General features: G+C 35.8%; 2 protein-coding genes across 5 annotated transcripts; one reads left to right on the top strand and one right to left on the bottom strand.

The window, feature by feature from the left end:
- The first annotated feature begins 66,853 nt into the window (after positions 1-66,853).
- LOC148951908 (uncharacterized) lies at positions 66,854-227,636 on the top strand. Of its 4 annotated transcripts, none has more exons than XM_089089391.1 (11): positions 66,854-67,093; positions 79,942-80,105; positions 82,765-82,833; positions 85,608-85,815; positions 151,099-151,252; positions 153,144-153,319; positions 167,029-167,211; positions 191,797-191,894; positions 217,768-217,891; positions 223,911-224,095; positions 226,266-227,636. In XM_089089391.1, exons 1-11 carry the CDS (start codon positions 66,899-66,901, stop codon positions 226,387-226,389), a joined length of 1,680 nt encoding a protein of 559 aa, XP_088945517.1. In that variant the 5' UTR covers positions 66,854-66,898; the 3' UTR covers positions 226,390-227,636. The 4 variants fall into 4 exon arrangements, with proteins under 4 accessions (XP_088945517.1, XP_088945518.1, XP_088945519.1 ...); XM_089089392.1 differs by lacking the exon at positions 226,266-227,636 and adding an exon at positions 225,445-226,245; XM_089089393.1 differs by lacking the exon at positions 167,029-167,211.
- Positions 227,637-232,411: 4,775 nt separating this feature from the next.
- Positions 232,412-274,351, bottom strand: LOC148951907 (uncharacterized). The gene is made up of 4 exons (XM_089088757.1): positions 274,195-274,351; positions 254,392-254,695; positions 235,347-235,452; positions 232,412-232,714 (listed from the first exon to the last, which is right to left on the bottom strand). Exons 1-4 carry the CDS (start codon positions 274,249-274,251, stop codon positions 232,582-232,584), a joined length of 600 nt encoding a protein of 199 aa, XP_088944883.1. The 5' UTR covers positions 274,252-274,351; the 3' UTR covers positions 232,412-232,581.
- Between the last annotated feature and the right edge of the window lie 14,007 nt (positions 274,352-288,358).

The following is a 288,358-nucleotide window of genomic DNA, read 5'->3' as shown; positions in this document are numbered from 1 at the left end:
GTCACAAAAATGAGCTCTTAGCTTTTCTTGCTCTTTTTATCTTTGAATTATAGTCGATCCTCAAGTAATAAAACATAAAAATTGGATTCTGACCCTCTCGAGAATTGCAAACCGCTTGTCTGCCCTATCATCTACGAGCCTAAAAGTTATTGCTACAACATAAAATATAAAACACATACACATAAAACAACATACATATAAAACGAAACAACTAAAAACAATGGCAGACTTCCCCACCACATTGCAGTTAACTGTGTTGGTCTGTCCTCTTCATTGTTAAGTATCTCGTACCGAAGATTACAGGGTATGATTAATGTGATTATGATGAAGAATAAGATTTGTAGTTAAGATGATGGAGCATTAATATAGCAATAGGATGTTTTTAAATCTGAAAACAGAGATATGAAAAAATGACAGAAAAAAGGACATCCATGCAATGATGCATATCTACATTGACAGTTTTCCTTCTGGTTTTTGTCGAAAAAAATCTTTTGTTTTAAACTGCTAACGAAAAATTAAGCAAGAAAAACGGGTTTTAATTTTTATAAAGCAGTGAATACAATAAAATAATTGAATTAATTGAAACTATAATAGAAATATTTGAAACTATTATAAATTGAATTTTCCTCATCGTAATATTTTATTTGATCAAACAAAAATAGTAGATACGTCTGTAGGACTTTTACAAAGCTTCAGGGAAATTATAGAAATAAAACAGATAATATATGGGGGTATTAGTATCAATAGAGATGAAGGGGAATTTGGGATCAATTCAATTTATAATGGCTTAATTGAAAAGGAGGTAAGATATTTTAATAATTGTTCTAATTGATTTTAATAAAAAGGTCAGAATGGGTTAAATGATGGGAAAAGTAAACGAACTGCAGCTAAGCTTGCAGCCAAACGAATCCGTTCAATTTATAATTCATAAATTGGTTGATGAACTTGTGAAATTTAATTAGAGGTTATGGGCCGGGGGTTAGCTGACCTTTATTGTTTTGGTTTAAGTATAAAAATATTATTCATTTTTTGATAGATTACCATTTATATACTGTGAGGAGGCGAGTTGAATCATTATAGGCATTCGATTTTGTTTATACGCTAGTGCATGGAAGTGTTTATTTAATATGTGAGTTTTGTTTCTTATTGATTTATATATATATTTTTTTCTTTTGTATTTTTTATTTTTCTCTTTATATGTTTAGTATTGTTTTATTTTGATCTAAGTTAAGTTTTTTAAAAAGAACATTTTTTGTTTCATTTTCTCTTTTTTTTCCGTTGAGAAAGGCTCCCGGACGTGGGGCCGAAATATTCGGAGTATGTTTGTTTAATTAAGTGTTTATTTTATTGTATTCACTGCTTTATAAAAATTAAAACCCGTTTTTCTTGCTTAATTTTTCGTAAATGGAAAAGCAGTGTGGTCTAAGATATTATTTAAAAACTGTTACCTGGAAAAAAATGTCTCTTTTGCTAAAAAGTTGTCCCAATAGTGTCGCGTTTCTCGAAGAGTGCCATTTTTTTAATGACCAAAAGTGGCACGAAAGTGTCACTGGTGGCAACTCTGAGCCCACTTTCACCAATTTTGTTCAAGGTGTACATTAATGATATAGTTGATTCCTTCAACGAGAAAAATGCTCCGGAAGTACTGATAAATGCTTTGAAAACATGCATGCTTTTGTTTGCTGATGATATTGCTCTCATAGCACATTCGGCAAGACGTGCAAACATTAGGGCCGTTTCTAGCACTAAGATCCTACATCTAAGATCTTGCATCTTTCTGCAAAGATTATCGGTTTTTAACTCATCTTTGCTCAAAGATCTTACAGCTCACTGATGTTAGCAAAAAATGTGAAGAATACCACTGTTCTGCCATATAGAACATTGATGAGAGAACTTTGATGATATGCTCATCATTGTTCTCAGACCGCTGATCACAGAGCAGAATAATGAAAGACAGTTGCATAAAAACAACAGAAGATATAAGATTTTAGTTCAAAGATTTCACTTTTGAGCGTTTTCTGACAAAAGATGTAAGATCTTAGCACATTGATGAGTTAAAAAACAGGCCTATTATTACACATAATGGAGGAATATTTGAATATGAAAGGATTAGAATTAAATAAGAAGAAAACAGAAATTGTACTTATTAGGAAAGCTGGAAAATTAAGTAAAGATGATGGATTTAGGTTTAAAGATGGTTTTATAGAGATTGAAAAATAGTTCGTGTGTTTAGGGATTAAGTTTTTTTTGGATTGGTAAGTACGGACAGGAGGGTATTTTTAGGAATCTAGATAGGGGTTTTATACCCTTCTCCTCTCTCCTCGCCCTATTGGTGCCAATGGGCTTACATTACTTGTTATAATAGGTTGGTAAGAACTAAGTTTCTGACCTGAAAATAAATGCACCTCATAGACATGGCCATAGGAAGGGGGGGGGGGGGGGTAAACTCCCTTTGGTTGTGTTTTACTAGATTCCAATAAAGAAGAAACCGAAGGTTTTTTCCTATGTGAAATCACATTCTTACTTTTTGGAAATTCTTTCTTCATGTAACGCTTACTATGTTGGTTTGTCCACAAATTCTAGCGCCCTAGCCACTCAGTTAGGACGGCTAGTATAAAAATTATTTTAGCAAAAAGTATTTACGCTGTGACTTGAAAGGGCCACTCATAAGGATAGCCCTCCAGTAGCTCCTAATTTTTTAATTAGTTTAAAATAAATTTAAACGCCCAAATATTTCTGAAAGTATTTTTAAAAATATATTTGAAAGATCTTGTCTAACTGTACTAAACTGAGGATTAAAGAGAAACCTGACATGAAAACCTTTTTTATCCGCATCAGAATGATCTCGTTCTAACCCAGCTCCATTTATTTTTCTTCAATGATAATTTTTGACAAATATACTCTGTCAGGGTTAAGAAAAACATGATTTTTTTCCTTTATTTTTGCTCCAAGACGGAAATGCAATATTATTTAAATGAAAATTCAAAATTGCCTTAGATTTGACGTTATAATCTTTTTTGACCTTATAAACCGCGATACCTTGCTATTTCTACTTAACAACCTTGTCGATTCCTCTTTCCCCTTTCATTAGCGCTATTCAACAAAACTAAAAACAAGACAAAACTCCTGTAAATTTGTCAAATTTGGAAACCTTATCCGCCACTGCTGGTTTTTTTTTCGTTTTTTTCTGGGGCGGGGGGTATTTTCCATGGCGGATATTTTCAGAGATATTTCTGTGTGTGAGGGGGGTATTTTGCATGGAAGTACTTTGCAGGGGGAGGGGTATATTTTAAGAGGGCTATTTTCCAGGGTAGGGGATTTTTCCTGGGATAAATTACATCATTTTTGCCCCTCCTAGTAGTGAAAGTATCGTTTTTATATCTATTAGGCATGCGACCTTACAAAAGGAACATAGCTGAGCATAAAATACCAAGTGTAATAAGTCTATTTTCAAACAGCGTTTTAAGTAGTTTCATAATGCCTAGAGTAAGCACAGCCAGTACGGAGAGTAATTATAATGCCTAGAGGACTAATGAAGAGCCTAGGCCATCAAACGTGACAAGACCAATCTCTCCGGATCGGATCGGACCAATCAGACCACCTAAGCGTCCTAAGGTAAAGGGTGTTAAAAAAGCCTAAAGTAATACTACTACTACTACTACTACTACTACTAACAACTCACAGCAGCACCAAGCCGCCTGAGGCCAACACAGCTACGCAGGATCCTCCTCCACCCCAATCTATTCAAAGCCTCCCTTTTTACACCCGCCCACGAAGTTCCCATGTCCTATAAATCTTTCTTTATGACGTCCTACCACGCCAGACGGGGACGACCTGCTTTCCGTTTAGCCCTAGATGGTTGGCCGAAAAGAACAACCTTCGGCAATCTGTCATCCTTCATCCGCACAACGTGCCCTAACCACCTCAACCTTTCTTTCATTATAGCCCTAAAGAGCGGTATTGAACCACATTTTTCGTATAGCCTATTGTTTGAAATACGGTCAGTCAGCCGGGTACCCAGAACAATCCTTAAGCAATTTCTCCGGAAAACATCTAGCAAATCTTCATCCGCTTTTCGGAGCGTCCATACTTCAGAGCCATATTTGATCACTGTCATCACTGTAGCTTCTAATATTCTAATCTTGGTTTGCAGACTTATCTTCCTGTTCTTCCAGACTTTTTGTAACTGTGAAAAAACACCCCGAGCCTTGGCTATTCTATTTTTAACATCTTCACTGCTCCCACCATCTTTACTAATAATAATACAGTGGGGATGACCCTATAACTCCGATCAGTACATAATTCGGCTATCAAAAGAATGTATTTCCAAACGGGACTCCATATATAGGCATAGACTCCCTAGGGGAAATGGATTTACAGGAATAGGAAACAGGAAGTACATGCCTCCTTCTAAGCCAATCAGAGAATTGGTTACATCTCCTTCTAAGCCAATCAGAGGGCCGGCTACATCTCCTTCTAAGCCAATCAGGGAGTTAGAAATATTAGCGGGAGAGGACTGCAGGGTATATAACGAAAGGCTTTTTGCTATAGTTTTTATTAGTCTGTGAATAGAATTCAAAGGAGTGAGAACAGTTTGACTTTACTCATTTGGATATATTTGTGCTGATGATGAGTGGAATGTTTACCCTATTAGAAGTTGATGGTGGAGTTGGTAGCAATAATACAATAGCACCAAACATTGCGGTGGAAATCAGGAGAGGATCACGGCTTTGTCTGGAATGGGATGAAGTATATGCAAGATATGTGATATCCTTGAGTAAATTTAAAATGGAGGATCAATTATGTTTCGCAGCAAAAGTTGATATAAGACATGTGAATAGACTTCAATGTGCTTTAAGTGCTTTAGTGAAACATATCGAAGACAATAAACAGTATCGCTAATTGTACATGCTTAGTATTGTTGTTGTAATTATCCAATAAAATTGTTTCGAAATCGAAAATGTTCCCTTTCCTTTTGTTGTTAGAATGTTAGGCTAGTGAATCATGGTCAGTCTAGAGTCAGCAGTTAGAGAGAAAGGATTGAAAAATGAATAAATTTGAGAAAGATAGAATTAGATCGAATCTAGTGTTTATGGAAAAACATTTGATTTTGGATGACGATTTTCTTGAGTTATCTCTTCAGCGCAGGATATTCTCTCGGGGAACACTTGACATTATAATGAAAACTGATTCTCCCCCATTGGACCATTGTATGAAGCTTTGTCGAATTGACTCAAATGCATATACTCAACTTATTGATATATTAATTGGAACAAAGCAAAATAATATCGTGGATGTACTTTTGAAAACATTGCCAATAGATTCAATGTAGATGGCTCCCCCACCATTCGAAAGAGGTGACGTCACAGAGTTACTCCTCTCCCATTCCTCTACCCTGAATTTATCCGTCAGCAGGGACGATAGAGTACTATCAGTCCACATTCAAGTTTTCTATCAAAGATAAAAAATAAATCATTCTTCTAATCATTTACTCATTTGAAATATCAATATTTACAACGGTTTTTAAATATACAATGTCTGGTTCAGTTATCTCAACATCACTATCATTATCCTCCACTACCATTATATCTATCAGAGGAGGTGGTATACATTCAATCTCATTATCATTTATTGATATATCGATCAAAGGAGACATCTCCTCAAATAAATCTTCACGTACTCTAAATGATGATAAACCTGGTGCCAATCGTTCGTCATCTTCAATACACGTTCGGCCCGAAGGCCCCCTTCTCACTAGATCCTCTGGCGTATATGACAGACCATCCTTCTCCGTATAATGTACTTCTAGCACATCGTCAGTAGCATCAATTGCTGTACTACTACAGACAAGAAGCTCCTCCTCCTCAACTGTGAGCTCCCACTCGCTCCATACATCCTAAAAAGATTGAGAACAGTTTGATCAAAAACTAGAGTTTACGGTCAAAAACCTTTATTAATTCAGATTTTATGGATAGTTTTACACTTGGGGTTTCAAATGTTTTTAAAAATTTCTAGGCAATAAATATCCTACGCTTCAGCCGTTTTTATTCTTTATAATAGTCCATCATCATTAAAATTATGCTTTCAGATTCAGCATGTCTGGGAACACACTTTCAGGTTCAGCACGTTAGAGAATCCTAAATGACAAGTTAACTGCAAAAAGATAAAGATTTTCTCTGAAATCACACTTTCAGAATCAGCATGTCAGGGAACACATGGGTTAAACTTTGTGGTCCTTATAATATCCAAGTTCCATTTGAACTGTATTTTGAGGTCCCCTAGCCCAACCTCAAAGGGCCATTTGACCTTCTTGTATATACTCAGGGGTTTCTTATAAACTTTTTAAACAGGATTACTTAATATTTTTCAATATATCCATAATTTTCATGTCTAAAATTCATCAATTAATCGGATATGGTTTTTTTTTTACATACGGGGCGAGATTTAATGTCCTTGGTAAAAGTCTGTACAAGATTTAATGTCCCTGGCAAAAGCCTACGTGAGATTTAATGTTCTTGGTAAAAGCCTGTACGTAATTTAATGTCCATTTCTTATAAATGGGGAGGGAAAAATTAAGTGGTATTAATGAAAATGACGGCACATCAACCGAAAACCGTCTACGAGAACTCCGATTAACCATCACCAAAGTGTCATAATGCCATCAGTGTGCCAACACCCCTAGGAAAATTGTTTTTATAAAGGGGGGGGGAGAAATTAAGTGGTACTAATGAGAATGACGCCATATATGATAAACTTGTTAGAGAGAATAAAACCTTTTTTTCCACAAAGGACATTTTTCAACTAAAAGTAAAGAGCTGCTAGACTAAATCAAAGACGAGAAGAAATAATAACGAATAACTGTTCAAACTTAAATTCTCTGTAAAATTATGTCTAATGATATACTTGTTAGAGTGACAAAAACTTTTTTTCCACAAGAGGGCATTTTTTAACTAAAAGTAAAGAGCTGCTACACTATATCAAAGATGAGCAGAAATAATAACGAATAATTGTTCAAACTTAAATTTTCTGTGAACTTATGTCTAATGATATACTTGTTAGAGTGACAAAAACTTTTTTTCCACAAAGGACATTTTTCAACTAAAAGTAAAGAGCTGCTAGACTAAATCAAAGATGAGTAGAAATAATAAAAAATAATTGTTCAAACTTAAATTTTCTGTAAACTTATGTCTAATGATAAACTTGTTAGAGTGAAAAAATTTTTTTTTCCACAAAGGGTATTTTTCAATTAAAAGCAAAGGGCTGCTTCACTAAATAAAAAACAAGCAGCAATAATAACGAATAATTGTTAAAACCTCAATTTTCTGTAGACTTATGTCTAATAATAAACATGTTAGAGTGACAAAAACTTTTTTTCCACAAAGGACATTTTTCAACTAAAAGTAAAGAGCTGCTAGAATAAATCAAAGATGAGCATCAATAATAACGAACAGTTGCTCAAACTTAAATTTTCTGTAAACGTATGTCTAGTGATAAACTTGTTAGAGTGACAAAAATTTCTTTCCACAAAGGACATTTTTCAACTAAAAGTAAAGAGCTGCTAGACTAAGTCAAAGACGAGCAGAAATAATAACGAATATTTGTTCAAACTTAAATTTTCTGTAAACTTATGTCTAATGATATACTTGTTAGAGTGACAAAAACCTTTCCAAGAACTAAGGTTTTCAACAAAAAGTAAAGAGCTGCTACACTAAATCAAAGACAAGCGTAAATAATAGCGAATATTTGTTCAAACTTAAATTTTCTGTAAACTTATGTCTAGTGATAAACTTGTTAGTAACAAAAACAATTTTTCCACAAAGAACATTTTTAAACTAAAAGTAAGGAGCTGCTAGACTAAATCAAAGACGAGCAGAAATAATTACGAATACTGCTGCATACTACATTGCAGCTACTGCTGCAACCATGATAACTAGCTGATCATTTTTAATTTTAACAATTCCTTGCATACATCTTTCAAACATAAGTTACTGCTGCAACCATGATAACTTGCTGATCATTTCTAATTTTAACAATTCCTTGCATACATCTTTCAAACATAATAAACTCAGCCTTGGAGATTTTTGGTCGTAACGATCACCAAATTAAACAAGTGAGAGACAAACAAGGTTAAAATAATTGGTTCCCGAGTGACCTTAGAAGATATAGCCCCCCTTGAAGTTGCAAATGTCTTTAAGAATCGACAGATTGTTAATGTTTAAACTTTTACATACGACAAGAGAAAGAGAAAGAGAGAGTTAAAAGAGAGAGAGAAAGAGAGAGCTATTGCAGCTACCAGGCAGTGTTTCTTCGTGGTCGTCTTCGATGGAACTTCCCTTTTTAATCTTGACAGCGAGGGTACCTTCAAGCAAGTTTCACTTGGCTAATCTGGGCTGCAATGGTAGCTTGCAAAGGGATTTTAAAAGGCCAGATAGGACATTAGCATAGGATTTTAAATGGTCAGATAGGAAACATGGGATTTCTGGAAGTCATATAAGTGGAGCTACTAGTTCCTCAAGCCATCGCACCTGCACAATGCGGTCATCTGACAAGATTCCCATGACAGTCCCTGTATCGAGGTGTAATATGCATGACGCAATCTTATGTAACCTCGTGTCAGGACCAATGAGGAATACCCCCTTGCAACTTAAGAATGGCGCACATCTTACGCATTTTTGGCGTACACCTTACGTAATGAGAATTTGGAAATATATTAATGACGGTACATATCTTACATAATGACATCGAGTATCTCACATAATGACAGTAGATACATCAATATCACATAATCATTTTTGACATTCCATTTTTTTGCCGAAATGTTCAACACATTTTTTTTCTTTTTTCTTCACTTCTTTGTCCTCGCTAGGACTCAAAAGGTATTCAGCCTTCCAATTGAACAATGCCTTAAGTGTGAGGACTAGCCTCCCATCCCCTGTATTCTGTATTGAGAACTACTTTCTAGAAATAACCTATTACGTGTGAGAAAAATTCCCATTTGAATAACATGCTTTGTATATCTTTAATGTTCGGCACGAAGACAGAGAATATTTATTTCTAAATATTGTTGTTCTTAATGTATTTTTATTGATAGAAGACAGAAGGGATTATTAAATTGTGTGAATACCAAGGTATTAGAGACTCTTCCTAAAAAAGATATCTAAAGGATTAAGCTTATTTTAAATAAAATTTCTATTAATTAAGACACACTTAAAAACAATGAAAAAGCAGTTGAAAACATGACAAACGAAAAATAAAACGTCAAAGAACATGACAAATGAAAAAAAACAAAACATGTTTGAATAGAAGAAAAGTATGGGTCCTAGCAGGCAATTACAAGGAGGAAGAGTTGATTTTAGAGCTATATTTTTATGCTCTATTTTATTATTGAAGGCTTTTAGTGAAAATATCTCCTTTCTTTGGGTCCAGACTTCACCCTCTCCCTCTTTACGGCATTGCCACCTGTGTAACAGGAGGTTCAATATCCTTGTAGATTTGCGATATTCTACATTATTTAACTTTTAGCTTTTTGGCCTTTCTTTGGCTAGAGTTGTAGATTTTTACCACAAATTGGTTGAAAACCCCCTGCATTGCAGAGAAACGGTCTTCTTTGGCTAAAATAAATGTCTATTTAAACCCTTTATTAAGTAGAAAGCCCTAATGAATACAGAACGACACCACTGCTGCCATCTACAATTGAGTCAAACGCTGACGGGGCACCATATATGGGCATAGAATACTGACATGACACCACTGCTGCCATCTACAATTTAGTCTAACGCTGACGGGCTATAATTTGTTCAAGCATTATTGATCGAGTCTATTGGATGATGTCAAGGTCAATTGATTTGTTGTTGTTCGTCCAGGTGTATTGTCTCCGGGACAAAGTTTGCACATGCGCACTAAGGGGAAGAGATGTATTGATCTAGGACAAGAAGGGGAGAGAATTTCTGAGAACTTGATTTGCATAATTGAGGGGAATGTATTGATCGACTCGAGGGGAATTTATTTGTTGTTTCTAAACGGAGTTATTGATTCAAGCAAGGGTAATTTATTTTTTGTTTCTAAGAGGAATTATCTATTCAAGAAAGGGGAATTCATTTGATGTTTCTAAGGGGAATTCAACAAGGGGAATTAGAATTGACATCACTTGTTTCAATGGAATTATGTAGGACTCTAAAGAGATAAATTAATATTCTATTTTTAAATAGGGCTTCTTGGATCTTTCAGTCAGAGGGATAAATTGATATTTTATCGAAACCTTAATAGTGTAGCTAGGAACATCTATGAGATGAAGAGATTAACGCGGGGAAGGGTTTCCTAGGAATTTGAAATGTGACAGCTCAGAGATGCCAAAACAAAAGGAACACGCAGAAATTACTTTTAGGGGATTATTTGGCCGAAACAGTTCGAGACATTTTAGAAGATGATTTAGGCGAAACAATTTGATGCATTTTAGAAGATCATTTTAGAAGATGATTTAGAAGAGGATTTGAGGATGAAACTTTGTGGTCATTATAATACGCAAGATCCATTTGAACAGTTTTGTGAGGTCCCCATACCCCAACAACCCCCCTAACCCGACCCCAAAGGGCCGTGGCCCCCTACCCCAACCCCAAAGGCCCCGGCCCCGGCCCCCTACCCCAACCCCGAAAGAACCCCCCAGCCCCCAAAGGCCCTCAACCCCCCAATGCCCCCCGGGCCCCCATAGGTCCCCCGGCACCCCAAAGGGCCCCCGGGCCTCCAAAGGCCCCCTGGGGCCCCAAAGAGCCCCCCAACTTTTTTGCCCCCATTTTTAAAATACTTTTTTATTTGCGCATTTGAGACACAGAAGGGCCCCATCCCCCAACTTTAGGCTCCCCATCCCACCAGTAGTGTTTTGTTGTGGTTTAGCTTGTCACAGTTACATTCTCTTAATTTTTCAAAGTTCATTTTGAATTTCTTTCCTTGAAATGCAAGAGTTGGAATTTTTCAGTAGTGTTTTGTCGTGGTTTACCTTGTCACAGTTACATTCTCTTGATTTTTCAAAGTTCATTTTGAATTTTTTTCGTTGAAATGCAAGAATTGGAATATATCAGTAGTGTTTTGTCGTTGTTTACCTTGTCACAGTTACATTCTCTTGATTTTTCAAAGTTCATTTTGGATTTCTTTCATTGAAATGCATGAGTTGGAATATTTCAGTATTGTTTTGTCGTGGTTTACCTTGCGACAGTTACATTCTCTTAATTTTTCAAATTTCATTTGGATTTCTTTCATTGAAATGAAAGAGTTGGAATATTTCAATAGTGTTTTGTCGTGGTTTACCATTTCACACTTACATTCTCTTGCTTTTTCAAAGTTCATTTCTAATTTCTGTCGTTGAAATGCAAGAGTTGGAATATTTCAGTAGTGTTTTGTCGTGGTTTACCTTGTCACAGTTACTTTCTCTTGATTATTCAAAGTTTATTTTGGATTTCTTTCGTTGAAATGCATGAGTTGCAATATTTCAGTAGTATTTTGTCGTTGTTTACATTGTCACAGTTACATTCTCTTAATTTTTCAAGGTTCATTTGGATTTCTTTAGATGAAATGCAAGAGCTGGAATATTTCAATAGTGTTTTGTCGTGGTTTACCTTGTCACAGTTACAATCTCTTGATTTTTCAAAGTTCATTTTGGATTTCTTTCGTTGAAATGCAAGAGTTGGAATATTTCAGTAGTGTCTTGTCGTGGTTTACCTTGTCACAGTTACATTTTCTTGATTTTTCAAAGTTCATTTTGGATTTCTTTCGTTGAAATGCAAGAGTTAGATTATTTCAGTATTGTTTTGTCGCGGTTTACCTTGTCACAGTTAAGTTTTCTTAATTTTTCAAAGTTCATATGGATTTCTTTCATTGACATGCAAGAGTTGTAATATTTCAGTATTGTTTTGTCGTGGTTTACCTTGTCACAGTTACATTCTCTCAATTTTTCAAAGTTCACTTGGATTTCTTTCATTGAAATGCAAGAGTTGGAATCTTTCAGTAGTGTTTTGTCGTTGTTTACCTTGTCACAGTTACATTCTCTTGATTTTTCAAAGTTCATTTTGAATTTCTTTCGTTGAAATGCAAGAGTTGGAATATTTCAGTAGTGTTTTGTTATGGTTTACCTTGTTACAGTTGCATTCTCTTGATTTTTCAAAGTTCATTTTGGATTTCTTTCATTGAAATGCATGAGTTGGAATATTTCAGTATTGTTTTGTCGTGGTTTACCTTGCGACAGTTACATTCTCTTAATTTTTCAAAGTTCATTTGGATTTCTTTCATTGAAATGAAAGAGTTGGAATATTTCAATAGTGTTTTGTCGTGGTTTACCATTTCACACTTACATTCTCTTGCTTTTTCAAAGTTCATTTTGAATTTCTTTCGTTGAAATGCAAGAGTTGGAATATTTCAGTAGTGTTTTGTCGTTGTTTACCTTGTCACAGTTACATTCTCTTGATTATTCAAAGTTTATTTTGGATTTCTTTCGTTGAAATGCATGAGTTGCAATATTTCAGTAGTGTTTTGTCGTGGTTTACCTTGTCACAGTTACATTCTCTTAATTTTTCAATGTTCATTTGTATTTCTTTAAGTGAAATGCAAGAGCTGGAATATTTCAATAGTGTTTTGTCGTGGTTTACCTTGTCACAGTTACATTCTCTTGATTATTCAAAGTTTATTTTGGATTTCTTTCGTTGAAATGCAAGAGTTGGAATATTTCAGTAGTGTCTTGTCGTGGTTTACCTTGTCACAGTTACATTCTCTTGATTTTTCAAAGTTCATTTTGGATTTCTTTAGTTGAAATGCAATATTTAGAATATTTCAGTATTGTTTTGTCGCGGTTTACCTTGTCACAGCTACGTTCTCTTAATTTTTCAAAGTTCATATGGATTTCTTTCATTGAAATGCATGAGTTGGAATATTTCAGTATTGTTTTGTCGTGGTTTACCTTGTCACAGTTACATTCTCTTAATTTTTCAAAGTTCATTTGGATTTCTTTCACTGAAATGAAAGAGTTGGAATATTTCAGTAGTGTTTTGTCGTTGTTTACCTTGTCACGAGTTACATTCTATTGATTTTTTAAAGTTTATTTTGGATTTATGTCTTTGAAATGCATGAGTTGGAATATTTCAGTATTGTTTTGTCGTGGTTTACCTTGTCACAGTTACATTCTCTTAATTTTTCAAAGTTCATTTGGATTTCTTTCATTGAAATGCAAGAGTTGGAATATTTCAATAGTGTCTTGTCGTGGTTTACCTTGTCAAAGTTACATTCTCTTGATTTTTCAAAGTTCATTTTGGATTTCTTTCGTTGAATTGCAAGAGTTAGAATATTTCAGTAACATTTTCTCGTGGTTTACCTTGTCACAGTTACATTATCTTAATTTTTCAAAGTTTATTTTGGATTTCTTTCGTTGAAATGCATGAGTTGGAATATTTCAGTATTGTTTTGTCGTGGTTTACCTTGTCACGGTTACATTCTCTTAATTTTTAAAAGTTTATTTGGATTTAATTCATTGAAATGCAAGAGTTGGAATATTTCAATAGTGTTTTGTCGTGGTTTACCTTGTCACACTTACATTCTCTTGATTTTTCAAAGTTCATTTTGGATTTCTTTCGTGAAATGCAAGAGTTGGAATATTTCAGTAGTTTTTTGTCGTGGTTTACTTTGTCACAGTTACATTCTCTTTATCTTTCAAAGTTCATTTTGGATTTCTTTCATTGAAATGCAAGATTTGGAACATTTCAGTAGTGTTTTGTCGCGGTTTATCGTGTCACAGTTGCATTCTCTTGATTTTTCAAAGTTCATTTTGGATATCTTTCGTTGAAATGCATGAGTTGGAATATTTCAGTAGTATTTTGTCGTGGTTTAGTTTGTCACAGTTACATTCTCTTAATTTTGCAAAGTTTATTTTTTATTTATTTCTTTTATATGCAAGAGTTAGAATATTTCAGTATTGTTTTGTATTGGTAATGTTTTGTCGTGGTTTATCGTGTCACAGTTGCATTCTCTTTATTTATCAAAGTTCCTTTCGAATTTCTTTCGTTTAAATGAAAGATTTGGAATATTTAAATAGTGTCTTTTAGTGGTTAACCATTTTGGATAATTGTGGATTTCTTTTATTGAAATGCAAGAGTTAGAATATTTCAGTATTGTTTTCTCGTGGTAGTGTTTTGTCGTGGTTTATCGTGTCACAGTTGCATTCTCTTGATTTTTAAAAGTTTATTTTAGATTTCTTTCGTGAAATGCAAGAGTTTCAATATTTCAGTAGTTTTTGTCGGGGTTTACATTGTCACAGTTACATTCTGTGGATTTTTCAAAGTTCATTTTGGATTTCTTTCATTGAAATGCAAGATTTGAAATATTTCAGTAGTGTTTTGTCGTGGTTTACCTTGTCACAGTTACATTCTCTTAATTTTTCAAAGTTCCTTTTGGATTTCTTTCGTTGAAACGCAAGAGTTAGAATATTTCACTATTGTTTTGTCGTGGTGGTGTTTTGTCGTGGTTTACCTTGTCACACTTACATTCTCTTGATTTTTCTAAGTTCATTTTGAATTTCTTTCGTTGAAACGCAAGAGTTGGAATATTTCAGTAGTGTCTTGTCGTGGTTTACCTTGTCACAGTTACATTCTCTTGATTTTTAAAAGTTCATTTTTGATTTCTTTCGTTGAAATGCAAGAGTTAGAATATTTCAGTATTGTTTTGTCGTGGTTTACCTTGTCACAGTTACATTCTCTTAATTTTTCATAGTTCATTTGGATTTCTTTCTTTGAAATGCAAGAGTTGGAATATTTCAGTAGTGTCTTGTCGTGGTTTACCTTGTCACAGTTACATTCTCTTTATTTTTCAAAGTTCATTTTGGATTTCTTTCGTTGAAATGCAAGAGTTAGAATATTTCAGTATTGTTTTGTCGCGGTTTACCTTGTCACAGTTACGTTCTCTTAATTTTTCAAAGTTCATATGGATTTCTTTCATTGAAATGCATGAGTTGGAATATTTCAGTATTGTTTTGTCGTGGTTTACCTTGTCACAGTTACATTCTCTCAATTTTTCAAGGTTCACTTGGATTTCTTTCATTGAAATGCAAGAGTTGGAATATTTCAATAATGTTTTGTCGTGGTTTACCATGTCACACTTACATTCTCTTGATATTTCAAAGTTCATTTTGAATTTCTTTCGTTGAAATGAAAGAGTTGGAATATTTCAGGAGTGTTGTGTCGTCGTTTACCTTATCAGGGTTACTTTCTCTTGATTTTTTAAAGTTTATTTTGGATTTCTTTCGTTGAAATGCAAGAGTTGGAATATTTCAGTAGTGTCTTGTCGTGGTTTACCTTGTCACAGTTACATTCTCTTAATTTTTCAAGGTTTATTTTGATTTCTTTCATTGAAATGCAAGAGTTGGAATATTTCAATAGTGTTTTGTCGTGGTTTATCATGTCACACTTACATTCTCGTGATTTTTCAAAGTTCATTTTAAATATCTTTCGTTGAAACGCAAGAGTTGGAATAGTTCAGTAGTGTCTTGTCCTGGTTTACCTTGTCAAAGTTACATTCTCTTCATTTTTCAAAGTTCATTTTGGATTTCTTTCGTTGAAATGAAAGAGTTGGAATATTTCAGTAACGTCTTGTCGTGGTTTACCTTGTCAATGTTACATTCTCTTTATTTTTCAAAGTTCATTTTGAATTTCTTTCGTTGAAGTGCAAGAGTTAGAATATTTCAGTAGCATTTTGTCGTGGTTTACCTTGTCACAGTTACATTTTCTTAATTTTTCAAAGTTTATTTTGGATTTCTTTCGTTGAAATGCATGAGTTGGAATATTTCAGTATTGTTTTGTCGTGGTTTACCTTGTCACAGTTACATTCTCTTAATTTTTCAAAGTTCATTTGGATTTCTTTCATTGAAATGCAAGAGTTGGAATATTTCAATAGTGTTTTGTCGTGGTTTACCTTGTCACACTTAAATTCTCTTTATTTTTCAAAGTTCATTTTGGATTTCTTTCGTGAAATGCAAGAGTTGGAATATTTCAGTAGTTTTTTGTCGTGGTTTACTTTGTCACAGTTACATTCTCTTTATCTTTCAAAGTTCATTTTGGATTTCTTTCATTGAAATGCAAGATTTGGAACATTTCAGTAGTGTTTTGTCGCGGTTTATCGTGTCATAGTTGCATTCTCTTGATTTTTCAAAGTTCATTTTGGATATCTTTCGTTGAAATGCAAGAGTTGGAATATTTTAGTTGTTTTTTGTCGTGGTTTACTTTGTCACAGTTAAATTCTCTTAATTTTGCAAAGTTTATTTTGTATTTCTTTCTTTTATATGAACGAGTTAGAATATTTCAGTATTGTTTTGTCGTGGTAATGTTTTGTCGTGGTTTATCGTGTCACAGTTGCATTCTCTTGATTTATCAAAGTTCATTTTGGATTTCTTTCGTTGAAATGCATGAGTTGGAATATTTCAGTAGTGTCTTGTCGTGGTTTACCATTTTGGATAATTTTGGATTTCTTTTGTTTAAATGCGAGAGTTATAATATTTCAGTACTGTTTTGTCGTGGTAGTGTTTTGTCGTGGTTTATCGTGTCACAGTTACATTCTTTTGATTTTTCAGAGTTCATTTTGGATTTCTTTCGTGAAATTCAAGAGTTGGAATATTTCAGTAGTTTTCGTCGTGGTTTACTTTGTCACAGTTACATTCTCTGGATTTTTCATAGTTCATTTTGGATTTCTTTCATTTAAATGCAAGATTTTAAATATTTCTATAGTATTTTGTCGTGGTTTATCGTGTCACAGTTGCATTTTCTTGATTTTTCAGAGTTCATTTTGGATTTCTTTCGTTGAAATGTATGAGTTGGAATATTTCAGTAGTGTTTTGTCGTGGTTTACCTTGTCACAGTTACATTCTCTTAATTTTTCAAAGTTCATTTTAGATTTCTTTCGTTGAAATGCAAGAGATAGAATATTTCAGTAGTGCTTTGTCGTGGTTTACCTTGTCACAGTTACATTCTCTTGATTTTTCAAAGTTCATTTTGGAATTTCTTTTGTTGAAATGCAAGGGTTGGAATATTTCAGTAGTGTTTTGTCGTTGTTTACCTTGTCACAGTAACATTCTCTTGATTCTTAAGAGTTCATTTTGGATTTTTTTCTTTGAAATGAATGAGTTGGAATATTTCAGTAGTGTTTTGTCGTGGTTTACCTTGTCACAGTTACATTCTCTTAATTTTTCAAAGTTCATTTGGATTTCTTTCTTTGAAATGAAAGAGTTGGAATATTTCAGTAGTGTGTTGTCGTGGTTTACCTTGTCAAAGTTACATTCTCTTGATTTTTCAAAGTTCATTTTGGATTTCTTTCGTTGAAGTGCAAGAGTTAGAATATTTAAGTAGCATTTTGTTGTGGTTTACCTTGTCACAGTTACATTATCTTAATTTTTCAAAGTTTATTTTGGATTTCTTTCATTGAAATGCATGAGTTGGAATATTTCAGTATTGTTTTGTCGTGGTTTACCTTGTCACAGTTACATTATCTTAATTTTTCAAAGTTCATTTGGATTTCTTTCATTGAAATGCAAGAGTTGGAATATTTCAATAGTGTTTTGTCGTGGTTTACCTTGTCACACTTACATTCTCTTGATTTTTCAAAGTTTATTTTGGATTTCTTTCGTGAAATGCAAGAGTTGGAATATTTCAGTAGTTTTTTGTCGTGGTTTACTTTGTCACAGTTACATTCTCTTGATCTTTCAAAGTTCATTTTGGATTTCTTTCATTGAAAGGAAAGATTTGGAACATTTCAGTAGTGTTTTGTCTCTGTTTATAGTGTCATAGTTACATTCTCTTTTTTTTTAAAAGTTCATTTTGGATTTCTTTCGTTGAAATGCATGAGTTGGATTATTTTAGTTGTATTTTGTCGTGGTTTAGTTTGTAACAGTTAAATTCTCTTAATTTTGAAATTTTCATTTTGGATTTTATTCTTTTATATGAAAGAGTTAGAATATTTCAGTATTGTTTTGTAGTGGTAGTGTTTTGTCGTGGTTTATCGTGTCACAGTTGCATTCTCTTGATTTTTCAAAGTTCATTTTGGATTTCTTTCGTTGAAATGCATGAGTTGGAATATTTCAGTAGTGTTTTGTCGTGGTTTACCATTTTGGATCATTGTGGATTTCTTTCATTGAAATGCAAGAGTTAGAATATTTCAGTACTGTTTTGTCGTGGTAGTGTTTTGTCGTGGTTTATCGTGTCACAGTTGCAGTCTCTTGATTTTTCAAAGTTCATTTTGGATTTCTTTCGTGAAATGCAAGAGTTGGAATATTTCAGTAGTTTTTGTCGTGGTTTACTTTGTCACAGTTAAATTATCTGTATTTTTCATAGTTCATTTTTGATTTCTTTCATTGAAATGCAAGATTTGAAATATTTCAGTAGTGTTTTGTCGTGGTTTATCGTGTCACAGTTACATTCTTTTGATTTTTCAGAGTTCATTTTGGATTTCTTTCGTTGAAATGCAAGATTTGGAATATTTCAGTAGTGTCTTGTCGTAGTTTACCTTGTCAAAGTTACATTCTATTGATTTTTCAAAGTTACTTTTGGTTTTCTTTCGTTGAAATGCAAGAGTTATTATATTTAACTTGTGTATTTTCTTGGTATTGGGTTGTCGTGGTGGATCGTGTCAAAGTTACATTCTCTTAATTTTTCTAATTTCATTTTGGATTTCTTTCGTTGAAATTACAGAGTTGGAATATTTCAGTAGTGTATTGTCGTGGTTTACCTTGTCACAGTTACATTCTCTTAATTTTTCAAAGTTCATTTTGGATTTCTTTCGTTGAAATGCAAGAGTTAGAATATTTCAGTATTGTTTTGTCGTGGTTTACCTTGTCACAGTTACATTCTCTTAATTTTTCATAGTTCATTTGGATTTCTTTCATTGAAATGCAAGAGTTGGAATATTTCAGTAGTGTCTTGTCGTGGTTTACCTTGTCACAGTTACATTCTCTTGATTTTTCAAAGTTCATTTTGGATTTCTTTCGTTGAAATGAAAGAGTTAGAATATTTCAGTATTGTTTTGTCGCGGTTTACCTTGTCACAGTTACGTTCTCTTAATTTTTCAAAGTTCATAAGGATTTCTTTCATTGAAATGCATGAGTTGGAATATTTCAGTATTGTTTTGTCGTGGTTTACCTTGTCACAGTTACATTCTCTTAATTTTTCAAAGTTCATTTGGATTTCTTTCACTGAAATGAAAGAGTTGGAATATTTCAGTAGTGTTTTGTCGTTGTTTACCTTGTCACAGTTACATTCTATTGATTATTTAAAGTTAATTTTGTATTTCTTTCTTTGAAATGCATGAGTTGGAATATTTCAGTAGTGTTTTGTCGTGGTTTACCTTGTCACAGTTACATTCTTTTAATTTTTCAAAGTTTATTTGGATTTCTTTCATTAAAATGCAAGAATTGGAATATTTTAATAGTGTTTTGTCGTGGTTTACCTTGTCACACTTACATTCTCTTGATTTTTCTAAGTTCATTTTGAATTTCTTTCGTTGAAATGCAAGAGTTGGAATATTTCAGTAGTGTCTTGTCGTGGTTTACCTTGTCAAAGTTACATTCTCTTGATTTTTCAAAGTTCATTTTGGATTTCTTTCGTTGAAGTGCAAGAGTTAGAATATTTCAGTAGCGTTTTGTTGTGGTTTACCTTGTCACAGTTAAATTTTCTTAATTTTTCAAAGTTTATTTTGGATTTCTTTCGTTGAAATGCATGAGTTGGAATATTCCAGTATTGTTTTGTCGTGGTTTACCTTGTCACAGTTACATTCTCTTAATTTTTCAAAGTTCATTTGGATTTCTTTCATTGAAATGCAAGAGTTAGAATATTTCAATAGTGTTTTGTCGTGGTTTACCTTGCCACATTTAAATTCTATGAATTTTTCAAAGATCATTTGGATTTATTTCATTGAAATGCAAGAGTTGGAATATTTCAGTAGTGTCTTGTCGTAGTTTACCTTGTCACAGTTACATTTTCTTGATTTTTCAAAGTTCCTTTTGGATTTCTTTAGTTGAAGTGCAAGAGTTAGAATATTTAAGTAGGGTTTTGTTTGGGTTTACCTTGTCACAGTTACATTATCTTAATTTTTCAAAGTTTATTTTGGATTTCTTTCATTTAAATGCATGAGTTGTAATATTCCAGTATTGTTTTGTCGTGGTTTACCTTGTCACGGTTACATTCTCTTAATTTTTAAAAGTTTATTTGGATTTCTTTCATTGAAATGCAAGAGTTGGAATATTTCAATAGTGTTTTGTCGTGGTTTACCTTGTCACACTTACATTCTCTTGATTTTTCAAAGTTCATTTTGGATTTATTTCGTGAAATGCAAGAGTTGGAATATTTCAGTAGTTTTTTGTCGTGGTTTAATTTGTCACAGTTACATTCTCTTTATTTTTCAAAGTTCATTTTGGATTTCTTTCATTGAAATGCAAGATTCGGAATATTTCAGTAGTGTTTTGTCGCGTTTTATCGTGTCATAGTTGCATTCTCTTTATTTTTCAAATTTGATTTTGGATATCTTTCGTTGAAATGCATGAGTTGGATTATTTTAGTAGTATTTTGTCGTGGTTTAGCTTGTCACAGTTACATTCTCTTAATTTTGCAAAGTTCTTTTTGTATTTCTTTCTTTTATATGCAAGAGTTAGAATATTTCAGTATTGTTTTGTCTTGGTAATGTTTTGTCGTGGTTTATCGTGTCACAGTTACATTTTCTTGATTTTTCAAAGTTCATTTTGGATTGCTTTCGTTGAAATGCATGAGTTGGAATATTTCAGTAGTGTTCATTTTGGATATCTTTCGTTGAAGTGCATGAGTTGGATTATTTCAGTAGTATATGGTCGTGGTTTACTTGGTCACAGTTACATTCTCTTAATTTTTCAAAGTTTATTTTGGATTTCTTTCGTTTAAATGCAAGAGTTAGAATATTTCAGTATTGTTTTGTCTTGGTAGTGTTTTGTCGTGGTTTATCGTGTCACAGTTGCATTCTCTTGATTTTTCAAAGTTCATTTCGGATTTCTTTCGTTGAAATGCATGAGTTGTAATATTTCAGTATTGTCTTGTAGTGATTAACCATTTTTGATCATTGTGGATTTCTTTCGTTGAAATGCGAGAGTTAGAATATTTCAGTATTGTTTTGTCGTGGTAGTGTTTTGTCGTGGTTTATCGTGTCACAGGTGCAGTCTCTTGATTTTTCAAAGTTCATTTTGGATTTCTTTATTGAAATGCAAGAGTTGCAATATGTCAGTATTTTTTGTCGTGGTTTACTTTGTCACAGTTAAATTCTGTGTATTTTTCAAAGTTCATTTTGGATTTCTTTAATTGAAATGAAAGATTTGAAATATTTCAATAGTGTTTTGTCGTGGTTTACCTTGTCACAGTTGCATTCTCTTGATTTTTCAGAGTTCATTTTGGATTTATTTTGCTGAAATGCATGAGTTGGAATATTTCAGTAGTGTCTTGTCGTAGTTTACCTTGTCAAAGTTACATTCTCTTGATTTTTCAAAGTTACTTTTGGTTTTCTTTCGTTGAAACGCAAGAGTTATAATATTTAACTATTGTTTTGTCTTGGTGTTGTTTTGTCGTGATTTACCTTGTCACACTTACATTCTCTTGATTTTTCAAAGTTCATTTTGGATTAATTTCGTTGAAATGCAAGAGTTGGAATATTTCAGTAGTGTCTTGTCGTGGTTTACATTGTCACAGTTACATTCTCTTGATTTTTAAAAGTTCATTTTGGATTTCTTTCGTTGAAATGCAAGAGTTAGAATATTTCAGTATTGTTTTGTCGTGGTTTACCTTGTCACAGTTACATTTTCTTAATTTTTCAAAGTTAATTTGGATTTTTTTCTTTGAAATGCAAGAGTTGGAATATTTCAGTAGTGTCTTGTCGTGGTTTACCTTGTCACAGTTACATTTTCTTGATTTTTCAAAGTTCATTTTGGATTTCTTTCGTTGAAATGCAAGAGTTAGATTATTTCAGTATTGTTTTGTCGCGGTTTACCTTGTCACAGTTAAATTATCTTAATTTTTCAAAGTTCATTTGGATTTCTTTCATTGAAATGCATGAGTTGGAATATTTCAGTATTGTTTTGTAGTGGTTTACCTTGTCACAGTTACATTCTCTTAATTTTTCAAAGTTCATTTGGATTTATTTAACTGAAATGCAAGAGTTGGAATATTTCAATAGTGTTTTGTCGTGGTTTACCATGTCGCACTTACATTCTCTTGATATTTCAAAGTTCATTTTGAATTTCTTTCGTTGAAATGCAAGAGTTGGAATATTTCAGTAGTGTTTTGTCGTTGTTTACCTTGTCACAGTTACATTCTCTTGATTATTTAAAGTTTATTTGGTATTTCTATCGTTGAAATGCAAGAGTTGCAATATTTCAGTATTATTTTGTCGTGGTTTACCTTGTCACAGTTACATTCTCTTAATTTTTCAAAGTTCATTTGGATTTCTTTCATTGAAATGCAAGAGTTGGAATATTTCAATAGTGTTTTGTCGTGGTTTACCATGTCACACTTACATTCTATTGATTTTTCTAAGTTCATTTTGAATTTCTTTAGTTGAAATGCAAGAGTTGGAATATTTCAGTAGTGTCTTGTCGTGGTTTACCTTGTCAAAGTTACATTCTCTTTATTTTTCAAAGTTCATTTTGGATTTCTTTCGTTGAAGTGCAAGAGTTAGAATATTTCAGTAGCATTTTGTCGTGGTTTACCTTGTCACAGTTACATTTTCTTAATTTTTCAAAGTTCATTTTGGATTTCTTTCGTTGAAATGCATGAGTTGGAATATTCCAGTATTGTTTTGTCGTGGTTTACCTTGTCACGGTTACATTCTCTTAATTTTTAAAAGTTCATTTGGATTTCTTTCATTGAAATGCAAGAGTTGGAATATTTCAATAGTGTTTTGTCGTGGTTTACCTTGTCACACTTACAGTCTCTTGATTTTTCAAAGTTCATTTTGGATTTTTTTCGTGAAATGCAAGAGTTGGAATATTTCAGTAGTTTTTTGTCGTGGTTTACTTTGTCACAGTTACATTCTCTTTATTTTTCAAAGTTCATTTTGGATATCTTTCGTTTAAATTCAAGAGTTGGAATATTTCAGTAGTATTTTGTCGTGGTTTACCTTGTCAGAGTTACATTCTCTTGATTTTTCAAAGTTCATTTTGGATTTCTTTCGTTGAAATGCATGAGTTGGAATATTTCAGTAGTGTCTTGTCGTGGTTTACCATTTTGGATCATTTTGGATTTCTTTCGTTGAAATGCGAGAGTTAGAATATTTCAGTATTGTTTTCTCGTGGTAGTGTTTTGTCGTGGTTTACCGTGTCACACTTACATTCTTTTGATTTTTCAGAGTTCATTTGGGATTTCTTTCGCTGAAATGCATGAGTTGGAATATTTCAGTAGTGTATTGTCGTGGTTTACCTTGTCACAGTTACATTCTCTTAATTTTTCAAAGTTCCTTTTGGATTTCTTTCGTTGAAATGCAACAGTTAGAATATTTCACTATTGTTTTGTCGTGGTAGTGTTTTGTCGTGGTTTATCGTGTCACAGTTGCATTCTCTTGATTTTTCAAAGTTCATTTTGGATTTATTTCGTTGAAATGCATGAGTTGGAATATTTCAGTAGTGTCTTGTCGTGGTTTACCTTGTCACAGTTACATTCTCTTAATTTTTCAAAGTTCCTTTTGGATTTCTTTCGTTGAAACGTAAGAGTTAGAATATTTCAGTATTGTTTTGTCGTGGTTTACTTTGTCACAGTTACATTCTCTTAATTTTTCATAGTTCATTTTGGATTTTTTTCGTTGAAATGAAAGAGTTGGAATATTTCAGTATTGTCTTGTCGTTGTTTACCTTGTCACAGTTACATTCTCTTGATTTTTCAAAGTTCATTTTGGATTTCTTTCGTTGAAATGCAAGAGTTAGAATATTTCAGTATTGTTTTGTCGCGGTTTACCTTGTCACAGTTACATTCTCTTAATTTTTCAAAGTTCATTTGGATTTCTTTCGTTGAAATGCAAGAGTTGGAATATTTCAGTATTGTTTTGTCGTGGTTTACCTTGTCACAGTTACATTCTCTTAATTTTTCAAAGTTCACTTTGATTTCTTTAATTTAAATGCAAGAGTTGGAATATTTAAGTAGTGTTTTGTAGTGGTTTACCTTGTCAAACTTACATTCTCTTGATTTTTCAAAGTTCATTTTGTATTTCTTTCGTTGAAATGCAAGAGTTGGAATATTTCAGTAGTGTTTTGTCGTGGTTTACCTTGTCACAGTTACATTCTCTTGATTATTTAAAGTTTATTTTGGATTTCTTTCGTTGAAATGCATGAGTTGGAATATTTCAGTATTGTTTTGTCGTGGTTTACCTTGTCACAGTTACATTCTCTTAATTTTTCAAAGTTCATTTGGATTTCTTTCATTGAAATGCAAGAGTTGGAATATTTCAATAGTGTTTTGTCGTGGTTTACCTTGTCACACTTACATTCTATTGATTTTTCTAAGTTCATTTTGAATTTCTTTCGTTGAAATGCAAGAGTTGGAATATTTCAGTAGTGTTTTGTTGTGGTTTACCTTGTCACACTTATATTCTCATGATTTTTCAAAGTTCATTTTGGATTTCTTTCGTGAAATGCAAGAGTTGGAATATTTCAGTAGTTTTTTGTCGTGGTTTACTTTGTCACAGTTACATTCTCTAGATTTTTCAAAGTTCATTTTGGATTTCTTTCATTGAAGTGCAAGAGTTGGAATATTTCAGTAGTGCTTTGTCGTGGTTTACCTTGTCACAGTTACATTCCCTTGATTTTTCAAAGTTCATTTTGGAATTTCTTTCGTTGAAATGCAAGAGTTGGAATATTTCAGTAGTGTTTTGTCGTTGTTTACCTTGTCACAGTTACATTCTCTTGATTCTTAAGAGTTTATTTTGGATTTCTTTAGTTGAAATGAATGAGTTGGAATATTTCAGTAGTGTTTTGTCGTGGTTTACCTTGTCACAGTTACATTCTCTTAAATTTTCAAAGTTCTTTTGGATTTAATTCGTTGAAATGCAAGAGTTGGAATATTTCAGTAGTGTCTTGTCGTGGTTTACCTTGTCAAAGTTACATTCTCTTGATTTTTCAAAGTTCCTTTTGGATTTCTTTCGTTGAAACGCAAGAGTTAGAATATTTCACTATTGTTTTGTCGTTGTTTACCTTGTCACAGTTACATTCTCTTAATTTTTCAAAGTTTATTTTGGATTTCTTTCGTTGAAATGCATGAGATGGAATATTTCAATAGTGTTTTGTCGTGGTTTACCTTGTCACACTTACATTCTCTTGATTTTTCAAAGTTTATTTTGGATTTCTTTCGTGAAATGCAAGAGTTGGAATATTTCAGTAGTTTTTTGTCGTGGTTTACTTTGTCACAGTTACATTCTCTTGATTTTTCAAAGTTCATTTTGGATTTCTTTCATTGAAATGCAAGATTTCGAATATTTCAGTAGTGTTTTGTCGTGGTTTATCGTGTCACAGTTGCATTCTCTTGATTTTTCAAAGTTCATTTTGGATTTCTTTCGTTGAAATGCATGAGTTGGAATATTTCAGTAGTGTTTGGTCGTGGTTTACCTTGTCACAGTTACATTCTCTTAATTTTTCAAAGTTCATTTTGGATTTCTTTCGTTGAAATGCAAGAGTTAGAATATTTCAGTATTGTTTTCTCGTGGTAGTGTTTTGTCGTGGTTTACCATGTCACACTTACATTCTCTTGATTTTTCAAAGTTAATTTTGGATTTCTTTCGTTGAAATGCATGAGTTGGAATATTTCAGTAGTGTCTTGTCGTGGTTTACCATTTTGGATCATTTTGGATTTCTTTCGTTGAAATGCAAGAGTTAGAATATTAGAGTATTGTTTTGTCGTGGTAGTGTTTTGTCGTGGTTTATCGTGTCACAGTTGCATTCTCTTGATTTTTCAAAGTTCATTTTGGATTTCTTTCGTGAAATGCAAGAGTTGGAATATTTCAGTAGTTTTTGTCGTGGTTTACTTTGTCACAGTTACATTCTCTGGATTTTTCAAAGTTCATTTTGGATTTCTTTCATTGAAATGCAAGATTTGAAATATTTCAATAGTGTTTTGTCGTGGTTTATCGTGTCACAGTTGCATTCTCTTGATTTTTCAAAGTTCATTTTGGATTTCTTTCGTTGAAATGTATGAGTTGGAATATTTCAGTAGTGTTTTGTCGTGGTTTACCTTGTCACAGTTACATTCTCTTAATTTTTCAAAGTTCCTTTTGGATTTCTTTCGTTGAAATGCAAGAGTTAGAATATTTCAGTATTGTTTTCTCGTGGTAGTGTTTTGTCGTGGTTTACCATGTCACACTTACATTCTCTTGATTTTTCAAAGTTCATTTGGGATTTCTTTCGTTGAAATGCATGAGTTGGAATATTTCAGTAGTGTCTTGTCGTGGTTTACCTTGTCACAGTTACATTCTCTTGATTTTTCAAAGTTCATTTTGGATTTCTTTCGTTGAAATGCAAGAGTTGGAATATTTCAGTATTGTTTTGTCGTGGTTTACCTTGTCACAGTTACATTCTCTTAATTTTTAAAAGTTCATTTGGATTTCTTTCATTGAAATGCAAGAATTGGAATATTTCAATAGTGTTTTGTCGTGGTTTATCTTGTCACACTTACATTTTCTTGATTTTTCAAAGTTCATTTTGGATTTTTTTCGTGAAATGCAAGAGTTGGAATATTTCAGTAGTTTTTTGTCGTGGTTTACTTTGTCACAGTTACATTCCCTTGATTTTTCAAAGTTCACTTTGGATTTCTTTCATTGAAATGCAAGATTTGGAATATTTCAGTAGTGTTTTGTCGTGGTTTAGCGTGTCACAGTTGCATTCTTTTGATTTTTCAAAGTTCATTTTGGATTTCTTTCGTTAAAATGCATGAGTTGGAATATTTCAGTAGTCTTTTGCCGTGGTTTACCTTGTCACAGTTACATTCTCTTAACTTTACAAAGTTTTTTTTGAATTTCTTTCATTGAAATGCAAGAGTTGGAATATTTCAAAAGTGTGTTGTCGTAGTTTACCTTGTCAAAGTTACATTCTCTTGATTTTTAATAGTTCCTTTTGAATTTCTTTAGTTTAAGCGAACGATTTGGAATTTTTCAGTTGCGTTTTGTCTTTGTTTACCTTGTCACAGTTACATTCTCTTAAATTTTCAAAGTTTATTTTGGATTTCTTTCTTTGAAATGCATGAGATGGAATATTTCAATAGTGTTTTGTCGTGGTTTAACTTGTCACACTTACATTCTCTTGATTTTTCAAAGTTTATTTTGGATTTCTTTCGTGAAATGCAAGAGTTGGAATATTTCAGTAGTTTTTTGTCATGGTTTACTTTGTCACAGTTACATTCTCTGGATTTTTCAAAGTTCATTTTTGATTTATTTCATTGAAATGCAAGAGTTCAAATATTTCAATAGTGTTTTGTCGTGGTTTAGCGTGTCACAGTTGGATTCTCTTGATTTTTCAAAGTTCATTTTGGATTTATTTAGTTGAAATGCATGAGTTGGAATATTTCAGTAGTGTTTGGTCGTGGTTTACCTTGTCACAGTTACATTCTCTTAATTTTTCAAAGTTCATTTTGGATTTATGTCTTTTATATGCAACAGATAGAATATTACAGTATTGTTTTGTCTTTGCAGTGTTTTGTCGTTGTTTACCTTGTCACAGTTGCATTATATTGATTTTTCATAGTTCATTTTTGATTTATTTCGTTGACATGAAATATTTTTAATGTTTAAATAGTTTGTTGTAGTGATTAACAATATTGGATAATTGTGGATTTCTTTTATTTAAATGCAAGAGTTAGACTATTACAGTATTGTTTTCTGTTTGTAGTGTTTTGTCGTGGTTTATCGTGTCACAGTTACATTCGTTTGATTTTTAAGAGTTCATTTTGGATTTCTTTCGTTGAAATGCATGAGTTGTAATATTTAAGTAGTGTTTGGTCGTGGTTTACCTTGTAACAGTTAAATTCTCTTAATTTTTCAAAGTTCCTTTTGGATTTATTTCGTTGAAATGCAACAGTTAGAATATTTCAGTATTGTTTTGTCGTGGTAGTGTTTTGTCGTGGTTTATCGTGTCACAGTTTCATTCTCTTGATTTTTCATAGTTCATTTGGGATTTCTTTCGTTGAAATGCAAGAGTTTGAATATTTCAGTAGTGTCTGGTCGTGGATTACCTTGTCACAGTTACATTCTCTTGATTTTTAAAAGTTCATTTTGGTTTTCTTTCGTTTAAATTCACGAGCTAGAAAATTTCAGTATTGTTTTGTCGTGGTTTACCTTGTCACAGTTAAAGTCTCTTAATTTTTCATAGTTCATTTGGATTTTTTTCATTGAAATGCAAGAGTTGGAATATTTCAATAGTGTTTTGTCGTGGTTTACCTTGTCACACTTACATTCCCTTGATTTTTCAAAGTTCAATTTGGATTTCTTTCATTGAAATGCAAGATTTGGAATATTTCAGTAGAGTTTTGTCGTGGTTTAGCGTGTCAGAGTTGCATTCTTTTGATTTTTCAAAGTTCATTTTGGATTTTTTTCTTTAAAATGCATGAGTTGGAATATTTCAGTAGTCTTTTGCCATGGTTTACCTTGTCACAGTTATATTCTCTGAATTTTTCAAAGTTCATTTTGGATTTCTTTCGTTGAAATGCAAGAGTTGGAATATTTCAGTAGTGTTTTGTCGTTGTTTACCTTGTCACAGTTACATTCTCTTGATTTTTCAAAGTTCATGTTGGATTTCTTTCATTGAAATGCATGAGTTTGAATATTTTAGTAGTGTTTTGTCGTGGTTTACCTTGTCACAGTTACATTCTCTTAATTTTTCAAAGTTCATTTGGTTTCTTTCGTTGAAATGCAAGAGTTGGAATATTTCAGTAGTATCTTGTCGCGGTTTACCTTGTCACAGTTACATTCTCTTGATTTTTCAAAGTTCATTATGGATTTCTTTTGTTGAAATGCAAGAGTTAGAATATTTCAGTAGTTTTTTTTTCGTGGTTTACCTTGACACAGTTACATTCTCTTGATTTTTTAAAGTACATTTTGAATTTCTTGCGTGAAATGCAAGAGTTGGAATATTTCAGTAGTGTTTTGTCGTGGTTTACCTTGTCACAGTTGCATTCTCTTGATTTTTCAAAGATCATTTGGATATCTTTCGTTGAAATGCAAGAGTTGGAGTATTTAAGTAGTGTTTTATCGTAGTTTACCTTGTCACACTTACATGCTCTTGATTTAAAGTTCGTTTTGGGTTTCTTTCATTGAAATGTAAGAGTTGGATAGTTCAGTAGTGTTTTGTCGTGGTTTATCTTGTCACAGTTACATTCTCTTGATTTTTCAAAGTTCATTTTGGATTTCTTTCATTGAAATGCATTTGTTGGAATATTTCAGTAGTGTTTTGTTGTGTAATACCTTGTCACAGTTACATTTTTTTGATTTTTCAAAGTTCATTTTGGATTTCTTTCATTGAAATTCACGAGTTGGAATATTTCAGTAGCGTTTTTTTGTGCTTTACCTTGTCACAGTTACATTTTCTTGATTTTTCAAAGTTCATTTTGGCTTTCTTTCGATGAAGTGGAAGAGGTGGAATATTTCAGTAGTGTTTTGTTGTGGTTTATTATTACGTGGTTTACTTTGTCACAGTTACATTCTCTTGATTTTTCAATGTTCATTTTGGGTTTCTTTCATTGAAATGCAAGAGTTGGATAGTTCAGTAGTGTTTTGTCGTGGTTTACCTTGTCACAGTTACATTCTCTTGATTTTTCAAAGTTCATTTTGGATTTCTTTCATTGAAATACAATTGTTGGATTATTTCATTAGTGTTTTGTTGTGGTATACCTTGTCACAGTTACATTTTTTTGATTTTTCAAAGTTCATTTTGGATTTCTTTCATTGAAATTCACGAGTTGGAATATTTCAGTAGCGTTTTTTTGTGCTTTACCTTGTCACAGTTACATTTTCTTGATTTTTCAAAGTTCGTTTTGGATTTCTTTCGTTGAAATGGAAGAGCTGGAATATTTCAGTAGTGTTTTCTCGTGGTTTACATTGTCAAACTTACATTCACTTGATTTTTCAAAGATAATTTTGGCTTTCTTTCGTTGAAATGCAAGAGTTGAAATATTTCAGTAGTGTTTTGTTGTGGTTTACCTTGTCACTGTTACATTCTCTTGATTTTTAAAAGTTCACAAAACACTACATCAAAACACTACTGAAATATTCCAACTCTTGCACTTCAACGAAAGAAAGCCAAAATGATCTTTGAAAAATCAAAAAAATGTAAGTGTGACAAGGTAAACCACGAGAAAACACTACTGAAATATTCCAACTCTTGCATTTAAATCAAAGAAATCCAAAATGAACTTTGAAAAATCAAGAGAATGTAACTGTGACAAGGTAAACCACGACAAAACACTACTGAAATATTCCAACTCTTGTATTTCAACGAAAGAAATCAAAATGAACTTTGAAAATCAAGAAAATGTAACTGTGACAAGGTAAACCACAATAAAACACTACTGAAATATTCCAACTCTTGCATTTCAATGAACGAAATCCAAATGAACTTTTAAAAATCAAGAGAGTGTAACTTTGACAAGGTAAACCACAACAAAACACTACTGAAATATTCCAACTCTTGCATTTCAATCAAAGAAATCCAAAATGAACTTTGAAAAATCGAGAGAATGTAACTGTGGCAAGGTAAAGCACAACAAAACACTACTGAAATATTCCAACTCTTGCATATCAATGAAAGAAATCCAAAATAAACTTTGAAAAATCAAGAGAATGTAACTGTGACACGTTAAACCAAAACAAAAACCCTACTTAAATAGTCCAGCTCTTGCATTTCTATGAAAAAAATCCAAAATGAACTTTGAAAAATCAAGAAAATGTAACTGTGACAAGGTAAAGCACAACAAAACACTACTGAAATATTCCAACTCTTGTATTTTAATGAAAGAAATTCAAAATGAACTTTGAATCAAGAGCATGTAAGTGTGACAAGGTAAACTCAGACAAAACACTACTGAAATATTCCAACTCTTGGATTCAACGAAAGAAATTCCAAAATCAGCTTTGAAAAATCAAGAGAATGTAACTGTGACAAGTTAAACCACATCAAAACACTACTGAAATATCCCAACTCTTGCATTTCAACGAAAGAAATCCATAATGAACTTAGAAAAATCAAGAGAATGTAACTGTGACAAAGTAAGCCATGACGAAATACTACTGAAATATTCCAACTCTTGCAGTTCAACGAAAAAAATCCAAATGATCTTTGAAAAATCAAGAGAATGTAACTGTGATTAGGTAAACCACATCAAAATACTACTGAAATATTCCAAATCTTGCATATCACCGAAAGAAAGCCAAAATGATCTTTGAAAAATCAAGAGAATGTAACTGTGACAAGGTAAACCACGAGAAAACACTACTGAAATATTCCAACTCTTGCATTTCAAGGAAAGAAATCCAAAATGAACTTTGAAAAATCAAGAGAATGTAACTGTGACAAGGCAAAGCACAACAAAACACTACTGAAATATTCCAACTCTTGCATTTCAATGAAAGAAATCCAAATGAACTTTAAAAAATCAAGAGAATGTAATTGTTACAAGGTAAACCACAACAAAACAGTACTGAAATATTCCAACTCTTCCATTTCAATCAAAGAAATTCAAAATGAACTTTGAAAAATCGAGAGAATGTAACTGTGACAAGGTATACCAAGACAAAAAACCACTGAAATATTTCAACTCTTACATTTCAATGAAAGAAATCCAAAATGAACTTTGAAAAATCAAGAGAATGTAACTGTGACAAGGTAAACCACGACAAAACACTACTGAAATATTCCAACTCTTGCATTTTAACGAAAGAAATCCAAAATGAACTTTAAATCAAGAGCATGTAAGTGTGACACGGTAAACTACGACAAAATACTACTGAAATATTCCAACTCTTGCATTCAATGAAAGAAATTCCAAAATCAGCTTTGAAAAATCAAAAGAATTTAACTGTGACAAGGTAAACCACATCAAAACACTACTGAAATATTCCAACTCTTGCATTTAACGAAAGAAATCCGAAATGAACTTTGAAAAATCAAGAAAATGTAACTGTGACAAAGTAAACCACGACGAAACACTACTGAAATATTCCAACTCTTGCAGTTCAACGAAAAAAATCCAAATGTTCTTTGAAAAATCAAGAGAATGTAACTGTGACAAGGTAAACCACGACAAAACACTACTGAAATATTCCAACTCTTGCATTTCACGAAAGAAATTCAAAATGTACTTTGAAAAATCAAGAGAATGTAACAGTTTCAAGGTAAACCACGACAAAACACTACTGAAATATTCTAACTCTTGCATTTCAACGAAAGAAATTCAAAATGCACTTTGAAAAATCAAGAGAATGTAACTGTGACAAGGTAAACCACGACAAAACACTACTGAAATATTCTAACTCTTGCATTTCACGAAAGAAATTCAAAATGTACTTTGAAAAATCAAGAGAATGTAACTGTGTCAAGGTAAACCACGACAAAACACTATTGAAATATTCTAACTCTTGCATTTCAACTAAATAAATCGAAAATGAACTTTGAAAAATCAAGAGAATGTAACTTTGACAAGGTAAACAATGACAAAACACTATTGAAATATTCCAACTCTTACATTTCATTGAAAGAAATCCAAATGAACTATGAAAAATTAAGAGAATGTAAGTGTGACAAGGTAAACAACGAGAAAACACAATTGAAATATTCAAACTCTTATATTTCAACGAAAGAAATCCAAAATGAACTTTGAAAAATCAAGAGAATGTAAGTGTGACTAGGTAAACAACGACGAAACACTACTGAAATATTCCAACTCTTGCAGTTCAATGAAAGAAATCAAAAATGAACTTTGAAAAATCAAGAGAATCTAACTGTGACAAGGTAAACCACGATAAAACGTTGTGGTTTACCTTGTCACTGTTACATTCTCTTGATTTTTCAAAGTTCACAAAACACTACATCAAAACACTAATGAAATATTCCAACTCTTGCATTTCAACGAAAGAAAGCCAAAATGATCTTTGAAAAATCAAGAAAATGTAACTGTGTCAAGGTAAAGCAGTACAAAACAGATTTCAACGAAAGAAATTCAAAATGAAATTAAAAAATCAAGAGAATGTAACTGTGACACGGTAAACCACGACAAAACACTGCTGAAATATTCCAACTCTTGCAGTTCAATGAAAGAAATCCAAAATGAACTTTGAAAAATCAAGAGAATGTAACTGTGACAAAGTAAACCACGACAAAACACTACTGTACTGAAATATTCCAACTCTTGCATTTGAAGGAAGGAAATACAAAATGAACTTTGAAAAATCATGAGAATGTAACTGTGACAAGGCTAACCACGACAAAACACTACTGAAATATTCCAACTCTTGCATTTGAAGGAAGGAAATACAAAATGAACTTTGAAAAATCATGAGAATGTAAGTTTGACAAAGTAAACCACAACAAAACACTACTCAAATATTCCAACTCTTGCATTTCAACGAAAGAAATTCAAAATGAACTTTGAAAAATCAAGAGAATGTAATTGTGACAAGGTAAACCACGACAAAACACAACTGAAATATTCCAACTCTTGCATTTCAATGAAAGAAATCCAAATGAACTTTGAAAAATTAAGAGAATATAACTGTGACAAGGTAAACCACGACAAAACAATACTGAAATATTCCAACTCATGTATTTCAACGAAAAAAATCCAAAATGAACTTTGAAAAATCAAGAGAATGTAAGTGTGACATGGTAAACCACGTCAAAACACTATTGAAATATTCCAACTCTTGCATTTCAATGAAAGAAATCCAAATGAACTTTGAAAAATTAAGAGAATGTAACTGTGACGAGGTAAACCACGACAAAACACTACTGAAATATTCCAACTCATGCATTTCAATGAAGGAAATCTAAATGAACTTTGAAAAATCAAGAGAATGTAAGTTTGACAATTTAAACAACGACAAAACACTACTGATATATTCCAACTCTTGCAGTTCAACGAAAGAAATTCAAAATGAACTTTGAAAAATCAAGAGAATGTAACTGTGACAAGGTAAACCACGACAAAACACTACTGAAATATTCCAACTCTTGCATTTCAAAGATTTTTCAAAGTTCATTTTGGATTTCTTTTTTTGAAATGCAAGAGCTGGAATATTTCAGTAGTGTTTTCCCGTGATTTACCTTGTCAAACTTACATTCTCTTGATTTTTCAAAGATAATTTTGGCTTTCTATCGTTGAAATGCAAGAGTTGGAATATTTCAGTAGTGTTTTGTTGTGGTTTACCTTGTCACTGTTACATTCTCTTGATTTTTCAAAGTTCACAAAACACTACAACAAAACACTACTTAAATATTCCAACTCTTGCACTTCAACGAAAGAAAGCCAAAATGATCTTTGAAAAATCAAAAGAATGTAAGTGTGACAAGGTAAACCACGAGAAAACACTACTAAAATATTCCAACTCTTGAATTTCAAAGAAAGAAATCCAAAATGAACATTAAAATAACAAGAAAATGTAACTCTGACAAGGTAAACCACAACAAAACACTACTGAAATATTCCAACTCTTGCAGTTCAACGAAAGAAATTCAAAATGAACTTCGAAAAATCAAGAAAATGTAACTCTGACTAGGTAAAGCACGAAAACACACCACTGAAATATTCCAACTCTTGCATTTCAATGAACGAAATCCAAATGAACTTTTAAAAATCAAGAGAGTGTAACTTTGACAAGGTAAACCATTACAAAACACTACTGAAATATTCCAACTCTTGCATTTCAATCAAAGAAATCCAAAATGAACTTTGAAAAATCGAGAGAATGTTTGCATTTCAATGAAAGAAATCCAAATGAACTTTGAAAAATTAAGAGAATGTAACTGTGACAAGGTAAACCACGACAAAACAATACTGAAATATTCCAACTCTTGCATTTTAACGAAAGAAATTCAAAATGAACTTTGAAAAATCAAGAGAATGTAAGTGTAACATGGTAAACCACGACAAAACACTATTGAAATATGATATATTCCAACTCTTGCAGTTCCACGAAAGAAATTCAAAATGAACTTTAAAAAATCAAGAGAATGTAACTATGACAAGGTAAACCACGACAAAACACTACTGAAACATTCCAACTCTTGCATTTCCATGATTTTTCGTTGAATGTTGCATTTCAACGAAAGAAACTCCAAATGAACTTTGAAAAATCAAGAGAATGTAAGTGTGACAAGGTAAACCACGACAAAACACTATTGAAATATTCCAACTCTTGCATTTCAATGAAATAAATCCAAATGATCTTTGAAAAATTAAGAGAATATAACTGTGACAAGGTAAACCACGACAAAACAATACTGAAATATTCCAACTCATGCATTTCAACGAAAGAAATCCAAAATAAACTTTGAAAAATCAAGAGAATGTAAGTGTGACATGGTAAACCACGGCAAAACACTATTGAAATATTCCAACTCTTGCATTTCAATGAAAGAAATCCAAATGAACTTTGAAAAATTAAGAGAATGTAACTGTGACGAGGTAAACCACGACAAAACACTACTGAAATATTCCAACTCATGCATTTCAATGAAGGAAATCTAAATGAACTTTGAAAAATCAAGAGAATGTAAGTTTGACAATTTAAACAACGACAAAACACTACTGATATATTCCAACTCTTGCAGTTCAACGAAAGAAATTCAAAATGAACTTTGAAAAATCAAGAGAATTTAACTGTGACAAGGTAAACCACGACAAAACACTACTGAAATATTCCAACTCTTGCATTTCAAAGATTTTTCAAAGTTCATTTTGGATTTCTTTCGTTGAAATGCCAGAGCTGGAATATTTCAGTAGTGTTTTCCTGTGATTTACCTTGTCAAACTTACATTCTCTTGATTTTTCAAAGATAATTTTGGCTTTCTATCGTTGAAATGCAAGAGTTGGAATATTTCAGTAGTGTTTTGTTGTGGTTTACCTTGACACTGTTACATTCTCTTGATTTTTCAAAGTTCACAAAACACTACATCAAAACACTACTGAAATATTCCAACTCTTGCACTTCAACGAAAGAAAGCCAAAATGATCTTTGAAAAATCAAAAGAATGTAAGTGTGACAAGGTAAACCACGAGAAAACACTACTGAAATATTCCAACTCTTGCATTTCAATGAAAGAAATCCAAAATGAACTTTAAAAAATCAAGAAAATGTAACTGTGAAAAGGTAAACCACGACAAAACACTACTGAAATATTCCAACTCTTGCATTTCAACGAAAGAAATCCAAAATGAACTTTGAAAAATCAAGAAAATGTAACTGTGACAAGGTAAATCACAACAAAACACCACTGAAATATTCCAACTCTTGCAGTTCAATGAACTAAATCCAAATGAACATTTAAAAATCAAGAGAGTGTAACTTTGAAAAGGTAAACCATTACAAAACACTACTGAAATATTCCAACTCTTGCATTTCAATCAAAGAAATCCAAAATGAACTTTGAAAAATCGAGAGAATGTTTGCATTTCAATGAAAGAAATCCAAATGAACTTTGAAAAATTAAGAGAATGTAACTGTGACAAGGTAAACCACGACAAAACAATACTGAAATATTCCAACTCTTGCATTTTAACGAAAGAAATTCAAAATGAACTTTGAAAAATCAAGAGAATGTAAGTGTGACATGGTAAACCACGACAAAACACTATTGAAATATTATATATTCCAACTCTTGCAGTTCCACGAAAGAAATTCAAAATGAACTTTGAAAAATCAAGAGAATGTAACTATGACAAGGTAAACCACGACAAAACACTACTGAAACATTCCAACTCTTGCATTTCAATGATTTTTCGTTGAATGTTGCATTTCAACGAAAGAAACTCCAAATGAACTTTGAAAAATCAAGAGAATGTAAGTGTGACAAGGTAAAGCACGACAAAACACTATTGAAACATTCCAACTCTTGCATTTCAATGAAAGAAATCCAAATGAGTTTTGAAAAATCAAGAGAATGTAAGTGTGACATGGTAAACCACGACAAAACACTATTGAAATGTTCCAACTCTTGCATTTCAATGAAAGAAATCCAAATGAACTTTGAAAAATTAAGAGAATGTAAGTTTGACAAGGTAAACAACGACAAAACACTACTGATATATTCCAACTCTTGCAGTTCAACGAAAGAAATTCAAAATGAACTTTGAAAAATCAAGAGAATGTAACTGTGACAAGGTAAACCACGACAAAACACTACTGAAATATTCCAACTTTGAACTTTGAATAATCAAGAGAATGTAACTCTGACAAGGTAAACGACAACAAAACAATCCTGAAATATTCCAACTATTGCATTTCATCTAAATAAATACAAAATGAACTTAGAAATATCAAGAGAATGTAAGTGTGACATGGTAAACCACGGCAAAACACTATTGAAATAATCCAACTCTTTCATTTCAGTGACATAAATCCAAATGAACCTTTAAAAATTAAGAGAATGTAAATCTGACGAGGTAAACAACGACAAAACAATACTGAAATATTCCAACTCATGCATTTCAATGAAGGAAATCTAAATGAACTTTGAAAAATCAAGAGAATGTAAGTTTGACAAGGTAAACAACGACAAAACACTACTGATATATTCCAACTCTCGCAGTTCAACGAAAGAAATTCAAAATGAACTTTGAAAAATCAAGAGAATGTAACTGTGACAAGGTAAACTACGACAAAACACTACTGAAATATTCCAACTCTTGCATTTCAAGGAGAGAAATTCAAAATAAACTTTGAAAAATTATAAGAATGTAACTGTGACAAGGTAAACCACAACAAAACTCTAATGGTGGGATGGGTAGCCAAAAGCTGGGGGGATGGGGTCCTTCTGTGTCTCAAATGCGCAAATAAAAAAGTATTAAAAAAATGGGGGCAAAAAAGTTGGGGGGCTTTTTGGGGCCCCGGGGGGACCTTGGAGGCCCGGGGGCCCTTTGGGAGCCTTTGGGGCACCCGGGAACCTTTTGGGGCCCGGGGCCCTTTTGGGGCCCAGGGGGTATTGGGGGACCGGGGGCCTTAGGGGGCCAGGGGGTTCCTTTTGGGTTGAGTTAGGGGGGCTGGGGCCCTTTGGGGTTGGGGTAGGGGGTCTGGGGCCCTTTGGGGCTGGGATAGGGGGGTTGTTGGGGTATGGGGACCTCACAACACTGTTCAAAGGGAACTTCCGTATTATAATGACCACGGAGTTTCATCCTCAAATCCTCTTCTAAATCATCTTCTAAAATCATCTTCTAAAATGCATCAAACTGTTTCGCCCAAATCATCTTCTAAAATTTCTCGAACTGTTTTGCCCAAATAATCCCCTAAAAGTAATTTCTGCGTGTTCCTTTTGTTTTGGCATCCCTGAGCTGTCACATTTGAAATTCCTAGGAAACCCTTCCCCGCGTTAATCTCTTCATCTCATAGATGTTCCTAGCTACACTATTAAGGTTTCGATAGAATATCAATTTATCCTTCTGACTTAAAGATCAAAGAAGCCCTATTTAAAAATAGAATATTAATTTATCTCTTTAGAGTCCCGCATAATTCCAAGGAAATAAGTGATGTCATTTCTAATTCCCTTTCGTATCAATCAATAATTCCCCTTAGAAACAACAAATAAATTCTCGTTTCGTGAATTGATGATTTCCCTTAGAAACAAAAAATAAATTACCCTTTCTTGAATTAATAACTCCGTTTAGAAACAAAAAATAAATTCCCCTTGAGTTAATCAATACATTCCCTTCAATTATGTAAATCAAGTTCTCAGAAATTCGCTCCCCTTCTTGTCCTAGATCAATACATCTCTTCCCCTTAGTGCGCAATTGCAAACTTTGTCCCGGAGACAATACACCTGCACGAACAACAACAAATCAATTGACCTTGACATCATCCATTAGACTCGATCAATAATCCTTGAATAAATTATAGCCCGTCAGCGATAAACTAAATTGTAGAGGGCAGCAGTGGTGTCATGTCAGTATTCTATGCCCATATATGGTGCCCCGTCAGCGTTTGACTCAATTGTAGATGGTAGCAGTGGTGTCGTTCTGTATTTTATGCCCAGATATGGTGCCCCGTCAGCGTTTGACTCAATTGTAGATGGCAGCAGTGGTGTCGTTCTGTATTCATTAGGGCCTTTCTACTTTATTATACAGGACTAGCAGTACCTTTTAGAAACGAACGCGCCCTGTTCGGCAACGCTGCCTCTGAAACAGGAGGTTCAATACCGTATAGATTTGCGGTGAAATTTTAGCTTTTCTGCCTTCTTTGGCTAGAATTCTAGTTTCCTATCAAAAATCGGCTGAAAACTCTGCTTTTCAGTAGCAAAGTCTTTTTCGACTAAAATAAATGTCTATGTTAACACTTATTTTATAGAATTAGCAATAACTTGTAGAAACAAAGGTTCTCCCCCCCCCATACGGCAATGCTGCCTCTGAAACAGGTCGTTCAACATTTGTATGGATTTGCGGTAATTCTTAAAATTTTACTTTTAACTTTTCGGCCGTCTTTGGTTAGAATTCTAGTTTTTTGTTTTACCACAAATCGACTGAAAACCCCGCTTTGCAATGGCATAGTCTTTTTTGGCTAAAATTAATGTATTGATTTTTATGAATTTGTTGGAGTTTCTATGTATTGGTCTTGATTTTTTAGAGATTGCCTATGATTTTTTCAGTTTGGTCTAGATTTCTAGAGTTGGGTCTAGATATCTACAGTTTCGTCTCTATATGTAGGGTTGACCCTGGTTTCTACAGTTTGGTCTTAATTTTATAGATTGTCTGGATTTCAAAAGGATGACCCTAACTTCGACACTTTGGTCTTGATTTATATGGTTTCGTCTGGATTTCTAAAGTTTTGTTTTCAAACAGTTCGTGGTAACGAACTGTAAGTAAGGAGTGACCCGGCTCAATGGTAACCGAAACTCTAAAAAACGGGATTTTGATACCAACAGATACATCAAAAGAATCAGATTTTAATGCTATTTTCAAATATATATGTTTTATCGAGTTTAGTCCTACCCATTAAAAGTTACGCGCCTGAGAAAATTTGGCTGATTTTTGAAAAAAGGGGAAAAGACCCCCTAAAAGTTATATAACCTTAATGAAATTCACACCATTATATTCAACGTATCAGAGAACTTTACTGTAGAGGTTTCAAGCTCCTATCTACAAAAATGTGGAACTTTGCATTTTTTGTCAAAACAGAGATCACGGATACGTGTTTATTTGCTTTTATCCCTAGGGGTGATCGGTATCGACAGTGATCCTAGAATATCATAGATGGGCTCATTGGAACGGAAATTAAAAGTTCTAGTGCCCCTTTTAAGTGACCAAAAAAATGGAGGGGAACTAGGTCCCCGCCAACGCAATTTTTTTCACAAAGTCACCCGATCAAAATTTTGAGATAGCCATTTTGTTCAGCATGGTCGAAAATATGATAACTATGTATTTTAGGATGACTTAATTTCCCGAAGTCCCCAGGGGGAGGGCTGAAAGTTATGAACTTTACCCAATGTTAACATATGGTATTGGTTATTGGGAAGTATAAAGACGTTTTCAGGGGGATTTTTTCTGGTAGTGGGGGGTGGGGATGGGTTAGGGGTTATTTGGGAGGATATTTCTATGAGGAAAGTTTTATGGGGGAAGGAACATTGCTATGAAGGGGGCGCCAGATTTCCCAGCATTCTTTAAAAAAAAAAACAGAAATTAAATAAAAAAAAAATAAGTTTTTCAACTGAAAGTAAGGAGCAACATCACAACTTACAACGAACAAAAAATATCACGTATATGATTGGGTTCACCCCCTAGTCAATACCTCTCTCTTTAAGCCAAAGATGTTTTAGTACTTTCATAAGAGCTATTTATTCTAATTAACGGCCTTTGTGATTAAGGGTCATTTTTAAAGAATTGGAACAAAATTTGAAATTTAGCTTAAAGAGCAAGGTATTGACTAGGGGGCGAACTCCCTAATGTACGTATTAAGAATATATGAATATAGAAGTTTGCTACGTAAGTAAATTCGTAAGTTACATATATTTATTGCTAATAAAAATGTTCGTAAATAAAATTAAACAAGTTTCGAGAAAGCCATTTAACCAAATAAAAGTAAAATTAATATGAAAATTTTGCTGTAATTATTCATGTACGGTGAGCCAAAATCAAAACCTGTATCAATTCAAAAACGTTCAAAAATTAATTAACGAAAAAAAGTCTTTTTAACTGAAAGTAAGGAACGACGTTAAAACTTAAAACGAACAGAAATTATTCCGTATATGAAAGAGGCTGTCCCCTCCTCAACGCCTCGCTCTTTACGTTAAAGTTTGACTTTCTCACAACTCTATTTTTTTTAAACAATAAAAAACTTTAGCGTAAAGAGCGAGGCGTTGAGGAGAGGACAGCCCCGTTCATATACGGAATAATTTCTGTATTGGTATTTCTGTATAGTATTGGTTTTGGTTTATTGGAAAGCCATTTAGCACAAGAAAAGTAAAATTAATATGAAAATTTTGTTTTACTTATTCAATGACGGTGAGCCAAAATAAAAGCTGCATTAACTAAAAAATGATCAGAAATTAAATAAAAAAACAAGTTTTTTTAACTGAAAGTAAGGAGCGACATTAACACTTAAAACGAACAGAAATTATTCGGTATATGAAAGGGGCTGTCCCCTCCTCAACGCCTCTCAATCTACGCTAATGTTTGACTCTTCCTTACAACTTTAAAGCAATACTTTAATACTTTAAAACAACTTTTTAAAGCAATAAAAAACTTTAGCGTAAAGAGCGAGGCGTTGATGAGGGGACAGCCCCTTTCATATACGGAATAGTTTCTGTTCGTTTTAAGTTTTAATGTTGCTCCTTACTTTCAGTTAAAAAAAACTTGTTTTTTTTTAATTTAATTATTTTTAGGGATGACCCCTGATTATTTTGAATTCGTCTGGATTTCCTTGCATTTGTTATGATTTCTAATGCTTGGTCTCAATTTTTATGAATTTGTCTGTATGTCAATAGGATGGCATTAATTTTTACAGTTTGATCTTGATTTCTTATGAATATGTTGGGGTTTTTATTAATTTGTCTTGATTTTGTTTTAGAGATCGCCTATGATTCCATCAATTTGGTTTAGATTTCTAGGGATGGGTCAAGACCTCTTCGGTTTAGTCTTGATTTTTATGAATTCTAAAAGATTTCTGTGTATTGGTCAGGATTTCTTAGAGATGGGCCTTAACTTTCAAAGTTTGCTTTTGATTTCTACTGTTTGCCCCTGATTATTTTGGTTAGGTCTGGATTCCTAGGATTGAGTCTGATTCCTAAGGTTTTGTCTCGATTTTTCTGAATTTTTCTGGATTCCAAGAGGATACCATTAATTTCTACAGTTTTGTCTCGATTTGTATGAATTTGTCAGATTTTTTATGCATTGCTCATGATTTTTTTAGAGGATTACCATGATTTCTACAGTATAGTCTTGTTTTTTAGGGTTTGTTCTTGATATCTATTGATCGGTATGGACTTTTTGGTTTGGTCTGGATTTCTAGGGATGCCCCTGATTTTTATGAATTTTACAGGATTTTTAAGCACTGGTTACGATTTCTATGAATTCTTTCTGAATTTATTGCATTGATTATGATTTCTAGTGGATTTTTCTGGATTTCTACTGACCGGTTATAGTTCCTTAATTTTTTTCTCGGTGTCTCTGGTTTGATCTCGATTACTTTGGTTGATCCGGATTTTTTTTTTTTTTTTTGGATTTCCACACTAAACTTCGGATTTCTATTAATTCTTCCATATTTCTATGCATTGGCTATTATTTTTGTAAATTCGTAAGGATTTCTAAATATTGGTCAGAATTTTCAAGATATAGGCCTTAATTCTTAAAGTTTGCTCTTGATTTCTACATTTTGGTCCTGATTTGTATGGTTTGGCTTGGATTATCTAGTATCGAACCTGATTTCTACAGATTGGTGCGTGATTTGTATGAATTTATCGGGATTTCAAGAGGATGTAATTAATTTGTTGACCAGAGGTTGGCCATGATTTCTACAGTTTGGTCTTGATTTATAGGGATTGGTCTTGATATATATGATTTGATCTGGATTTCTACGGTTCGGTCGGGATTTTAGGAATGCACTTGATTTTTATGAATTCATCTGCATTTCTAAGCATTGATTATAATTTCTAGAGGATTTTTATGGACTTTTACGGGCCGATTATATTTTCTACAATTTTGTCTTGATGTTTGTGTTTTAGTCTAGATTCTTTGGGTTGATCCTGAAAACGAACGCTAAAATAAAAGTCAGAATTGGAGGGCTATCAGATACAGAGCTAGGTCTAAAAATTGCCTTTGATGATAAACAAATGGGCCCCAGCCAGAACAGCATCTCTATATTCCAAACCTAGATCTAAAAATGGCCTATGACGATAATAAAATAAAAGTCCAAAATAGGGATAAAATCCTTTTTAATCGACAGTGTATAATAAATTTCACAAAAAATACCAGATATTTCGGTCACATATACAGTGACCGTCATCAGTAGTAAAGCTACTTTACTACTGATGACAGTCACTGTATATGTGACCGAAATATCTGTAATTTTTTGTGAAATTTATTTTACACTGTCTATTAAAAAGAATTTTATCCCTATTTTGAACTTTTATTTTATCGTCATGGAAAGGCAGTGTGGTCTCCAAAATTATCTACCTATGACGATAATTTGCTACAATAACAGCCGAGGGAAGATATAACAGCCATTTTGTTTTTAATATGTTTTCTTTCAATTCGAGCGTATAAATATAAGTTTTATTGGTTCTATTTGTATCAGCTAGGAAAATTCTTTGTTAACTGAACAACATAACTATTATTATTATGAAGAGACAAACTGGAGGTGAACAGTTTTTCGAGGTAAGTTACTTTAACAATTAAATAGATAGTATACAATTTGATCTTACTAATGTTTGGGGCCTAGGCTAGCCTAGATAACAATAAAAATGGTGCTTGATGCAAACTTCAAGCCTATATGCTCTGAGCGTGTTATCAAGCTTTTATATCTATATAAAATATATGCCCCTTATATGCCCCTTGCTTCAGGAGCTTATAACATTTTGAAGGCTATATGATGGGTCTACAGCCTACCAGGCTATCTAAATTTGACAATTTTTTCCCCTTGATTCTGGGTTTTAGCCTTCTCTGGGCTTTTTTATTGACCCTGGTTCTTAGAAACATAATATCTATAATACCTACCGGATTTTATGCTATGTTACTGCTTTTTTTGTAACATTCTGTTTTATAGGCTTTTCCGAAGGAAACACGTTTTACCTTTATACCTTTTCCCCCTCTTAAACCCCCCTCCACTCCCACCTTAAAAAAGTTATTCTGAACAAATGATACCCACAAAATGGGTTTTAAGAACTGACTATCTCGTAATGGTTATTGACTGCTAAAAAAAAATCTCTATTTCAACTTACTTCAGTTTTAGGTTAATATCTGATAGTATATTAATGGTTTCTTTCAACTTTGATAAACTATATATATATATATATATATATATATATATATATATACCTAACCTATATATATATATATATATATATATAACCTAACCTAGGTACCTTTCCCCCTCCCCCCCAAAAAAAGTTATTCTGAACAAATGATACCCACAGAATGGGTTTTAAGATCTGACTATCTCGTAATGGTTAATGACAGCTAAAAAAAAATCTGTATTTCAACTTACTTCAGTTTTAGGTTAATATCCGATAGTATATTAATGGTTTCTTTCAACTTTGATAAACTCGTTATTATACAAAAACAAAACAATTGTATTACACATAATCAGAGAATTTTTAAAGACTCCGCCGATTCTTAATAATAAAGTGTCTTTGCTGGAACTGCTTATGATGCCTAAATATATCACACCCCATAATCTAAGAATAAATAATCTCGTTAGAGAGGGGTTGACTTTTGAAATGAGTCACCCTTTTAAACTTCAGATGTGATAACTTACATTTCATTTTAATTAGAGTAGAAAAAATAATGAATAAACAAAGTGACCGTTTTTCTTCTGTCGATATAGAAGAGAAGGAGGACGTGGGCGTGTTTGATAGGGGACGAATTTTGTTTTTCACTATACTTTGTACGGTTTTTTTCTACATGAAAAACTGAAATTTAATTTCTTTTTAAGAAAATATTTTAAACAATGTCCCCCTCATCAAAAGAGGGCTAGATTTGAGAATGCTAACCACTCAAGACCTTCGGTCCATGTCTATTCCACACCTTCTACGCCCTCTATACAAGGCGAGAATGCCTTCGCCCACAATGTAAGGTCCTTTGTCACCTCTATGCAAAAGAGTGAAGTTACCCAGGCTTCAAGACCTGCGCTCTATGCCATCGAAGTTGATGACCAACAAGCTGCTGCTGCAAATTTTATTTTTAGTTAAAATTTTTTGATATTTTTCGAAAAAGCTTAGTGCTGCATCAAAGCGCTGCTAAATACTGCTACTATTAAGTATGTTGCATGGTGTTCCAAAAAAAATAGATTTATGGGTATTAAGATGAAACTATGGTTATGAAACTACTTAATTTTATTTTAGTATGGACAGCACATTAGTAAAAGCACTGGTATATTTGTTATTTTTCTTTCCACTAGATCATTTGCTAAGAAAACTAAGATAGTATATTGAGTATTGCCAATTTAAGAGTGTTATAATTCAATTTACGTTTGGTCGAGGGGGGGGTTAGGGTTGAGAGTGAACTATTAGTATCCCCATTGAAATCATCTAAGAATCATGATTTTGCTTCTAGGATCTTGATGAAATTGGAGAGCATTTCCATTAAGCGAAGAAGAAGCAAAACTACTTAACAAATTTTCTGACAAAATTGGAAAATGGAATATTTATGTGAATAATGTGAATTTAATTCTAAATACTTTTTTATACAGTGGTGATCTTTATCCGAGTAAAACTGATTAATAAATATTTTTACTCTTATAAAAATATTACCAATTAGACAAACTGAAAATAAGAACTCTATTTTCTTTGTAGGCTTACATGTATGACTTATCGTGGCTACCTCCTCCTCCTCATCCAGTACCAAGTCAAGGATTACATGGCCTCATTGTTGAGACATCTTTAATTGGACCACGGAGAGATTTTCATGATAATCAATTAATTGAATCGCCAGCTGTCGGCAACAAGCTTGAATGTTATAGTAGATTCGTAAAGGAATGTTTTGGTGGCAGTGACAATTTTTATGATTTACCTAACACTATCGAATATAATGACCCCGAATGGACTGATAACCTTTTAAAACAATATTTTTGTGATGGTAATGTTACCAATTCATTTCATATAGCACCTAGTTCAGTTAAACAAGGCATAGAAGCTAGCTCTATCCAATCAGATCAAGGTGTGTCAGAGGGCGATTTTGGTTGGGTAGGTCACATAAGTCCTAGCACTTCTAGAATTTAAGATAATTTTTCCAGAGAGTTAAAAAAGAACCCTCTCCCAATAGATTTAATGTATATAACCAAATTTTGGCCGGTTATAACTGAAGAAGAAGAAAATAAATTTGCTTGGGCTGATTCTCGTAGTTCGAACACACTCGACCCAACTGGGGGATTCCACTCCACGCACCAGCGCTAATGTTGAGGTTGAACAGAGTGGGGAGTTGATGGGGACATGCAAATCTCACCAACACTGCCAGAAATGTATTTAACAAACTCTATCTTTGATAAAATAGATGTTGATGCAGCCATATTTGGTGATTCATTTAATACGCTAATTTCGGGGAGTATTATAACTGATCAAATAAATATTATTCATAGATATATAAACAAGATTCGAGAACTTCTTGAACAACAAATTCGGGCTTGGGGAGGTCGGGACAGCATAAAAACTTCAATAGCGCTAACAATATTTTCTTTAAATAAAAATAAAGGTAAAGTTTATTATCACTTTCTGGAAACTGAAATGTTAGACCTTTGCCCCCATTTGAAAAATTATGAGAATATTTTTATGGAATGGATAAATAGCGTTGTCACTATACTTGATAATTATAATGAGGAGGGTAGTGGGTTTGTGGTTTTATTTATTGAAAATTTAAGTGTGAATACATGTAAATTTCGAAAAAGATTTTATTTTAAGAGGAGGGAGGGGCAGGAGTCTGTAGTCTTAAAATATATTCCAGATGTAGAAGTATGTAAGGGGGTGCAACAAATCTGTTTTGAAACACGCCAACAGTGTGGAATTCAGACTTCTGAAAGATAATACTACTAAAAGAAAATTGGACAATTGGATGACTAATGGGAAGGAGGGGTCAGATTTCCCCAGAGTAGATTTCAGGTGTTTAACAGGTAAATATCCAGTAACACTCAGAGGAATAGATATTTTTGAACGGTCTAGCCAGCAATTAAAGATTGGTATTACGGTGCTACAATATGAAACAGAATTTGCGGAGGGTGCGCGCAGTAATAAAAAGGCTGTAATATTTCCAGTAAGAGCTCCATCGATTGAATCACTGAAGCTTTGGGTTTGGGTTTTGTACCCACCACTTATAGCACTTGATTCAATTAGACATTTTAATCCAATTATGGATATCAATAGGGTTCTGGGAGAGAGAAAAAAGGGGTCTGTATGCTACTATTGTCCAATCTGATTTTCCAGATTTCTTAGCGATAAAAACCTAAAGGATCACATGAAACACTGTAAATGGTATGGATAACAGTATTTGGAGGCTGTCATCGGTGATAGAGCAATTTTACGATTTAGACATTACGAAATGATAAGATTACACTTTTACAAAGTGATAAGATCAGTTTGGATTGTGAGGGTAAACTCACAGATGTGAATGATCCACGAAATTTAAACAGTATTAAAGCACGTCAAGCTATTGTAGTGTCTTATGTCCAAGCTCAAAGGGACTCTAGTAACATTATGCGCCTGTTAGATGTAGTTGAGACATTGGATAAGGGGGAAATTGTATGGTCACAGCATTCACTAAACTAATCATCACGGTGAATAAGGCAATCTCTCGGTTGTGACACACAAGTTATCCTATGATTTTATCGCCAGAGTATCGCTTGGCTATTAAAAATAAGAAAATATGTTGGGTTTGTAAGGGGGAATTTGAAGAGGGTAAAGGGAAAGGGAAAGGGACCAAGGGAAATGCAGGTAAAGGGAAAGTTATTGACCATTTATCGAAAGAAATGATCATTTATAGAAAGAAATATCATCAGGGGGAGTGACTTTCATGGGGTGGCGCATCAATCATGCAATATAGACGTAAGTCAACATTACTTTATGCCGGTTTTTATTCACAATTCAAATTATGATTTGAAATTTATTTTATCTGCATTGGCAAGTATGCACAAACGCAGAGCTGTAGATGGCGCACGCGTAGATGACTCTTTTAAGTAAAATTTTACAGCCAAATCATCTGAGAAGTTGTTGCTTTTAGAATTCAAGTGGAAAACACTAGATAATGGACACCCTTGCTGGAATAAAATCCGTTTCTTAGACTAATATAGTTTCTTTCCCAAATTCCTTAGCCAATTTATTCAAGTACAGAAAAGTGACAATTTTGATAGTTTTTCCTCATTAAACAGCGCCTTCCAGATGACAAGATGTATGATTTATTAACTTGTAAAGGCATATGATTATGATATATGATACATGCATATGATTACTACAACTCTGGCTCGAAGCTAAGTCAGGAGAAACTTCCACCCATTAAAGAATTTTATAATTCACTTACTGACAGTAAATGCACCACCACTGACTATGAATTTGCCGAGAGGGTTTGGGTCAAGGGAGGGTGTAAAAATGATGAGATTACTGCAAAATATACTTGGCAAGTGATGTATTTACACTTTTAGACATTGTCTTCGAGAACACTAATAAAATCTATTTGGAATTTGGATGCAGAATATTATTTTTCAAGTCCACACCTGGTAATAGATTTAATTCTAAAAATAAGTAGAGAAGAAATAGGTCTGATCACGGACGCTGACCAATACGTAATTGCAGAAAGATCTTTGAGGGGGGTGTTTTTCAAGGGAACCACGTCTGGAAAACTGATCCAACTGAACATAACTCTGTCGACGGTTAAAGTAAAATCTAAATTCTAAATACCCCTTGGCAATGTTTCACTACGGTTTACCGTTTGTCAATTACAAATGGCTTGAATATCCTTGTGCCACAAATTTCCCCAACATTCACACTGTCAAGGAGAATAGTCTACAAGGATGTTTTTTTGAAATTTTTGGAAACATACCAATGGAGCTCCATGACTCGGTAAAATATTTCGTTTTCCGGTGCGTATATAGACCTGTGACCCAGGATTCTTTGAGTCTATACAATTGTTCTTTGGTTAATGATATTGGCATGCATTGGACCCCTTCCAAACAAACACTAATTGCCAACCTTGAACCAAAACTAAATATATTTGTTCATTATGTGCTATTGTGATGAATGGTAGCCAATGGTGTCAGGGTTATAAAGATGCACAGAGCCCTGCAATTCGATCAGAAACCCTATTAGAAAATGTTTATTGACATATTTGTCAGTAAACACTCACAGACAAAAAGCAAAATTGAAAAAAATTTATAAGCTTATTTTAAATTCAGGCTTCAGAACAATATGTGAAAGCTTACGAAACAGGACTCGTTGCAAGGTTGTCAGCAGCCCCCAGGAATGTGCTCAAAATATTGCTGAAGCCAGCTTCACAACATTCACTGTTATAAACTCCAATACGGTTCTTCTACGCTGAAAGAAATGAAACGTTGTTTTAAATAGAAATATTGTAAGCGGCAGCTCAATACTAGAAATTACAGAGAAAATCATGTTTTTATTCTTTTACAATAATGTAAGGTGCACTGGCCAAGGGAGGGGAAAGTTCAAGTGTATTATGGAGACACTGATTCACTCCTATTAAGAGTTAAAACTGAGAATTTATTAGAAGATATGGGAAATTGTAAATACACTAACACTTGGATGAGTTTTACAATTTGGGATTAGTCCCTCTATCCTGAGCTGGTGAAACACCAGGCACCAAATCAGTTGATGAGGTTAAAGTCGGAGACGGGGAGTGATTTGTAATCTGATGGGGTATTCCCTGGTCCGAAGGTATACTGTGTGGAAAAACACAATAAGGATATAAGAAAAGTGTCCAAGGGTGTGCGTACACACTATTTAAAAAATAAATTCAACATGAGTGTCTATAGAAACTGTGTGGAAAGTTGTTTAGTGCCAAGAATAGAAGTAATGGTGATTCGTTTGCTAAAATTTAAGACCAATACAGCTAGTGTAGAGAAAAATGCCATGTCGGCCATATCTGACAAGGTCTATGTACGTGAAGATGATGTGAACCAGTGCTTCCATTCCACTAATGTGGGAATTAAGTATATAAGTGCAAAAAAAGAGTAGAATTAAAGTACGCGACAATCCAGAAGAAAGTATGCTATTGTGCTTATTATTTGAAGAGGAACGTTAAAAAAAATTTATTCTTACGCAATATTACCAGTATTTCTGCTTTAAATTTTTTCAATCCCTTAAAGGCTGGTAGAAAATCCCTAAAAATCCGTATATTCAATACCAAAATCCCTCAAAGCTTCCCCTTTTTCTGACTTCTTTCCAAGTTAGAAGTAAAGACCTATTAGGCTGACTTTTAATAACATTTGTTCAAGACGACTTATTTTGAGACTCAAGACGTTTTACGTGCATTAAAATATCTTTTTTTGACGTTTAAAACAATGCTTTGTATTTATCGACTATTTAAGTTCGTTTGGATTTATAGACTCCGGGTACAGATCTCAAATTCTGGACCATATGAATATATTTTATTTATTTGTTTTTTTGCCATTATTGTTTACTTTTACAACACGCTTTTTTTATTTGAATTGCTTCGAAGGATTAGTATGAATAATATCCAACTTGTCACTTTTTCATGCATTATTTTTATTTCTACTTTTTTTTATATTGAGTTGCTAATTTGAAGCAGAGTATAGTAGCAAAAATGAATCACATAAAGCTTGATTTAAGGACAGCGCCTGCATTTGATTTTTTTGAATTATTCGATTTTATCTAGTGTAGACTGCTACCTGTCTCCCAGATTTCCAGAAAAGGTCGAATGTAGACGCACTTTAATTTGTATTCAGAAAAATCTAATGAAAATCATCAAATAATAAGATTTTAGAGAAAACACCAAATGCTAACACTAATACCCCGAGTCAGCATTGTCATCGCCATCCCCATCGTCTTTCCTAATGCTTGACAAAGCGACACATTCGGACGCAGTCGCATCGGATTTCTTGGACTTCTTTTTTTTCTTTAATCTCTTATTGAGCGTAGGGGGCCTTTACGCTTCATCCCATACTTGACAGAAATAGTCGCAGCTAAAGTTACGTTTTTGAGCCCATTCCTCTTTTCATTTTTACTGTTTTCAGAATGCTGAAAAGTCTTTCCATAACAACATTTGAGCAGAGAAGTCCAAAAATAAACCGAATGACATGAAGAACGCTAGTGAACCTTATCACTCCAATTGGCGTCTTGATGGATGCCACCTGGTTCCAAAAATCAGACCTTCAGTACTTCCTCGTTGGTTATATTGTTTCAAATGTCACAGGTCTATCCAAGTTCGACAAAAAAGAGAACGTTTGTCAATCGCTTTTGCCAAAATCCCGCCATTGTAACCGAAATTCCTACTTCCGTAACCTAAATCCACAGGCTCGGCAAGGAAAATAGTGGAAAATCCAACTTTAAAGTGAAAATAAAGTACTAAAGTAGGTCTAAACAAAGTAGAGGAGAAAAGTTCAAAATAAAGTAGTCTACTCTAAAATATTGTAGAAATGGAAGCACTGGTGCGAGCGTATTCCCCCATGGAGACTAGCGTATTTCAGATTGAGTTGAATGCATAGACTATATAAAACAACTTGATCTGGATAAACTAACATAAATTTAAAAAATATTACTTCAACTACTACTAACAGTTTTTGGGTGTTGGGAGGGTGTGAGGAAAATTCCCTTTAATATATTTCATTAATATTTAAGTGTGTGTGTGCGCCTAAGTGTATGCAAGTGAGAGTAAATTGTTTTTTCACCTTCCGGCCAGTTCCACTGCAGCGGCCCCCCGCCCTCTCCGGTCCGGCCATCAGCCACCAAAGTGGCTGCCTTCCCGGGGGGGGGGGGGAGTTGGAGTGATCTACTTTATGATTGTATATTGTAAATAATGTTGATTTTTCTCTCTCTTACCATATAATCTACTGTGTATTATTATATGTATGTATTTAAAATACTTTTTGTTTTTTTGTTGTTGCTGTTGCTAAGTGCTAATAAAAGAAAATTTGGTTCTAAACTGATGTTTTTATTCTTGTCTCTATTGAATATCGTACTAGGACTCCTGACTAGGGGAAATTATAATTTATTTAAAAGACAAAAATTGTTTACAGTTAGTTGTAGTACAATTGTTTCCCTGTATTAACAGTATGTATTAATTTAAAACACCATGCAGATCGTTTCTCTTATTCCGTCAATGTCGGGGAAAACAACCTTTTTAGCTAAAATAAACTAAAATTGTAATAAAATGTTTTTGGAAAAACAAAAAAAAATCTATTTTTTTTGCATTTTTTGTCAAGAGTCATATGGCCAAATAAAAGCTATTGCTGCTGCTACATCTATGCCTATACAAAACATACGTGGACTTGATGTTTTCAATAGTATTGAGCTAAACTCTTGACTGATTATTGATGATTTATCTTAATCCATTGAACATTGGTCTAAAAAAAATGCTAAAATTTTCTACTGTTCACTCACATCATGAACACATTTTCATAACCCTAGTTCTACACAATCTGTTTCATCAGAGCAAGTGTATGAGAACCCTTGCTTTGAACTGTACCTACTATATTATCTACAGAGTTGTTCGTGATTCAAGTTCTCTAATAACTCTCAATAAACAAGTATATCCCGGCGCTCTTAAAATTTCTACTTTCAGCGTACAGTCAGGAAACAAATAAACCCTACGGCTATATTCTGTTGGATCTTAATCAGAATTTACTTGAGGATTTGTGTGTCGTCACAGATATTTTTGACAATGGAATTACAGTATATCTCCCATTGAACAGTAAAAAAGGCTAGTAGTTGCCATCATGACACTGAAGAACCTTGGTAAAAATAGAAACTTATTGTTTGTTCTACGCACTTCAAAACCACCTCTTAGAATAGCCATACTCAAAAATGGTATTGAAAAACAATTTATCAATCTAATATCTGAACTTTGTTTAAGTTTAACTGAGGGTAATGTACAGTTGCCAGAAGGAGTTAGACAAGAGACAAAGCAACATCTATCAACTGTACTTGCCTTGGCTTGCAAAAACAAAGGAACAAATTTTAAAAGAAAACATCATCTTCAGGGGGTGGTATCCTGTTTACACTTTTACTGCCAGTAATTGCAGGACATATAAACATTTTTCCCTAGATGGCTAAATCTTGCAAATTGACCACAATAGAACTCGTCCTTTCACCAATCGAATACTTTGAAGACAATCTAAGCAAATTCCTTAATATACAATATTGCCGATGACAAAAAGCTAGTTTTACTTCAAGATGCACTTCGTCGCATTGACAAACTTAAACCGTATCGTGAGAGACCCGTCAATGTAAGTGCCATTGATCCCAAAAAAACATCTCTTCAAGACTCTTCTGGAACATCGGTAGCAACAACAAAGCTATCAAAGGAAAAGGAATTGAATTCAATAGTGACAACTATTGGAAACCTGCTGCCACACTCACATTGTGAAAAGAGTAAAAGAGTATTAACACATCCCTTGTTAGAAAGTGATGGTCATCAAGTTAAAATTGATAGCACAGGGAAACCAATTATAATTCAAGTAAAAAGTTATAATCTACCTTATTTCATTTCTGATAAGGTTACAAATCCTAAAGGACTTTTATCATTTGACAGTCACCTATACAACTTTTAAATATATTAAACTTCCCGAAAACTCTTATCAGTAATAGGCAAATTCTATAGAAATTAAAGGAATATAGCAGTGCCATTCCTCTAGCAACACCAACAACACCATTTAAAAAAGAAGAAGAAGAAGAAGATTTTACATCAAATTTTGGAAAATACTAGTACACCTAGCGGTAGGTTGCTATAAATCGTTTTCAAGGTTTCTTGGTCATTTTTAGTCCTCCATATTTTGACTCCCGTTATCGTAATAAGGCTATTTTAGATCTAGATCTCTTTTATGAGTAGATTTTCGTCATAGACTATTTTTAAATCTAGGTTTGGAATTTAGAGATGTTGTTCTGGCTGGGGTCCAGTTGTCTATGGTCAGAGGCTATTTTTAGATCTCGCACTGTGTCTGATAGCCCTCCACTACTAATTTCTGTTTAAACCCTTCATTATTTAGGATTAGCAGTACGTTTTAGAAACAAATGCATCCTGTTTGGCATTGCTGTCTCTGAAACAGGAGGTTCACTATCCGAATAGATTTGTGGTAACGCTAAAACATTAAACTTTTTGCTGTTCTGCCATCTTTGGCTAGAAATCTAGGTTCGTACCACAAATAGGCTGAAAACGCTGCTTTGCAGTAGCACAGTCCTTTTTGACTAAAACAAATTTCTATGTTAACCCTTATTTTAGAGGATTAGAAGTACCTTTTAGAAACGAAAGTGCCCCCTCCCCCTCCATTAGGCAATGGTGCCTCTTAAACAGGAGGTTCAATATTTGTATGGATTTGCGGTAATTCTAAAACATTTAACTTTTAGCTTTTCGGTTTTCTTTGGCTAGAATACTAGTTTTTTTTTACCACAAATAGACTGAACCCCCCCCCCCCCCCGTTTGCAGTGGCACAGTTGTTTTCGGCTAAAATTAATATATTGATTTGTAAAGGTTTCTATGTATTGGTCTTGATTTTTTAGAGGTTGCCTATAATTTTTTCAGTTTGGTCTAGATTTCTAGAATTTGGTCTTGATATCTACGGTTTGGTCTTGTTTTGTGGAGTTAATCCTGGTTTCTACAGTTTTGTCTTGATTATATAAATTATCTGGATTTCAAAAGGATAACCGTAGTTTCCTCACGTTGGTTCTTGATTTGAATGGTTTGGTCTGCATTTCTCAAAGTGTGTTCTTCATATTTTGGGATGACCCCTGATTGTTATGAATTCGTCTTGATTTCCTCGCCGTTGTTATGATTTCTAAAGTTTGGTCTTGATTTTTATCAAGACCAAAGCAAGACCTCCTTCATTTTTTTTTGCTTTGTAAGAACGTTAGGGATTATTATTTTTCCTGGATCATCAGTCTTTCTTGGCTTTAGTATTTCTTGACAATAAGGCATAATCACGTTTTGTGAAGGTAAAAGAAGACTAACAAATTTTTTGTTAGAATTTTTAGAATTAACAAGTTTTTCTTAACACTAACAAAGCTTTAATTAATACTAAGAAAAAAAATTTATAATAGTAGCAACTTTTCTGTCAATGGTAACAAGTTCTTTTTAATAATAACAAAATTTTTCTTGGATGTAACAAGTTTTTTGGAATAGCAAAGATTTTTGCGCTAGTAGTAAATTTTCCGTCAAAGGTAACAAATTTAACTTAGAAGTGCTAATTTTCTGTCAATGGTAACAAATGTCTCTTAGAAATACCACGTTTTTCCACAAAATTCTAACATTATCATCCAAATACTTTTTATTGAATACAGAACTTGAGTCGTAACCCAAAATCATTCTTAAAAAGTGAAACTTCTTTCTCATCGTTGGCAAAATTCAGAATTGAACTCGAACTTTTTATTTTCGTTGAAAAAAATTAGAATTAAAGTGGAATTTTTTTCTTCTCTGGAAAAAATTTAGAATTTAAGCATATTTTTTTCTAATCTCCGGAATAAAATCTGGAACCAGACTATGTCTTTTTTCTCTTCTACAGAAAAATCAGGAACAGGAACTTTTTTTTCTCTTCTTTGAGAAAAATTCAGAAATGAAGTGTAACTCTTTCTCATCATCAAGAAAGCTTAGAATTAAAGTGGGACTTTCTCTCTTCTTTGAAAAAAAACAGAATGGAAGCATAACTTCTTCTATTTTCTCCCAAAAATACAGAAGTGAAGTGAAACTTCTTTTTCTATTAGAGAATTTCAGAATTGAACTGAAACTATTTATATTCTCTGGAAATATTCGGAACCGAAATGTAACATTTTTCTCTCCCTTGAGAAAATTCAGAAGGGAACTTGAACTTTTTTCTCTTTGTTGAGAAAATTCTGGACTAAAGTGAAACCTTTTTTCTTTAGGAAAACTCAAAACTGAAGTGAAACTTTTTTCTCTTTTCTGGAAAAAAAATCAGAGTCTAAGTCTATCATTTTTCTTTCTATTTGAAAAAATTCACAATTTAACATAAATATTTTTCACTTGTATGGAAAATTCAGAAAAGAACTCTAACTTCTCCTTACTTCCTTGAGGAAATCTCATATTTAAAGTGGAAGTTTTACTCTTCTATGGAAAAAAAAATCAGAATCGAAGTACAAGTTCTTCTATCTTCCACCGAAAATTCAGAAGTGAAGTGAAACTTCTGTTTCTTCATTCAGAAAATTTAGACTAGCGACATATGTTTAGGGAAATGGGGGGCGTGGGAGGGAGGTTAGTTGTCCTCTAACCACTTTCAACTATTTAAATGGGCATTTCCAATCAAATTAGACCTTTTAGAAATTTATTATATTGGCCCTTTAAAATGTCATTCTCTATTAGCCTTTTCATTTCAGGAAAATACGGGGTGTGGGGGGGGGGAGGGGTTATCCTTCAATAGCTTTTGACCTTAGATAATGTACTAGAACTTCTTATTACTAATCCAATAAGCCCCCTTCGAAGTTTCTACGGCCACTCCTTTTATACAAACTTCATATGCCCCTAGTGCATAACTTGCAACCCTTACCTTGAGGGTTGGGGGGTGTCTTGCTCAACGACATAATTTCGGGACCTTTTAACGACGCTGAGCAAAATGGCTATCTAAAAATTTTGATTGGATGGGTTTGGGGAAACGGTGGGCGTAAGAGGGGGGTCATTTGCTCTCTAATCACTTTTGACTATTAAAAGGGGCTCTTCAACGTCCAATCTAATAAGCCTTTTTAGAAGTTTCTACGAATTCAAATGGCCATCTCCAAATTTGTATAAAATACATTTCGGGAAAATACGAAGTGCGGAATCTTAAAGAGTGCACTAAAAGTTTTGATTACCAATCCAATAAACTCCTCCGAAGTTTATACGATCACCCTTTCTATATAAACCTTAAATACTCCCGGGGCATAACTTACAAACTCTGCCCTGAGGGCTGGGGGGATGTCATCCTCAAAGATATAATTTCCGGATCTTTCAACTATGTTGAACAAAATAGCTATCTAAAAATTTTTATTGAATGTGTTTGTAGAATTGGTGGGGTGGGAGGGGGGTTAGTTGCCCCCAAATCACTTTCAACTATTAAAAAGGGCATCAGCCCTTTTAATTTTAAATCGAATGAGCTCTTTTCGAAGTTTCTATGACAACTCCTTTGATACGGAGTGCCATGGTCTAAACAAAATAATTTATTTTTTAAGTAAATAATTCCATTAAACCAAAAATTAAAAATATTGAATCAAGTAATCTTTACTCAAAACCTTAATGAATAAACATTAGTTATCAAAATATAAAAACATTATATGCCATCATAAAATAACTTACAACCCTATACCCAGGTTGCTGGGGGGCTGTGTCATCCCTAGTGACATTATTATATGTTCTTTGGATCATTTTGAAAAAATTCGCTATCTCATAATTTCAATCAGATGCGTTTGGAGAAAGGGAAGGGGTTGTAGAAGAGGGGGGGCCTAAATGCCATCAATCTCTTTTGACGCCAAAAAAGGCACTAGAACTTCCAATCTTCAACCAAATAAGCCTCTTCTAAATTCAAACAACAATCCCTTCCATATAACCCCTAAATATCCCCTGGGCATACCTTACAACCCTTGCTTCTAATCTCTGGGGTTTGTTTCAACCCCAAAAGCCTTATTATATAATATTTCAATTATTTTTGTAGAATGTTTGATTACCAATCCAATGAGCCGCCTCGACAGTATATATGACCACGCTTTCTATAAAATTCTCTTATATCCCCAGGGCATAACTTACAATCCTTGCCTTGTAGGTCTGGGGGGGGATTTTTTTATCCTCAAAGACATAATTTCAAGACCTTTCAAATACGTTGAACAAAATAGCTATCTAAAAATTTTGATTGGAAGTGCTTGGGGAAATAATGGGGGGGGGGGGCATTTTTCCTCTGATCACTTTCGACTAATAAAAATGGCACTAGTCCTCTCGATTGTAAATCGAATGAGTCCTTTTTCAAGCTTCTACGACAAAAAATTTTATAAAAACCTTACGTGGCCCATGGGCATAACTCACAGCCGTTGTCATGAGGGCTATGAGGGGGGTGTCATCATAAAATACATAACTTCCCAGCCTTTCAACTGCGTTGAACAAAATGGCCATATCAAAATCTTGATCATAAATATTTGGGGAAATGTTGAGCGTAGGGGGGGGGGTGATTCTCCCTCTTAATAATTCTGACTATTAAAAAGGGCAATAGCCCTCTCGATTTCCAATTTCCATTTCCAATCGAATGAGCCCTTTTCGAAGTTTTTACGACAACGTTTTCTGTAAAAACTTTAAATGCCCCAAGGGTATAACTTGAAACATAATTCGTGAGGGCTTAAGGGGGGGGGGGTGTCATAATCAAAGAAATGATTTCCAGACCTTTCAATTACGTTCAACAAAATGGCTATATCAAAATGTTGGTCGGAAGTGTTTTTGGAAATAAAGGGCGTGGGGGTGGCATTCGCCGTCCTATCACTTTTGACTATTAATAAAGGCACAAGCCCTGTCGACTACAAATTTAATGAGCCCTTTTTGAAGTTTCTATGACAATATTTTCTATAAATACCTTATATGCCCCCAGGGCATAACTTACAACCTTTGCCGTGGGGGCTGGGGGGTTGTCATCCTCAAAGACATAATAATCGGACCTTCCAACTAATTTGAGCAAAATGGCTATCTCAAACTATTGATTGGATGTGTTCCGGGAAATAATGAGCTTGAGAGAGGGGATAGTTGCTCCCTAATCACTTTCGACTATTAAAAAGGGCACTACCCTTTTAAATTTCACGTCGAATGATGTGAAATGCTGTCTATGAAAACTGCTATATACCCCAGGGCATAATTTCAAACCTATGCCCTGAGGACTTCAGGGGGGGGGGGTGTCATTCTCAAAGACCTAATTTTCAGAACTTTCAACTAGTTTGAAAAAAATGGCTATCTAAAAATTTTTATTTGAAGTGTTTAAGGAAATGGTGGGTGTGAAAGGGGGTTTTGTTGCCCTTCAATCTTCAATCACATTCGACTATTAAAAAGGGCGCTAGCCCTTTTAATTTTCAATGAAATGAACCATTTTTGAAGTTTCTACGCTTTCTATAAGAACCTTATATGCCCCCAAGGCATAACTTACAACCCTTGCCTCGAAGACTCTAGGGGGGGGGGGGGGTAGGGTTGTTATCCTCAAAGACCTAATTTTTCAACTACGTTGAACAAAATGGCTATCTCAAAATTTTGATTGGATGTATTTTGCGGTCATTCGTCATCATGAGCCCTTTTTGAAGTTTCTACGACAACATTTTCTATAAATACCTTGTATGCCCCCGAGGCATAGCTTACAAACCTTACCCTAAGGGGGGGATTTTCATTCTTAAAGACTTAATTTCCAGAATTTTCAAAAACGTTGAACAAGATGGATATCTTATTATTTTTATTAACTTTGAGTTTCTGGAAATGGTGGGCGTGAGGGGGATGGAGGAGGGTTATTTGCCCTCCAATCACTTTTGACTAGTAAAAAGGGCACTAGCCCTTTCAATTTCCAATCTAACGAGCCCTTTTTTAAGTTTCTACAAAAATGCTTTTTATAAACACCTTATATGCCCCCAGGGCATAATTCACAATCCTTGGCCTGAGGGCTGTGAGGGGGCTGTCATCTTCGAAGACCTAATTTCCAGACCTTTAAACTACGTTGAACAAAATGGCTATCTCAAAATTTTGATTGAATGTATTTGGGGAAAAAGTGGACAAGATTTTGATTTTTCTGCGACATTTTAATTTTTCTACGACAAAGCTTTCTATAAAAACCTTATATGCCCCAAAGCCATAACTTACAACACTTGCCCTGGAGGTTGTGAGGGAGTTGTCATACTCAAACACCTAATTTCCAGAACTTTCAACTACGTTGAACGAAATGGCTATCTCAAAATTTTGATTGGATGTGTTTGGGGAAAAGGTGGGCGTGAGAGGGGAAATATTTACCCTCCAATCACATTCGACTATTAAAAAGCGCACTAGCCTTTTCAATTGAATGAGCCCTTTTTGATGTGTTTGGGGAAATGGTGGGCGTGAGAGGTAGGCTAGTTGCCCTTCAATCACTTTCGACTATTAAAAAAACTTTAATAAAAACTTTTTTTTATATTTGTAGAGATTTGGCCAATTTTGACCACATCTTCCATCGAAAAACAAAATAAATCTGAAAATCGGAGAAACTTTTCTGATAAAGCTCCTTGGGCTCTGACGCGTCTGTTTCTTGGTTACATTGTAATATTATTGTTAATTTACTAATATGTGATGCCTCTGCTATTTGGGTTTATGCACCTCTTTTATATAATCTCTATTTAGTGATTTTATACAATGATGATTCTTATTCAGAGCCAATAATTCATACCCTACTGCATGCACTAGTGTTGTATTTTACTATCTGTATATAACCTATAGTCATGTTATTTTCTATTAAAAAAAAAAAAATTAATCAAAGATTTTACGACGCGTATTCAGTTTGAGTTCATTTTCATATTTCATGAGACAAGAAAAAGATGATCTCGGGTTGTTAGGCCCTTAAAAATAGAATTAGCATATAATAAAAATGTAATTCCTGAGACAAGAAAAAGGTTATCTAGGGGTGTTAGGCCCTTAAAATATACTAAAGTGTAGCTTCTACGACATTTGGAAAAAATTGATATTTTATTGACTGCTTTTTGTCCCAAACTACTGTCCTTTCTCTTTTCCTTGTGTAAGTAATCCTAGGCTCATAGTCTCGTTGGAGCAATTTATGTGATATTAATTCCTAGGCGCACAACATCATTTCATTTCGACCACACCATAAATTAGCTATGTCAAAATTGACCTTGTAAAATTAATTCTATCCAGTGGTAAATTCTATCATGTAGTCTCTAATATACGATTCATCCGTCAGTCTATTTGCGGAACGTTCCACACCCAAAGGCCTTTTTAATCGGTCTTTGTTGTTTTATAAAAATGCTAGGGAAATTGTAAATAAATTTTCTTCTTAAATGCAGGATTGTTTTTGTGTTCATCAAAGGTTAATGTTGTGCCATGTAAGGGTCATAGAAGTTTTTTTGCGTTTTAGAGAAATATCAAAACTGCGATTTGAATGGTCACGTTGGCCGATTGAAAAAGCGGAGGAAAATATTTAAACGAATATTATTGTCAAACAGTTCGTGGTAACGAACTGAAGTAAGGAGCGAACCGGTTCAATAGTAACGGAAACTCTAAAAAACTAATTTTTTATACCAATAGATATATCAAAAGAGTCAGCTTATTATGCTGGTTTCAAATATATATCTTTCACTAATTTTAGTCTTACCCATTAACGACTACGAGCCTGAGAAAATTTGCCTGATTTTCGAAAAAACGGGGACCCTTAAAAGTCATAGAATCTTAATGAAAATCACACCGTCAGATTCAGCCTATCAGAAAACTCTACAGAAGATGTTTCAAGCTCCTATATGCAAAGATGTGGAATTATGCATATTTGACAGAAGAAAGATCACGGATGCATGTTTTTTTTTGCCAGGGGTGATCGTATCGACCGAGTAGTCTTAGAATATTGCAAGATGGCTCATTTGAACGGAAATTAAAAGTTCTAGTGACCTCTTAAAGTGAACCAATAGATTCGAGGGCAACTAGCCCCCTCCCCTCGGCCCTTTTATTCCCAATCGTCTGATCAAAATTGGGAAGTAACTATTTTGTTTATCCTAGTTGAAAGTCCCAATAACAATATCTTCGGATAAAAAATGACCCCTTCCTGACAGCCACAGGGAAATGGTCTTTAAGTTATAAAATTTGCCCACTGTTTACGAATAGTATTTGTTATTGGGAAGCATACATACATTTTAGGGTGGGGGGAAGAATTTTCTGCTGGGTGTTTTTCCACGGGGGAATTTTCCATGGGGAGAGAAGTTTCCAGAGGTTGAACTTACCACAGAAAATTTTACACTGGGGGAATTTGCAAGAATTCCTATACAAATTTTTTTTATAGGCTATGTCTTGCTTTTTCTTTTCCGTCTCACGCATAGAATTACGCGTGGAGTTGTTATGGGTAATTGTCCTGAATAAATTTTCATCGGAATTGAACTGTCTAGAGGATATTTCCATGGGGAGGGTATTTCTCCATGGAGGTGGGGCAAAATTTCCTGGTATTATTTAAAAAACGATCAGAAATTAAATTGAAAAAAACAAGTTTTTTTTCAACTGAAAATAAGGAGCAACATTAAAGCTTAAAATGATCAGACATTATTACGTGTACGAAGGGGGTTGTTTCCTTTCGCTCAACACCTCGCTCTTTGCGCTAAGGTTTGAATTTTGTCCCAATTCTTTAAGAACAATTCCTGAAACACAAAGGTTGTCTAATTAGAACAATAAGAAGCTTTTATAAAAGAACTAAAAAACTTTAGCATAAAGAGCGTGGTGTTGATTAGGAGGCAACCCCCTTCATATACACAATGATTACTGTTCGTTTGAAGTTTTAATGTTGCTCCTTACTTTCAGTAAAAAAAACTTAATTTTTTTTAAATTTAATTGTAGGTAGAATCAGTTCTTGCGTACATGTCTACTCATTGAGCACATCTGGTTTTCAGAAGCAGGGAGGGTGGAAGACGGGTTAAATCTATGTGAGAGTCTTCCTAGCAGAGAAAGCTGGTTTGCCAGGTACACGAGTTCTTATGGAGGGGAAAGACCCTTCAAATTAATCCCAGAAAGGGATACAAAATTGCTCGTTTTCATTTGTCAGGCCTTAAGGATTAAGAAAAAAAAAACGGTATCTTTTCATAAAAGTATAAAACCCAAGATAATAACTCGAAATGAACATGTTACCGTAAACATGAGTAAAGCTACTAAATGAAATACTTAATGCATTAGACCTACCAAAAAAGATTGTTTTGTATACCTATTACCCTTTAAAATGTTTATACCAAAATATTTTCTGATTTGAGCAATAACTCGTAAAAAGCAAATTAATTCTCAAAGGATTGTAAAAATTAGCACGCTTTAGTGTGTGGAGCCATCGTTATATTTAGGTTAACTTCCGTCCATTTTAAGTTTATAACTTTGCTTTTTCTTTCGGGAAAAAACCGTTAGTTATATTTTAATTTTTAAGACCGAACAACTAGATGGAAGAATTTAAAACTGCTTCCTGGACCTTAAATTGTAGTGCTGATCCCCTTCCTAAGATCCCATTTGCCTGGCATATTAGCGCTCCGAGCTGAGGAGATCTCTTGTACAGTTATAACCTTTCTTTCCCTTCTCTACCTCTAAAGATCAGTCATCTTCAAGGAACACTGCTTGAGAAGTTAATTTTATAAGATGGGGAAACTTATGCAAACATTACAAGTAAGATAATTTCCATATAAAACTTAGGAAATGAGGTGACTATTTCGGAGCTCCCCCAAATGCCCCTCCCCCGTCCATACGTTAAGAATACAATGAGGAAAGTGCTCTTTTCATTCTAACCCTGAAAAGAATTCTGCTAGACTAATAAAAGGAAAACGACCGAAACTGTTGGCCTATTTACCATTGTCAGACCTGGAAAATTAGATGTGTGATTCCTCTGTCGTTATAAATGCTGTTCTGTAAGGGCTTCCCAAAAAGCGTAAATGCATTGGTCTTAAAGGACTGCACATTAAGAAAGTGTATTTCCAGTTCATTCCTCACTTTTCAACGTCTTATTAAGGAATGATGTTAGCTTTAGTCAGCTGGAACAGGCAAACTTGTCATGTTTGGTACAGTCTGATCTGCGTTTAAAACGAGATTTGCCATCAGTGTTGCAAGATATGGTGCCTTTCCACAGTTTGAGAATTCTTATGAAGTGATTGTTAAATTCTTCAAATATGTTTTTATTTGTTTGTTTTTAAACGATTTCATAATTACATCTTCAGTGTGCTCGCGTTTGAAAAATGATGTCATCGGTGCCTCTTTTTTGTTGCTGTGCCATCTTATTCGTTTAAGGTGATGCGGAAGTTTAAAATCATTTTACAAGCCTAATACTTCATGTCTTATTGGCTGACTAATACAAAAACAAAAGGGGTCCATTACTAAATTCTACCAGAGGACAAGCCGTCTTCGAGAGTTGCCGAAAATTTGTGGTTTGGCTAGTGAGACCTTCTGTAAAAGACAGTAAAGTTTTTTTTTCGACTAACTTCAGTGCTAGAATGAAATCACACTTTTTGATGATGTAAGATTCATTATAACTAAATATATATATATATACTCTAGCACAAAACACGAAAAGCTAAATGGTTTTTCTCTTATTTCTGGGAAGTAGGTGTCACCTTATAGTTTTTTGCCATTTATTCAGATATCTTTTCCAGGCTCTAGACGTTATGACCAAACCATCTAATTAATTCTAAATAGTTTGGCACAAACAAAAATAAGTTTGAAATTGACAGGATAGGGTGAACCTTTAAATTATCGCATCCCCTTGAATTCAAGCCTGGAAACTTTTGGGACTCAGATGGATATGTCACTAGCATGGATTTATTACCGTGTCTGTAACCATCTCCAGTTGAATGGAAGATTTGCTTAATCGTCGGCCCATCTTGGTCACAACATGGGTTTCCACTCTTGGTGATGTTCTTCTATCAACAAGAGTCGATATCCTGCCCAAGCAATCTCAAGCCTATTACCTCCAACTCATTATATATTCATGCCTACAAACATTATGCTACAACGAGGAGGCAACCCTTAATAGAGAGATAAGCTGCAAAGAGGTTTTTCAGCCAAAAAAGCCCTTAAGAACAGACCAAACCTAGAAGAATTATGTATTAATCAGAATCCAGCGCAAATGCTATTTAATTTACTAGGCTACAATTTCCTCGAGGGGAGCCACTCCCCCAGATCACCCTGGAGTGCTGATAGTAGTCCCAGTTTTGCTTAGGAAAACTAGTAAAAGGTCCACCCTGATGGCACTATGAGGCCACACAAGTAAAGATTTCGCCGTCGAGGATAGGGACAGAGAAAGAAACGGTACTGTTTTACTTAATGGTAAACACCGCTATAGCATCTATCAAGGAAACTAGTCAAACGGGAGAGACATATACCAGTCTATAATGATTTACGAAACTAAACTGGGCGATATGATTGCACATTAGGGGGTGGGGGTAAAGCATAGCATATATTAAATACGTAACCTAACCTAACCTAGGTACCTCCCCCCTCCCCCGTAAACCCCCCAAAAACAACAGTTTAAATATTGTAAATTCAATGAGAAACCACGCTTTGCGATAAATTTAGATAACAACTACCCGCTTTACGGGTCTTCATGCTAAATCGCTATAGAGTCTATACGCAGTGTGTACCATTAAGTAAAACAATACCAAAGAAACTTACGGTGGAGCAGAGAGCGAAGACCCGAAATCATCTCACAGCACCGAAACAGCTCCAGCCTCATCGGGTTTTTTTAATATCACCCCTAGACTACCCAGCTCTAAAATATACCTCCTCTCTCCATGTCTCTTAGACCCTAGGATATAAGCCTATAGAGTCAGCTGATTGGATCTGAAGTATCAATTTTTGAATTTCCTAATCAATCAAAATTGAATACACCTATTGAGACACCTCTATTGCATCCCTATCTTTACCAAAACCCCCACCCCATTAACCCGATATTCCACACGAATTCAAAGTTGCCTTAATTTGCTCTTTCCATAAGTGTCTTCTTCCCTGTAGCAAAGACTCCACCAACGCTTCCATCAATATCTTCTGCTTCTCCACACCTATCCCTCTTTTTCCATACTTCATCCCTTTTTACTAGCCTCCTATTCTTTAAAGATAAAGTTTCAAATCATCTTCAATAACTAAACTATTAAACCTCTCATTTAAACCTAGCATCCTTTTATAATACTTTTATTTTCATGTTTTTAATCTAGCTCCACTACAAAAACCCAAGCTTCACCTCCGTACACGATTACCGACCTAATCTTAGACTGAAACACCCTCTTCTGTAACTTAATATTCCCTAGGCCTAAAAACATGAATCAACTGCTTAGAACCATTCCTATTATCCTATTCCCCCTGTTCTCATCTATTTCTATATGCTTACCCCACTAACCATCCTTCATTAACGTACACCATAAGATGATTATTCTATACCATATTAACTATGACCAAGTACTGAAAATAAAATCGGCCTGCATTACTACATCAAATTTCTATGAAGGACTTTGCAACAGAAGCTACTAATAAAACTTTTACCAGTAGAAATAGCTGCTGGAGTTGCGCAATGAAGACGCATTAATTTCTAAAATTCCCATAATACTTTTATGAGAACAGTGGTACTTGGGATTGTCTCACTAGAAGGACGGTCGGAATTATTTACTTATAATTACGACTCTGCGATTAGGATGAATTCTTGGGTTCAAGTGATAGCTCAAGTCCCAACAAGGGCTGAGCAGGTGCTCTTAGCAGATACGCAAAAAACAGAAGAGAAAAAAGAGGAGGCGAAAAATGAAAGTATAGTCAAAGATAAGGATAGTGTGCACAACGGAAATGTTTCAAGAGACTCGGAAAAGTCGGCTGAGCATGTGTCTTTTGTTCAAGTAAGTATATTTTCTTTCCATACATGGACTTGGACTTATCCAGGAAGGAGGGGTACCAGGTTTGACCCCCTTCTCCCATAGTTTTGTCTGATTTGTGAACACGTAACAATAGATTTTGGATGTATTTTTAAATTTTTTTCTAAATCTCCCCCAAAAAATCCCATCCTGAACAAAATTCCTGAATATGACGTTGTTTCTGTGTCTTACGAGTTTTCAATTCTGGTAGAAAAAATCTGAAATAATAACAGTAATAATAATAGATAAATGAATGCAAATGACGGTGTAACAAATAATAATGAAATCATAGAAGGAATAGCGGAACAGAAAGAACAGAAAGGAAATTATTTAAGACAATAGGAGTCGTTCGGTGATTATTACATATCCTTCAGAATAAGACTGATATTTTAACAAACTTGGATAACTGTTTTGTTCTAAAACTGAATGTTTGGAAACTTCAAGTATCAGTGTAAAAGATAGTGATTTTAATATTGGAGAAAGTTTGATTTTGCTGGTTCAGTATAGAACTGAACTAGTTCTGGTAAAGTAACCTTTAAGATATCCAAAATAAATTTTAATTCATTTGAAAACCTGTCCACACAAACGAAGAATATAAAAAGGATGTAGCACAAATGAAAAAAGAGAAATGCAGAAAAAAGTTGGGGTGGGGCATTGGCTTTTTTTCAAAATTACATCCCCAAAAAAGCCTTGAAGGACATAGCATAAATGAAAAAAAGAAAAATACAAAAAATAGGGTGGGGCATTGACTTCCTTCAAAATCCCCCCCCCCACAATAAAAGCCTTGAAGGACGTTGTATAAATGAAAAACAAAACAAATACAAAAAATTATGGTGGGGGATTGGCTTACTTCAAAATTACTCCCCCCCCCCCCAAAAAAAAGCCTTGAAGGATGTAGCGTAAAAAAAAGACAAATACAAAACAAAATTAGGGCGGGGTACTGGCTTCCTTTAAAATTGCACCCCGAAAAAGCCTTGGAGGACGTAGCAAAATGAAAAAGAGGCAAATAAATAAAAAATAATTAGGGCGGGGCATTGGCTTCCTTCAAAATTGCACCTCAACAAAGTCTTGAAGAACGGAGAATAAATGATAAAAAGAGAAATACAAGAAAAAATTGGACATTGGCATTGGGTGGGGCATTGGCTTGCTTCAAAATTACACTCCAAAAAAGCCTTGAAGGATGTAGCAAAATGAAAAAGAGGCAAATACAAAAAATAGGATGGGGTATTGGCTTTCTTCAAAATTGCACCCCAAAAAAGTCTTGAAGAACGTAGCGTAAATGAAAAAAAAAGAAGACAAATATAAAAAAGAATTGGGATGGGGCATTGACTTCCTTCAAAATTGCACCCCAAAAAAGTCTTGAAGAACTTAGCATAGGTATAAAAATAAGACAAATACAAAAAATAGGATGGGGCATTGGCTTCCTTCAAAATTTCACCACCACCACCCCCCTCCCTCCAAAAAAAGCCAGAAATTTTGTTTCTCTGATTAGCTTGAAACTTTCAAGGATTATTGCCTAAGCTAAACAAACCAAATATTTCTGACAGACTTACACCAGTCAGTCCCCATGTCACGAGGAGCCTAATAACCATAAAAAATTGTTTCGGAGCATCATCCTTAAAATTGGGACCCCAAACGATCAAAAATGTTCTTTTATTATTAGACCAAATCTATACCCTAAGGTCCTTGAACCACGAGGACACCAATGTGCAAGAAATTACCGAAGGAAATATTGGTTTCCCCCAAAAGGGCTAAAATACTTTTTCTCTCGACAGTTTGAAACTTATAACCCCACCTCCCTATAAGCTTATGGGTCAGAGGGACCCTAATGCACAAAATATAGTTTAGATAGGGGGCTCAGACTCCTAGCAATGAGTCATTGTTTTTATTTTGATTACTTTTAAATATCGATCTGAAATGTCTTGGGCTAAGGGGACCAACTTTACAAAACAAAGGAAATAAATTAAGACATTTTGGTTAGCCTCAAAATGGGATCCAAAAAAGGGCCGAAAATTTCTGTTTTTTGAAAAAGGTTGAAACTGAAAACCGCAAGTCCCTGGGTCAAATTGACCCTGACGGGCAAGAAAAAATTTGTTTTGAGGGTCCGCTCCCTCCTCAGAAACTGCGGGCATAAATAATTCCCAAAAGTTTTTTTTTCGAAACAAAGATTTAGAAAGCCACAATTAGATTTTTGTGATAGGCTTTAAAGTTACATGCAGACAGGACCATGTGAAACTCAATAAAAATGATTTTGGCTATATCGATTCGTAAAGCCTGAAAATGGGCCTTAGTTCATTCATCTCTGATAGGATGGAAATCGACAGAGCATGTGTATAGGACCAGGGAGACCACAATGAAGACAAAGTATTTCGAAGTTGGGTTGTATCTATATATGACTCCTGGAAAAAGACCAACAAATGTCGTCTTTTGCAGTTGGCTTTAATTTACAGGGTATGTAGCTAGAGACAAGGGGGTCTTAAAAAAGACCAAAAATATTGAAAACAATCGGTTGCGTTAATTTGTGATGCCCAGTATAGAGCCAATCTTATTTTGTGTCAGATTGGTTTGCAACTTATTGGGCAGAGACTGAGCAACACAGACACAAGAGGAGAAGTAGGAGAGGATTAGAATCTCTGAATAAAGAACCCAAACCACCTGCCTGCCGAAGTAAAATGTTTGCTGAAATGAATAGACTATCTTTTTCTTCGAACAACATTAAAGATTCAGAATAAATAAAAACGACGGGACCACAAGGAGGACAACAAATTTGGGACAAAGTTGGCTTGTTGATTCGTACCGAGAATTTATTTTTGATACTTCGCTGATCTGTTAGGAAAAATTCAGGTAATGTGGACAGGGCAGAGCAGAGCCGTCACTTCGGGGGGCGGGGGGGGAGAGGGGGAATTAACCCCTCCCAAAAAACAATTGGAGAAAAATCTATTATATAGCCCTTGCCTATCCAAATATGGATCCCTCTTGCCCCCCAATAAAAATGCTGGAGCTACTCCCCTGGGGTAGATGGATCGTCTAACAAGAGAAAAAATAAGGAAAAATCAGGATAGGAAGTGTCTCCTTTTTTCTCTTTTTTTCTTTTATTTCACCGCTGTGTGGTGCTAGAAATTATAATACTTAATTAAAAAGGAAAAAATATAACGAGGGGTAGGAACTGGGTTACGACAGCCACAAAGCAGGGTCGTAATCCATGGGTCGGCAATCCGTGGCCCGCGGACCACATGTGGTCCGTGAGGCGTCTTGGTGTGGCCCGCAAGATACTCGCTCCGACGCAATTGACGGACCATATTACACACCATACCAATACATAACAGAGTGAAAAGGGGCGCCGTCTAGAATTCTGCCTTCTAGCATTCTCGAAAAAATCCATAAACACCATTTAGCATAGTTAGTTTGATGTTCAACCACCAAAACCAATTATTTTGGTATGCTACAATTTTTGTTTTTGAATAAACCTACCTCAAATTGGAGAAATACCCCCCCCCAAAAAAAAAAAAATATTTCGCCTTTAGATTTTCTTTTTTTTTAGTTCGGTAAAATTTAGTGTTTGTGGCACCAAATGAAATGAATTTGATGAAATGAATGTGGCACCAAATGTTACTTGTTCATCTTGTGACACAATTTTAAGAAAAAAAACACGCTTGGTTTTGTAGATGTGTCATCTGGTATATAGTGGTACAGGAAAAAATGGTACAAACTGCGACATATCCTACTGTGTACCGGACAACACCCATCTACACAATCGAGGGTAATTTTTTTTTCATCTAAAGATAATTTTCTTCAAAAGGGTTTAAATATCTCCAGGTTGTCAAAGGAGTATAGATACAATGTCGCAGGAACAGAATAAGGTATTAAGTTTCAACTTTCAGGGAAACTAGAAGGGGAATAAGACTAAATCAAAAGGTACAATACGTGTGCAGACTGACCAAATGGTGTATGTGCAAAATCCCAGGGGAAAAAGGGGGGTACATTGCAACATTCAGAGCATATTATTGAGAATGCTGAACTAAATAAAAAGACACTATGTCCATCCAAGTTTTTCCTAAGGGAATTTACAACATCTTATGGACAGATAAAGGTATTAAGTTGAAACTTCAGGACCTGTTGAGGGGAATTGACAACTAAATATGGATGTTAAAATGGCCTATCTGTAATATATCTGGGATGGCTAAGGTTATTAAAACGAATCAATCAGGGGATATTGCAGTGTATATTAAACACAATCAAACTGCACTTTATGTATGCAGTCTGTCAAAAGGGCAATTGAACAAAATCTGAGGAGCAGGTGAAAGTAATAAATTGAACCTTTGAGGGCTACTACAACTACTACTTATGCAATTAGTATTACTGCTATTGTGACTGTAATCTGACTGTAATATGTAATCTTGAAAAAAATGAAAGCTCTTGCGCCTGATCTCATTTTTTTTCAAGTTTTTCATCTGCTTATATTGACGGTCAGGATCGGTCCCAGTGCTGGTGGCATCCGGGGCAAAATAAATTACGGCCCTCTCTCCTGACTCAAAAAAATGAAATAAAGCCTCAACCGTGACGTCTATATTATATATATTATATTATATTATATTATAATACTTAATTAAAAAGGAAAAAATATAACGAGGGGTAGGAACTGGGTTACGACAGCAACAAAGCAGGGTCGTAATCCATGGGTCGGCAATCCGTGGCCCGCGGACCACATGTGGTCCGTGAGGCGTCTTGGTGCGGCCCGCAAGATACTCGCTCCGACGCAATTGACGGACCATATTACACACCATACCAATGCATAACAGAGTGAAAAGGGGCGCCGTCTAGGATTCTGCCTTCTAGCATTCTCGAAAAAATCCATAAACACCATTTAGCATAGTTAGTTTGATGTTCAACCACCAAAACCAATTATTTTGGTATGTTACAATTTTTTTTTTTGAATAAACCTACCTCAAATTGGAGAAATACCCCCCCCCAAAAAAAAAAAAAATATTTCGCCTTTAGATTTTCTTTTTTTTTAGTTCGGTAAAATTTAGTGTTTGTGGCACCAAATGAAATGAATGTGATGAAATGAATGTGGCACCAAATGTTACTTGTTCATCTTGTGACACAATTTTAAGAAAAAAAACACGCTTGATTTTGTAGATGTGTCATCTGGTATATAGTGATACAGGAAAAAATGGTACAAACTGCGACATATCCTACTGTGTACCAGACAACACCCATCTACACAATCGAGGGTAATTTTTTTTTCATCTAAAGATAATTTTCTTCAAAAGGGTTTAAATATCTCCAGGCTGTCAAAGGAGTATAGATACAATGTCGCAGGAACAGAATTAGGTAATAAGTTTCAACTTTCAGGGAAACTAGAAGGGGAATAAAACTAAATCAAAAGGTATAATACATGTGCAGACTGACCAAATGGTGTATGTGCAAAATCCCAGGGGAAAAAGGGGGGTACATTGCAACATTCAGAGCATATTATTGAGAATGCTGAACTAAATAAAAAGACACTATGTCCATCCAAGTTTTTCCTAAGGGAATTTACAACATCTTATGGACAGATAAAGGTATTAAGTTGAAACTTCAGGACCTGTTGAGGGGAATTGACAACTAAATATGGATGTTAAAATGGCCTATCTGTAATATATCTGGGATGGCTAAGGTTATTAAAACGAATCAATCAGGGGATATTGCAGTGTATATTAAACACAATCAAACTGCACTTTATGTATGCAGTCTGTCAAAAGGGCAATTGAACAAAATCTGAGGAGCAGGTGAAAGTAATAAATTGAACCTTTGAGGGCTACTACAACTACTACTTATGCAATTAGTATTACTGCTATTGTGACTGTAATCTGACTGTAATATGTAATCTTGAAAAAAATGAAAGCTCTTGCGCCTGATCTCATTTTTTTTCAAGTTTTTCATCTGCTTATATTGACGGTCAGGATCGGTCCCAGTGCTGGTGGCATCCGGGGCAAAATAAATTACGGCCCTCTCTCCTGACTAAAAAAATGAAATAAAGCCTCAACCGTGACGTCTATATTATATATATTATATTATATTATATTATAATACTTAATTAAAAAGGAAAAAATATAACGAGGGGTAGGAACTGGGATACGACAGCCACAAAGCAGGGTCGTAATCCATGGGTCGGCAATCCGTGGCCCGCGGACCACATGTGGTCCGTGAGGCGTCTTGGTGCGGCCCGCAAGATACTCGCTCCGACGCAATTGACGGACCATATTACACACCATACCAATACATAACAGAGTGAAAAGGGGCGCCGTCTAGGATTCTGCCTTCTAGCATTCTCGAAAAAATCCATAAACACCATTTAGCATAGTTAGTTTGATGTTCAACCATCAAAACCAATTATTTTGGTATGTTACAATTTTTGTTTTTGAATAAACCTACCTCAAATTGGAGAAATACCCCCCCCCCCAAAAAAATATTTCGCCTTTAGATTTTCTTTTTTTTTAGTTCGGTAAAATTTAGTGTTTGTGGCACCAAATGAAATGAATGTGATGAAATGAATGTGGCACCAAATGTTACTTGTTCATCTTGTGACACAATTTTAAGAAAAAAAACACGCTTGGTTTTGTAGATGTGTCATCTGGTATATAGTGGTACAGGAAAAAATGGTACAAACTGCGACATATCCTACTGTGTACCAGACAACACCCATCTACACAATCGAGGGTAATTTTTTTTTCATCTAAAGATAATTTTCTTCAAAAGGGTTTAAATATCTCCAGGCTGTCAAAGGAGTATAGATACAATGTCGCAGGAACAGAATAAGGTAATAAGTTTCAACTTTCAGGGAAACTAGAAGGGGAATAAAACTAAATCAAAAGGTATAATACATGTGCAGACTGACCAAATGGTGTATGTGCAAAATCCCAGGGGAAAAAGGGGGGTACATTGCAACATTCAGAGCATATTATTGAGAATGCTGAACTAAATAAAAAGACACTATGTCCATCCAAGTTTTTCCTAAGGGAATTTACAACATCTTATGGACAGATAAAGGTATTAAGTTGAAACTTCAGGACCTGTTGAGGGGAATTGACAACTAAATATGGATGTTAAAATGGCCTATCTGTAATATATCTGGGATGGCTAAGGTTATTAAAACGAATCAATCAGGGGATATTGCAGTGTATATTAAACACAATCAAACTGCACTTTATGTATGCAGGCTGTCAAAAGGGCAATTGAACAAAATCTGAGGAGCAGGTGAAAGTAATAAATTGAAACTTTGAGGGCTACTACAACTACTACTTATGCAATTAGTATTACTGCTATTGTGACTGTAATCTGACTGTAATATGTAATCTTGAAAAAAATGAAAGCTCTTGCGCCTGATCTCATTTTTTTTCAAGTTTTTCATCTGCTTATATTGACGGTCAGGATCGGTCCCAGTGCTGGTGGCATCCGGGGCAAAATAAATTACGGCCCTCTCTCCTGACTCAAAAAAATGAAATAAAGCCTCAACCGTGACGTCTATATTATATATATTATATTATATTATATTATAATACTTAATTAAAAAGGAAAAAATATAACGAGGGGTAGGAACTGGGTTACGACAGCCACAAAGCAGGGTTGTAATCCATGGGTCGGCAATCCGTGGCCCGCGGACCACATGTGGTCCGTGAAACGTCTTGATGCGGCCCGCAAGATACTCACTCCGACGCAATTGACGGACCATATTACACACCATACCAATACATAACAGAGTGAAAAGGGGCGCCGTCTAGGATTCTGCCTTCTAGCATTCTCGAAAAAATCCATAAACACCATTTAGCATAGTTAGTTTGATGTTCAACCACCAAAACCAATTATTTTGGTATGTTACAATTTTTGTTTTTGAATAAACCTACCTCAAATTGGAGAAATACCCCCCCCCCCCCCAAAAAAAAAATATTTCGCCTTTAGATTTTCTTTTTTTTTAGTTCGGTAAAATTTAGTGTTTGTGGCACCAAATGAAATGAATGTGATGAAATGAACGTGGCACTAAATGTTACTTGTTCATCTTGTGACACAATTTTAAGAAAAAAAACACGCTTGGTTTTGTAGATGTGTCATCTGGTATATAGTGGTACAGGAAAAAATGGTACAAACTGCGACATATCCTACTGTGTACCAGACAACACCCATCTACACAATCGAGGGTAATTTTTTTTTCATCTAAAGATAATTTTCTTCAAAAGGGTTTAAATATCTCCAGGCTGTCAAAGGAGTATAGATACAATGTCGCAGGAACAGAATAAGGTAATAAGTTTCAACTTTCAGGGAAACTAGAAGGGGAATAAAACTAAATCAAAAGGTATAATACATGTGCAGACTGACCAAATGGTGTATGTGCAAAATCCCAGGGGAAAAAGGGGGTACATTGCAACATTCAGAGCATATTATTGAGAATGCTGAACTAAATAAAAAGACACTATGTCCATCCAAGTTTTTCCTAAGGGAATTTACAACATCTTATGGACAGATAAAGGTATTAAGTTGAAACTTCAGGACCTGTTGAGGGGAATTGACAACTAAATATTGATGTTAAAATGGCCTATCTGTAATATATCTGGGATGGCTAAGGTTATTAAAACGAATCAATCAGGGGATATTGCAGTGTATATTAAACACAATCAAACTGCACTTTATGTATGCAGGCTGTCAAAAGGGCAATTGAACAAAATCTGAGGAGCAGGTGAAAGTAATAAATTGAACCTTTGAGGGCTACTACAACTACTACTTATGCAATTAGTATTACTGCTATTGTGACTGTAATCTGACTGTAATTTTACATATGTCATAGATTATATCTGTTCCCGAATATAGATTCCTGCTATTTGCAGGGATTCCTAAAACCCCACTGGCAACAACTTCAGAGTAACCAAAATAGGCCCTCGAGGACGAACTATATCACCGATCGGATTACATAACAACCCTTCAGTGAAAGATTTGATGTTACGTCAATTGCCATTTTCGACAAATACATTCACCATCCTCCCACTAACGCGCTATTATTCTCCTTGCACCTTGATTCCCAAAGCCAATACAGCAAACACAGAAAAAGACGATACGGTCGGATTATCTACGAAAAAAGACCCTTCACACAAAGTACTTACTCAGTGCACTAGGTACTTGAAGGAAAACTTCGTAAGACGCTACAGCTCCATTTGGAATCACCTCCTGAGTCAGAAGGCCCATCTTTTAATTCCTTTAAAAGGAAATTCGACAGACACAACCCTAGGGGAAAGCCTAGGTAAATGGTGGACCAGTGACATACCCGACTCTAGGTTTTTAGCAGCCTAACGCCGTGAATTTTTGTCATTAAAATATCATAACAGTATTTTTATACAAGCCGTTATATTTAACTTCGATGTGATTAATCATTTTAGTTCCTGATTGTTTTGGGTATGAATTATTCGCTTAAGTCTGTTTAAGTTGACTTAATCAACTTGTTTTAGGTGTTACTATGACTCCTTACTTTTCTCTGAAGTTTTTTTTTTGAAACATTATTGAAATTAATTTTGAAGAATTTTTTTAGGACAGTGAATTTTTTTAGCTCACAAGCTATAAAAATATTCTTTAGCAAATTTAAAGGCAAAATAGGATGATCAGCCGAAGAACTTAGTTTTAGCATGAGATTAAAAGTCTCCCTTCCCGAGATTTGATCCATATTTTCACTCTTCGCAAAATTCTATGTTTTGTCCTAAAATGTATCTTTTCTTCTTTTGTTTCTTTTCCTCTTTTTCATCTTTTTCATCTTTAGTGCTTGAGCCAGTAGTCCCATGGATACTGTGTGGACCTATGCATATTACTTCTCCTTATTACTGGCATGAGCAGCTCAAAATTTTGTAAAAAGATTCTTTTTTCTGCAGAGCATGCAGTTACAGTTATTCAGCTTTCAGGGCAAAAAGTACAAATTTTAAAGATCAAATAAATCAAGATAGCTAACAACCTCTCTTAGGTTTCAAATTAGACCGTGGGTTCTGTCAAGTCCTTTCCATTTTGTTTGGCTTTTGGCCTCTTTTTTTGGTTACAGTTCACCACCAAGGAATCCTTGGTTTCCAACAGAGTTGGCAAGAGTGTCTTACTTTAAATGCCTTTAATTTTTATAGACAATCTATTTCCTATGCAAATAGAGAGTGACCTGAAAACTTAAAATTAGCACATACTAAACTACATAAGAAATCTCTGGTTACAACGGAGAGCAGTGACCAGCAATGAAGAAAAAAAAATCAAAAAATTTTTTATACATTTTTACAGAAATTACGATCAATAATTAAGTCAAGCTTGAAACCAACTATTTCTGCGACGAATTGCCATGTTATTATCATACTTAAAATTCGGTAATTGATAAGGTATTGGTAATAGCATTACCATAATTACTATAAATGAAAGGGAGCTGCAACCTTTGTCAAACCATTCTTACAACTAGAGTGTCATCGGTGCTTTACTGAAAGCTATATAAATTGCTTTAACCATTACCAACTGATGTCGGAATGTTTTATTTGGCTATTGATTTTATATGATTTTGGATGAAATCAGCTTGAAAGGAAGTAAATTAAAAAGAAATATGGCTTTCTATTGAAATCAAAGTTGAAACATAAAGTTCAAAAGAGTAGAAACCAAATAGTTCGTCGTAGCGAACTGTAAGTAAGGAGCGACCCAGTTCAAAAGTAACCGAAACTGTAAAAACCGGAATTGTGATACCAATAGATACATCAAAAAATTTGCTTTTAAATCTGATTTCGAATATTAGTCTTACACATGGAAGGTTACGAGCCTGAGAAAAATTTTTCTGATTTTCGAAAAAAAGAGAAAACAGCCCCTAAAAGTCCATTGATCTCGATGAAAATCCTACCATCAGATTCAGCGTACCAGAGAACCCTACTGTAAAAGTTTCAAGCTCCTATCTGCAAAAATGTGGAATTTTGTATTTTTTGCCAGAAGAAATATCACCAATGCGTGTTTATTCTTTTTTTTCCAGGGGTGATCGTATTGACCCATTAGTCCCAAAGTATCGGAAGAGGGCTCATTCAAATGGAAGTTAAGAGTTCTAGTGCTCTTTTTAAGTGACCAAAAATATTTGAGGGCAACTAAGCTCTTTCCCCTGCCCTTTTTTCCCAAAATCATCCGATTAAAATTTTGAGAAAGCCATTTTGTTCATCATAGTTGAAAGGCTAACTGTACGTTTGCGTATAACATGACCCCCCAAAGCCCCAGGGGAAAAGTCTTTAAGTACAAAATTTGCCCATTGTTTTTCCCATTTTCGGTGGGGGGGACAAATTTTCTGCTGAGGGTTTTTCCACGGGGAATTTCTCAATGGAGAGGGAAGTTTCCAAGGAGTGAGCTTGTCAGTGGAAATTATACACTGGGGGAATTTGTCAGAGTTATTATACAAAGTTCTTTTTATATGCCTTGCTTTCTCTTTTCCGTCTCAATTTTACGTGCAGACTGGCAATTTTGCGGGGTAAATTATCACCGGGATTAAATTGTCTAGAAAATATTTCCGTGGGTGGGGTTTCTCCGTGGAGGTGGGGCCATATTTTCTGTATTATTTAAAAAACGATAAGAAATTAAATGAAAAAAAAATTCAACTTAATTAAAGAGCAACATTAAAACTTAAAACAAACAGAAATTATTAGGTATATAAAGGGGGTTGCCGCCTCCTCAACACCTCGCTCTTTACGCTAAAGTTTGAATTTTGTCCCAATTCTTTAATAATGACTCCTGCAACACAAGGGTCGTTTAATTAGAACAATAAAAAGCTTTTTTAAAAGTACTAAAAGACTTTAGCATAAGAGCGAGGTATTGAGGAAGGGGTAGATCCCTTCGTATATGTAATAATTTCTGTTCCTTTTAAGTTTTAATGTTGCTCATTACTTTCAGCTGAAAAAACTTATTTTTTTCATTTAACTGCTTGAAACATTACCAACTGATGTCTCTGAATGTTTTATCTGACTATTGATTTGATATGCTTTTGGATGAAATTATCTTGAAAGGAAGTAAATTAAAAAGAAATATGGCTTTCCATGGAAAGCAAAGTGGAAATTTAAAGTTCAGAAGAGTAGAAACTAGCTTGTAAGATGTCAAACCAAAAATGAGGAAAAGCTACTATGATTGAAGAAATGAAACCTAAAAGGAACTGGAATTATAACAAACAACTGAATCAAACCTTAAATAAGCAAAAATCACTACAAATAAAGGGGTGCTACTCCTCATCAAACCTTTGAAAAGGCAATAGTTTCGTATAAACTGTGCTGAAAGCATAGTTATTTACATATTATTCTGTATTATTATGTAATATCATTTACATATTATTATTTGGAAAAGGCAATAGTGTCGTATAAACTGTGTTGAAAATACAGTTATTTATGTATTATATACGTATTATTTACAATAAATTGTCTGTAAAATGAACGTTCTAAACATAATTTCCTTTATGAAGTCTGCTGTTGTTACAATACCAGCTTTAAAATTCAAGGTCAATATTTCATCCAAACATAGGTATAAGATCAAATTTTTCAGGTAACTCAACTTTAATATGGTTACATACCACATAATTAAATTTGCTGGAACTACCATACCTAAAAAATCACTTTAATCATGTAAAATGGATTGTTAAAATAGATAAAATTCTCAGTTTGATGGTTAAAATTGCATCTAAAATTGCACAAAAAAACATTTTTTTTACTAACATGAGTAACATATTCAAAAAAACATATTTTTTTTTATTATGCCTGCAGCTATAATGTCATTTTAATACCGAAGGTCAAAACTTCATCTAAAAATAAGTAGTTTATTTTTTTTTTCTACAGGTAATAGAACTTTTCTTGCTTGACTATGGACTTGAGCATAAATGGAAAGAAAAAGACGGTGAGTACCTGACTGTGGAATTTTTCTGCCCAGCTTCGCTCATGGATGAAGTTGTCGATACCTTCAGTCATGCGGGCATTGGGACTAAGTATAACTCTTCTTATAGGTAATTTTTACAGTTAATTTTGTGCGAATAGAACACACTTTTAGTTAATTTTACACATAATTTTTCGTTTATTGGTGAAACAAAAAACCAACGCTGCCAGAAGCCTAACCAAGGGGATCCCTCATTCTTCAAGATTACCAAGATTCGTAGCCTCTATGGTTTCTCCTTGGCTTCAATGTTTCAACATAAGACAACAGTTTTGCAATCATTACCTAACTGAGATTTAGCTTTTATAAATCTGTTGAATTAAATTGTTAAAATTTGCTTTGCAATTTTTAAATTGAAAAACACGTTGAAAATCGTTGAAAAAAAGTTGTCGATATGCCAATAAATCCCGTGGAGAAATATTAAGATTATTTCATAATCAAGTTTAGATTATTTGCTAAGACAAATTCTAAGAAACATTGTAATTCTGGCTCAGTGAATGAAGATATCGGAAACTATGGAACCCAATTATATAAGTACCTTTTCCTTTTGCTGCAGGTTACAGATGAGGACTTGTTGCAAGGTCACATGCCTCGCATGGAACATCCACCTCGTATATACCAAACTCTGTCAAAGTAGAAAGTGGTACTGGCCAGCATTACATCAAAATGGTCAAGTAGAGCCGGTCGTGAATTTATTGTTATAGGGAGCCGAGACGTAACTGCAAAAATTTGATAGATTTGGACTTTTAAGTTCCATTCCAGTAACTTAAACCCTCCTCTTAAAAAAAAACTTTGTAGATTTCCGTATTTTATCAAAGTTTTCTACATTTATCATATAACTCCCTTCTGTCGAATTTTTAAGAAATCAGAGACCCTCCCCACTTTTCAAAACAAGTTCCTGTTTAAGTACCTGGATCCTCTGCTATAAAGGAACTGCGTAGTAAGAGTTCTACAATTAAAACGTCACAGATAAATAAATTATGTATGCAACTCGAAGGGAACTCAGTGCGTTTCACTTGTCACATTCTTTGACATACACATGCTATTTATTTTTTGAAACGGAATTATAGGATGGCATACATTTTAATCAAATCCTTAGAAGCCCAAACGCTTGAATAGGAGCCCTAAGGCCCCCCTTCCTCACAAGTTTGATTAAAGAATTTAAGCCTTGGCCCACTCTCATTAAGGTAGCAAAAACTCCCATCCTTTCCTGGTGGTAGAGGCACTCTTCGTTGAAAGATTCTGTCACTCGAGGAATCTGGAGGACATTTGATTTTCGGCTGTTTGGAGCCAGGGAGGGGGCGACATCTTCAAGAAACTCTGTGCTCACTAAATACGTTTTCTTAATAAACCCTGAAGATTATATTATCAGAAGTTTTTCTGAGGTCTATTCACTTTTTTTGCTCTATTGGGTTTGATTCCCCTCCCGCCACCAAAGACAAAAAACGTAAAATATTTGAAAAGCAGCATGAGCAGAAACCGCTTTTACTAATATCATAGGGAACCAAAGGGCCCACAGATTCTCGAAAGGAGTTAACTAAGAAAAAAATATTTCAAGAGGGGAGATGTTGGGGAAAAAGTTTCCCAGATAAGTAATAATTTATTCTAATATCGCCTAATTTTGCACTATTTATAGATTTCTGGTCTTCCATTGGGGAATATTTCCTTGTGTTTCTATTAAATTGCGCCCCTCTGTCTCCTTAACACAGTCAAGAGTAAGAAACTGGCTCCCTTGCTTTCCGTACATATGATATAGTGTTTTTTTTGTTTTGTTTTTATCAAGACAGTCACGGAATTAAACCCTGAATGAGCTTCGAGGGAATCTAGAGGGTTCACACACTGTCATTTTTCACGTACACATAATATGCCATTTTGAAATAGAATAATCGCAGGATTCAAATGCTTGATGAAATCCCTGGAACCTCTTACCGTGTAGGTAGGACACCTGGCGCCCACTAAACTTTCATTAGAAGTATTTTCTCTATTATATTCCTTATCTCTAGTATTTTCCCGACTCTTCCCCCAAAAGACCTCGTCCCCACATTTTATAAGGGCTAATTTGTTCCTGGAGGCTATATCACTCAAAGAATTTTTGTGAGCTAGTGGTTATTTTTCGTGGAGGAATCTTATTAGCCAAGAAATTAGGAATTTTTACCCCTCGGTTCAGTCAACCACAGAGATTTTATTTTCCGGAAGAATTTTTAAATACTGACGATTTTTTGGGGACTCTTTTGGGCGGGTTTTCCACCCTAATTATAAACAAATACTTTTGTAGAACTTTCTTTTTACATGCTGCACGTCATCGTTCTGACTATTGTCATATGAAGCCAAGGGCATGCACTGATTTTCCTTACCGACAAGAACCTTAAAATTGTTTCTAGGGAGTGGGGGAGGAAGTTTAAAAGTTGTGTCTTTGCTAGAAAAGCGTAAATGTTTCAGAATATAAAAATAGCCTTTTTGAATATTTTTATCTTCCAGGGACGTTCGAGGGGAGGGATCTTTTTTTCCTTCCATTCACAAAATGGGTCTCCCTGTACTGATCCTTATCCATCAGCCTGTTTAAACCTGTTTTAAGTATTTTGATATTTTAATTTTTTTTCAGGAAAGGGCTCAGGTTCTCTTTTAGGATTATTTTAATCTTGAACTTTGCAAAATCAGGTACTAGTATCTTATAATAATATCCATATCATCAATGTAGCCTACTTCATCCTGATGTTGATCTCCTTTTTCAGAATAACTTCATGCTTGTGCTATAAATCTACTCAGATGAACGTATCATTAAACGTTCTCGATAAGAAAAGGTTAGTTTTTTTTTCTTACCATTAGTTTACCATTCAAGAGGGTTTAACAACTGATTGACTGCGGTAGTAAATTGGGCAATGAGGGGGCTAGTTAGTTTATTGAAAGAAAATAGTCGGTAAATTATTTAAAATACAGAATAAAAATTTTTAAAAATAGCTAAGAGGTGGGTAGCGTGGGCACCAATTAAAGGAAGAGGAGGGGCCGGAAAGGGTAATCATCCGATATATTTTGTACCTTATCTATTAAATTCTGAAAAACACCCATTTTTCGTTATTTTTATTGAAAAAAAATGGAAAGGGCAACAAAATTCCCCACCCCCCTTCAGGTTTTGAAAGAAACTTTGGACCGCGAACCCTTCTTTCGAAGATGATTTTTGGTAGCTAGTTGGCAGTCATTACTTGAATGTAACCAAGCCAGCGGAGCTGTCGGCTTTTGATCCGGTGTAGGAGCATGGATTAAGTTTACGAATGTCTTCCTTGGATCCCAGGTCAACTGAGGTAACCTTGCTTTGCAGCGGAAATAAAATAACTTTGAGTACTTACAAGATCTCAATGAGAACCGAAACAAAAAAGTGTGCATGTCTTATATATTTTAGGATAATAATATAATGAAATCAGATTTTGAAAGACTAACTTCCTAGTTTTTTACTTTTTTATCGAAGCCTACTAAATTTTAGCAAAGAAGTGCTACGAAAAGAAAGGGCCATAGGAACCTCCTCTGTATTATAAAATTAAGAAAATTTTGAACTAATTTGTGGGGTTGTTATCCCGCATAAACTTCCCATGGCATACTAGAACAAAATTTTTCCAGTAACTTTTCATTGACCATGCTAAAAAAAAAACTGCCAAGGTGTATGGGTGACTTTTGGTCATCTGATAATTGGATTCGACATGTTAAATTTTTCTGGAACAAATTCCTTGAGTGACTTCTATCTTGCAATTTACCTTTGGCGAATTTGCAACATTTGCAGAAATGACACAAAAAAGGAAGATATGAAGTCTCCTGTATTATATTAGCTTTCTCAATATAAATCCCCTTTATTAACTTTTCATTCACAAATAGTGATTTAACATGCTTGCAACATTTTTGTAACGTAGAACATCATAGTTTTGAGCCTAAAATTTAGAACACAAAATAACATCAATGATTTGCAGAACTTCAACCTATTTCTTCAACGATTCAAGCTAACTTTTGTATTTATAATTACGTTTTTAGGAAGTAATACCGAAAATACAAGTTTTTGTAGTAAACTTTCGGATTTTTTGGGGTTTTTTCCCCTGAAATATCCTAATTCGATGTCTCTTATATTTTAGTCGACTAAGACTATAAAAAACAAGTAAGAAGTGATGTACATATTCTGTATTCTATTGTGTTACGGTGTAACTTCAGTGCTTTTGTGATCTTTTTGCCTCTTTTCCCACGTTTTTTCCGTATTTTTCATTTTTCCAATATTTTCCATGTTTTTTCTTTTTTTCCCGAACTAATTGTGAACTGTTAAATGTTTTCCTCTCCTTTGAGAGTGAATTTTAAAAAATCTCGGAGATTTTTCATTTTTTGATCCGTGATTCTTCATTTTGAATGAAGGTTACAGCTTCTGATTGGGTTTTGTACAATTTTCAAGTGTTGGTCGACTTGGTAAAGACGGCAAAAAGTAATTTTATTAATAGGTTAATTTTAAGCTAACGACCATGGTTAGGAATTTAAAAGGTCTAACCCCAGTGAAAAGCGCATAAGCTCGGTAAAACTCGTAGCCAAATCATAGTTATTTTATTATGTTGGGGAGGTTCGAGGCATTTGAGGAAGGGGCAGAATTACGATATGGATTATTTTTATATATTTACGTATTTCTTAATTTGCCCCAGTATTTTTATGTTTTGGGAAGGGAAGAGTCAAACCGGGCTTACTAAATTTAATGTTAGTTAATTCGTCGATGGAATCGGGGTAGATCTAATGCTAGCAAATACCTGATAAACGAAACTTTGTGTTTTTATCTGCGAATGCAGTAAAATTCAATTAATTAAGTGAAATGGAATGTTGCACAATATAAATTAAAATTGATTTGACATACCCTAGGCCTTATTATACACAAGGTTGCTAGTATATCCATTATAGCAGCTACACAGAAATAATGAGTAACCGAGGGGTTATAGATTCTCTTTTCTTTGCAAAATTAGGCCCAATATTTCATTGATGTACCCAATCCTTTGACTGTCTCAGCTCAGATCCTCAAACCTTGGGTTTAGAGCAAATTTACCATCTTGTCAGAATTAAATTAATAGAATATTGAGAAAATGAATCGCTAATAAAACTTGTAAACCACTCGTTCGGAAAATTCCGTAGGCAAGAAAAAAAGCCACTAATGTTAGTGGTAAATCAGTCGAAGACATCTTGCATCGTATTCCGGGTTATTCAAGCTACCGCATCTTGAATGGTTTATGAATGATAAAACTTAATGCAATTTTCTAATCAACTTGAGACTAAAACTTTAAATGCAAGGTATAGGTAATACGGTTTTTCATCCTTGTTTTGAGTTAAATAGACATTGTTTTTTTTTTTTATTACTTGTTCATTTCTGTCTAGCAAAAAGGGTTCATTTTCTTTAATCGAGGAAATAAAATATTTCTAAAATTTTCCGACAAATCCACACATAAGCAATTTCGGTGGCTGCTGTTTATCAAATTTCGAAGTATTCCTTTTGTGTATTTATAGTTTTTGCTTTTGTTTAAATTTGCTTGCTTTATTCTCGTAATTTAACGATTAGCATTTTATCTAGCAAAGAAGACTGTGAAGATTCGGATTTTCTGAAAACCATGAAATCCCGTTTTGCTGTACAGCAAGTTGTTGAGAATTCTCGTGTCGCTGGGATTATCAATTTTGACTATTCAGTCTTTCTTCTCTGCGCAGGTCTTTTGGCTGCTACTGGTCTCGTTGAAAATAGCTCGATTATTTTAGTAGCCAGCATGCTTGTATCTCCATTAATGGTACGTTCATGATCATCAAATTTTTATTTAAAATGAAGTGTACTACCGAAATTGACTGTGGTAAAACTAAGTATGACCATCTAAAATGGCAATCCAACTTAAGCTGTCTTTATATGCGTGCCTCGTTAAACTTGTATGGCTAGACACATGCCTCTCCAAACATTACTTCAGGCATTTCCTGCTCACAGGCAATATTTGGTGCTTGTCAGAAGAGAGAGCTAAAACCACAACTTTGGCACTAACTTCTATTTGAAATTCGCCTAAAACCTGCAAATGGACAAGCGAGAAGTCTGCTCCATGACCGCTTCATTAGGAAATTAAAAAAAAAAAACAAGTTTTTTAAACTGAAAGTAAGGAGCGACATTAAAACTTAAAACGAACAGAAATTATTCCATATATGAAAGGGGCTGTCCCCTCCTCAATGCCTCGCTCTTTACGCTAAAGTTTTTTATTGTTTTAAAAAATAAAGTTGTGAGACAGAGTCAAACTTTAGCGTAAAGAGCGAGGCGTTGAGGAGGGGACAGCCTCTTTCATATACGGAATAATTTCTGTTCGTTTTAAGTTTTAATGTCGCTCTTTACTTTCAGTTTAAAAAACTTGTTTCGTTTATTTAATTTCTGATCGTTTTTTAGTTAATGCAGCTCTTATTTTGGCTCACCGTCAGTTAATAAGTAAACAAAATTTGCATAAAAATTTTACTTTTCTTTTGCTAAATGGCTGTCTCTAAATTTGGTTCTGACGTAATTTACAAATTAACTTACGTAACGAACTTCTATATTCGTATATTTTTCTTCTGGCAAAAAATACAAAGTTCCAGATTTTTGCAGATATGAGCTTGAAACCAATGCAATAAGGTTTTCTGATACGCTGAATCTGACGGTATGATTTTCATTAAAATTCTTTCACTTGTAGGGGATGTTTCCCCCCTCTATAGAAAATCAGGTAAGTTTTCTCAGACTCGTAGCCTTTGATGAGTAATACTAAACTTAATAAAATTTATATATTTAGAATCAGCATTATAAGCCCATTCTTTTGATACATTTATTGACATCAAAATTCTGTTTTTAAAAGTTTCGATTACTATTGAGCCGTATCGCTTGTTTTTTTTTATTGTTTTTTTTATTACGTATATGATGAGAGGGTTCTCCCCTTAGTCAATACCACGCTCTTTACGTTAAAAGTTAAACCATTTTTTAATTAACAAACCCCTGAATCACAAAGGCCGTTTAATTAGAATAGATAGCTCTTTCGAAAGCACTAAAAAAAACTGTAGCGTAAAGAGCGAGGTATTGACTTGGGGGAGAACCCCCTCATATACGTAATAATTTCTGTTCGTTTTAAGTTCTAATGATGCTTCTTACTTTCAGTTGAAAAAACTTGTTTTTTTTATTTAATTTCTGATCATTTTTTAAATAATGCTTGGAAATCCGGCGCCCCCTTCCTAGAAATGTCCCTTACCCCAAAGAAACATCCTCCACGGAAAGATTCTCCCGAGTAACCCCCTCTACCAGCCCCCCCCCAACCAGAAAAAAATTCTTCCTGAAAATGTTTATATACTTCCCAATAACCAAAACAATATGTAAGCAATGGGCAAAGTTCATAACTTGCAGCCCTTCCCCTGGGAACTGTGGGGGATTAAGTCATCCTAAAAAACATATTTGTTAGATTTTCGACTATGCTAAACAAAATGGCTATCTCAAAATTTTCATTGGGTGACTTTGAGAAAAAATGAGCGTGGGAGGGGGCCTAGTTGCCCTCCATTTTTTTGGTCACATAAAAAGGGCACTAGAACTTTTAATTTCCGTTCCAATGAGCCCTCCTACGATAATATAGGACCACTGGGTCAATACGATTACCCCTGGGAAAAAAATAAATAAACACGCACCCGTGATCTTTCTTCTGGCAAAAAAATGCAAAATTCCACATTTTTGTAGATAGGAGCTTGAAAACTTTACCGTAGGGTTTTCTGATACGCTGAATATGATGGTGTGATTCTCATTAAGGTTCTATAACTTTTAGGGGGTCTTTCTCCCTTTTTTCGAAAAATCAGCCTAATTTTCTCAGGCGCTCAACTTTTGATGGGTAAGATTAAACTTGATAAGACTTATGTTTTTGAAATCAGAATTAAACTCTGATTCTTTTGATGTATCTATTGGTATCAAAATTCCGTTTTTTAGAGTTTCGGTTACCATTGAGCCGGGTCGCTCCTTACTTACAGTTCGTTACCACGAACTGTTTGATTAATTAAAAAAACAAAGTTTTTCCGAGGGAAGTAAAGAGCGAAGTTGAAACTAAAAACAAACAAAAATTATTACTTCACAGCCTATCTAACATATATCAATAAAACTAATGCAAATAAATCATCTGATGATGTTTTCGTATGTTTGTAGGACTACTGAAAACTAGCACTTTACTGAAAACACAAAACAATATAGGAGTTTTGGTACGGTAAAAGTAAAAGTTTTAAGGACACTTTTAACAGTATAAAAGTAAAGCATATATAGATTGTTGTTTTATTTATTTTTTTTCGTTTAATTTGGCATCAATTCTGAACAATGAGCTCAGTTCAATGATTGACTGTCGTTTTGAATCTGAAAAGGACTCTTAATGATTATTTTGTAGACAAGTTCTAAGTGAAGGAATCTTATTAGTATTAGGACTACAAGTAGTATGCTAAATATGGATTCTAGAAGACTATGTTCCTTCCGGTGTTATTTGGGGAGATTACGTTCCTTGGCACCTTTCCAGAGCATGTACTTATGGATTCTAGCAGATTATGTTCCTTCCTGTGCTATTTGCTTGGCTTATGTTCCTTCCCATGCTATTCTAAGGGTTTACGTTTCTTCCCGTGCTATTTGCTTGGCTTATGTTCCTTCCCATGCTATTTGCTTGGCTTAAGTTTCTTCCCGTGCTATTTGCTTGGCTTATGTTCCTTCCTGTGCTATTTGCTTGCCTTACGTTCCTTGGCACCTTTCCAGAGCATGTACTTATGGATTTGCTTGGTTTATGTTCCTTCCTACGCTATTTGCTGGGACCTCTACACCTTTTCAAAGAGAATGAGTACCCCCTCACACCTATACTTCCTTGGTACCATTTCAAGCAAAGTGATCAAACACGTTTTGAAACTATAGTTGAGATTGTATAGTGCATGATTTTAAACACTAGTTTAGAAATTTAGGACTTTTTTCTCGTGAGAAAGATGGTGTTCAAGGATGATTTACTCCTCTCTCTTTCTCTATCCCACTCAATTTGTGGTTGTTGCTAGCTTAGTTTTATTGTGGCAGTGAGAGTATCAACACATGAAAAATGTTCCATTCATGACCGCTATGCATGCACTCACTGGGCAGCTAGGCATCATGTGATAATTGTACAATGATTAATGAATATGATGAAAAGTGTAGATTATGCAACCCGTGTAAATTGCATTGAGGATATGCTGTACAAATTAAAGGTTGTGATTCCTGTCTTGAAGAGGTGTGTGACTCTCATCCTAGAGGGCACCTATGCTCCAAGTGCCACTCTAATAAATGTAATCAGTGGGAGAATACATATCCTGGTATGATTGGAAAGAATCTTAACCGTGATTTTAGATTACGGCTAAAAGATTGGTATCGTCGTGGTTTTAGATTGTTCTGGAAAGAGGAGCCGGGTCTTCGATTCAACTATTGAAACAACAAAAGGATTTGGTTTCTACGTCATCGTTGTGAAGACAATGGCTACTGTGATTATAAGCCCACTGATTTTTTTGGCGGTGACGGAATGTGATTCACCACTTGAGGACACTGTTTGTGACATTGCTTCAAATAAGCAAACTAAAACATGTGAATTCTATAGAATGAATGAGAATAGTATCATTGACTATACATAAAGATATGACAAGACTAAAGTTACACTACGGTAGAAAATTCAACTCTGATATTGCAGTACATCAGGATCAGCATGACGTGAATTCAGATAATATATTTGCATTAGTTGTTATCGACCAATACCTAGTAGAAGATGAAATTTAAAGAGTAGAAAAGTAGTTTTGATCATGTATATACGTTATTTTTATTAATAAATAATTTCACATACATTTTTAGAACATTTCATTCGTAGGGCATTAAAATCAATATTAAACACGCTTGTAGGTATATTTTCCAATACAAAGACGCTCAGTCGAGATAAGTCAACGGAGATGTCGAGAAACTGCTTGTAGGTATAGCCACGACATCTGAACATGAAAAAGAGTAGTGCATGAAAGCCACATGTCTTAGTCGTTAAATCCTGTACTCTTCGTTGATTTTGAATAATAGTTTTCCCACTGCTTTCAATAAAGTTGCTGATGAATGGAGTGTAGAATTTATACGATAGAAGTTTAATGTTGTTGCCATTGGCTCTTAGCTTTTCCACTGCCAATGCAACAGAGCTCATAACCTGTTGTTTTCGAACGTGTAGAATTGCCGATGTGATAATAACATTTGCATCGGGTGCTGCAGGAAGTGTTTTTCTCAAAATGAAATTCGATGGGGCCAGTTGCAATTTTATGTCAATCTTGACATTGAGGGGTAACCATTGGGATATATTGAATATCTCATGATTTAATTTTCCAACCAGATGATACTCCTGGCTCACTGCAGTAGTCACCTCACCGTCAGTATCAACACCTGATCATATTAATAGCCCAGGGACTGTCTTCTCAACTCCTTGTATACCTTTGGTGTTATCATCACAAATTGTATGTAGCTTGCATAGTTGGATAAATTATTGCTAGTACTCTCCAATGTTTCATTAATAAATACAATAATTTGTTTGAACAGGTTTTGTAGAATACAGTTTTCGGATGAGAGTCCATCGCCAACATTTGGAGTTGTATTAACTGACTTTTCCTTCACTGAAACATTTAAATCAATAAATGTTGAAGACAAATCAATGAAATAGTCTTCATTGGAAAATATTTGAAAGTGTATATTTTCCCCAACAACCCGAGAGGGTTGTTGGGGATGAAATTGTTCATAATAACCTACTTGACTCTGACATCAACATTTTCAGCATTGAACAAATTCAATGAGGAACTGATTGATGGATGTGTTTCCTTATGGGGGATATAAGTAGTCTTAAGAGAAGAAATCCTTCTTTTATCCAACATCCTTTTTCTTTTTCATCCCCTGCTTATTATTCTTCGCTGTTTTGTTGATCAAAGTCCTTGTGGATATCCTTTACTCCCCATTTTGGTAAAGACTGATGAGTTAATGAAGCGCAAGCATAATTTTTAATCCCTTCCCAGTTTGCCGGGATTTTAATTGCTCGGCAACGGTTCTTGCGAAAAATCTAGTATTTTCCTTAAAACTCTCCTTGAAATTCTTGCCCGACCCCTAGTTCTGTAGTATCGAGGCAGCGAAATTTGATGCAGCAGGTACAAGATATCATCTGGCAAGAGGTATTGCAGAACGAAATAGCCTAGCAAACCAGCCACCAACTCCATAGCCAGAGATTGTAGCACGCCTCATATAGTAGTCCAATCCATTGCCTATTTGACGTGGACTCAGAGCACCAACATAGCAATCGATATCAGGACAGACAAATGGAATTCTTCTATTGTTCATTTTAGGTGCTGCTGTCACCGACAATGGGTCGAAAATGACATGTAATCACTGCTAAACCTTTTGTTATTGCTAGAGGATCAGCCAATTGAATTCTTAGTCTTATCTGACAGAGTTCTAAATATGAAGTATTTACAGGAACATACTGAATATGCTCTATATTATAGTGATGAACAAGTTCATGGGTTGTTTTTCGTTCAAGAACACGTAGGAGGGGGAAATTCGAATTACCAACCCTTAACGTTTCCACAAAATATGCATAGAGAAATATGCAAGAGTCCGAGGTGAAACCAGGTGGATAATCAGCGAAAATAACTTGATCCATCCGATAAACAGTGCCAGTATTTTTCCTATTGATCGTAGTCTGTTTAAAGCCAATAATGTCTCTCAGATTATCATTGAACTGAATCATTTCAGTGTAAACAGGTGAGGTATTGTAAATCCTATCGTGTTCTAATGAATAATTTAAATAGAATGTACCTTTCCTTTGATATGAGATGTTTCTATTGATTGCACGACACAAATCCGTCATAGTACCATATTCTTTATATCTCAATGTAACATCTGGATATTTGCTAGATTTAAGTGCTTCAACACATTCATAGTTGACAAATCGTGACCAATCGAATGGTATAACTTTTATATTATACACACGATCCCTTCTCAGGATGTCATAGGTATTTTTGAGAATACAGTCGACAAGAGCCACTTCATACTTTTCATCATCGAATTTGATGGCGGGGGAGAGTTTCGTCCAAAATCACTGGTTTTATTTAAGTTGTTGTAGAGAGGATCGGAAACGTTGGACATAAAAGTTACATAGAAATCATTGGGCATTGTCAATATCTTCAACACTGATCCAAGAATCAAAATCAGAGTTGTATCCTAGCCACCGAACAAGTAACTGTTTCCTACCCTTGTGAGCACGAGTCTTTAATATCTTTTCAATTTGATAGATTTCACTATTATTTTTAACTTTTTGTAGTTCATAGTAATAAAAACTGCCGAGAATCTCTTCATCTTTGGTATCAAGCAAACGATAAGTTATGGGTTTAGTGTCTAGGATTTTTGCCACTTTAAAAAGTTCTGTGGACGAAAAGTAGTTCCTCTTTCCAGAAACCTTATTTTTTCTATTAATTTGAAAAGTATCACCAACATTGATTTTTTTCTTCTTGACAATCGTTTCATTGGAATATTATTTCAGAAAGGTGGCAATTGTAACATGATCAGAATTATGAACTTCCATAGGGGTTAAGTTGGACAATGATTGATGAGGTCGCTGATTATAAATCAACATGATTTTACTTGAATCATGAATAAAATCAGGTGCATTTTTCAATGTACAATATCTTGAAACTAAAAGTCGAATAGTTCTTATCAATCATTCGGCCAATGCAGCCTTTATAGGGCTATGGCCATGATAGAGCACTGTATTATATTTCGCTAGTACTTTTGCAACATGGGGGTTAACAAATTCACTACCGCGATCCGTCTAAATTTCTTATACGAATCATGCTCGAGAATACTTTCAATGGCCTGAGCAACTTCAACACCTCTCTTTGACCGCAATGGACTGGCATATGCATATTGACTAAAAACACTGATTGCAAGTAGAATGTACTTGTACGGTGTATTGTAACGTCTTTGAATCTCATCTAGAGTTAAGAGATCTACTTGCATTATATGCAATGGGGAAAATGCTTTTGTTTTTCGATTATGATTAGCATGAAGCCTACGATTTCTATGCAGTGTAACTTGATTCATTTTGTAGATAGTCTTGTACACTTTTAGTGTGAACACCAGTGACTTTGGAAAGAGTGGTGGGGGAACTTAAACTTCCCACTTCACCAATATTTTCATAAGCTTGTTTCAGAACTTCGACCTTTTAAGTTTAAACATGTAGTCCAACGTCCGCTATCCTTTAGTGTGCTGGTGCTTGGTGGTGGTGGTGATCGTGTTGTTTAATTGATACGTCTTTGCTTTTGTCTAGCTATCAGTGGTTGGTTGCTACTCCTCCTCACCATTGTCAAGTTTCCACTAGGTGTGCTAGTATTTTCCAAAATTGATTTAAAATCTTCTTCTTCTTCTTCATGTTCATGTTTTAATGGTGTTGGTGCCTGTTCATTTAATTTTTTTTAGGATTTGCCTATTTCTAATAAGGCTTTTGGGGAAGTTTAATGTATTTAGAAAGTTGTATAGATGAGCGTCAAATGATAATAGTCCTTTACGATTTGTAACCATATCATAGATTAAATCAAGTAGATTATAGCTCTTGCCTTGAATTATAATCTCTTTCCCATTGCTATCAACTTGAATATGATCTAGACCAGTTTCCATGAGATATGTTAGGAGTCGTTTACTTTGTTTACGATATGAGTGGGGCCTTAGATTTACAATTTTCGATACAAATGAATCCAATTCCTCCTTCTTTAATTGTGTTACAGCAGCAGTAGCAAAATCCTGAGGAGATGATCCTTTTTTGTGATCAATACCACTGGCCTTCGCACGATAGGGTTTATGTTTGTCCACTCGGTGAAGTGCATCTTGAAGTAAAAGCAGTTTTTATCATCCTCAATATTCTCGTTGTCAATGAATTTACTCAGATTGTTCTCAAAGTGTTCCACGGGTGAGAGAGTGAGTTGTATTGGAGTAAATTTATAGGGTTTTGCCATTCTCTCTAGAGAAAACTGTTCACAAGTCCTGCAATTATTGGCAGTAAAAGTGTGAAAAAGCTACCGCCCGCCTGAAGAAGTCGTTTCCTTTTAAAATTCTTTTCCTTTGTTTTTAGAGGCTAATGTACGTAAAATGGAACGATGTTGCTTTGCCTATTGCTTAACTACTTCTGACAGTTGAACATTGCCCTTGGTCAAATTTAAACAAAGTTCAGATATTAGAATAATGAAATCATTGTCAATATCATGTTTGAGTATGGCTTTCCTAAGTGGGGGTTTTGAAGTGCTTAGAACTGAAAATAAATGTCTATTTTCATGTAGTTTCTTCAGTGTCATGATAGCAACTAATAGGTCTTTTTACTGTTCACGGGGAGATATACTGTAATTTCATTGTCAAAAATATCTGTGACTACACGCAAATCCTCAGGTGTATTTTGATTAAGATCTAATAGGATACAACCGTAGGGTTTATTAGTTGCCTGATTGTACGCTGAGAGCAGAAATTTAGGGGTACCAGGATAGATTTGTTTATTGAGAGTTATTAAGGAGCTAGAATCACGAACAACTCTGTAGATGATATAGTAGGTGCAGTTCAATGCAAGTGTTCGCATTCCTTTGCTCTAATGAAAGATATTGTGAAGAACCAGAGTAAAGGAAATCTGTTCATGATTACAGCGAACGGTGAACAATTGCAGCATTTACTGGGACCATTGTTCAATAGATTCAGCCAGATCGTCAATAATCAGCCAAGAGTTTGGTTCAAAAATACTGAAAACATCAAGTCCCTGTATGATTTGTATCTGCACTAAATCCCGCTGTGCCAATTGCTTTTATTTTATCATATGATTCCTGCCAAATACTGTAACAATAGTAGATTTTTTTCGGCTTTTCCACAAACATTTTATCACAATTTTTAATTATTTTAGTTAAGAGTGTTGTTTTGCCTGACATTGATGGCTCGCACAGAAACGATCTGAATAGTCTTTTAAATTGATACATGCTCCCTTCAACAGTTCACCTAGACAGCTAACTGTAGACTATAGTTGTCTAATGACTAAATAATTTCCCTATTACTAGTCCGTTCAAGAATAATAATGAGAAGAACAAAATCAATAAAGAATCATATTTCTTGTATTATAAACACCACTTTACAGAAAACGAAGAAAAATACACTTTTTAAATTTATTTATAATAAAAAAAATGCACTATAAAAAGCACTTTAATAAATATATTTTATTTATAAATACAACATTTAATGAAAAAAATACACTTGGAATAATACCACTTTTTTTTTGAATTCAACATGTATATTTACAAAAGCACAAAAAAATCTGCTCTAAGTAAAAAAAGAGAGATAACTTTGGTAGTAGCCGCACGCCCCCCGCTGGCGGCCGGGCGGGCGCCCACGGGCCTCGAGGTCCCCCCAGGCCGCGAGACCCCCCCTCCCTGGTTTCTGGGAAAATTATTGGAATTTACTCAAACCGAGACTTTCCCTATGGATAACACATTCAGCTCGGTCGGAAGTAAAATAGTGTCCCAGGGGGAGGGTAGTCACACCGTCTTGACAAACATAGACCTTGTCGGAAATGGTACTCATGGCAATGTTTTCTATATTTACAGTAAAGTTTCTGTAGTTGAGTGAACGAATTGCCAGCAATTTTGCTTGTGCAATTGTATTTTCAACAATACAATTCCTATAGATGTCCAAGTCCAAATGCTTATCCATATAGCGCGTGGGTACTACTCTGCAACGTTCTTTGATTTGAATATCGTGTTCCAGTATAAAGTACACATTCGAACTTACAAACATACCACGGGAAATCATGTCCCTCCTTGGTTCTGATTTACAAAATAAAATTTAATTTTGCACTCAAAGTTTAAAAATCTCCGTGTAAATCCCACACCAAGTAGTGTCGTCCATCCACGAGCTGATGATTTTACCGTGCGCCAAATCATCAATTAGGTTTGGGGTTTTTACTTTTAGCAGTAGAGAATCTGTGTCCCCGTAGCAGACCTCTACTTGCCCCTTCTCCGGCCACTTTACCCTATCCACAATGTAGTAGAATTCCAACATGAGCTTTTTGGAGATCTCCAAGATCGCACTGCCTGCAGCAATGTTTTTATTCAGGACAATGCTTCTTTTTTTCTATTCAATAGTACCATATCCGGGCCAGTGATTGTGAATGAAGTGTAATTTGGATCGGCAATAATTCGAGCACATTGTTTGGGATCGGTCACGACGTCACAACGATTCCTATTACGAACACTCTCGCACATTTCACCAAAAGCCGAATTCAAAATGAGCTTATAAATTTCTTTTTCAGCTTTCGTCTGCGCTTCAGAACGTTTCTTGACAAAAGTGTCAACAAACGTTTTCAGATAGGGTTTTTGACTAAACTGGAGGGCTCTATGAACCTTTGTGACGTTGAAACCGTTGTTGCACATCCATTTTAAAGCCAAATGATCAGCAATAAGTTTTTGTTTTAAAGGTGACCAATGCAATCCGTCCACCTCTACTAAACGCATATTGCGGGGGCTCTAAGAGTCCCTAGTCACAGGTCTATTGATGCATGGAAAAACAAAATCCTTTACTAAATCGTGAAGCTCAACTGGTATCTCCCCATCAGTTTCAAAAAACCATCCAACCGGCCCATTCTCCTCAACACTGTCAATGTTGGGGAAATGGGGAGCTTGAGGGTCATTGAGCCATTTATAATCATCGCAGGGTAGCGCATAATGGGACATGGCCGAGGGGTAGAGAGAATTCATATCAAAGAAAACTGCATCTGATGCAAACTGCATCTGCATCTCACCAGTTAGATCAGTTTCTAAGATACGATCCCCGTGAAAGACGTATCCACCCCTCATTGACCTCTCGATGAACAGGTGCTGATCGATGTTGGTGATCAACCCGATTTTTTCCCCGCTAATTTTTAGGATGAGGTCCATTACCACATGAGGAGATGAGAAATAATATCCTAAATCAAGATTAAATTTCCCATAGATTTTGTCCGTATTTTTACACATAATGTCTAACAAATTTAACACATCACTCGACAAATACAGCTTGCAGTAGTCAAACCCATTTTTACATCCGTCCTCTGCCCACACTTTTTTAGCAAAACTGTATTCATCAGGGGTGCACCTATGATCGTGTAGACTATCGTAAAACGATTCAATCGATGGAATAGTTTCCTCGGTGAATCTTGACATGGAACAGTAATAATGATAAGGATAGATGCCCTTGACCGTCAATAAATCATATAAATCATTTGGAAATTGTTGCTTGAGAAGGGGGAAAGCGTTGCAGCCGTCATCGTTTTTCTGCACTTGAATTAATTCGCTCAATGATTTAGGAAAAAAACTGTAGGAATCTAAAAAGCAAATTTTATTCATGTACTCAACGTCTTCTTCAATATATCTTCACATAAATTCTAAAACAAGCAACTTTTCCGACGATTTAGGAATGATTTTGTAGGAAAAGCTGTCTATCACCCATGCATCATCCACTGTTCCATTTCTTTGAAGATGTGACATAGCTGGTAGCACATACTTCAGATCGTAGTTAGAATTATATATAAAAAAACGGAAGAAAGAGTTGCTGTTTAATTTTTAAATTACATGAATTGTGTGCCCCCCCCCTCGAAAGTTACTTTTCCCCGTTGAATTGGGGTCAATAAGATGATTGTGATCTTGGACTGCGTCTTTTGGGGCAAGAGCATCCCTAGAAACCCAACAAATTGTCCCCTTTTCTAGTGCCAGTTGCTCCTTATCTGATAATGACATTCGGTAGTTGGTGTGACGCAATCGTGAAATTGCACCGTTCGCAGTTTTTATAAAAAACACCAATAACTTCTCCATGCTACCGTCCTCATCCATAGTCAAAAAAACTCTTCCAGTTGCATTTTATTATTGGAATCGCGACAGGCATGCGCATAGGAACACGCAAATAGTTTGTGTTCCTTGACTATATTTGGCCTTGATGGGTCTGATACATCCACCAGTTTTGATTCATAATCCAAACATACTTTATCAACCTGTAGCAGGGAATTTTGGAAGTTTTTAAATTGTAAAGTATCTTTGCCTTCTGCCGGCAGTTCTATTCTTTGATTGCCATAAATTTTGCAATATCTCATGTGATCTGTCAATGTTCTTTCAATTTTAAATGGGGAAAGGCACATTAGGCAATAGTGACGTTCCCCATATTTTTTGCCTTGGGATAAGAGTCGACTTAAAGCCGCAAGGGGGAAAAAATGACCATAGGAGTTTACATCTTAGTGCGGCTCATAGACAATCCAAACCCAATTCTTAACATTATCTACCAACGGTGTCCTAACTGAATATAAAACTCCTTTTTTATTCGGTTTCTTTCCCCAATTTACAAATTCCGTGTCATACTGGAGAACAACCCCCCCAAACCCAAGATTTTCGTTTGCTTTTCCAAATATGGTTATTTCTTTTAAGGACACCAGATACTTCCCCTCTAAACAATCTAAATTTACTTTAGGGAAATCGTCTCCACCGTTACCTGCAAGTCTGTCGAGATTTTTTATTGTTGAATCTTTTATAATGTCTTATGGGCTGCTGCTAAAAATGCATATTTAAAGCATTGCAGCCCCGTGTCAAAATCGAAACTCTGAACCCCTTTGGTAGCGGACAAATCTGGGTGGCATTTTATTCGTCGACTACCTCTCCCCGCCCCTCTTAAAATAAAGTTTTTTTTTAATCTACTGAGATTCAGATCCAATTGTTCAATGTATAAAATTGTGGACCCACTTCCCCTCTCGTTAAATGTGTCCAAAGTTGATATTAATTAACTAACCCAATTGAAAAAGTTACCCTCAAATTCATTTAGACCAGGGTAAAAGCTTGATTGCCAGTTGAAAAATGAAAATAAAAAATGTCCCCAGATGTCCGCTTTTGTAAATAAACTTTTTGATTTACCAGTGCCTTAATTCCCCCTGACCCCCCCAATTCTGAATCTGAATCTCAATAAGTGCTCAAATTCAGTTGATGTAGGTATGAAGAACATTTACAGGGTCTGTTAAAATGATACTCACGTCAGCCAGGTTTTCCTCGGGGGGCTTAAAATATACCCTATGTCTTTGCAAGTGACCTAAAGCAGACTCTAACAAATAAAATTCACGTAGTTCTGGGGACGTGACACTATTTTCATGTCCTGCACCTATTTGCACAGGACTCAATTCACTAATTATAAAGTCATTATCAAAAGTGTCCCCGGAAACATTAGGTCCAACAATTTCCAAAAGACTGTTCATTTCTTCAGTTGTAAATTGAAAATCCAGGGGGATACTAAATGACGTACCTTCACTAACATCATCCGGCGAGAGGGGAAACTTACCCATGATATTTCGCAGTCCTGGGCCAGGGAAGGCAGTTGTTTTCATAGCTTCCCCTTGAAACTAAAATGAATGGAATGAGTTTTTTTCTTTGAGGAAAGTTTTATCACAATTATAGTACACTATTTATTTTTTTGTTAGTCGAATTTATCAAACAATTTTTTTTTCTTAATTGTATTCGTATTTACCAAACAAATGCATAATAAATTACAAATTTTTGCTTATAGCATTATTTATAAAACAAGTGCATAACAAATTACAAATTTTTGCTTATAGCATTATTTATAAAACAGGTGCATAATAAATTACAAATTTTGTTAATAGCACACACGCACACGCGCACACACACACGCACACACGCACACACACAAATACACACACACACACACACACACACGCACACACACACAAACGCCCACCCCCCCCCACACACACACACACACCTACACCCACACCCTATAACAGAAAGACCCAGTAAGACACACACACACTCACACACAAACACACAACAAAATAGTGAAAATCATTACGTCGTTATTGAATTTGCAATATTCATTATAATATCTAAATGAATTATCGAGTAGACAGAAAAATAAGCAGCGTATGCACCGCTCACACACACACACACACAGACACCAACAAACATAAAACAAAATAGTGAAAATCATTACGTCGTTATTGAATTTGCAATATTCATTATAATATCTCAATGAATTATAGAGTAAACAGAAAAATAAGCAGCGCATGCACCGCTCACACACACACACAAATACACAAAAACACAACAAAATAGTGAAAATCATTACTTCTTTATTGAATTTGTAATATTAATTATACTATCTCAATGAATTATCGAGTAGACAGAAAAAATAAGCAGCGCATGCACCGCTCACACACACAAACACAAACACACACACACACATACACAAACACACACACGCACACACACACAAACACACAAAGTCACACACAAACAAACAACAAAACAGTGAAAATCATTACGTCGTTATTGAATTTGCAATATTCATTATACTATCTCAATGAATTATCGAGTACTCAGAAAAATAAGCAGCGCATGCACCGCTTACACACACACACACAGTCAAACACAAACACACAACAAAATAGTGATAATCATAACGTCGTTATTAAATTTGCAATATTCATTATACTATCACAATTAATTATCGAGTAGACAGAAAAATAAACAGAGCATGCATCGCTCACACACACACAAATAAACAATAAAATAGTGAAAATCATGATATCTCCTAAAAATAGCCTATTTTCAATGTGTAGTCTGTTTTTTTCAAGATTTTCTATAGCAAATAATAAAATTGAAACCATTAAGTCTCGCATCTCTTATCGAAGCCTTTATTATGCAAATTAGAACCTGGAATTATGTCTAGCGGTACAATTCTCAGTCCTTCAAATTGACTTGGGGAAAAGAAACATTAGCGAGAAATAATATTTGAAAACTCCCATTTAGATTTGCAGCTTGCATTTTGAGGGCTGTAGTGGCCACATCACTCTCGCCCTGCATTGGTCGTGAAGGGCCCGGCAATGCTTGATAGGGGGTGACCTCACAATCTTGTGTAGCAGTAACGTTATGAGCAATCATCCACTCTCTTTTTAGCTTTCTACCCGGCTGCATAGAGGCTGGCAAGGGTGGGCCTTGGGCAGGCAGTGCCGGTCTGTGATGGATGTGGATGGCTCCCGATAGGCCAGCTATCTCCAGTTGTTGCATTGGAGTATCGCCATTAGCTTTAGCTCTCTCTTTGAGGGGGAGAGTAATTGTAGGAATCCTCCTCCTTAAAAAGAAGAAAAAATTTAGTATGGAAAAATAATTCCCCTTTTTACAGAAGAAAAAATTAGGCTGCAAAAAAAATCCCTCCTCCCCCCCCCCCTTACTTTTCATGCGACGATATAGTTTGTTTTTCACCTTACAACGAAGGTGTTAGAATTGATACATTGCTCCCCTCCCTCGCCTTATATTTTTATAAAAGCCTCTTAATCATCAAATACAATTGGAAATAGAATATCTTGTCTAATTTGGCCCAAATGCAATCTCTCTTTGTCAAGGAAACCCTAGCACCTATCCATAAACATGTGGTATTTATAATTTCAGATAATGCGCATGCCAAATGTTGTTTTGAGATCGCTCCTCTTGTAAAAAGGTTAAACACAGGTGGTTTTATTTAGATCGGAAAAAGACATTACATCTTAAATGCACGATGGGAAAGGGACATTTTGAACGAAATAACTATTTCTAAAGAATTAAACTTGTAAACAGAGGGGGAGGAGGAGGGATGTTATTTACATAATGGAAAAAAGAGCGTACTTTACGTTTTCTAGCGACTATAACCATCATATTGTACAGTTTGTATTGTTGGGGGGGGGGCTATGCCCCTTAATTTGAATTTACTAGTGGGGTGGTAAAATGATTTTATTTGGAAATAAATTAAGAAATTTAGTAAACTTTACTCACATTGTAAATTGATGTATCCATAGCTTCAAAGTTATTAATATTTAATGTATTATCTATGATATGTTAAATCATTATGAAAATTTAATTGTAAGGTATGAGAATTTTATACAAAATATCAAGGACGAATAAAAAATCACTCCTTTTATTTGTAACCAATCACCAGTCGAGTTATTGTATATTGAGCAACCTCCGCTGTCTCTGATTGGCCCCTGAAATGGATGTTGCCTCAAAAACCAGTCTGGTTGAAAAACTTGGAGTTGAAACAAACTTGTGTGGGGAATCCCCGCTCGTACTGCTCGCTTTTTTATGCAATGTGCATGTCAAACTGTAGTGCCTCAGGCATAGGTTTCAAACCTTATACACTATCACGATGAACGAAGTTGCTAGACATGTTTTTTTTTCTTTTTTATCACTTTGTTTGGAAAGGTACCAAGGGAACATAATGCAAGCAAATAGCATGTAGTTTCAAAACGTGTTTAATCATTTTATAGGTTTTGCATGCTTTTTGAAATGTGCACGTGAAACTGCATATTCTTGTAGGCGTGAATGTATTCGTGAATGTAGTCGTCAAACCTTTAAGGGAACATAAGGCAAGCAAATAGCATGTAGTTTCAAAACGCGTTTAATTACGTGTAGAGGTCCCATAGAATAACATAGGAAGGAACATAATGCTATAGAATAGCATGGGAGAGAACGTACACTCCTAGAAAAGCATAGGAAAGAACATAGCGCTATAGAATAGCATTGGTGGGAACTTAAACTCCTAGAATAGCATAGGAAGGAACATAAACTCCTAGAATAGCATAGGAAGGAACATAGCGCTATAGAATAGCATAGGAGGGAACATAGCATCCCCAAATAGCATGGGAAGGAACGTAGTCCTATAGAATAATATAGGAAGGGACATAAGCTCTTGGAATAGCATAGGAAGGAACATAAACCCTTAAAATAGCATAGGAAGGAACATAAGCTAAGCAAATAGCACGGGAAGGAACATAGTTTGCTAGAATCCATAAGTACATGCTCTGGAAAGGTGCCAAGGAACGTAATCTCCCCAAATAGCACAGGAAGGAACATAGTCTGCTAGAATCCATATTTAGCATACTACTACTACAAACTCGCTTTAGAATTTGTATCACAACTTAAAATTCTTAGTTTTATAGAGAAAAGTAACTTGATTTCCAGAGTTCATATTACGGTTTATATGTTCTTCATTTCGAGTAATACTAGGTGAGACCAAGATGTTACCTGACAAATCAATCCATTATTTTATATGCTGTGCAATGACCTTAAACTTATTATTTTTATGCCTAAGTTTTTAAGATAATTTTAATTGTATATTGAAAATTACCGATATCACAGCTCCTGTAGGACTATTAAAAGCATTATAGACCAGTTTGTCGTTGTAAGGCTACGTGTTTACTTTTGACTCCTAAATCAATATTCTTGTTTTTATACTTGGCTTTTCTGTTTTCAGTAAAGTGCTAGCTTTCTGTAATCCTACAAACATAGGGAAACATCACCAGATGACTAATTTGCATTAGCTCTGTTGATGTATGTTAGATAGGCTGTGAAGTAATAATTTTGTCTGTTTTAAGTTTCAAGTTCGCTCTTTACTTCCCTCGGAAAATTTAGTTTTTTTAATTAATCTATGCTCGTTTCTGTTTAAAATTTAATTTAGAAACAATACTGCTATGACCTTTTCTGTTCATACAGAATAATTTGTGTTTGTTTTAAGTTTTAATGTTGGTCCTTAGTTTCAGTTAAAAAATTTTTTTTATATAATTTCTAATCACCTCTAATCCAGGGGAGAAAAGACACCTCAACCCTTATTAAGGAGCTGAACTAAGAAGCCTAAGTACAAGAATTGAAGGAAAAATAAGGTTAGATTGGAAAAAAATCAAAACATAGCGTCGTGTATTTTTTTAAAAAAATAAAAAAAAAAGAAGTAGATCATTAAATCTTTGTTTGAAAAAAAATTAATATAGTCACACTTAATAAAGTAGCTTGAGACAAATGGCTTTGACACAAAAGGTTAAATGAGCGGACAGGTTTTTATATCGACTTACTTGTCGAAAATTTTGCTAGCTCAACAGAAATGTGCCTTTAGGCTTAGGGATTTATTTGACCTGTCCGTACATAAAAAGCAACTCGTTACTCAGAAATGAAAGGAAATTTTAAAAAAAAATCATTTCTTGTGCAGGTACGATAAATGGTATTATAAACTAAGTTTGTTTTCATTTCAAAAATTTTGGGAAGAATTACCTAAATTCTCCTACAGAACTGTTTTGTTTGTCTTTTCTTCCTCTTTGGATGCACACTCTTACGTATGGAGAGAATATTACGGAGGAGTTGTCAAGAATATAATTTGAATAAGTAAGTATAACAATAAGTAATCCTTCTTTTAATATACAAATTTGAGTGGTTCCAGAACCACTTCGTGCCTACACTTCTCCAACCACTTACTGGCAAGGGGTTGGGACCAGGGGGTAATTTACTATGGGATAGAGGGGGCAAATTCCCCTCCCAGACCTCAATTTTTCTCCAAACCGAAGTTCTCCCCCTCAACGCTAAAATTTAGGTTCTCCAAAAATTTTGTCAAAACTAAGACAAGCCTGCATAATTCAAGCATCCACTGAAACAGGTCAGTTTTTTTAGTACATATTTGCCTTTTTTATTACTATATGGCTAGTTTTTCAGTTTTCTCTGTCATTTTAACTTTATTTGGGAAAATTCGCTCTATCTTTGACCTCCTCCCCCCACAGGATTTTGACAAAATTACACCATTCGTTTGGGTGTGGATTTAGATATCTACTCCGAATGTCGTTGCAAACCATGAACTGGATAACCTTTACTCCCTTTTGAATCAAAATGCTTGACCTTTTGACCTTCCTGGGACAAGCTTTAGAAAATGAGTGCATCAGGTTTACAAAAGACAGTAGAATTGTCTGAAATTGATCGTATACAAGTGAGAAAACAATAATTGAAAAAAAATACCAAGCAGGAATCGAACGCAAGACACTCTATTTCTAAATCGAACGCTATATCAACAGAACTAAGCCTCTTAGATTATGATTTGATATATTAATTATTCACCTTAATTGCGTAGCTTATTAAGGGGGCTTGGAGGAGCAACATACGAGAGTTGTTCTTGCAAACCTCCAGTTACGGGTTTTCGACCATAATTATTACAATGAAAATTCGGGTACTTGGGCATTATGTGGGCCTTTTTAAAAAGTCAAGTTTGGTTAATGCTAGTAGAGTGCTAACTTATACTTTGCCAAGGTTATGTTCCTTCCTATGCTATTTGCCTAGGTTATGTTCCTTGGCACCTTTCCAGAGCATGTACTTATGGATTTGCTTGGTTTATGTTCCTTCCTTTGCTATTCTAAGGGTTTATGTTCCTTCCTATGCTATTCTAAGAATTTATGTTCCTCCCCATGATTTACTCCGCTCTCTCTCTCTCTATCCCACTCAATTTTTTTTTGTTGATAGCTCAGTTTCATTGTGACAGTGAGAGTGTCAACACATGAAAAACTTTTCCATACATGTCCACTATGCATCTATACACTGGGCAGCTGGCCATCATGGGAGAATTGCACAATGATTGATGAGTATGATGAAAAATGTAGATTATGCAGCCCGTATAAATTGCATAGAAGATATTACGTACAAATTAAAGGTTGTAATTCCTGTCTTGAAGAGGTGTGTGACTCTCATCCTAGAGGGTACTTATGCTTGAATTCCCACTAGGATAAAGGTATTCAGTGGGAGAAAACATATCCCGGTATGATTGGAAAGAATCATAAGCGTGATTTTAGTTTATTGCTAAGAGATTGGTATCGTTGTGGTTTTAGATTGTTCTGGGAGGAGGAACCGGGTAAGTAATTCAGTTAATGAAGTAACAAAAGAATTGGGTTTCTACTTAATTGTTGTAAAGACAATGGCTACTATAATCATAAGCCAACGGATTTTCATTTGGATGTGATAGAATGTCACTTAAGACTTGAGAACATTATTTATAACATTATTTCAAATAAAGCAAATTGAAACACGTGAATTGTACAGAATGAATGAGAATAGTATCATTGACTATACAAAGAGATATGACAAGAGTGAAGTTCCACTCCATTGTAGAAAATGTGACCCTGACATTGCAGCACATTAGGACCAGTATACCATGAATTCGGATGATCTACAAACATTAGTTGTTGACGATAAATACCTACTCGTTGCAGACGTAAAAATTTAAAAAGTAGAAAAGTATTTTTTTATCATGTGTATACATAATTTTTTAATAATAAACAATTTTACATAGATATTTAGAACATTTTATTTGTAGGGCACTAAAATCAATATTTAACACACTTGAAAGTATATTTTCCACTAGAAAGTCGTTCAATCGAGGTAAGTCAACGTAAATGTCGAGAAACTGTTTTTAGGTATAGCCACGACATTTGAATATGAAAAAGAGTAGTGCATGAAAGCCACATGTCTTTGTCGTTAAATCCTGTACTCTTCGTTGATTTTGAATAATAGTTTTCCAACTGCTTTCAATAAAGTTGCTGATATATGGAGTGTAGAATTTATACGATAGGCCAAGAGGATCAAAAATTTAATATTCTTCGCTGTTTGAAAGATGCATAGCCAATGGTCTGTCTTCAAAGTCAATGGACTGCTATTAACAATGATTAGGGTATTGTAACACTTGGAATTGTTTCAACGAAGTCCAATGGTATGCAATAGGACTTGTACTGAGACATGTATGGATCCATATTAAATACGTTGATTATTTGGTTTGTTTTCATGGTGCTAGGTCTAGTAGAACACTGCCGTCGGGTGTGATTTCCCAATAGGTTTCAAATTGACTCAATGATATTAGTGTGATACTCTCAGTCACAGCATCGGCAAATTTGCACTCTAAACGTACATTCCCTGTTCGTGCTATGCTCATATCCTGGGTCCCCAACAAGTCCAAAACAATTACGCCATGATTTTTTGAAAACATTGGATCGGTTATTCCATTTTCAAATAGTTGTGAGTCATGATTTAGGGATTGCATAGTCAACTCGTAGAGAGTTCTATAGGGTTCTTTGTCAAATGATAGAGTGTACAGTGGAATACCATTCACTTTGCACACAAGGCTAGATAGACCAAAAAAACTAAAATCATGGGGGGATTCAGTCCAGGATCCAAGAGCACTGCCACTCTTCACAAAGGCCAAAGCCGATTTTGATGGGATTTCCCCATTGATAAATGATGAATCGGTATAGCTACGAGAGCCGGTGGCAATGTTACGTCGATTAGTGATCGTATGGGGGACAAGAAGTTTAATGTTGTTGCCATTGGCTCATAGCTTTTCCACTGCCAATGCAACAGAGCTCATAACCTGTTATTTTCGGACGTGGAGAAATACCGATGTGATAATGACATTTGCATCGGGTATTGCAGCAAGTGTTTTTCTCAAAATGAAATTCAATGGGGCTAGTTGCAACTTTATGTTAATCTTGACATTGGGGGGTAACCATTGGGATATATTGAATATCTCATGATTTAATTTTCCAACCAGATGATACTCCTGGGTCACTGCAGTAGGCAACTCACCGTCAGTATCAACATCTGATCAATATTCACAGCCCAATGATTGTCCTCTCAACTCCTTGTATGCCTTTGGTGTCATTATCATAAATTGTATGTAGCATGCATAGTTGGATAAACTATTTCTGGTGCTCAACAGTGGTCTATTTATAGAAAATTTAATTTGTTTAAAGAGGTTGTGTAGAAAACATTTTTCATAGGAAAGAGCATAGTTAATAGCTTGAATTGTATTATCTGACGTTTCCTTCACCAAAACAGTTAAATTAATAAGTGCTGATTAAGAATGAATGAAATAGTCTTCATAGGAAAATATTTGAAAGTGTATATTTTCCGAAAGGGGTTGTTGGGGGTGAAATTATTCATAGTAGCCATACTTGACACTGACATCAAAATTTTCAGCATTGAATAGATTCAATGAGGAACTGATTGATGGATGTGATTTCTTGTGGGGGAGATAAGTCATCTTAAGAGAAGAAATCTTTCTTTGATCTAACAGTCTTTTTCTTTTTCTTCTTCTTATTGGTCTTCGTTGTTTTATTTCTCAAAGTCCTTGTTGATGTTCTTCGCTTCCCGCCTGAGTAGAGACTGATGATTGAATGAGGCGCACGCTTCCTTTTCAAGCCCTTCCCATTTTGCTGAGATTTTAATTGCTCACCAACGGCTCTTGCTGAAGATCTAACATTTTCCTTAACACTCTCCTTGAAATTCTTACCCGACCCCCAGTACTGTAGCGTCGAGGCAGCAAAATTTGATGCAGCAGGTACAAGATATTTTCTGGCAAGGGGTAGTGCAGAACGAAATAGCCTAGCAAACCAGCTACTGAGACCGTAGCCAGACATTGTAGTACGCCCCTTGTAATAGTCCAATCCATTGCCTATTTGACGTGGACTCAGAGCACCAACACAGCAATCGATATCAGGACAGACAAATGGAATTCTTCTATTGTTCATTTTAGGTGCTGCTGTCGTCGACAATGGGTCGAAAATGACATGTAATCACTGCTAAAGCTTTTGTTATTGCTAGATGATCACCCAATTCACTTCTTAGTGTTAACTGACGGGGTTCCAAATACGAAGTGTTTACAGGAACATACTGAAGATGCTTTATATTATAGTGATGAACAAGTTCATGAGTTGTTTTTCGTTCAAGAACACGTAGGAGGGGGACATTTGAATTACCAACTCTCGATGTTTCCACAAAGGATGCATAAAAAAATATTCAAGAGTCCGAGGCGATACCAGGTGGATAATCAGCAAAAAAACATGATCCATCCCGTAAACGGTGCCAGCGTTTTTCCCATTGATCATATTCTGTTTAAGGCCAGGAACGTCTCTCTTATTATCATTGAGAATAACTATTTCACTGTCAACAGGTGAGATAATGTAAATCCTATCGTGTTCCATTATAATTAAAATGGATAATTTAATTATAATGGATAATTAATACTCTTTCATTTGTAAATGGGGAAAGGCACTTGGGGCAATAGTGACGTTCCCCTTTCTTCACACCTTGAGATAAGAGTCGAATTATTGCCGTAACGGGGAAAAAATGACCATAGGATTTACATCTTTGGGGGGCTCATAGATAACCCAAACCCAATTTTTAACATTATCTACCAACGGTGTCCTAACTAAATATAAAACCCCTTTTTTATTTGGTTTGTTTCCCCCATTTACAATATCTGAGTCATACTGGAGAACAGCCACCCCCAACCCGATATTTTCATTTGCTTTTTCAAATATGGTTATTTCTTTTGAATCTATGTTTTATGGGCTGCTTCTAAAAATGAATATTTAAAACATTGCATTCCTGTTTCAAAATTGAAACCCTGAACCCCTTCGGTAGTCGACAAATCTGGATGGCATTTTATTCGTCGACTACCCGCTCCCCTTAAAATAAAGTTTTTTTTTAATCTACTGAGATTCAGATCCATTTATTCAATGTATATAATTGTGGACCCACTTCCCCTCTCGCTAAACGTGTCCAAAGTCGATATTAATTAACTAACCCAATTGAAAAAGTTACCCTCAAATTCATTTAGACCAGGGTAAAAGCTTGATTGCCAGTTGAAAAATGAAAATAAAAATGTCCCCAGATGTCCCCTTTTGTAAATAAACTTTTTGATTTACCGATGCTTTAATCCCCCCTTGACCCCCCCAATTCTGATTCTGAATATCAAATAATTGCTTTAATTTGGTCGATATAAGTTTGAAGAACATTTACAGGGTCTGCGAAAATAATACTCCCGTGAACCAGGTTTTTCTAGAGAGGATTAGAATCAATCCTATGTGTCTTCATGTGACCTAAACCAGACTCTAATAAATAAAACTCACGTAGTTCCGGGGACGCGACACTATTTTCATGTCCTGCACCTATTTGCACAGGACTCAATTCACTAGTAGCAAAGTCATCGTCAAAAATGTCCCCGGAAACATTAGATCCAACAATTTGCATAAGGCTATCCATTTCTTCCGTTGTAAATTGAAAATCCAGGGGGATAAAAAATGACGTACCTTCACTAACATCATCCGGCGAGAGGAGACAATTACCCATGATATTTTAAAGTCCTGGGCCAGGGAAGGCAATTGTTTTTGTAGCTTCCCCCTCAAACTAAAATGAATGGATTGAGTTTTTTTTTCTTTGAGGAAAGTTTTTTCACAATTCTAGCACACTATTTATTTTTTTCTTAGTTGGATTTGTATTCATATTATTTATCAAACAAGATGTTGTTGTTTTTCTTAATTGGATTCGTATTTATCAAACAAATGCATAATAAATTACAAATTTTTGCTTATAGCATTATCTATAAAACAAATGCATAATAAAGTACAAATTTTTGCTTATAGCATTATTTATAAAACAAGTGCATAATAAATTACAAATTTTGTTAATAGCACACACGCACATGTTCACACAGACACACACACGCACACGCTCACACGCACAGGCGCACACACGCAAACGCACACACATTCACACACAGACACGCACACACACACACACACAAACATGCGCACACACGCGCACACACACATACGCACACGCACACGCGTTAACACACACACACACATACACACTCACACACACACGTACACGCTCACACACACACACACATGCGCACACACGCACACACATCGCAACGTTTTACTAATAGCAATAAAATACGGTAAAAAAATAAACTCAATAATTGTCTTAATAGCTCATTAAAAAAACTGACTCTTTTTTCCTACAAATCTAGCCATCCATAAAAAATAGCGATCAGACTAGATGCAGATTCCTTTTCCTACAAATCTATCCGTTTAATGTTGTTTTTTTTCTTAATTGGATTCGTATTTATCAAACAAATCCATAATAAATTACAAATTTTTGCTTATAGCATTATTTACAAAACAAGTACATAATAAATTACAAATTTTGTTAATAGCACACACTCACACACACACACACACGTACACTCTCACACGCACACACACACGCACACACTCACACACGTACACACACATGCTCACACACTCACACACACACGCACATACTTTCACACACACACGCACACACACTTGCGCACACACGCGCACACACACATACGCAGACGCACACACTATCACACACACACACACACACGTACACGCTCAAACACACGCATGCGCACACACGCGCACACGTGCACACACACACACACGTACACACACAAACACACACACACATGTACACGCTCAAACACACATGCAAACAGACGCGCACACACATCGCAACGTTTGACAAATAGAAAAACAATAAGGTAAAAAAAATTAGTTCAATAATTTTCCTTACGGCTCATTAAAAAAAACTAGCTCTTTATTTCTACTAATCTAGCCATCTATAAACAATAGCAATCAGAAAAAAAGTAGATTTCTTTTCCTACAAATATACTTGTTTAATGTTTTTTTTCTTAATTGGATTTGTATTTATCAAACAAATGCATAATAAATTACAAATTTTTGCTTATAGCATTATTTATAAAACAAGTGCATAATAAATTACAAATTTTGTTAATAGCACACACGCACACTCACACACACAAAAACACATCGCAACGTTTTACTAATAGAATTAAAATACAGTAAAAAAATCAACTCAATAATTGTCTTAATACTTCATTAAAAAAACTGACTCTTTTTCCTAAAAATCTAGCCATCCATAAGAAATAAGGATCAGACTAGAAGCAGATTCCTTTTCTTACAAATCTACCCGTTTTTTAAAAATCTACTATTTGTAATAGCAATAACGTAAAGTGCATTAGGTAAAAATGCTTAAATTTACAAATTCAGACTGAACTTGTGTGCAGGATGGTCCTGGCAATGCATGATGGGGGATAAATGGGGCAGTGATGTCCATCTCTTGCATAAATGCAGCTGCGATGTCACTGGCTTGGGGGGTGGGTGCAGCGGGGTTCACCATCCTGTGAGCAGCCGCCCACTCTCTTTTCAGCTTTCTAACCGGCTGCATAGGGGCTGGCACGGGTCGGTCTTGGGCAGGCAGCGCCGGTCTGGAAGGGATGTGGGTGGCTCTCGATGGGCCAGCTATCTCCACTTGTTGCATTGGAGTAACGCCATTAGCCTTTGTTCTCTTTTCAGGGGGAGAGTAATTGTAGGAATCCTCCTCCTTAAAAAGAAGACAAAATTTAGTATGGAAAAACGATTCCCCTTTTTACAGAAGAAAAAATTAGTACCCCCCGCTGCATCAAATCCAATACAATGATTTAAAATATAGATCTAATAAATAGTCAGCCATAAATATGCTATAATTAACAGCTAACCAAACACTAAACTTCAGTGTTGCGTGTCGGAATGACCACATTAGTTTTCTTGTCAAAGGGTATACGTGTCTGCACAAAGAGTCCCCCCTCTCTCCCCTTACTTTTCATGCGAAGAAATAGTTTGTTTTTCACCTCTCAACGAAGGTGTTAGAATTGATACATTGCCCCCTTCACATAATGTCCTAAAAATATTTGTTAGACCTTAATTTTGGAAATAACTCATTTCACTCGTTTCAAGTCCTAAAAATATCTCATTTGATTTTGCAAATAATTCGCCCCTTCTTCCAAGCGTTTAGAATTACACAAAGCCCGTAGTCTTAATCATTTCCATTTCTAAATACCAACCTTTTGTTTTCATAATTTAGATAAGACGCGTATGAAGTCTGATTCTAAAATCGTCCCTTTTTCTAACAGGATTAAACACAGATGGTTTTAGATCGGAAAAAGACAGCACACTCTATTTTTGATAATGGGAAAAGGAAATTTTGATTACAAGAACTATTTGTAATGAATGAATTAAACTCGTAAACAGAGGGGGTGAGGGAAGATGGGGTTTACATAATGGAAAAAAGAGCGTATTTTACGTTTTCTAGTGACTATAATCATCATATTGTAGAGTTTGTATTGTTGGTGGAGGGCTATACCCCTGAAATTTGAATTTACTGGAGGGATGACTATGTAAAAAGATTTTATTTGGAAATAAATTAAGAAAATTTAGTAAACTGAACTCACATTATAGATCGATGTATCCATAGCTTCCAAGTCAATAATATCAAATGTGTTTTCCATGATGTATTAAAACACAATGAAAATTTAATCGTAATGCATGAGCATTATATACAAAATCTCAAAGACCAATGAAAATCACTCCTTTTTATTTGAATCCAATCACCGATCAAGTTATCGTATATGGAGTAACCTCCACTCTCTCTCTGATTGGTCCTACAAAATGGGTGTTGCCTCAAAAATCAGTCTGGTTGAAAACGTGGAGTTGAAGCAAACTTGTGTAACAAGCTAGACTTCAGGAACCAGTGGGGAATCCCCGGTCGTACTGCTCGCAAACCGTTAGAATAGCATAGGAAGGAACAAAAACCCTTAGAATAGCATAGGAAGAAACATAAACCCTTAGAATAGCATAGGAAGGAACATAAACCCTTAGAAGAGCATAGAAAGGAACGTAAACCCTTAGAATAGCATTGGAAGGAACATAAACCCTTAGAATAGCATAGGAAGGAACATAAACCCTTAGAATAGCATAGGAAGGAACATAAACCCTTAGAATAGCATAGGAAGGAACATAAACTCCTATAATAGCATAGGAAGGAACATAAACTCCTAGATTAGCATAGGAAGGAACATAAACCGAGCAAATCCATAAGTACATGCTTTGGAAAGGTGCCAAGGAACATAACCTAGACAAATAGCATAGGAAGGAACATAACCTTGGCAAAGTATAAGTTAGCACTCTACTAATACTAATGAAATAAAATAAAATAGGATGAATATATAATAGTTTACAAACGAATTTGGGCTGTATATTTGCACATTAGGGGTGGGGATAAAGCATACATATATTAAATACGTAGCCTAGCATAACCTAGGTACCCCCCCCCCCTAAACCCCCAAAAAACTACAGTTTAAATATCGTAAACGCATTGAAAACCACGCTATACATTCCATTACTCTATAGCGGTCTCTTGAATTAACTCGTCAAAAATGGGTTTTCGTGACTGGTTTCCTTGTAAAGGCCCATATAGTGCCCAAGTACAAAAATTTGTTTTATACTTCCAAGCTTGTCTACTTAAGAAGTGACAGGAAAAGTTAACCCGTCACTACAAAAAAGCAAGAAGACGGAGTACAGCATAATACACAAAAAAAGAAAAGACAAAAAAACATTATAGAACAAATACTTAAAATCACTATATAAAAGCGACACTACTGCCGTAGTTGGGACGACCACTCATGCGACAGCCTTGCATTAAAATTATCAATCTGTTTTATAACGGCCTGACATAGTTCTGTAGCTTTATAATGAAGGCTAATATACGAGTTACGCGTCCACAAAGGTAGTCTCAACAGATACTTTGCATAACGAAAGTAGTAGGACCAAATTTGCTTAATGTCTGATTTCTGAAGCATTCTATCACACATATTGTTTTTAGTACTATATAACACTTACGGATGGTAGAATTGATGAGCATCACGTTTGATATGAGCAATGGCTTTCAAATGAGCCATTACTGAAGGACCACTAGCCCCAGCTTTTCCACTTGAGACATGGCACCAAAAGTGCCATTTTAGTGCCATTTGGAACTTGCTGATGGTTGATTTTATAGGAAGAGCGTAGATATGAGCAATATATTTATATGAGCCATTAAACATCTGTCTAGACCTTGCGATACCAATAAGCCTACTAAAAATATGCCCATACCGATACGCATGATATCAAAATTTCCGATACCGGTATAGTGTGCAGCCCTTTTCCCAGGGACTAAGGAGGGTCATACAATCACCAAAGATATTTTACCTTTGAAACTATATTAAACAAAATGGCTATCTTAAAATTGTGATTGGATGACTTTGGGGGGAGGAAACCTTTAGGGAGGGCAGCTAGTTGCCCTCCAATTATTTTGTTCACTTAAAAAGGGCACTAGTAAATCTAATTTCCGTTCGAATGAGCTATTACATATCTCTCTAAAATGTTCTGGTCACACCCAGGCCTGGCTAGAAAAAAAATAAATAAAACGGGAGACAGATCAGTGCTACCCATGCAAAAAACTCATTTTCCTTGTTGTTCAAGGAAGGGGGTTTTAATTTCCCATAGATAGGTTTTCGACCGTGCTGATTCCAATGGTAGACTTTTCATTTTGATCTAACGTAGACTTTTAATTTTTTTTCATTTTTTTTTTTCGAAATCACCATTAATTTCTTTTCGCAATAAACTTTTACTTTTAAGACGAGCTGAAATAATAGTTACGATTCCTGAATTAGTGTCAGATGCATTTTTTTTCACTAGGTAGTTTCTTCTATACGCATTGTTTAACTTTTGGTTACTATGGGCTGTGGTTCATTCTTTACGAGGTTGCTACCGCTGCAACCATTATCAATTAAATTAAATTTATTCGAATAAAAACATAACAAAAACATTAATAACAATAAAGATCCTAGAATATAACTTGTTAAGGACCAATATAAAAAAAAAATTAAAGTAACACTGAAAGAGAAAAAAAAATAGAAGAATAAAACATGGCTAATTAGAGCAAATTTGTTAAAAATAGAAATATTAAATTATACCATTAAGTTTTGTTACATTTTTATACAACTTGCAGAAACTTGTGGCTAGTTCAACACTGGAGGGAATTTTGTTCCATTGAATAATAGATTTGTAAATGGGAGATTGCTGGGCAGCACTAGAAACGCATTTAGGAATTTTAAAGGCTCTATTGGATGAACGGAGACAATGGGCTTCCGAATTATTAATATTATAATAGGTTAGGAGTTGAGGTGGAAGATTATTGTGGAAAGCAGAGTAAGCAAGCGATAAATTTAGTTTTTGTATGATTTGATCAAGTGGAGCTATGCCAAAATCTGAATACAAATCACGAGTTGGATATAGACGGGGAAGCCGAAAAACTGCTTTAATGGCGCGGTTTTGGGCAAATTTGAGTTTTTTAATGAAGGACCGTTTTGTATTTCCCCAAACTGATCCGCAATCACACTTATCACACTTAAGAATGGTAGAATTGATAAAATCATGTAGATATGAGCAATAGATTTCAAATGAGCCATTAAACATAAGTCTTAAATGTTCTAGTAGCCTAATAGTCCCAGCTTTTCCACTTGAGACATGGCACAAAAAGTTCCGTTTTTAGTGCCATTTGGAACTTGCTGATGGTGGAATTTATATGAAGGACCTAGATATGAGCAAAATCTTCTATATGAGCTATAAGAAAATCTGTCTACAATGTTCTGGTAACCTACTAGTGCCACGCCTTAAGGAACGGCACAAAAAGTGCCACATTAGTGCCAAACGGCACTTAAAGATGATGGATCTTTTAAAAAACACGTTGATATAAGAAATAGTTTTTGAATGAGTCATTAAGCATCTCTCTATGGTGTTCTGGTGGCCCGCTAGGCCTGCTGAAAAAAAAAAAAAAAAAAAAAAAAAAAAGAGACAGATCAGTGCTACTGATGCAAAAAAGCGATTTTCATTGTTGTTCAAGGTGGGGGCTGTAATTTTCCTTTACAAGATTTTCGACTATGCTGATTCCAATGGTACACTTTTCATTTTGATCGGACGCCATTTTCGAGGGGTTTCAGAATACTTTCTGAACCACCATAAATTTCTTTTCGCAATAAACTTTTACTTCTAAGATGAACCGAAATAATAGGTACCATTCGTGAGTCAGTGTCAGATGGTATTTCTTTTTTCCCTAGGCAGTTTTTCCAAAAAGCGTTTTTTAACTTTTGGTTACTATCGACTGTTGTTCGCTCTGTACTATATTGCAACTACCGCTTCAACCATGATATATGCTATATAAATCCCCCGGTAGGCCTTTATATATTGTCGTGCGTAAATAAATTCACATTTTTTTATGGTGGGCCCCATTCCTTCATACGAAGCATTCCCTGAGGGGCAAATATCTGACGATGAAGGAAGAACCAGGCCATCCACTGATATATTTTTTTTAAATTCAAGCTCACTAATAATTTATATTACAATTTTGAATCCTGGCAAATAATTTTTTAGTCTTATCTAGCTTTCTAATCTTGTTTTTAAAATAAAATTTGACTGACTTCACATCTAACTACAGTTAAACGCTTTCTATAAAAATTTCAGACATCGTATAAATCCGTAGCGCTGGCTCAAAAGATCGCCCTTATTACCTCAGAGACATTATATCATTGTGATAGAGTAGTGGTTCCCAACCCTTGTGAACCCCTATGAACCCTTGTGAACCACTAGGGTTACGTATCCCCAGGGGTACGTAGAAGCTTGTGTGTAATAAAAAAAAAAGGTTAAAATTCCTTTTTTTCGTCTTACTTTCTCTTTGCCGACTCAATTTTACGCATTAAGATGTTAAAGGTATTTGTCCGGGGTAAGTTTTCACCAAGATTGAATTGTCTAGAGGATCTTTCCGTGGGGAGGGGGTTTTTCTTTGCAGGTTGAGCCAGAAGTCCAGGCATTGCGTTAAAAAGAATCAGAAATTAACTTAAAAAAAATTCTTCAACTCAAAGTAAGGAGCAACATTAAAACCTAAAAAGAACAGAAACTATTACGTATATGAGAGAGGCTGACCCCTCTTTAACAGCTTGTTCTTTACGCTAATGTTTGAATTGTGTCCTAATTCTTTAAGAACGACTCCTGAAACATAAGTGTCTTTTATTTAGAACAATAAGAAGCTTTTTTTTACAAGTACTAAAAAACTGTAGCGTAAAGAGCAAGGTATTGAAGAGTGGGCAAACCCCTTCATACGTAATAATTTCTGTTCGTTTTACGTTTTAATTTTCTCCTTACTTTCAGTGGAAAGAAACTGTTTTTTATTTAATTCTAAAAAGCTCAGCTCGAATAGCTAAGCTCAAGGATGTCATTGGGCACATGAGAAGTATCAAGTTTTCTGTTCATAAATGTAAGTATGGAGTTTGCTGTTCATAAATGTTGATTTTAGATTGTAAAAAAAAAAAACAATACAAAATGTCCTGTTACTTTGAAATTATTTCAAAGAATGTATCCCAGTTAGGTTTAGTACTATTTTCATTATTCTTTTGATTTTTGTCGGGGGTACTCCACGATGAAAATATTTTCTAAGGGGTACGGAATTTAGGAATTCTTTTTGAGGAGATTTGAAAAAGGTTGGGAACCAATATGATAGGATATCATTTTTAACCTTTTTAATGTTCTGATACCTAAAATAAGTAAAAAAATGAAATTAGTCATCCTAGCAACCTCCGTATAATGAAAAATAATTTTAGTCTAATTGTCTGTTTTACTACTAGAGCTTAACATCCAATTTAGAACCGAATATGTTATGCACATACAAATCTTACACCAATTTTATATAGAAGTATTTATGACTGAAAAGAAAGTTTCGCCACAATTCTTCAAAAATTATCTTTTTATTAATGTCTATGCAAAATAGATGTTCTAGGGCTATAAGAGTTTGATGATATAATTGCAACAAGATTACAAGATCCATTGGGCTCTTCTGAACTTAGTATATACATTTCGGTACTATTCTATTAAACGGACTCTTTTATACAGTGCTAGTTTGGTTAATGCTAATGAAATAAAATAAAATAGGATGAATAGATATTGGTTTAGAGACAAATTTGGGCTATAGACACATTAGAGACATTAGGGGGGGAGGTGGCGGGCAAAGCATAGCATATATTAAATACGTAACCTAACCTAACCTAGGTACCTTCCCCCCACAAAAAAACAACATAGTTAATATCTTATACGCAATTAAAACCACGCTATACATTGTATTTCTCTACAGCGGTGTCTTGAATCATCCCGTAAAAACGGGTTTTTCGTCGCGTCTGCAGTTTGACATTCCATATAGACTAGACAAAAGAGTCCGTTTAATAGAAGAGTGCCCACATTTCATTATGCAAATAGCTCCTGACATGCGGCTATAAACTTAACAAATATACAAAAATGAATGCTTAAAAGAAACAGATTTTGAAAAATTATAAGGTTTCGATGTTTGCTTTTAACTTTCAAGACTACCATAGTTTTTTAATTAGGTATACTAATTAGTACGTAAATGGTTATTTAGGCATAAGTGTTGAATTTTTTGTGATCGACTGAAACCCCTCATTGCGCTTTCTTCCAGTGTGAGGACCGTGCTAAAAAAAACCGCTGATTTAAAAGACCCTTTATACTCATCACCCAGGCTTAGCTACTTTCTATAGTAAACCAGCCAATGAGCTCAGTGTCTGTGATTTACTTGATTTTTCATCATTTTCTTCAATTTTGATCTTTATATTGTACCTTCCATAGAATTCAAAACTTTGTGTCAATAATCAATAACTCCACAAAAGAGCCAGGATGACATATCCTCGTAAATTTTTTTTTAATCTCATTATGATATACCATTCTAAAATCTCTTCTACATCTATTGCCAGCAAAAAGTTGTCATCTCTTTAACTAAAACATTTCTAGTTTCCACGGTCAAATTTGAAAAGATATTTATAATGGCCACTCCTTCAAATAAACGTGACATACATTGTGACGTTTATAATGACGTATAAGCATGACGCATATATTTTTTTTTTTTGCTCTCCAGTAAGAATACCTACGAATGTTGCCAAATGACTGTGCTTTGGATTCAGTGAAATTTAGCGAGTAATGAAAAAGATGGATGGTAATATAAGAGTATATCTCTGCTCTAATTTGACACTAATCTGAAAAAAATTTGAGAAAACAAATTTGTAGGAGAAACATGAAACATAAGAAAGAAAAAAATTATAGTACATACGCAAAAATCCATTAGCAGAATGTCCTGACAACTGAACAAGTGCCAAATTGAATAAAATCCGCTGCAGTGTCCCAAAACTGTCCAAGGAACTGCACAATCGAAGCAACAAAAAGAACATTTATTCTCAGTATAGCTTAAAAGATTTAAGTTATAGTTGAAGTCAGATAATACAGATAACTCGTAATAGTGGAAACTTGGCAAATTTTTTCATGGAATTTCAAGTGAGAAACGTCTCATTTTTTCTTATGAATTAAATAAAAAAAAACACGTTTTTTCAATGGAGAGTAAGGAGCAACACTAAAACTTAAAAGGAACAGAAATTATTACGTATATGAGGGGGGCCGCCCCCTCCTCAACACTTCGCTCTTCACGCTAAAGTTTTTCAGCACTTTTAAAAAGTTACTTATTGCTTTTAAGTTTTAACGTTGTTCCTTAGTTTCTGTCGAATAAACGTGTTTTTTTTATTTAATTTCTGATCGTTCTTAAATAATGCCAGAAAATATGGCTCCACCTATACGGAAAAATTCCACTTCCCACGGAAATATACTCTGGACAATTCAATCCTGATGAAAAATTACCCCGTACAATTACCCTTAAAACCTCCACGCGTAAAACTGAGTCAGTAGAGAGAAAGCAAGACATATAAAGGAATTTTGTATAAGACTTCTTGCAAATTCCTCCAGTATAAAATTTCCCCTGAAAATCCCATCTCCTGGAAACTTCGCTCTCCATGCAAAATTCTCCCCGTTCAACCCCTTTCCCCAGCCGAAAATTCGTCCCCCCTAACCACCCATAAAATTTATGCATACTTAACAATAACAAATACCATGCGTAAACAATGGACAAACTCTATCACTAAAAGACCTTTCCCCAGGAAATGTTGGGGGTAATGTTATATCCAAAGACATAGTTATTGAGTCTTTCAACTATGCTGAACAAAATAGCTATCTCAGAATTTTGAGCTGGCAATTTTGGGAAAGAAAGTCGTATGGGAGGGGCCTAGTTGCCCTCCAGCTTTTTGGACACTTAAAAAGGGCACTAGAACTTTTAATTTCCATTAGAATGAGCCCTCCTCAGATGTTTTAGGCCCACTGGGTCGAAACAATCACCCTTGGGAAAAGATAAAACAAAATAATAATAAACACGTGTGATGATGTGAACCCTGATGATGTGATGATGTAATATAAATGACCGTTAGTAAGAAAATATAAGCTCTAATTTGTTACCGAGTCATCCCTTTCCAGTTTTCCAAAAATATTTTTTCTATATGATTTGGTTGGAGTAAAAAAGAAAATCAAATTCTTCACAGTAACGAATGCTACTTCTCAATGACAAATACTATACGTAAACAATAGGCAAATCCTATAACTTAAGGAACTTTCCAAAGGGGCTGTGGGTGGGGGGATATTTTACCTCCAAAGAATAGTTATTGAGCCTTTCTACTATGCTGAACAAAACAGCAAGCTCAGAATTTTAATCGAACGATTTTGGGAAACAAAGTGGCGTGGGAGGGGCCTAGTTGCCCTCCAGTTTTTTGGGTCACTTAAAAAGGGCCCTAGAACTTTTAATTTACGTTAGAAAGAGCCATCTCCCAATATTCTAGGCCCACTGGTTTGATACGATCACCCCTGAAAAAAAAACACGCATCCGTGATCTTTCTTCTGGCAAAAAGTACAAAATTCCACATGTTTGCAGGTAGAAGCTTCAAACCTATAAAGCTGGGTTCTCTAATACGCTGAATCTGATGGTGTGATTTTCATTAGGATTCTATTACGGTTTAGGTATTTTTCCCCCTGATTTTTGAAAATCAGGCAAGTTTTCTCAGGCTCGTAACCTTTGGTGGGTAAGATCAAAGCTAAAGAAACTTATAAGTTTAAAATCAGCATAAAATCCAGTTCTTTTGATATATCTATTGGTATCAAAATTCTTTTTTTAGAGTTTTGGTTACTATTGAGTCGGTTCGCTCCTTACTTACAGTTCTTTTCCACGAACTGTTTGATTGAATGAATATTCAGGTGATTACGGATTTAACACTGTTATCACCCTTCCAAAAAAATACATTATTCCATCTAGCGAGTTATGTATCTTAGCTTTTTTCCAAACTCGGTAACTGTTGTTTCTTAGAAACTGAGATTGGACACTTATTACAACACTAATTGTGACAAATACAGTCATTACCAGGGGTGTCGTTTAAGGGGGAGGGGCAAGGGGGACAGTTACCCCCAAGAATTTGGAGAAACATTATTATGTAACTTTAAAACTGCCGCTTGTTTTAGGCTACAACTTAGTTCTTTACTTTGAGCAAATTGTTTTGTTTTTTGATTAATCCATCATCGTTTTTAATATATTTCAAATAAAAACAAGTTTATTAACTGAAAGTAAGGAGTGACATTAAAATTTAAAACGAACAAAAATCATTCTGTATATGAAAGAGGCTCTCCCCTCCTCTACGCAACCGTTTTTACGCTAAAGTTTGACTCTTTGTCACAACTCTACTTTTTAAAACAATAAAAACTTTAGCGTAAAGAGTGAGGCGTTGAGGAGGGGACAGCTTCTTTCATATAAGGAATAATTTATGTTCGTTTTAAGTTTTAATGTCGCTCCTTACTTTATGTTAAAAAAAACTTGTTTTATTTATTTAATTTCTGAAAGTTTTTCAACTAATGCAGGTTCGAATTTGGCTTACCGTAAATGAAAATTTAAACAAAATTTGTATATTAATTTTGGCAGATTTATTCCGTAGCCTGTATGATGGGTTGCCCACTGCTCAATACCTTGCTCTTTAAGCTAAAGCTATTAGCACTTTTAAAAAAGCTTCTTACTCTAACTAAACGGGCCCTGTGTTTCAGGTTTCGTAAACAGTTAAAATTTAGCGTAAAGAGTAAGGTATTGAGGAGGGGGCAACCCTTCATATATGGAATGATTTCTGTTCGAATTTTAAATAATGCTGACAAATCTGGCTCACCCTCTATGAAATATACCCCTCCACCTCACGGAAAACTCCTCTGTGGAAATCTCATCGAGCTTAGAGTGCAACCCCCCCCCTTCAAATGCCCTCCAGACAGTTCCATCCTCGCTGAGAAGCCCCCCTCCCTATAAAATTTCTTGCGGAAGATTCAGCCTGAATAATTTTCCTTGGCATTCTTTCATTTGAATAAGATTTATCTCTAATCGGTTTCTCAATCACTGCAGAAATGCCCCCTTCCGTGGAAATTATTTCCCAGAAATCAACGCTCGGAAAAAAAACCTTGGATAATTGCCCCGAACATCTCCACATGAAAAAATTAGCAAGGAGAATTGAAAACAACTAAAAATGATTTCGTATAGTAATTCTGTCAAATCCCCCAGTACAATATTTCCCCTGGAATTTTTACCCCTCTGAAATTTCCCTCCCTAAGGAAGATTCTCTTTATAGAAATCCGTCCCAAGCACAACCCCTCCACCCCCTCCCGCCCCCCCCCTCCAAAAAAAGTCTGTATACTTCCCAATAACAGATACTATACATAAACAATCGGTGAGTTTCATAAATTGCATGCCTCTCCCCACGGACTGCGGGGGTTCATTTTACATCAAAGACATAATTATTTGATCTTTCAACTATACGGAAAAAGTGACTATCTCAAAATTACGAACAGATAATTTTGGGGGAAAATGGGCGTGGTAGGGGGCTCAGTTGCCCTACAATCTTTTTGGTCACTTAAAAAGGGTACTAAACGTTTAATTTCCGTTCAAACGACCTCTCTTCTGTTCTTCTAGGACCATTATGTCGATAGAATCATTCCTGGGAAAAAAAAGAAGAAAAAAAACAAATTAACACGCGTGCACGGTCTGTCTTCTGGCAAAAATAGCAAAATTCCAGATTTTTGTAGATAGGAGCTGGAAACTTCTACAGAGGGTTCGCTGGTACGCTGAACCTGATGGCGTGATTTTCATTAAGTTTCCTTAAATTTTAGAGGGTGTTACCTCCCTATTTTAAAAGTCAGGCAAATTTTCTCAGGCTCGTAGCTTTTGATGGGTAAAACTAAATTTGATGAATTATATATTTATACATTTGGACAAATCATATACTTTATTTATTTAAATATTAATACATCATATACTTTAGCATAATAAGCTGATTCTTTTGGTGTCTATCGTTATTAAAATTTTGTTTCTTAGAGTTTCGGTTAATCTTGAGCTAGGTGACTCCTTACTTATAGATCGTTATCACGAACTGTTTGAAAAGCGCAAAAAAACAGGGAGGCAATAAAATTTCTAATATGTTCAACATTAATATTTATACAAAATACGACCTTCGAAACCTTATCAGCAAGTAAGAATCTATCAGTTCAAGATAATTTTCTTGTTTTAAAATTTTCAAAAATGCATGCTCTTCGTCTGCAAATAGGACAAAATAAAACAAAAAATCCTTGAAAACAAGAAATCCTTGAAAAATCGGAAATTTTGTCATTGAAAAATATGAAAAAGAAATCATCGAAAATAATATAAGACTTATTGCTTTTTTTTATGATGTCTGTACTGTAGCTAGATAGGTCAAATCGATTGTAGTTTTGTCCTAGAAGTTAGTAGGGGCGGGGTTGTCAGCTCCAGGAATAAATTAATTGTTTTAATTTTTACCTCCTATATTTAAATCAGAACTGCAATACAGCTCCAAATTCTCTTATTTGAAATTGAAACACCTAATAAGAGCTCATAATTTCCTATTCCTTGCGTTTTGGATTCACATACTTACCCACGAATATAGAACTGCCTCTATGTACAATACCATGCTGACAGTAGCAATGCCACTATGCTTTTAAATGACCCAACAGCAGATTAACATGGGATTTAAATGGTCAGATTGGAAAATTAACATGGTATTTTCAATGGTCAGACAGGAAAATTAATATGGGATTTTAAATGGTCAGACAGAAAAATTAACATGGACTTTGAAATGGTCCAATAGCAGATTAACAAGGGATTTTAAATGGTCATACAGTAAAATTAACACGGGATTTTAAGCCGGGCCATAACAGATTCAAATGGTATTTCCGTGACAGCCTGTTTCCATGACAACCATCTGACGTCACGGCATCCCTGGCAAGATTCCTACGGGAGGCCTGTTTCCAGCTGAAAATACTCCCACCCCTGGTAGGGGTGGCAACAAGCTCAGGCACGATTCCCCGGTGTTTCAGTATTTTCAATCGGAGTGAGGTCGGGATAATACACAAGTAGTAATAAATGATGTTACTAGCACCTGGGCAATGCGGTCAAAGGATGATACAATTTTATGTAACCTTGCAACAGAACCCAAGGGGAATCCTCTATTGGAACCGATCAAGGGACACACGTGGGTGCTGCGTAATGACGGCACTCATCTTATGGAATGACAGTGTACACATAACTGTTACATAATACTTCTTTGACATTTGATTTTTTACCCAAAACGTTCAATGCTTTTTTGTTTCTTTTAACTTAATGGTGGTACACACTTTATGTAAGGTCACGTAATGACAGTGCAACAATCACTGTCACATAATACTTTTTTGACAATTTAATTTTAGCCAAAATGTACAACGTGTTTTCTTCCTTATTCTTTTTTTTACTTTAGATCTTTTTCCTCGCTGCTACTTAAAAAGTCAGTTCCCTTCCAATGGGACTGCGCCTCGTACATCAGGATTAAACTGCTTTCCTCTGTATTTTGTATCGAGAACTATATTCTAAAATTGACCTATAGCACGACACCTGAGATTTCTGCATATTTCGCAAAGGCTAGAATTTTATTTTTACAGCCAAAATTTGGCGCGCAGTCAGAAAACATCTATTTCCAGAGATCGAAAGAAAAGACATTGGAAAGAGGGTATCTATCCACAGAGCTATCTCAGAATATACTGTAAAAAAAACAGTGATGAAACCTGAATGAAAAAATGTCTATAATGCGAGAAGTGACACAGATTATTGTGATGAATATGATCTAAGAGAAGAGAAAAAGTTCCCCTTTAAGAGAGAACATAAGGGATTATTCTATGAAATGCATTTTCAACTATCGTATATCATTTTACGATAAATCTAATATCATTACATATCATTGTAGATATGTTTGATAAGATTTGTACCATAATCTTAATCGATACACTTAGGATCAGGATACAAGTAGGGATTTCTCTACATGAATAACTTGAGATCAAATATACCACCCGTTGCAGTGTCCCCCTAGCGTCCATAACTCGCAGTGAGATCCCGATCGGTCCGAAGGGTTCTCCAACCTGTGGGTGGACCGCTGCAAGGGAGTTTGGTCAGTGTCTGCTCGGTCTGGGGAAGGGATCCAGACTTCGAGTAGGTGACAAAGGAGGTCAAAAATTGTCTTGCTCGCGATATTTAATAAGTAGAAATAATATGGAATTAACAGGGGAAGTCAGATAAGTGGGGCTTCTAGCCCTCGCACCTGTGCAGTGCAGTCCCTGCTTCTAGGTATTACGGCACAATTGTGTTCAGTATTTTTATATGAGTAGTCGGAGTGTGGCTGGTATAATACACAAGTGGCAGTAATAGGGGTTACTAGCCCATCTGTTCTAATATAGGGAACAAAGCTATCAACACACCATCGCCTTTAAACGGTCAGATAGGAAAATAGCATGGGATTGCTGTGACACAGACAGGAAATCAACATGTAATTTTAAACGCAGAGATAGGAAAATTAACATGGGATTTTAAACGCAAAAGTAGGAAAATTAAAACGGGATTCCTGTGAGACTCCCAGGTGTTCCAATATTTCCCCTAGCAGCAGCCATTTTGTCTTGATTCCTAAACATTTTTGGCACATTGTTTTTCTGAAAGACACCCAGGATTTCCGTGACCAGGTCTAATATGGATGACACCATCGTATGTGACAAGCTTGACTCCAGGAGCCCATGGGGAACCCCCGATCGTAACCGAGCACGGCACACACGTGGTTGCTGCGTAATAACGACGCTCATCTTACGCAATGACAGCTAATGGGAGAGTTTGGAAGATAAGTGGGTTATCTTGCGAGAAGAATAGGTACCCAAACCGTTAAAAAGTATACTTATGGGCCAGAGCGGAATGACACTGGGACAAAGTTTTCACACATATCTGAGGGCAATTTCGACTAAGAATCAGCTAGCACTCGAGCATTATTTAAGCAATTATTTACCATATTTTAGGAGTTGGACTCAGCATATTGGAAGCGCCAGGAATTAGAGTTGAATTGACAATAAATTACAAATCTAGTTAAAAGAAACTTTAAAACAGGACTCTGAAGTTGGAGTTTTACGCCCCCCTTGGAAATCATTTCCAGAGACAAGGGTTGATATTAGATGCAAATTTCTAGGCACTATTGAGGTATTTCCAAGAGAAATTAACGAAATACAGCGCGGGAGTACTATGCATATGATTTAATTCCATATTTTATCGATTTGTTCTTTCTTGATATTATATTCTCCCAGCTTAAAGTCAATGATACGTTTTAGAATTGAACGCACATTATACGGCGTTGTTGTCTCTGAAACAGGAGGTTCAATATGGCTTTAGATCTTTGAATAGATCAACTATCTCAGAATCTTTACGCAGTAGCTTTTTGAACTTTTTTTTGGCTAAAAATAAATATATATGTTAACGCTCATTTTATAGAACTACCTGCACCTTTAGAAACGAGCGTTCCTCATACGGCATTGCCGTATCTGAAACTCGAGGCACAAAATGGATATAAATTTTCGAATACATTAATTATCTCAGAATTTTCACGCAATTGTTTTTTAAGCTTTTTTAGCTACAATTGTTGTTTCGTACCACAAATCGCCTGAAAACCAAGCTTTACTGAGGGACAGACTCTTTGGCTAAAAATAAATGTAAAAAAAAAAATAAAGGTGACGGCATTGTCACCTCTGAAACAGGAGGTTCAATATATAGCTATAGATTTTCGAATAGATTAACTATCTCAGAATTTTCATGCAATATGTTTTTGAGCTTTTTTGGCTAGAATTGTTGTTTCGTGTCACAAAGCGCCTGAAAACATCGTATTACTGAGGAACAGACTATTTGGCTATAAATAAATGTATATGTTAACTCTCATTTTATAGGACTACCTGCACCATTAGAAACGAATGTGCAAGCGTACGGTATTACTGACTCTGAAACTCGAGGCAATATTTTCTAGGGTTTTGTAGATTCGTCTGGATTCTTTTTCATGATCTTGATTTTCTTTTGTAAACTTTGAGGATTTCCACACAACACTTACGATTTCTATTAATTCTTCAACATTTCTATGTATTGGCTATGATTTTTATGAATTCATAAGAATTTTTTGGTATTAGTTAGAATTTTTAGAGATTGGCCCTAATTTTTAAGGTTTGCTATTGATTTCGACAGTTTTCTCTTGATTTTTATAAATTTATCAGGGTTCCTTTGTTTTCGTAATGAGTTTTAGAGGTTGACCATTAATTCTACACTTTTCTCTTGATTTCTACGTTGGTCTTGATTTCTAGGGTTGCCCCTGATTTCTACAGTTTGGTATTGATTGTTTTGAATTTGTCAGTGTTTCTATGTTTTGATAATGATTTTTTAGAGGTTGACCATGATTTCTACACTTAGATCATGATTTCGATGGTATGGTCTTGATTTCTGTGGTTTGGTCCAGAGTTCTAGGGTTGACTCTGTTTTGTAGACAAGAACCTTATGATTTTTCTTGGAATACACTTCCTTTCTTGGCTTTAATATTTTATGGCAATAAGGCATAAATGGAGGTAAAAGAAGACTAAAACTTATATTCTATACATGAGTCGCCTTCGTCTCTTCTAGCTTTGTAAGAATGTCAGGGATTATGTTTTCATTTTCCAGAAACTCCAGCCTTTCTTGGGTTTAATATTTCTTGACATTAAGGCATAATCGTGTTTTGAGGAGGTAAAGGAAGACTTAAACTTATATTCTTTAAACGAGCTGTTTTTTGCTTGAAATAGTAAGTTTTTCTTAAAACTAACAAGATTTCTCTTCAAAGTGATAGCTTTTTCCCTAATACTAACAAACTTTTACTCAATACTATCAAATTCTCTTGGAAGTAACAGGTTTTTTTTTAGAGCAACAATTTTTTTATAACAACAGCAATATTTCCGTCAAAAATAAGATATTTCTCTTAGATGTAACAATTTGGTCGTCTATGATAACAAGTTTTCTGTTAGAAGTAGCAACTTTATCTTAACACTAACAACTTTTATCTTCCAAGTAACAACTTCTCCTTAATACTAAAATAATTTTACTTAATATTAACAAACTTCTCCTGCAGGTTACAGTTTTTTTTCAATAGAAACAAATTTTCTAATAGCAGCGCGTTAACTGTCAAAAATAAGATGTATCTCCTAAAAATACACTTTTTTGTCTATACTAACAAGTTTTTTCCTAGAAGTAGGAAGTTTTTCTTAACACTAACAAATCTTCTCTTCGAGGTAACAACTTTTCCCGTAATACTCACAAACGTTTACTTAATACTATCAAAATTCTCTTGGAAGTAACAGCATTTATCTTAATAGTAAAAAAAATTTCTAATAGCAGCAAGTTTTCCGTCAGGGATATCAAATTTTCTCTTAGAAGTAATAATTTTTTGTTTATAATAACAAGTTTTTTTGTTAGAAATAGCAAGTTTTTCTTAACACTAATAAATTTTCTTTTCCAAGTAACAACTTTTTCCTAAATACCAACAAACGTTTACTTAATACTGTCAAATTTCTCCTGGTTTTTTTAATAGTAACAAATTTTTTCAAATAGCAGCAAGTTTTCCGTCAAAGATAGCAAATTTCTCTTAAAAGTTCAATTTTTATGTCTATGATAATTTTCTCTTGGAAGTAACGACTTTTCCTTAATACTAACAAACTTTTACTTAATACTATCAAATTTCTCTTGGAAGTAACAAGTTTTATTTAATAGTAAGAAATTGTTTCTAGTAGCAGCAAGTTTTCCGTCGAAGATAACAAATATTTCTCTTAGAAGTAACAATTTTTTATGACAACAAGTTTCCTGTTAGAAGTAGTAAATATTTCTTAACACTAACAAACTTTCTCTTCAAAGTAACTACTTTTTTTTAATACTTAAAAACTTTTACTTAATATTTTCGAATTTCTCTTGGAAGTAACAGGTTTTTCTTAATAGTAACAATTTTTTTCCAAGAAAAGCAAGTTTACCGGCAAAGATAAGACATTTCTCTTAGAAGTAACAACTTTTCGTTTATGATGACAAGTTTTCTGTTAGATGTAGCAAATTTTTCTTAACACTAACCAATTTTCTTTTCGAAGTAACAGTTTTTTTTGTTTATGATAACAAGTATTCTCTTACAAATAGCAAATTTTTTATTAACACTAACAAATTTTCTCTTCGAAGTACCTTCTCTTCGAATTAATACTAACAAATATTTACTTAATACTATCAAATTTCTCTTGGAAGTAACAGTTTTTTTCTTAATAGTATCAAATCTTTTCTAATAGCAGCAAGTTTTAAGGCATAGATAAAAAATCTCTTAGAAGTAATATTTTTTTGGTTATGATAACAAGTTTTTTGTCAGAAGTAGCAACTTTTTGTTAAAACTAACAAATTTTCTCCTCCAATTAACAATTTTTTTGTTTATGATAACAATTTTTCTGTTAGAAGTAGCAAGTTTTTTCTTAACACTGACAAATTTTCTCTTCGAAGTAACAACTTTTTCATTAATACTAACAAACATTCGTTTAATACTATCAAATTTCACTTGGAAGTAACAGGTTTTGTTCTTAATATTAACAAATTTTTCTAATACTAGAAATTTTTTCGTCAAAGACAAAAAATTTCTCTTAGAAGTAACAATTATTTGTTTATGATAACCAGTTTCCTGTTACAGCTTTTTCTTAATAGTAACAATTTTTTTCTAATAAAAGCAAGCTTACCGTCAAAGATAAGATATTTCTTTTAGAAGTAACAATTTTTGATTTATGATTAAAAGTTTTCTCTTGGAAGTAACAATTTTTTCTTAACATTGACAAATTTTCTCTTCGAAGTAACAACTTTTTCCTTAATGTTAACAAACTTTAACTTAATTCTACCAAATTTCTCTTGGAAGTAACAGCTTTTTCTTAATAAAAAAAATTGTCACTATTAAGAAAAACCTGATACTTCAAAGAAAGTTTGATAATATTAAGTAAAAGTTTGTTAGTATTAAGGAAAAAATGTTACTTCGAAGAGAAAATCTGTTAGTGTTAAGAAAATCTCGCTACATCTAGCAGAAAAATGTTCTTTTAAAGAAGTTAAGTTTTAGTCTTCCTTTACCACCACAAAGTGCGATTATGCCTTATTGTCAAAAAATGTTAAACCCAGGAAAGGCTGGTGTTCCAGGAAAAAAAGAACATAATCCCTGACGCTCTTAGAAGGCAAGAAGAGACGAAGACGACTCATGTATAGAATATAAGTTTTAGTCTTCTTTTACCTCTGATTATGCCTTACAGCCATGAAATAATAAAGCCAGGAAAGGCAGTGTGTTCCAAGAAAAATCATAAGGTTCTCATCAAAAAGACAGAGTCAACCCTAGAATTCCGGACCAAACCATAGAAATCAAGACGATAACATCGAAATCAAGACCAAAGTGTAGAAACAATGGTCAACCTCTAAACAATTATTACCAAAAAAAGAAAGCCTGGCAAATTCATGAAAATCAATTGCAGAGTGTAGAGTGTAGAGTGCAGAGTGTAGAAATCAAGGCCACCGTAGAAATCAAGAGCAAATTATAGAATTCATGGACAACCTCTAAAAATCATTACCAAAACAAAGAAACCCTAACAAATTCATAGAAATCAAGAGCAAACTGTAGAAAAAATTAGCAAACTTTAAAAATTAAGGCCAATCTCTAAAAAATCCTACCTAATACATAGAAATCCTTACGAATTCATAGAAATCTTAGCCAATACATAAAAATCTGGAAGAATTAATAGAAATCATATGTGTTGTCTGGAAATCCTCACATATTTACGAAAACATCAAGATCATGCCAAAGAATCCAGACCAATCCGGAGACATCATGACAAAACCGTAGAAAACATTGCCTTGAGTCTCAGAGGTAGTAATACCGTACGCTTGCGCATTCGTAGTCCTATAAAATGAGAGTTAACATATAAATTTATCTTTAGCCAAAAAGTCTGTCCCTCAGTAAAGCGATGTTTTCTTGCGATTTGTGGAACGAAACACCAATTCTAGCCTAAAAAGCTCAAAAAGCTATTGTATGAAAATTCTTAGATTGTTAATCTATTCGAAAATCTATAGCTATATTGAATCTCCTGTTTCAGAGGTTGCAATGCCGTATGAGGTACGTTCGTTTCTAAAGGTCCAGGTAGTCCTATAAAATGGGCGTTAACATTTATATTTAATTTAGCCCAAAAAAGTTCAAAAAGCTACTGCGTGAAAAATCTGAGATGGTTGATCTATTAGAGAATTATAGCCATGTAGAACCCCTTTTTCAGAGACGATAATGCCGTATGAGGCGCTTTCGTTTCTAAAATATGTCATTGACTTGAAGCTGGGAGAATGCAATATCAAGAAACAAAAAATAGATAAAATAAGGAATTAAATCATATGCATTGTAGTCCCGCTCTGTATTTCGTTAATAGCTCTCGGAAATACCTCAATAGTGCCTAAACATGTACATCCAATATCAACCCTGTCCTGGCCGTAAAACTCCAACTTCAGAGCCCTGTTTTAAAGGTTCTTTTAACTAGATTTGTAATTTATGGCCATTTTCAACTCTAATTCCTGGCGCTGAGTGCATATGCTGAGTGCAACTCCTAAAATATGGTAAACAATTGTTTAAGAATCTTCGAGTGCTACCATATTCTTAGTCAAAATTGTCCTCAGATGCGTGTAAAAACAGTGTCTCAGTCCTATTCCGCTCTTGCCCATAATTATACTTTTTAACGGTTTGGATACCCATGTGTGTACCTGCCCTCTGTAAATGATTGATAATGGGGGGGGGGGGTAGCCATATAACACCAACTTCAGAGTCCTGTTTTAAAGGTTCTTTTAACTAGATTTGTAATTTATAGCCATTTTCAACCCCAATTCCTGGCACTTCCAATATGCTGAGTGCAACTCCTAAAATATCGTAAACAATTGTTTAAAAATCCTCGAGTGCTAGCATATCCTTAGTCAATATTGCCCTCCGAAGCGTGTCAAAACAGTATCACATTGCCATTCTGCTCTGGCCAATAAGCATACTTTTTAATGGTTTGGGTACCCACGTGTGTACCGTACTCGGTTACAATCGGGGATTCCCCATGGGCTCCTGGAGTCTAGCTTGTCACATGCGAACGTGTCATCCATATTAGACCTAGTCAAGGAAATCCAGGAGGTCTTCCCAGAAAAATAATATGCCAAAAATGTTTAGGAATCGAGACAAAAATGGCTGTTGCTAGGGGAAATATTGGAACACATGAGAGAGTCACAGGACTCTCTGTTTAATTTCCTATCTGTACGTTTAAAATCCCATGTTAATTTTCCCATCTGTGAGTTTAAAATCCCATGTTAGTTTCATGTCTGTGTCACAGGAATCCCATGCTATTTTCCTATCTGACCGGCTAAAGGCGATGGTGTGTCGCTAGCTTTGTTCTCTATATTAGAACAGATGTCCAGTAACCACTATTATTGCCACGTGTATATTATTCCTGATTTCTAAATCATATGCATTGTAGTCCCGCTCTGTATTTCGTTAATAGCTCTCGGAAATACCTCAATAGTGCCTAAACATGTACATCCAATATCAACCCTGTCCTGGCCGTAAAACTCCAACTTCAGAGCCCTGTTTTAAAGGTTCTTTTAACTAGATTTGTAATTTATGGCCATTTTCAACTCTAATTCCTGGCGCTGAGTGCATATGCTGAGTGCAACTCCTAAAATATGGTAAACAATTGTTTAAGAATCCTCGAGTGCTAGCATATCCTTAGTCAAAATTGCCCTCAGATGCGTGTCAAAACAGTGTCGCAGTGACATTCCGCTCTTGCCCATAAGTATACTTTTTAACGGTTTGGGTACCCATGTGTGTACCTGCCCTCTGTAAATGATTGATAATGGGGGGGGGGGGTAGCCGTATAACACCAACTTCAGAGTCCTGTTTTAAAGGTTCTTTTAACTAGATTTGTAATTTATAGCCATTTTCAACCCCAATTCCTGGCACTTCCAATATGCTGAGTGCAACTCCTAAAATATCGTAAACAATTGTTTAAAAATCCTCGAGTGCTAGCATATCCTTAGTCAATATTGCCCTCCGAAGCGTGTCAAAACAGTATCACATTGCCATTCTGCTCTGGCCAATAAGCATACTTTTTAATGGTTTGGGTACCCACGTGTGTACCGTACTCGGTTACAATCGGGGATTCCCCATGGGCTCCTGGAGTCTAGCTTGTCACATGCGAACGTGTCATCCATATTAGACCTAGTCAAGGAAATCCAGGAGGTCTTCCCAGAAAAATAATATGCCAAAAATGTTTAGGAATCGAGACAAAAATGGCTGTTGCTAGGGGAAATATTGGAACACATGAGAGAGTCACAGGACTCTCTGTTTAATTTCCTATCTGTACGTTTAAAATCCCATATTAATTTTCCTATATTTGCGTTTAATATCCCATGTTAATTTCCTGTCTTTGTCACAGGAATCCCATGCTATTTTCCTATCTAACCGTTTAAAGGCGATGGTGTGTCGCTAGCTTTGTTCCCTATATTAGAACAGATGTCCAGTAACCACTATTATTGCCACGTGTATATTATTCCTGATTTCTAAATCATATGCATTGTAGTCCCGCTCTGTATTTCGTTAATAGCTCTCGGAAATACCTCAATAGTGCCTAAACATGTACATCCAATATCAACCCTGTCCTGGCCGTTTAACTCCAACTTCAGAGCCCTGTTTTAAAGGTTCTTTTAACTAGATTTGTAATTTATGGCCATTTTCAACTCTAATTCCTGGCGCTGAGTGCATATGCTGAGTGCAACTCCTAAAATATGGTAAATAATTTTTTAAGAATACTCGAGTGCTAGCATATCCATAGTCAGAATTGCCCTCAGAAGCGTGTGAAAACAGTGTCACAGTGTCATTCCGCTCTTGCTCATAAGTATACTTTTTAACGGTTTGGGTACCCATGTGTGTACCTGCCCTCTGTAAATGATTGATAATGGGGGGGGGGTAGCCGTATAACTCCAACTTCAGAGTCCTGTTTTAAAGGTTCTTTTAACTAGATTTGTAATTTATAGCCATTTTCAACCCCAATTCCTGGCACTTCCAATATGCTGAGTGCAACTCCTAAAATATCGTAAACAATTGTTTAAAAATCCTCGAGTGCTAGCATATCCTTAGTCAATATTGCCCTCCGAAGCGTGTCAAAACAGTATCACATTGCCATTCTGCTCTGGCCAATAAGCATACTTTTTAATGGTTTGGGTACCCACGTGTGTACCGTACTCGGTTACAATCGGGGATTCTCCATGGGCTCCTGGAGTCTAGCTTGTCACATGCGAACGTGTCATCCATATTAGACCTAGTCAAGGAAATCCAGGAGGTCTTCCCAGAAAAATAATATGCCAAAAATGTTTAGGAATCGAGACAAAAATGGCTGTTGCTAGGGGAAATATTGGAACACATGAGAGAGTCACAGGAATCCCATGTTTAATTTCCTATCTGTACGTTTAAAATCACATGTTAATTTTCCCATCTGTGAGTTTAAAATCCCATGTTAGTTTCATGTCTGTGTCACAGGAATCCCATGCTATTTTCCTATCTGACCGGCTAAAGGCGATGGTGTGTCGCTAGCTTTGTTCTCTATATTAGAACAGATGTCCAGTAACCACTATTATTGCCACTTGTATATTATTCCGACCACTATCAGTTTATTCATATAAAAATATTGACACAGAATTGCGCCATAGCACCTGGAAACAGGGACTGCATTGCACAGGTGCGAGGGTCTAGTAGCTCCACGTATCTGACTTCCCCTGTTAATCGCTTATTGTTGCTACTTGTTAAATATCCCGAGCAAGACCATTTTCAACCTCCTTTGTCGCCTACTGAATGTCCGGATCCTCTCCCCGGAACGAGTAGACACTGACCGAGCTCCCCTACAGCGCTCCACCCACAGGTTCGAGAACCCTTCGGACCGTTCAGGATCTCACTGCCAGTTATGGACAACAGGGGGACACCGCATGGGGTGGCCTGTTCGATCCCAAAATATTCATGTAGAGAAATCCCTACTTGTATCCTTACCCTAGGCTTATCGAGTAAGACTAAACTGATATTTAAAAACAAATTTATTGTAAGATTATGGTACAAAATTTATTAAGCACATCAATAATAATATTTATCGTAAAATGGTATACGAGAGTTCGTCCAGAACAATTTTTGATGTTAAAAAGCATTCCATAGAATAATCCCGTATGTTCTCTCTTGAAGGGGCACTTTTTCTCCTCTGTTAGGTCATGTTCATCACAATATTCAGTGTCACGTCTTTCATTAGAGACATTTTTCATTGAGGTTTCATCACTGTCTCTTATAGTATATTTTGAGATATCTCTGTCGAGATACCCCTCTTTTCTATGTCTCTTCTTTTGATCTCTGGAAATTGATGTTTTCCAACTCCGTGCTAAATTTTGACTGTAAACCTGACATTCTAGCCTGTACGAAAAATGGGGAAATCCCATTTGTCGCGCAATAGGTTAAATTTAGAATATAGTTCACGATACAAAATACAGAGAATAACAATTTAGTCCTGATGCTCGAGGCACTGTCCTATTGGAAGGGAATTGACCTTTCAAGTCCCAGCGAGGGCAAAGAACTAAAGTAAAAAAAGGGAAAAAGGAAGAAAAACGTGTCGTACATTTCGGCAAAAAATAAATGTCAAAGAAGTAATGTGACAGTGATGGTTGCGCTGTCATTACGTGACCTTAAATAAAGTGCAGGCCGCCACTAAGTTAATAGAAAGAAAAAAGCGTTGAACGTTCCGGGGAAAAAATAAAATGTCAAAACAGAATTATTTGACAGTGATATGAGCAATGTCATTGCGTTAGATGAGTGCCGTCATTACGCAGAATCCACGTTTGTCCCATGATCGGTTACAATCGGGGATTCCCCACATGTTCTGTGGCTAGGTTACATAAAATTGTGTCATCCATATTACATTTGACCGTATTGCCCAGGTGCTAGTAACATAATTTGTTATTACTTGTGTATTTATTATCCAACCACACTCCGATTAAAAATACTGAAACACCGGGGAATCGTGCCTGGGCTTGTTGCCGGAAGCCTGCCAGGGGTGAGGATCTTGCCAGCTGGAAACAGGGCTCGCGTAGGAATCTTGCCAGGGATGCCGTGACGTCAGAGGGCTGCAATGGAAACAGGGTGCCATAGAAATCCCATGTTAATCTACTATGGGCCGGTTTAAAATTCCACGTTAATTTTCCTATCTGACCATTTAACATCTCATGTTAGTTCTCTATCTGACAGTTTAATCCCATGTTAATCTGCTTCTTGGCCATTTAAATCGCCTATTCATTTTCCAATCTGACCATTTAAAATTCCATGCTGATTTTCCTATCTGATCATTTAAAATCCCATGATAATCTGCTATTGGGTCATTTAAAAGCAGTGTGCCATTACTTCTGTTGACTTCGCTGTATTTCTGTTTGTCTAAATATTTGTTTTAAGTAGCTCCTAAACAAGAATTGACATAAATGTACTGAAGATTATTACTGTTGTTAGTCGGATTTCACGTAACAACAGCGCTACTTGTGTGGCATTTATCTCTGCATCAGCACGCTGTACGAAATGTCTGCTGCTAGTAGGATAAAGTGAATCCAAAAAAAAATATGTATTTTTTTCTCACAGTTTAGAAATTTTATGTTCACATATAGGCGGCACCAACCCATGCTCTCTGTCTATTGTTATCAGTTTTAACATGCAGCACTAGGAGACCAAGCTTCGCTTGGTAAAGGGAATTTTAGATATAACACAAATATTTCAACGCCTCGCTCTTTACGCTAAAGTTTGACTTTTTCAAAACTTTATTTTTTGTAAACAATAAAAACGTTACGTAAAGAGCGAGGCATTGAGGAGGGGACAGCCCCTTTCATATACGGAATAATTTCTGTTCGTTTTAAGTTTTAACGTCGTTCCTTACTTTCAGTTAAAAAAAAAACTTGTTTTTCTTATTTAATCAAACAATGCTTAACGTTTAAGTTAATAATTCATAAATTTTTTTCGGCTACTTTAAACTAAAAACCCTTTCGCTATTTCAAATGTAAGGAAAATTTCCAGGGTGGATTCTCCATGGAGGACAATTTCTGCAGGGGTAGGGTAAATTTTGCCCAGTGAATTTTTCATTGGACAACCCCCTTTTTGTTATTTTTATAAAAAAAAATAAAAAAAAATTTACTTTTTGGGTACCATGTGGCACTTCATGATTGCCTTATTAAGTCAAATCTATAAAGAGCAATTGAATATAAAAATTAGTTCACTAAATCAGCCCATAATTAGATCTCTATGATGTTCGTGTGTCCGGCCCAGCCTTTCTATTTCAAAAGTGTCTCCCATATTGCGCTTTTAGTGTACAATATGGTACTCTATGACAGCCTTATCGAGTCTAATTAAATAAAAAAAAGCACACACACAAAATATAAGAATTATCTTTTATGAGTCCTTAAGCAGCTCTCCATAATGTTCCAGTGCCTCAATAGTGACGAAGAAAGATAAGAAGACATATCTTTGCTGCCCATGTAAAAGAAAGTCATTTTTTTCTTGTTGTTCAATGAGGGGTGTTGTATTTTTTCTGTATAAGGTATCAACAGAAGAAATATAAAGGATGTTCTTTTTTATTTGCCAGGATGTCATTTTCAAATTACATGCAACTGAATTACCCAATGCACGGGGCTCTTGTAATAGTATGTAGTTCAACTGCGAGATGTAGTCTCCTATGATGGGCACGGGAGCTGAAGGAAGTGAAGGAGGATATACACTTTAATATTAGCGATAAATCTGACAAAAAGCCGAGCTTATTAGAGTCACCCTCAGCCACCTGATAGCTTGCTTACAGTACACTGCTGTCGTCTGCAGCAACTCAATGCTGACAGCCTTAGTATAAGCGGAGCCCATTGCTTAATTTATTTTTCTTTAAAGCGCGTTCGTTGTTTGTTTGTGTATTCCGTATTTTTTTTTTAATTTAAACGAGTAACGTCTTTGCTAAATATTAACTTTTCTTCGTTATCACTTGGAGAAAAATGTCCAATCGAAGACTTAGAAAGGAATTGGCTATCTTTACTCTTTAACTACTTGGTACATCCTCCCCTTCCCCCCATCAGGTAGAAGAGTGCATGCAAATTTGACCCCAGGATCGGGACAGCTGGGCTGCAATAGAATAAGCGCGTTTGTAGGCTCAGCGATGTAAGATGGCCAAGCTTTCGGTTCCTAGACTAGTTCTGTAAAAACCAGTTTTGTCCAGCTTTCAACTTTGGTGTCTTTTATAACGTTATTAAACAAATAATTTGTATCAGTTTTATAGGTTATAATAGGCTAATAAAACCAATAGCTCCTTACCTTCATTCTTTGGTTACCTTCATTCTTACCTTCATTCGAAGGTAAGGGCAGAGCTCCTTACCTTCATTCTTTCGCTTCTTAACAAACTTTAACAAAACAACCAAAAGTGGAACAGGAACAAGAAGGTATTGAAAAGAGATTTGATTCCCATCTACGTCTTCTTTCAGTAGCACAATAACCGAAAGTCTAAACAATCTTAACAGTGAAAGCAGCTCAACTTTAACCAAATTATTTAATAAACGCGATGCAATTAATGGTCCAGCCTCAGCTTTGAGTCATATTTATGATGACCCCTTTCAGCAAAGAGACTTGATTTACCTTAAGACTAACGGGAGAAAATTCGGAATAATATCATCAAAATTTTCAGACATCTTTAAAACAGGGGTGGATCCAGGATTTTTAAGGGGGGGGGAAATAGGCTGATCCGATAAAAAAATTTAGGAAGGGTGCAAAATAGGTTGATCCGATAAACTTGCGTTAGGAGCAAGTTTAATTAACGCAAACTTGAGTCAATTAAGTAAATTACACTACTTTAGACTACGCTAGGGGGCGCCCACCCCCTCGCCTCCTGGATCCGCCACTGCATTAAAAAACATTTAGGCTTGCGGCTTTTACAGGTTTTACAACACCCCTTTCCCCATAGATGATTTTAGAGAAGAGGCTTAAGGGGATTCGCCCCGGGCGCAGAAATTTAAGGGACGCGAATTTGAAATAAATAATCTGGCATTTATAATCATTTCGTACTTTTTAAATTTTATCTTTATTAAAATAAAGTGGAGGTCATAGTTGGAAGTAAATTACTTACTTACTGTAATACTTCTATAATAATACTTAACACTTATTGTAAGTATAAGCAAATTGAAGAGGCTGGAACCGCCACTGTTTTCCCCTGAAGGATAATCCATGTCCGTTGACTCTTCGGATGTGGTGCCTATCTTACCCCCCCCCCCCCCCGCCCACAAAAATGCTGAAGCTATATCCTTGCCATCATTGCACTGATTTTGCCTTATAATAACACTTAAAATATTCCAAGAACCTCAATAACTATGGTCAATTCGGCGACCACCAAGCCAAAAGTAAGATTTGTACCTTACTGTCAGAGGCAACGCTATAGCGTTGCCTTTAGTAAAGGCCATACGGCTCCAATGTTTTATTATTATTTTTTTTTCCCAGAGGCACTTCATATGGAACGGGTCGTCGTAGAAACTTCAAAGGGGGCTCATTCGATTGAAAATTGAGAGTTCTAGTCCCTTTTTAATAGTCAAAAGTGATTGGAGTGCAACTAGCCCCCCCCCCCCCATACACCCACCATTCCCCCAAACCCATCCAATCAAAATTTTGAGATAGCCATTTTGTTCAGTGTAGTTGATTTTCAGATAGAAAATATGTTTTTGAGGAGGACATTCCCCCACAGCCCTTAGGGCAAGGGTTTTAAGTTATGCGCAGGTGGCATATAAGGTTTTTATAGAAGGTGTTGTCGTAGAAATTTCAAAAAAGGCTCATTCAATTGAAAAATCAAAGGGCTAGTGCCATTTTTTAATAGTCGAAAGTGATTGGAGGGCAACTAGCCCCCCCCCCCCCACACCCATCATTCCCCCAAACACATGCAATCAAAATTTTGAGATAGCCATTTTGTTCAGTGTAGTCGATTTTCAGATAGACAATATGTTTTTGAGGAGGACACTCCCCCACAGCCCTTAGGGCAAGGGTTTTAAGTTATGCGCAGGTGGCATATAAGGTTTTTATAGAAGGCGTTATCGTAGAAAGTTCAAAAAAGGCTCATTCGATTGAAAATTCAAAGGGCTAGTGCCATTTTTAATAGTCGAAAGTGATTGGAGGGCAACTAGCCCCCCCCACGCACATCATTCCCCCAAACACATCCAATCAAAATTTTAAGATGACCATTTTGTTCAGCGTAGATGATTTCCACATAGCAAATATGTTTTTGAGGAGGACAATCCCCCACAACCCTCAGGGCAAGGGTTTTAAATTATGCCCTAGGAGCATATAAGGTTTTTATAAACGCGTTGTCGTAGAAATTTCAAAAAAGACTCATTCGCTTGGAAATTCAAAGGGCTAGTGCCCTTTTCAATAGTCAAAAGTGATTGGAGGGCAACTAAGCCCCCCATATGCCTAACATTCCCCCAAACACATCCAATCAAAATTTTATTCAGCGTAGTTGATTTCCAGATAGAAAATATGTTTTTGAGGAGGACACTCCCCCACAACCCTCAAAGCAAGGTTTTTAAGTTATACCCTGGGGGCATATAAGGTTTTTATAGAAGGTGTTGTTATAGAAACTTCAAAAAATACTCATTTTATTGAAAATTCAAAGGCCTAGTGCCCTTTTTAATAGTCAAAAGTGATTTGAGGGAAACTAAACCCCCTCTCACGCCCACCTTTTCCCCAAACACATCTAATCAAAATTTTGAGACAGCCATTTTATTAAACGTAGTTTTAAGTTCTCGGAAATTAGGTATTTGAGGATGACAACTCCCCCACAGCCCTCAGGGCAAGGGTTGTAAGCAATGCCCTGGGGGCATATAAGGTTTTGTATAGACAACGTTGTCGTAGAAACTTCAGAAAGGACTCATTCGATTGTAAATTTAAATGGCTAGTTCCCTTTTTAATAGTCGAAAGTGATTTTAAGGCAACTGACACCCCTTCCACAACAATCATTTCCCCAAACACATCAATCAAAATTGGATGTAGCCATTTTTATTAACGTAGTTGAAATTTCTGGAAATCATATGTTTGAGCAGGACATTCCCCCCCCCCCCCCCAGTCTTCAGGGGCAAGGGTTATAAGTTATGCCCTGGGGGCATATATGGTTCTTATGCAAGAAATGCTCGTATAAACGTCAAAGAAATTTGATGGGAAATTTAAGGTTCTAGTTCACTTTTTAAGCGTCAAAAGATATTGGAGGGTAACCAGCTTCCCCCCCCCCAACCCCCCCCCCCCAAATACATCCAAAAAAAATTTTAAGATAGCTATTTTGTTCAAAATAGTTCAAAGATCATATAAAAAAAAATTCCAGTGTCAACACAACCCACCAGGGCCCGGGGGAAGGCGTTGTAAGTTATGCCCTGGGGGCATATATGGGTCTTATGGAAGGGATGCTCGTATTAACTTTATAGAGGGCTCATTTGATTGAAAATTGAAGGTTCTAGTTCACTTTTTAAGAGTCAAGAGAGTTAAACTAGTCCCTCTCCCATGCTCTTTTTTCCCCAACCCCGTCCGCTACAAATTTTGAGATAACCAGTGTTTTGGAAATTGTTCAAAAATAGAAAAAAAAACGCCCCCCCCCCAGAGGCCGGGGGATAGGCGTTTTAAGTGTCATCCTGGGGGCGTATATGGTTTTTATGAAAGGTTCGCTCGTATAAACTTCAAAGGGGGCTCATTTGATTGGAAATTGAAAGTTCTAGTTAAATTTTTTAGAGTCAATAGATATCCGAGGGCAACTAGCCCCCCCGCCACACACACACCTTTTTTCCCCAAGCCCATCCAATAAAATTTTTATAATAATCATTTCATTAAAAATAGTTCAAAGGTCAGATAAGAAAAATTCCTGCGTCGATGGAACCCGCCAGGACCCGGAGGCAGGCGTTATGAGTTATGCTCTAGAGGCATATATAGTTCTTATGGAAGGGATGCTCGTATAAACTTTGGAAAGGGATCATTTGATTTGAAATCGAAAGTTCTTGTTCACTTTTTAAGATTTAAAAGACATCAGAGGGAAAGTAGCCCCCCACCCTCTTCCACGCCCTAAATGCATCAGATAAAAATTTTGAGATAGACATTTTGTTAAAAATAGTTCAAAATTTTGATAACAAAAAACTCCTTTGTCGACACAGCCCCCCAGGGCTCGGGGGTAGGCGGTGTAAGTTATGCCCTGGGAGCATAAATGGTTGTTATAGAAGGGATGCTCGTATAAAATTCCTAGAGGGCTCAGTTGATTGTAAATTGATAGTTGTAATTCACTTTTAAAGAGTCAAAAAATATTGAAGGACAGCTAGCCTCCCCCCACACTCCATTTATGTTTTCCCTGCGGCACTTCATATAGAACTGGTTGTCGTATAAACTTCAAAAGGGGCTCATTCGATTGGAAATAGAGAGTTATAGTGCCCTTTTTAAGAGTCAAAAGTAATCAGAGGACAACTACCCCCCCCCCCCCCCAAAGCCCTGTTATGAGTTGTGCTCTAGGGGCATATATAGTTCTTATGGAAGGGATACTCGTATAAACTTAGGAGAGGGCTCATTTGATTTGAATGTGAAAGTTCTTGTTCACTTTTTAAGAGTCAGAAGAGATCAGAGGGCAACTAGCCCCCCCCTCCTCCAAGCCCTAAATGCATCAGATAAAAATCTTGAGATATACATTTTATTAAAAATATTTCAAAGTCCTGATAACAAAAAAACTCCGGTGTCGACAAAGCCCCCCAGGGCCCAGGGGTAGACGTTGTAAGTTATGCCCTGGGGGCATATATTGTTGTTCTGGAAGGGATGTTTGTATAAACTTCCTAGAGGGCTCGTTTGATTGGAAATTGATAGTTGTAATTCACTTTTTAAGAGTAAAAAAAGATTGGGGGACAGGTAGCCTCCCCTAACACTCCATTTATTTTTTTTCCCAGAGGCATTTCATATAGAAGAAGTCGTCGTAATAAACTTCAAAGGGGGCTCATTCGATTGAAAATAGAGAGTTATAGTGCCCTTTTTAAGAGTCAAAAGTAATCAGAGGGCAACTTCCCCCCCCCCAAAGCCCTTTTCCCCCAAATACATCTGATAAAAAATTTGAGATAGCCATTTTGTTAAAAATAGTTCAAAGATCATACAACAAAAACTCCTTTACGTATGGTCATTTCGTTAAAAATAGTTGAAAGATCAGATAAGAAAAACTCCTGTGTGGACACCCCCCCCAGGGCCGGGGAAGTTGGTGTAAGTATTGCTCTGTGGGCATATATGGTTCTTATGGAAGGTATGCTCGTATAAACTTCAGAGAGGGTTCATTTAAATGGAAATTAAAAGTTGTAGTTCATTTTGTCAGAGTGAAAAAAGAAAATCAGAAGACAACTAGCCCCTCCCGCCCTCCACACCTTTGGGTGTATCGGATGGATAAGCCCATCCGATAAAAATATCAGGTGACCATTTGGTTAAAAATATTTCAACCATCAGAAATCAAAACTCAAGGTTCGACACAACCCCCAAGGCCCCGGGATAGGCGTTGTAAGTTATACTCTGGGGATATGTATGGTTCTTATAGAAGTGATACTCGTATAAACTTCAGAGAGGGCTCATTTGATTGAAAATAGAAACTTTTAGTTCACTTTTAAACATTTAAAAGAGACCGAAGCTTAATCTAGTCCCCCCAAGCCCTTTTTCCCAAAACCCATCCGATAAAAATTTTGAGATAGCAGTTTTGTTAAAAATAGTTCAAACATCAGATAATAAAAACTCCGAGGTTAACACAAACCCAAATTTCACTTTGATATTTTTAATTTGATATCAGTTTTGATACTTCGATGAATATTTGATTTTTTTTTTTTTTTTTTTTTAGTTTGTTTTTGAAATAAGGAATTTTTAAGAAATTGAAATTTTTTGTAATAAAAAACGAACAAAAATTAAATTAAAAAAAAAATTTCTAAAAATAATTTTTTAAAAGAAAATTATTGGTCATTTTAAACTTAAGCTCAGAAAATACAAATATCTGTTGAAATTAAAAATCAATACAACCAGAAATTACTATTAAAGAATAAATGAAACCCGAAACGAACAGAAATTAAATAAACAATCATAGCAAAAATATACAACAAGTAATAATATAAATGAACAAATAGATCTTAAAGCGAGTAATCCTTAGATTGAATATGAGTATCAAGCTTAAAACGAAAAAAAATATTTTCCATTGAAGCATAAATGAAATTTAAAGCGAACAGAAATTAAATAAACAATCAATGCAAACAAACATACAATAGATATAAATGTAAATTAATAAATGAATCTTAAAACAAGTGAAACTTAAATTGAATATGCCAACCAAGCTTGAAACGAACAAAAATCACCACAAACTAGAGTTTGGGTGTGACCTCCTTCTCTCACAGTAAAAGTCTAAAACCTACTGCGGCATTGGCGCTTTACTGAAAACTATATGCGTCTTGAACAGTCTTGGAAAGTATAAACAACATCAAATTGAATTTTGATGTATAATGATATTAATTGTTGAAAGATCCACCAGTTCAAGAATTTATTTCACTATAATTGTATTTTTATTTTCAATACTGTAAGAACTGGAAAAGAAAATATTTGTAATATAATCCGTTTTCAGTTAAGCGCCAATGACCCAGTAGGCTTTTGGTTTTTATTTACAGTTGGGAAAGGAGGAGTATCCAAACACTTGTTTGTAGGGAAACTATATTCGTCTTTAGAAACTTTAAAAAGAGCTAATAAATTAAACTGAATATGTGATGCATAATGATATTAATTGCTGAAAGTTCATCAGTTCAAAATGTTACTATAATTGTAATGTTTATTTTCAATATTAAGTACTTTGACTTACTTTTGAATTATGGCTCCTTCTGGTGGTCCAGCGTAGAGAGAGATGAGACTCATTGCCTCCATTCCGAAAGGTCCTGCGCAAGCGTGATTGCTCCTTGGAGATCAGTACCGATCACGGAGATGTACTGGGTAAGGCTGTCCCTCCATCTGAACCGGGGTCTTCCACGCGGGAGCTTCCAACCACGTTGAGAAGGATCAAAATTGAGAAGTATGCTGGCGAGTGCTTCTCCTGGCATGCAAATTAAGTGACCAAACCACCGTAGAGTTCTTATGGAGAGCTGACGAGAGTTGGGGGTCTGATCCGTTAGTGTCAGCAATCGGGTGTTTGAGACAAAGTCGTACCACTTGATCTCTTCGATTCGTCTTAGGAAGTTTGTATGGGCCACATCTATGGCATCACGAACAGAAGCAGCTGCCTGCCAAGTTTCAGCACCGTAGAGAAGGACTTACGTTACGGTTGTGTTGTAGATCCGCATTTTTGTTTTTCGGCTAATGTTTGGCTTTGACCACAAGGAACGGCATAATCGAGCCATAATAGACGCAGCTTTCGCGATGCGCGACTGGACTTCCATTTCAATTGAGCCGTTATCCGAGACGACATATCCAAGGTAAGTAAAAGACTTGACAATTTCGATAGTGTGCCCTAAAACGTTGAAGGATGGTGAGTTGACGAAATTTCTTAACGGGTCGATGATCATTATTTTTGTTTTCTGCCAGCTAATATATAGTCCCACTTTCAGGGCTTCTTCCGACAGTCTATTGAGAGCTGCCTCGAGTTCAACTGCAGAAGTTCATATCAGGGCAATATCATCTGCAAAGTCGCAATCGGCTTGAACTCTATCGCCATATTTCAGTCCGAATTGGAGCCGATTCGTGGTTTGATCCATGACATAATCAATCACCGCGTTGAAAAGTTCAGGAGCAACATAACATCCTTGCCTTACACCAGTATCTATCTCGAATAGTGGGCTTCGGCTGCCATCAACCTGGACAGAGCTTTTTGTACCAGTGTAGAGCGCCTTGAACAGGTGGCATTTTTTATCAGGGAGTCCAGTTCGTTTTAGTATCAACCAAAGGGACTCACGGTCAATCGATTCCAAAGATGCTTTAAAGTCAACAAATGCAATATATGCTATGCGCTGGAACTCGCGGGCTTTCTCGATGACCTGTCAAATAGTGTATATCTGCTCGGTTGTGGATATGTTGGGCATGAAACCTGTTTGCTGAATACGGCGGCACTTACGAATGAACTGGATACTCTTATCAAACAATGTCACGGTGAATAGTTTGCCAGGCACTGACAGGAGGGTGATTCCTCTGTAATTCGAGCAATCGATACGGCTACCTTTCCGCTTCCATTGAGGAAGGATTATCCCTTCCTTCTATTCTTCAGGTATCAATTCGGTTGACCAGACGAGGGAGAACAGCATGTGCAGCCAAAGTAGCATTGCCAGTCCTCCAAACTCTAGCAGCTCGACGGTGATCCCGCAGGTTCCTGGTGCCTTGTTGTTCTTCATTTTCCGCAGGGCATTTTGTACCTATTCTACCGAGGGAGGATCAGGCTCTGGTAGATTTTTACATGTTGTTTGCTGAGTGGATGTAGTTAGGTTGGGGTCAACAACGATTCTTTCGGTGTTTAATAGCTTTGCGAAGTGCTCCCTCCATCGATCCAGTTGCGCATTTTCATCTTCGAGTATTTCGCCATAGGCGGTTTTAACTGCGCCTATCTTTGGTGGTTTCCCATCGCTAAGGTCTCTGACAAGCTTGAAAAGCGACATGACGTCACCTTTTCGTGCCGCATCTTCTAGCTCTTCAGCTTTTTTATCAACAAATTGTTGTTCGTCACGGTGAATAATATTGTTTCTAATCCCGTTTCGCCGTCTGTGGGAGGCATATCTCCGGCCAACCGTACTTTCCGGTGCTGTTCAATGATTTGCAGTGCGTCTTGCGATAGCCAGGGCTTCTTTGAATACATCATACAACCGACGGTATTAGTGGCAACCTCTAGTACACCCTTTTTGTAAGTCTGCTAGGACGTGTCCGGGTCAACAAGTGTATCCAGGCATTCAAACCTGTTCTGAATTTCAACTGAGTACTTTGGGTGGAATGCCTCAATTTTTAGTTTCTGGATGTCTAATTTTGGCTGTCGTCGTTATGAAGGCTGGGCTTTAAGGCGCAGGCGGAAGTTCGCAGCAACTCATCGAAGGTCTGCATTCCCTACCTCAGCGCCACGGTATGTTTTACAATTCGTAAGTGATGAGTGCCATCTTTGGTTGACTATGATATAGTCAATCATCTGCCTTGTTCGCCCATCGTTGCTATACCTTGTTGGCTTATAGATGTCTTTCCTGTGAAACAGGGTGTTGGCAATGACCAATTCGTGCATAGCGCACAGCTGGAGGAGTGGGGTCCCATTTTCATTCAAAGAGTCAGGGATAACCGGTCCAACTACAGATTTGAAAGCTCCACTGGGATTGGATAAAGTTGCATTGAAATCACCCACCACAGCCCAAACATCGTGAGGGAAAATCCGGGGTGGAGCAGATGTCAGAGCTGATTAGAAATTATCTTTTTCAACCTCTGGGGAGACATTCGTTGGTGCGTAGCACACAATAACCGACATATTCCCATGCTTGTGGTTGAAGCGAGCAGTGAGTAGTCTATCCGATATTCGGTTGTAGGATATGATGCATTTCTTTGCCTTCTTATTTAGGAGCAGGCCTACACCACTGCTTCTACTGGAGGTTTGCCCTGACCAAATTATCCTGTGACCTGTACTGGCGATTTAACTTCATCGCCTGTTCCCGTCAAATGTTTTTCTGTCATTCCAAGTATGTCAATCCCACATCTTAACATCTCCAAACCTAGAAGGTCTTTGGATCCCGGCTTATTCATGGTTAAAACATTCCAGGTGGCTATTCTCAACCCACCTTGGTCAGTAAGGTTCAAAGGATGTCCAGGGGCGTGCCGAGGTCGTAATAAATTAAAACCAATAAGATCCGAGGCTTGAGTTTCACTTCTTTTCATTGCAATTTTTTTCAGGATGAGGGTCGCAAGCCCAACCGTCCCTAGGCCTGGGTTATGATTAAGAAACACTGAGAAGTGCTCCACCCACACCCATGAGGTTGGGGCGGCCCTATTCGGAGCGATTTATTACGGGTTTAAGCCCCATATCCAGTGGCACGTGGTCAGCAAACAAAGTTTGCATCCTTCCGGAGGTGTTCCATTCACCGCATATTAAGTACAAAAGAAAATATTTCTGATATAACTGGTTTTCAGTAAAGTGCCAGTGACGCAGTAGGTTTTAAACTTTTACAATGAGAGAAGGAGGTCATACCCAAACTCTTGTTTGTAGTGATTTTTATTCCTTTCGAGCTTGATTTGCGTATTAAATTTAAGTTTCGTTCGTTTCCAGATTTATTTATGCATGTATATTAATATCTATTGTTTGTTGGCTCATATTGATTGTTTTTTTAAGTTTTGTTCGTTTTAGGTTTCGTCTATGCTAAAGTAGGAAAATAATTTTTTCGTTTTAAGCTTGATTTTCATATTCAATCTAAGCATTACTCGCTTTAAGATCTACTTAATCATTTATATTATTACTTGTTGTATGTTTTTACTATGATTGTTTATTTAATTTCTGTTCGTTTTGGGTTTCATTTATTCTTTAATAGTAATTTCTGGTCCTTTTGAGTTTCCCACGACCCTTTTTGATGGGTTTGGGAGCTTATTTTTTTTTTTATTGATAAAATAGAGAAGATGGAATGCACTATGATTCTCATGTGCTGTTAATAAAAAGTTTTATATTTCTTATGCTTATTCTCGTTGTTAAGTCAATTTAAAACTGGAGAATAATGATATTAAAATTGAACTTTGGAATTAGCTAGATCACATCCTAATCAAAATCAAATGGTTTAGTTCAGGATGCATAAGAGGTTATGTGTTCCAGTCTAAAACCCTTTACGTTAAATAACAGCAGAGGTACAATTTAATTGATTTCAATCGTATAATTCTATTTCAACTTTTATTTCAGGGATAACCTAAGCAAAGAGACCACAGACATTAAAAAAAAAATGAGAAAGTAATCTTTGAAACTCTAACTACATGCAATATGCAAATTTGCATTAAAAAAATCTATATTTTGGGTGAAGTTTTCAGCCAAAAATTTTTTCAACCCTTCACTCCCCCATCCTTGAAAAATCTCAGGAATTCAGTCTTGATTTGAAAAAAAAATTAAAATTGGTAATTTTGGGTCGAGGGTCCAGGTGCGTCTTCATGTCTGTAACCAGACTGCTTCAAGCCGTAGCTGTAAGAAATGGTCCAGAACAATGACACCTGTAAAAATCTATTTGCAACGTATCGGTTTTATGGTAACCTTAAGCACATAAAACCTATTTCGGGGTTATCTAATACCCCGGCAAACATGAAACGGAGCGCAGGTCCCCCCTCCCTCTGAGGCATCGTTGAATGAGTTGCTCCGTAGTCCTGACTAGTGGGCTATAGCCAAAAGAAAGAGAGATTAATGTCCCTTAATTTAGGGTTTAAAAGTATGCTTTAATTCCAATATTTTGTTGTGACCTATATTTGTAAGCCAAGAACATTATTTCTGAAGCATATTTCAGAAAGCTCGATTTTTTTACGTATTTCAGAAGGCTTGCGTTTTCAATTACCAGTTTTATCAGTTTTTGTCAAATTTAGGGTCGGTTAAAAAAACACAAGACCTGATTGGTTCTTTTTTATGAAATTTTAAGCCAGTAAAAAGAATGGAAATTTTCTGAACCTCAATTTTTATAATAATAAATTATCTGGTTCTCTGTGTATACGGCTTACGAGAAACTTCACGGGTCCTGGTACCGGAAGTGAAATATTGTAGTAACTTAACAGCTATGATAAATTTTTAAGATTTTCTGGCTGCTGTATATAATTAGAAGAAGGTGTTTAAACGAACCCCAGCCATCGATTATCAGACTTCAATTCTTTATATTACAACTGGTCTCAACTTGTCAACAGCAAGCTTGATGGAATTCAGCCTTTTCCAATATTTTTTTTATAATTTAGGCTGCCTTGCAACACTTTAGCTGTTGCTAGTTTAGCTCTTACAGCTGTTGGTTGCAATATGTCACTGTTACTGGCAAATAGAAATTTTTCTTCTTGAGTATGGTAATAATTTTTATATTTTAAGGGTCCAATACTTGCCGGAACTTTTGGTTTATCAATTCGGGATAGTAGATTGTACAAACTGGGTTTCAAGAACGAAATTATCAGCTTGCTGTCATGTCTTGGAATTGGATTCTCTTATGGTTTGATTTACTCAAACATTTACAGTTGGCATAACGGTATATAGTTTTTTGTTATGTTTTTGTGCTTTCCTTCTGTCTTTTGCCTATTTATGTTATTCAAAGACGGGTGAGCCCTTATTTTCCTTCATTTTTTCCATTTTAGAACAATAGTCGAAAGCTGATTCTTAAGTTTGTAAATTCGCACACTGTTTTTGAATATTTCAAATTATTTGTCATTTCTAATGATTATTTTTACAATTTTTAGGTTAATTTTCTATATATTTAAAATCCTTGTCAATTTTTCTGAATCCCCTCCCCCAAAAAACAGCAAACAGGGAGTAAGTCCAAATAACAGTAAAATTGCCAAAACTGTTGGTTGTCAAGAATTCCTACAAAAGTAGAAAGAGGGGGACTTTCAACTCAGCTTGGAAGAAGAAAAATATGCAAAAATTACCAATTTGCATGATAGCCTGTTAAAAAAATACTACTCTTCGCTAACAAGTTTGTTTTCAATCCTGAGCTTCCCCTTACTCCATCTGGAAGAACATTCGCAGGTTCTTCCTTAAAAAAAAAAAGTATATGGGTGTCAATGGAGTGCACGATTTTTTCCATGGTATGCATACTGTTCCACATGTTCGAGGCAATTTTTGCATTGAACGCACGAATCAGCAGCTTCAGAAATGCCCGACTGACCTTCCAGATTCCATTAAAGAGGCTCCCAAAACCTTTGATTTATTTTGACCTAGCCTCTTTTTGCCTCTGATGACAATTCTGTTCAGTTTGAACAGTGGCGCCAATTCATGAAAACTTAGAGGGGACAAGTGTATTTTTCAAAATTAGGGGGCAAATTTCCTTATTTTTTTAATTTCTTAAATTCTTAATGAACAACCTCCCCCTCCCCCAAAGGAAAAGATATTTTTCAAAATCTTGGTGGGATGTGAAAAATCTAGGGGACACATGCCCTCCCCTGCTTCCCAAGAGGTATTTCTTAAGATTTATGAATTAAGCTTTGCTCACTTTGGCTTTTGAAAGGCTTAGTTTTCAAACAAAGAAGAAAAGACAATAACAGAAATTAAAAAAGAAATACAAGTTTAGAGAAAATGGTGAGAGTAATAAAAAATTTGCTGAGAAGCAAAATAAAAAAATTAACGTGATCCCGGAAAATGATAAAGATGACACGCACGAGCGCTTTTATGCTTACTTAACATTCGAAAAAATTTGAAATTTCAGATTACTTATGTTTTTGGGGGTGTGAATGATTATTCATGCTTAAAGGAAGGAATCCCTATTGCTTATAGCTAGAGAAACCTAAATAGGTGTAAAAAAACAACAACAATTTAATTGCTAAAACTATTTTCAACAAAGAGAGATACTCGTAAACAAAATTAGTTTTAAATAGACAGTTTTTTGACAAATTTGATCAGGACAAAATAAAATATTTTTACCCAAGTTCCTCCCAAAGTGATTAAACTAATAAACTAGAAGATATCGAGATATCTCACTTTTTATTAGCTGCTATACGCATGCTTCATTTATAAGAAGTGAACCGATCACACGCCACGATAAGCCTCAGGAACTGAATTGAAACCTCTTCAGAAGAAATTACAACAACCATATGATGAACGGCAACCCGCCCTTCTTTCCCCTCTCCCAGATACCTGAAAACAGGCTTACAAATAACAAATAAAATATTCGATTGATTCACTACTTGGTCACTGGCCCAGAATGGTACGGCTGCTGAGATGCTGCAAGAGACATGCTGCTTCCATGTGCACATCAAGGCATGGAAAGACCTAAGCCAGTAAGGGTCACACGAGAAATGAAAAACTTGGAAATGAGAGGCTCGTAACAAAATTATGCGAAAACAGAACAAATTGCTTTTTTGAAAACAAATATTTTAATTTAAGCTCTCATACTTTTAATCTCAAGCCTTACTTTGTCTTTACAGGTGTTTTTATTACCGAAGAAATGAAGTCTAGAGGTCAGCTAAGATCACTCGGGATAGGCTTACTAGTGGCTATTCCCTCTGGAGTTGGAGTTGCTTTGTCAGTTCTAGGGAATAATGTTGGATCTTTGGTTGGTGTTGCAATATCAGCAGCTTTATTGCCTCCAGTAGTAAATGCAGTAAGGATAAAGTCAGTTTTTCTCGGTTTTAAAAGAAGAGCCTTCGCAAGGGGGCCCAATCCTCCCTAGATCCTGTTTTTTACTTTCGACCCAAGTTACCACCTCAAACAATTTTTTAACTTTTGATATTTTATTACGGGATATAATTTATACTTATATAATTTGTTTGTGTTCGTTTTCCGTCTTATTGTTCTTCTTTTCTTTGTAATTGGAAAATACACATTTTAAATGTTTCCAATTTACATTTATTAATAATTCATTTATACATTTACACAAAGTTACTCCAAATACATTTTTAATATTTTCACTTTTTTAGCTTTAAGAAATAAAAAATAATCAAACAGTTCGTGGTAACGAACTGTAAGTAAGGAGCGACCGGGCTAAATAGTAGCCGAAACTCTATATATACAAGTTTTATCAAGTTTAGTCCTACACATCAAAAGTTACGTACCTGCGAAAATTTTCTTTTTTTCGAAAAAAGGGTGAGACACCCCCTAAAAACTATAAAATCTTAATGAAAATCACTCCATCAGATTCAGTGTATCAGAGAACCCTACTGAAGAGGTTTCAAGCTCCTATCTGCAAAAGTGTGGAATTTTGTATTTTTTTTTTTTGCCAGAAGAAAGATCAACGATGCGTGTTTATTTGTTTTTTTGTTTTTTTGTTGTTTTTCCCCCAGGGGTGATTGTATCGACCCAGTGGTCCTAGAATATCGTGAGAGGGATCATTCGAACGGAAATTAAAAGTTCTGGTGCCCTATTTAAGTGACCAAAAAAATGGAGGGCAACTAGGCCCCCTCCCATGCTCATTTTTTCCCAAAGTCGCCCGATCAAAATTTTGGGATAGCCTTTTTATTCAGCATGTTCGAAAATATAATAACTATGTCTTTTAGGATGACTTAATCCCCCAAAGTCCCCGGGGGAGGGCTGAAAGTTATGCACTTTACCCAATGTTTACATATAGTATTACAAACGGTTATTGGGAAGTATACATATGTTTTCTCTGTTTTTTCAGGGGGATTTTTTCTGGTAGTGGGGGGGGGTCGGAGGTTATGTGGGATGATCTTTCCATGGAGGAAGTTTTCATGGGGAAAGGAACATTGCTATGAAGGGCGCGCCGGATTTCCCAGGATTATTTAAAAAAAAAAACGATCATAAATTAAATAAAAACAAAATTTTTCAACTGAAAGTAAGGAGCAACATCAAAACTTAAAACGAACAGAAATTATTACATATTTGATTGGGTTCGCCCCCTAGTCAATACCTCGCTCTTTAAGCCAAAGATATTTTAGTACTTTCATAAGAGCTATTTATTCTAGTTAACGGCCTTTGGGATTAAGGGGTCATTCTTAAAAAATTCGAACAAAATTTTAACTTTAGCATAAAGAGCGAGGTATTGACTAGGGGGCAAACCCCCTAATATAGGTATTAAAAATATATGAATATAGAAGTTCGTTACGTAAGTTAATTTGCAAGTTATGTATATTTATTACTAATAAAAACGTTCGTAAATAAAATTAAACAACTTCCGAGAAAGCCATTTAACCGAATAAAAGTAACACTAATATGCTAATTTAGTTTTAATTATTCATGTATGGTGAGCCAAAATCAAAACCTTTATTAATTAAAAAACGTTCAAAAATTCAATAAAATATAAGTTTTTTTAACTACAAGCAAGGAGCGACATTAAAACTTAAAACGAACAGAAATTATTCTGTATATGAAAAGGGCTGTCCCCTCCTCAATGTCTCACTCTTTACGCTTAAGTTTGACCCTTTCTAACAACTAAATTTTTTTAACAACAATAAACTTTAGTGTAAAGAGCGAGGCGTTAAGGAGGGGACAGCCCCTTTCATATATGGAATAATTTCTGTTCGCTTTAAGTTTTAATGTCGCTCCTTACTTTCAGTTAAACAAAAATTTATTTTTTATTTATTTAATTAGATCTTAAGGAATAAATACAAGTATTTGTATATTAAACTGTCAACCACCATTCATTTGATTTTTATTTGCAGTAAGTCCACATTATTTTCTGGTCTCGAGAAGCCATGGGGGTTATCAGCCCTATTCATTTTAATTTTTGGTCGTTTTGAGTTTGACTCGGTTATTTATTGTAATTTCTGTTCGTTTTGGGTTTCATTTATTTATAGATGGTGATTGGTGGTAGTTTTATTCTTTGAAGATCAGTTGACTTTATTTTTGCTCGTTTCTGGTTTAATGGAGCTCTTTACTTTACTTTGAAAAACTTATTTTGTGGAAAAAATTTTTTTTAATTAATTTCTGTTCGTTTTTATTGACGTAGTCTTTATCTTTTTTATATAAAAATAATATTTTATATGATTTCAGTTTTTTTTTCTATAGGAATCCATACGTTGGCTTGCTATTTCTTTGTCGAAAAAATTTGTTCAACGATTTTTAACAACATGCGCTCTTTTGAAAATCTTGACACGAATTGCATTGTTTAATTTAGTTTTGTACCTCTTTAATTTAACCTGAAAAATAAACTTAATACCGTTCCCAAAAAATACTATCCATGCTCTTTGACGACCTGGACACACTTAAACTCTTTTGATTTAGCTAAATTGTAAGAGCAGAAGTAGTAACAGTAGTAGCCCTGAATGTTTCGACTCAATACCCTTGGTCGTTCTTGGGATATTGCTGAAATTTCTTATTGGAAACCAGAACACACACAGTGCCTCTTGTTTTAGTTTTAGTTTAGTTTTAGTTTAGTTTAGCTAAGATTTAGTTTACAGCATAATAGCCAAATTGCATAATTGTTGGAGTTGAAATACCCAATATAGCTAGAAACGTATTTACTGGAACGTTCAACTATGCTGAACAAAATGGCTATCTCAAAATTTTGATCGGATGTCTTTAGAAAATTAATGAGCTTGGGATGCGCAAAGTCTTTTCGTTTATTTGTAACTCCCCCTAAGTGATCCCTAAAAGTTTCACCCTTATGGCACTTTCCTATAGGCAGCACTATAAAATTGCCTCTGACTTAAACAGGTCAGTAGAACTTCAAGCTTCCCTTCTAACAACATCCAAAATTATCCAGGGGTAATATGGGAAATTTCCGGAGGGAATCTTCCGCGGGGGGGGGGGGTCAACGTTTCTTAAAATTTAATTTGAATATTCTGAACCTTGGTAATACTCGCTAAAGAAGCAGTTGTTATAATGGTAGTAGCAGTAATAGTGGTAGCAATAGTAGTAGTAGTATATCAGTCTGGTGGAAATGGATTAATATTACATAAATATAATCGTATAAACTTGGAGAGCTTTAGTTAATATATTTATTACTCAATGTTACAATGATAAAAGAGAAGTTACTGAAAATATACATTGCTTTTAATAAAGCACGAGGGAAACTCGCGCTAGAATTAGGTACAAGGGGGACGAATCCCAGTCGATATATCTAGTTAGATATTTCAGATATGCCCTTTTGGCCAGGGAATGCCCCTCTCAAGATGTTCTGGAAGTTTCAGCTTGATACGGTAAGCCGTTCCAAAGATATTGCTGGTACACCCCTTTTGACAATCTGTATGCACATAATTAGTTTAGATGTAGTTCAACTTTCCCCTTAACATTTCCTCCAATTTTAACTTCAATATTCTCAGCCTTGGAAGTACTCGTTTCAAAAGCAGTAGTTGTTTTGGCAGTAGTGGTAGCAGTAGTAGTAATTGTTGTAGTACCTCCGAACACTTTTTCACTTTTGACTCTTAAAAAGGCACTAACATCCTCGTTCCAATCAAATCCTAACAAATTAAGAGTGTTGAGATGATAATACTCTTAGACTTACGCATAATTGCAACTGAAGTAGTAGTTAGGGTAATTTAGTAGCAGTAGCAGTAGTAGTAGTAGTAGCAGTAGTAGTAGCAGTAGTAGCATTAGTGGATTAGTAGTATTAAAAGTAGTAGTGGTAGTAATGTTAGTAGTAGCATGCACTTATTACCTTATGGTCAGTAGATCTTCCATTTAAGCATTCTTTGAGAGTCCCAACTTACTACCCAAACCCCTTCTTGAGATACACCCTGTTGACAATCTGCATGCACAAGTGTGTTTTGATTAAGTTCAAATCTCCTCCCCCTTCGCCGAATTCTGTCAAATTGTCACCTTCATACGCGTAGCCTTTATAGTACTAGTATCATAGAAGTAGAAGTAATAGTGCTGTATTAGTAGTGGTAGTAACACAATTAGCAGCAGTACTAATAGCAGTAGTAGCAGTTACATCTTGCCTTTCGGTCAGTTGAACATCCCCCTCATGATACACTAGAAGTTTCCTCTTGACACGGCAAGCCGTTCCAAAAAATATTGCGGATACGCACGTATCAGCAATCTGTATGCATATAGTATATTTTCATTTAGTTCAAGTTTCACCTCAGTGTTTCTTAACATGTTCATTTCATTATTCTGAGCCTTGGTAGTACTCGCTACAGAAGCACTACTTTTAGTGGCAGTAGTGGTGTTAGTACTAGTAGTTGTAGCAGTAATTGTAGTTGTAGTAGTAGTAGCGCGCAAATACTTCCTTTTTGGTCATTGGATCATCTCCCTTGTCATTTCCTGAAAGTCCCAAATTAATATTCTCGTCATTTCTGTGTCACGCTCATTTCATTTCTATGTTACGCTCATGATAACACCCGTATGCATGTAAGGTCTATTAATTTAGTTCAACACTCCCCTCAACGCTCTCTGAAAGGCTCACCTGAATACCCTTTGTCTTTTTAGAAAGTAAGGATCAAACATAAAGACATTCCTCATTAGCTTATGCTATATGGAAACGATTGACGAATTGCCTAACTCACAGCTCTTACCCTGAGGACTGTGGGGAGGTTGACATCGCTAAAGACATAACTAATAGACGTTTCAACATTGCTGAACAAAACAGCTCTCTTAAAATGTCGATTGGATGTGTTTTGAGAAATGATGGCCGTAAGGGAGGGGTCATCTTCTCCTCTTATGACTTTTGACTCTTAAAACGGGCACAAGAACTTCCAATTTTCATTCAAATGAGCCCCATCTGAAGTTTATACGACCACCTGTTCCATTAAAACCTTGGATGCCCCTGGAAAGAACTTACATCCCTTGCCCTTGGGCTCTGGGGGCTGTTTTCACCAAGGATGTATTTTTATATGTACTTGGGACTATTTTGATCAGAATGGCTATCTCACAATTTCGATGAGATGTTTTTGATGAAAAGCATCGTCGGAGGGGAGGCTAGTTGCCCACCTATCATTTTTGCCTCTTAAAAGAGTACAAGAAATTTCAATTTCCAATCAAATGAGCCTCCTCCAAAGTTTATACGACCACCGCTTCTATAAAAATCTTATATGCCCCCGGTGTACAACTTGTAACTCTTTTCTCCAGACTCAGGGGGGGGGGTGTCAGTCCCAAAGGTCTGTTATATGTTATTTGGACTTTTTAACAAAAGGGCTATCTCAAAATTTCTATCGGATGCATTTGGGAAACAGAGGACGTTGGGAGGGGGGCTAGTTCTCCACTGATCACTTTGACTCTTAAAAAGGGCACCAAGGAACCTCTTACTTTATAACAAATGAGCCCCCTCTGAAGTCTATACGATCGTCCCTTCCATAGGAACCTTATATGCCCCGGGGTATAATATACAACCGTTGTCCTGAGGGTTGTGGGGGTACCCCCAAAGACATACTTATTGGACACTTCAACTATAACGAACAAAATGGCTCTCTCAAAATTTTGTTTGGATTTTTTGGGGGAAATGACGAGGGTAGGGGCTGGTTGTCCTCCAGTCACTTTCGACTCTTAAAATGACCACTAGAACGTTCAATTTCCGATCGAATGAGCCCCCGTCGAAGCTTCTAGAACAACTCCTTCTATACGAAGTGCCTTGATCAGAAGAACCAAAAATAAATAATACATTGCACCCACACAGTGGCTGATCCAGGATTTTCTTAGGGGGGGGGGCAAAATAGGTTGATCCGATAAACTTGCACTAGGAGCAAGTTTAATTAACACAAACTTGCGTTAATTAAGTAGATTACACTACTTTAGACTATGTTAGAAGGGGGCGCGCTCCCTCGCCCCTCCCCCGGATCCGCCACTGTACCCACATCGCTCTTTACTTAAGCAGCGCTGTTGCGCTGCCTATGAATTAAAAACCCCTTTTCTTTAAACTTAATTCGTATCTAAAGTGGCACTGTAACTAAAATTCGCTATTCGAATGACTTCCGATAATTTTATGACATCAAGTTCGATACGATCACTCCTGGAAAAACTGAAAAATAAACATGTATCCGTGACCACCCTTCTCAGGAAAATAAGAAATGTGGCATTTGGTAGACCACTGCTAGAAACTGCTATTCTAGGGTTCTCCGATATTTTAGATTCCATGGTGTATTTTTCTGCAAAATTTTCCTTTGAGGGTGTTTTCCCGTGATGTTATATACCCTATCAAAAAGTTCGTGGTAACGAATTGTAAGTAAGGAGCGATACGGCTCAATAGTACCCGGAACTCTAAGAAGCAGAATCTTTATAACAATAGACGCATCCAAAAAATCGAATTTTGGCGTTTATTCAAATATATGGAATTCATCAAATATAATGGGACCCATCAAAAGTTAAGAGCCTGAGAAAATTTACCCAATTTTTGAAAAAGGGGGAAATACCCAAAACATCAAGTGATCTTAGTGAAAATCACTCCATCAGATTCAGCATACCAGAGAGCCCTACTGTAGAGGTTTCAAGCTGCTATGTACCAAAATGTGGAATCTGGAATTTTTTGCCAGAAGAAAGATCCAGGGGCGATCATATTGAGCCAGTGATCGTAAAAGGTCGGGGTCACTGGGCTTACTTGGTCGAAAATCAAAATTTCTAATGCTCTTTTTAAGTGATCATAAATATTGGAGGGCCGCTAGCCCCCTCTCACGCTCATTTTTCCCCAAAGTCACCCGATAAAACGTTTGAGATAACCTTTTTGTTCAGCATAGTCGACAATATAACAAATATGTCTTTGAGGAGGACTTAACCCCCACATCCCCCGGGGGAAGGGCTGCAAGCTATGAACTTTGCCTATTGTTTACGTATAGTATTGGTTATAGGGAAGTATACCGACGTTTTCGGGGGGGATTTGTCTGGTGAGGGGGTCGGGGGAGTTTGGGTACGTTGAAGGATTTTTCTATGGAGGAATTTTTCATGAAGGAAGGGAATTTTCCATGGAGGGGAGCTGGATTTTCCAGCATTATTTATAAAACGATCAGAAATTAAATTTTAAAAACAAGTTTTTTAAATGAAAATAAGTTTTTTAACATTAAAACATCAAATGAACAGAAATTATTACGTATATAAACCCACGTCAATACTTCGCTCTTTACGCTAAGTTTTTTGGTACTTTAAAAGAGATATTTATTCTAATTAAACGGTCTTTGTGATTAAGAGTCATTCTTATAGAATCGGGACAAATTTTGAACTTTAGCATTTTATATTTCTCAGAATCATCTATGCTCAAATATGTCTCATAGTTTCCAAAACGCTAACTTGGGAGGGTATCTCGAGACCAGCATTTAAAATTTTCTTAAAATATTTTTGGATGGAAATTTGAAGATGGTGTAAATTGCCCTTGGCAATTACTAATTTGCACAAATATAGGCTGCTTGCAAAAATGCTCAAGGAAAAATACTTCTTTATCAGCAAGTTTTCTTATTCTATTTTTCATATCTAAGATGGAAATATTTTTTATGTTTTCTATTGTTTCTATGTTTATTTGTTCTGTATTTTCTATATCCAAACCATTATATGTTCTCCTACACGTGACACCTCTGAGTTTTTAGTATTACATTTTGGTATAGCTGCTCTTTCTTGTAATCTCAAAGTGTGTTTCATTCTCTCTCGAAGTGTGTTTCATTTTCTCTCAAAGTGTGTTTCATTCTCTCTAAAAGTGTGTTTCATTATCTCTCAAAGTGTGTTTCATTCTCTCTCGAAGTGTGTTTCATTCTCTCTCAAAGTGTGTTTCATTCTCTCTCGAAAGTGTGTTTCATTCTCTCTCAAAGTGTGTTTCATTCTCTCTCAAAGTGTGTTTCATTCTCTCTCGAAGTGTGTTTCATTATCTCTCAAAGTGTTTTTCATTCTCTCTCGAAAGTGTGTTTCATTCTCTCTCAAAGTGTGTTTCATTCTCTCTAGAAGAGTGTTTCATTATCTCTCGAAGTGTGTTTAATTATCTCTCAAAGTGTGTTTCATTTTCTCTCAAATTGTGTTTCATTCTGTCTCTAAAGTGTGTTTCATTCTCTCTCAAAGTGTGTTTCATTCTCTCCCGAAGTGTGTTTCGTTCTCCATCGCTTTCAATTTTAAATCAAATTGCTTCAATAGCTACAACTTTATTACCCACTAGAGCCGCGTGTTCAGGCTCAGCGAGTTCGAAAAGGGGTTGGTCTCGTCTAGTTTGAAGTTTCTAGCTTTTCGTCTAGTTTTGTCTAGTTTCAGCAGGGTTGAAGCTTAATCCCTGAGTTTGATACACTAGATGCACTGCTGCTCAACGCTTAATGCAATAGACGAGAACAACCCGTGTTCGAACCCGTTGATCCGTGAACAACCCGTCTTAAATTTTGCGTCTAGTGCAGCAGTGCATCAAACACGGGGTTGAAGCTTCGAATCCAATGAAACTAGAAAAAAAAATAGGAACTTGAAACTAAACGAGAATAACCCTTGTTTGAACCTGCTGATCCGTGAACAACCCGTCTTTAAACACGGGTTGTTCGCGTCTAGCGCATCAAGCGTTGTGCAGCAGTGCATCTAGTGCATCAAACACGGGGTCGAAGCTTCGAACCCGCTGAAACTAGAAAAAACTAGACGAAAAACTAGAAACTTGAAACTAGACTAGAACAACCCGTGTGCGAACCTGCTGAGCCTGAAAACGCGGCTTAGGTAATAACGATGGTGGTATCGATGCCCCTTGAGCAACGTTCACATGCGTGTATAGCTAGAATTCCATGCCTAGACACGCGTGTACCCAGAAATTAATGTCTAGACTACTACCGTTCACAATCAAACTGTTTGTGGTAACGAACTGTAAGTAAAGGGCCGTTCACAATCAAACTGTTCGTGGTAACGAATTGTAAGTAAGGGGCGACCCGGATCAATAGTAACCGAAACTCTGCATAAAGGAATTTGGATACCAATAGATACATCAAAAGAATCAGATAATATATAAGTTTCATTAAGTTTAGTTTCACCCATCAAAAGTTACGCGCCTGATAAAATTTGCCTTATTTTCAAAAAAGGGGGAAACGCTGTAAAAGTCATAGAATCTTAAGGAAAATCCCACCATCAGATTTAGCGTGTCAGAGTATCCTACTGTAGAGGTGTCAAGCTCCTATCTGAAAAAATGTGGAATTTCGTATTTTTTGCCAGAAGAAAGATCACCGATGCGTGTTTATTTGCTTGTTTGTTTTTTGTTTTTTTTCCTAGGGGTGATCGTATGGACCCAGAAGTCCTAGAATATCACGGGAGGGCTCATTCGAACGGAAATTAAAATTCTAGTGACCTTTTTAAGTGACAAAAAAATTAATGGCAACTAGGCCTCCTCCCCCGCTCATTTCTTTCCCAAAGTCACCCGATCAAAATTTTGAGACAGCCATTTTGTTCAGCCTGGTCAGAAAATATAACAACTATGTCTTTGAGGATGACTTAATCCCCCACAGTCCCCGGGGGAAGGACGGCGAGTTATGAACTTTGCCCAATGTTTACACATAATAATGGTTATTGGGAAGTACGCAGATGTTTTAAGGGGGATTTTTTCTGGTAGTGGGGAGGGGGTGGATCAGGGGTTACGTGATAGGAGCTTTCCATGTAGGATGTTTTCATGGGGTAAGGGACATTGCTATGAAGGGGGCGGCGGATTTCCCAGCATTATTTGAAAAAACAATCAGAAATTAAATAAAAAAAACAAGTTTTCAACTGAAAACTTTTCAACATCAAAACTTAAATGAACAGAAACTATTACATATTTGATTGGATTCGCCCCCTAGTCAACACCTCGCTCTTTACGCTAATTTTTTTAGTACTTTCATAAGAACCATTTATTCTAATTAACGGGCTTAGTTATTAAGGGGTCATTCTTAAAGAATTGGAAAAAAAATTCGAACTTTAGCGTAAAGAGTGAGGTATTGACTAGGGGGGCAAACCCCCCTAAAATACGTAATAGAAATATAAGAATATAGAAATTCGTTACGTAAGTTTCTTACGGCTGTACCCTCCTCAACGCCTTGCTCTTTATGCTAAAGCTTGATTCTGTCTCACAACTTTATTCTTTTAAACAATAAAAAACTTTAGTGTAAAGAGCGAGGTGTTGAGGAGGGGACAGCCTCTTTTATATACGGAATAATTTCTGTTCGTTTTAAGTATTAATGTCGTTCCTTACTTTCAGTTAAATTTTTTTTTTATTTAATCTAGTTCTAGACTGCACAACTCAAGATCTAGAATTTCAGACTTCAGCCAATCAGCAAGTCTTAACTTCCGCTACTTGATAATATGTGTTTATATTTTAAACTAAGAACTGATTTTTTAAATAGCCTTGGATTAGCTACAAGCTCTGTTTGGAGTAAGAAAAAAACATCGGGATTTGTAGCCCGATTTCTTGAATGGAATTGTGGTTCTGAAGTAGAATCACGACCTGAGACCGAAAGTAGAATCAAATAGGTTGTTCACTGAACCAGAAAAAAAATCTTAATCATTAAAGAATGATCTACATCTTTTTAGAAAATAATTAGGGAAAGTGAATTACAAACCGAACTGGTTTTCAGTGGTCAGTATCGTAAATCACACTTAAAACACTCTTCGTATACTATTTAGGGTCAACCCATAGTGTCTAATCTTCGCAGTCTATTAAATAGAATCAATCTTATAAAAAATACAAAATAGAGAATCAGATTCCGACTAGTTTCACAACTTTTTCATTTGGAATGGATTAACGACTAGGGTTCTAGGTTCTCTTCATCATTGTTGCTGTCGATTTTTGGGGAGTTTGAAAACATTGTTCCCTTGCAGGTTCTGCATGCTGAAGTACAAACTAACCCGTTTTTAAAGCAGCTAAACCACGCTGAACTACACTGTACACGACAGGAGCACTTCACGATCTTTAGGAGCATACGCAGGGCTGGTGGGAGGTCAATTGTTAATGGATACAAGAAGTCATCTTTATTCTTCCATCCCCATTCCTCGGCTTTCAGTTCCGGATCAGGCTCCCCGGTCCATACCTGAACTTGATAAAAAAAAAACTCTATAGCTATGAAACGTGGCTGCATCAGAAGTTGGTGGCAGATGTTCTGGGTGAACAAAAGAGTTTGCCGTTGTCACTTTCTTTTCAAAAACTTCTCTGCGGAATTTGTTGAAGTTCCCTCCTTTCGACGAACCGTATATGATCAGCAGGGCGTCTTCACCAGCGGTCTTGATTTCCTCCTTCGAAGCGGAATTCTGCATGAACACTGCAGCTGATGTTCGGAAATCATGGTCTTCTATCAGCCTCTTGAGTGCAAGACCGTTTCCCACACCGTGGATTCGCGAAGTAGAGTCACAGCCTAACAGGGCGTGAGCAAAAAGGATCAGATGACAAGTATCTTGTCCCAGCTTCTCTTTCAGGGTGTGTATGTCCCATATTCGGGGAGCTTTATTCGACTTTGGCTCAGATGCGAAGAATAGTTTCTTGCTTGACAAGTCACAGTGGTAGCATAAGAGAACCAATAGATCGGTGTCGTCCCCAACTACAGCAGTGTCGTGATACCGTGAAGAGGCAACAGCAGCTTCCACAATCGTCACCTGATGCCTGGGAGACAGAGACACCCTTTGCACGGAGATGATCAGCCAAAGCGCAGATAAACCTGGCTTTGTTTTTCTTGCAAGATAAGAACTCTTCTTTCTTCACCTTGAGCTGCATATCTGCTTTGAAGAAGATCTCACGGCCAACTGTACGACTCCTCTGCGAGTGAGCCATATCTTTTATGGAAGCCCCACCATCGTAGCCGTCGAAAACGATAGTGGCAGAAGGGTACTTTCCAGTCACGTAAGTTGCATAGTGGTCTAGAATCTCCAGGTATCTTTCATTTTTTGTCCATGGAATCCTGTGCAGCGGAGCTCCTCCGTCTAGGATATATCGAGTGCCTTCGAGGCGGGGAAATGAATTCAACTCAAGGTTGCACGCCTGGGCTATGGCCTTCGCAAGTTCTGGTTTGTTCGCAGTCCGGAGCATGCAGGAGTTGTCAAAAAGTGATGCTGGGTAGGAACACAGTTCGTGATGAAAGTACTCAGTTTCCGTAAGATTGATCCTTTTCGCGATCATGATAAACCTCTGAAAAAGAAGAGTCGGGTCTAGTCGTTTGCAGTCTCCGCTTGGACTTTGCTTGGTGGTCATCTGGATTTCCAGTTTTTTTAGTTGAAACACAAATTCAGAGACCAGCTGTCCAGACATGGCGTCAATGACTTTTAGGCCAACATCTTTGGCAAAATCAACGTTGGCAGACGGATAGGCAGTTAGACCATTTGCTATGCTTCTTAACTGAACATCTTCCTCAAATGGTGAACCCCTTTCCAGAAACTCGATAATCGTCTGCGTATCTTTGCAGTCTCTCAGTTGCATCGGCTCTGACATCTCCTTGTGCTGATCGCTTGTAACGTACAGAATTTGGGAGATACGTTCCATCAGAAGGCTTACTGTAGAGCAGACTGGTCGTGACAAAACCCATAAGGACCTCTGAGCCTCTGTCATTCTGCTGCCGTTGGTAAGGCCACCAGAGGTTTTAAGAGAGCGCATAAGCTCCTGTTCAATGACAAGATCTGTGGAGAGTCCAGCCCAGAATCTATCAGATCGTCTTACTACATGCATGCCACTCTGGAAAGCCTGGTAGACCGTAGGATGGGTATCTTGGAGCTTGTCTATTCGCTGGAGGTAAAGATGGCATGATTTCGTATAGTGGTTGTGTCCCGCAGCCGCCAGGTAAGGTAACTTGTCTGAGGTAGACTTCAAATGGAGCTCCCATGACCCAGTTCGTTCTTCTTTTACAAAGTTTCGTAGAATCGCAACCATTTCCAAATACTGGAACCAAAGCTTTGATGTTCGACACTGGAGCAGTTCTTTTCTCTTGCTGCTGATGAATTCTTGTATTTTTTCTAAGGAAGGATTGCCTTCTGCAACCTCAGCAACTACTTCCTTATTCTTCAATTTCTCGTATAGGTTTCTGAGTTCCACAATTTCTTCGGATTGTAGTCTTGGCTCATCAACACTAGCTTGGTTGTCGGCAAAAACCTCAGAAAGCAGAATGGCGTGTAGCGCAGCGTCAATAAGTAAATGTCCACGTACTACTCTAGCGATCGCTTTTCCGCTGAGAAGGTGGGGAACAGTATTGGGCGCATACACGTGTTCAAGAATCTCTCTGAGTCCATACCAATCCATGATGTAACCCATTGCTCCAAGAAAACTCATCATGGTATGGAATCCGCCAATTTTCAGGATGACTTGAAAGTGCACGTCCTGGTGAAGCCGCTTCGACCATTTTCATGGCTTTCCACCACAAGGGTTGGTCAAAGGTTACGACGGGAGTAAATTGGGAGGACTTCGTCTAATTAATTTCTCAGTCAAATCTTGGGAGGGAAGATCTAGACGCACAAAACAAGTAGCCAGATACCCGTTTGAACGCCGCCTTACCAGTAGCAACCAAATATCACCGAAATAAAGCCAAAATATTTTTTTAGGGGATGCTTTTTTCACTTAGTCTGGTTAAAACAATCACAGGTGATCTGGACCTTCCAGCTAGCTACGAGCCCCTCTACTCATCATCACTTAACATTGAAGCGGCTTTTTTAGGCAGCTTGAGTATGAGCCTTACCCTTCTCAATATTTTCTGCATTATTGTTATGGGACTTCTGGTCTTAAAGGTAAGAATGCCTTAGTGCCTCGAGAGATTTATGACATTAAAAAACACTTGAACCTATGGTTTTATATTAAGCTTAAATATGATCAAAAATACAATTAAATATAATTCAATTAAAATTACAAATAAAATATAATCAATTAAATTTTATTAAGTTAGATAAAATTAAGCTCGAACGAATTCAAATGTGATAAAATAAACAATGCAACAATAAATTTCTCCAATTGTCTCTTTGTTTACAAATTTCAATATTCAAATAATTAATTGAAATTTCCTCTATTAAGAAAAGAAAAAGAAGAAAAAACTTAAGTTTTTAATTAATTAAAGTTTAGTTTTAAAAGAAAAACTTCGATTTTGTTTTGTTTTTCTCCAAGTTCTCCAATTTCAGCCTATTGCTACGAAGTTCTAGGGGTCCAACTTCCGCGGTTTTTACAGAAAGTGTGAACCTATAAGTGTGAAATAAGTAGGAGAGACCCAATTAATACGGAACGTACATAATTTATTCATGGTTCTGTTTGTTGACGCTGTACGAAGTATACAACATTTCCAGATAAGAAAGGTACTATTTAGTACTTTAAAAGTACCTTTTTAAAGGTCAATCAGGGAACCTGGAAATACTGCGGGGAAAATGCACATGCGCACTGAGCACTAACGGGACAATGTTATTGATCCACGAAGGGACAAAATCAGGCTAGATTTCTTGGAAATTGATTGCATAATCGACGGGGAATTCTAATCTATCATTAGAGGATTAAGAAACAATATGGCTTCTCTACTTTAGTGTCAGAGATAAATTAATATTCTGTTTTTAAATATGGCTTCTCTGGTCTTTAGTGTCAGAGATAAATTAATATTCTTTCAAAACCTTAATAGTGTAACTAGGAACACCTTAGATTTTTTCAGAAATTCAAACGAGATTCAAGACAGTTTGAATATGTTTAACGCGGGAAATGGTTTCCTGGGAATTTTAGATGTGACAGCGCAGGGACGCCAAAACAAAGGAACATTCAGGAATTACGTTTAGGGGCTTATTTGGGTGAAACAAATTAATCAACATTTTAGGGATTATTTGGGCGAAACAGTCTGAGACATTTTAGAGGATGATTTGGGGTGAAACTCTGTGGTCGTTATAATATACAATATACAAGTTGAGGAGGGGACAGCCCCTTTCATATACAGAATAATTTCTGTTCGTTTTAAGTTTTAATGGTGCTCTTTACTTTCAATTAATTTAATTTCATGCAACAGTTCGATCAGGTTTGACATTCTTCTTGCTGGCGCAACAAATTGACATAGCAAAAACTGATAAATACAATAAGAGGTACAAAAACGGTGGAGCTACTTGGCCTCCCATTCTATACATAGATTCAGACATACAAACCGAGAAAGACAGGCACTGGGATATGCAAACACCTGCCCAGACACACAAGCAAAAAGAGTGAGAGACACATACAAATACGTAGGCTCAGACAAACAAACCGAGAAAGACGTGCACTGGAAATAGCAAACACCCGCCCAGACACACAAGCAAAAAGAGTGAGAGACACATACATTTACATAGATTCACACATACAAACCGAGAAAGGTAGACACTTCAGACATACAAACCAACAAAGACAGGCACTGGGATATGCAAACACCTGCCCAGACACACTGACAAAGAGAGTGAGAAACACATACAAATACGTAGGCTCAGACACACAAACGCAGAAAGACATGCACTTGAATAAGCATACATCCACCAAGGCAGACAAGCGAAAAGAGTGAGAGACATATACAAATAAATAGATTCAGATATACAAACCAAGAACGACAGACACTTCGGACCTACAAACCAACAAAGACAAACACTAGGACTTGAAAACGCCAAACCAGACATACAGACAAAGAGAGTTTGAAACATATATAAATACATCAATTCAGATACACAAACAAAGACAGACATGCACTGGAATAAGCAAACACCAATCCAGACACACAAGCAAAAAGAGTGAGAGACATATACAAATACATAGATTCACACATACAAATCGAGAACGACAGACACTTAAGACATATAAACCAACGAAGACAAACACTGGGACTTGCAAACACCAACCCAGACAAACAGACAAAGAGAGTGTGAAACACATACATATACATAAGTTCAGACACAGAAACCGTGAAAGACATATACTGTAACAAGCAAACATCTGCCCTGAAATACAAGCAAAAAGAGTGAGTGACACATACAAATAAGTAGATTGAGACACACAAACCGAGAACGACAGACACTTCAGACATACAAACCAACGAAGACAAACACTGGGACTTGCAAAAAACAACCCAGACAAACAAACAAAAAGTGTGAAACACATAAAAATACATAGATTCAGACATACAAACCCAGAAAGACAGGCAGTGGGACAAGCAAACACCCACCCAAACACACAAGCGAAAAGAGTGAGAGACACATACAAACACACAGATTCAGACATACACACCAACAAAGACAAACATTGGTACTTGCAAACACCATCCCAGAAAAACAGACAAAGAGAGTGTGAAACACATACAAATACATAAATTCAGACACACAAACCAAGAAAGACATATACTGGAACAAGCAAACACCAACCCAGACACACAAGCAAAAAGAGTGAGAGACACATAAAAATACATAGATTCATACATACAAACCGAGAAAGATAGACACTTCAGACATACAAAGCAACAAAGACAAACACTGAGACTTGCAAACACCAACCCAGACAAAGAGAGTGTGAAACACATACAAATACATAGATTCAGACATACAAACCAAGAGAGAGAGGCAGTGGGACAGGCAAACAACCACCCCAACACACAAGCAAAAAGAGTGGGAGACACATAAATACATAGATTCAGACATGCAAACCGAGAAAGACAGGCACTGGGATGGGCGAACACCAACCCAGACAAACAGACAAAGTGAGTGTGAAACACATTCAAATACATAGATTCAGACACAAAAATCGAGAGAAACATGCACTGGAATAAGCAAACACCTGTCCAGACACACAAGCAAAAAGAGTGAGAGATACATAGAAATACATAGATTCAGACATACAAACTAAGAAAGACAGACACTTCAGACATACAAACAAAAAAATACAAACAATGGGACTTGCAAGAACCATCCCAGACAAACAGACAAAGAGAGTGTGAAGTGTGAAACACACACAAATACATAAATTCAGACACACAAACAGGGAAAAACATATACTGGAACCTCCAAACACCCACCCAGACACACAATCAAAAAGAGTGAGACATACATACAAGTACATATATTCAGACATACAAACCGACAAAGAGAGACACTTCAGACATACAAAGCAACAAAGAGAAACACTGAGACTTGCAATCACCAACCCAGACAAAGAGAGTGTGAAACACATACAAATACATAGATTCAGACATACAAACCAAGAAAGAGAGGCAGTGGGACAAGCAAACAACCACCCAAACACACAAGCAAAAAGAGTGGGAGACACATAAATACATAGATTCAGACATACAAACCGAGAAAGACAGGCACTGGGATGGGCGAACACCAACCCAGACAAACAGACAAAGTGAGTGTGAAACATATTCAAATACATAGATTCAGACACACAAATCGAGAAAGACATGCACTGGAATTTGCAAACACCCGCCCACGCACACAAGCAAAAAGAGTGAGAGACACATACAGATGCATAGATTAACACATACAAACAGAAAACGACAGACACTTCAGACCTACAGATCAACAAAGACAAACAGTGGGACAAGCAAACACCCACCCAGACAAACAAGCAAAAAGAGTGAGAGATACATGCAAATACACAGATTCAGACATACAAACAGAGAAAAAAAGCCACTGGGATAAGCAAACACCTGCCCGCACACACTGGCAAAGAAAGTGAGAAACACATACAAATACGTAGATTCAGACACACAAACCGAGAAAGACATGCACTGGAATAAGCAAACACCTGCCCAAACACACAAGCAAAAAGATTGAGAGACACATACAAATGCGCAGATAAACACATACAAACCGAGAAAGACAGAGACTTCAGACATACAAACCAACAAAGACAAACACTGGGACTTGCAAACACCAACTCAGACAAACAGACAAAGAGAGTGTCACACACATACCAATATGTTAGATCAGACCCATTAATCATGGGATACATGTACATGGATTTTAAAGCGCCTGCAATAGCACGAGTGCAAAACGGATGAAGGACATAATCATACAAATATATTCACACCCGCAATATGGGAGAGCAAGATGTCTAGGACATGAAACCCTTCAAGGACCGAAAATACGACACCCAAACGAAAACTCAAACAGACAAAGAGAGTGAGAAACATACAAATACGTAGATTCAGACACAAACCGAGAAAGACATGCAGTAGAATAAGCAAACACCCGCCCAGACACACCAGCAAAAAGAGTGAGAGACACATACCAATACATAGATTCAGGCATATAAACCGATAGGTAAAGACGCATCCGACATACAAAGCATCAAGGACAATCACCGGAAAACGCAAGCCGCATCATTGAATAACAGACAAAGAAAGTGTGACATACATATAAATGCATAGATTCAGATATACGAACCGACACAAACAGACAGTTCAGGAATAAAAATCCTCAAAGACAAACACTGGGACATGCAAACATCAACCCAGACAAACAGACAAAGAGACTGTCAAACACATACAAATACATAGATTCAGACATACAAGCCGAAAAAGAAAGTCAGTGTGACAAGTAAACACCTCCCCAAACACACAAGCAAAAGGAGTGAGAGACACATATAAATACATAGACTCAGACATACAAACCGAGAATGACAGGCACGGGGAAAAGCAAACACCAACCCAGACAAACAGACAAAGAGAGTGAGAAACACTTAAGAATACGTAGATTCAGACACAAACCGAGAAAACGTGCACTGTAATAAGCAAACATCTGCCCAGACACACAAGCAAAAAGAGGGAGAGATACATACAAACACATTGATTCAGACATACAAACCGAGAGAGACAGGCGGTGGGACAAGCAAACACCTGCCAAGACACAAAAGCATAAAGAGTGAGAGACACATACAAATACATAGATTCAGACATACAAGCCGATAAAGACAGGCACTGGGATAAGCAAACATATGCCCAAACACACACAGACAAAGAGAGTGAGAAACACACACAAATACATAGATTCAAACATACAAATCGTTTAAGAAATGCACTGGAATAAGCAAACACCCACCCAAACCCACAGTCAAAGAGAGTGAGAGACAAATACGAACACATTAATTCAAACATACAAACCGAGAAAGATAAGCACTTCAGCTATACAAACTATCAAATACAAACACTGGGACTTACTAACACCAACCCTGACAAACCGAGAAAGAAATTCACTGGGATAAACAAACACCCGTCCATACACACAGTCAAAGAGAGTGAGAGACACATGCAAATACATGAGTGAGAGACACATACAAATACATAGGTTCACACATACAAACCGAGAAAGACAGACACTTCAGACATATAAACCAACAATAACAAACACTGGGACTTGCAAACACCAACCCAGACAAACAGACAAAGAGAGTGTGAGACACATAAAAATGCATAGATTCAGATATACAAACCGAGAAAGACAGGGACTTCAGATATACAAATCAACAAATACAAACACTGGGACATGCAAACATCAACCGAGAAAAATAGACAAAGGGACTGTGAAGCAAATGCAAATACATAGATTCAGACATACAAGCCGAGAAAGACAGGCAGTGGGACAAGTAAACACCCCCCCAAACACGCAAGCAAAAGGAGTGAGAGACACATATAAATACATAGACTCAAACACAAAAACCGAGAATAACAGGCACGGGGAAAAGCAAATACCAACCCAGACAAACAGACAAAGAGAGTGAAAGACACATACAAATACTTAGATTCAGACACAAACCGAGAAAAACATGCACTGTAATAAGCAAACATCTGCTCAGACACACAAGCAAAAAGAGTGAGAGACACATACAAATACATAGATTCACACATACAAACCGAGAAAGACAGGCAGTGGGACAAGCAAAACCCGCCAAAACACACAAGCAAAAAGAGTGAGACACACATACAAATACATAGATTCAGACATACAAACCGAGAAAGACAGGCACTGGGATAAACATACACCTGCACAGACACACACAGGCAAAGAGAGTGAGAAACACATACAAATACATAGATTCAAACATACAAACCGTTTAAGAAATGCACTGGAATAAGCAAACACCCACCCAAACCCACAGTCAAAGAGAGTGAGAGACAAATACAAACACTTTAATTCAAACATACAAACCGAGAAAGACAAGCACTTCAGCTATACAAACTATCAAAGACAAACACTGGGACTTACTAACACCAACCCTGACAAACCGAGAAAGAAATTCACTGGGATAAACAAACACCCGTCCATACACACAGTCAAAGAGAGTGAGAGACACATGCAAATACATGAGTGAGAGACACATACAAATACATAGGTTCACACATACAAACCGAGAAAGACAGACACTTCAGACATATAAACCAACAATAACAAACACTGGGACTTGCGAAAACCAACCCAGATAAACAAAAAAAGAGAGTTTGAAACACATACAAATACATAGATTCAGACCAAAGTATAAACACATACAACAATTACTGACAAAACCTATCCTCTCCACACAAAAAAGTGACCCTTTGTCCGCGTCTCCGGAGACGATGCGAACCTGGTGCCTAAATTTTTCAAGTTGCGTAGAGCGTTATACTTGTTCCATAGTTTGATAGTCACCTACAGAACCGGTTCCGTAGGTGAATATGCTTCGATCAGATGTGTTCTGAATTAAAGAGACGGATCCTGATATAAAGCTTGTGATTAGAATTAGGACAATGAAAAAATGAGGGTGCTTTATTGCGGAGCATATTTAAATTGATGCCTTCTATTTTGAAATAGTTTCACCCTACCCTCTTAGATTTTATGTGATGTTTACCGACACCCATTTATCACGCCTATATTTACGATTTGAGAGTGCTACGCATAAATACACTTATATCGAATGGAAAATTGCTTTGATTATTACAATTGTTTTCATCTTCCCCTAATCTATCCCTTTTTCTCAATGTTATTGACGTCAAAACTTGAAAATAAGATAATTTATTTCGAAAGTATTTATTTTTCCTGTCATTGCATGGCAACTGGATTAAAGAAATTAGCCGTGTAAATTGTATTGATAGTATTTGATAGAATCTACTTTTATTTAATTTTGTTCAGAACCGTACGAAATTTACTTCTTGTTTGTCCCCTAAGCTCCTTGATTGGAGGCCGGGATTTGCTGATATAGGCCCACTTTATTCTTCGGAAGGAAAGCAAAAAAAGCACACACATATGGGATGCTTTGTTTCATCAGCAGCTTTTACATGTATTTTTATTGTTGTATGCTGCAAAATTAATGATAGTATGGAGCACTGAGTGTATGGAGCACTCGTCAACTAATTCAGACTTTTTTTTGCGTTTCGCACAAATTTAGCTCGCTTTTTCAGAGCTTATTTGAAACCAGATTAGTCTTATATACGAGTAATACGAAACAGACGAATAAAAGTGTGCTTTATTATATAATGGAAAGAAAAATGAAAACGATGTAGTTTGTTGTAAAACAATTTCGTTTGAAAATCAGTATGCTATTCTCTAGAGTTCTTTCACTTCTCCTTCTAGGCGTTAACGGTTTTTCTCGTGTAAAATAATCGCTTCTTGTGGATCAAAGAAAAAGCTAAAAAGAAAAAAAAAAACGAAGAGGAATTACTATTGATTGATAAAAACAAACATATGAGTTTCTTGTGAAAAATACTACCCCAAAACGTTGGAGTGAGTTTCAAGAACAGTTAGGATAATGATAATCTTGATCAGAAGTGGGTTTGCAGATGTGGTTTAATGGTACATGACCGCTGTATTAATAGTTCTTCCAATTTTTTCTTTTTTTTAATTGCAACAGAATAAAAGAAACAAGAAAATAAATAATCCCAACTTATTAATTCGCTGAATAATTTTCCATTCCAAAATCATAATTGGCAATCATTCCATAAAATATTTTTCATTTCTGTAAAATAGTTTTAAGAGAATCGAGAATCGCTAGAAGTACCATTGCTTTAGAAAAATTCATTTTAGAATAATCCAAAAACGTTTTTAGAAAATTCAAACAATATAAGAACAAATAAATATGGTTAACCACGGAATAAAAAATATTTAAAAGTAAATGCTTTTAACTTAGCTGCTTTTATTTTTGCCGCATAGAGCACTTCTTTCCATCTTCTGGTTTTCAAATTTAGTGATGTAAAAGATACCCATTCGAAAAAAGTACTGTAAAAAACACTCGCGAGGAAATAGGTCACACGAAATTGGGATTAACAGTTGGGACGCTCTTTGCCATGCTCGCCGTACGATTCCCTCGTTCCAGCAGTGCGTCATTTCAGTCTGGATGATGTACTCTAGTTTTTTGCAATACTCAATCAAGGAGATTGCAGAAACAAAAAGGTTTGAGAAGTCTGAATTGGCTTCTTCATAAGCTTTCATCCGCATGAAATCAAACACTGAATCAAAAAGAGAAATACCTGATTCAAATAACCCAGTTCTACACTTATCACACGAATGCTTTTCCAGAATCTTTTTTGCAGAATATCCCACTGCGTATGCAAAATTTGATTCCTCTGTTAAGGTGAAAAACTCAACATTCTCATCAAAATCAAACTCGTGAGGCTCATGAATGTCGCTGCTATTACGTCCGGCTTGCACAATTCTTTTTGCATGAGGGTTAACTGATGAAAAAACTTCGGATAAAAGAGATTGATGGAAAGAAAGTGCTTCACAATTCCCCGTCGAATTTGAAGAAACCGAAAAGCTTCTAAACGCTGCTTGCTTGTAAAGGGCAGGAGAATTGCAACGCAGTAGGTTTATCGTTTAAACCCCCAGAGCGTCGTAGTAAGCCGTAGAAATGCTCTAGACTATCCTGGTTAAGTCTCTTCGTACAAACATATTTAAACCCATGCTTCATCAAATCTTCTGATAGACCGAGGATGGCAGAAATAGTCAGCTGCCATCCCTCTGCAATATTGTTTTCCCAACATCTTTCCCCACACTATTAACAAATTTTAAATCACCTAAAAATGAACTGGCCGACCTCAAAAATTGGAATGATGCGTTTTCCCTACAAATTGGGCGTCTATACATTTTTTTTCTAAAAATCCAAGAGAATTAACGCAGTCGAACAGCTTATCAAAGAAATTTACAACCTTTGCCCTTCCTGCGGCCTTCGGATGTAACAAACCTTTACTCACGTAAAAATTGAAACAATAAAGAAACAATAAATGGAAACAATAAAGAAAAAAATATATTGTCGAAGACGAAACTTGGATTTCGAAAGGCTTAAAACGTGCTAGTCTTTTCTGCATAACCTTTTTTTGTGCTTTGAAACTTGAAAATATTGGAGTTTACCATTAAAAGGTGCACCTTCCGATAAATTGACCATAAGTTTGGGGGTAAGTAGCCAAAGTATTTGAAATTGAGCTATAATACAGCTGTGACTTTCCGGTCATTTATCGTCTTTATAATTAGTGTAAATTGTAAAATCTTTCCCTTAATCTTTTTTGTTTGCTCACTATTTCTCACTGAGTAGGCTACAGCCTTGATTTAACCCAATAAAACATATATAACTGCGGCCCATTTTCAGATTTCTCATTAGCCTATAACCTATAGCCTAGACTAGGTCAGTATTTGCTAGTTTTCGGCTCACTCCGGGTTCGGGTCTTCGCCCTGGGGCCCTATCCCGAATCCCTCCGTCTCCTCGAAAAGTTTGTTTTATAGAATCTAGGGGATGAAAGGAATCCCGCCATTCTGGAACTTTCTAAATTTATATTTTGATAGCCTACAACATTGAATTCTAAGTAGATCATGGTATGTTCATTTCTTAGCTATCTCATTATGGTACTAGAATAGAACTTTTTCTGAAGTTTGAAAAAAAAAACATTTCATAGCCTACCTGTTATTTGGCACAGCAAGTAATTTGACTCCTTTTTCTTTTGCATTTTTTCGATTAATATCGCACCCTTCAAAAAAGTATCTAAAGCCCATTCTGGTTGCTCGCCGTCAGCCCTTAATAAAAATCAGTTTTTTAAGCACAATACTTTTTCTTTATGTACATATCGCACGATTTATTCTTTAATTTCAACCTGCTAATATTCGACAATCACCCGGTCACTCGACGTATGAATCACGCTCTAGCATAATTTATTGGCTTGGAGCGATTAAGTAGTACAGCATTTTGCGTCTAGAGGCGCGGAGGTACGCGGGGTCACTTTTGGAGAGTTTTGTCAGTACTTTGTATGTGTTTATACTTTCATTCAGACATACAAACCAAGAAAGACAGGCACTGGGATAAGCAAACACCTGCCCAGACACACAAAGAAAATAGAGTGAGAAACAAATATGTAGATTCAGACACACAAACCGTGAAAGACATGCACTGGAATAAGCAAAACCCGCCCAGACACACAAGAAAATAGAGTGAGAGACACACACAAATACATAGATTCACACATACAAACCGAGAAAGACAGACACTTCAGACATACAAACCAACAAAGACAAACATCGGGTGTTGCAAACACCAACCCAGACAAACAGACAAAGAGAGTTTGAAACACATACATATACATAGAGTCAGACACACAAACCGAGAAAGACATGCACTGGAATAAGCAAACACCCGCCCAGACACACAGTCCAAGTGAGTGAGAGACAAATACAAACAAATAGATTCAGACATACAAACCGAGAAAGACAGGTACTTCAGATATACAAACCATCAAAGACAAACACTGGGACTTGCAAACACCAACCCTGACAAACAGACAAATAGAGTGAGAGACATATACAAATATATAGATTCAGACACACAAACCGATAAAGACAGGCAGTGGGACAAGCAAACACCCGCCCAAACACACAAGCAAAAAGAGTGAGAGACACATACAAATATATAGATTTAGACATACAAACCGAGAAAGGCAGGAACTGGATAAGCAAACACCTGCCCAGACACACACTGACAAAGAGAGTGAGAAACACATATAAATATATAGTTTTAAACATACAAACCGTGAAGGAAATGCACTGGAATAAGCAAACACCCGCCCAGCCACAAAGTCAATGAGAGTGAGAGACAAATACAAATAAACAGATTCAGATATACAAACAGAGAAAGACAGGCACTTTAGACATACAAACAAACAAGGACAGATAGTGGGATAAGCAAACACCTGCCCAAACACACAAGCAAAAAGAGAGTGAGAGTCACATACAAACACATAGATTCAAAAATACAAACCGAGAAAGACAAGCACTTCAGATATACAAACGATCAAAAAAAACATATGGACTTGTAAACACCAACCCTGACAAACAGACAAAAAGAGTGAGAGAAACATACAAATACATAGATTCAGACATAAAAACCGATAAAGACAGGCAGTGGGACAAGAAAAGACACGCCCAAACACACAAGCAAAAAGAGTGAGAGACACATACAAATACAAAGATTTAGACATACAAACCGAGAAAGACAGACACTGGGATAAGTAAACACCCACCCAGACACACACAGGCAAAAAGAGTGAGAAACACATACAAATACATAGATTCAGACATACAAACCGAGAAAGACAGGCAGTGGGACAAGCAAACACCCGTTCAAACACACAACTACACATGCAAATATATAGATTCAGACATACAAACCGAGTAAAACAGGCACTGGGATAAGCAAACACCTGCCCGGACACACAGTTTGGTTATCCCAGTGCCTGTCTTTCTCAGTTTGTATGTCTGAATCTATGTATTTGTATGTGTCTCTCACTCTTTTTGCTTGTGTGTTTGGGCGGGTTTTCGCTTGTCCCACATCCTGTCTTTCTCGGTTTGTATGTGTGAATCTATGTATTTTTATGTGTCTCTCACTCTTTTTGCTTGTGAGTCTGGGAGGGTGTTTGCTTATTCCAGTGCATGTCTTTCTGGGTTTTGTGTCTCTCACTCTTTTTGCTTGTATGTCTGGGCAGGTATTTGCTTATTCCAATGCATGTCTTTCCTGAATCTATGTATTTGCATTTGTTTGACATTCTCTTTGTCTGTTTGTCTCGGTTGGTGTTTGCAAGTCCCAGTGTTTGTCTTTGATGGTTTTTATATCTGAAGTGTCTGTCTTTCTCTGTTTGTATGTCTGAATCTATGTATTTGTATGTGTCTCATAGTCTCTTGGTCTGGGTCGGTGTTTTCAAGTCACAGTGTTTGTCTCTGTTGGTTTGTATGTCTGAAGTGTCTGTTTTTCTTGGTTTGTATATCTGAATCTATATATTTGCATTTGTGTCTCACTCTTTTTGTTTTGGTGTCTGGGCGGATTTTTGCTTATTCTAGTGCATTTATTTCTCGGTTTTTATGTTTGAATCTATGTATTTGTATGTGTTTCATACTCTCTTTGTCTGTTTGTCTGAGTTGGTTTTTGCAAGCCCCAGTGATTGTCTTTTTTGGTTTGTATGTCTGAAGTCTCTGTCTTTCTCGGTTTGTATGTGTGAATCTATGTATTTGTATGTGTCTCTCACTTTTTTTGCTTGTGTGTCTGGGCATGTGTTTGCTTATTCCAGTGCATCTCTTTCTCGGTTTGTGTGTCTGAATTTACGTATTTGTATGTGTTTCTCACTCTCTTTGCCAGTTTGTGTGGGCAGGTGTTTGCTTATCTCAGTGCCTGCCTTTCTCGGTTTGTATGTCTTAATCTATGTATTTTGCATGTGTCTCTCACTCTTTTTGCTTGTCAGTCTGGGTGGGTATTTGCTTGTCCCACTGTTCGTCTTTGTCTGTTTCAGTTTGTCTGTTTGTCTGGGCTGGTGTTTGCAAGTCCCAGTGTTTGTCGTTGTTGGTTTGTATGTCTGAAGTGTCTGTCTTTCTCGGTTCGTTTGTGTGAATCTATGTATTTGTATGTGTCTCTTACTCTTTTTGCTTGTGTGTCTGGGCGGGTGTTTGCTTATTCCAGTGCATTTTTTTCTCGGTTTGTGTTCCTGAACCTACGTATTTGTATGTGTTTCTCACTCTCTTTGTCAGTGTGTTTGGGCAGGTGTTTGTATATCCCAGTGCCTGTCTTTTTTGGTTTGTATGTCTGAAGTGTCTGTCTTTTTCTGTTTGTAAGTGTGAATCTATGTATTTGTATGTGTCTCTCACTCTTTTTGCTTGTGTTTCTGGGCGGGTGTTTGCTTATTCTAGTGCATGTCTTTCTCTGTTTGTATGTCTGAATCTTTGTATTTGTCTGTCATTCTCACTCTCTTTGTCTGTGTGTGTCTGGGCAGGTGTTTGCCCATCCCAGTGCCTCTCTTTCTTGGTTTGCATGTCTGAATCTATGTATTTGTATTTATCTTTCATTATTTTTTTTTATGTTTTTGGGTGGGTTTTGCTTGTCCCTTTGCCTCTCTTTCTCGGTTTGTATGTCTGAATCTATCTTTCTCGGCTTGTTGTGTCTGAATTTATGTATTTGTATGTGTTTCACACTCTTTTTGTCTGTTTGTCTGGGTTGGTGTTTGCAAGTCCCAGTGTTTGTCTTTGTTGGTTTGTATGTCTGAATCTAAATATTTGTATGTGTCTCTCACTCCTTTTTCTTGTGTGTTTGGGTGAGTGTTTGCTTGTCCCACTGCCTGTCTTTCTCGGTTTTTATGTCTGAATCTATGTATTTGTATGTGTTTCACACTCTCTTTGTCTTTTGTCTGGACTGGTGTTTGCAAGTCCCAGTGTTTGTCCTTGATGGTTTGTATATCTGAAGAGTCTGTCTTTCTCGGTTCGTTTGTGTGAATCTATGTATTTGTATGTGTCTCTTACTCTTTTTGCTTGTGTGTCTGGGCGGGTGTTTGCTTATTCCAGTGCATTTTTTTCTCGGTTTGTGTTCCTGAACCTACGTATTTGTATGTGTTTCTCACTCTCTTTGTCAGTGTGTTTGGGCAGGTGTTTGCATATCCCAGTGCCTGTCTTTGTTGGTTTGTATATCTGAAGTGTCTGTCTTTCTCGGTTTGTATGTGTGAATCTATGTATTTGTATAAGTCTCTCACTCTTTTTGCTTGTGTGTCTAGGCGGGTGTTTGCTTATTCCAGCGCAGGTCTTTCTCGGTTTGTATGTCTGAATCTATGTATTTTTATGTGTCTCTGACTCTCTTTGTCTGTGTGTGTCTGAGCAGGTGTTTGCCTATCCCAGCGCTTGTCTTTCTCAGTTTGAATGTCTGAATATCTGTACGGAATGGGAGGCCAATTATTCCAGGCATTTTGGTACCTCCTAATGTATTTACCAGTTTTTGCTATGTCAATTTGTTGCACCAGCAAGAATAATATCAACCTGATCGGTCTGTTGTATGAAATTAAATTAATTGAAAGTAAATAGCACCATTAAAATTTAGAATGAACAGAAATTATTCCGTATATAAAAGGGGTTGTACCCTCCTCACCGCCTCGCTCTTTACGCTAAAAAAGTTGGGGAGGAGGGGGCCCTTGTATGTCTCAAGCGTGCAAAAAAGATATTAAAAAAAATGGGGGGGGGGGGTTAAAAGTTGTGTGGAGGGGGGACCCTTGGGGGTTGGGGTAGGGGACATTACAACACTGTTCAAATGGAACTTGTATATTATAACGACCACAGAGTTTCACCCCAAATCATCCTCTAAAATGTCTTATTGGATGTGTGGGAGTACGGGCACCACTTATTGGATGTTTAAGGTGCGGGGGTTACCATTTTTAAAGGCAAAAATGGCGCAAAGAGTTGCTATGCCACTTGATGGAGGGGGAGATCCCTCGTCGGCCCAAAATAGTGGGATTTTCTTGGTTACTCCAACGGTCCCGTATATACTAGCGTGATCGGATGGTCTAGGGCCACCTTTAAAAGCCAAGTCTTACTAATAAGATTTCTAACTATCTCTTTAGACTCGACCTAAGCTGAAAAGGTAAAAGAGAACATAGTATAAGAAAAAGTCTTACTGTATTCACCTCACGCTGTATAAAAACTCAAAACGGAACTAAAGGTAAAAATCTTACAATTAACCAATACTCTTTAAGACGCACGCTTGCGCGTGCACCTTTGACCAAAGGCGATGAATGGCCGAATCAAATCAGACTCCCAACATCCTTTGAAGCTTTTCAAACTCTAAATTTGAGCTGTATGAGTCATCGCTCAACTGGCTTTTTCAACCACTCGCTTAATAATGAATTCTTCAGACATCCTAATAAAAACTTTCCTGGGAGTTTAGATGTTCAATATAAATGAGGTTAAATTTATAAAAAGGCATTTTTCTGAAACAAAAGGGGCCAAAGGTCCCAACACCTCCATCCTAAGAAAAATTACCGGCATCACGCCATGGGTCAGAGCACAAAACAGAAACATAAAATAAATAACACCAACTTCAAAATCACCAAACTTGCTTATCTTCTCTTCTTTTCTTCTACCAATGCCTGTATTTCCACCGCTTGGCTCAGGATTCGTCGTCATCCCCACGTCTCTACCGTAGGACCACCATGGTCTAGATCGTATAGCATCCACATTTGGTTTTCAAAGTTGAAGTCCCCAAGATTCGTAGAAATTCATTGTGCACAGCACAATCAAAAATAAAAATTTTCTTGCTCTCATGAATTTACATTTGAGAGGAGCAGAGAATCAGTTCCTGGCACTTTCGATGATGCCAGCCAACGTGAAAAATTGGCTGCACTAGCCTTTTAATTTCCATCTGTGGAAATAACCCGACCTCTCAATAAAAAAAGTAAATTGCCCCTTGGTATAATTTCAAATAGTCTAAGGCCGAAAAGACACAGGCCTGTGAAAACGATAGTAGTTCAGGACAATAAAGTAAGAATCTGAGCGAACCTTGAATCGCTTTTTTCTGGGTCTTGTCCCCTAAAATAATTGAATGAATAATGCTCGGCAATGAGGGAGGAAAATAATATTGAAGACTGGAAAGACAAGGCTTCAGTAAAGGGATCACAACTTGTCCGCCAGTTGTGCATTGAGGAAAAGGGATATCTTTCACGTCTTCCCGCAGGGTATCATCCCCAAGGGATTCCTCCCCCTCAAAAAGAAAAAAAAACCTCTTTTGAGTTGATCAGACCAATATCAAATTCCTTCCCAAATTTCTTCGATCCAACCCAAAATTCAGTGCCTTTCAATCTTTCCGTAACCCGTTGTTGACAAGTCAATTCTATGTCAATATTATCTGTAGTTTCTCTTAATTTGTCATGGGTCTTCTCCTCCCTCCTAAGTTTTTCCGTTTTATTGTAATTTTGCAATTTTCCCTGTGGATCTTGGACCTCTTTGTCCCCTCTATTAATTATTTTAGCTAGGCACAGCCCAGATAATTTTTTATTTTTCTCCACAGCATACTAAATCTCCAAAGTTTGTCTTTTTTCTACACTTCTCTTCTCATCTCTACTTTTCTCAGTTTTCTCATTCGCGCAAAATAATAAATTATCGTTAAATCTGATTTGGACTCCAGTGTCCACCATCTTTGACTGCATTTCTTCATTGTATCTCCGTTTAATATCTTTTCTCTCTCTTTTAGTCTTCTTTATTCTTACCGCAGAAACAAATATTTCGTCATCAAACGGGAATTGCACTCCGACATTTGGTTTTTCCTATTCTACTAAAATCTCTCGAACTTTCCGAGGAAAAGCGCGTACATTAGATTTCGTCTCTTTTTTTCTGGTGCAATCAGCGTTTCATTTTGGCCTGTACTTGTTAGCGTCCATCCAGAGGAAACACCTCCGAAAAATCGAACGCTCCCGATGGTCCGACAGGGTACGAAATTCGAAAATCCTCAGGTCCTTCAAACTCCCACCCCTGTCCGAGCAGCTTGAGTCTCGCTCGCCGCGTTGGTATGGTCATTTGCTCCGTCTGCCTACCCAAACACCCGCCCGGCTCATCTTCGATTTCGACCCAGCTGCAAACAGCTGGAGGCGTCCTAGGGGAAGACCGCGCACCAGATGGGCGGACGTCATCCGTGATCGGCTCGCCTCCAGAAACATCAACCCGGCTGAAGCGACAACCTTCGCCCTGAACCGACCACTCTACGCTGGTTCCCTCTACGCTGGCGACGCTGCCGAGCAAGAGCTTTAAGCTAAGCTAAGCTTAAGCTTGTTAGCGTCTCATATTCATTAAAAGTTTTCTCAAGTTTTCCATTTTCTGGAAATCTTCCCGAAAAATCATTCTCGCGCGTCTTATTTTCAATATTTTCTGGTCTTTTTACTTCCGCATCACATTTTGTGGGTTATCAATATTTTGAACACGCGTATCAAGTATATAATTTTTCCGGCAGGGTGGCACAGCCTCCCAATTTGTTTTATGGGCCGGTCCACCTCCCTGCCTTGTCAATGAAGTAGCATATTCTTCCGTCGTAGTGTAATTTTGTAATTTTTCCTCTGTTAAAGAAGTCGCTTCTAAAGGTAGGAGATTTCCGATATCCCCAAAGTCTCCTCCTACTAAAACATCCACTGCTAGTGTAGGTACTAAGCCTACTTTTATCGTTCTTCTCTGGATTCTACCGTCGTGCTTTGCAATTTCTATTATAACCCAAGCAGACGGGCATTGGTGCGTGTGTCCATAATAAAATACAGTTGTAATATTATTTCTATGGTCTATTTCTGTCTTTTTTAATTAGGTCCATTTGCACAAAAGTTTGCTCACTCCCTGAGTCAATTACCATTTCGGTCAATTTTCCGTTTAATTTTCCTTCTATTTTATGTGATTTCACAAACTCGTCAATATTTCCTTGATTATGTACTATAGCCCAATTCGATCTTTTATTATTTTCTCGTAAAAGTGTTTAATGTTTGGTAATTTTCGTTTTCTCGCAATTGATTCTTAGACAAATTATTATAGCTATCTGACGGCCTATAAGTAACTGGTGATAAAACGTCACTTTACGAATTTCCCCAACGAGTTTTCATTGGTCTGTCAATTGTTTTTGCAACATCCTAGTAAAATTCTTTTTCGGCCTCCCTACGGGCCCGTTTTTCTTTCTCTTCTTCTCTTTTATCTTTCTCTCTTTGTTTTCTATCTTCCTCATTTTCTCCCTCTCTGGCTTTTCTTTCAACCTCATTAATCCCTTTTCTGGCTATACTATCACACTCTTGCTTTCGTTCTCTGTCCGCCCTCTGTGTCTCTCTTTCTTGTCTATCTTTCTCTCTTTCTTGTCTATCTTTCTCTCTTTCTCGTCGATCTTTTTCAATTTTGTCCTTACGGGCCTGATGAAGTATTTCATTGGCGTGCCTATCTTTTTCAATTTGATCTATCTCATCCTGTAATTTTTTCCCATATTCTAGGTGCTTTCTTTCGTCCACCTCTCTGGCTATCCTCTCTTTCTCCATGATATTCAATATACGTTGTCTCATATCTTCCTCCCTTTCTTTTCTGTCTCTCTCTCTCTCTTTTTATTCTATGGGCTTCACTCGCCCTTTTCGGTCTTGAGTTAATCTTATCTCTGTCCGACATTCTTTCAAAATTCCATGTGTCATTATTTCTTCATAATTCATTTTGTGAATTCATTTGTTCCATATCTGTACTATCTCTATTTCGCAATTTCCCTTCATTTGGTACAGCATCTGAGGGATGAGTTCGTCTTGTTTTTTCACATATTATTTCTTCCTTGTTTATTTCGTACCCCCTCATTTTACTGCGTATACTTCTTTCCGAGTTTAATATCTCTTATTTAATTAGTCAATCTTAGCAAGTTCAACAATTTTTCAAATAACCGGAATATCTTGACTTCATTAGTGATGAACGACTTCTTTCACAACAAGCAGTTGTACGCGAGTGAAATATATCTCCGAAAAATTAATTAACAGGGGTTGGACGAGAAAATAATCTGAAAAATCGCGCGAATATTCCACTAGTGAATTAGCTGGACTAAACTCAAACAGGGGAACTACCCTGTAAAACAAATCACACATCCCTCCTGGATACTCGTATTCCAAATATAATCTCCTCCTGGGCAGATTACTCAATATGGCTGGTGCCTTCCACCTTCCTTTTTCAATTTGGGCACAAACTGACGAATTTTCCTGATTTGCCGTCTTCAATACTCTTATAACCTTCGTCATTAAAGATTATATCTAAGTCTGTCAATTCACTCAAATAATAACCCAACTCTCATCGTTTTCTTAGCTGTCCTTAAACTCTGTAATACTTTTAAATACGGAGATTTCCCCATTGTAAACTCAACTCATTAATTTCACGTTATTTTTTTTTATTTTTGTCTAACAAGGCACACAGCCCATTATATACCTTCTTATTAATTAATTCCGTATTTTTTCTCTCTATATATATAATCATATAAGCCACTCTCTAGGCCAAATTAACCCGTCTCTTCGAAAACGCAGAATTCTTTTACTACCAGTGTTGTTGATAGCTCTTTTTCTTGCTGCCACCACTTATTGGATATGTGAGAGTACGGGCACCACTTATTGCATGTTTAAGGTGCGGGGGTTACCATTTTTAAAGGCAAAAATGGCGCAAAGAATTGCTATGCCACTTGCTGGAGGGGGAGATCGCTCGTCGGCCCAAAATAGTGGGATTTCCGCGGTTACTCCAACGGTTCCGTATATACTAGTGTGATCAGATGGCCTAGGGCCACCTTTAAAAGCCAAGTTTTACTAATAATATTTCTAACTATCTCTTTAGACTCGACCTAAGCTTAAAAGGTAAAAGAGAACATAGTATAAGAAAAAGTCTTACTGTATTCACCTCACGCTTTATAAAAACTCAAAACGGAACTAAAGGTAAAAAGCTTACAATTCACCAATACTCTTTAAGACGCGCGCTTTTGCGCGCACCTCTGACCAAAGGCGATGAATGGCCGAATCAAATCAGACTCCCAGCATCCTTTGAAGCTTTTCAAACTCTAAATTTAAGCTCTATGAGTCATCGCTCAACTGGCTTTTTCAACGAATCGCTAATTAGTGGATTCTTTAGACATCGTAATAAAAACTTTTCCTGGGAGTTTAGATATTCAACATAAATGAAGTTAAATTTATAAAAAGGCATTTTTCTGAAACAAAAGGGGCCAAAGGTCCCAACATGTCTCAAACTGTTTCGCCCAAATAATCCCTGAAATGTTGATTAATTTGTTCCGCCCAAATAATCCCCTAAAGGTAATCCTGAATGTTCCTTTGTTTTGGCGTCCCTGCGCTGTCACATTTCAAATTTCCAGGAAACCATTTCCCGCGTGAAACATATTCAAACTGTCTTGTATCTCGTTTGAATTTCTGAAAAAAATCTATGGTGCTCCTAGTTACACTATTAAGGTTTCGAAATAATATTAATTTATCTCTGGACACTAAAGACCAGAGAAGCCATATTTAAAAATAGAATATCAATTTATCTCTGACACTAGTAGAGAAGTCATATTGTTTCTTAATCCCCTCATGATACCTTAGAATTCCCCGTCGATTATGCAACCAATTTCCCAGAAATCTAGTCTAATCTTGTCCTCTTCGTGGATCAATAACATTGTCCCGTTAGTATTCAGTGCACATGTGCATTTTCCCCGCAGTATTTCCATGTTCCCTGATTGACCTTGAAAAAGGTACTTTTAAAGTACCAAATAGTACCAAGGGTCCCTCCTACTGAAATATAAGCATTTTTTCAAGATCAATAATGAAACTAGGACAGCATCGTACAAACTGAGTGCTGTTTTGTAGCAGAGGTGGGCAATTTTTTAGCTTTGTATACTGAAAAAAGGTATATCTTTCATGGTTAGTTGCGAAATTAGAGGGCTTACAAATCGTTGTCATCAAGACATGTGCTTCTAAAAATTGCCTGATGTAAACCAACTTGGTAGGAAGTAAAAGTAAGTTCCTGGGTTTACCCTTCATAGTATTGTACCGGTTCGATCTCTATGAGGGAGGGGATCCCTAAATTCTTTTCATCACGACACGTTCCGGAAACCGGAATTTGTAGTTGAAAATTTAGGAAAACGAATAATACAATATGCATGCGTATAGAAATTAAGAAAAGGAAATAAGATTGATACTCAACACGGGCGTAATTTGCTATGGCGCAGGGGGCAGTTGCCCTTTTCAGACCTCGGTTCCTCCCCCAGATCTAAGTTTGCCCCCTCTCCTCAGCTGAAATTTTGTTACAAAAATTTTGTCAAAACTAAGATAAGCCTGCATAGTTCAAGCATCAACAGAAACGGATCAGTTTTTTTAGTACATATTTACCGTTATATTGCTATAAAGTATCTTTATAGTACTATATAGTACCTTTATGGTACCAAAGGGTCATTTTTCAGTTTTTACTGCCATTTTCAGTTGATTTGGGAAAAATGGCTCCAACTTTGACAACTCCCCTGCTATCTTTGGATTTATGCTGTTCTACTTATAAATTGTTTACCATTCCTGTTGTTTATGAAAAAAAGGTTTTTATGAAAAACAGGTTTTCGCTGCCTTGTGAGGTATTGCTCACTCCATAACAAAGATTTAAACTTTATTTTGGGTTCGAAGGGGCAAAAAAAGTACCTAGGTTAAGTTAGGTTACGTATTTAATATATGCTATGTTTCATCAAGATTTTTGAAATAACTAAATTTCAGCTGGGGGAAAAACTTAGATCTGGGGGGGGGGGAGAAACTGAGGTCTGAGAGGAGAAGTTGCCCTCCTGCCCCATAGCAAAAAAAAAATCAAGTATTTTGTAGTAGGCATCGAGACATGGCTAATTGTAGAAAAATCCAAGACAGATAGTCCGAGTAATTGAGTAGCAAATCTTGGATAAGCCCTTTTTAGGATTGTATAAAAATGATGACATTTCATTTGTTGATAGATAAGTCTATCTATCATCCATCCATTGGTCATTAGTTCATCCATCCATTAAATCATATCATACATCCTAGGGAAGAACTAAGGTTAGTGCTCACAATGCTGTGCTCACAGAACTAATGTGCTCACAGAGCTAGTGCATAACTAATGCTATGCTCACATCAATCTTTCCAGGCAAATTCTTTCTCTCTCTCTCTCTCTCTCTCTCTCTCTCTCTCTCTCTCTCTCTCTCTCTCTCTCTCTCTCTCTCTCTCTCTCTCTCTCTCTCTCTCTCTCTCTCTCTCTCTCTCTCTCTCTCTCTCTCTCTCTCTCTCTCTCTCTCTCTCTCTCTCTCTCTCTCTCTCTCTCTCTCTCTCTCTCTCTCTCTCTCTCTCTCTCTCTCTCTCTCTCTCTCTCTCTCTCTCTCTCTCTCTCTCTCTCTCTCTCTCTCTCTCTCTCTCTCTCTCTCTCTCTCTCTCTCTCTCTCTCTCTCTCTCTCTCTCTCTCTCTCTCTCTCTCTCTCTCTCTCTCTCTCTCTCTCTCTCTCTCTCTCTCTCTCTCTCTCTCTCTCTCTCTCTCTCTCTCTCTCTCTCTCTCTCTCTCTCTCTCTCTCTCTCTCTCTCTCTCTCTCTCTCTCTCTCTCTCTCTCTCTCTCTCTCTCTCTCTCTCTCTCTCTCTCTCTCTCTCTCTCTCTCTCTCTCTCTCTCTCTCTCTCTCTCTCTCTCTCTCTCTCTCTCTCTCTCTCTCTCTCTCTCTCTCTCTCTCTCTCTCTCTCTCTCTCTCTCTCTCTCTCTCTCTCTCTCTCTCTCTCTCTCTCTCTCTCTCTCTCTCTCTCTCTCTCTCTCTCTCTCTCTCTCTCTCTCTCTCTCTCTCTCTCTCTCTCTCTCTCTCTCTCTCTCTCTCTCTCTCTCTCTCTCTCTCTCTCTCTCTCTCTCTCTCTCTCTCTCTCTCTCTCTCTCTCTCTCTCTCTCTCTCTCTCTCTCTCTCTCTCTCTCTCTCTCTCTCTCTCTCTCTCTCTCTCTCTCTCTCTCTCTCTCTCTCTCTCTCTCTCTCTCTCTCTCTCTCTCTCTCTCTCTCTCTCTCTCTCTCTCTCTCTCTCTCTCTCTCTCTCTCTCTCTCTCTCTCTCTCTCTCTCTCTCTCTCTCTCTCTCTCTCTCTCTCTCTCTCTCTCTCTCTCTCTCTCTCTCTCTCTCTCTCTCTCTCTCTCTCTCTCTCTCTCTCTCTCTCTCTCTCTCTCTCTCTCTCTCTCTCTCTCTCTCTCTCTCTCTCTCTCTCTCTCTCTCTCTCTCTCTCTCTCTCTCTCTCTCTCTCTCTCTCTCTCTCTCTCTCTCTCTCTCTCTCTCTCTCTCTCTCTCTCTCTCTCTCTCTCTCTCTCTCTCTCTCTCTCTCTCTCTCTCTCTCTCTCTCTCTCTCTCTCTCTCTCTCTCTCTCTCTCTCTCTCTCTCTCTCTCTCTCTCTCTCTCTCTCTCTCTCTCTCTCTCTCTCTCTCTCTCTCTCTCTCTCTCTCTCTCTCTCTCTCTCTCTCTCTCTCTCTCTCTCTCTCTCTCTCTCTCTCTCTCTCTCTCTCTCTCTCTCTCTCTCTCTCTCTCTCTCTCTCTCTCTCTCTCTCTCTCTCTCTCTCTCTCTCTCTCTCTCTCTCTCTCTCTCTCTCTCTCTCTCTCTCTCTCTCTCTCTCTCTCTCTCTCTCTCTCTCTCTCTCTCTCTCTCTCTCTCTCTCTCTCTCTCTCTCTCTCTCTCTCTCTCTCTCTCTCTCTCTCTCTCTCTCTCTCTCTCTCTCTCTCTCTCTCTCTCTCTCTCTCTCTCTCTCTCTCTCTCTCTCTCTCTCTCTCTCTCTCTCTCTCTCTCTCTCTCTCTCTCTCTCTCTCTCTCTCTCTCTCTCTCTCTCTCTCTCTCTCTCTCTCTCTCTCTCTCTCTCTCTCTCTCTCTCTCTCTCTCTCTCTCTCTCTCTCTCTCTCTCTCTCTCTCTCTCTCTCTCTCTCTCTCTCTCTCTCTCTCTCTCTCTCTCTCTCTCTCTCTCTCTCTCTCTCTCTCTCTCTCTCTCTCTCTCTCTCTCTCTCTCTCTCTCTCTCTCTCTCTCTCTCTCTCTCTCTCTCTCTCTCTCTCTCTCTCTCTCTCTCTCTCTCTCTCTCTCTCTCTCTCTCTCTCTCTCTCTCTCTCTCTCTCTCTCTCTCTCTCTCTCTCTCTCTCTCTCTCTCTCTCTCTCTCTCTCTCTCTCTCTCTCTCTCTCTCTCTCTCTCTCTCTCTCTCTCTCTCTCTCTCTCTCTCTCTCTCTCTCTCTCTCTCTCTCTCTCTCTCTCTCTCTCTCTCTCTCTCTCTCTCTCTCTCTCTCTCTCTCTCTCTCTCTCTCTCTCTCTTTTCTCTCTCTTCGTGTAAATGTTCAAAATTTCTGATTTATTGTTTTATTTTTGTATGACTGTTATTTTGTAATTTATTTGTATGATTTGCAATTTTGTGACTTTCTAGATTTTTTGTTTTCAACTTATTGTGGTTTTGGTTCCCCAAGTTATGTTGAAATATGAGCGGAGGAAGGAAAACTTTGGCTCTGGACAATGTTCGAATTGAATGTTAATATTTAACATTAATTTTTAACATTGCGTTACGTTAATTTTTAACGTTACCCTCGTGCATATCTTTTTATACTTTTTAAAAGTTTTATAATTTTTCAAGGTAAAACAAGTAGTTCCAAAAGCAAGCACGACTCTATTGACAAAATTTTGGACTGAAGATTTAGCTTCCGTCAGAGATTACAATTCACGTGGTAAAAGGTAACCTTTCTTACAAAAATGCTGTATTTTTTTGTTTTAATTTTCTGCTAAACTTTTAGTATTGACCAGTCAATGTATATTTTACTATTTTATATACTCTGGCCATTTGACAGTCCGGTCCTTTTCCTTTTTTATGTTGTTTTCTATTCACTTGGCACTTAATTTTATTATTATCCTTTATTGTAAGGGTTGTTTTCTTATGAAACGAATTCTGATCTCTAAGATCTTCTTATAGTCTTACAGAAATAAAATTCTTCGTTAATCACCCATCCAAAATGGATAATCACAGCCACTAAAAAAGGAATCCAGTGTAAATACCTGGAGGATCTTTCCATGGAGGAATTTTTTAAAGGGGAAGAGAATTTTTCCACGAAGGAGGGTGGGGATTTCCCGGCACTATTTAAAACTGATCAAAAATTAAATTAAAAAAAATAAATTTTTCAACTGAAAGTAAAGAGTAACATTAAAACTTAAAACGAACAAAAATTATTTCGTATATGAGCGGGTTTGTTCCCTCGTCAATACCTCGCTCTATACGCTAAAGTATCTTAGTACTTTCAAAAGAGTTATTTATTCTAATTAAACGGCCTTTGTGATTCAGTGGTCATTTTTAATGGATTGGAATAAAATTCGAACTTTAGCGTAAAGAGCCAGGTCTTGAGGAGGGGTCGACCCATCTCATGTACGTAATAATTTCTGCTCGTTTTAAGTTTTGATGTTGCTCCTTACTTTCAGTTGAAAAAAAACTTTTTGTTTTCTATTTAATTCACTCATAAGATTACTCGAAGAAATCACGTATTTTCTCTTCTTCTCTGGTCTCCATATTAGTAGAAGAAACTTAACCATATTAATTTTCCCAACCAGTAGCGATTCCAGACCTGCAGCAGTAATTTTCCCATTACTAAGACACGTATACTGAATCCAGTACACTGAATATTTGATATATAATTTTATTAATTCTTGGACACTTTGCAATTCAAAATTTTATTTCACTGCAATTTTATTTTTATGTTTGATCTGTTAAATATAAAAGAGAATATTTGTAATATATTTCGGTTTCAGTAAGGAGCAAATGACGCAACAACATTTAGACTTTTGTGGTTACGGAAGGGGGAAAAGGGCAGTAGCCAATTCAGCAGCTGTACAATTCCAATGAATTTACTGAAAAAAATGTGCATTGTCAGTTTAATATATATATGCTGATATTTATTCCTTGAAATCTTAATTAATTTTTGATTTCTTAAAGTCATCGGAGTGAAAATATTGAAAAGAATTTTTTCAGTAAAATGCAAATTATATTCTTGCTTTTAGAAAGAATAGGGTTTAGAACCCTACACAGATTAATTTCTTCTCGTTTTGAGTTTGAGTTATTTTAATTTATGTTTGTTTTGGATTTCATTTATTTATTAATACTGATTTGTGGTAGCTGTATGCTTGGTAGATTATTTGATTCCATTTTTGTTAATTTTTGGTTTAATGGAGCTCTTTAGTTTTTTTTTTAAAACTTATTTTGTGCAAAAAGTTTTTTTGATCAATTTCTGTTCGTTTTATATTGACATAGTTTTTTTCAAGGAGAAAGACTGAGCCTCTTCTAAAGTTAAACAACCATCCCTTCCATGAAAACCTTAAATACCCCCTGGGCATAGCTTACAACCCTTGCCCCTAATCTTTGGGGTATGTTTCAACAACAAAAGCCTTGTTATATGATATTTAGATTATTTTGAATAAAATGACTATCTCAAAATTTCTATTAGACTTATTTCGGGACAATATGACGTGTGTTTAAGGGGGAGAGGGTAGCTGCCCTCTGATCACTTTGACTCTTAAAAAGGGTACTAGAGCGTCTGATTCACAATCCAATGAGCCCCCTTTCAAGTTTATAAGACCACGCTTTCTATAGAAACCCTATATGTCCCACGGGAAAAACTTACAAGTCTTGCCCTGGGGGCTGGGGGATTTGTTATCCTCAAAGACATAGTTTCCAGACCATTCTGATAGGCTTAAAAAAGTGAATATATCAAAATTTTGATTGGAAGTGTTTGAGGAAATGATATGCGTAGAGAGACACATTTGCCCTCTGATCACTTTCCACTAAAAAAAAGGCACTAGTCCTCTCAATTTCCAATCGAATGAGCCCTTTTTGAAGCTTCTATGACAAAATTTCTATCAAAATGTTAAATGCCCCAAGGCCATAACTTACTACCCTTGTCCTGAGAGCTATGGGGGGAGGGTTGTCATCCTCAAAGACGTAATTTACAGACCTTTCAACTACGTTGAACAAAATGGTCATATCAAAATGTTGGTCGGAAATGTTTGGGGAAATGAGGGGCTTGGGGGGGGTGATTCTCCCTCTGGTTACTTTCGACTATTAAAAAGGGCAATAGCCCTCTCAATTTCAAGTCGAAAGAGTCCTATTTTCAGTTTTTACGACAAAACTTTCTATATGACATTATGTGCCCCCAGGGCATAACTTACAACCTTAGCCCTGAGGGCTGTGGGGTGTTATCATGCTCAAAAACGTAATTTCCAGACCCTTCAACTATGTACAACTAAAATTGCTATATCAAAATGTTGATCGGGAGTGTTTAGGGAAATGATAAGTATGGGGGGGCCATTCACCCTCCGATCACTTTTGACTATTAATAAGGGCGATAGCCTTCTCAATTCCCAATAATAAAAACCTTATATGCCCCCAGGGCATAACTTACAACCCCTGCCCTGAAGTCTTGAGGGGAGGGTTGTCATCCTCAAAGACCTAATTTCCAGAACTTGAAACTACGTTAAACAAAATCATTATCTCAAAAATTTTGATTCAATGTGTTTTTGGAAATGGTGGGTTTGAGAGCCCTTTCAATTTCCAATCGAATGAGCTCTTTTTGAAGTTTCTACAACAACGCTTTCTATAGAAACCATATATGCCCCCAGGGCATACCTTAAAACCCTTGCCCTGAGGGTTGAGGGGGGGAGAGAGTTGTCAACCTCAAAGAACTAATTTCCAGAATTTTCAAGTGCGCTGAGAAAAATGAATATCTCACTATTGTGATTGAATGTGTTTGGGAAAATGGTGGGCGTGAGAGGGGGGTTAGTTGTTCTTCAATCACTTTTGAGTATTAAAAAGGGCTTTAACCCTTTCAATTTCCAATCAAATGAGCCCTTTTTGAAGTTCCTACGACAAATCTTTTTATAAAAACCTTGCATGTCCGCAGGGCATAACTTACAATCGGTGCCCTGAGGGCTTTGGGGGGGTCATCCTCAAAGACCTAACTTTCAGAAATTTCAACTAAGTTGCAAAAAATGACTACCTCAAAATTTTATTCTATGTGTTTGGGGAAATGGTGGGCATTAGAGGGGGGTTATTTGTCCTCCAATTACTTTCGACTACTAAAAAGGGCACTAGCCATTTCAATTTCGAATCGAATGAGCCCTTTGTAAAGTTTCTACGACAACACTTTCTATAAAAACATTATATGACCCCCAAGGCATAACTTACAAGCCTTGCCCTGAGGGCTCTGGGGAGGGTGTCATCCTTAAAGACCCAATTTCCAAAACTTTTAACTAGGTTGAAAAAAATGGCTATCTAAAATTTTGATTGGATGTGTTTGGGGAAAAGGTGGGCGTGAGAGGGGGGGTTAGTTGCCCTCCAGTCACTTTCTACTATTAAAAAGAGCACTAGCCCTTTGAATTCTCAATCGAATGAGCCTTTTTTGAAGTTTCTACAACAAAGCTTTCAATAAAAACCTTATATGACCCCAGGGCATAAATTATAACCCTTGCCCTGAAGACTGTGGGGGGAGTGTCCTGCTCAAAGATATAATTTTCAGAACTTTCAACTACATTGAACAAAATGGCTATGTCAAAATTTTGATTGGATGTGTTTTTGGTGAAATGGTGGGCCTGAAAAGGGTGTTAGTTGCCTTCCAATCAATTTCGAATATCAAAAAGAGCACTAGCCCTTTGAATTCTCAATCGAATGAACCCTTTTTGAAAGTTCTACGACAACGCTTTCTATGAAAACTTTATATGCCCCCAGGGCGTAACTTATAACACTTGCCCTGAGGGCTATGGGGGGTTGTCATTCTCAAAGACCTGATTTTCAGAACTTTCAACTACGTTGAACGAAATGGGTATCTCAAAATTTTGATTTGATGTGTTTAGGGAAAAGGTGGGCGTGAGAGGGAGGTTAGTTGTCCTCCAATCACTTTCGACTCTTAAAAAGGGTACTAGCCCTTTGAATTTACAATCGAATTAGCCCTTTTTGAAGTTTGTACGACAACACTTTCGATAAAAATCTCATATGCCCCCAGGGCATAAATTACAACCCTTGCCCTGAGGGTTGTGGGGAAGTGTCCTCCTCAAGAACATATTTTCTATTTGGAAATCAACTATGCTGAACAAAACGGCTATCTTTAAATTTTAATTGGATGTGTTTGGGGAAATGATTGGTGTGGAAGTGGTGTTAGCTGCCTTCCAATCACTTTCTACTATTAAAAAGGGCACAGGCCACTCCAATTTCCAATCGAATGAGCGCTTTTCGAAGTTTCTACGACAACTCCTTCGATGCGAAGTTCCTTGGGCTAAAAGAAATAAAATAAATAATACATTGTGCCAACATCGTTCTTTACTTAGGCAGCGCTATTGAGCTGCCTTTGATTTTTTATTTTAAATTCTGTTCGTTTTGGATTTCATTTAATAGTAATTCTTTAATAGGAATTTTTGGCTGTTTTAAATTTGAATTGTCATTGGAATTTATTTCTGCCAGTCTGACGTTAGTAGTAATGTATCTATATATTTCAACCCTACAAGAAAACCTACGCCTGAGGCAATGGAGTTTGAAGTGCACATTGTAAAAGACTGGTTTAGACACAGGTTTCTAAGCCAAAACTTTTGACTGTCACATTACGTATTCAAAAGTGGTTTCTGATTTTTTTGGACAAATGCCTTTACTCGAGACTAGTTTCATAGGAATGTACGATGGTGCTAATTAAAAAAATCGGATGTTACACTTAGAATTGTTTGATTCACATATGCTGTTAAAAGCTAAGTATATTTGCAAAAAAGGGATAAGGGATTCGCGAATTGGACTGTACGAACGATCTTATTTGAATAATAGGGAAAAAATAGAGCTAGTTAACATTTGCGAATTGGATCATATGAAGGGGGAGAAAAAAGGGTTAAATTGATTAGCAGTTAAAGTAACAACGAACGATATTAATTGAATAATAGGGAAAAAACAGAGATAGCTTAGGTTGGAGTTGCACGAGGGTTGAGTTGCATGAGGGTTCAGTTAAAGAGGGTTCAGTTGCACGAGGGTTCAGATGCACGGGGGTTCAGTTACTTGGGGGTCAGTTACACGGGGATTAAGTTACAATGGAAACCACACAAAAACAATGGGGCACACACAAAAGCCAAATTAGGCCAATGGCCTATGAGAAATCGTAAAATACCCAAGACAATGAACAAGTCCCAGTAGGGCAAGTATTTAGTTAATATAAAGCTAGGAAGGGGAATTATGTTTTGAGGGTGTGTAAAAATGCTACTTATTTAATACCCCGGTAAACATCTGACTTGAAATGCTTCATGAGAAATAGACTATTGCTTCTTTCTGAACTTTCTGGGGAGGGTTGGGGGAAGTATTTAGTGAATATAATGAATTTAGAATTGTTTAAGCTCCATTTTGACTACTTTATATGAAGTGATCGAGGTAGGGGCAAGTATTCACTTAAAATAATGCTAAGAAGGGGGAAATTGAGTTTTGAGAGGGGGGGTGTAAAAATGGTACTTATTTAATACCGCGGTAAACATCTGACTTAAAATGCTTCAGCATAAACAGGGTATTACGTCTTTCTGAACTTTCGAGGGGTGGAGGCAATTATTTAGTTAAAATAGTGCTAGGAGGGGGATATTAAATTTTGAGGGTGGGGTGAAAAAGCTACTTATTTAATACCCCGTTAAATATCTGAATGGAATTACTTAATAATTAATATCCTTACGCTGGCTACCTAAATGTCTGAGGAGGGGGTGGGGCGAGTAATTTCGTTAATATGATAAATTTAGAACTGTCAAAGATCGAGTTTGTCAGCTTTGCATGTAGTTCGGGAGGTGGGGGCAATTATTCAGCTAAAATAATGCTAGGAAAGGGTAATTAAGTATTGAGGGAGTGTAAAAATGCTACTTATTTAATGCCCCAGTAAACATCTGACTTAAAATGCTTGGGGAGATGGGGTGATGACAGAGTGGATGTCCTAGACTAGTTATAGTGATGTACTCTGGCACGAATTGCTTTCGAAAACCCGGATGAATTACTTGAAAATAAAGTTTTAACAAGAAGTGGAAAGTGTTTTTGGGGAGATGGGGCGATGACAGAAGCGTGTCTTAGAGTAGTTATAGTGCTGTACTGTGGCACAAATTGCTTGTGAAAAACCCAAATGAATGACTTGAAATAAAATTTTTAACGAGAAATGTCTGTAAATTGTTTTTGGGGGCATGGGGGGATGACAGAGTTGAAGTCTTAGACTAGTGATAGTGCTGTACTGTGGCACGAATTGCTTGCGAAAAACCCAAATGAATGACTGAAAATCAAAAATTTAACAAGAAATGTGTGAAAAGTGTTTTTGGGCAGATGGGGCGATGACACAAGCGTGTCTTAGAGTAGTTATAGTGCTGTACTGTGGCACGAATTGCTTGTGAAAAACCCAAATGAATGACTTGAAATAAAATTTTTAACAAGAAATGTCCAAAAATTGTTTTTGGGGAGATGAGGGGGGGTGACAGAGTGGATGTCTTAGACTAGTGATAGTGCTGTACTGTGGCATGAATTACTTGCGGAAAACCCAAATGAATGACTTGAAATAAAAATTTTAACGAGAAATGTCTGAAAAGTGTTTTTGGGGAGATGGGGCGATGACAAAAGCGTGTCTTAGAGTAGTTATAGTTCTGTACTGTGACACGAATTGCTTGTGAAAAACCTGAATGAATGACTTGAAATAAAAATTTTAATGAGAAATGCCTGAAAATTGTTTTTGGGGAGATGGGGCGATGACAGAGTAGTTGTCTTAGACTAGTTATAGTGCTGTACTGTGGCACGAATTGCTTGCAAAAAACCCAAATGAATGACTTGAAATAAAAATTTTAACAAGAAATATCTGAAAAGTGTTTTTGGGGAGATGGGGCGATGACAGAAGCGTGTCTTAGAGTAGTTATAGTTCTGTACTGTGGCACGAATTGCTTGTGAAAAACCCAAATGAATGACTTGAAATAAAAAATTTAACGAGAAATCTCTGAAAAGTGTTCTGGGGAGTATGGAATGTGTTGAATGTTAATAAAAAAATTAACGAGAAATCTCTTAAAAGTGTTTTTGGGGAGATGGGGCGATAACAGAAGCGTGTCTTAGAGTAGTTATAGTGGTGTGCTCTGGCAAGAATTGCTTGTGAAAAACCCAAATGAAGGATTTGAAATAAAATTTTTAACGAGAAATGTCTGAAAATTGTTTTTGGGGAGATGGGGCGATGACAGAGTGGATGTCTTAGACTAGTTATAGTGCTGTACTGTGGCAAGTACAGTGCTGTACAAGTACAAGTGGTAGCACTATTGGAAATGTATGAATGCATTGTCATGACCGTAAGGAATTAAATTTCTTTGGAGTACCGAAAAAATTCAATTCTTATGTTGGTGGTTATTGTAGATTGAGATCTCCAGAGACGATTGCACTCAAAGAGAATGCCAACATAAAAATAATCGTTGATGATAGAGGACAACTCCTTGCTACTGTTGCAGGTAACATATTACCTACTGATACATCCAATCGTCAGCTTTCGGGTATTAGCATTCAACGGAAGGTCAATAAAAGAAAGGCCCACTCTTCTACTAATATCGTAAACCATATCTTGTCTACGTGCCGAAACTGTTACCTGTGTAAAAATAATGTGATAATAGACAGTGAATTTGCCATAAAAATAAAAAGGGCATTGGCAGAAAATACCACTATGGAATCCAAAGATGAATCGATGAAAAAAAAGCACCAGCAAACGTTACTGCAATTGATCAAACAGTCAATGAACCAAATAATACCAAAGACAAAAAGCACATTGAGCCTGTTGATGACACACCAGTAAAAATTGTGTATGACTCAAAATGGAATAATGATTATTCTACTGATTACGAACTAAGAGAAGACAATAGCTACAATATCAAGAGAGAACATGGTGAACTATTTTATGGAACAGATTCAAAAGGTCCAAAGTTGATCATTGATATTAATAATGTATCATATTATATTTTTGTATTAATATTCTACATAGCATTGTTTTTTTAAAAATATATTATGCATTACATTGGTATGTGTTCATTATTTTTAGAGTATGGTAGGATATCACACGTTTAGAATGTCTATTACAACATTGGAGATGTAAGAAACGGAATTTACACACATCTATTGCCAGACACATCGGATAACATTGACAAAATCTAAGTATAAGAGTGAATAAATTCTTTATCAACATCCGTTGTTGGATATGTCATTATGTCATTATGAAAAAATTGTAAGTAAGTAAGTAAGTAAGTAACAAAATCTTTCTTGAATTCACCTCTTGGAGACGCAATACAGAAATTTAATTCAGGAAATTATGAAAAAAATTGAACAAATTCTTTATTAACATTCATTATCGATTGAAGTCGCTTCCTAGACAGACAAAACAGCAATTTCACAAAATCTAAGCAAAAGAGTGATTAAATTCTATATGAACATCTATTTCTTAGATACATAGGAAAAAGTTATCAAAATCTAAGTACCAGAAAGAATAATTTTCTTTTCAAAGTTTTTATTGGATACATCAGAAAACAGTCATAAAATTCAAGTTCTATTCATTTTTACTTCATGCGTCGTTACGTTGAATTTAGATTAGATCGGTTATAGATGGCACTACACCCGCTCAGACACACAGTCATAGTGAGAGAGATATTCAAAAAGTTGAGTTAATTACGTGCACGCACGTAACCTAGTCTAAATTAACCTTAAAAAATGAAATAAAGCTATGGAAAAAGTTGAAAAAGTTGAAATACATAGGAAAAAATTGACAAAATCTAAGTACCAGAAAGAATAAATTCATTTTTAAAGTTTTTATTGGACATATCAGAAAACAGTCGTTAAATTCAAGTTTAATTCAATTTTACTTACTGCCTCCTGATGTTGAAGTCAAATTAGACTGATCATAGATGCTAGCGCAGCCACTGACACACAGAGTCATAATGAGAGAGATATGCAAGAAGTTGAATTAGTTTAAGTTCACTTAGAGTGGCCAGACATGCATTGGAATAAGCAGACACCCGCCCAGACACACAGGCAAAAAGAGTGAGAGAGATAAAAACACATACAAGCACGTAGATTTAGACACAAAAACTAAGAAATACATGGAGTGTACACCGCGACGGCGCATACATAGTTAGAGAGACATGCAAAGTCGACATAGCTTTATTTCATTCTTTTTCAAGGTTAATTTAGACTAGGTTACGTGCGCGCACGTAATTAACTCAACTTTTTGAATATCTCTCTCACTATGACTGTGTGTCTGAGCGGGGATAGTGCCATCTATAACCGTTATCCCATGTGTCTGACAATAGATGTATGCAAATTCCTTTTCTTACATCTGCGATGTTTTAATAGACATTCTAAACGTCTGATATGCTAGCTTACTCTAAAAATAATGAAAACATAACAATGTAATACATAATATATTTTTAATGAATCAATGCTATGTAGAATATTAATACAAAAATATATTATGATACATTATTAATATCAATGATCAACTTTGGACATTTTTAATCTGTTCCATAAAATAGTTCACCATGTTCTCTCTTGATATTTTAGCTGTTGTCTTCTCTTATTTCGTAATCAGTAGAATAATCATTATTCCATTTTGAGTCATACACAATTTTTACTGGTGTGTCATCAACAGGCTCAATGTGCTTTTCGTCTTTGGTATTATTTGGTTCATTGACTGTTTGATCAATGGCAGAATCGTTTGCTGGTGCTTTGTTTTTCATCGATTCATCTTTATATTCCATAGTGATATTTTATGCCAATGCCCTTTTTGTTTTTCTGGCAATTTCACTGTCTATTATCACATTATTTTTACACAGGTAACAGTTTCGGCACGTCGACAAGATATGGTTTACGATATTAGTAGAAGAGTAGGCCTTTCTTTTTTTGACCTTCCGTTGAATGCTAATACCTGAAATCTGACGATTGGATGAATCAGTAGGTAATTTGTTACCTGCAACAGTAGCAAGGAGTTGTCCTCTATCATCAGCGATTATTTTTATGTTGGCATTCTCTTTGAGTTAAATCATCTCTGGAGATCTCAATCTCGCATATCCACCAACATAAGAGTTGAATTTTTTCGATACTCCAAAGAAATTTAATTCCTTACTGTCATGACAATGCATGCATACATTTCTAATAGTGCTACCACTTGTACTTGTTTCATAGTTTAAATACTTCTCCTTGTCGGCATTCAATGCTAAAATAATATTGTCATGCGAACACACTTTATTAAAATGTCCCATCTTCACTATTTTTAAAGATATGACTTATGTGTTTATCGTTACACTGCGTTAAAAATACTGATTTAATACATACAATAGACTAGGTAGCATCGATAACTGGCAATAGAGTACCGATGGGAAAGCTACCTTGTTTCTCTGAGCAAGCGTAGAGTGCAATTGTTAGAGCCGTAAGCATATTTTTTTTCATTTTAAGATACGTACAAAAGAAATAAACAAATAAAACAAAATAAATAAAGTTGAATAATTTCGAAGTTTAAAAAAAATAGTTTGTTCTTAAGAAAAAAATTTGAATTAGAATTAGGTGAATTAGGTCATCAGTCCTCATCATTATGAGTATCCAAAACTGGACTTAAGTTTCACATTTGAACTAGAGATTTCACTTCACAATGTTACACTATTACCCTCCCCCCCTCCGGTTACATACTCCTGTCATCGCCCCGTCTCCCCAAAAACACTTTTCAGACAATTCTCGCTAAAAATTTTATTTCAAGTCATTCATTTGGGTTTTTCGCAAGCAATTCCTGCCACAGCACAGCACTATAACTACTCTAAGATACGCTTCTGTCATCGCCCCATCTCTCCTAAAACACTTTTCAGACATTTCTCGTTAATTTTTTTTTAAGTCATTCATTTAGGTTTTCGCAAGCAATTCGTGCCACAATAACTACTCTAAGACACGCTAGTGTCATCGCCCCATCCCCCAAAAAACACTTTTCAGACATTTCTCGTTAAAGTTTTTATTTCAAGTCATTCATTTGGGTTTTTCGCAAGTTATTCGTGCCACAGTACAGCACTATAATTAGTCTACGACATCCACTCTGTCATCGCCCTTCTCCCCAAAACCAATTTTCAGACATTTCTCGTTAACAATTGTATTTCAAGTCATTTATTTGGGTTTTTCACAAGCGATTCGTGCCACAGCACAGCACTATAACTACTCTAAGACACGCTTCTGTCATCGTCCCATCTCCCCAAAAACACTTTTCAGAGATTTCTCGTTAAATTTTTTTTTCAAGTAATTCATTTGGATTTTTTACAAGCAATTCGTGCCACAGAACAGCACTATAACTACTCTAAGAAACGCTTGTGTCATCGCCCCATCTCCCCAAAAACACTTTTCAGACATTTCTCGTAAAAATTTTTATTTCAAGTCATTCATTTGGGTTTTTCGCAAGCAATTCGTGCCACAGTACAGTAAGATAACTAGTCTAAGACGTGCACTCTGTCATCGCCCCATCTCCCCAAAAACAATTTTCAGACATTTCTCATTAAAAATTTTATTTCAAGTCATTCATATGGGTTTTTCACAAGCAATTCGTGTCACAGTACAGAACTATAACTACTCTAAGACACGCTTCTGTCATCGCCCTATCTCCCCAAAAACACTTTTCAGACATTTCTAGTTAAAAATTTTATTTCAAGTCATTCATTCGGTTTTTTTGCAAGTAATTTGTGCCACAGTACAGCAGCATAACTGGTTTAGGACATCCACTCTGTCATCCTCCCATCTCCCAATAAATAATTTTCAGACTTTTTTCGTTAAAAATTTTATTTCAAGTCATTCATTTGGGTTTTTTACACGCAATTTTAGTCACAGTACAGAACTATAACTACTCTTAAGACACGCTTCTGTCACTGCTCCATCTCCCCAAAAACACTTTTCAGAAATTTCTTGTTAAAAATATAATCTAAATTTTATCATAAGGGTTTTTAACAGCAATTCGTGTCACAGTACGTCACTATAAGTAGCCTAAGACATCCACTCTGTCATCGCCCCAGCTACCCAAAAAAACTTTTCAGACATTTCTCGTTAAAAATTTTAATTCAAGTCATTCATTTGGGTTTTTCGCAAGCAATTATGCCACAGCACGGCATTATAACTACTCTAAGACACGCTTCGGTCATCGCCCCATCTCCCCAAAAACACTTTTCAGACATTTCTCGTTAAATTTTTTTTCAAGCCATTCATTTTGGTTTTCGAAAGCAATCCATGCCAGTGTACAGCACTATAACTAGTCTAAGACATCCACTCTGTCATCGCCCCATCTCCCCAAAAACGCTTTTCAGACATGCAACTCCAACCTAAGCTAGCTCTATTTTTTCCCCTATTATTCAATTAATATCGTTCGCTGTTACCTTAACTGCTAATAAATTTAACCCTTTTTTCTCCCCCTTCATATGATCCAATTCACAAATGTTATCTAGCTCTATTTTTCCCTATTATTCAAATAAGATCGTTCGTACAGTCCAGTTCACGAATCCCTTATCCCTTTTTTGCAAATATAGTTAGCTTTAACAGCATATGTCAATCAAACAATTCTAAGTGTAACGTCCGATTTTTTAAATTAGCACCATCGTATATTCCTATGAAACTCTTCTCGAGTTAAGGCATTTGTCCAAAAAAATCAAAAACCACTTTTGAATACGTAATGTGACAGTCAAAACTTTCGGCTTAGAAACCTGTGTCTAAACCAGTCTTTTACAATGTGCATTTCAAACTGCACTGCCTCAGGCGTAGGTTTTCTTGTAGGGATGAAATATATAGATACATTACTACTTATGTTAATATGGCTCTTAATCTTTAAAAACTTGTTTCCCCCAAAAAATTGAATAAGATACAATTCTTACAGTGGGGACTGTTGGGGTATGGCGTCCACGGGGGCAAAGCAATTAGACCTTGTGACTATTTTGAATATTTTTCTTTAATTTTTCTATCAGTGTAAAGGGGAGCATCTAAAAGAGCAAGAGGAGGGGTCTGTTTGCTCTATGTTTCTTTTCAAGTTCCCTCTCAACATGATTTGGAGTTCCAACTTAATACCCTTAACCATTCATTAAACATTGTTATTGTATCCTTTTGACAGCCCTCCTGCATATAGTGTTTTGATTTTATTTGAAATCCTCCTCAAATTTTTTTTAGAGGTTTTACCAAAATACCCTTAGCCTTTTTGGAGACTCGAGATAAAGTTGTCCCGTTATATATAAACAAAGGGCAACTTACGTAGCATATAACACCTTCCCTGGGCATGTGGGGGGGGTCGCCCCAGGAGGCATAGTTATTTGAATTCCCGACTATTTTGAACAAAATTTTGATAAAATGTCTTTATTACGGCTAAGAAGACAATTACAGCTAAGAAGAGCAAGAGAGGGGAGTTGGTTGCCCTCCAACTATTTTTCAACTTCTCTACAAACATGCTCTAAAAGTTTAAAATTAATACCTTCGACCTTTCTTGAGATATTTCAAATAAGCCTTTTAAAAAACTACATGCATATAGTATCTTTTTATTTAGCTAAGCATGCCCCTCAACATTCCCTGAAGTTTTGTCTTAATACACATAACCCTTCCGAGCACAATCAGAATCAAACATTTTCCCTTTTCCTAACGACAAGTCCTGCAACAAAATAGTGTTTAATGGTATAATTTGCAATCCTTGCCCTGGGGCTTTGGGGGTGGAATTATGCCTGGAGGCATAGTTGCAAGACCTTTTACCTATTTCAAACAAAATTACTTTTTCAAAACTTTTATCACTGTTGAGCAGAGAGGGTATATAAAAAGAGCAAAGGGGGCTTAAGATAAGATATTTATTTTTTAAAATGACTATCACAAGCCCCGAAGGGCCGAATTCGCATTTCGGGGTCACATAATAAAAAAAACATAGAAATAGCACAACAACTAAAAAACTGGCTAAACAATGCCAAAAACAACAATATCAGAAAGGCAAAGCCATTCATTAGTCTAAAAAACAAAAAGGGTCAAATGTAAGAAAGTTAAAAAGGCACAAACTAAAACAAAACCAAAAAAAATTAAGATAAAAATAGTGTTAAAAAGGTTTAAAAGAGAGTATATAAAAAGGGCAGGGAACGGAAGAACCAAATGGACACAAGCATGGGTATCACCAGTACAAAAAAAAAAAAAAAAAACAAAATAGTAGGTTATTTGACAAAGACTGAAGGGGAAAAAGGTTTTTTACTGCCTGGGGGTTAAACAGAAGATGTGGGACAAGATATGAACGGGCTCAAAAACAGAATAGGGAAGCCGGTGTCGGGATGGGGAGTATCTAATGCGGGAAATATTTTTTATGTAAGGATTTATTATTGCATTTTTTGCAAAACGGAGGCACAACCTTCCTCTCCTGTACTCAAGAGTTACCAGATTGGCCTTTTTTAGAAGGAGTGAATATGGTACCAAAGTTTCTTTAAAAATTATTCTTAGGGCTCTTTTTTGAATAGATTCAATTTTATCTGATTCATCACGGGAGATGCCAGGATGCTAAACTGGACAAGCATATTCAAGATGCAGGCGGACAAAGGAAGTATAAATCCTTAAATACTGGGATGGGGGGACGATAAATTTATTCAAGATCTTAAGGAGAGACATGGACGTATTAGCTCTACGGACAATATCTTTCATGTGGATATCCCACTTTAAATTAGAGGAAATTGTAACCCCAAGTAATTTAAAGGAAGACACAGAAATATCTGGGGGGGATGGGGTCAAGGAAGGCGGGAGTAGATTTCAAGAATTTTATCGTCATTATGTTTCATTTAGTGGAATTTATTTTCATATTTAGCCTCAATGCTTCATCTAAAATGTAGGTTAGAATTTCAAGGGGGTTACCTTTAACATTTCTGTTACATATTTTAAGAATCGACAAGTCATTCCTGTATTTCCGTCTTTGGAGGAATTCCTTACCAATATTGTTAGTCGAGACTAGAAATAAAAGTTGCCCCAATAAGGCACCTTGAGGGCTTTCATAATATATAGGTAGGAAGTTATCGAAAAAATTGGTGTATTTAACGACTTAAGATCTATTTGAAAGAAACAATACAACAATATTTACTAGCAGAGGATCAAGTTCACAGTTAATCAGTTGTGAACGAATTAGGATGATGTTGTCAACCAGGTCAAAACTTTTTTGGAAATCAACTAAGACACGGTTCAGCCAGACATTTGGTTTATCAAGGTTACTTACGATGGTATGCATTAAGTGCACAAGGTAATGGGTGGTGGAAGTTTTCTTTAAGTTACCAAACTGCCGGGTGTCAATACGCGGACAAATTTTATCCTTAAGCCAGTCACAGAGGAAACCTTCATAAAGTTTGGAAAAACAGAAGTGAGTGTAATGGGGCGAATGTTGGCGAAAGTCAGACTGGTGCATTGTTTAGGGACAGGTGTTATAAAACCTTGTTTCCAGGAACTTGGGAATTTACCAAATTTTGTGATGTGGTTGAAAATATTTGATAAAGGCTCGGCAATTTTGTCCGAAAAGGCTTTAATTAAGTCAACTGGGATGTCCAAGGGACAAATACTTGATTTTCTAAGCTTAAGATTTTTATTTATAACATCAGAAGGAGAAATAAAGGGGAAGGAAGTATTGGGAGGAATAGTTGGACTTGAGCCAGTGAAAGGGGGGAGACTTTGCACGATGGAAGCAAGGTAAAAGTTCAAATCGTTGGCAGTCTTATTAGGGGGTTCAGGGAGATGAAAATCAATTTCGGAAGGACATTTTCCGCATATTTCTTTAATTTTTCTGTACCATTGCTTGGGCTTGTTAGAATATAGATCTTTGACTTTATTGTTATAATAATTAGAAGCTGCTTTGCTTAATTTTTTCTTTAGGAACTTCCTTAGACTATTAGCCTCAGTAATACGACCTGCTTTGAAAAAATTGATTTTTTTTTCTTATAAGTTTTTTAAAAGACTCAGCAACATAAGGCTTATCTGTAGAACACGTTTTAAATTTTTTCTCAGGGAAGTGAAATTCATAATTACTCCTCAATAAATTTTGGAGGGACAAAGCCATGTAGTCAACGTCATTTGTTTGATACACAGTGGACCAATTTTCAGTAGTAATTCAGGAGCCAAAATTGAAAAGTCCTGAGTCAGTGAGAGGTCTATAAGCGGTTTCAGTTATAGAAAACGACTGTTTAACTTTAGCCAGCGGAGATAGGAAAAGGCTAAAGTGGTAACTACCCCCTAGAGGGGGCAGAGTGGAGACGGGTTTGTAAAACTTCGAAAGATTAGTGCAAATTAAATCAAGAGTAGTATTGCCTTTTGTAGTAGGGACATTAACGACCTGTTTTAAATTAAAAGCGTTACATGTAGAATCAAGTCTTATATCGTTTGGGTCACCCATCAGGAAAATTCCTGCATTTGGGTATTTTGATAGTACTAAGTCAGCACTTGCATGTAATTTTTCGATAAAATTTATTTTGTCTGCAGATCTCTGATTAGGGGAGTAATAAAAACAACACAGGACAATTTAATTAAAAGGACACGGCAAGACTTTAGGTCGAACACACACCCACATAACTTCATCAAAGGGAGTAACACACAGAATTGGGCTTCACTTGGGTATAAATAATCAAACAGTTCGTGGTAATGAACTGTAAGTAAGGAGCGACCCTGCTCAATGGTAACCGAAACTCTAAAAAACGGAATTTTGATACCAATAGATACATCAAAAGAATCAAATTTTAATTATGATTTCAAATATATAAATTTCATTAAGTTTAATCTTACCCATCAAAAGTTACGCGCCTGAGAAAATTTGGCTGATTTTTGAGAAAAGGGAGAAAGACCCCTAAAAGTTATAGAAACTCAATGAAAATCACGCCATCATATTCAGTGTATCAGAGAATCCTACTGTAGAGGTTTCAAGCTCCTATCTACAAAAATGTGGAATTTTGCATTTTTTGCCAGAAGAAAGATCACGGGTGCGTGTTAATTTTATTTATTATTTTCTTTTTTCCAGGGGTAATCGTATTGACCCAATGGTCCTAGAATATTTTAGGAGGGCTCATTGGACCGGAAATTAAAAGTTCTAGTGCCCTTTTTAAGTGACCAAAAAAATGGAGGGCAACTAGGCCCCCTCCCACGCTCACTTTTTTCCCAAGGTTACCCAATTAAAATTTTGAGACAGCCATTTTGTTCAGCATAGTCGAAAATCATATGACTCTGTCTTTTAGGATGACTAATCCCCCACAGGCCCCGGGGGAAGGGCTGCAAGTTATGAACTTTGCCCATTGCTTACATATTGTATTGGTTATTGGGACGTATACAGACATTTTCAGGAAGAATTTTTTTCTGGTAGGGGGGGCTGAAAGAGGGGGTTACTCGGGAGAATCTTTCCGTGGAGGATGTTTCTTTGGGGTAAGGGCCATTTCCATGAAGGGGGAGCCGGATTTCCAAGCATTATTTAAAATATGATCAGAAATTAAATTTTAAAAAACAAGTTTTTTCAACTGAAAGTAAGAAGCAACATTAGAACTTAAAATGAACAGAAATTATTATGTATATGAGGGGGGTCTCCCCCAAGTCAATACCTCGCTCTTTACGCTATAGTTTTTTTTAGTGCTTTCAAAAGAGCTATCTATTCTAATTAACGGCCTTTGTGATTAAGGGTCATTTTTAAAGAATTGGAACAAAATTTGAACTTTAGCTTAAAGAGCTAGGTATTGACTAGGAGGCAAACCCCCTAATATACGTATTAAAAATATATTAATATAGAAGTTCGTTATGTAAGTTAATTCGTAAGTTACATATATTTATTGCTTATAAAAACGTTAGTAACTAAAATTAAAGAACTTTCAAGAAAGCCATTTGACCAAATAAAATTAAAATTAATATTCAAATTTTTTTTTAATAATTAATGCACGGTGAGCCAAAATCAAAACCTGCATTAATTCAAAAATGTTCACAAATTAAATAAAAAAACAAGTTTTTTAAACTGAAAGTAAGGAGCGACATTAAAACTTAAAACGAACAGAAATTATTCCGTATATGGAAGGGGCTTTCCCCTCCTCAACGCCTCGCTCTTTACGCCAAAGTTTGACTCTGTCTCAAAACTTTATTTTTTAAAACAATAAAAAACTTTAGCGTAAAGAGCGAGGCGTTGAGGAGGGGAAAGCCCCTTCCATATACGGAATAATTTCTGTTCGTTTTAAGTTTTAATGTCGCTCCTTACTTTCAGTTTAAAAAACTTGTTTTTTTTATTTAATTACGGACAAAGAACAGAATTCCGCTACCTTTCTTACCCAGAGGGTGGTTTTCTGGTCTGAGTTTAATAAATTGAGAAAAATTGTTAATCTTTAAAATGTGCAAATTTGAGTTTGAACTTAAGTAATAGCGATTACATCTAATCTATATATTTTAGAAAGGGTGTCTAATTCATTAAGTTTTTCAAAGTTAAGGCTTTCAGTGTTGCTCAACAAAAGTTTGGGGAATCGAAAGCGACTTGTGAAGGTACCGTTTTTACACTTTACTTTTTTTATATCACAGAGGAGGTCAGGGGTTCTAGTGAAATTCTTGAGGGGGTCTAAACTTGGATAGTGAGAACAAGGGACAGGGGAATCGAATCCATCTTTTTCAACTACAATTGCATTTAATTGAGCAGGTACTAGCGGAGACTCTAAACAGCGGTAACTATTTGAAGTTTTAAAAACTCTGCATGGAGGTGTTACAAGAGGATCGTTCTGCCTGCTTACTCTTAAACCAGAGTCATACTGGTAGGGTAGCCAGGGGGAATAAAGTGCAAGGGAAGGGAGAAAGGTTTCCTGGCGATCTGGGAATAAGTCAAGTTGGGAGTGTTCTTTAAATGGGGGGGGGGCAAGATCATTCTGAGGGAGGGAAGTACGGTGGGGGGGTCTGAGAGGGGCAGGGTGTGGTTTGTGTCGGCAAATAACGGGTGGAGTCCAGAACCGGCCGGTAACTTCTTGGACGCACGGAGAAGAAAGGAGTCGAAAGGAAGTGGATTGTTGGGAGGAATATGATTGAGGGGGGTTTGGGGATGGTCCGAATTGGGTGAAGCGATTGTGGGAGTTGGACTTACTGGGCACGCGTAAGTACTTGGGGCGGAGGATTGTTTTGAGGGATGGATTCCTGTGGTATACTGCTCTGTATCGGGTATGCAGGGGGATAAGACTGAAAGTCGAATGGAACACGAACAAGGGGAGGGGGTCGTGAATACTATCGGCGTCGCTCTAAAAAACGTTGGGTTTTAAACCTGCGCTCCAATCCAGAAGATGCATGGGCAAAAGTACACGACTTGTCAATACAAGATAAAACAGAACACAGATCAACATGGTCAAAAATACACTTATCAGACTCACAAACTCCCGAAATAAAATGACGACAAATATGTAGAAACTTGCATTGTTTGCGAAACGCGAAACCACTATCAAAATGCTGCAGATCATTTTCCTTCGCTATTTTATATTTATTTCACTTTTATCCATCACTTTCAATTTTCAAAAATAAAAATGTCATCGTCTGGTAATGACTTCTCCATAACCTTGTTAATCCTTTTGTTTAGTTCATTATCACCTGATAATGAACTTGTCCTCCAGTCAATTTTCAATGTTCCTCTCAACCTATCCTATAAGTTTCAGCTTAATACCCTTAGCAGTTACTTAGATATTGCTGATACCATTTTGACTATCAACATGAACAGAGTATGTTTTGATTGTGTTCAATATTCCTCTCAAACGCTGTAAAGGGTCATGTCATTCATATAGGCATAATTATTTGACCTTTAGACTATTTTGAACAAGAATGTTATTTGAAAATTTTGATCAGGTGTTTTGGAGAAAGGGTAGCTAAAGATGGAATGGGAGGGGAGCAGGCGGCCCTCCAACCACTTCAAAACATCGCTCTCATCATGTCCTGAAAGTCTCAAATCTATACCCTTAGCCGTTCTTAAGATATTTCAGATTCGATTTTTGATAATCTGGATGTACATAGTGCCTTTTGATTTAGTTTAGGATACCCCTCAACATTCCCTGAAAATTTCTCTTTAATACCCTTGGTCTTTTCTGATACTTAAATAAAAAAAATCAAGTTTTTTTAACTGAAAGTAAGGAACGACGTTAAAACTTAAAACGAACAGAAATTTTTCCGTATATGAAAGGGGCTGTCCCTCCTCAACGCCTCGCGCGTTACGCTAAAGTTTTTCATTGTTTAAAAAAAATAGAGTTGTGAGTAAGGCAAACTTTAGCGTAAAGAGCGAGGCGTTGAGGAGGGGACAGACCCTTTCATATATGGAATAATTTCTGTTCGTTTTAAGTTTTTAACATCGTTCCTTACTTTCAGTTAAAAAAAAACTTTTTTTTTTTTTTAATTTTTTAACATTTTTGATTTAATGAAGTTTTTTATTTTGATTCACCGCACATGAGTAATCAAAAGACAATGAATATTAATTGTACTTTTATTTGGTCAAATGACTTTCTTGAAACCTGTTTAATTTGATTTACAAACGTTTTTATTAGTAATAAATATACGTAACTTACGAATTAACTTACGTAACGAAGCTCTATATTCTTATATTTTTAATACGTATATTAGAGGGTTCGCCCCCTAGTCAATACTTTGCTCTTTAAGCTAAAGTTCGAATTTTGTTCCAATTCTTTAAAAATGACCCCTTAATCACAAATGCCGTTAATTAGAATAAATAGCTCTTATGAAAGTACTAAATAATCTTTGGCTTAAAGAGCGAGGTATTGACTAAGGGATGAACCCAATCATAAACGTAATGTTTTCTGTCGTTTTAAGTTTTGATGTTGCTCCTTACTTTCAGTTAAAAAACTGGTTTTTTTATATATAATGTCTGATCTTTATTTAAATAATGCTGGGAAATCCGGCGTCCCTTTCATAGCAATGTTTCTTCTCCCATGAAAACTTCCTTCATGATAAGATCCTCCCACATAACCCCCGACCCACTCCCCCCCCACTACCAGAAAAAATCCCCTCTGAAAACGTCTGTATACATCCCAATAACCAATACTATACGTTAAGATTGGGTAAAGTTCATAACTTTCAGCCCTCCCCTCGGGGACTTCGGGGAATTAAGTCATCCTAAAAGACATAGTTATCACATTTTCGACCATGCTGAACAAAATGGATATCTCAAAATTTTGATCGGGTGTCTTTGGGAAAAAAATTAGCGTGCAAAGGGGCCTAGCTACTCTCCATTTTTTGGTCATCTAAAAATGGCACTAGAACTTTTGGTCTCAATTTCATTGTGTCCTCTCACAACATTCTAGGACCAGTGGGCCGTTATGGTTACCCCTGGGAAAAAAAAAATAAAAAAACAAAAAAATAAACACGCATCCGTGATCTTTCTTCTGGCAAAAAATGCAAAATTCCACATGTTTGTAGATAGGAGCTTGAAACCTCCGCAGTAGGGTTCTCTGATACGTTGAATATGATGGTGTTATTTTCATTAAGGTTCTATAGCTTTTAGGGGGGTCTTTCCCCCTTTTTTCGAAAATCAGCCAAATTTTCTCAGGCGCTTAAGTTTTGATAGGTAGAACTGAACTTGATGAAACTTATATATTTGAAATCAGCATTTAAAATCTGATTCTTTTGATGTATCTATTGGTATCAAAATTCCGTTTTCTACAGTTTCGGTTACCATTGAGCCGGGTCGCTCCTTATTTACAGTTCGTTACCACGAACTGTTTGACACCGAGAATCCAAAACTTCTCTTTCCCAATGATACGTCCTGCATGTAAACAATTTATAAATTGCATCATTTACAATTGTTGTCCCTGGGTCTTCGGGGGATACATCATCCCTGAAGGCATAGCTGTTCCACCTTTTGACTAGTTTGAACAAAACTGACTATTTTTGTTGCGAAGGGGCACATTGAAAGGGGAAGGTGGGGGGCTGGCTGTCCTCCAGCCTCTCTTCAACATCCCCTCAACATACCTTGAACGCGTCCTTTAGTCATTCCTTATGCCCTTATACCCTAGTCGTTTCTTATCAACCTTATACCCTTAGTCGTTCCTTAGATATTGCTGATATTCCTTTTGACAACCAAGAAGAACAAAGTGTGTTTTGACCGTGTTTGGCATGCCTCTCAACATTTCCTTATAGTTTCGTTGTAAAATGCTTCAAGCTTTTTCGGAAATCCTGGATGGGCAACTTGCATAACTTACAGCCCTTGCACCAAGGGCTGGGGGCGTTAACCCTAGAGGCACGGTTATTTGACCTTTGGACTACTTTGGAAAAAATAGCTACCTCAAAAATTGGATCGGATACACTTGGGGAAAAGGGGTGTCTGAGGGGAGGGGATTTTATTTGCCCTCCAATCACTTTTGATTCTTAAAAGGGAGCTAGAACTTTTGATTTCCAATCGAATAAGCGTCCTCCAAAGTTTATACGACCACCTTTTCCATAAAAACCTTATATGTTAACAATGGGCAACATGCATTACCAATAGCCCTAGTCCCAAGGGCTTTGAGGGATTTTGTCTACCTTGGGGACATATTTTTTTGCCTTTGGGCTATTTTGAACTATTGGCTATCTCAAAAGTCGGATCGCATACATTTCGGCGGGAAAGGATGAAGGGAGGGGGTAGTTGCCCTCTGATCACTTTTGACTCTTAAAAAGAGTGCTAGAACTTTCTATTTACAATAGAATATGCCCCCTCCAATCCCCCCAGGGACAGGAGGGAGGGTTGTCAACCCCAGAGGCATAGTTATATTGTCCATGGATTATTTTGAACAAAATGGCTATTTCAAAATTTTTATCAGATCCATTTGGAGAAATGAGTGCGGGGTAGGGGTCCTGGTTGACCTACAATTAGCATATGACTCTTAAAAACCATATATTCCCAAAACATATGGGTGCAATATATACGGCCATATATTCCCAAAACACATCTAATCAAAATTTTGAGATAGCTATTTTGTTTAGCGTAGTTGAAAGGCCTGGAAGTTATGTCTTTGGGGATGACACTCCCTCCCCCCAGAGCCTTCAGCGCAATGATTATAAGTTATCCTCCAAGGGCACATAAGGTTTATATGGAAAGGGCGGTCGTGTGAGCTTTAAAAAAGGCTCATTTGATTGGAAATGTATAATTCTAGTTCCCTTTAAAAGTCAAATATGGTGAAAGTAGGGTTCAATGACATTGTCTTTTCCCAAAACACATTTAATTGAAATTGTGAGATAAACATTTTGTTACAAATAGTCCAAAAATCATATAACAATGTCTATAGGATGGACAAAATCTCCCAGAGCCCATGGGCAAGGGTCGTAAGTTATGCCCAGGGCATATAAGGTTTTTATGAAACGGGTAGTTGCATAAACTTTGGTTCGGATGGAGCTCATTTGATTGGAAGTCGGAAGTTTTAGTACCCTTTTTAAGAGTTAAAAGTTAATGGAGGGATGTCAGCCCCCCCTACCTCCCCCCAAGCCTATCCATCCCCAAAACTAATCTAATCGAAATTTTAAGAGAGCTGTTTTATTCAGCATTGCTGAAAGGTCCAGTATTGGGGATGTCAGCCTCCCCAGAGTCCTAAAGACAAGAGCTATAAGTTAGGAAATTCGTTCATTGTTTACACATAGTATATGTTATTGAGAAAGGTATGCATGTTTGAACTTTACTTTCCAAGAAGACAAAGGGTATTCATGTAAGCCTTTCAGAGAATTCTGAGTGTTGAAATAATCGAAACATGTTATGTGTATACGCATTGTCAAAAGCGTACAACACAGGAATAACTGAGTATATTGATTTACAAAATTCAGGAAATGAAAAGGGAGATGATCAAAAAGGCAATATTTGCATGCTATCAATACTACTACAACTACAACCACTACTACTACCACATTTTTCCATTTACAGTATTAAGACGAAATTTGTACTAAATCAAAAGTTGTTATGTGCATGCGCATTGTCAGAATAGCGTATTTCAAGAATTGATTTGGGTGTTAAGTTGAAACTTTCAGAGAATATTTAAAGAGGAATATCATCTCACCAAAAGGCAATATGTGCACAGTACTGCTAGTACTACTGTTACTGCTACATTTACTACTACTCCTACTACTTCAATTGCACCTACTTGTAGGGCTAAGAGCATTGAGATGAAAATTTCAAGAAGTATGTGAGCATACAGGTTTTCAAAAGGACATATCAGCAATGTCATAGCAATGGCTAGTTGTATTAAGTTGAAACTTCCAGGACTTGATGAGAGGGATGTTCAACTGACTAAAAAGCAATATTTTAATACTACTGATACTAGTAGTACTACCGCTACTCAATACTATTACTAGTAATATCAATACTACAAATTTGACTATTACTAATGACATGAAGGTGAAATTTTCAAACAATTTTGAGCGGGGAAGATGAACTGAATCACAACACCCCCTCTGTATGCAAGTTGTCAAAAGAGTGTAACATCAATATCATAGGAACAGTTTGGTGCGTGAAGTTGAAACTAACAGGGCTTGTTGTAAGGGATGTTGAACTAACCAAAGGAAAATATTTGCTTACTACTGCTACTTCCTCTACTCATACTACTGCTACTGTTACTACTATTACTACTTCTATTGATACTGCTGTCACTAAAGCTTAGCCTACTACAATCAATTGTACAGCTACTACTACTACTATTGCTACTAAAACTAAGGATATTAAGGCGAAAAATTTGGGATATATAGAAACCGTATGGAACTAAATCGAAACACAATATGCCTACACAGGCCGTCAAGCGAGCGCATTAAAAATGCTTCGGGAATGATTGACGGTACTGAAAACAAGACACGTTTGAAGTGTTTTCACTTTTCTTACTTTCATAAATAAAAAATTGTCAAAACTTTAAGGAATAAATATCAATATATGTCAATTAAACTGTCAATCCACGGTCATTTGTTTTTTATTGTTTTTTTTTCAGTAAAGCGCAAATTGTGTTCTAGTCTTGAGAAAGTATGGGGATTATCAGCCCTACTCATGTTAATTTTTGCTTGTTTTGAGTTTGACTCGTCTATTTATTGTAACCTCTGTTCGTGTTTGAGTTTCAGTTGTTTATTGATATTGATTTGTGGTAGTTTTACGCTTGGAAGATTATTTGACTTTATTTTTGCTCATTCTTGGCTTAATGGAGCTCTTTAATTTTCTTAGAAAAACTTGTTTTGTGGGAAAATGTTTTTTAAATTAATATCTCTAAATAGATGGTAGCACTTAGAGACAATATCTATGAGAACAATACATTGTCTGATTTTTTACTTAATGGTTCAGAGATTGTGTTTCAAACCTTGGGATTTTGTTTGAGAGATTTAAGGTCTAACTACTCACATGACAAAATGTCATGTGTGACATGACACAGAGACATGACAAAATGTCGGAGAGACCGTCAGATTTGAGGACATTTGAAAATAGAATTTTTCAAGAAAATCATATCTTTACGCGTCGCTCCAAAGGGATGATTTAGCAAAAAAAAAATATACAAATCTAATTTAAATCGAACAAAGTTTTGAAGGTTAGTGCAATTTATATGTTACAAATTGAAAGATTATTTAATTTTTGCCTAGGTTGGACGATATTGAGCACGACTCTTACAAAACTTTTGGTTTGACAAAATTATTCGAAGAAATAAACGAGGACCCCTTTTGCAAGACGATATCTGCAGCTGCCTATAGGAATCCCCACGGGAAGGTCAGTCAACATCACTATATTAATTCTAAAGAGGCTGGTTAGTAGTCAAAATTTAATTCTCACGGTTACCAAAAAGCATCTTGTAATCCACACTGTTTAGTTTACACTTTTCATTCACGGTTGTCAAAAGTCGTGCTTTTTCATTACCTATTTTGGTACAATCAAATAATTTTTTTTTTTTTTTAATAATGTCTGTTCGCTTTAAGCCTTAATGCGACTCCTCGCGATCATTTAAGAAAACTTGTCTTATTTTATTTAGTAAAATGAAACATCCGATGTTAAAAAAAACTAAAACAAAAAGAGATGATCCAGTTGTGGATTCTCTAGATTTATTGGACAAGTCACCAGGATTTTTGTTGAAGTCACAACGACATTTGTTGCTAACTCATTTTGGTTTTAAAAAGCCTCGTGGATCTTGTGACAGCCATGTCCCTTTTCCACCTGCAGCCAAACATTTGCTTCTTCAAGGCGTCCTCAAAGACGCTGGTCCATAGTGGGGAGCCCCAGCATGTATTCAAGATGTTTTTCAAGATTTTTTTTCTTCGAAACATTGTTCAAGACATTTGTTTCTTCAAGATGTTTTCTTATGATTTTTTCTTCAAAATGTTTTTCAAGATTCTTTCTTCACGACGTTTTTCAAGACATTTTCCTTCAAGACGTTTGTCAAGACTTTTTTTTCAAGACGTTTTTCAAGACTTTTTTCTTCAAGATTTTTTTCTTTAGAACGCTTTTCTTCAAGACATTTTTTAAAATGTTTTATTTTTCAGGACGTTTTTCCAGATTTTCTTCCAGGCCTTTTTCTTCAAGACATATTTCTTCAAGGCATTTTTCTTCAAGACATTTTTCAAGACATTTTTCAAGTTTTCCTTCAAGACTTTTTCCTTTAAGACATTTTTTTCAAGACACTTTCCCAGACATATTTTTCCAAGATGTTTTTCAAGATTTTTTTTTTCCAAGACACTGGCCTATAGTGGGGAACTCTAGGCCAGCACACACAGCCATTTTATTCAACACAATTGAAAGGTCCTGAAATTATGTCTTTGAGGATGAAAATCCCCCACAGCCCTCAGGGTAAGGTTTGTAAGTTATGCCCTGGGGGGCATATAAGGCTTATACATAAAAAATGATCGTAGAAACTTCGGATGGGGCTTATTGGATTAGTAATCAGAAGTTCTAGTACCATTTTTAAAATTCAGAGGGTTCGGAGGGTGGATACCACACCCAAACCTCGGATTTTTCCGAAATGCATCTGATGGAAATTTTGAGATGGCCATTTGTTATCGTAAAAACTTCGGAAAAGGTTCATTCCATTGGACATTGAAGGGACTAATGGCCCTTTAAATAATAGTCAAAAGTGATTGGAGGGCAACTAACCTCTTCCCATGCCCACCATATCCCCAAACACATCAAATATTTGGATAGCCAATTTGTTCAGTGTAGTTAAAAGGTCGAGAAATTATGTCTTTGAGGATGAGCCCCCCCCCCACAGCCCTCAGGGGAAGGGTTGTAATTTATGCCCTGGGGACATATAAGACTTTTATAGAGAGGCTGGTCGTATAAACTTTGAAGGGGGCTCTTTGGATGGGTAACAAGGAGTTCTAGAACGCTTTTTAAGATTCAAAGTGATAGGAGGGCGGACACCCCTCCCAAACCTCGTATTTTCCGGAAATGCATCTGATAGAAATTTTGAGATGGTCATTTGTTGTCGTAAAAATGTCGAAAAGGGCTCATTCGACTTGAAATTGAAGGAGTCTTTTTTAATAGTCAAAAGTGATTGGGGCAACAATCCTCCCTCCGACGCCCATCAATTCTCAAAACAAATTTAATTCAAATTTTGAGATAGCCATTTTTTTCAGCGTAGTTAAAAGGTCTGGAAATTTGGTCTTTGAAAATGACAACCCCACCCACCCCCCACTAGAGCCCACAGCGCAATGGTTGTAAGTTATACCCCGAGGGCATATAAGGTTCTTATGGAAAGGTGGTCGTATAAAGATGGTCGTACAAAGTAATATCTGAAGAGCAACTTATATTATTAATTTAGACCATTAAGGGTAAGTTGTGGGGATTTTGAACTAGCGAGAAGGCACTACATGTATACTTTTAATACTACCACAGCAGTTACTGTAACTAATGACGCTAAGGGTATTGAGGTGATACTTTTAGGGAATGTTTAGGAGTTTCAATTATACGAAAAAACTGTACGCATGCAGGTTCTCAATAAGGCATATAAGCTGTATCATAGACAGAATCACTCTATAATATCTAGAAATACCATTGGAACTTTCAAAGAAAATAATTCGATTAAAAATTAAAAACTCTGGTGCCCTTTTCAACAGTAAAAAGAGATTGGAGGGCAAGCAGCTCTTCCTGTCAAACCCTTTCATTTTCCAAACGCATCCAGTCAAAATTTTGAAACAGCCATTTTGTTCAGCATATTTTTGTTCAGAATTTCGAAGCTTTCTTACTAAGCAAAGACCAATGGAAAAAAGGGTGACGAGTTTTAAAGTACTAAGAGACCTCATTTGGGCAAGGTATTTAAAAATCTTCGTATTGAAAGGGTTGTCGTAGAAACTTCGAAAAGGACTCATTTGATTGGAAACTGAAACAAAACTATTTATCCCCTTCTCCCCCTCCTCTAACACAAAATACCCCTGCCTTTTCTTATCATTACCTAACAAGTACATCTTAATCCCTGGAGCCGTTTCACCTGGATACACAGTGTCTTTTAATTAACCTTTGCACCCTCACTCAAGTCAAAATTTGAGGGCTGCTGTGCTTGTTGAATTAAATTGCCGAAGGACTAAATCAAACTGTGGGCCGTTGGAAAGAAAAATTACAAGTCGAGACTTAAAAGATGATTTTTTTGGAATGTAAAATACAATGTAATTCGGCTCGGTGCTGCTCCTCGGCTTTACTGCATCAGTGAAGTCGAAAAACTCCTTTTAACAACTCCTGTTAAAACTGTTAAAAATACAATGTAATTCGGCTCGGTGCTGCTCCTCGGCTTTACTGCATCAGTAAAGTCGAAAAACTCCTTTTAACAACTCCTGTTAAAACTGTTAAAAATACAATGTAATTCGGCTGGGTGCTGCTCCTCGGCTTTACTGCATCAGTAAAGTCGAAAAACTCCTTTTAACAACTCCTGTTAAAACTGTTAAAAATACAATGTAATTCGGCTGGGTGCTGCTCCTCGGCTTTACTGCATCAGTAAAGTCGAAAAACTCCTTTTAACAACTCCTGTTAAAACTGTTAAAACGGTAAAACTGTTAAAACTCCTTTTAACAGTCGAAAAACTCCTCGGAGTTTGGATACCTGTGTTTGGAGTACGCAGTTTTTGAAATAGGCCTCCACTCCAAAAATTCTATTCCCGAAGTAATATTTTTTTCGGAACCTTTTTAGGAATACTGTCTTTTATTTATATACAATGATATAGAGCAAAGCGCTCTTTTGAAGGCCTCTCTAATGATATAGTCAACAATGTAATGCAAATAACAGTGTTTAAACACTGTTTATAATAACACTCCCAACACAATGTCTCCCAATAATGCAAAAAACAGTGTTTAAGTACACTTAATCAGCCACGTCCTTATTGGACGTGATCGTCGCTTACTAGGGTGCTAACTACCACTGCAACCAGAATTATTTTTCATAAGTCTCCTATGGTACAATGGTAAGCATACTAGTGGCCAGGATAGTTGGCATTCATCAAGACTGGCCATAACAATGAAGTTTCTAGTGGAATTTAAATAAAAAAAAGTTTTAAATTCAATTAAATTTTGCTTCTGTAAATAAAATTACTTCTGGTTCGAAAGAACTCTTTGTGTAATTATTTCCTAACAAGGCACTTTCAGTTAAAGCAACATTATAAAAAGTATTATCTGCCAAAAATTTTATGTGGTGATGATTTGTTATGCGAATTCTCTATATAGGGGTGACGAATTACTTTTTAATATTGCAAAAAAGCAAATGAACGACCTTGTAAAATAGTAATCTTCATTTAATAAGAAAATTTTAAGCTAAACAACTTGAAATGAGGGTGCCGCTCTCCATCAAATAATTGACTCGCTTGACATAGGTCTCCTGCAGGGCTCTACTAAAGTTGAAACACGATGACCAAGTTAACACTACTCTTGGACTCGGCGTCAAAATTTGGCATAAAAACATGTCCTGTAATACCATTTATCAAAAAAAAATTTAGGCCTACAAATAAGTAATTAGCCTATAACAAACGAAGTTAAGATTGGGCTGCAAAGTAAAGTTCATATTCGGATTTGGCGTTAAATTGGTGTTTTTTCACAGTTGAAAAAATTTGGAAGAATAGGGAGATAAACCTTCAAACCAAGAATGGAATATTGGAAGCTACAGCGAAGATAGTGGTCAAATATGGTTCTGAAGCATAGGCGCTCCAAAAGGCGGATGGACATTTGCTAGGTGTTTTCCAGAGAAATTGCCTACGGATTGTTCTGGGTACCCAGCTGACAGATCGTATTTCAAACAGTAGGCTGCACGAAAAGTGTGGTTCTATCCCACTTTCTAGGGCTATAATGAGAGGAAGGTTGAGATGGTTTGGGCACGTTCTGCGGATTAAGGATGATAGATTACCGAAGATTGTCCTTTTTGGCCAATCGTCAAGGGCTAAGCGGAAAGCAGGTCGTCCACGGTTGGGGTGGGGGGATGTCATAAAGGAGGATTTAAGGGAAATAGAACTGTTGGGGTTTCGCCCCCTGTTTCTTTTCTTTTTCAGATAAATGACCTATTTTTGTTTCCGTAATTACATTTGCTTAGATTTGCTTATAGTATAATTGTCAATGATAAGTAAAAGTCTCGTTGCTAAGCTATAGTTGTTTTGCGATAGGTAAGCTTCCAAAGTAAATTATATTTTTGTCTTTTTGATTTGGGCCATTGAAAGATAATATTATTCAAAAGAAGCCCAATATTTGAACTTTAATTTAGTGGATTGGCCAGAGTCGATCTAAGGTCCACCCCTACAGAAAGTGCTTTTGTACAGAAGTGGTGTTTTTATTTTTAGTCTACATTGAGAACCCATTTAGGGAGCCTGTTTTTCAGAGTCAATATATGTGTGTTTAGTAAAGAAACCTTTGAAAGAATACATGTGAGTAATTTTCTACAACCGTTTAGATTATTTTTCCAGGAACCCAGGCAGGGTAGGAAAAGAGTTTGCGAAAAATACCGTCATTAACATATCGACAGGGGGTTCCGTTTACCCTCCAAAGAGATAGCTGGAGGTATTAGGGATGACTCAGGTGGGTGCACCCTTTGCCTAGAGTTTGACCGTTCAATCACGTTACCAAACCCTGGAGCAGGGTGTACCGTGATAGGGTATACCATACCCTATATATTTACATTGTAATAGTGGTGGGTGCGAGGTATTTCACTCCAATAGGAACTTCTGGGAAGATGTAAAGAGGTAGGATTTGGATAGATTGGGATGGAGGAGGAGCGTGCGCAGCTGTGTTGGCCTCAGGGATCTTGGTGCTGCGGTAAGTTCTTAGTAGTAGTACTAGTATTTCTAAATCAATGGTCATTCATAGTTAACTCTACACATTTTTTATTTTCTTTTGTAGGTGTTTACGATATTTCTATTGTGTTTAGAAAATTTTTCTTTAGCAAAACAACGATTTATGTTCAGATGTATATGTTAAGCATGAAAATTGAACATTTATTTTACTATTCTTAACCACTAAAACCTCATTATTTAAAAAAAACTGTAATATAATATCTTAAAGATGGTAAAAACAATACGAAGAATTAAAGAAAACGAAGAAAAGCCAAACTTGAAAGAAAAAATTGGTACAAAAAATTGGTATCAACGTCAATCAAGTGAGGGCTAGAGGCTAATGCCTGAATTATACTATTTATACTTGGAAATACAATAAATAAAAACTAAGCACAGAAAAAAAAATATAAATTGTGACTAATGATCTTTCTAAAGATAGACTTTTCTAACCAATGATCTATTCTTTTGTTGTGATTTCTAACCATACCAACTATATTTTAGCTCTCACCTACTATCGATTTTAATCGATACACAGCAAACTCTTTCTTTCGGAATGTTCCTGGATCTCATCAATTAAATGCTATGATTCACATTAAAGACAATTATCATAGACAGGATGTGTTCGAAACTGAAAATGAAGTCATGATTCAGCGACCACTTGCTCCTCCACCAGCTGGTGCTACCAGGTAATAGTTAATAATAAATTAGTGCACTACGTCATAAAGTCACTATAAATAATTTCTTTTAGTCCACACTGCTCTTCCATTTACGAAAAACTAAGAGAGAAAACTTTTTTGTGTTTGTTTTTTCTTTCCCTTGGTGTCTTGTTTTGTCGTTTTTTCTTTAGATGATTTAACTAGAAAAAAACCTTTTTTCAAGTTTTTTTCGTTGATAAAGGCTCCGGATGTTAAGTTGAAATATTTGGAATCATTTTTCTTAATTAATGTGCTGTTTATTTTTTATTCTTTGCCATTGCTTTGTTTAAATTAAACCCATTTTTCTCGCCTAATTTTTTGTATAAAGTTACTATATAACATTAAGAAAGTGAATTAAGAGCTGAAAATTAAGTCATGATTCAGTGACTGTCTACTTCTCCACCAGCTGGTGCTACCACGTATAGAGTGTGCTACATCATAAAGTCACCGTCAAATATTAAGAAAGTAAATTTTGGGCAGAAAATGAAGTCATGATTCAGCAACCACTTGGTCCCCCACATGCTGGTGCTGCCAAGTATAGTTAATATAAGAATAGATCAGTGTGCTATATCATAAAGTCACTAAATCTATAGTTAATATAATTATATATATACTAGCAGGTACAGTTAATATAGTAATAAATTGTCGTACTACATCATAAAGTCACCATCTGCTCTTGTTAAGGGATCTACAGCTGTATATTTTTAACTCGAAAACGACGCGATAATTTTTCTGACAATTAGCAAAGTAACATTTTTTGGCTTAAAAAGACAATCTAGACAGGTTACGACTTTGGGGAAATTCGTTTTTTTTTCAATGATGAACGAAAATGAAAAATAATTAAATATTCGGTTATAAGACATGGGGCAACAAGCTTCACAACGAATGGCGAATGAAAGCAACGGAAATTGAAAAAGTTCAATTCCGAAGCAACTGTATTGAAACACTTGATTTGTAAATAAAGAAAAGTCATCTCTAGAAATCTTTAAAAAGTAATTGGTTAAAGAACTACGTGGGTAGATCTCAAACCAGATCGACGTTTGCAACATTTGTAAAATTGCAAATCAATCAAATTATAACCAAGTGAAGGAACGCGTTATTCTAGCGCCACTTAACCAAGCAGTAAATAAAATTAATATTGAACTTGTCGATCGCCTCCTGTGAAAATGCAAATTCTATGGTAAACAAATCGTGGGATCTTGTGACGGTTGAACAGGAAGAAGGGATTGAATCAACGTCAAAATGTCTTAATTCGACTGAAATAGCTGATTTTCCACCTTTTGACTCAAAACTAGATAATTACACGATAATTATACTAATAAATAATTTTGATGTTTCAGAGTGTATGTGCAATGGAACACGCATTGCTCTTACTGAATTATGTAACAACATAATTAAAGTAAAAGTAATTCCTGAGGAAAACTGGAAGAATATTTCACACAGATCCACGGTTAGAAGACAAGCGATAGCAACAACCAAACATATTCGAACCTTCCCCATGAAGGGACCGATCAACGAGTGAAGCTCCGTCTCTTAGTTTTAAAGCAATTTCACAGCGGAAAATCAAGTCATGATTCAGAGACCACTTTATCCTTCACCAGTATATGCTACCTGCTATAGTTGCCATACCAATAAATGGGGGTACATTAAAATATAGTCACTGTGTAATATTCAAAACAAAAGGAAAAGCTTTTGTCAAAAATGGAGGAACGTAGCTACAAAATAGGGTTCAACTTAAAACAATCAAGTACCTTATAAAGCTTAGCTCTTTCTGTTTTGCAGCTTTAAACTAAAGACTGTAATCGTTTTTGTTTTCTTAAGCATCCTAGTTGTTTGTGTGATTTTCTGTTTTTTTATTTATTTGTTTTAAAAAAAAAAAAAAAAAAAAATCGTTAAACCATAACGCCAAGACAATTCAGCATACAAAACTGCGCCAGAAAATCCTTTAGATGATTGTATTTTATTTGTTTATTTATTATTTGATTCGCTTCTATTTCAAAGTTACTTTTTATTATGATTTTTTTTAATCCCTGGTCTTTTGAAACCTGAAACGAAGTCATAATAAAAAATATGATATAACCTAACTGGAGTGAAGAATATATTGAGTAATTGTTATTGGTGGAACATGTGATTTGGTCAAAGTTTACATTTTTTTCTTTAGGAAGTTTCTTAGAAGAAAAAATGTCGTCGAGGATAAACAAAATAAATCTTCTTCGGATCCACAAAAGCCAAAGAACAGCCAAAGATTTGAGATTACAAAAATTCTAACTGAAGGAGGAAACTGAAATCCGTGAAGTTCTCACCATGCACTGATAAACGCTGGTACTTCGACGCTTCGACTAAATTTTATACTTAGCTGTATAACTGTCTGCAGCCTTGCTCAATTTGAGCTTTGTGAGGTCAGACTCTGAGTGATGAAAATGCCGTAACTGTCAATATTTATCGATCTATTTGTTTCTAAAGTTATTAGTTGATCGAGGACAATGTATAAGATAATTTTTAGGGTATGTGCATCTTATGAAGAGCTTTATCGGCTCCATGGTAAATTAAGTTGAAATTATCAGAGTTACTAAAATTTGAAGTCAAAGATATCATAATTTTTGTGCTGATTTCAAATATAAACAGGACTTTGACTGGTGTTGTCTATACACGAGGAAAAGTTACCTATGAAAGCCCTTTGGATTTCACACAAATTCATTAATTTTATAGAACACTGATTACATTTTTATCAGAGCGTTGTTTAGGGGAGGTAAGGGGAGGAAGTTGGCCCCTCCCCCCCCCCAATATTTTGGAAAAAACTAATAATTTATTAAATAGATTTAAAACTGTTGGTCTATTAAGTGTTAACTTTGATCTTTACTTAGAGCAGATAATTTTTTTTATTATTACATGCTCGTTTTTAATATAAGGAAAACGTGAAAAACAGGGGTTCATTACACTTCATAATATGTTTTTACAAATATACATAATATGTTTTACATAATATGTTTTACATAATATGTTTTACATAATATGTTTTTACAAATATACAACCTTTGAAACCTATTCATCAAATAAAAAGGTTGAGCCTAGTTAATGGAAAAACTGCAACATTTTTTATAGTTTCCTGTTTTGATACATTTGCGCAGGTCAAATTTGTTTCCCCGATGTTTAAGGTGCTTTTACTTCCTTAAATCTATCAGTTCAAGATTAGATTTCTTGTTTAAAAGCATTCCACGCCTTCTATATCTGCAAATAGGATAGAAATAGAGTCATTGAAGAATAAGAAGGTAGATATACACTGAATATAATTTCCTGAATGAAAAAGAAATCATTACAAAAGAAAATAAGACTTATTTCTTATTGCAGCAATCCTCGGGCTATTTGCTAAATATGTCGAAATGGTTGTAGTTGGGTCATGGAACCTGGTAGAGGTCAATCTGCTCCAGGAATCATTTAATTATTTTAATTTTTATTTCCAGTATGTAATTGAAACTCCAATGTAACTGCAATTTCTTGGATTTGTAACAGAAATTAATTAAAAAAAAACTTTTTCCACAAAATAAGTTTTTCAAAGAAAAGTAAAGAACTCCATTAAACAAAAAAGGAGCAAAAATCAAATAAAATAATCCAACAAGCGTGAAACTACCACAAATCAGCATTGATAAATAAATGAAACCCAAAACGAACAGAAATTATAATAATAAACTGAGTCAAACTCAAAATTAGCAGAAATTAACATAAGTTGGGCGCAAAACCCCTATGCCTTCCCAAGGCCAGAACAAAATTTGCACTTTACTGAAAAAATAAAAATGTTTTTACTTTTATAACTTCAATAAATCAAATAATATTAACATTTTTATTACTAAATATCAGTATATGTATATTAAACTGACAATGCCCTTTCATTTGTATTTTTTCAGTAAAGTGCAAATTTTGTTCTAGCCTTGGGAAGGCATAGGGGTTTTGCGCCCAACTTATGTTAATTTCTGCTCGTTTTGAGTTTGACTCATTTTATTATTGTAATTTCTGTTCGTTTCGGGTTTCATTTATTTATCAATGCTGATTTGTGGTAGTTTCACGCTTGGTAGATTATTTGAATTTAGTTTTGCTCATTTTTTGTTTAATGGAGTTCTTTACTTTTCTTTGAAAAGCTTATTTTGTAGAAAAAGTTTTTTTAATTAATTTCTGTTCGTTTTATGTTGACATAGTCTTTTCAGGGGAAAAGAAAATAACACTTTAAATCTGTTCGTTTTTTAAAACTTTATAGTTTGGCCTGCTATTTGTATGCCGGAGAAAAATTTTCAACAGTTTTTAACAGCATGCACCCTTTTAAAAATCTGGACACAAATAGTACTGTTTAATTTAGTTTCATACCTCCTCTAGTCGACCTGTAATGGAAAACTTGATACCATTCGTAAAAAAATCTGTTAACTTTCTTTGATAGCTTGGATACACTTACGCTATTTGGATTTGGTTAAATTTTAAGAGCAGAAGTAGTCCCGAACGTTTGAACATAATACCCTCAGTCGTTCTTGGGATACTGCTGAGATGCCTTATTGGGAATTAGCATTAACACAGTGCATTTTAATTTCATCTTAAGTCAACATTTAGTTTTTAAACATATAAAAATTGGATTTGAGGAAGACTAAAATCTATTCTATAAATCATATACAACAACTTTCTATACAAATCTTATATGCCCCCAGGGCATAACATGCAACCCCTGCACTGAGGGCTCTGAGGGGTTTATCATCCTAAAATACCTAATTTCCAGAACTTTCAACTACGTTGAACAAAATGGATATCTCAAAATTTTGATTGGATGAATTTGGGAAAATGCTGGGCGGGAGAGGGGCGTTAGTCGGTCTCCAGTCACTTTCAATTATAGAAAAGCACTAGCCCTTTCAATTTTCAATTGAAGGAGCCATTCTGAAGTCTCGACGACAACGCTTTAAGTAAAAACTTTATATGCCCTCAGGGCATAACTTACAACCCCTGCCCTGAGGGCGGTGGGGGGAGGGGTTATCATCTTTAAAAACCTAATTTCCACAACTTTTAACTACGTTAAATAAAATGGCAATCTAAAAATTTTGATTGGATGTGTTTTGGGAAAAGATGGGCGAGAGAGGGGGGTTAATTGCCCTCAAATCAGTTTTGACTATTAAAAAGGGTACTAGCCCTTTGAATTTCAAATCAAATGAGCCCTTTTTCAAGTTTCTAAGACAAAGATTTCAATAAAAACTTTATATGCTCCCAGGGCATAACTTATAATCCTTGCCCTGGGGTTGGTTGTAGATGAGTGTCCTCCTTAAAAATATATTTTCTATCTAAAAATCAACTACCCTGAAGAAAATGGCTATCTCCAAATTTTTATTGGATGTGTTTGGGGAAATGATAGGCGTGGGGAAGGGGGCTCTTTGCCCTCCAATCACTTTCGACTATTAAAAAGGGTACTAGCGCTTTGAATTTCCAATCGAATGAGCCTTTATTGAAGTTTCTACGACAACGCCTTCTATAAAAACCTTATATGCCCCCAGGGCATAACCTAAAACCATTGCCCCGAGGGTTGTGGGGGATTGTCCTCCTCAAAAAGATATTTTCTATCTGGAAATCAACTACGCTGAACAAAATGGCTATAACAAAATTTTGATTGGATATGTTTAGGGGAATAATGGGCGTGGGGGAGGGGCTAGTTGCCCTCCATATCACTTTCGACTATTAAGATATGCACTAGCCCTTTGAATTTCCAATCGAACGAGCCTTTTTTGAAGTTTCTACGACAACGCCTTCTATAAAAACCTTATATGCCCCCAGGGCATAACTTAAAACCCTTGCCATGAGGGTTGTGGGGGAATGTCCTCCATAAAAAGATATTTTCTATCTGGAAATCAACTACGCTGAACAAAATGGCTATCTCAAAATTTTGATTGGATGTATTTGGGGGAATGATGGGCATGGGGAGGGGCTAGTTGCCCTCCAATCACTTTTGACTATTAAAAAGGGCACTAGCCCTTTGAATTTCCAATCGAATGAGCCTTTTTTGAAGTTTCTACGACAACGCCTTCTGTAAAAACCTTACAACCTTTGCCCTGAGGGCTGTGTGGGATGTCCTCCGCAAAAACATAATTTCTATCTGGAAATCAACTACACTGAACAAAATGGCTTTCTCAAAATTTTGATTGGTTGTGTTTCGGAAAATGGTAGGCGTGGAAGGGGTGTTAGTTGCCCTCCAATCACTTTTGACTATTAAAAAGGGCACACGTCACTCCGATTTTCAATTGAATCAGCCCTTTTCGAAGTTTCAACGACTAGTTCTTTGATACGAAGTGCCCTGGTCTAAAGGAAAAAAAAATAATACATTGTGCCCATATCGTTCTTATATGCCCTCAGGGTATAACTTACAACATGTCCGAAAGGTTGTGGGGGAGTGTCCTCCGCAAAAACATATTTTCTATCTAGAAATTAACTACGCTGAACAAAATGGCTATATCAAAATTTTGATTGGATGCGTTTCGGGAAGTAGTTAGCGCAAAAAAGGTTTTAGGTGCCTGCTATCTACTTTTGAATACCAGTTAGGACACAAGCCACTTCAGTTCCCGGCTGAAGGGGCCCACACCACAGCTTTTACAAGGACCCCTTTGAGGTATATTGCTCATGCCTAAAGGAAAAAAATAATAAACGATGCTTCATGCCAAAATTGTTCTTATATGCCCCAGGGCATAACTTAAAACCCTTGCCCTGAGGGTTGTGGGGGAGTGACCTCCTCAAAAACATATTTTCTATCTGGAAATTAACTACGCTGAACAAAATGGCTATCTCAAAATCTAGTTTGGATATTTTTCGGGAAATAGTGGGCGTGGAAGGGGTTTTAGTTGCCTTCCAATCACTTTCGACTATTAAAAAGGGCACAAGCCACTCCAATTTCCAGGTGAATGAGCCCTTTTCGAAGTTTTTACGACTAGTTCTTCGATACGAAGTGCCCTGGTCTAAAGGAAAAAAATTATAAATAATTTGTTATGCCAACATCTTTCTTATATGCCCCCAGGGAATAACTTAAAACCCTTCTCTGAGGGTTGTGGGGGAGTGTCCTCCTCAAAAACATATTTTCTATCTGGAAATCAACTACGCTGAACAAAATGGCTATCTCAAAATTTTGATTGGATGTGTTTGGGGGAATGATGGGCGGGGGGGGGGCTAGTTTCCCTCCAATCACTTTCGACTATTAAAAGGGCACTAGCCACTCCAATTTCCAATCGAATGAGCCCTTTTCGAAGTTTCTACGACAACTCCTTCGATACGAAGTGCCCTGGTCTAAGACCAAGAAATAAACATTACATTGTGCCCACGCCGTTCTTTACTTAGGCAGCGCTATTGCGCTGCCTATGATAGGCCCACGATGGACCGAGTGAAACGCTGTCAAAAAGTCAACAAATATTAACAGCGTCTGTATTTGTCATTCATTTACTTCTTCAGACAACAATCGGAGTGCAAACAGTAGTTCCCAGCACGACCGTTTAGGACTGACGCCATACAGCTTATCCCTAAGCCCCCTTAACTCACTGCTTTGTTCTATTCAAAATAACCTATTAAAGCATCTTGCTACCAGTGGAATTAAAGGAGCTAAAGCATGTTTAAAAAGACTTTCTTTTCTAATTAAACAATTCCTGTGTTTCAGAAGCCGTTCTTAAAAAAATGAGATAAACAGTAAAACTTTAGCATAAAGAGCAAGATATTGAGGAGAAGATAATTCTTCATATGCGGAATAATTTCTGTTCGTTTTGAGTTTTAATGCTCCTTACTTTCAGTTAAAAAAAAATTGTTTTTTTATTTAATTTTTAATGGTTTTCAAATAATTTCGGTAATCTGTTTACACTCCCTGAAATATACCCCCCCCCCTCACAGAAAACTCCTCCGTGGGAATTTCATCCAACGTAAAGTGTATACCCTGTCAAATTCCCTCCACAAAATTCCTTCGTCACTTAACCTCCTCCCTCCCCATAAAATTTCTTCCGGACGATTCAGCCTAAGAAATTCTCCCACTTTAATTTCTAATCGGTTTCTCAATCACTCTGGAAATACCCCCTTCCGAGAATTTTTTTTCCTGGATATCAAAACACGCCGAAAATAGCCCCCAGATAATTCCCCCGGAACATCTAAACATGCAAAATTGAGTTGGCAAAGAGAATGCTAGATAATTAAAAAGAATTTCGTATAGGAATTCTGTCAAATCCCCCAGTGTAAAATTTCCCCTGGAAAATTCACCCCCCGGAGATTTCCTGGTGCTGTAGTGAGTTGCAAGCAGTAATATTAGAATTACTGGGTAACAACAGTTGATTTTATGATTTTATTAAAAATTAATATAAAATCTAACATAAAATAGAAGATAATACACAAAATCTTTAACAATTTGGCCGCTTATAGCATGGCGTTTTGTGATACATGGGAAAAACTATCCTAGACTAGAGTATTTCCTAAACTCTTGACGCATTCTCGAGCTAGTAGTCTCTACTTCCATGAATTTCGTTGATGTTGTAAAGGGCTGGAGCAAATTCACAAGGTAAAGACTCCTCCTCAGATGCACAAGTTAGTGAGTCTTGGTTGAAGATGTTATTCCCTTCACATAGAAACCTGAAATAAGGAGATATTATTTGAAGGTTCCTCGTTTACTATCGTGTAATATGAACAACATTTGTTTGTACACACTTCTGTATACGATTTTTTTGTTGTAACGCTCAAGGGCGTATCTAGAATATTTGTTTGGGGGGATTTTGGGGGGGGGTAACAAAGCGCATCCAAACTTGTTTATATGCGTTTTGTTACTTTTTTACGAGCCGGGATTTTGTTTTTGGAGGGGGGATCAAGCAGCGTGCTAACCCCCTCCCCCTGGATACGGCCTTGATAGTACTAGTTTCATATTTGTGAAGATAGACAAATGAACAACGAAAACCAACACCGATTTCTTCATATAAGCAAATTTGATGACTGAAAATAATACTATTAATTCGGTATTCACGAAGGGATTTGCTTGGCAAAAGTGAGTATAAATAAGAAAAAGCAGAAGATAGGCAAATAATGAGAAATGAATCAGAGATTACTGTAAATATCCAAAATGTTTGTCCTCAGACATACCAAGGCATTTGAATATGCCTATTATCACATGTTAGTTAAGTACGATTCGATAATCACCTTGGCTACGAAAAAACGTATTGGTTACCGAAATGTGTACCGAACCCTTTCAGTTCTACTAAGAGAAGCCAGTGTCAAAGGGCAAGTCGTGCAATTATGCGCGCTTTATGTCATAAAAACCTTTGATAGCGTTGTACATTTACATACCTTTTATTCGTTACGAGACCTCTGGATTAACGCTTCAGTATTTTAATTCTTATAGAAATTGGAAGTCAAAAAGTATTATTCTCCGGATTACGTCCAACGGAAAGTTTGGCAATGAGGGTTGCTATCTTTTTATATTTTGAGCGTTAGGGCGGCTGAACATCTTCCTCAATTTAAAAGTAGATTAAATGAGTATTTTGGAGGGAATTAGTGGTTTATTGTTTTTATTTTTTGTTTAACTTTTTGGGGGGCAGGGGGAAGTGGGTGGATGGGCTCGGGGGCGGAGTGGGTGGAAGGGCTTGGGGATGGGTGGTTGGATGGGCTGGGGAAGGCTGGGAGTTGTATTTGATGGTGGTTATTGCTCTGGAAGGGTATTAGTTTATTTTTTCTTATTATTTGTTTTTGGAAAGTATTTAATGATTCAGGTGATATAGAAAGAGTTATGTATTTAATTGTTACGCGTTAGCAAAAATTAATTTTTTTTCCCCTAGCGTAGTGTTTTCTAATTATATTGGCTAGATTTTTGGTTTATTTTATAAAATAAACCTAAACTTTTCCCAGTGCGCTTTTTATATAGCGTCCTTTAGATTATATATATATATATATATATATATATATATATATATATATATATATATATATATATATATATATATATATATATATATATATATATATATATATATATATATATATATATATATATATATATATATATATATATATATATATATATATATTATATATATTGGTATTACTATAGCCCTTGTTTGCTATTTCTGACAGAGCAAGTTTCTTCTTTATTTACGCTCTTGTTTAAACAGGAAAGTAATCAAAATAATCGCTCAGTTTGGGACTATTTACATTATGCCAGTTAACTAATGTTATCAACTTCAACCTGCCAGTGATGTCTGCCTACGGCCGGGCCAACGTCTTTGCCTTATCCGGCTGCTTAAATTCTTCGTAATTATTGTTTAGTCATAATGGTATCGTTAATCTATTTATAGTGTATTTTCAATTTATTTTATTTATATATTTTTATATTTCCTTCAAGTTTAGAAAGTAACAAAAAGTGCATTTCTCTTATCATCTTTATTTTCATTTTGTTATATAAACCTCTAGTTGACTGTCACATTCAAAATTAATTGTACATTTTTTTATTTTATTTTTTTGCAAAACAAAAGAAAATAGAGCGTGTTGGGTAATCCCAAATTTTTGTTTGTTAATAGTGTTAGAGGGAACGTGTGCAAAGAATAAAGCTTAGATGAAGTTTGTGTTCTGTGATGAGACAAATCATAATCATTTCTTAGTATAAAAGTTTGAACATTACCCCAAGGGTATAGTAAAACTTTCATTTCAAACTATACCTTCGTTTTGAAGATATTCACCTCTAGCCGCCGAAGCTGTTAACAGAGTTGTAAAGCATAAAGAAAATCATCTGGGGAGGAGAATCCCTCCCCCTTTCCATCTCTAAGAATAAAGTTATCGATAACAAATTTTAGGTCAAGCATCGGGGATGACTGAAAACACCCATAATTATATACCCAAGAAAAAAAAGTAAGGCCCCAACCTTTAATTTAGCAGTCAAATATCTATAATATGAACTAATTATAAATGACGACGAGACTTAACACCAAAAATAGTTTCACTATATTTACTTATTATATTACTTTATTAATATATTACTATATTAATATTACTATACTAAATTATATTAAATTACTGTAAATTTATAGTTTTATTATTATATGCTTTTCTACTATGGATGGCACATATGCATGGAGGAAGGACTAGTAGTCCAACCACCACGAAATCCTGTGTTTTTGTAAATTTGCCTTTTTGGGTTTTAGTTTTTAAGGTGAATTTATTCCCCCCCCCCCCATTTCTCAAAAAGATACAAGTGATATAAAATCGTAACTTATGGGCTTACGTATATCTGTCAACAACTTTTCTTCCGCTTTCGTCGATGGTTGGATTGCAAACATGGTATGTTCTACAGTCAGTTTCGACATCAGCGTAATATCCTGCTCGACGGCCTGAAAATAAATTTATCTTATGAACAAAGAGAAAAAGAGGCTCCTACAGATCTGCGGCAAAAATTGTGATATAATTTTATCAATTTATGTCTCTGAAGGTTTTTTTCACCGATCACATTGTTCCTTAAGGGAATGTCAGAAAGAGAGGTCAAATAGTCCCGCCTTTTTTAAACCTAATTGGATCTTCTGTGTGGAACTATAAGCCAGTAAAAGGACGAAGAAGCTAAATTCAACTTGATTAGTTTCTCTGTGAAAAATTGGAAGCCAGTCATTTTTTATTTACAAGATTTATAAAAGTAACCCCTCTGTTTCTCTGTTGTCCAGGCCGTATAATCTATGTCCAAACTCAAGAATGGTAATCTTTGTATCAAGCCGTGTAAAAAAAAAAGTTAACTCGCGAATATCAATGGAAACCAAAGCTGACTGTTAAAGCTCTCTAACAAAAAAAAATCACGAACACAAGCTGCAAATGCAAATTACTTAAAATTCTATTTTTTTTTTTTTTTTTTTTTTTTTGTTATAATAAAATTATATAAGCAGAGTAGCATTAGTAATTGCTTATTAGTAATAACCCTAGTCTTTAAAGGGAGCTACCCAGGGGCGGATCCAGGATTTCTTAGGGGGGAGCAAATTAGGTTGATCCTTAAAAAAAAATTTTAGGGGGGTGCGAAATAGGTTGAACCGATAAACTTGCGTTAGGAGCAAGTTTAATTAACGCAAATTTGAGTTAATTAAGTAAATTACACTACTTTAGACTACGTTAGGGGGGCGCCCCCCTCTGGATCCGCCACTGGAGCCGCCAACTCCAAAACCTCCTACTCTCAACGCTTAAGTTTAAACAAGGAATTAAAGAAAACAATACAAATTTTCCAAACGAGTGTTCATTGTCACCATCCTTAGAGGTAAGGCAGCATTGTTATTGGTGAGAAATATGAAAGTGTTGTGGTAGGTATTACAATAATATTTTAGGCACAGTCTATGTTATTCGAGATATAGGGTTTACAGAAAGATAAGAAATGGGGAAATTCTCAGTTAAATTGTTTTAGGAAACAATAAATGAAAAGCACTAGTGATTACAAAAATGCAATATAGTGAGCATGCAGTTGAGTAAAATCCGTTCTATAGCTTAAAGAGTAGATGGTTAAGTAGAGTAGAGAATAAAGAGTAAATGGTAGCGTAAAGAGGTGTAAAGAATAGACTCTTTTAGGGGAAGTTATTTATTGGAAAAAACCTTCACGCTTTATTCTCCAGAAAGGGATTCGATACCTGTGGCGCAGGTTTTTTCTCACCGTTGAAATTACCTTAGAAGAGCAGGAAGACAAATTTACGAATTAAGGACAGAAAACCAGACGCCACAGTCATGACAGTGGCCATGCATGGCTCTGAAGTGTTGGTTCTTCGAAAGACTGAAGGATGACCAAAACAATTCGCTAAGGATAGCTTTTAAGTAATCGATTGACTGACCGTACATCAAACAGTAAGCAAAAGTGTAAAAAAAAATGACTTTTTCCCGACTTTCTAGGGCTATAACGAAAGAAAAGTTAAGACCACTAGGTCACGTCTTATAGACTTAGAATGACAGATTGCCAAAGATTGTGCTTTTGGTTATTCATAGGGGGTTAAAAAAAACAGATCTTCCCCGAACGGCGTCGGAATAGTTTGAAGGAAATTTGAAGCAAATTTGAAAGGATAAAAATTGAGCTTTAAAATATAATGAGATAGAAAAGGAGCGTACACTGCTGTGTTAGGTTCAGGTGGTTTGCTGATGCAGTAAGCTGTTAGTAGTAGCTTAGTAGCAGTAGTCTTTTTTCAATGCAATCACTCCTGAAAAAAAGAGTGCCCATAAGAACTTTTTCTGGCGTCGTCTTAAAATGCAAACAGTGTTCCAATATGTCAAGAGGTGAGAGGTCTTGAGACAAATCTTTTTTCTTGGAGATGAACATTTAAATGAGATGATTCTGAGCTGAGATGAACATTGGAGATGATTATTTGAACTTTACGCCCAAAGTAATTCCATAATAACAGGCAGCTGCTACCTCTTAGCATCCATTTTGAAAGCTTAGTTCAAATATATTCCTTCAAGCGAAGGAACCTTTGAAGGAAAATTAAACCCCTATTCCTCTCCGTATTTATCCTACACCTTTTGAGGCTTCAGACTTCTCTTGTCCTCTACATGTTAAATAAAAAAAAACAAGTTTTCTCCAATGAAAGTAAAGAGCAACATCATAACTTAAACGAAATAGAAATTGTTCTGCATATAACGGGCTGCAAGATCCTCGACCCCCTGCTCTTTACGCTAAACTTTTATACTGCTTTGAAATACTTCTTATTTGAATTCAACAGACGTTGTATTTGAGGAGTTGTTCTTTAAGAATTGGACAAAAGCCAGAATTTAGCTTAAAGAGCAAGGGATTGAGGAGGGGGTAGACCCCTGATGTACGGAGTAATTTCTTTGGAGGGAGGCATGTCATCCCTGGAGGCATATTTATTGGACCTTTCAACCATTTGCTATAAATTGGCTATCGCAAAGTTTTGATTGGATGTGTTTGTGGGGAGAGCAGCTGAAAGGAGTTTATGCGGTGTCTCTCCAATCACTTTTGACTCACTTAGACAGAACTTTCAATTACTACTCGAATGAGCCCCTTCCAAATTTTTTACGATCATTGGTTTGATACAATCAGCCCAAAAATAAAAAAGTTGAATAGTGCATATATAGAGCCAACTTCCTTCTTTATTTAGGCAGGGCTTGCGCTGCCTATGATTAAAACGCTCAGCAAGTTACTTGCTGAGCCATCTGAACCATCTGCTGAACTATCTGTTTTGAAATGTAACAGATTCAATTCAATTCAATTCAATTCAATTCAATTTATTCGAATAAAAACATAACACAAACATTAATAACAATAAAGATCCTAGAAGATAACTTGTTAAGGACCAAGAGAAAAAAAAATTTAAGAGACACTTAAATAGAAAAAAAAAAAAACAAGAATAAAACATGGCTAATTAGAGCAAATTTGTTAAAAATGGAAATATTAAATTATACCATCAAGTTTTGTTACATTTTTATACAACTTGCAGAAACTTGTGGCTAGTTCAACACTGGAGGGAATTTTGTTCTATTGAATAATAGATTTGTAAATGGGAGATTGCTGGGCAGCACTAGAAACGCATTTAGGAATTTTAAAGGCTCTATTGGATGAACGGAGACAATGGGCTTCCGAATTATTAATATTATAATAGGTTAGGAGTTGAGGTGGAAGATTACTGTGGAAAGCAGAGTAAGCAAGCGATAAATTTAGTTTTTGTATGATTTGATCAAGTGGAGCTATGCCAAAATCTGAATACAAATCACGAGTTGGATATAGACGGGGAAGCCGAAAAACTGCTTTAATGGCGCGGTTTTGGGCAAATTTGAGTTTTTTAATGAAGGACCGTTTAGTATTTCCCCAAACTGATCCGCAATAAGAAAGGTAAGGAAAAATAAAGGAATAATAGAGGGTAACTAGGATGTCAGGAGGAAGAAAATAATTCACACGGTTAATCATAGCTACTTGTCTCAAAATTATTGCTGTTATGTAAGAAATATGATTAGAGAATGACAAGCATGAGTCAATAAATACACCAAGAAACTTGGCAACCTCCACTTGTGGGATGGTGTCGGAGGAGTACCTGAGACCAAGAGCAGGTTGAATAACGTCTTTGTTGTAGGGGGTTCTGAATAACACTATTTGACTTTTTTTGCTATTAATGGTCATGTTATTCGTAAGGCACCACGCCTGGACTCTGTTCAGAAGGACTTGGGCAGAGGTTACTGCCAATGGTAGATTGGTGCCAGTGATGAAGAAGTTGCTGTCATCAGCAAATAATACAGGATATAATAATACAGGAATACAGGAATAATAATACAGGAATGTACTTAAGCTCATTTGATATGGTTCAACTTTAGCAGTAGCAATAGTAATAGTAGTAGTAGTAATACTAGCAACAGTAGTTGTATTCGTAGTAGTCAAGAAATGTTCTGCTCAATATCCTAAACCGTTGCTGAGATATTGCTGATATGCCCTTCTGACAACCTGCATGCATATAGTGTATTTGGTTTAGTTTGACATCCCTCTCAGCATTCCCCAAAGGTTTCATTTAAATAACCTAAGCCATTTTTAAGGCCCAGGTTCAAACACGCCCCTCTTGCCAAATTACAAAACCTATATGTAAACAATGGGCAACATGCATAACTTGCATAATTTTAGGTTGTTCAGTTTAAAAGAAGAATAATACACAAAGATAAATTACAGAATAAAATTAAACAAACATTTGGAGAAAAATATTAAATGGATACTAATATCTCAAATATGAGAGGATTAGCTGTTGGATTTGTAAAATTAATGGAACATGAATTTGGGCATTAACTTATATCACTTCATTTTATATAAATGAAGAAAATTTATATGCAAAAGCTTCTACATCTACGCAAGACCCTAAGGATGTAGTAAAAAGGTAGTGAAGATCGTGAACGTAATAATAGCACAATTATCATAATAATGTACGAGGCGCTTCAAACTTTCTTGGAGGAAACTGAATACAAATTTGTTGATTAGCTATTGTATTTCATATCAGATGGTTTGCCTAATGCAAAGTTCTTAAGTGATTTGCAGTGTATTTTAATCATAGGCGGCGGAAGCACTGTCTAAATAAACAGCGAAGTGGGCTCTATATATAACGTATTTGTTTGTGTTTTTCCCCAGGGGTAATAGCATAGAACTAAAGTCCATAGAGACTTCGGAGGGGCCTCGTTCAAAATGAAATTAAAATTTCTGGTGTCATTTTTAAGAGTGAAAAGTAATTGGAGGAGAACCAGCACCCTCCCTACGCCACATTTAGCTGCCCTCCCCCAAAGACATCCAATCAAAACTTTGAGATAGCCATTTTGTTCCAAATAGCTCAAAGGTTCAATAACTATGCCTCTAGGGATAAACTTCCCCTCAGAAATTATTCTATATATCAGGGGGCTTCCCCCTCCTCAAATCCTTGCCTTTAAAGCTAAATTTTGGTATTTTTCCAATTTTTTAAGAGCGACTGCTGAAACACAAAGGCTGGTGAATTTAAATAAGAAGTATTAAAAAGCAGAATAAACTTTAATGTAAAGAAAAGAGAAGGTTGAAGATGGCGTAGCCCCTCTATAAGCGGAATAATTCATATTTGCTCAGTGTTGCATATAGTGTTGCTTAGTTTTAGTGTTAAAACTAAACTAAGTTCTAGTTTTTTTGTATACTAAAAATAAATTAAGATTAAGCCCCAAAAGATGAATTTTTAACCAAATTTTTAACTTTAATGTAAGAAATCCTTAAGGTAAATGCGGGGTAGTATTCCTCAAATATGGAATAGGGTATTATGTTGAAACATTCCGGGGACGTTTATGGGGATATAAAACTAAGTCAAAAGGTGCTATGTTTATGCAGGTGTCAAAGGACGTATCAGAAATATCTCAGGAACAGGTAGAGGTTTTAATTTGAATCTCTGAAAGCTACTACTGCTAGTATTACTGCTGTTATAGTAGTAATGACTCCAATACTCTGGGACGAGTTCATATAAAGCAATCAGAACACGATATCAACAGACCAAAATGATATACAATACACAGCTTACAGCCTGAAGGACTAGACCATGTCAATAGATACTGATTATACTTAAGAATTATGCAAATGAGATACATTTTTGATATCTGTCTTTATAGAGGTCAATGACCCAAATTATGATGTTCGTTCAGTATAGCATAACATTCAAATGGTCTGAAGGGTCTTAACTTAGGATATGAATATAATGATAAAACCAAATGATAATTTTAAGAATTTTTTTTATTTGAATTGAATGACACAGGTAAAGGGTTGAAATCTTAATCGCTTATCAACTAAAGGTAATTCGGAGGGAATGGTGACTCTCACGCCACATTATACAAATGTCAGAATATGATTATATTTTATACATCATTCACAAGTCGGTTGATTTGATTGCCTAACTTAACTCCTTGGCTATGTTCGCTATAATCCACAAGTAGCAAGTGAGGAATGTGGCTAATAAAAAATATTGTTTAGCATTGGATTATGCATGAAGTTGAAACTAATAAAGTCGTAGGTGCCGAGAAAAGAATTTTAATATAGACATCCAGAAAAATCATTAGAAATCCAGTACAATCCTTAGAAATTAAGTGGTGAGGTGGTTATGGATTTTAACCACAAAGGACCCCAACCATCAAGGACCCTAACCATCAAGAACCACAAACACTAAGGATCCCAACAAAAAAGGAGCCCAACCTCCAAAGGCCCCTATACCCCATCTCCACCAATGGGGGTTCAAGTAGTTTTACTTCCCCCTCTATAATGATAACAGGAAGAATAAATTATTTCTTCATTTGGATTGAATGGAATAGGTAAAGGGTTGAATTATTGATCGCTTATAAATTAAAGGTAAGTCTGAGGGAATGGTGACTCTCACGCCACATTATACAAATATCAGAATATGATTAGAATATATTCATCATTCACAAGTCGATTGATTTGATTGGTCTAGCTTCACTTCTTGGCTGCGGTCACTACAATACACAAGTAGCAAGTGAGGAGTGCGAATAATATAAAATATTGTTTGGTATTGAAGTATACATAAAATTGAAACTAATAAAGTCGTAGGCGCCGAGAAAAGAATTTTGCTATAGAAATTAAGAACAATTCTTAGAAATCCGGTACAAATCGTAGAAATCAAGTAGTGAGGTGTTTATGGATTTGGACCACCAAGAACCCCTACCATCAAGAACCCAAACCACCAAGGATCCCAACAACCAAGGACCTCAACCTCCAAGGGTCCTTATACCCTATCCACCCCAAATTTTTCGCCCCTCCCCCTATTTTTTTAACTTTTATCTTTGTTTTTTATATTTTTTTAACATAGGAATTTTTAAACTTTTTTTACATGTCTTAAAATGACATGAAATTTTTTTTAAACAAAAAGAAATTCTATTTAATAATTTCAAAATACAAAAATGAGAATTATATGCATATGTTAGTCCTGATTTTTACTATTAGAAAACTAATGTTTGTATTAACACTTTTCTTTTTTTTACTTAGAATGTTTTTTGGACTTAGAAAATTTTTTTACTTCTTTTTTTTATTTTCTTTTTATTTTATTTTTACTATTAGAAAATAATTTTCATTGTAACACTTTTTCTTTTATTAATACATTTATTTCTTAACATCAAAAGGATTTTACAACATTTCACAGAACCAAGAAACTATTCAAATGTTTCAGAATCTATGCCTTTGCAGTTTCCATGTAACTAAAATCTTCCATTATCAATTAATACAGATATCTTTTAGCATCAAAAGGATTTTCACAGAATCAAGAAACTATTAAAATATTTCAGAATCTATGCTTTTGCAGTTTGCATGTAAATAAAACCTTCTATTATCAACTTATACACGTATTATTTAGCATCAAAAGGATTTTACAATATTTAACAGAATCAAGACACTATTCAGATGTTTCGCAATCTATGCTTTTGCAGTTTCCATGTAACTAAAATGTTCCATTGTGAATTAATATAGGTATTTTGTAGCATCAAAAGAGCATTTAACATGCAACATTTAACAGAATCAAGAAACTGTTCAAATGTTTCAGAATCTATGCATTTTCAGTTTGTATGTACTAAAATCTTCCATTATCAATAATAACAGAAATTTTTAGTATGAAAAGGATTTTACAACATTTCACAGAATCAAGAAACTATTTAATGGTTTCAAAATCTATGCTTTTGCAGTTTGCATGTAACTAAAATCTTTCTTTATCAATTGATACAGGTACTGTTTAGCATCAAAAGCATTTTAGAAACATTTCACAGAATCAAGAAACTTTTCAAATTTTGGTTACATACACATTGTAAAACCATAGATTCTGAAACATTTGAATAGTTTCTTGATTCTGTTAAACGTTGTAAAATCATTTTGACGCTAAAAAATACCTGTATTAATTGACAATGGAAAATTTTAGCTACCTGTAAACTGCAAAAGCAAAGATTCTGAAACATTTAAATAGTTTCTTGATGCTCTTAAATGTTGTAAAATCATTTTGACACTAAAAAATACCTGTATTAATTGACAATGGAAGATTTTAGTTACATGCAAACTGCAAAAGCAAAGATTCTGAAACGTTTGAAAAGTTTCTTAATTCTTTGAAATGTTGTAAAATCCTTTTGACGCTAAAGAATATTTGTTTTTGTTGATAATGGAAGATTTTAGTTACATGCACACTGCAAAAGCATAGATTCTGAAACATTTAAATAGCTTCTTGATTCCGTGAAATATTGTAAAATCCTTTTGATGCTAAAAATTTCTGCATTAATTGATTATGGAACATTTTATTTACATGCATACTGCAAAAGCATAGATTCTGAATGGTTTCTTAATTCTGTGAAATGTTGTGAAATTCCTTTTGATGCTAAGAAATGCCTTTATTAATTGATAATCGAATGTTTTAGTTACATACAAACTGCAAAAGCATAGATTCTGAAACATTTGAATAGTTTCTTGATTCTGTGAAATGTTGTAAAATCCTTTGGTTGCCAGAAGTATCTGTATTAATTGATAATGGAAGATTTTAGTTAGATACAAACTGCAAAATCATAGATTCTGAAACAATAGAACAGTTTTTTGACTCTGTTAAATGTAGCAAAATCCTTTGGTAATAAAAAAAATGCCTATATTAATTGATAATGGAAGATTTTAGTTACATGTAAACTGCAAAAGCATAGATTCTATACCATTTGAATAGTATCTTGATCCTGTGAAATGTTGTAAAATCTTTTTGATGTTAAACAAAAATATCTGTATTAATTAATAATGGTTTTAGTTACATGATAAGATTTTAGTTACATGCAAACTGCAAAAGTATAGATCCTGAAACAATTGAAAAGTTTCGTGAATCTGTGAAATGTTGTAAAATCCCTTTGATGCTAAGAAATACATCAAATAAAAGAAAAGTGTTAATATGAATATTATTTTTCTAATAGGAAAAATAAAATAAAAACAAAAAAAAAAGTTGAAAAATGTTTTGTCCCAAAAAAATATAAGTAAAAAAAGAAAAGTGTTACTACAAACATTATTTTTCTAATAATAAAACCCGGCTAACATATCTATATCATTCTCATTTTGTATTTCTAAAATATTAAATGTGAATTTTTTTGGTTTGAAGTATATTTCATGTCATTTTAAGACATGTAAAAAAAATTTAAAAATTTCTATGTTAAAAAAAACAAAAGTAAAAAAAAATCAAAAAATGGGAGGAGGAGCCAAAATTTGGGGTAGGGGATGGGGTATTTTGGCCCTTGGAGGTTGGGGTTTCTTGTTGTTTTGATCCCTGGTGGTTGAGGTCCTTGATGGTTAGGGTTCTAAATGGTTGGGGTCCTTGATGGTTGGGGTCCTTGGTGGTTCAAATCCATAACCACCTCACTACTCGATTTTAAGGATTGTACTGGATTTCTAAGGATTGTTCTGGATGTCTATATTAAAATCTTTTCTCGGCGCCAACGACTTTATTAGTTTCAAATGTATGCATACTCCTATACCAGACTATATTTTAAATTATCCGCACTCCTCACTTGCTACTTGTGTATTTTAGCGACTATAGCCAAGAAGTGAAGCTAGGTCAATCGAATCAGTCGACTTGGAATGATGTGTATATTCTAATGATATTCTGACATATATATGATGTGGCGTGGGAGTCACCATTCCCCCAGACTTACCTTTAGTTGGTAAGCGATTAAAATTTCAACCCTTTACCTGTTTCATTCAATCCAAATAAAAAAATAATTTATTCTTATTATTATCATTTGCTTTTACCATGATATTCATATCCTTGGTTAAGACCCTTCAGACCATTTGAATGCTATGCTATACTGGGCGAACACCATAATTTGGATCATTGACCTACATAAACACAGATTCATTTGCATAATTCTTAAGTATAATCAGTATCTACTGACATGGTCTTGTCCCTCAGGCTCTAAGCTCTGTATTGTATATCATTTTGGTCAGTTTATATCGTGTTCTGATTTCTTTTGTACGATCTCGTCCTGGATCTCGTCCCTGAGTATTGGGTCATTACTACTTGCTACTGCTACTAAAATGATATGTTTACAATATTGTTGGAACATAACAGGTTTTTAAATTGAAAGTTTCAGGGAAAATTGAAGGGGAAGCAACACTAAATCTCAAGGTAGGCTATTATGTGTTTCCAGTCGGTGGGACTGTTTTACTGCATGAAAAGACGCTATAATTATCCAGGTTGTCAGAAGGGTGTATCTGCAATATCTCTGGAATGGCAAAGGGCATTAAGGTTAAAAATTTTGGGGAATGTTGCGGTAGATGCTGAAATAAATCAAAACACGCTAGATGCTTGCAGGCTGTTAAAAGGGTATATTAGCAATAAGTTGAAGCTTTCAGGGCTTATACTATAACTAGGAACCAAGTCGGTCCATACTTACAGTTCTCTATTACCAACTGTTTGACTGATTTGGGTGTTTTGATCACATTCAGTTCAATTTATAGATTCCAAAAGCTATCTTTAAAAATTAAATTTATTTTAAGCAAAAACAAGCAACTGCCAAAAATTTGAACGACTAGACTTGTCTCAATTGGCATTAGAAGTTTCACATCAGAGGAGCTGATGAGCCTTTAATATTGGATGGGACGTTTATTGCAGTCCATTGTATATGTTTTCTTATCGTAGGTAGAATTCAGCTTTGGATTATAGCTTTGAGTTTCTGTTTGAAATTGACCTGATATTCAGGGGCGTCGTTTGGGGGTGGCAAGGGGGGCAGTCGACACCCCCCCCCCCAATAATGCGGAGAAAAAATATTATACATCTCATGCCCTTTGACAATTCAGATATGGACCCCTCTTGCCCCCTCCCCCCCAATAAAAATACTGGAGATTCGCCCCTGCTGATATTGATTGAATTCTGAATAAAATACGTCTTGTTGTTCACTAAAAACAATTGCTAAATGGGAATATCACTGACCCAGATATAGCCTGAGTATTTACACTTTTGTTGATTTTGACCTACAGCCAAAACAGGTGGCCGATCTCTGACACACACAGCTAGAACGTTTATTAGTTGTAAAGGCCTATTAATATAAGAACTGGGGGTTTTAATACCAATATGTTCATTTTTTCCAGCTCGACTCACTTTTGTACTTTTGTCCTTCAAAATAAATTGCCAAAGCATGAAGAAATTAAACTAAGAAAAGCTTATTAAACAAAATCTATTATTAAATGCAAATTCTTGATGGCCTTGAGTCAGAAACAGGAAGCAACATTTAATAAGCATACATTAAACATTCAATTAAAGCCTTATTGCCCAAGTCACAGCATAAACACACCTGTCATTAAAAAAAAAGTGAGCGTCTATGAGTCATTTGTGTTCTCAAGTTGTTTCAGCGTCACATTTTTGCTACGTTCTCGGACCACAGCGCATGAAGTACAAAATAAATAGAGAAGAAAATTATCAGGAAAAAGACTAAAACTAGCAAAGATGATTTTCAACCAATAAATAGCCCTACTACGACAACAAAAAACAGCGAAATATCGGAAATACTTCCGCTAAGGACTCCCGGTACTATATATATATATATATATATAATCTCGGTACTATATAAATATATATATATATATATATATATATATATATATATATATATATATATATATATATATATATATATATATATATATATATATATATATATATATATATATATATATATATATATATATATATATATATATATATATAAAGAAAAACATCCCTTTGAAGCTCCCCAACTGAAACAAAGAGCACTTTAAATACCGTTTACCTTTTTTGATCACTTTTTTGATTCCGGAGTTTACTTCTATAGAACAGTTTTTTTATTTCTTTTTTAGAGCTTTTACGTCGTCATAGCAAATGTCTTTGCCGTATTTTATTTATTTTGCCGTATATGGCGATTTTTCATTTTGTTCTCTATCTAAAAATTATTCTGTTTGGTTTTGCCTTTTATATATTTTTTTATTCTTAATTTTTTCGTAGAGTTCAGAGACCAAACAATTTAAATATTGAGAAATTCATTTGAAAAGCCTGTATTAACACTAGTTCCAAGCTTGTTTAAGGGATTACTAGTTTCTAAGACTCAATGACTCAATGAAACTGAGTATTATGACTATAGTGCGGCGGGAAGAGAACACATAAAAATGTAGGAGATAAGGAAATTTTCGTTAGAAACAAAAGTATTTCCAAAATCTAGGTTGGGTATGTCTTTTTTCGATTTTTTTTAATGAAAATAATTCCAAAAGTAAGCATTAATACCATAAGAAGGAACTGTCCCTCTAACCCCCTTCCTCCTATAATTGGCACATCTGTCGTAGTGAGGCTGAAGCATCAAATGGACAAAAAATGCCAACAGAAACCTGAATTTTTTGCACTTAGAAGGAAACCATAAATAAAACAATGCATACTTGAAAAAATCATAAACTTCATGTAAACGATACCAGCGTTGTGTTCAAGGCGGTATCCAGAAGGAGGACTAGAAAATTTGACCCCCCCCCCCATGAAATTTTTTGTTTAACCCGTAAGAGTGTAACAAAATGCACATAAGCAAATCTTCAATGTGCCTTTCAAAAGCTTTTTTTTCCCATCCCCCTCTGAACAAAAAACCTGGATACGTCCTTGGTTGTGTTTATCAAGCACGGTATAGATCATACTTCTAAAAAAAAACTGTTATGGAAAACGGCTTTTGAAAAAATAAACAAAATTCCCCATAAAAAAAATGTTGTAAACATAAACTAATACTTGTAGCTTAGAGTTTCATGCTATTTTAATTTTCATCATTACTGATTGTGACGTTAAAATGATTGAGATATGATTGGGATTTTCTTTAGATTTCACTGTATTAATAGTATTTCAACATCACTCCAGTCCTGACATCATCTGGACTCTTTTTTTTAAAAGAAAATTCCCGTTATATAATAAAAAAAAACTATTCAGTACGAGTAAGAACATTTCAAATAAAACGTGGAACTGAAACCATAGGGTTGATTATTGTACATTAATTACAGGACATCCCTCTTTTCCGCTCAGGTATATCTAAAGGACCCCCTAGAAGTTTGATCATTAGCAACAATTGTTGTTATTTTAAATGACACTTTCAATTTGCTCTTCGGACTTCTAATGGTAAAAAACAAAATTTTATATTATATTTAATCATGTACTTTTCAAATCAATATCATATTTGTATTATTTTTTTTTATAGCTGGTTTGCTTCCTGTTTTTTTTTCATGGTAGGAAAATAGGTTATAGAAAAAAAAGACAGAAGTAATAATGAGTGTTTTCCAGTTGCTTTGATTCAAAAGTGAGTAATTGGGAAGTTTGGAGGCAGGTTCAAAGAAATTTGGGCTTGTGGAACTTAAAAATTATCAAAATATCGTCAAAAACATTGTGGTTTTAACTTTTCATATTATTAAGCCTGACATTACCAATCCAAATTAATTTGCGTAAGAGTTTTTTGGGTTTTACTTTCTTTCTGGAAGATATTTTATAATGTCAATGATTTTAACAAGCAAATCTAAAAAATTAAATAGTTGATAAATAATCAAAATTCAAGCTTCATTTTTGGCTTATATTTAGGACCTGAAATGAAAAAAGCTTTCTGAGATATAGAAACTCGGTGTAGAGCAGGTTAGAGGATGTACTTATTTTATCTGTAGAATTTTTTCTTCAAATTGCTTTTCTAAGACACACGAGTTCGACTCGTTAGTTTCAATCCTTCCTCTTTAAATAAAAAAAAAAGATGGTTATTAAAAATGTTCTCAGATGATATGGTTATTAAAAACTATTTCAGAAATATGATCTACCTATAATTTAGTCTTTTTTTATGTACAATATAAGAGATAATCAAAGTCAATGTGAGATACAAAGCTCTAATAGATAATTCAAAGTTAATTACCAACCTAAAGGAGAAAATTGAAGGTTACTAAGCACATCATTTTAAAATGAAAGGTACTAATAGAAAAATATCACTATTTGGGAGTACCACTTTTGAGCATTCACAGACCGAACACTCTCTATTTTATTAACTGTTATATAATCAGGTCTATTAATTTTTCGTTGTTTCTTCTGCAAATGAATCTAATTTGCAAGTAGCTTTTGCCAAAAACTAGACAACTGACCCATCAAATAAATTCTAACTAAGAAACATCACATAACTTACCATCTCTACACTTCTGCCGCTTAATATTTTATTCATTTTTCTTGAAGCTTTTGGTGAATTTGAGATTGGATAATTGCTGATTGGATATTTGCTTTGCGTGAACTGGGATGTCAAAAAACGGTGGTGAAGCTTAGTAGGTTTCACGGATCACCAGGCCAGATTTCCATGGAGTTGACAGCCACTGCAGCCGTGGGCCTGCCAAGGCAGTATCCTGGGGGGGGGTTGCCCGGTTTGAACCCCCCCCCCCCGAAATGTTTGTTTGACTCGTAAAAACGTGACAAAAACGGATATAAACAAATTTTGTATGCGTTTTTTGAGGTTTTTATGTACCCCCCTAGAAATTAGTAACCCCCCCCCCCCCCCCCGAACAAAAATCCTTGATGCGCTTTTGGGGCCTGCCCACGTAAAGATAAATCTTTTTCCTGCCTTTTCTTCGAGGTCGTGATGCCCTTGTTTCAGGATGATGACCTTGCCCTGGTAAGATTTACGGGACATCCTTTATGGCCAGTCATAATTCTCCATTCTGTTGCAGATAAATCTGGTCGATTCAAGTACCAAGTATTTTGCTACGGATCGCATGAAGTGAAAATGGTTTTGGTTTTTAAAACAACCAAACTTGGTTTTTTAAGCAAAATTTAAAAAAAATTTAATGAAACAAAACCGAAGCTATGGACAAAGTTGGAAAGAGAGTTAAAGGTGCTTCTGAGGAACTTGCTCTAAGCCCGCTTGTTTATAAGAATTCGGCTGCAAGTTCAGATACTTCGGTGCTTACTGAGCGAACTCTGAAAGATGTAGCAGTAACAAAAGAAAATATGAAAAAGGTTATTTCGCAGAAAGTTAACGGGGCACTTAAAAGTCACCCCTCGACCGCGCCATCCGCTGCTGAAATTGAAAAGATAATTGGCGTAGTTCACGATGCGATAATATTGGAATATACTCCAAGATTTGACAGGATTGAAAAAGACCTGAAAATCTGTCAGAATCAACTAGAATTACTTGAAAATCGAGTGCTAGAGTTGAAGCCAAGCTTGATGATGCTGACTAAGAGTCGAGACAGGCCACGCTACTGTTCAATGGTGTCAAGCAATGGTGTTGAAGTAAAAGATGCAACAATGAATATTATACGCAATAAGATGGCGTTTTTAGGTCTTGCTGATAACTATGTTGTATTTGGGCATAGGTTTTAGCTGAACTCTGATGATAGCCGCTCTGATAAAATTGCTCCAGTTTTAGTGAAGTTCAAAGACCGCCGAACCGCTGAGAAAGTTTTTGCTTGCAAAGAAAAACTTGTGAACATGAATATTTTTGTGGCTGAGAACCTAACAAAGAAAAAAAAAGAATTGTTGAATGCTGTAAGGGAAAATAAGGCAATAAATTCGTGTGGTCAAACCAAGGTCGGATTTATGTCCGTCTGGAAAATGCAACTTCTGCTCGTAGACCTTCGTCTCTGAATGACATAATCGATCGTGATTGAGTGTCTTGTTTTTGTTTTGTGTATCTTAGTTTTGAGTCTTTTTATATGTTTATTTATTCTTATTATTATTATTATTCAATTATCCTATTTCCTTTGTATGGGTTTTATCCCTTATGCAGAAAATAAGATCGTGGCTTTTATTTTACTTTTTTATTATGGTTAGCCTACTCCCAATACCTCGGTTAGAGCTGCTTGAAAAAAATTCGCAGTCAGTTGCTGATGTTTTATTACATCAGATAGTTCTCCATTTTCAAGATCGAGTTGATGACTGCCCAAAGCCACTCTGTCCTAGCCTCTACGTTTGTTTTGAAGAGTTTGGTCAAATTGAAAAATAGATGAATAGTTTGTGTGCTGCTCAATGGAATTACCACATAACGTCGGCTTTTGCAGATATAGTTCAGTATTTAAGTAATATTGATACTGTGATTGATGTTTTTGGTATTTATGAATCATTCTTGAGTATGAAAGTCTTCTCTCTTCCTACTCTTTTCCAGGTTACTAACTGACATGAAAAACACGGCAGTCAATGGGGCGCCGGGGACTTGCATTTTTGGTGAGAGAGGGATTGAATTTTAAGGAAAGGGAAGACCTTTACTTATGGAATAAAGGTAAGATACAAATTTGTCTATTGAGATTGGAATAGAAAAAGGTAAAAAGTTAATTGTTTGCCTGGTATATAGACCCCTTAGTGCTCATCCGGAGGAATTTTTTTAGGAGTTTGATCAATTTTTAAGTAGTGTCCAATCTAGTCGATCGGAGTGCGTTATTTTGGGTGATTTTAACTTTGATTTATTGAGTTTGAGTGGTTTTAATTTAGAATTTTTAAATCTTGCATTATATTATGATTTGTACCCAGTAAATCTGATTCCTTCCCGTATCACTGCTCAGTCGACAACACTAATTACTAACATATTTGTTTCTTCGAATCTACTGAGACAAGCATTCTCTGATGTTCTCCTTCAACCTGCATCTGACCACCTCCCGATTGTTTGTATGATAAATAGTATTAAAACTTTGGCTAAAAACCTAAGTGAGAGATTTTATAGAGATATAAGAGATGATAACTTGAGAAAGCTGAAAGAGCAAGTTACTACTGTAGCATGGGATGAAGTTAGCAAAGGGCAAAATGCAACCACAGCGTTCGACAAGCTTATGAATATTCTCTTATCGGTAAATGAGGCGTCTTGTCCTCTGAAGAAAACGAGGAAAAAGAAAAATGAGCCAAGAAAGCCATGGGTGACCACAGAATTGCTTGAAATAATGGAAATTCGAATTCAGTTTTTGAAGAACATTTACAGAGAACGGAAAATGTGAGTTTTTTGAAGAATTTAAGCGAGTGAGAAACAAAGTTAACCATACGCGTCGCAGTGATAAAAAAACATATTATGCTTCTGCTTTTGATGGTAAAACTGTTGATAAAAAAAAAGACCTGGCGACTAATAAACGAGGTTTTAAAAGGGAAGACTAATGATAACGATGGAGTAAAGAGTCTGTTGGTAAATGGAAGTGAAATCACTAATAAACGGGAAATGGCAGATGAATTTCGAAAATATTTCACGAACATTGGCAAAAGTATTAAGGAAAAAGTCCTAAAAATTCCAGATGTCTGGAAGACATCTGGAAAAGTCCTTTATTGATGATCGAGGTGAAGAGCGCAGTTTTTGTTCGGGAAGTACACAGCCAAGGAGATCGAGAGCACAGTTAGAGGACTGAAGTCCAACTCGGCCGGAATTGATGGGCTTAATCTTAGGGTTGTAAATGCTATCCTAGTTTATATATTACCTTGTCTACTTCATTTGATAAGTCTGTCATTCCAGACCGGTGAATTCCCTAGTGAACCTAAACAGGCAAAGGATAATACCATTGTATAAAGAAGGCAACAAACAAAAACTATCGAATTGGCGACAGATCTCGTTATTGCCTATTTGTTCTAAAATCTATGAAAAGATAATTCAAAGAAGACTTTATGAGTATTTGGATAAACTAGGAGTATTTTGTGACAGCCATTTCGGATTCCTGAGTAAACATTCTACTAGCCATGCTGTTCACCATCTTCTGGATGTAGTCAATGGAGCTCTAGAAAAAGGTCTTGTTCCTTTAACAGATCTTTGTCGACTTCAAAAAAGCCTTCGACACTGTGGATTTTGAGTTGTCGCTGTGTCACCTGCCTAGTCTGGGGATAAAAGATGTTTGCTTGGATTGGTTTAGATAATTTTTGTATTTAAGATTAACTAAGGTAAAGTTAGGTGACATCGTTAGTGGAGTCTATCCTGTAAAATGTGGAGTTCCCCAGGGTTCAGTCCTGGGTCCGTTACTTTTTCTCGCATAAGTCGATACTATGATGTTATACATGCCTGAAGCAACTATTACAGCATTTGCAGATGATACTGCATTGACGATTTTTTCACGGTCGCTGGAAAAACTAGTGGATAAAGCAAACCGAACGCTGGAAAACCTTTTGGTGTTTACCTCCTTGAGTTACCTTACTGTTAATACTTGTAAGATAAATTATATGATTTTTAGTAGGATAGGAAAGATTGTAAATAGTGCTTCTATAGTATTTGAAAATTTTTCGCTTTAAAAGGTTTTTGAAAATAAATATTTGGGATTTTAGGTTGATAATAATTTTAGTTGGAAGAAACGCATAAGTATGATTTCTTCTAAACTTGCACGAGGCCTTGGAGTGACGCAGCATTTTAAACACGTGTTACCTTTAACTGTTTTAAGAAATGTAGCCTATATCATACAGGTGTTCATCCTTGTTTATGGTCGCTGTATTTATGCATCTAATTGTTCTTCAGATGTTAAAATATTACAGATTCTTTAGAATAAGGCGGTTCGATTACTAGGTGAGTTTATTCAGTATGAGCACATACGTGAATGTTTTATGAGTTTTAGAATTTTAAATGTTTATCAGATCAGGGACCATCAGGCGGGAGTGTTTACTTACCAAGTGCTTAATAGATTATCTCCTGAATATTTTAGAGATTTTTTAAGCTTAATTCAGATTATCATCAGCATAGGACAAGAGGTCGTGTAAGCTTAGTCTTAGAAGTAAGGAGTACCAGTCGAATGTATCCCACAATTAAAAAAAAGTTACTTGTCTCAAAAATCTCTCCGTAAATTATGGTGTTTTTCGATCAGAAAGCCTATTTTTAAGAAAAAATTGTACTTAGCATACCTGCACATCGAAAGGTTGTAGGAAAACGCTTTGAAACCGGAATATCTTCCTCTTCTTCTTTCCTGATCTTCTTTGCCTTCTTCCTTTTCCCAGTAATAGGCTGTCTTGTTACAACTGTTGTCGGTATAGGGGTAGTTGTCGTTGTAGGTCTGCGAGTAGTTGTTGTAGTTGTGGTAGTTGTTTGTGTTGTTGTTGTTGGTCTTTGGGTTGTAACTGTCGTGGTGGAACTGACGGCCTCTTCCTCCACTTCCTCAGAATCCTCATACTCATAATAATAGTCATCTTCTTCTTCTTGAGGCTTTGCCTGAAGCAAAAGACAGTACTTAAAATTTTATTTTACGTAACTAGTAATAAGTTTAAACTCGTTTTAAGACACTCTAGTAAACTTAAATAAGAATCTAGCAAGTGGCTTACTTAAATCTACGGCAAATTGTGGAAACATTTTCATATAGACTCTGCATTACTAAAATAATTCTCAATTAAAATGAGCGACATTGACGGGTAGAGTGAGCAAAACCGGGTGACGTTTTCACCACTGCTTCTGAGTGAAAATAGTTGTTATGATGGTTCCGTAGTTTTTTTTTTTTTTGTATTTTCATTCAAAGTATTTAAACACATGAATAGATAGAAACAGAGAACTACTTATTGAAAAGTAATAGCATACCTATTTCACTCACCATGAGAGGCAATAAAGCTTGCAAGGACAGACAGGGCTATTCATTGGCAATCAATCCTACGAGACCCCTTAAGCATTAAACAAAAAAACAAATAGAAACAAACTGGAGAACAGTACTTTGCATTTATTGACAACCTAGAACGAGTGGTTCATTAAAATTACTCCTGAAGGGATTTCTTTTCCATGAATCGAAATCAGATGGACTAGGAGCATTTTCGTATAATTTGTCCGTATGTTCCCTCGTATATTCCTAACATTAGGACTGTAATAGCAATTTACAAAAAAAGGGCACGAGTAAAACTTAAGGTTTTGCGACCCCTGAGTAAATGCAGTCAAGAAATTGACGCTATTTCCCATTGTGTTGTGAGTGCTGTCAGCGCTTTTAGTTGAAGTAGATGAATATATTTTGCAAAAGTCATTGAAGGGAGATAGCTGAAAATTTAAGCAGAGCCATTGGGGCAACGCAAGGAATAATAAATGTAGGCATTGAAAAAATTATAATACAATGACTATTTTTTCTCATATTAAATAGGGATGCTCAAGTTTGGCAAATAATTCTGTAACATATTTTAATAGAGTGCAACAACTTCAGAGCAATCGGGTGAAAGAATTCTAAAAACCATTGCAATCCTGAAAACTGAGTTTTAATTGCGTGTTTAATAGAATCATAATTATATCCTAAAATAATTGATATTATGGTTGCTGAAAAGCTATTGAGAGACTTATAAATTAGTTTTGTTTTGTGTAGGCTAGCCGTAGAATTTTCTCCCAAGAGAAAATCTTGGCTTGTTTGGGTCAATTTTGTGTTTTCAGTAAAACTCTAGCTTTCAGAATTCTATTGATAATGGAAAATATCACGAGTCAGTTTATTTGAACTAGCTTTGCAAATACATCATGCTTAATCAGCAAAAATGTTTATCAGCAAATACATCAGCAATAATGTTTTTTTTTCTCGTTTTAAGTTTCAACTTAGCTCTTTACTTCTGTAAGAAAAACTTTTTTTATATTAATCCCAATAAACGAACACTGAAGGCCTATCATAGCTGACGTAATACATGTAAAATACACTAAGAAGCTTATACACAGTGTTTTTTGCCATGTTTTAATTAATTAATTAAAAAAAAAACTTTCCGAAAAATAAGTTTTTCAAAGAAAAGTAAAGGCCATTTTAAACTTAAGCTCAGGAGATAGAAATACCTGTTAAAATTGAAACTCAAAACGACCAGAAATTACTATTAAAGAATAAATGAAACCCAAAACCAACAGAAATTGAATAAACAATCAGAGCAAAAAACATACAACAAGTAATAATATAAATGAATAAATAGATCTTAAAGCGAGTAATGCTTCAAGTGAATATGAAAATCAAGCTTAAAACGAAAACAAATATTTTGCTATTAAAGTATAAATGAAACTTAAAACGAATAGAAATTAAATAAACAATCAATGCGAACAAACATACAATATATATTGATGTAAATGAATAAATAAATCTTAAAACTAGTGAAACTTAAATTGAATATGCAAATCAAGTTTGAATCGAATAAAAATAACTACAAACAAGAGTTTGGGTATCGTCTCACTGCAGAAGCCTAAAACCTACTGCGTCATTGGCGCTTTACTGAAAACAATTCTTTGAAATATTTTCACTTTTGTAACTTTGAGAAATCAGAAATTAATTAAGATTTTAGGGAATAAATATCAGCATATGTATATTAAATTGACAATGCACACTTTTTTTTTAGTAAACTCATTTGAATATTTTTTCAGTAAAGTACAAATTATATTCTGGCTTTTAGAAAGCATAGGGGTTTTGAACCCTACTCACATTAATTTATGCTCGTTTTGAGTTTGACTCTAATATTTATTTTAATTTTTGTTCGTTTTGGGTTTCATTTATTTATTGATACTGATTTGAGGTAGTTGTATGCTTGGTAGATTATATGATAGTCCGGACGCCAGGTGTTGAAAATGTGAACCATACCACGTGATGTGAACGTGATGTGAAAATGTGAACCATACGCCTACTCTCCACCCGCTAAATTGACCATGCGGATTAAAAAATACCAATGGCACTTGCTTACGAGTGGTGGAATACTCTGAAACTTGACATTTTATTATATTTTGGTGTTTCATGCAAGAAAATGTATCTTCCACATAGATTAAGGTGCGGTTTTCCGCTCAAATAGAAATGCCTAGAAGCCACAAAATTTTTTTATAACAAACCAAGACGATTAGTTACAAAAAATGGCAGAGTTAAAAAAAAAAATGGCAAAACTATATGAGTCTTGAACAGTCTTGGAAAGTATAAACAAAATCAAATTGAATATTAGATATATAATGATATTAAATGTTGAACGATCCATCAGTTCAAGATTTTTTTTCACTGTAATTTTTATTTTCATTTTCAATGCTGTAAGAACTGGAAAACAATAAATTTGTAATATATGAGTAATTCGTTTTCAGTGAAGCACGAACGACGCAGAAGGCTTTAGGTTTTACAGTTAAAGAAGCGGGCAGTATCCAAATTTTGCTTGTAGTGAAACTATATTTGTTTTGACCAATCTTGAAAAGAACTAATAAATTAAACTGAATATTTGATGCATAAGGATATTAATTGCTAAAAGTTCATCAGTTTAAAATTTTACTGTAATTTTAATATTTATTTTCAATATTAAGCACAAAAGAAAACATTTGTAATATAACTCGTTTTCAGTAAACCGCCAATGACGCAGTAGGTTTTAGGCTTTTGCAGTGAGACGATACCCAAACTCTTGTTTGTAGTTATTTTTATTCGATTCAAACTTGATTTGCATATTCAATTTAAGTTTCACTCGTTTTAAGATTTATTTATTCATTTACATTAATATATATTGTATGTTTGTTCGCATTGATTGTTTATTTAATTTCTGTTCATTTTAAGTTTCATTTATACTTTAATATCAAAATATTTGTTTTCGTTTTAAGCTTGATTTTCATATTCAATCTAAGTATTACTCGCTTTAAGATATATTTATTCATTTATATTATTACTTGTTGTATGTTTTTTGCTATGATTGTTTATTTAATTTCTGTTCGTTTTGGGTTTAATTTATTCTTTAATATTAATTTCTGTTCGTTTTGAGTTTGAATTTTAACAGGTATTTGTATCTCTTGAGCTTAAGTTTAAAATGGCCTTTACTTTTATTTGAAAAACTTATTTTTCGGAGTTTTTTTTAATTAATTTTTGTTCGTTTTTGATTACAAAAAGTTTCAAGTTTTTTTGGCATGGGGGGGTGCTTACTGTCCGGTTATTCTTGACTTTAAAAAACGGATCTAGAACTTTGAATTTAAATCGAATGAGGCTTTTTCAAAGTCTACACGATTACTTCTTTGATAAAAACCTTATATATGAACAATAGACAGCTTGCATAACTTGTGGACAGCGATTGACAACAATGAATGGATTGAAAATATAGCTCCAATAAGGGGGTTTAGACCATTTCACTTGCTGACACAAAGGGATCACGACTGTTTGGAATTTACCTTAATATGTATTTGTGTGCCAAAGCAATTTCGCATCTATCACAGAGTATGCATTTTAACCTTATAATTGGAGAAATATTTTTTAGTTCATTTGTGTTCTTCCCATACAAAATTCCTTCCAATGTGTTAAAAGCCCCCTCTAACAAATTTTTCCCCAGGGCATTGCTTAAAACGCCTACCCCTGGGCCCTGGTGGGCTGTATCAACACCGGAGTTTTTTGTTATCAGAACTTTGAACTATTTTAGCAAAATTTCTATCTCACAATTTTATCTGATGCATTTAGGGCGTGGAGGAGGGAGAGGGGCTAGTTACCCTTCAATCTCTTCGACTCTTAAAAAGTGAACAAGAACTTTCAATTTTCCATCAAATGAGCCCTCTCTAAAGTTTTTGCGAGCATCCTTCCATAAGAAATACTATCACGGACTCGGAGTATCCTTAAATTTAAACCCGTGCCTTAAGGGATGTGGGGGAGTTCTAATCCTCAAAAATCTAATTTCTAGACCTTTAAACTATACTTAATAGAATAGTCGTTATAAGATTTCGATTGAAGGTTTTTGCGGAAAAGGTGGTTGTGAGAAGGGGGTTAATTTCCCTTAAATCCCTTTCGACTATTACAAAGGGCACTATCCCTCTGAATTTTCAATCGAATGAGCCTTTTTAGAATTTTCTACGACAACACCTTCTATAAAAACCTTATATGCCCCCAGGGCATAACTTAAAACCCTTGCCCTGAGGGTTGTGGAGGATTGTCCTCCTCAAAAAGATATTTTCTATCTGGAAATCAACTACGCTGAACAAAATGTTTATCTCAAAATGTTGATTGGATGTGTTTGGGATAATGATGGGCGTGGAAGGGGGGCTAGTTGCCCTCAAATTACTTTTGACTGTTACAAAGGGCACGAGCCCTTTGAATTTCCAATTGACTGTGACTGTTTCGAAGTTTCTACGACAACGCCTTCTATAAAAACCTTATATGCCCCCAGGGAATAATTTGAAACCCTTGCCCTGATGGTCGTGGGAGAGTGCCCTCCTCAAAAACATATTTTCTATCTGGAAATCAACTACACTGAACAAAATGGCTATCTCAAAAGTTTGATTGGATGTGTTCGGGGAAATGATGGGCGTAGGGAGGGGGGGCTAGTTATCCTCCAATCACTTTCGACCATTAAAAAGGGCAGTAGCCCTTTAATTTCCAATGGAATGAGCCTGTATTGAAGTTTCTACGACAACGCCTTATAGAGAAACCTTATATGCCCCAAGGACATAACTTAAAACTCTTGCCCTCAGGGTTGTTGGGGAGTGTCCTCCTCAAAAATATAATCTGGAAATCAACTACGCTGAAAAAAATGGCTATCTCAAAATTTTGATTGGATATGTTTGGGGGAATGATGGGCGTAGAGGGGAGTGGGGGGGCTTGTCGCCCTCCAATCACTTTTTACTATTAAAAAGGGCACTATCCCTTTGAATTTCCAATCGAATGAGCCTTTTTTGAAATTTCTATGACAACACCTTCTATAAAAACTTATAGGCCCCCAGGGCATAACTTAAAACCCTTGCCCTGAGGGTTGTGGGGGATTGTCCTCCTCAAAAACATGTTTTCTATATGAAAACCAACTACGCTGAACAAAATGTCTATCTCAAAATTTTGATTGGATGTGTTTTGGGAAATGATGGGCGTGGGGGGGCTAGTTGCCCTCCAATCATTTTTGAATACTAAAAAGGGCACTAGCCCTTTAATTTCCAATCGAATGAGCCTGTTTTGAAGTTTCTACGACAACGCCTTCTATAAAAACCTTATATGCCCCAAGGATATAACTTAAAAACTTTGCCATGAGGGTTGTTGGGGAGTGTCATCCTCAAAAATATAATCTGGAAATCAACTACGCTGAACAAAAATGTCTATCTCAAAATTTTAATTGGAAGTGTTTGGGGGAATGATGGGCGTAGAGGGGGGGGGCTAGTTGCCCTCCAATCACTTTTGACTATTAAAAAGGGCACTATCCCTTTGAATATCCAATGAAATGAGCCTTTTTTGAAGTATCTATGACAACGCCTTCTATAAAAGCTTATATGCCCCCAGGGCATAACTTAAAACCCTTGTCATGACGGTTGTGGGGGATTGTCCTCCTCAAAAACATGTTTTCTATCTGAAAATCAACTACGCTGAACAAGATGGCTATCTCAAAATTTTTATTGGATGTGTTTGGGGGAATTATGGGCGTTGGGGGGTGGCTAGTTACCCTTCAATCACTTTATCCTATGAAAAAGGGCACTATCCCTTTGAATTTCCAATCGAATGAGCATTTTTTGAAGTTTCTACGACAACACCTTCTTTAAAAACCTTATACGCCCCCAGGGCATATCTTAAAACCCTTGCCCTGATGGTTCTGGGGGAGTGTCCTCCCCAAAAACATACTTTATATCTGGAAATCAACTGCGCTGAACAAAATGGCTATCTCAAAATTTTGATTGGATGTGTCTAGGGAAATTATGGGCGTGGGGGGGGGGCGGGGGCTAGTTGCACTCCAATCAGTTTCGACTATTAAAAAGGGCACTAGCCCTTTAATTTCCAATCGAATGAGCCTGTTTTGAAGTTTATACGACATCGCTTTCTATAAAAACCTGATGTGCCCCCTGGGTATAAGTTAAAACCCTTGCCCTGATGGTTGTGGTGGAGTGTGCTCCTCAAAAACATATTTTCTATCTGGAAATCAACTACGCTGAACAAAATGGCTATCTGAAAATTTTGATTGGATGTGTTTGGAGAAATAGTGGGCGTGGGGGGGGGGGGTATGGGGCTAGTTACACTCCAATCACTTTCGACTATTGAAAAGGGCACTAGCCCTTTAATTTCCAATTGAATGAGCATGTTTTGAAGTTTCAACGACAACGCCTTCTATAAAAACCTTATATGCCCCCAGAGTATAACTTAAAATCATTGCCCTGAGGGTTGTGGGGATTGTCCTCCTCAAATACATATTTTCTATCTCGAAATCAACTACGCTGAACAAAATTTTTATCTCAAAATTTTGATTGGATGTGTTTGGGAGAATGATGGGCGTGGAAGGGGGGCTACTTGCCCTCCAATCACTTTCGACTATTAAAAATGGCACTAGCCCTTTGAATTTCCAATTGAATGTGCCTGTTTTGAAGTTTCTACGACAACTCCTTCTATAAAAACCTTATATACCCCCAGGGCATAACTTAAAACTCTTGCCCTGGGGGTTGGGGGGGAGTTTCCTCCTCAAAAACGTATTTTCTATCTGGAAATCAACTACACTGAACAAAATGGCTATCTCAAAAGTTTGATTGGATGTGTTTGGGGAAATGATGGGCGTGGGGGGAGGGGCCTAGTTGCCCTTCAATCACTTTGGACTATTAAAAAGGGCACTAACCCTTTAATTTCCAATCGAATGAGCCTGTTTTGAAGTTTCTACGACAACGCCTTCTATAGAAACCTTATATACCCCTAGGGCATAACTTAAAACCCTTGCCCTGAGGGTTGTGGGGGAGTGTCCTCCTCAAAAATATAATCTGGAAATCAACTACGCTGAAAAAAATGGCTATCTCAAAATTTTGATTGGATGTGTTTGGGGGAATGATGGGCGTAGAGGGGGGGCTAGTCGCCCTCCAATCACTTTTGACTATTAAAAAGGGCACTATCCCTTTTAAATTCCAATCAAATGGGCCTTTTTTGAAGTATCTATGACAACGCCTTCTATAAAAGCTTATATGCCCCCAGGGCATAACTTAAAACCCTTGCCATGACGGTTGTGGGGGATTGTCCTCCTCAAAAACATGTTTTCTATCGGAAAATCAACTACGCTGAACAAAATGGCTATCTCAAAATTTTTATTGGATGTGTTTGGGGGAATGATAGGCGTGGGGGGGGGGCTAGTTGCCCTAGGATCACTTTCAACTATGAAAAAGGGCACTATCCCTTTTAATTTCCAATCGAATGAGGCTTTTTTGAAGTTTCTACGACAACGCCTTCTATAAAAATCTTATATGCCCCCAGGGCATAACTTAAAACCCTTGCCCTGAGGGATCAAAATATAATCTGGAAATCAACTACGCTGAACAAAAATGGCTATCTCAAAATTTTGATTGGATGTGTTTGGGGGAATGATGGGCGTAGAGGGGGCTAGTTGCCCTCCAATCACTTTTGACTATTAAAAAGGGCACTATCCCTTTGAAATTCCAATCGTATGACCCTTTTTTGAAGTTTCTATGACAACGCCTTCTATAATAGCTTATATGCCTCCAGGGCATAACTTAAAACCCTTGCCCTGAGGGTTGTGGGGGACTGTCCTCCTCAAAAACATGTTTTCTATATGAAAATCAACTACGTTGAACACAATGGCTATCTCAAAATTTTGATTGGATGTGTTTTGGGAAATGATGGGCGTGGGGGGGGCTAGTTGTCCTCCAATCATTTTTGACTATTAAAAAGGGCACTATCCCTTTAATTTCCAATCGAATGAGTATGTTTTGAAGTTTCTACGACAACGCCTTCTATAAAAACCTTATATACCCCTAGGGCATAACTTAAAACCTTTGCCCTGAGGGTTGTTGGGGAGTGTCCTCCTCAAAAATATAATCTGGAAATCAACTACGCTGAACAAAAATGGCTATCTCAAAATTTTGATTGGATGTGTTTGGGGGAATGATGGGCGTAGAGGGGGGGGCTAGTTGCCCTCCAATCACTTTTGACTATTAAAAAGGGCACTATCCCTTTGAATTTCCAATGGAATGAGCCTTTTTTGAAGTATCTATGACAACGCCTTCTATAAAAGCTTATATGCCCCCAGGGCATAACTTAAAACCCTTGCCATGAGGGTTGTGGGGGATTGTCCTCCTCAAAAACATGTTTTCTGTCTGAAAATCAACTACGCTGAACAAAATGACTATCTCAAAATTTTTATTGGATGTGTTTGGGGGAATGATGGGCGTTGGGGGGGGGGGCTAGGTGCCCTCCAATCACTTTCAACTATTAAAAAGGGCACTATCCCTTTGAATTTCCAATCGAATGAGCCTTTTTTGAAGTTTCTACGACAACGCCTTCTATAAAAACCTTATATGCCCCCAGTGGATATGTTAAAACCCTTGCCCTGAAGGTTCTAGGGGAGTGTCCTCCTCAAAAACATATTTTCTATCTGGAAATCAACTGCGCTGAACAAAATGGCTATCTCAAAATTTTGATTGGATGTGTTTAGGGAAATGATGGGCATAGGGGGGCTAGTTGCACTCCAATCACTTTCGACTATTAAAAAGGGCACTAGCCCTTTAATTTCCAATGGAATGAGCATTTTTTGAAGTTTCTACAACACCGCCTTTATTACAAACCGTATAGGCCCCCAGGACATTACTGTAACATCTTGCTTTGAGAGTTTTGGATTATTGTCACTCTGTAAAATAAATTTTGTATCGGGAAATAAGCTCGGAAGAAGGTAAAGGATATCTCAAAATTTCGATTGGATGTTTGGGGAAATAGTGGGCGTGGGGGGGGGGAAGGGGGCTAGTTACACTCCAATCACTTTCGACTATTGAAAAGGGCACTAGCCCTTTAATTTCCAATTGAATGAGCATGTTTTGAAGTTTCAACGACAACGCCTTCTATAAAAACCTTATATGCCCAAAGGGCATAACTTAAAACCCTTGCCCTGAGGGTTGTGGGGGAGTGTCCTCCTCAAAAATATGTTTTCTATCTGGAAATCAACTATGCTGAACAAAATGGCTATCTCAAAATTTTGATTGGATGTGTTTGGGGAAATGATGGGCGTAGGGGGGAGGGGGACTAGTTACACTCCAATCACTTTCGACTATTAAAAAGGGCACTAGCTCTTTAATTTCCAATCGAATGAGCCTGTTTTGAAGTCTCTACGACAACGCCTTCTATAAAAACCTTTTATGCCCCCAGGGCATAACTCAAAACCCTTGCCCTGAGGGTTTTGGGCGAGTATCCTCCTCAAAAATATATTTTCTATGTGAAAATCAACTACGCTGAACAAAATGGCTATCTAAACATTTTGATTGGATGTGTTTGGGGGAATGATGGGCGTGGGGGGGCTAGTTGCAATCCAATCATTTTTTACTATTAAAAAGAGCACTAGAACTCTCAATTTCCAATCGAATGAGCCCCCTTTGAAATTTCTACGACGACTCCTTCCATATGAAGTGCCTCTGGCAAAAAAAATTAATAAAACATTGGAGCCGTATGGCCTTTACTATAGGCAACGCTACAGCGTTGCCTCTGATAAATAAGACTAAGAACTATCTTTCAGTATATCTTTCGGAGAAACTTTTTCAACAATTATTATTCCTGACACGAATAGTATTATTTAATTTTAATTTTATACCTCCTTAAGTTGAGCTGAAGAATAAAACTTAATATCATTGCCAAAAATTCTTTCTATACTCTTTGACAACCAGCATACACTTTCACTCTTCTGATTTATTTAAATTTTAATAGTAGAAGTAGTAATAGTACTAGCCCCGAAAGTTTCAAGTTAATGCCCCAGTTGTTTTCGATATATTGCTGATGTTTCTTATTGCCAACCATGCACAAAAAGCCTTCTGATTTAGTTTCGAAACAACTTTTAGTTTTAAACATACAACCCTTACAACCCTTGCCCTTAGAACTCTGAGGGGGCTATCATCCTCAAACACCTAATTTCTAAAACTTTTAACTCCTTTGAACAAAATGGCTATCTAAAAATTTTGATTGGATCAAATCAGGCTTTCGACTATTAAAAAGGGCACTAGCCCTTTGAATTTCCAATTGAATGAGTATTTTTTCAAGGTTCTACGAGAAAGCTTTCAATAAAAACTCTATATGCCCCCAAGGCATAACTTACAACCATTACCATGAGGGCTGTGGGGGGAGTGTCATCCTCAAAGATACAATTTCCAGACCTTTCATCGACTTTGAACAAAATGGCTATTTCAAAATTTTGATTGGATGTGTTTGGATAAATGGTGGGTGTGGAAAGGGTTTTAGTGACCTTCCATTCACTTTCGACTATTAAAAAGGGCAATAGCCCTCTCAACTTTCAATCCAATGGGCCCTTTTTGAAGTTTTTATGACAACGTTTTCTATAAAAACCTTATATGCCCCAGGACATAACTTACAACTCTTGGCCTGAAGAGTCTGGGGGAGGAGGGGTTGTCATCATCAAAGACCTAATTTCCGGACTTTTCAACAACGTTGAACAAAATGACTATCTCAAAATTTTGATTGAATGTGTTTGGGGAAAAGGTGGGCGTAAGAGGGGGGTTAGTTACCTTCCAATCAATTTCGACTATTAAAAAGGGCACTAGCCCTGTGAATTTCCAAATGAATGAGCCTTTTTTCAACTTTCTACGACTAAGCTTTCTATAAAAACTGTATATGCCCCCAGGGCATAACTAACAACCCTTGGCCTGAGGGCTGTGAGGAGTGTCCTCCTCAAAGACATAATTTCTATTTGGAAATCAACTAAGCTGAACAAAATTGTTATTTCAAAATTTTTGTTGGATGTATTTGGGAAATGGTGGGCGTGGAAAGGGTGTTGGCTGCCTTCCAATCACTTTCGACTATTAAAAAGGGCACTAGCCACTCCAATTTCCAATCGAATGAGCCCTTTTCCAAGTTTCTACGACAACTCCTTCGATACGAAGTGCGTTGGTCTAAAGAAATAAAACATTGTGCCAACATCGTTCTTTACTTAGGCAGCGCGATTGCGCTGCCCATGAAATTTCAAGAAGTGTATGAAAAAACAGGTTATCAAAAGGACATAACAGCAATGGCATAGCAATGGCTAATTTTATTAAGTTGAAACTTCCAGTACTTTATGAGAGGGGTGTTCTACTCACCAAAAGGCAGTACGCTAATACTACTGCTACTACTAGTACTACCGCTATTACTATTAATACTACTACTAATACCAATAATACTACTGTGACTACTATTACGACTATGCTAAAGGGTATGAAGGTGACATTTTCAAGGAAATTTGAGGGGCAAGGTGAACTGAATGACAACACGACGTCTGTATGCAGGTTGTCTAAAGGGCATAACAGCAATTTCTTAGGAACAGTTCGGTGCGTGAAGTTGAAACTAATTGGGATTGTTGTGGGGGATGTTGAACAAACCAAAATAAAGTATTTGCATCCTAATGCTATTGGTTCTACTCATACTACAACTACTGCTACTATTATTGCTACTTCTAGTACTACTACTGCAGCTAAAGCTAAGGCTACTACTATTAATTCTACTGCTACTACTGCTGCTATTGAAAGGGTATTAAGGTGAAAATTTTTGAATATATTGAAACTTTATGGAACTAAATTCAAAACCCCTATGCCTTCCCAAGGCCAGAACATAATTTGCACTTTACTGAAAAAATACAAATGATTGTGCATTGTCAGTTTAATATACATATACTGATATTTATTAATCAAAATGTTAACATTACTTGAATTATTAAAGTTATAAAAGTAAAAACATTTATATTTTTTCAGTAAAGTGCAAATTATGTTCTGGCCTTCAGAAGGAATAGGGGTTTTGATCCCTACTCCTGTTAATTTCTGCTCGTTTTGAGTTTGACTCGGTTATTTATTGTAATTTCTGTTCGTTTTGGGTTTCATTTATTTATTGATGCTGATTTGTGTAAGATTCACGATTGGTAGATTATTTGATTTTATTTTTGCTCATTTTTGGTTTAATGGAGTTCTTTACTTTTCTTTGAAAAACTTATTTTGTAGAATTTGTTTTAATTAATTCATGTAAATGCTCTTAGACTTACAAGTAGTTGAAATAGAAGCAGTAGTTGAAGTAGAAGTAGTAGTGGTAGCAGTAAATGTAGCAGTGATAGTATTATTAGTGGTAGCGTGCACATATTGCCTTTTGGTCAAATGATCTTCCCCTTTAAGCCTTATCTGAAAATTCCATCTTAATACCCAAATAAATTCTGTAGATACTCTCTTTTGGCAATATACAGGCACATAGCATCTTTCGGTTTAGTTCAAACTTCTCCTCAATACTGTAAATGGAGTAGTGTGTTAGCAGTAGTAGTAATGACATTTGTAGTAGTAATGATAGGATGCAAATATTGCCTCTTTGGTCATCTCCCTTATCATTTCCTAAAAGTTCCAAATTAATATACTCAGTCATTGCTGAGTTACGCCCTTTTGACAATCCATATAGCCTACAAATAATATATTTCCATTTAGTTCAACACTCCCCTAAACATTCTCTTAAAGGCTCACCTGGATTCCCTTCGTTTTTTTGGAAAGTAAAGTTCAAACATGTATACCTTTGTCAATAACATATTGGCTACTCTAAGAAAAACTGTGAACTAACTGCCTAATGTAAAGCTCTTGCCCTAAAGATTGTGAGGTGGTTGATATCCTCAAAGATTTAATTACTGGACCTTTTAACAATGCTGAACAAAATAACTCTCTTAAAATTTTGATCGATTGTATTTTGGGGAATGGTAGGCTTGGGAGGGGGGGGGGGGTTGTTGGCTGCTTTCCATTCACTTTTGACTCTTTTCAAGGGCACTAGAATTTTCAATTTCCAATCGAATGAGCCTCCTTCGAAGTTTCTACGACAACTCCTTCTAGACGAAGTGCCCTGGTCTAAAAAAAAAACATAAAAAAAGGAATAAATAATTCTTTGTGCCCCCATCACTCTTTACTTAGGGGTGTTGCGTCAACCCGCCTAAGATATTTCGTTATCTGATCTTTGGACTGTTTTTTTTTTTTTTTAACAAATGCCTACCTCAAAATTTCTATTAGATGCATTTCGTGAAAATACGACGTGTGGGGGTAATAGGCGACCTCCGATCACTTTGACTATTATAGCGGACACTAGAACTTCTGATTACCAATCCAATGAGTCCACTCCGAAGTTTATACACACCCTTTCTATAAAAATCTTATATTCCTCCAGCACATAACTTACATCTCTTGCCCTGAAAGCTGTCGGGGGGATTGTCATTCTCCAACACATAATTTCTGGAACATTTAAGTACGCTGAACAAAATGGGAATCTCAAGATTTTGATTGAATATGTTTGAAGAAATGATACGCATAGGGGGTGGGGTCTGGTTGCCCTTTAACCACTTTCTACCATTAAAATCGCACTAGCCCTTTAAATTCCAAATCAAATCAGGCCCTTTCGAAGTTTCTACCACAACCCCTTCTTTACGAAGTGACCTGGTCTAAAAAAAATAATAGTAATAATAACATTGTGCCCATTTCGTTCTTTACTCTGGGGGGCTGTTTCAAGTTAAGGTCTTGTTATGTGATCTTTGGACTATTTTTGAACAAATCTCAATTTGAAAATTTCTATCAAATTCATTTCGGGAAAATACGACGTGTGTGGGGGAGGGGGATAGATGCCCTCATATCACTCGAATCTAGAAAACAGTACTACAACTTTTGAGTACCAATCCAATGAGCCCCCTCAAAAGTTTATACGATCACCCTTTCTATAAAAACCATACAACATTTCCCTGAGGGCTTTTGGGAGGTTGTCATTCTCAAAAACATAATTTCCGGACTTTTCAACTACGCCGAACAAAATGGCTATATCAAAATTTTGATTGGATGTGTTTGGGGAAATAATGGGTACGGGAGGCTGGTTGCCCACCAGTCACTTGCGCCTACTAAAATGTCACCAGTCCTTTCAAATTACAATCGAATGAGCCCCTTTCGAAGTTTCTATGACAACTCCTTTTATACGAAGTGCTCTGGTCTAAAAAACATAAAAATAATAAATAAATAATACTCTGCGCCCATCGTTCTTTAATATAGGTTGTTTAAAGTAGTAAGTGAATACCAATGCTGTTAACGTTTAAAGAGAATTTAAAGAGGACAGTTGTTTCAGCTTACAGTAGATGACTATTCAAATATTTTGTTTGTTTTTGATTATTGCCAGCCCTATCTCTATTTACTTTTTCTTTTTATTTTAATTGTCTTGTCTCTTCTTCTATTTCTGATAACCTTATTTTTTTGGCGTTTGTTTCTGGTGATAAAGGGCATCGAGCTCTATCTCTCTGTCTGCCCTGTCTTAAGTTGGTACGCATAAGTTATACTGTGTTGTTTCAATAAAACATTCATTAAAACATGACCATGACACGATTATAACCATAAACAACCACACAAAGAAAAATGACACCCTCACAAAACTCACATTCTATTAGTGTTAATATTCACAGAAGAATTACGTGAGTCAACCTAAGCTGATATTGCATACAGGTAAATCAGAGTCTAATTTTAGGGAAGACAATATAGACAACATTAAGGGTTTTTAGCATGTGATTCAAAACTAGTTGGCAATTCTTCATATGTTTGGAAGCTAACTTTTATATCTACGCTGCTTTATTCAGATTCGTCTTGATATTCTCATCGTAAAGTCCCATATGGCATCGAAAATTGCACTTTTTGTTCAATGTCATTGCGAAAAAGTCTAATTGAAACTGATGGTAGCATTTTCTGTGTCAATACCTAAATCTAATATGAAATGTCTCTGTCAGATTTATTTCGTACATTAAACAGAGCAATAGAAAAATTATTTAGAAAAATGAAACATCTTGAATGAATTTACTCATGATATTTCCCTAAGTTGGAAGAAGTTCTTTGAAATCAAGAAACTCTTTATGATTTTTGAGGAGTAGAAACATAAAACCCTGGATATGTTTAATAGAACAATAATAAGCATAATATAATATTATTTTATTACTAATTTATTTTCGATTATCAATTTGTAAACAAATTGGAAGTGAAGGTGTCTGTGTGTAGTGTTTGGACTATACAGTAACCTCCAAAATTTGCATCTTAGCTGGAAATAGGTAGAAATAATTTGGACTTTTGGAGATTAGTTACCGTTCAATAGTTCTTAATTTTGAATAATAATAAAGTATATATTCGAAGTTTTTGATACTTACCTGGAACTAGCTATTGATTGCTACTGCTACTTAATGACTTTTCAGTTTGGAAGTCAATTTTTTTTTCGGAAAATTTAAATTTTATGCTAAAAGTCTTTAATATTGTGCTCGGCGAACGGCTATTGAGAGCCTCACAAATTAGTCCTCTTATCTCCAAGATACTTTAAGACTTGTCTACTCCTAATATAACATTCATTTTTTTGTGTGGGTTTTTATTTTCAGTAAACCGGTAGTTTTTCTCAAAACTCTCCAAAAATAGGGAAATACCACCAGTCGATTTTTATTAGGTATTATTTTAGATGTAGATTGCATAAGCTATGATAAAAAAAACATTTTCTCATTACTTTGGTCCGAGAATCTTTGTGTTTTTAAAATTGATTGTAGAAAAAATAGACACAAGATTTTTTCTGGTGCCCTCATTCCTTGTTTTTTTTCCTGTTTTTCATTCTTTTTTTTTTAAATAAATTTGTCAATTTGGTTAATTATTGACATCCTCGAGACATTGCCCCTCCCCCAAGATTTTACTTACTGGTGCCCTTATCACATTGCCCCCCTCCCCAGATGTTCCTCTAGATCCACCCCTGTTCCATCCTGCTGTACGGATGGCTGGTAGTGATTGTGTATGAAGAGTTTTGTCAAGGGTGATGTCTCCCATACAAGTTTATAAACTTTGTATTTGTCGATCCTATAAAAATGAAAATTTAAAGAGAGCTACAAACTTAAATAGATTGGAGCAATGTTGTTAGCAAAAGTGGTTTGAAAGAATTGTTGACTAATGGCATATTGGACCCTAGTTACCATGAAAATTGTGAAAGCCGTAATACCTTGTATGAGCTCAAAGTTAGATATAGTAACTGCATATGTCAATTCATTTCCAGAAAAGTCCTAACTCTTCACAAGGGGGGGGGTCCAACCAAGTAAAATATATTTTTAAGTAATTATTTAATTTACCTGTACATTTTACTTACGTTTAAAGGGATCAATAAGATAAGATATGAACAAAAACATATCGATCCTATAAAATTGAAAATTTTAAAAAGAGCTAAAACCTTCAATAACTTGGAGCAATCTCAGCAATACTGATTGGAAAGAGCCTGTAAAAGAGCTGAAAATCAGAGAAAACCCTTGAAAGTGAGATGTTTTTAGAAGAATCTAGAGAGTTAATACTAAAAGACGTCCATTTTTTGGGTTCATCTAATGAACGTGACGAGTATTTCTACCCTAGGTTCAAACATATGTTCACTCAGGAGCAATATTCACTTATTACAGCGATTTAGTTCCTGATTTAAGAAATTTTAGTTGCTTTGTCAAGCAATCGATTTGCCAGGCAGTCTTTCTGATATTTTTTCTAAGGCAACAGCAACAACCGTTGTAGATATGTAATTCCAAGCTAAATAAAATGGCCGACGCAAAAATTCTGTGTGAGCATAACGCTAACTAAGCCGAAACATCTCCATTTAGAATGGTCTCCAAGTGAGATTATTTCTGAGAACTCGTCTATTGATTCTTTTAAAGATTAAATAAAAATAAACACGTTGTTTTCAACTCAAAGTAAGGATCAACATTAGAACTTAAAACAAAAAAAAATTATTACGCATATAAAGGGGGTTGCCCCCTCCTCAACACCTTGCTCTTTACGCTAAAGTTTTTTGGAACTTTTAAAAAGCGTCTTATGGTTCTAATTAAACGGCCCTTGTTTTTCAGGAGTCGTTATTAAAGACTAGGGACAAACTTCAAAAATTAGCATAAAGAGCGAGGTGTTGAGGAGGGGACAACCCTCTTTATATACGTAACAATTTCTGTTCGTTTTAAGTTTTAATCTTGCTCCTTACTTTCAGTTGAAAAAACTTGTTTTTTTTTATTTAATTTATATTCGTTTTTTAAATAATGCCAGAAAATCTGGCCCGACCTCAACGGAGAAACCCCCTCCCCCCGGAAATATCCTCTAGACAATTCAATTCCGGTGAAAATTTACTTCGGACAATTACGCTTAACCACTCCGCTCGTAAAATTGAGACGGAAAAGAGAAAGCAAGACATATAAAAAGAATTTTGTATTAGGAATTCTGGCAAATTCCCTCACTATATAATTTCCCCTGACAATTTCAATCCCTGGAAACTTCCCTCCTCATAGAAAATATCCCCGTGGAAAAAATCCGCAGAAAATTTGTCCTCCCCCCCCCACCCGGAAATGTATGCCTACATCCCAATAACAAATACTATGTGCAAACAATGGGCAAATTTCATAATTTAAAGACCTTTCACCTGGGGCTATAGGGGGGGGGGGTCATGTTATACGCAAAGGCATAGTTTTCTGGCCTTTCAACTATGATGAACAAAATGGCTATCTTAAAATTTTGATCAGAATTTTTGGAAAAAAGGGCAGGGGAGGGGGCCTATTTGCCCTCTAATTTTTTGTCCACTTGAAAAGTGCATTAGAACTTTTAATTTCCGCTTGAATAAACCCTCTCCCGATATTCTAGTACCCCTGGTTCAATACGATCACCCCTGGGAAAAAAAAGGAAAAAAAAGAAACAAATAAACATGCATCCGTGATCTTTCTTCTGGAAAAAAAACAAAATTCCACATTTTTGCATATAGGAGCTTGAAACCTATATAGTACGGTTCTCTGATACGCTAAATTTGATGGGGGATTTTCATTGAGATCACTTGACTTTTAGGGGATGTTTCCCCATTTTTCAAAAATTCGGAAAATTTTCTCAGGGTCTTAATCTTTGATGGGTATAATTAAACTAAATGATTTATAATTTAAATATTTGAAATCAGCATAAAAAGCCGATTCAATAGATATATCTATCCGTTTTCCGTATCAAAATTCCGTTTTTAAGAGTTTCGGTTACTATTGAGCCGGGTCGCTCCTTACTTACAGTTCGTTACCACGAACTGTTTGAAAGTTTTATCGAATTCTATGGGAAGTTATCTTGGTTAATCGTTGACTAATTGCACATCAGACCCTAGCTTTTTAGCGGCATGGTACCATGAAAATTGTGAAAGCCGTAATACCTTGAATGAGCTAGAAGTATCGGATAGTAACTGCATATGTCAATTTATTTTGGGAGAGCTCCTAATTCTTCACGGAGCAGGGGGTTCAACTATGAAAAATGTACTTTTTCTAGTAATTATTCGATATGATTGTACATTTTCTGTGTTTTTAACATTCTAAGGGGAGTCTTAGCAGCCCTCTTCTTTGCTATGGGGTAGGCAGGGAATTCGATTGGGTTGGAGATGTTTCTTGTGGGGATGGTGTAAGGGAGCATTTGTCACCTTTCATTTTTTCACCTCCTCCTGGATGTTGAAAAATACTTTATTTTTTATTTTTATTGAAAAGTAAACAAAAATACCCCTCCCCATCCAAGTTCCTTTTTAAATTCAGCTTGCCCCCCCCCCAAGTTTTCGCCAATTGACACCATCAGTGTTAGGTCTAAGCCGTAAAAGCTAGATGGTTGATCTCCCTGTCCATCTCCTAACTCTGAAAAGGAACCTCTAATCATATAGGGCTATTTTTCCAATATGAAAAAAAAATTTAAAAATATTTTCATAAGTTGAATATCTTGCCTTAGCGATTAGAACCTCTGTGCCAGCTCATTTAACCGAACATAATCATTCACCAAATATAAAGTACTTAAACATTACAATGAGAATATAGTACCTGAGTAGATAGAAAGAAGAAAGCGAAAACCGCCAGTACCACAAAATACGACTTCATTTCCAACACCACACTTCGTTGATTTCCAATTGACTAAATTCTAAAAACTTCGAATGTAATTGTAAAAATCATAAGCATGGGTTGGGAAGTTGACGACCCTGAAAAAGAATGCTTCGCGCTGCAAAGAATGTAATTTATTCAGCAGGTTGTTGGAGAGCGCATCTTCGAATAGGTATTTGCTAATATTACCCTTGGTAGAAACGACCTTTCACTCTCAACGATTCATCTTTAGCTAGAAGCATGTAAAATTAAATTGAACGGGTGCCCAGTAAAGTAATAAATTTCTTGCAACGACAGGGTATAGTTCCGTAGAACACATAAAATATAGAAAAGCATTGAGGAGTGACTTTTCTTGTAGCAAGTACTTACTGGCCAGATACATTCGGTTTCCCTTGGGTTTGGGAGGGTGGAAAACACTCTTATTTTTACAAAGAAGGGGTCAGTAGTCTTGTTCTTTAGCTACCAAGAATGCCGGGATATCGCCCGGGATAATGCCCGGGATTTCGTTCGTAGAAGAATACAATATTGTCTTCAAGATACTCGGAATTTTGGGAAATAATAATTACCGTAATAATATTTATTATAGTACATTGACGTGTATTTATAAAAGCTTTACATTGTTACAAAAATTATATAAAAATGCAAATTACCTTTTCCACAAATTCTTGATGACAGTATGTGTGGTGTGCCTTATAATTCAAGCGAGTTAAATTATAAATTTTCTAGTAATTTTTTTTAAAATGTACTGAAGGAAAACGGCCTTGTTCCATCCGAATATTTAACCAGATGATAAAAACGCACGAAAAAATATTATAATAGCAGAGTAATAATTTATTAAAAATTCAACTGCAAAAAAAATCAGCAGCTCACCAAATACCCTACTCACACAAGTACTTTTTCGGATTCAAACCTAGTTTTGTTTTTTTAGTTTTAGCTAGATTTTCTTTTCTGAAATGTAAAGCCTGACTAGAGCCTTGTCCTTATTTATTCTGAAAAGCCGTATAATGTCTTTTAACAGCGTAATTAGGAAGTAACTCTTCGTAATATATTGCGAATAATTTAAAATAGGCGAAATATTGTTTATTATATTTAGAGAACTATATTCTTATCACGACTAAATTTTATGTATCATGTTACTATATTACTATACTTCCATGTATTCTTATGTTACTAAATATCCACATTGGGGCTCAAAATGAAGTATTTTGCTCCATCCAACAGCAATAATCATTGCAGCGTTGCCCTGTACAATTTTTTTTATTAAGTTTAATTAGAAATTAGAAAAACATTAGAAATAAGAAAATCAGAGAATTGAAAATATTCTTTTTTGTAAATTAGTAAACTGTGTAGTCTACTTTAAATTTTTTCCTTTTTCCGAATAATTACAAAAGGTTTGTTTCAGGGGTTTGGGGGACTTACTGCTGAACGTCTTTCAAAATGCATATCTATTTTTATCTTGGAATTAAAGATTTTTTTTAAAGAACTTACGATTCCGGTCCATACACTTAGGGGTTTAAACCCTCCTCTCCCCTGAATCCTAAGATTTTCAAGATATCCCTCTACCTTTTTTCATGTGTCTGATTTTTTCCAAAGCCGTCCAACCCACACCCCCAACCTCAGATTACCTCTAACAAAGGTCCTAGTTCCCATTAAAGTCCGCTTAGATTGCATAACGTCTCGAGTAATATCTCTGTTTTTTTGTTCTTTTTCGAAGTCGAACAAACAGAAGCACCTTCTGTGTAGAATCTATTAATTTTTATGCTGTCAGTCAGTAGACTACGGTTGGTAAACATAACAAGTCAACGCCCAATGCATATTTGGATAGTTCTCTGATATCAAAATAAAATCTGTATACCTCAGGAAATTTTCATAATGCTGAAAAATGCACGGAATTCTTAAGCTATGAAAATCGGGGTTTTACAAGAAACACTATTTTTAACGCTACCAGTTTCATTCAGCCACATATAATCCAAATAAACCAATACACTAGTAGTATCTTCCAGATGGTTTTAAGTCAGCTCTACTCCTGGTTTTAAAGTCAGCCCTGTTTTAAATGATCAACGGGCGTTTGTTACATCACAAGGAATATTTACTTTCGGGAAGACGTAAGTAGAGGTGACCCTATAACTCTCGTACGAACCACGTGGTTTATGGTTTTGTCAGTGAGAATTTGAAAAACAGGAATTTTGTCACATTTATGGATGGTTTTATGGATTTTGTCAGTGAGAATGGAAAAACAGGAACTTTGTCATTTTCATGGATCATTGAGTCATTAACCAAATCGTTTCCGGGCAAAGTTAATGACATTTCCTTCCTGTTGTTGTTCAATGCAAATGATATGAGTTTCTGTGGGATCGCGTGTTTCCAATATTTGTTGTTCAATGCAAACGTTGTGAGTTTCCGTGGAACACCTGTGCTATCAGTCATTAATCAAATTGTTTCCAGGGAATGTCTGGCAGATGATTTCAAGTTAATTAATGTCTTTGATGCATTTCCAAAGAGAATTGTCTCCGGTACAAAGTTTAGATCACACGTGACAGATGATGTCATAATTGATTGACTGACACGAAAGGGGAATTAATTTGTTGTTCTAAAGAGAATTGATTCACGAAAGGGAAATTAATTTGGACTTCTAACAAGAGAATCGTTTCCGAGGCAAAGATTAGATCTTAGCGATGAATTGTTCTAGCACGGGAATCAGGTTTCTAAATAATTGAAGTACGACAGCGCAGGGATGCTAAACAAGAGGAACATGTTGTCTTACGCTTAGGGATTATTTAGCCAAGAGCATCTTAGCGATTTTATGGAGTTGTTTCGGCGAAACTGTTAGAGACTTTATAAAATATGATTTTTGAAGAGATTTTAGAAGAGAATTTAATGGTGAAACTCTGTGTTCGTTATAATACACAAGTTCCATTTGAACAGTGTTGTGAGGTCCTCTACCCCAACACCAAAGGGTTCAAATCCTCCTACCCCAACCCCGAAGGAAGCCCCCGGTCCTCAAAGGTTCTCTGGGATTCCAAAGGGCCCCCGGCGCCCCAAAAGGCCCTCCCCAGACCGCCAAAGGCCCTCCCCGAGCCCCCCAAAGCCCATCGAGCTCCCTACAGACCACCGGGGTCCCAAAGGCCATCACCCGGTCCCCAAAGGTCCCCCAGGCTCCCAACGGGCCCCCCGGACCCCCAAAGATCCTCCCCTAGTCTCCAAAGGCCCCCCAGGCTCCCAGAGGACCCCCGACCCCCAAAGGCCCCCCCCCCGGTCCCCAAAGGTCCACCGGGCTCCCAAAGGACCAATCGGTCCTCAAGGGCCTCCAGACCCACAAAGGCTCTCCCCGGGCTCCCAAAGGACCACCCAGCCCTTGGTTTAGTTTTAGTTAAAAGTATAGAGTGTTTTAGCTTAGAGTCATAACTTAGAATTTTTCTTGAAGTTCTAGTTTAGTTAAATTTTTGTTAAGAGTTTGATGTTTTACCTTTCAGTTTAAGTTAGAGTTTTAGTTTGGTGTAGTTTTAGTTAAGAGTTTGTAGTTTTAGCTTAGAGTCTTAGCTTAGAGTTTAAGTTAGAGTTGTTGTGTAGTTTAGTTTTAGTTAATAGTTTAGAGTTTTAGTTAGAGTGGAAGTTTAGTTTAGTTACAGTTAAGAATTTAGAGTTTTAGCTTAGAGTCATAGCCTAGAGTTTTACTTAAAGTTATAGTTATTACTTAAAGTTATTACTCAGCGCCATCTGTATTATTTCCAGAGTGTATGTGCCTGAGTTTGCTTGTTTGCTGTTAATGGGATAAAGTTATAGCACTACTTTGAGGTTGTTTTCATATTGATTTGTACCCTTTAATTGACAATTTTACAGTTAAGTTAAATTGAGTGATTCTCCAATCCCTAGAATAGGTCTTTCTTTTCGAACATCCTCACCAGCGCCATCTTTTTTCTTAAGTTGATTGGGGCGCCATCTATAAAGACAATTTCTCCCATATCATTAAGGTGCTGATTTCTACTGGGAGCAAGCAGAAGAGGGGAAGGAACCCCCCGCAAGCGCCGTACTGTACCCGCTGGTATTCAGTTACCCGAAAATTGCGGGGAAAAGGTGAGGGGGTACTTACGCTTCCCTTGTTCCTGGGTGATTTCAGTAGGCGATCATTCAGCGCTCGACGCGTGAAGGTGTATTGTGTGCGAAAGAAAATAAAACGTTCAAGATTCTGGACTACTTTCAGCTCTCGAGCAGTGAAGTTCGTTGGTATGACACAAGAGACTATTTACGAATATATATACGCGCCTGTCCTGAATTTCGCTCAGACAAGTTTGCGATATGCCGATATTTCCCGTGATGCGGTGGTTGCTACGGGACGTAAATTTTACGGAAAAGACATTCTGTACGCTGCGCATTGCAAACTGAACGATATTTTGCGGCAACTTGGAGATGAATATGTAATGAAGGACCGCCGAGCTGGTTTGCAGAGTGATGTTTTCATGGGTGATTTATACGATGCTATCAAGAATGCAGAAAACTCAGCCAATTTCACCTATAGATTTACTATCTGGAAAATTGCGAAGTGCCTAGAATACCGCAAGATGTGCTGACTTCTCTTTCAATTAGAGTTAACGAGTGCACAGAGAAAATAGAGGGACTAATCGATCAGTGTAAGTTCTACCTTCCGTCAGGCCCTACTGTCTGGCCCCCGCTACCGAAACCAGAAAGACTTGAGAATCCTGTAGTGATAGCGAATGTGCCGGCGGAAAGCCTTGAATCATGTGCCAAACAGAAGGAATTTATCGAAAAGAACGGTGGAAAAGGACATATACGCCAGATCACTCAACGAAAAGGTGGGTTAGTTGCCTTTCTCGATACGGCGGATTCAGCTCAAATCCTCGCAGACATGTTGAAAGAAAATGTCCGTGATGTCAAGGTTTCTTACCGGAAACCAAAGTTTTTAGCGGTGGCAAGATTCGTTCCTCCGGCAACCACAGAGGAAGAAATTATTGCTGCGAACTCCGAAGTTACGGAAGTCCACCGGTTCGGCACCTCTGGCACAGTGAAACTTGTATTTAAAGACTCGTTCGCGCGAGATCAGACAATTAAACGCGGAATATTTGTAGACTACACCCACTTCCGGGTTGAGGCCTATAAAGAGCTCCCCAAGAGATGTTTTAACTGTCAATCTTTCGAGCACCTCTCTAGTGCCTGCAGCAACGCTCCGAAGTGCTCTAAGTGCGCCGGTGCCCACGTCGCTTCACGGACGTCCCCATGCACGTCCACCACAGTTAAATGTGCTCTATGCCCAGAAGGCCACAACACCCACCCCTCATACAGCATGAGATGCCCACTAGTTAGAAATGCTATGAAAAAGCCCACTACAACGAAATGACTTCTCTCTCCATCATCTGCCGAAATATCTATGGGCACAATTCAGTCAAACTAGACTACGTTAAAGAACTATGCCGTCAATTTAATGTTGTGTGCTTACAAGAACATTTACTCACCTCCGAAAATTTTGGTCTTTTCGAACAGTTGAATCAAAAAACTGTGTTCATGCATGAAGCAAAAAGGTCCTCAGTCCGTGGTCGACCTAGTGGGGGCACTGCTATCATAACGGACAGTTCGCTTGAATGTCAAAAGCTGGAATCGTGTGAGTTCTTCCTCGCTGTAGATTTTCCTGGCCCCGGGGGTTTTGTTCTGATCACGGTTTATCTACCAACAAACCTAAACACCCTCTCCTCCGAAAAACGGTTCTCGGAAGCTTGTGGCCGCCTCTCGCGCTTACTTATTAGGCTGGGCAATCGAAGAGTGCTAGTCTGCGGTGACTTTCAGTGCGACTTAACGAACCCATCAAATAAGCTCTCCGAAATCTTCTTCTCAGTAATCCCAGCTGGGTATGATCTCTGTGAAAAGACTGACGCATATACGTACATCCATAATTCCGGTTCAACGACAAACATTGACCATGTGCTATGTAACTTCTCTCTAGGTGCTCCAGTCACCGTGGACTCTGAGCACACAGTAAGTTATCACCTGGGCTTGTGCTTTAAGGCTAACTTCTTCCCGTGTAGGCCGAATAAGCCCAAAATTTATGCTACCAAGACTGAGTGTAATAAAATAAACGCCGACCAGTATAAACAGACATGTGATGAGATTCTCGGAAAGATAAAAGTTCCCTTTCAGCTCTTGATGCATGGCTCGAGTGATTTGGTAGCACTAGACATTTATTGTACTGAGATTATACATGCAATGAAAACGGCTGAGCAGGCTTCTGTACCCACTCGCCGTTTTAAACCTGGAATCAGCAAGCCTGGCTGGAGTCGCTCTCCTAAAGTAAGGCAAGCCAAAGCTCGTGCTAAGTTTTGGCTGTGTTTATGGCGCGATTGCGCGAGGCCGAGGTCAGGTGTAGTGTTTGAGCAGTTACGCAACACGAAAAAAACTTATAATAAGTCTGTAAGTGATCTTAAAGCTGCCGAAGCCGAACTTGCTTCCCAAGAAGCAGCAAATAATCCTGTATATATGTGGAAGTCTTTTAGACAGTCTAAACCAGTGACAAACCCTGCTAGTAACATACCTGAGGAGCAGTGGGTAAAACATTATAGTGAAGTTTTTGGGATTAAACATGCCCAACTAACAACAGAAAGTGATAGTGAGCTCTCACGAGCTTTTGCGTCCCTCTTGAGCCAACGGAACTATTTTACCGTCTCAATAGGCGAAGTGCTCCAGGTTATTAAGCAGCTGAGAAAGGGCAAGGCTCCCGGGCACGACGGAATTGTGACTGAACACCTCCGCTGTGGCTCACCTCTGCTCATTGAGCACTTGACGCTGCTATATCAAATGTGCCTTGATTCTGGTGCAGTCCCTAGGTCGTTTGCCCTAGGTATTGTGTCTAACGTCTTGAAGAAGGGAAAAAATAGTAACCTCTGCTCTAGCTATAGGCCTATAACAGTTTCTAGTACATTAAGCAAAGTGTTAGAGAGACTTCTGTTACCTGAGCTGTTACGAAAGTGTAAAATTGACAATCGACAATTCGGGTTCCGTCGCCACCTCGGTTGTGCATTTGCACATCGCCTTCTTACGCGTATAGTATCGAAAGCTCAGAATCAATCACGGACTCTTTTAATTTGTGCAGTAGATGTGTCCGCGGCGTTCGATTCGGTAATTCATTCAAAGTTAATTTTGAACCTGCTGCACCAAGGTGTGAACCCACATGTAGCGGCCGTCCTATGGCACTGGTATTCGAGTAGCCTTATCCGTGTTAAGTTGAGTAGTGAACTCCTGTCGAAACCGATTAAGCTTCACCGGGGACTGCGTCAAGGGTCGGTTTTAAGCCCTGTACTCTTCAATTCACTAACCTCGTCGGTAACAAAAAAGATTAACGGTGGTTTTAACACTGAATGTATGGATGTGAGCCTACTGTGCTACGCAGACGACATATTACTGGTGAGCACATCGCTTTGTAACCTTCAAGCTAATATCGATCTCCTAAGTCGAGGTTATACTAATATTGGTCTGGTTATTAACCCTGCTAAAACAGAATTTCTTGTATTTGAACCCCCGCGTGCGCCGTCTGAAGTTGCCCGTCGCGAGGCTACCCGTGTTACCGTTGCAGGGCAAGTAGTACTTCCAAGCTGCAAGTTGAAGTACCTAGGTATCACATATGGAAGCGACCTCAGAAGCTCGCGTGCTCTTTTTGTTGACCAGGTTCTGTCGGGTTTTCGGTCTGGGTATGCTAAACTTGCAGCCCTGAAGTTTAAATTTAATAAGCATATCCTTGCTAGGTTGTATCGTGCCGTCGCTCTTCCCTTTGCTCACTACATCTCACCCGTTTGGCATTGGCTATCGAATTCGGATATGTTGCGAATCCGTTCAGGCTTTTGCAAATATTTAAAGTTTCTGCTTGGTCTGCCACTTTACCTCCGTAACACTGGTCTGCTAGAAAAGTATCATATACCTGATCCTGTTGAGTTCATGCCGAATTTTGAAAAACAAGCTCTCGTGAAACACAGGGCACTATTATTTGATTTCCCAGCGACTTTCTTGCTTGATAGTTGAAGTGTGATTTGTTTGTATTTAGTAGATTATTATGTTCGGTTGATTTGTTTTCGTCTTTATTTTCTCTTTTCTTTTGTTTTGCTCCGCTTCTTCATGCTTCTTTTTTATAGCGGGTTTGTAATAAATTATTATTATTATTATAGTTTGACTAAGTTTTAGTTAAGAGTTTTGAGCTTTAGCTTAGAGTCTTAACTTAGAGTTTTTTTGTTAGAGTTCTAGTTTAGTTTAATTTTAGTTAAGAGTTTGATTTTTTACCTTTGAGTTTCAGTTAGAGCTCTAGTTTATTTTAGTTTTAGTTAAGAGTTTAGAGTTTTTAGCTTAGAGTTTTTGCTTAAGTTCTAGTTTAGTTTAGTTTTAGTTAATAGTTTAGAGTTTTAGCTTAGAGTCTTAGCTTAGAGTTTTTGTTAGGGTTCTAGTTTAGTTTAATTTTAGTTAAGAGTTTGATGTTTTACGTTTGAGTTTCAGTTAGAGTTCTAGTTTAGTTTAGTTTTAGTTAAGAATTTAGAGTTTTTAGCTTAGAGTCGTAGCTTAGAGTTTTTGTTGAAGTTCTAGTTTAGTTTAGTTTTATTTAATAGTTTAGATTTATAGCTTAGAGTCTTAGCTTAGAGTTTTTGTTAGAGTTCTAGTTTAGTTTAATTTTATTTTAGAGTTTGGAGTTTTAGCTTAGTCTTAGCTTAGAGTTTTTTTGTTAGAGTTCTAGTTTAGTTTAATTTTAGTTAAGAGTTTAATTTTTTTAACTTTGAGTTTCAGTTAGAGTTTTAGTTTAGTTTTAGTTAAGAGTTTGGTGTTTAACCTTAGATTCTTAGCTTAGAGTTTTAATTTGAGTTCTAGTTTAGTCTAGTTTTAGTTAAGATTTTAGAATTTTAGCTTAGAGTTTTTTTTGTTAGAGTTCTAGTTTAGTTTAATTTTAGCTAAGATTCTGATTTTTTACCTCTGAGTTTCAGTTAGAGTTATAGTTTAGTTTTATTTACGAGTTTGGTGTTTTACCTTAATGTCTTAGCTTAGAGTTTTTAGTTAGAGTTCTAGTTTAGTTTAGTTTTGGTTAAGAGTTTAGAATTTTAGCTTAGAGTCTTAGCTTAGAGTTTTTTTAGAGTTCTAGTTTATATTAGTTTTAGTTAAGAGTTTAGAGTTTTTGTTGAAGTGCTAGTTTATTTTAGTTTTAGTTAATAGTTTAGAGTTTTATCTTAGAGTCTTAGCTTAGAGTTTTTGTTAGAGTTGAAGTTTAGTTTATTAATAGTTAAGAGTTTAGAGTTTTAGCATAGAGTGTTAGCTTAGAGTTTTTGTTAGAGTTTTAGTTTACTTTAGATATAGTTAAGACTTTGGAGTTTTACCTTAGAGACCTAGCTTAGAGTTTTAGTTTAGTTTAGTTTTAGTTAAGATTTTAGAGTTTTAGCTTAGAGTTTTTGTTAGAGTTCTAGTTTAGTTTAGTTGTAGTTAAGAGTTTATAGTTTTAGCCTAGAGTCTTATCGCAAAGTTTTTTTTAGAGTTCTAGTTTAGTTTTAGTTAAGAGTTTAGAATTCTAGCTTAGAGTCTTAGCTTAGAGTTTTATTTTAGAGTTCTAGTTTATTTTAGTTTTAGTTAAGAGCTTAGAGTTTTTAGATGAGAGTCATAGCTTAGAGTTTTTGTTGAAGTTCTAGTTTAGTTTAGTTTTAGTTAATAGTTTAGAGTTTTAGCTTAGAGTCTTAGCTTAGAGTTTTTGTTAGAATTGAAGTTTAGTTTAGTAATAGTTAAGAGTTTAGAGTTTCAGCTTAGAGTCTTAGCTTATAGTTTTTGTTAGAGTTCTAGTTTAGTTTAAATTTAGTTAAGAGTTTGGAGTTTTACCTTAGAGACCTAGCTTATAATTTCAGTTTAGTTTAGTTTTAGTTAAGAGTTTAGAGTTTTTTAGCTTAGAGTCTTAGTTTAGAATGTTTGTTTGATTTTTAGTTTAGTTTATTTTTAGTTAAGAGTTTGGTGTTTTAAATTAGAGTTTTTGTTGAAGTTATAGTTTAGTTCAGTTTTAGATCAGAGTTTAGAATTTTATGTTAGAGTCTTAGATTAGAGCTTTTTGTTAGAGTTCTAGTATATATTAGTTTTAGTTAAGAGTTTAGAGTTTTTATCTGAGAGTCGTAGCCTAGAGTTTTTGTTGAAGTTCTAGTTTAGTTCAGTTTTAGTTAAGAGTTTAGAGATTTAGCTTAGAGTCTTAGCCTAGATTTTCTGTTAGAGTTGGAAGTTTATTTTAGTATTAGTTAAGAGCTTAGAGTTTTTAGCTTAGAGTCATAGCTTACAGTTTTTGTTAGAGTTGTAGTTAACTTTAGACATAGTTAAGACTATTGAGTTTTATCCTAGGGACTTAGCCTAGAGTTTTTGATAGAGTCGAAGTTTAGTTCAGTCAAAGTTAAGAGTTTAGAGTTTTAGCATAGAGTCTTAGCTTAGAGTTTTTGTTAGAGTTCTTGTTTAGTTTACATATAGATAAGAGTTTGGAGTTTTACCTTAGAGACCTAGCTTAGAATTTTAGTTTAGTTTAGTAATAGTTAAGAGTTTAGAATTTTAGCTTGGAGTCTTAGCTTAGAGTTTTTGTTAGAGTTCTTGTTTAGTTTAGATATAGTTAAGAGTTTGGAGTTTTACCTTAGAGACCTAGCTTAGAATTATAGTTTAGTTTAGTAATAGTTAATAGTTTAGAATTTTACCTTGGAGTCTTAGCTTAGAGTTTTTGTTAGAGTTCTAGTTTAGTTTAGTTATAGTTAAGAGTTTGGTGTTTTACCATAGAGACTTAGCTTAGAGTTTTAGTTTAGTTTAGTTTTAGTTAAGATTTTATAGTTTTAGCTTAGAATCTTAGTAGAGAGTTTTTGTTAGAGTTCTAGTTTAGTTTAGTTTTAGTTAATAGTTTAGAGTTTTAGCCTAGAGTCTTATCTCAGAGTTTTGTTAGAGTTCTAGTCTAGTTTAGTTTTCGTTTTTAGGTGTTAGTTTTAATATTGGATCATTATATGAAAGTTTTCTGAATATTGCATTGTTTAGTTTAGAGTCTGGTCCCTGACTTGTTGTTTCAATTGTATGTTTAGTTTAGTTTAGTTTTATTTAAGAGTTTAGAGTTTTGTATCTTAGTAGTCGCTCAGTGTTTTTGTTATATGTCTAGGTTCTTTTATGTATAGTTACTAGTTTAGAGTTTCATATTAGAGTAATAGATAATAGTTTATGTTATAGTTCTAGTTTAGTTTAGTTATAATTAAGCGTTTGGTGTTTTACCCTAGAGACTTAGCTTAGAGTTTTAGTCTAGTTTAGTTTTACTTAAGAGTTTAGAGTTTTAGCTTAGGGTCTCAGCTTAGAGTTTTTGGTAGAGTTGTAGTTTAGTTTAGTTTTAGTTAAGAGTTTAGTGTTTTTAGCTTAGAGTCTTAGTTTAGAGTTTTTGTTGAAGTTTAGTTTAGTTTTTGTTTTGATTTTTATCTTAGACTTAGAGTTTTAATTATAGTTCTAGTTTAGTTTAGTTAGCTCTGATTATAGTTTTATATTAGAGTCTTAGCTTAGAGTTTTTTTTTATAGTTATAGTTTATTTTATTTTTAGTTAAGAGTTTCGAGTTTTACAATAGAGTTCTAGGCTAGAGTTTAGTTATAGTTGAAGCTAAGTTTATTTAATTGTATTAATTTAGAGTTTTATATTAGATTCATAGCTTAGAGTTTTACTTTAAGTTATAGTTTGGTTAAGTTTTAGTTAAGAGTTTTGAGTTTTAGATGAGTCTTAGCTTAGAGTTTTTGCTAGAGTTCTAGTTTAGTTTAGTTTTAGCTAAGAGTTTAGAGTTTTACCTTAGAGTCCTAGCTTAGAGTTTTGTTAGAGTTCTAGTTTAGTTTAATTATAGTTAAGAATTTGATATTTTACCTTTGAGTTTCAGTTAGAGTTATAGTTTAGTTTAATTTTAGTTAAGAGTTTAGCGTTTTACCTTGGAGTTTTAGCTTAGAGTTTTAGTTAGAGTTCTAGTTTTGTTTAGTTCTAGTTAAGAATTTAGAAATTTAGCTTAGAGTCTTAGGTCAGAGTTTTTGTTAGAGTCCTAGTTTCCTTTAGTTTTAGTGAATAACTTAGAGTTTTAAATTTGAGTTTCAATTAGAGTTATAGTTTAGTTTAGTTTTAGTTAAGAATTTAGAGTTTTTAGCTTATAGTCTTAGCTTAGAGGTTTTGTTGAAGTTCGAGTTTAGGTTAGTTGTAGTTAATAGCTTAGAGTTTTTGTTATAGTTCTAGTTTATTTTAATTTTATTTAAGAGTTTAGAGTTTTAACTTAGAGTTTTTTTGGTAGAGTTGTAGTTTTGTTTAATTTTAGTCAAGAGTTTTATGTTTAACTTTGAGCTTCAATTAGAGTTATAGTTTAGTTTTATCTAAGATTTTGGTGTTTTAACTTAGAGTTTAAGTTAGAGTTCTAGTTTAGTTTTCGTTAAGAGTTTGGTGTTTTACCTTAGAGTCTTAGCTTAGAGTTTTTGTTGGGGTTCTAGTTTAGTTTAATTTTAGTTAAGAGTTTGATTTTTTACCTCTGAGTTTCAGTTAGAGTTCTAGTTTAGTTTTAGTTAAGAGTTTGGTGTTTTACCTTAGGGTCTTAGCTTAGAGTTTTTAGTTAGAGTTCTAGTTTAGTTTAGTTTTGGTTAAGAATTTAGAATTTCAGCTTAGAGTCATAGCTTAGAGTTTTTTAGAGTTCTAGTTTATTTTAGTTTTAGTTAAGAGTTTATTTTTTATCATAGAGTCTTAGCTTAGAGTTTTTGTTAAAGTTTTACTTTATTTTAGTTTTAGTTAATAGTTTAAATTTTTAGCTTATAGTCTTAGCTTAGAGTTTTTGCTAGAGTTGAAGTTTAGTTTAGTAATATTTAAGAGTTTGGTGTTTTGACATATAGTCATACCTTAGAGTTTTAGTTAGAGTTCTAGTTTAGTTTAGTTTTAGTTGAGAATTTAGAGTTTTACCTTAAAGTCTTAGCTTAGAGTTTTTGTTTGATTTCTATTTTAGTTTAGTTTTGGTCAAGAGTTTAGAGTTTTATCTTAGATTCATATCTTAGAGTTTTTGTTGAAGCTATAGTTTAGTTTAGTTTTAGTTAAGACTTTATACTTTTAGATTCGATTATTAGCTTACAGTTTTTGTTAGAGTTTTAGTTTAGTTTAGTTTTAGTTAAGAGTTTAGAGTTTTATCTTAGAGTATTAGCTTAGAGTTATAGTTAGAGTTGAATTTTAGTTTAGTTTAGTTATAGTTTATAATTTAGAGTTTTTCTCTTAGAGTCTTAGTTTAGAGTTTTTTTTCTAGTTCTAGTTTAGTTTAGTTAAGACTATAGAGTTTATCATATATTCATAGGTTAGAGTTTTTGTTGAAGTTGAAGTTTAGTTTAGTCATAGTTAAGAATTTAGAGTTTATATCTTAGAGTCATAGCTTGGAGATTTTGAAGTTCAAGTTTAGTTTAGTTAAGAGTTCAACCTTAGACTCTTAGCTTGGAGTTTTACTTAGAGTTGAAGTTTAGTTTACTTATAGGTAAGTGTTTAGAGTTTTAGCTTGGAGTCTTAGCTTAGAGTTTTAGTTAGAGTTCTATCTTAGTTTATTTTTAGTTAAGAGTTTAGAGTTTTACATTAAAGTCATAGCTTATTGTTTTATTTAGAGTTCTAGTTTAGTTTAGTTTTAGTTAAGAGTTTTGAGTTTTAAATTAAAGTCTTAGATTAGAGTTTTAGTTAGGGTTGAAGTTTCGTTTATTTTAGTTTTAGTTAAGAGTTTAGAGTTTTAGCTTAGAGTCTTAGCTTAGCGTTTTAGTTAGAGTTATTGTTTAGTTTAGTTTTAGTTAAGAGTTTTAGCTTTAGCTTATAGTCTTAGCTTAGAAATTTAGTTAGAGTTGAAGTTTAGTCCAAACTAGCATAACCACAAAATTACACAATATTGCATAGAAATACCAAAACCATAGGTTAGGTTAGGTCAGGTTAGAAGTCTGGTTTCTCCACGTTTAAGTTAGGTTAGATTAGGTTAGCTTATCATGAGCGCTCATGATAAGCTAACCTAATCTAGACCTAACTTAAACGTGGAGAATCTAGACTTCTAACCTGACTAACCTAACCTATGGTTTTGGTATTACTATGCAATATTGTGTAATTTTGTGGTTA

Source organism: Artemia sp. Qi Xiang Cuo, chromosome 5 (genome assembly GCF_049724085.1).
Source record: "Artemia sp. Qi Xiang Cuo chromosome 5, ASM4972408v1, whole genome shotgun sequence".
NCBI lineage: Eukaryota > Metazoa > Arthropoda > Branchiopoda > Anostraca > Artemiidae > Artemia > Artemia sp. Qi Xiang Cuo.
The sequence above is the reverse complement of the archived record's forward strand: the minus strand, read 5'-3'. Positions and strand labels throughout refer to the sequence as shown.

Bases quoted from the DNA above. Each gene is read 5' to 3' on its own strand.
- LOC148951908 (XM_089089391.1), top strand. From the start codon at position 66,899: ATGAATTCTTGGGTTCAAGTGATAGCTCAAGTCCCAACAAGGGCTGAG. The intron at 191,895-217,767 runs GTAACCTTTCTT...ATTTTTGCCTAG, and splicing joins TACAATTCACGTGGTAAAAG to GTTGGACGATATTGAGCACG. The intron at 217,892-223,910 runs GTCAGTCAACAT...ACTATATTTTAG, and splicing joins ATAGGAATCCCCACGGGAAG to CTCTCACCTACTATCGATTT.
- LOC148951907 (XM_089088757.1), bottom strand. From the start codon at position 274,251: ATGAAGTCGTATTTTGTGGTACTGGCGGTTTTCGCTTTCTTCTTTCTA. The intron at 254,696-274,194 runs GTACTATATTCT...CTTTTGCTTCAG, and splicing joins TCTTCTTTCTATCTACTCAG to GCAAAGCCTCAAGAAGAAGA. The intron at 235,453-254,391 runs GTATGCTAAGTA...ATTTATTTTCAG, and splicing joins TACAACCTTTCGATGTGCAG to GCCGTCGAGCAGGATATTAC.